The following is a 288,358-nucleotide window of genomic DNA, read 5'->3' on the forward strand; positions in this document are numbered from 1 at the left end:
CCTTTGAGTTCAATGGGTGTTGCGCGCCTGGCGTGGTGAGCCTTGTAGAGAAAGGGAAATCCTTTAAAGAGAGTCTTTTTCTCTATGGATTTCCCTTCTGTTTTTGAAACGCAGGAGCAGCAACATTGTCGTGGTGTCACTTTTTCAATATTATATACAAGCCATAGTTGCTGCTTATTTATCTTATGCAACTAACAACCACTGATAAAGCCAATAGTCCTGACACGTAGGTATGATGTGACTTGTATCATATATCTGGACGCAATGACAGAAACAACAAAATACAAGTCGGGCAGCACACTATGCTAAACACAGATTTTTAGTTTACGTGTTTTTAAGCCACGCCCTTAATTACATTGACCACGCCCCTTTGGGAGACCCCTTAGTTTTTTCCTCCCACTTAAAGCCCTGCTCGTGACAATATGCGCCGATGGAAGGCGGTGTGTTATATGAACGTCATTTGTATGTATTAGAGGAAGGACAAGCGGGACGAGTCCCTTTACCAGGGTGTCTAGATTCTGTCCGCTATTTTGATACAGTTCCTTATTATGCTACGATATGTGTCAGAGTTATGTTTATACGCTCCTCAGTCAATTTAAACAACCTGTGTGCGGATAACAGTCAAATATGTGTGGTGAGAGAGTGTTTGCGTGTGTGTGTAAGAGAGAAAGAGTGTATGTGCATGTGAGAGAGCGAGAGAGAGTGTGTGTGCGCGTGTGAGAGAGCCAGACAGTGTGTGATGATGGAGGAAGTTGAACGCGTCCACTAAACAGCAGGTGCAGTACCATCAGCTGTTACTAGAGAGCAGACTGCCTAACAACAACCAGCCGCTTCGGGCATATTTGCATACCCAGAAGCCATTGCAAAGTCACAAACACTTATTATTTATTGTTATCAGTAAAAGAGTGTTTTTTTTAACATTGGGAATTTATATATGCATATATTAGCTTTTCATTTTTCGCTTCTCTGTCTTGTTTGTAAAGTTACCGTAATTTTCCTAAATATTTTTTGTAATACGATGCGGGGGAAACGTTCCTGTTACAATTACAAATTTGTCTTTCTTGTTGATGTTCATGCGCACTTCGAGGGGCGATGATAATCGACACCACAAAGGTAATTTTTGAAGGATCTTGAAGATTTAAGATCCATATATCTGTCAAGAGAAGAACAATCGTACGTTTGATATAATGGTAGCAAATTATCTGCGTCTTTTTTTAAGGGATCGCGTTGATGCTAGCAGGGGTGAACTCGAGCTATGTGGGTGGATATCCGATACAGGGTACTTTATTAGATTTTCGTTTGCTTCAGTTACCTTGTAAATATAAGCTTTCCCATTTATTTAATTTTGACTGATTGTTAGTGCGGTCTGAAGTAAACAGCAGCCCAGTGCTGCTGTTAACACCGGGGCCACATGTGAAGGTCAGGAGGGCCGTACTTTGAGTGTCACTGTCGTAGAGGAAGCTAATCCTGGAAGGCGCTCTCATAGGGTTGGAAGTCTCACGCCTACTTAGCACACAAGCAGCTTCGCTGGGTCGTAGTGACCAAAGCAATCTGTACATGCCTCCACTGGTTCCTACAGTCAAATCAAATTAATCTTCATTCGATATTTTTCAATCATAAAAGACACAAATACAATACATGCAATGTCATAAATTAGCATTAAAAATTAGGATTCCTATTAGAAAAATATCATTAAAAAGGGAATTTTCCGTTAAAAACGTACTATTCTATATAAATGTTAATATCATTAAGTGATGGTGCATATTTATATTAATAAGAATAATTAACTAATCATAATTATATTAATTTGATTGCTGTGAAATTAATCAACCTTACTAACAAGAATATACGTGGGAATTGCTTTTGCATGGCCTAATTAATGCGTAAACTAAATTACGTTTTTGTGTTTCTTTGCTTAAATTGACCATTTGGAGTGGCCACAAAATGGCTGACATCCCTATTTAACGAATTGACGCCATGGTGAAGGTCTCTGGGTGAAGTGCTCATGCGTCAGCAGCAGTGGCCTTACTTTGACCTGACCCGACTGTGCCTATCAAGGACATACCAGGCGACAAGCCAGCTACCCTGACAGAACAATAAAAAGATATAGAGTTTGTCCATCTGTGGTGCTACGTCAAGAGTTAAACTCGTGACAATATGCGCCGATGGAAGGCGGTGTGTTATATGAACGTCATTTGTATGTATTAGAGGAAGGACAAGCGGGACGAGTCCCTTTACCAGGGTGTCTAGATTCTGTCCGCTATTTTGATACAGTTCCTTATTATGCTACGATATGTGTCAGAGTTATGTTTATACGCTCCTCAGTCAATTTAAACAACCTGTGTGCGGATAACAGTCAAATATGTGTGGTGAGAGAGTGTTTGCGTGTGTGTGTAAGAGAGAAAGAGTGTATGTGCATGTGAGAGAGCGAGAGAGAGTGTGTGTGCGCGTGTGAGAGAGCGAGACAGTGTGTGATGATGGAGGAAGTTGAACGCGTCCACTAAACAGCAGGTGCAGTACCATCAGCTGTTACTAGAGAGCAGACTGCCTAACAACAACCAGCCGCTTCGGGTATATTTGCATACCCAGAAGCCATTGCAAAGTCACAAACACTTATTATTTATTGTTATCGGTAAAAGAGTGTTTTTTTTTAACATTGGGAATCTATATATGCATATATTAGCTTTACATTTTTCGCTTCTCTGTCTTGTTTGTAAAGTTACCGTAATTTTCCTAAATATTTTTTGTAATACGATGCGGGGGAAACGTTCCTGTTACATTCACACTAATCACCTTTCTTGTTGATGTTCATGCGCACTTTGAGGGGTGATGATAATCGACACCAAAAGGTAATTTTTGAAGGATCTTGAAGATTTAAGATCCATATATCTGTCAAGAGAAGAACAATCGTATGTTTGATATAATGGTAGCAAATTATCTGCGTCTATTTTTAAGGAAGATGCTAAAATGGTAGCAAATTATCTGCGTCTTTTTTTAAGGGATCGCGTTGATGCTAGCAGGGGTGAACTCGAGCTATGTGGGTGGATATCCGATACAGGGTACTTTATTAGATTATTTTCGTTTGCTTCAGTTACCTTGTAAATATAAGCTTTCCCATTTATTTAATTTTGACTGATTGTTAGTGCGGTCTGAAGTAAACAGCAGCCCAGTGCTGCTGTTAACACCGGGGCCACATGTGAAGGTCAGGAGGGCCGTACTTTGAGTGTCACTGTCGTAGAGGAAGCTAATCCTGGAAGGCGCTCTCATAGGGTTGAAAGTCTCACGCCTACTTAGCACACAAGCAGCTTCGCTGGGTCGTAGTGACAAAAGCAATCTGTACATGCCTCCACTGGTTCCTACAGTCAAATCAAATTAATCTTCATTCGATATTTTTCAATCATAAAAGACACAAATACAATACATGCAATGTCATAAATTAGCATTAAAAATTAGGATTCTTATTAGAAAAATATCATTAAAAAGGGAATTTTCCGCTAAAAACGTACTGTTCTATATAAATGTTAATATCATTAAGTGATGGTGCATATTTATATTAATAAGAATAATTAACTAATCATAATTATATTAATTTGATTGCTGTGAAATTAATCAACCTTACTAACAAGAATATACGTGGGAATTGCTTTTGCATGGCCTAATTAATGCGTAAACTAAATTACGTTTTTGTGTTTCTTTGCTTAAGTTGACCATTTGGAGTGGCCACAAAATGGCTGACATCCCTATTTTACGAATTGATGCCATGGTGAAGGTCTCTGGGTGAAGTGCTCATGCGTCAGCAGCAGTGGCCTTACTTTGACCTGACCCGACTGTGCCTATCAAGGACATACCAGGCGACAAGCCAGCTACCCTGACAGAACAATAAAAAGATATAGAGTTTGTCCATCTGTGGTGCTACGTCAAGAGTTAAACTCGTGACAATATGCGCCGATGGAAGGCGGTGTGTTATATGAACGTCATTTGTATGTATTAGAGGAAGGACAAGCGGGACGAGTCCCTTTACCAGGGTGTCTAGATTCTGTCCGCTATTTTGATACAGTTCCTTATTATGCTACGATATGTGTCAGAGTTATGTTTATACGCTCCTCAGTCAATTTAAACAACCTGTGTGCGGATAACAGTCAAATATGTGTGGTGAGAGAGTGTTTGCGTGTGTGTGTAAGAGAGAAAGAGTGTATGTGCATGTGAGAGAGCGAGAGAGAGTGTGTGTGCGCGTGTGAGAGAGCGAGACAGTGTGTGATGATGGAGGAAGTTGAACGCGTCCACTAAACAGCAGGTGCAGTACCATCAGCTGTTACTAGAGAGCAGACTGCCTAACAACAACCAGCCGCTTCGGGTATATTTGCATACCCAGAAGCCATTGCAAAGTCACAAACACTTATTATTTATTGTTATCGGTAAAAGAGTGTTTTTTTTAACATTGGGAATCTATATATGCATATATTAGCTTTACATTTTTCGCTTCTCTGTCTTGTTTGTAAAGTTACCGTAATTTTCCTAAATATTTTTTGTAATACGATGCGGGGGAAACGTTCCTGTTACATTCTTTCTTGTTGATGTTCATGCGCACTTCGAGGGGTGATGATAATCGACACCAAATGGTAATTTTTGAAGGATCTTGAAGATTTAAGATCCATATATCTGTCAAGAGAAGAACAATCGTATGTTTGATATAATGGTAGCAAATTATCTGCGTCTATTTTTAAGGAAGATGCTAAAATGGTAGCAAATTATCTGTGTCTTTTTTTAAGGGATCGCGTTGATGCTAGCAGGGGTGAACTCGAGCTATGTGGGTGGATATCCGATACAGGGTACTTTATTAGATTATTTTCGTTTGCTTCAGTTACCTTGTAAATATAAGCTTTCCCATTTATTTAATTTTGACTGATTGTTAGTGCGGTCTGAAGTAAACAGCAGCCCAGTGCTGCTGTTAACACCGGGGCCACATGTGAAGGTCAGGAGGGCCGTACTTTGAGTGTCACTGTCGTAGAGGAAGCTAATCCTGGAAGGCGCTGAAAGAGATCTGGGTATCTAAAATATTCCCACTACCACGGATAGAGTAATCTCACAGTTACACGCACATACATTCATCATACGCTAGGGCCCATTTCACTAACATACGTTCAAATACTCTACCAGCAATAAACCTGTGGGAAGGAAACCTCCTAATCACCCAGCATCTATATCGAGGTCGATAAGACCTGGTTTTGTGACTGTCCTAACACAATCTATACAACATATACAATAATGATCAAAAATATAAACCCAATAATTGACAAGAAAGAATATCCAACACCATGTTTAAAATTATATTGCTTTATCTAAAATTAGTCAAAGTAAATCAATCAGAGTAAATCATTTTCTCATAGTTACCTATTCTAACTAAGTGTCAGAACGGGTCAGGACAAGTCTCTCGGTAAAGTCTCTCAAGACGAAGTCCCTTCAGCATCGACCCTCAGCAACGAAGATTCACGCGGCAAAGGCAAATGGCAAGTGGCAAAAAAACCCTCCCTAGGCTAACATTTTTATAATAAAACACACAAAGGAAAGACACATAAAAGTTTGCAATATCCGCTGAATCACTGAGCAGAGCGAGAAGGAAGGGATGTAACATTGCTACATCTGAAAATCTCCGCTCAGGAAAAGTTCACAAAATAAAGACTACGGAACAGGAACCAAGAAACCAATAAAGTATCTAAATAGTTCCATCTCTCCTCGGCAATCGAGCCACAGTTCATGAGTTTTCTCCAAGGCTCCTTTGTTTCCCAAGGCTGCCAAGGACGTTCCATTTCTTTTGGAGATCCTCCAAAATTGCTGCTGTCCTCATGGAAAGTTTCTCAGACGAGGACTATGGTCAGTTGACTTCAGGACCATTTCCAGCAGGGGTCTCCCTCGTCTCAATTTTCACAGAATAAATCACAGGCAGGCTCACAATCTAGCCAACTCAGCTTAGGCCACCATAGGCCATAATTGACCATCTTAATTAAAGAAACAAAAACAATCGTTACCACAGCATAGTGATTAAACAGTGTTAACCCCACTAATACCCTTATGTGTATGTATTTATCTAGCTCTTGCGACATAGAAAAGCATTAATTCGAAAAGCGTTTTGTGCTAAAAAATAAACAGCACACAGCAACGTTTAAACATGAAAACACGCACATTATTATTAAAACAGAAACAGCACATTTATGCACACACATGTGTAACTCTCTCTTTTGTTAAGACAAACGGATTGATTAATATAAACACACTCGCACAAGACAAATAATTAATTATTAATTATTAATAGGTTAATACTACGAATAGACATGCTAGAGCTTCAAAAGCCCCTGAATTTTCAAACTGAAAACTCCGCTCCAGCAATCCCCCCTTTGGTGATTTTATCACCAAATAAACCCAAAAAAAAAATTTGTGAAAATTTAGTCCCATTTTTAGGAGAAATCGGAAATGTCTTTTCCCCTTACACAACATTACACACCAGTCACTCTTTCATCATCCCTCTTTGTCTCCAAATAAACACTCTCCCTCAATTCCTCCAATTCAATTTCTTGTGGTTCTCTTTTCAACCTTTTGTTTTTCTTTTCCTTATTCACTTTCTTTTTCCCTCCCCTGTTTTTACAACACACACACACTAATCTCAGTATTAATAAAGCAACAATTATACAAGACAAAGGAAACAATATTCTACCTATAATAGTACTACCTATTTTTGCAATAAAATCTTTAACAGCTATCATCTTATTAGCTATTTTAGTCCACAAACTCTCAGCTTCAAGTGGTACTAATTCTTCATGCAAATCAGTAATATTTTTGATATAGACCTTCAGGTCTTTACTTTCGTCAGGAATGTAAGTGCAACAATGTTGAACTTTCAGCATTCCACAGACTCCACCCTCCTTGGCCAATAGAATATCAAGGGCAAGTCGATTTTGCATAGACATGGCACGTACGGCACTTAATTCCGTATTCACCAAAAGAAACCCTCCTGCGGTATTTGTCGATAAGCGATCAACCACTGTGGACAGTTTCCGAATTCCATAAGCATTTAAAGAAATTCCCACTGCTGGAATCAAAACCCCAAAAATGTCACCCACAATTTCAGACCAAGTTTCTCTCTTAAAACGCATTAGTAAGTTAATATGTTCTACATCTCTTATCTTATCTATATGAAAAATCTTCGGAAAAACTAGGCCCACATAACACGTGCCATACCAATGGTCAGGCAACTTGTAATAAGCCTTGTTCCCACAAACATAGTACACTCCCGGAAAAATTGTATCTTCTCCACCTCTGAAACCCCAACCTGTTGCAATGAAGTATGTATCATGGCACTCACTAGTTCCAACAAAATATGTATCATATTGGGATTTCCTTCTTGTAATGCAAATTTTACCCTTCTGCGGTACATCTAGAGCTAAAGTTGGACTAACCCCATTTCTCAACTCTTTTCCCATCTCAATGTCCCAAATTGTCTCACTCACTTTATATTTCCCTGCTTTCTCATGCATGTTCAATCTCCTTTCTTCTACCATATCCAGGAAAGCTCTCTCCTCTTCTTTCAGACTGCAAGTTAAATTATTCTTAAAAATATAATCTAATGTTAATCCTTTTTCTTCAATAAAAATCTCACCAAAAGTGTTAGCTTCTTTAGCTGGATTCAGCTCTTTGTTCATCGGCAAATGCCCAAAAATACTATCTCTGTTAGACATCTTATAATCTACTTTCCCTAACAAATAGAAAACACTACTTAAAATACTACAAGAAATACCATATGTAGCTGGCAAATGGTGATAAGTAACACCCTCTGAAACGGATGCAGGTAATTGCATACAAACGTAGCAATCCCTCACTTCCATTGTTTTCACATATTCATATAACAACTTTGAAAAAACATTACTAGAAAAATTATTAATTGACCTATCTTTGTGTATGTAAGTATTACTCATTCTAATTGGAACTACTTTTTGTGAATTCTTCTCTATATTTGTCATATTTTCTGTGTTCATCTCAAATTCAACTTTAAAAGTAACTAATAAAATTAAAACACCCCATAGAAGCATTAATAATCCAGTACAGCAGCAGCACATCCTACACCACCTTTTAAAGAAGGCACATCTATTTTGATTATTCTCTATGTTAGCCATTTTACTATTTTGCTTTAACCTCTACTACTCCACTACTGAAAATTGGAACTTTCAAATTCTTCAACGTTTGCCTCAAACTCTTCAGTTTCTCCAAAAGATCTTTTCGTTCACTCAGTCCAAGTGAATCCTTCTTTTATTCAGTTTGGATACTTGTCGTTTTTCACTCCAATTTCTTCAACATCAAATTGTATTAGATCTCCAATATCACAATCCCCAGTATCTGACTCTCCTCCAATGTCAGTCAAGAGTACTTTCAGGATTTCACCAGTATTTCCCTCAACCACTTTTCTCAAGATCACTTCCGGATTATCTCGAGTCACTGTTTCTTCTTCTCCTTTTTCAGACAGTGTCACATAAGACCATTCCGGTGATCTGTACTTTTGGTTGGGTCTTCTTACTCTTTTTATTTCTACTGGTTCTTTTGATTTCTTTGATTCTTCTCCTTCAGCTTTTGAAGTTTGACTTGATACTTCATTCACTTGTTCAGCTTTCGATGTATTTGCTCTTATTATCCTGTATCTCAGTCTCTTAACCCTGTTGTTAGGCCATCGATCTCCTTTCACAACCTTTCTTGGTTTCACTTCTTTTTCACTCTTTTCTTCAATCCAAGTTCTCTTTCTCAGAACTCGACCTTCTGTTTGTTCATTCTCATCATCCAATTCTGTCTCAAGTGCCTTCTGTTTTCGTTTTACAGCAGTTTTCTTTTTCTCCACAGATTTTTTCACCACTATTTGAGACTTCCCTACTTCTGTCCCTCCTCGGGTCTCCGACACGCAATCTTCTTGCTGTCTACTTGTCCCTTCACCTAGCTCCTCATGAATATTCCCTACACCTCCTCGGGGGTCTTCCGCAATCTGTCCCTCTCTATCTTCTTCTGACCCTGTTTCTTCAAGTATAATCTCAAGTGGTTCTTCAATCTCTTCCTCTTCTGATTCAGGAGTAGTCTCTGTGTGATTTCTCTTTTCTTTTCTTTTTCCTCCACTGCTACTTGAAACTTCAGGCTCTCTTACAGAATCCGATCTTCTCTCTGATACTCGCAGTGATTCTCTTGAAGCTCTCTCTGCTTCTTTTGTCACTGATTCTGTATCTTCAGTATCTTCATCATCGCTGGAATCTGACTCTTCAAAATACTCTTCACCAGTCCCTTCTTTTGGGTTTGGAACTCTCAGAGTATGACTTGCATGTACCCAGTGCTTCACTCCAGCACACTTTACTGCAGTCGTCGTAGTCAGAATAACTTGTCTCGGCCTTCCCCACCTTGGAATCAAGCAATTTCTTCTTCTGTGAACTTTAATCCTCACCCAGTCTCCTGGACTCAGATCATGGGCTTGCTTCTTCTCAAGTGTGGTAGCTTCTTCTCCAACCTGGTGAAACACAGAATGAACTGCGTCAGCCAGGCCTTTACAGTAATCCAAAATCATGTCATCAGTTATTGTCACCAATTTATTGACAGGCACGAATGCATGGCGCATTGCACGTCCCATGATTATCTCATGCGGGCTCAAACCTGTAGTTCTATCTGGAGTAGATCTCATAGTCATCAGAACTAGAGGCAAAACGTCTGGCCATTTCATACCAGTGGCTAAGCACATTTTTCCATTTCTATTCTTGATTGTGCCATTAATCTGCTCAACCACACCAGAAGCCTCTGGTCGGTATGCACAATGTAGCTTCTGCTGTATTTTCAATGCTCCACAAATCAAACCCATAAGCTCATTTTGAAAGTGTCTACCTCTATCAGACTCAACTGTAACTGGAAACCCGTACCTAGGAATCAATTCCCTCAACAGTAACTTTGCCACTGTTAATCCATCATTTCTTCTAGTCGGGTAAGCTTCCACCCACCTTGAAAACAAACAGACTACCACTAAAACATATCTTAGTCTGTTTACTTGGGGCATTTCAATGAAATCAATCTGCATTCTTGTAAAAGGACCTCCTTCTCTGCCTATTGTCCCTAGACTCACCACTGTCTTTTTCCCAGTGTTAAATTGCTGACAAATTAAACACCTTTGACAGATGCTCTCTGCAATTGTCCTGAACTTTGCATTGTACCAGGTCTGCTTGAACGACCTAACCATCGCGTCCCTCCCCAAATGTCCCTGGCCATGATACATCCTTGCCATTGACGACAAGATGGAGTTCGGCATTACTGGTCTGCCATCTCTGTAGACCCAAACATGGTCTGTTTCTCTCGGTGCACATCCTGCCTTAATCCAATCTTTTTTCTCTTCCTCTCCTGCCTCATCCTGCAACTGTTTCACTTCATCCCATGTTTCTAAGACATTAGTAAACATCACAGAGAGAAAAGACATTTCCCCCTCTCGGTCCCGATTAATGGACTGATTTGTTTTTGCACAATATTGTGCAACATCATTTGCATATCTGTTTCCGACCGTTATGAAATCCTCCCCCTGACCATGGGCAGCACATTTTACAACTGCCAATTCCTTAGGCAGCTGTATCGCCTCAAGCAATTTACCAATCATTTCAGCATTCTTTATTGGAGTTCCACCCGATGTCAAGAAACCTCTTTGTAGCCAAAGCTGGCCAAAGTCATGCACAACTCCAAATCCGTACTGACTATCAGTCATCACAGTTGTCCTCAAATCTTTTCCAATTTCACAAGCTTTTGTCAATGCCACCAATTCAGCAACTTGCGCAGATTTCACTCCTTTCAACGGTGATGCTTCCATGACCTCTGAAACTTTGCACACTGCATATGCTGCACATAACACACCATTATCATTTCTCAGGCATGATCCATCCACAAACAACACATGGTCATTTTCAGGTTGTGGTAAATAATTTAATTACCGGGACTTAATTTGATACAGAAACATAATAAAAATAGCTCAGTAAATAAGAGGCAAAATCCGTGGTATTAGAGGTTCGGAATGGGCTTTATTCCAATGGACGATTCGAATCGGTGACTCCAAGTTCCATCACCACGGAGGTTCAGGAAGTGAAGTACATACTTTATTGATAAGTAATCACTTTTATACAATAGGCATTACAGTGAAGCAAATGCAGGAGGCGTAACAATTCATAATGTAGATAAAACATACATGCGTGGCAAAAGTAGGCGTAACTGGGTGTAACTAAAGAACGTCATCAGGTGTGATGTCATAATAGGGTGGTTCCATGAAAGAATTTCGCAATGTCAGCAGAAATACTTGGCAGAAATGCGCGCGCAGCAGCATGACGTGTGATTGACGTGTAACTAGGGGGTGAAGGGGACTTGACATTTAGCTCTACATGTGGCGACAGAAGTCTGGAGGGTCAAGTCAACCTAATCCCAAATCATATCTAACATCCTATGTTTAAAGAACTATGTTATCCAAAAGAGAGGTCTCTTAGAGTAGAATCTTATTCTATATTGACTATCCTGACTGTTAGTGCGTGTACAAGCGTCTAAGTGTCTACACTAGATGCGAGGGCAGAAGTCTTCCATAATAATAGGGCTATGAATTACTTGCATAAAGACAGAGAAGCCGGGCCTTTGCTCGGTAGCTGGAAGAATGTTTACTTAAACTACTAGACAGGAATGCATTGGGCAGGGAGCGGAGCAGATAATTTCGAAGGTGAAATACAGTTTTTGGCAGGCAACAGGCTGATGTCAGGCATCGTGAGCCGCGCAGGGAATGAGACAAAGTTCATGGTCACAGATGCAGGCTCAGACTGGAGCTTTCAGAGGCAGAGGGCAAGAAAAGCTTGATGACAGAATCAGGGCCTACTTGCCTGGACTGTAAAATGGCATAAGAGAACCATATAAAGCCGGTGGCCTTTCATATTTAGGAATGGAATATCCGGCCTATTCATGGCGGATCTGAAAGAGGACATGTTGACGGTGGACGCACATGTGTTTGCGTCTTCATAACTGGAACTGGAGGGAACATACATGTACTTGTGATTCATACATGAAACCGTTGGGGTCCAAGATAGGGGACATAATTGATCGGAAAAATCCATATTTCCACATTCCCTCCTTGTCCCCTACTTGCCCGTTAAGAGATATCAATCTTCATTAATCCGTTGATCTGTTCATATAGCATCATTTGTTCTTCTTTTTTCTTCTGGGATGAATGAAATCTTGGTGGTGGAATACACGATGTGGCACACAGACCACAGATCGCTGGTCCACATTGTAGACATAGACAGCAACTGAATAGTATGAGAAGGCCAATACCTAGGAAGGATAGGACCTTCCATCCAAAGGTAGATAATACACTCCAAAACCAACCGGACCAAGTCCAGGTGCCTGGATTCTGGTGTATCTGGCTTACAATCTTATGAAGGCGAGTTATGGCTTTATATACAGATGGCGAATTTTCTGGTATGAAAATGCAACAACTTGATCCGATGACCCTACAAGCTCCGCCCCTATCGGCCAGGATGACGTCAAGGACAAGACGATTTTGAAGCACAACAATCCGCATAGCAGACTGCTCTTCTGTTAAATTGCCTAAGGCGGAAATAGTTTCGTTCACTACTGCTTCAAGGGTTCTAGTTAACCTACGTATCAGCTTACTATTAGTAACGGTACCTATATAGGGAAAGAGACCTTTATTGAAATCTGTGTATTTTTCCCATGCTGTTTCAGTGTAATCGACAATTGGGAGATCTCTCCTTTCTCTATTGTGTACTAAATGAGTATTTCTGTGATAATCAGGAGGAGCTAGGAAAACAGGTGGCAAAAGGAATCCAATGTAGCAGGTACCATCCCAATCTAGAGGCAAACGTACATATGCCGTCTGACCACATACGAAATAGGAATGGCGGGAAGCTCTAAATGTAGACTTGCCTTGATCACTAAATTCTATTACAGTGGTGCATCTACTATGGCCCATATGTATGGAACCATTCTTTCTTACACATAATTCACCTTTTACTGGAAATATTGACATAGCGGGCAAAATTGGAGTAGCTTCGGATTCGACATTTAGGATCATAAGATTAAGCGTAAAATTACCTAATCCATACACTTCATTTTCTAGATCAGTTCCTGTTCTCTTGGGAAGTCCCTCCTTGTTAGGGTAGCAGACTTTAAGTAAAACTAAGTTCAAATTTCCCCATACCCAGTTGTCTTGATAAACTGCAGAATTCGAATCTAGGGAATTAATTAAACTAAACCATGCTCCACAGGAGCCGTTGTGTGTGAACGGGTATGGAAAGAGAGGTAGAATTCCTTTATAATTCTGATAGGGAGGGAGTCGGCCACATATCCAGCAATTTGTAGCATTGCTAACCTGATGGGAATGATGTAACATACTAATAAACGTGTTATTGCGCAGCGCAAATCTATAAGACAACTCATGCGGAGGTAATTCACTAAAAGAATGTTCAGCAGTAACATTATAAACATGTCTAGAAATAGGATAATATATGTGCAACAATATACTTGCAGTAATTATTAAAAGACTTAAGAAAAACAAAATTAATAACGTCACTATACAATGACTACGCAGTGATTTACAGTACGCATGTCGTTTCAACATTTTTCGGGTTTTTTCTCTGTTCAGGTCTAAGGGATACATGTCAGAGACAAATTCAACCGCTTCACCTTGGAGAGGACTTAAACAATCAAATTGCCTGACTGGTTAGACCTGAGTTTTAGTTTATATTGTTCGTGATTACTCATTTCAACCAAAGGAAGCTTTGAGTCAATGGGTGAAGACACACGAGGTGTGGTATTTACATCCGATGGTAGTCCATGAAATTTCTTGATATGACTTGAATGTATCCAGCCTTTTCTGCCTTCGATCTTCACGGCTGTCCTTGTGGTAAGCAAGACCAGTTGCGGCGACTTCCACCTAGGATCCAGCTGAGTCTTCCGATCAAAGTTCCTCACTAAGACCAGGTCCCCCGGAACTACGTCATGGGGTTTCACCTCAGTGTTGTCAGGAAAGGCTGCAGCTACCTGTGAACGACAAGATTGTAGTGCAGACATCAAGGAAGCCAAGTAATCTGTCAGCATATTACAGTCAATATCAGTTATTTTGCGTGGCATAGGCGTCCCCCACATATTTGGTGGTCTGCCAAAGATCACCTCATACGGGGATAGCCCTGTTCGAGAGTGTGCTACCATTCTCATGTAAAAGAGTGCAACTGGTAATGCTACTACCCAGTCGACACCTTTCTCTCTGCATATTTTGGACAATCTAATTTTCAGGGTCTGATTATGTCTTTCCACGAGACCTGCTGCCTCGGGGTGTCGGACACAGTGGAATTTCCACTGATAACCTAACAAAAGTGAAACGTGTTTCATTAGTTCGGATGAAAACGGCTGGCCGTTATCTGAGTAGACAACACGTGGTAAACCGTATCGTGGGAAGAATTCTCGAACCAACTGTTTGGCAGTAGTCGGGGCAGTGTAATCTGAAACCGGGTATGCCTCTGTCCAACGGGAAAGAGCACAGACAACTACGAGAACATATTTGAATCCTCGACATCGTTCCATCTGGATATAATCCATCTGGAGGACTTCAAGAGGGTGATCAGGAGGCTGAAATCCACCCTGTTCTACGGGAATGCTTTTTCCTGGGTTGAACTGACAACAGATCATACAGGTACGAACTTTTTGTTTGGCTGCTGCTCGTAAATGTTTGTTGAACCAAAGGTGTTGAATGCTGTCTAGCATAGCTTTTTCTCCTAGATGCGCTGGACTATGTATAGTGTTAACAATGACTTGGACCATTGAATCAGGAAGGAACCACACAGATTTTTCCTTCGTCATCCATCCTTGATCCGTTTGAATCCCTCCTAATTCAGTCCATTTCTTTATTTCGTCTGGTGTAGCATGTGTCTGTATGTCAATTACGTCAAGAGTGGGATCTTTAACCGTCATACAATGTGTTGGCGTCGGGACTATTGTCTTTGTCATGTCGGATGTTTGAGTTTGAGCCGTCTGTTTAGCTGTTCTGTCAGCTAGATCATTGCCTTGAGAAATGATATCAGTAACTTTCGTATGAGCTTTACATTTCATAATTGATATTGCAGTGGGTAGATGTATTGCATCTAATAAGGCATGAATGAGGGGTCCGTGCTGAATGTGGGCACCGTGAGAAGTTAAATAACCTCTCTCTCGCCACAGCACGCCGAAGTCATGTACAACTCCGAATGCATAACGTGAATCAGTGTATATGTTGACTTTTTTATTTGTGGCTTGAATACAGGCTTGTGTCAGAGCGATGAGCTCTGCGGCTTGAGCTGACACGGTATTTATGCAATTTGTTTCAATGATTTCAGTGTCTGTTGTGACTGCGTAAGCGGCCACTAACTCTCCTGTACTTGTTCTCATACATGAACCATCTACATACAACGTCAGGTCTGGGTCTGACAATGGGACATCTGTCAAGTCTTGTCTGGGTTTCGTCGTGATTGTAATAACTTCAATACAATCATGAGCTAGTGGGTCTGTTCCGATTACAGGTAAAAGTGTGGCAGGATTCAATGTGTTACAACGTCTAATTTCTATATGTGGCTGAAACAATGTTAATTCATACCCTGTAAGTCGCGCTATGGTCAAATGTTGTGTTTGCGTTCGATTCACAAGAACCTCTACTGCATGTGGTACTTGAACTGTCAATGGATGTCCTAACACTATGGCATCGCTTTGTCTGATTGCTAAAGCTGTTGCTGCCACTGATTTTAGGCATGCAGGCAAAGCCTGAGCTACGGGATCTAATGTACTAGAAAAATAAGCACATGGTTTGTGTGATCCTGCTTGTTCCTGTGTGAGTACTGACAAGGCAGTACCTTCGCGTTCTGTAACAAAGAGTGTAAACTGTTTATTGTAACATGGTGTTGCTAAAACAGGTGCTTGGCATAAGGCTTTCTTTAGGCTTTCAAAAGCTTGTGCATGTTCCTGAGTCCAAGGGAGAACAGTCGATGTGGCTGCCTCCTGTGTTGTCAATTGAATGAGTGGTTTTGCTAGAAATGCATACTGAGGGATCCACTGCCTACAATATGAAGTGAGGCCTATAAAAGCCCGCACCTCCTTTTGTGTCTTGGGTATTGGCATGTTAGCTATTAACTGAATGCGGTCGGGTGTAAGCTGCCTTCCCTCCTTGGACAGCGAGTGTCCAAGATAAACAACTCGCTGGACACAGAATTGCAGCTTAGAAGGGGACACCTTGTGCCCCTTTTCGGCTAGAAATTGTAAAACTGTCAGTGATGCTTTCTCACATTCAGGTTCGCTTCTAGCGGTGATCAGCAGATCATCGACATATTGAAGCAAGGCAGTGTTAACTGGCATGTGGATACTGTCGAGTTCTCTTTTCAGTGCTTGACTATAGATGCTGGGGCTTTCTGTAAATCCTTGAGGTGCGCGTGTGAATTTAAAGCTACGTCCATTTAAACTAAATCCGAACAAGTATTGGCTTTCCGGATCTATTGGGACGCTGAAAAAGGCATTCTTGAGATCAATTACAGTAAAGAATGTTGCTTCGGAATCAATGGCTGTCAGTAATGACGAGATATCTGGGACCACAGGGAATTGTGGCACAATGCATTTGTTCAATTCGCGCAGATCAATAACCAATCGATATACTGGCGGGGCCTTTGGATCTGTTCGTTTTAAGAATCGGAATTATCGGGGAATTACATACATTGGAGTCTGTTTCCACAACCACTCCTTGGGCAATGAGCTCGTCAATGATTTGCAGTAAAGCCACTACAGCATCTGGTGGTAACTTGTATTGTCGCATTCGTGGTAGTACCACTCCTGCCTTTAGTGTAACTCGATATGGTGTAATATTCATGCAACCAACATCAGTAGGGCCTTGTGCCCATAAATGTGTAGGTAAAGTCTGCAATCGGGGATCCATGTCTCGAGACACATAGTGACCTTTAAAATCACGTAAAAACAATCTTACTCCTTCCGGAGAACAACATATTATAGCTCCTAGAGCTTTCAGTGTTTTTATACCTAACAAGTTTTCTGGACATGATTTAGTAAGCAATAAATCTGTAGTTCGGGTCAAAGGTCCTATCGTAAGTGGAAGAGGCTGTGATACTTCATTAACAATAGGTTTTCCCGAAAAACCAAGGGAAATATTCTGTGAGCCTGAGAGGGGTGCCCCTGGAACTTCACTACGTTTTATGGTTGTTCGACTTGCCCCTGTATCAAGTAGAAATTTTCTATCTTGGCCTAATAATTCACTATGTACATAAGGTCCTTCTTGGTCTACTGGGACCTCGATAAGGGGTAAGTCAACTTCCCTCTCTAGGCTGGTTCATGCGTATTGTTGATAATCAGGATAGTCGTACTGTGCGGTCTGGTACAGCTGTCGTGTCATGGTTTGTGTGGCAGCAACAGGCAGCGCTGGTGCAGCTGGCACAAACTGTATAGACTGTTGTGGAGCTGGCATGGACTGTGCATGCTGCGGGGCTCCTTGTTCATTCTGATCCTGTCTAGGTGGCCGTGTTCTTTCCTGTGTTTTACCTGTGGCAATATTACGCTTCAGGACTGGGCAATCGTGTATGTAATGTCCTGGCTGTTTACAATAGTTGCATGTCCCTTTTACAGGTCCTGCTGAATCACCGGAATGTGTCATACCCTTTTTATGTCCTTCAGCTGGAACTGTCTGGGAGACTAGCATTTTCATTTTTGTGTCTTTCATGCGTCTTTGTTCGTGTTCTTGTTCCTCTCTAATTCTATTGTGATGATACTGTAACATTTGTAACATTTGTGATGGGGTGTTACCTTGCCAGGTACTCTCGAATTTTAATACTCTATTCTTCACTTGGGGTAAGGAATTTTCAACTAATTTTGTCACAAACAGATGTGGGTATGATTCGCTACTTGCTTTTATGCCACTATTTATACCAAAACATTTTTCAAATCGGGCATAGAAATCACTAGTGTCTTCATCTTGCTTTTGTTTACAGGCTGAGATTGTACCCCAGTCTTCCTTTTTCGTAGTTAATAAACGTGGCAGTACCTGTACTAGTAAACCTGGTAGTGCTTTAGTTTTATCCCCAAGCCCTGCTCCTGCAGTTCGGGCCTTTTCTTCTGCTTCTAATGCTGTCCAGTCTATCTTTTGGTCTCCCACCTCCCACTCTTTTTCCTTGAGTTTTTCAAAAATGCCAGCAGGCATTAATACCTTTAATATAGTCATAATGTCGGGATAGGTATACTCTCCCATGAGTAACATGTCTTTAATTTCTCGGTGGAAACCCGCTGGGTCTTTGTCATGACTGGGTACCACTTTCTTCATTTGTAACAGTTCTATTTTAGATATGGGTGTGTATACAAACACACGTTTAAACTGATTGTCCTCGCCTTTTATTGGGTGTACTTCTCGTAAGGGATTCTGTCTGTCCATGTAATACGTCGTTCTTTCCTTGATGGGCAGTGAGACATGTTCTGGGCATACAAAAAGAATGTACTGCTTTCTTGATTCTAGTATTTCTCCAATTAACTTAGTACCTGAACCTCTCCATCTATTCGTGAGTAATTCAGTCAATATATCAGGTAAGGGACCAGGATCTGAATGTTGACTTTTATATAGTATAAGGAGTTGTTGAATCATATAAATCCCAGCTAAACGCTGTTCATCTGGGGTGAGGTTCAAAAATGTGTGTGCTACTGTATCATCACCATATTTTCCGGGACTGTCAACCCAATGAACGGCTGACCTGGCTAATTCTTGTTCATCCATAGAATCGAGTAAATGATAACCCCTTCGTTCTCGGAGTAATTTGTCAGCGGCTTGGAACGAATGCTCGGGGGACCTTATATTTATTATAGGTGTTTGGAAATTCCTGTTATTATCTGGACATATCGGACGTATCGGGTCAGAAAAACATCTAGTACTATTACAAGATCTTCCTCTACCTACATAGGCTATGGTTTCTGACTGTCCTGTGGGCAGTCCTGATCCTTCCTCCTCGCTTTGTTCGAACTGGTCTACCGCTAATCTCTCTTCGTGTAGGCGTTCTATTTCTCTACGGATCTTTCGGCACATGGCTATTATACAATTTTGCTTATCATGTCTCCCTTCTGATATATTCTGGCTCCATCTGGTAAGAGTTTGCATTGCTTCCGGATCTACCCCCGGTCGGTCTTGATTTCTGATCACACAATTTATGAGGAAACGTAACAGTTCCCCCTGTATCTCCACTTTCTGGTATTCCATAGCTCTGTTAATACATTCAGAATCTCGCCCTGTTTGGACAAAATGGTATATATTATCTAGATGCATAGTCATTCCTGGTAACTTCCCTAAATACACCGCGGCTCGTCTGATACGTAATGATGCCATGATCATTTCGTCCTCCTTGCCGGGCACAGGGTCATATCTACAATCTACAAGAAGTTCCTTAAGCGTGCGGGAATTTATGAGTTTGGGGGTACGTGGATGTGCTGATTCTTGAAAGGTAAGTTTATTTATTCTGGGCGGCGTAGAAAAAATGTTGGTAGCACCTCCGGTAGCCCCATCTGGGGTATCGGGCGTGAAAGGATTCGTTGAACGCGATACAGCAACTATAGGTGTGGACACAGCTATAGAAGTAGCTGTAGGAACAGATGTGGAAACAGATGTGCTTGCCGGAACTTGTGTCAGGATTTGTTGCTGTAGAGATACAGGATCTTGGCGTTGAACCTCCCCGGCAGGCGGTCTATGTGGGGCGGGGTTAGCATACTCGGGAGCTGCGTCATCTAAATATGAGGAAAGAAAAACATCTTCTGCTGTTCTAGGATGTCCCTTAGGATGCATTTTTATTGGGAACAATGGGGGTGGCAAGTCTTTTGGTATCTCCGGAGTAGCCTTAGGTAATCCCTCGGCCAGGAGGGGATACATACCATTCATAAGGGCATTTCTTTGTCTGTCTACTTGTTCTGATTTCACTCGTGTACCTTCTTCAATTAATAGATTTTCTCGGATTTTATTTGAATTCTCTTTATTTTTCTCTTCCTGTCGGAGTGCTTTTTCTGTACGTCTATGAGATTCTTTACGCCATAACTCAACGGCGTCTTTCTGTGACTGTCTGGCTTTCCTTTTCCATAACTCTTCCTCTACTTTCATGATGCACTCTGCATCCCAGGTCCCAGCTGCGGGCCACCTCTGACTTTCTGGTAATTCCTTGGTGTAGTCTACCCATAAATCAAGAAATAATATAGCGTCTAAGCCGTGTTTATGATACATGAAGTACCCTGGAGTGTCCCTAGGAGGAATAGGAACAGCTTCTTCGAGTACCCCTTTTCTAGTTGTGATCTGTCTTAATTTCGAAAAGAGCGGCATATTGAGAACTGATCTGATACTTGATCTTGAACAAACTTAATACAATAAACACAATAATGAACAGTCATTCATACCACAATATGCAGGACGTATTTAAAACATTTAACATTTAACATTTAACTGAGCAACGATGATGATGACGATCTAAGGAAAACTTAATCACTAAACATAATACTCGGCATTAACTGAATTATTCTGAATTTATATACTTGATATACTAGATATACTGCTAAACAGTACAGATACACTGCTAAAACAGTGCAGACCGGATTTGTGTACCCAAACCCGTCTTGACCGGCACAACCTATGTGCACGTCAGAACGCCTCCCCAGTAATGGTACTCACCGGGTAGCTCGGAACGGAAGGCCTCGGAACGGAACTGAACTGGACCGGACTGGACTCGACTCGAAAACTTCGGACACTTCGGAACATCGGAAACCTCGGAACTTCGGAACTTCGGAACTTGGTGGGCCTCTGTATACCTCGGATCTTGCTCTCTCAGCTAGGCTCTGGTCGGGATACTTCGCACTTCTCACCGCCTCGTCTGGGTGTTGATCGCAGCCTCAGTCGCCCCCGCTTGACCGGAGGGAGATACAGGAAATCCTGCTGGTACGCGTTGTTGTCCGTCCAGCTGTGGCAGGAGACCGGGCCTGCAACGCACCGCCGGCGCGTGAGATGAGAAAGTGTCCCTGTTCGGGCGCCATTCATGTGGTAAATAATTTAATTACCGGGACTTAATTTGATACAGAAACATAATAAAAATAGCTCAGTAAATAAGAGGCAAAATCCGTGGTATTAGAGGTTCGGAATGGGCTTTATTCCAATGGACGATTCGAATCGGTGACTCCAAGTTCCATCACCACGGAGGTTCAGGAAGTGAAGTACATACTTTATTGATAAGTAATCACTTTTATACAATAGGCATTACAGTGAAGCAAATGCAGGAGGCGTAACAATTCATAATGTAGATAAAACATACATGCGTGGCAAAAGTAGGCGTAACTGGGTGTAACTAAAGAACGTCATCAGGTGTGATGTCATAATAGGGTGGTTCCATGAAAGAATTTCGCAATGTCAGCAGAAATACTTGGCAGAAATGCGCGCGCAGCAGCATAACGTGTGATTGACGTGTAACTAGGGGGTGAAGGGGACTTGACATTTAGCTCTACATGTGGCGACAGAAGTCTGGAGGGTCAAGTCAACCTAATCCCAAATCATATCTAACATCCTATGTTTAAAGAACTATGTTATCCAAAAGAGAGGTCTCTTAGAGTAGAATCTTATTCTATACTGACTATACTGACTGTTAGTGCGTGTACAAGCATCTAAGTGTCTACACTAGATGCGAGGGCAGAAGTCTTCCATAATAATAGGGCTATGAATTACTTGCATAAAGACAGAGAAGCCGGGCCTTTGCTCGGTAGCTGGAAGAATGTTTACTTAAACTACTAGACAGGAATGCATTGGGCAGGGAGCGGAGCAGATAATTTCGAAGGTGAAATACAGTTTTTGGCAGGTAACAGGCTGATGTCAGGCATCGTGAGCCACGCAGGGAATGAGACAAAGTTCATGGTCACAGATGCAGGCTCAGACTGGAGCTTTCAGAGGCAGAGGGCAAGAAAAGCTTGATGACAGAATCAGGGCCTACTTGCCTGGACTGTAAAATGGCATAAGTGAACCATATAAAGCCGGTGGCCTTTCATATTTAGGAATGGAATATCCGGCCTATTCATGGCGGATCTGAAAGAGGACATGTTGACGGTGGACGCACATGTGTTTGCGTCTTCATAACTGGAACTGGAGGGAACATACATGTACTTGTGATTCATACATGAAACCGTTGGGGTCCAAGATAGGGGACATAACTGATCGGAAAAATCCATATTTCCACAAGGTAAAGGAAGATCCCTTATGTCTGGTCTTGGGTTTGTACAGTACTCAAGCACATCCAAACAATCATGATCATCTTCCATCTTCACACCTACGTTTTCAATATCCGGCAAGAGTGTTGCTGGATTCACATTCACACATCTCTCAAGAGTCACATTTGATGCTCCCAGAATCACCTTTTCATATTTAGTCAAACGACTATGTGACATGTACTGAGTTCTGCTTCTTGTCAAAAGAATTGCTACATTGTGAGGTACGAATACCCTTACAGGATATCCCATTATGATTCCCTCACTTTGTGCCAGGCTCCTGCATGTTGCAGCCACAGATTTTAGACAACCTGGTAAACCCACAGCTACAGGGTCAAGTGTCGATGAGAAGTACGCAATAGGCCTTCTCAGTAATCCATGCTTCTGAATTAACACTGAAAGTGCACATCCATTCCTCTCACTGCAGTACAATTCAAACTCTTTTTCGTAGTCAGGCATACCCAAAGCTGGAGCCTCACACATTCTATTTTTGAGCTCTTCAAATGCTGCCATTTGTTCTGCATCCAGATTCAATGGATCTGTCATCTCACTTTTTGTCAATTTAATCAGTGGCTTTGCTATCAGCGAAAAATTAATTATCCACTGACGACAATATCCCACCATACCCAGGAACATTCTCACTTCCCTCTGGGTTTTTGGAGCTTTCATTTCTCTGATTATTCTGATCCTGTCATTGGTCACTTTTCTCAGACCTTTTTCAATATTGTGTCCAAGATAATGCACTTCTTTCTTGCAAAATTGTAATTTGGCTGGAGATACCTTTAACCCTCCATCTGCCAGATGATTCAGTAAAGCTATGGTATCTACTTCACAAGCTTCACGTGTCTTTGATGCCACCAAGAGGTCATCAATATATTGTACTAGCACTGAACTCTCGGGCATGATCAAACTTTCCAACGATTTTTTCAATAATTGATTGAATATCGAAGGACTCTCCGTATACCCCTGTGGGATACGACACCATGCTAAAATACGCTGGCCAAACCTAAATGCAAAAATCGGCTGGCTATCATGATGCAATGGAATTGAAAAGAACGCATGACACAAATCAATCACTGTATACCACTCAGCATCATGTGGAATTTGATACAGAATCACTGATGGATTTGGCACAATAGGACAACATGCCACCACAATTTGATTAACTTTTCTCAAATCCTGTACGATCCTAAATTTCCCATTAGGCTTTTTTAGTCCCATTATCGGTGAATTACACGGACTACTCAGTAGTTCTCTCAGGACTCCTTGCTGAATCATTTTCTCAATTATAGGAGTTATCCCTTCAATTATTTCTGGTGTCATTTTGTACTGAGGAATGTTAGGATATGTGATTCCCTCTTTCACTGCAATTTTCACTGGATCTACATTATTCATCAATCCCACATCCTCTCCTGTAAAATCCCACACTGCCCTTTTCACTGTGTCTCTTAGTTCTCGAGGCAAATCCTCCGGATCAAACACAGCAAATGCACCAATTAACTCACTTTCTCTATTTTCTAGAGTCATTCGGTACAAAACATCCTCATCTGGTGTCTCAAAAGCTATTCCATCCGGTGTACAAAAAATTGTACAGTTCATTTTACACAACAAGTCCCTACCTAACAGGTTCACTGGACTCGTGTCACAGACAATAAATCTGTGCATGTCTGAAAATTTCCCTATCTGTACTCTTACTGGTTCAGTAAGACGTGTTCTGATTTGGGTATTGGCTACACCAACTACTTGGATTGCTTCATCCGAGAGAGGAAGATTTCTAACATCTGTTGACCTGACAGTTGATCTTGTCGCACCTGTGTCTACCAAAAAAGTAACACTCTCCTCATTTATTTTCCCATCCACAAATGGTCCTGCCTGGTCTATTTCTAGAGTTGCACCAAGTATGCACTCTTCCTCCTCTCTTCGGCACCGTCAATAATCACCCTCAGACTCACTCCCTTCACTCTTTAACAAGTACTGTTGTACTTTGTTAGAACGTTTTGGTTTGTTTACCTGCTCATCATTGTAGAATCCTGAATCCTGATTATACTTTTGTAACCCTCTATTCTGCGGCAAGGGCGGTTTTGGCTCTTGACTCTGCTGTCTCACAACTTTCTGTTGTTGCTGTTGATTATTCCCTTCATTCTGCACCTGTTGATTTATGGATTTATTATCATTATTCACTAATGGTGGATTAGGACATTCCGACCTCCAATGCCCCAATTGGCCACAGTTGTGACAAGGGAACTTTTTCTTCGCTTCTTCCAGACTTCCTTTCCCTTTCCCTGCAAATCTAGGTCTATTCCCTGCATTATTTCCTGGATTATTCGCTTGTTCCACTAACTGTGCTTCCTGTCTCTCCGCAACCTTCACTTGTGCCCACATCGCTTTCTCTTTCAGCTTTCTTTGTTTTGCTTCGATTTCATCACTGAAGTATTTTGCATGCCTCAAAATCTCATCTACTTTCTTACTCTGCCAATCCACTGTGTGTTCACGAATTCTCTCACCAATTTCAGGTCTTAAGCCATATACAAATCTGTATACAAAATGACTCAAATCTTTGTCACCCAGGTGTTCATCTCCACTGAATTGTTTAAATGCCAGTATCAGCCTTTCGTAAAAAGCATGAACTGATTCTTTTGCTTCCTGTTGTGTTCGATCTATTTTAACCCAGTCTGTCTCTTTTGCAGGAACTTTACTTTTCAGGTATACCATCACCTGATCATATTTTCTCATTACCTCTGGATCTGGTGCCCCTGTTCTTGGATCTCTTGGATATTCCTCAGTAGGCCAACTCACAACTATTTTACACTCAGTCCACAAGTCTGCTGGAACAATTATATCAAACAGACTATTCAGGTCAACCCTCAGCACTTTTGACAATTTCACAAACCTATCTACCTGCCTATACCACTCGACGGGCTTTTCTCTCAATCGAGGGAAATCATTCGTAAATGATAAAATATCCTGTCTAGTCCATGGAACATGTACATATCCTCCTCCAGGTATTTCTCTCATGGGATAATTATTCACTGGTTTCTCCTTTTCTCTCACTGGAAATGCTGAATAAGTTGTTCTATCCTCAGATTCCTCTCTTTTCTTATACCACCTATCCTTCCACTTTTCTACATCACCCCATCTTCGCAATAATGCCACCATTTCCTTGATCTGTCCTGTTCTACCAGTAGCATTTAAATTCTCTATATCCTTCTCTGTAAAATCCATCCTGTAGGTTTTTTGTAAAGCTTTCACTTTATCAATGTCAACTCCCTGTTCATTTGCTATTGCTCTTAGCCTGTCATGTGTATTCCTTGCTCTCCAGGTGATACTCTTGCACATGAACATTAGTTCACCATCATGATGACTTTTCAGAATTTCTGTTGGAACTGTTCCTGTAACAAGCTCTTCTAATTCTACACGCAATTTAACCACATCAATTGCTTGTGAGTCTTTATCCTTTTTCTGAAGAACTTTCATCCAATCATTCAAATCATCAACTGTTATTTCAGCAGTTTTTCTTACTGGAACCACTCTCTTCTGCGGTTCTAAAATTGGCATCCCTGAACAACTAGGTTCACTAGCATCCAGTATTTCACTACATATATCATGTCTGGATCGTCTCAGGTCACTTCTCTCTGTTCTTTTACCCGAGTCTCCTGAAGGACCAACTGAATTTGTCAAATTATTCCCAACATATGGAACCACCAGTCCATTTTCAACTGTCCTTTGTTTATCAAACACAGGAATAACCGGACCTATAGTTACAGGCACCGTAACAGCTTCCAAATTGTTCGTTAACTCCTTAATTTTCTCAGTCAGCTCTGTTGTAGTTCTGGCTAATTGTCTGGCATTTTCATCACTACCTCGATTCTCTCTCTCTCTGAAAGAATTACTACCTCTAGATTCAGGTGTCACCTTTTCTGTCTCTATAGTACAAACTGTATCTCTTATCGGAGAAACAACTGGTGTACTCTCATCTGGTTCTGGTCTATATGGAGGTGGTCTCTTGTAAATCATGTCATTCAAGACCTCATCCTCATACTCTCCATATCTTCTCATATCTGACTCAGGAACCCTTTCTGCTCCTCCTTCAACTGTTCTCATCGGATTTAATCCTTCTGACATACTAGCATCTCGCCACCTTTTCATTCGATCATGATGAGTTTCACGATCATGTCTTCTCCCAAACATGTATCTGTACTGACTTCCAGATCTTTGTCTTTCTCGGTTATGTACTTCTTCTTCCCATTCCACTAAAGCCTCAAACTGTGTAGGTCTTGGTTTCGGGTCTAAGCATAACATCTTTTCCCGTAGATTTCTCAACACGGCCAGATTAAATGAACCATGTTCTGGAAATGCTAAAACACCATCTTCCTTAGTATACTTAACCCAATTCTCCAACCATATACAGGTATGAAACCCATATCTTGCAGCCATGAAGGATGCAGGTGTTTTCGTTGGAGGTAGCAACTCACCCTCTCTTGTTTTAACATCTTTATCCTTGCTAAACCACTTTTTAATCTTTCCAAAGAACGTTTTCTTCTTTTTCTCCTCTTGGTAATACATTTTAGCGCTTACCAAAACTCTCTACTCTTTCTCCGTCTTATAAATATACAATACGAATTTTCAACCAATAGCAGCGCGACTCACACTAACGCACCAATCCTGGAACGTCTACGTCATTAATTAGCTCTTCCAATCCCTGCGCGACTCACAGTAACGCACCAATCCTAGCGCGAACCCTTTTATGATCCACTATCCAATCAGAGCGCGGACTTTCTGACGTCAACAGTCGCTGCAGTCGCTTGTCTCCTGTTTTCTGTCACTCGTCTACCCCTCCTTTACAAAATCTCCTCAGTAGACTTCGTATCACAAATTCTACAAATATATTAGTTACAACATAAAAACATCTCCATTGTCTGCTTCGCTAACCACAGAATAGTAAAAAAAAGAGTCTATTTCTCAAGAATCAACAAACTTTCATACATCTCCTAACTGTTTCCTCTAGGACTTATCCAAAGAGTCTTACAGTCAATAAATGTATATGCATCCACGCACATTCATACAAGAAAAATATAGTACATACACAAAGAATCCTGCTTCCCGAGAACAGGGTACAATCTGTCCTGCTACAGAATTATAACATACATCAACTAAGCAACTTCTCCTTGCCCAGTTCTTCAAACAAGCTCAGGAAATACCTATTACTCCTCCCGCGATAAGCTTTAACGGAAATCCCTACGGATCCCTGGGCCTTAAGACCAGAGTTTCACAGATAACCTTCACTATCATACACACTCCTTATATACCAGAAATATATTCTAATAGTAACATACAATAATGTCACTGATTCCGAACCCAGACAATGTGACGCGCAACTTCAATTGTCACACGTTATTCCTTACAATTCCGTCTTTCCCGAGAGCAGCATATACTTCCCTCTGCTCTACTACGAAACTGCTACCAGCTTCCAAGTTCCAGAAGCACTACATATAACTTAACATTACGAATCCAACATACAGTATTAGTACATATACCAATATCAATCAATAATCAATAATCAATAAGCTAATGTACAAGCAATCTTATCAGATCAAGACAATCATCAAAACCATCCTACTCTGCTACCAGGAAATTGAAAGAGATCTGGGTATCTAAAATACTCCCACTACCACGGATAGAGTAATCTCACAGTTACACGCACATACATTCATCATACGCTAGGGCCCATTTCACTAACATACGTTCAAATACTCTACCAGCAATAAACCTGTGGGAAGGAAACCTCCTAATCACCCAGCATCTATATCGAGGTCGATAAGACCTGGTTTTGTGACTGTCCTAACACAATCTATATAACATATACAATAATGATCAAAAATATAAACCCAATAATTGACAAGAAAGAATATCCAACACCATGTTTAAAATTATATTGCTTTATCTAAAATTAGTCAAAGTAAATCAATCAGAGTAAATCATTTTCTCATAGTTACCTATTCTAACTAAGTGTCAGAACGGGTCAGGACAAGTCTCTCGGTAAAGTCTCTCAAGACGAAGTCCCTTCAGCATCGACCCTCAGCAACGCAGATTCACGCGGCAAAGGCAAATGGCAAGTGGCAAAAAACCCTCCCTAGGCTAACATTTTTATAATAAAACACACAAAGGAAAGACACATAAAAGTTTGCAATATCCGCTGAATCACTGAGCAGAGCGAGAAGGAAGGGATGTAACATTGCTACATCTGAAAATCTCCGCTCAGGAAAAGTTCACAAAATAAAGACTACGGAACAGGAACCAAGAAACCAATAAAGTATCTAAATAGTTCCATCTCTCCTCGGCAATCGAGCCACAGTTCATGAGTTTTCTCCAAGGCTCCTTTGTTTCCCAAGGCTGCCAAGGACGTTCCATTTCTTTTGGAGAGCCTCCAAAATTGCTGCTGTCCTCATGGAAAGTTTCTCAGACGAGGACTATGGTCAGTTGACTTCAGGACCATTTCCAGCAGGGGTCTCCCTCGTCTCAATTTTCACAGAATAAATCACAGGAAGGCTCACAATCTAGCCAACTCAGCTTAGGCCACCATAGGCCATAATTGACCATCTTAATTAAAGAAACAAAAACAATCGTTACCACAGCATAGTGATTAAACAGTGTTAACCCCACTAATACCCTTATGTGTATGTATTTATCTAGCTCTTGCGACATAGAAAAGCATTGATTCGAAAAGCGTTTTGTGCTCAAAAATAAACAGCACACAGCAACGTTTAAACATGAAAACACGCACATTATTATTAAAACAGAAACAGCACATTTATGCACACACATGTGTAACTCTCTCTTTTGTTAAGACAAACGGATTGATTAATATAAACACACTCGCACAAGACAAATAATTAATTATTAATTATTAATAGGTTAATACGACGAATAGACATGCTAGAGCTTCAAAAGCCCCTGAATTTTCAAACTGAAAACTCCGCTCCAGCAGCGCTCTCATAGGGTTGGAAGTCTCACGCCTACTTAGCACACAAGCAGCTTCGCTGGGTCGTAGTGACCAAAGCAATCTGTACATGCCTCCACTGGTTCCTACAGTCAAATCAAATTAATCTTCATTCGATATTTTTCAATCATAAAAGACACAAATACAATACATGCAATGTCATAAATTAGCATTAAAAATTAGGATTCTTATTAGAAAAATATCATTAAAAAGGGAATTTTCCGTTAAAAACGTACTATTCTATATAAATGTTAATATCATTAAGTGATGGTGCATATTTATATTAATAAGAATAATTAACTAATCATAATTATATTAATTTGATTGCTGTGGAATTAATCAACCTTACTAACAAGAATATACGTGGGAATTGCTTTTGCATGGCCTAATTAATACGTAAACTAAATTACGTTTTTGTGTTTCTTTGCTTAAGTTGACCATTTGGAGTGGCCACAAAATGGCTGACATCCCTATTTTACGAATTGACGCCATGGTGAAGGTCTCTGGGTGAAGTGTGCATGCGTCAGCAGCAGTGGCCTTACTTTGACCTGACCCGACTGTGCCTACCAAGGACATACCAGGCGAGAAGCCAGCTACCCTGACAGAACAATAAAAAGATACATGAAACCGGGGAAATTATGAACTACATCTAAAGAAACATTTAATATGTGAGAACTGTGGGGAACGGATTTCATCAACCAATCAGATGCATTCAAAAATATTACTCCTTACTTTTGGAATGTATTTTTACTATAAAAGATGACAGAATAGAGAGGTTGGGACAGCATCTTTGAATTTCCTGACGTTATGCTGACGGAGAGGACGGTGACACTGCAGGACAGCTGTTTCCAAAGACTCTGACAGATTGAACTGATGACTGAGATTTTGACTTAGAAGATGACTTTTAGCCAGAATAGGTAAATATGATGGTCAGCTGCTTGATTAAATAATGATTCAATTTGCAACTATTTAGATAAAGATTTAAGATTTATTACAAGAACTGTGTCGGGTTGTTATTATTGAGATAGTGTATTAATGTGAATAAATTATAGATTTAGCTATCACTTCAACCAGCGGCTAAGCTGATCCATGGCCTAACCATGGGAGGAGTACTAAAAAGTGAAGCTTAGGCCTTAATGAATATAGAAGGGTAGGAGAATCTATTGCTCATTAGGGTTAAGTGGGTACTTCCTTTCATTACAGCGAATGGAACAATCACCTCCTTAGAAGACAGATTAATAGAGGATGAATGTTGGTGTTATGGGCCCCACCAGCGAATGTAGTGATTGAGTGTGTCTGTGCAATCTATGATCTGTGACGAAGGGAGGGATTTTGCATTCCGCGCTGCATCAATTCGATATTTTTCAATCATAAAAGACACAAATACAATACATGCAATGTCATAAATTAGCTTTAAAAATTAGGATTCTTATTAGAAAAATATCATTAAAAAGGGAATTATCCGTTAAAAACGTACAATTCTATATAAATGTTAATATCATTAAGTGATGGTAAACAAGTAATCACTAGGATTATTATATCGTTAGAATTTAAAATAAAAAAAAACACCAGTATAGAGAACAAATTGTTCATGGAGATACAATACACACAAGAGACACCACACTATATAAGTATAACAGCTAATTATTGCGGAGTGGTAACTGCTGTAACCTCCAGGCTAATTCTTCTAAGTGCCCAAGTCCAACTCAGAAACTCAGCCATTGCTATAGATACGTCTTCGCGTGTGTCTGTTTTTAGGATGCGCAGCGCTGTTTGGCATGATCTTGTGCCAAGGTTTAAAGAGATCGTTTTGAGCAATTTGTGTTGAGGGCCCTTGTATGCTGGGCACACAAACAGTATGTGGGCTATGGACTCTTCCATCGTTAAACACGTAAGACATTGAGGGGCAGATTTACAACAAAGTAACGCAGCACAGTGCAGCAAGTCATTTTGCTGCGTTAGTTTGGGAAGCACAGAGATGCGACATATTTACAAGAATATGTCGCATCTCTGTGCTTCCCCTGCGCTGGCGCACAGACTGCAGCCCTGCGCCGGCGCAGGCACCGTTGCACCATTGTGCAAGGGTGCCTGCTTCGTGGGGAGATTGATTTTGTGCAGGAAGGGACACCTTCCTGCACAAAAACAATCACAAGAGGCTTTTTCCTCTTTCAATGCATGCTGTAGAAGACAGCACGCCTTGAAAGAGGAAAAAACTAGGAGACATCGTGGCGCCTCGCTACGCCACCTCTAGGGTGGCGTAGCATTCACACGCATCTCCAGATTTACGATTTCTCGTAAATCTGGAGATGTGTCTTGTTCCATGGGTTTTGCGTGGGAACAGCCACAGCAACACCCATGGAACACCCCTTCAAGGCAAAGTGCTGCACGAGAAGGGGTCGTATTTACAAGGAGAGGAAAAATCACGCAGGGTGGCTCTTCCTCTCCTTGTAAATATGGAGGAGCCCCCTGCGCCACCAGTACCTCATGAAAAATGACGTAGTGGTGGCGCAGGGGGCTTGTAAATCTGCCCCTTGGTGTCTAAGGCATTATGCCAGTTTGAGGTAAAAGATTTTATAGAGAGGGTACTAACTCTAAATTGATGATATAGTTTTCTGTCGCAAGGTCTTCCAATAAAATCCCAATATGCTTCAGGCATGAATTCATACTTATGTTCTAGAAAAATGCCTGTCAGGGAAGTACTGCTCACCAGTGACATGGACTTAAGTTTGACCATGCCCCTATATAATGCTTTATAATCGTTTTTAGATGGGAACAAGTTACCTACTGGGTCCTCCCACAAATGGCTGAGCCCCATATCAAATATTGTGCCCTTGATCTTTTGCAGCCACTTAATTTTTGATGACATGTCTGCTTCTCTAATATGCCTCACTGTATTTGCATCTGGTAATAACGCCGGAGTTGTGCATAATCGTCTCCAATAGGCCAGGGGTCTAAAACCCGCAGCCTCCTCAAGGGGCATATTATCAAGCACGGCGTTAAAATTATCGCCGCTTTAGCGGCAGAAAATTGCCGCTAAAGCAACGATAATGGGCTTGATAATATGCACTTGAGAATTCCAATACAAGCCCATATTGACACCAGAACATGGGCTTCTATGGGAATTCTCAAGGGCATATTATCAAGCCCATTATCGCCGCTTTAGTCGCAGTTTTCTGCCGCTAAAGTAGCGATAATTTTAACGCCGTTTCTTGATAATATGCCCCATAATGAGGTACAACCCAAGTCTAATAGTAATGGTCTAAGGGGAGGTGATTGAGGAAGACCGGTTAAGGATCTCAGGAACTTATTTTGAGCAAGGACTAGGGAAGCTAGGAGCATATCAACAATGAGGCGATCATTTTATCGCCTAATTAGCAAGGTCACGCTAACACGTGAAACCTTGCATTAGCGCAGGAATTCTTAACGCCCAGCTTTGCATCTCTAATGAGATGCAAAGTGGGCATTCCTGACCTGACATGATAGGAGAAATGTCGCTAAGCGACATTTCTCCTATCATCAAGCCCCACGCTATGAAGCATAGCGGCAAGAAAAGTAGCGATAACCCCTGTTATCGCTACTTTTCTTACGCCTGCTTCAGGACTGACTTAGCCATGATATCCTATGGAAGGTGGATATCATGGCTAAGTTTGTGAGGCCCTATCAACAAGCTAACGCCAAACTTAGTGAGATTATCGCTACTCTCATGTTAGGCAGTTAGCGCTAGAATACTTATCGCTTTTGAGATAAGCGTTGCTAATAGAACGCTATCTCAGCGATAAAAATTCACGTTAGCCGGCGATAATTATCCTAGCGCTAAGTGCGCTTAGCGATAATTATCGTCGGTTGTTGCTGATATGCCCCTTAGATTTTCAAAAACCCAAAGCTCAGCACCTTAAATTTTCGATGTTCTGATTTTCCTTTTGTAAATCGTTAGAGCAGGCCCTACCCGTTTAGTGTGGGAAAGTCGATGCTCTTTCAGTAGGGCACCTGCTAATTGGTTATGCCTGAGGACTAGTAGATCTATCTGGGGCTTCCAGTTTATCCTCTTACCCATTGTTACACCCAGATATGTGAAGGTGTCAGTTTGCTCCAAAGAAACCTTGTTCATAACTACTCTGCCTTTCACTATTTTGTTTATGCAACAGCATGAACTTTGTTTTATCGACATTTACTACTAGCTCATGGTCGCTGCAAAAATCGGTAAATCTGTTGAGTGCACACTGCAGACCTGATTGAGTTTTAGACAGAATTAAGGTATCGTCTGCAAACATTAATAGTGGTACCTTCGAACCGGCAAGAGTAGGAGCATCGGTTGGTTAGGCAGTATAGTATGTGATAACCTTGTTTATGAACAAGGAAAAGAGGGTAGGGGCCAAAATGCACCCTTGTCGTACCCCCTTATTTGCTGGAAAGCGATCCGTTAATTTGCCCTGTTGTCCCCACCGTACCTGGGCATAGTTGGACTCGTGCAGTTTAATAATAATGAGTAGGAGCTCAAGGGGCATCCCTGCTTCCTTTAATGTGTCCCATAGCTTGTGCTGGGGGACCAGATCAAACTCTGATTTTAGGTCCATAAATGCCACGTAAAGAGTCCCCCCAGCTAAAATCACAGTGCTCCAGTAGATCATCATAAACCTAAAAGACTTGGGGGCATATCAGCAACAACCGGCGATAATTATCGCTCAGCGCACTTAGCGCTAGGATAATTATCGCCGGCTAACGTGGATTTTTATCGCTGAGATAGCGTGCTATTAGCAACGCTTATCTCAAAAACGATAAAAATCCTAGCGATAACTGCCCAACGTGAGATTATCGGTGGAAACCCAGCGATAATCTCACGAAGTTTGGCGTTAGCTTGTTGATAGAGACTCACAAACTTAGCCATGATATCCACCCTCCATAAGATATCATGGCTAAGTCAGTCCTGAAGCAGGCGTAAGGAAAGTAGCGATAACAGGGGTTCTCGCTACTTTTCTTGCCACTATGCTTCATAGCGTGGGGCTTGATGATAGGAGAAATGTCGCTAAGCGACATTTCTCCAGTCATGTCAGGTAAGGAATGCCCACTTTGCATCTCATTAGAGATGCAAAGCTGGGCGTTAAGAATATGGGCGCTAATGCAAGGTTTCACGCGATAGCGTGACCTTGCTAATTAGGCGATTAAATTATCGCCGCTTTTCGCCCGAAAACGGACGCAAAAGCGGCGATAATTTTATATCGCCTCGTTGCTGAGATGCTCCTTGGTCGATAGTGCTAACGTGGGGGGCGAAAACCCACTTGAAAAGTGGATAGAATTTCATGATCATCTATCCATGTGTTAACACTACTCAACACGAGCCTAGCCACAATTTTTTGTATTGTGTCAATTAGGCTTATTGGCCTGTAATTACTTGGGCTGGCGCGGTCCCCTTTTTTATATATTGGTATTATTTCTGAGCTACGCCAGGATTTGGGTATGGGGGCACCTCTGGACAGGGCATTGGATAGGGTATAGATATATTTAAGCCAATTCTTTCTGTCATGTTTAAATATATCGGCCGGGATACAATCCGGGCCAGGGGCCCTGCGTGTAGGAATGGCGTCCAAAACTCTTTCAATCTCCTCTATACCAAAGATTAAAACATTGTCAGAGACTATTTCAGGATATTGTATGGGGGTGCCTGCTGTGGCAGCAAATTGTGCCTGGTAGTGCGAGACCCATTGTTCTGGTGCCACATTATTGACTGGTACAGGCCCTATATCTCCACTACCCCATTTAACTGTTTGCCAAAATTTCCGCCAGTTTTTCCCATTACTTGCAAGCAACAAATCGTTCCATATATTTTCATCGAATCTCTTCTTTGCCGTGCGTTGTGCTTTATTGTATACTGACCGTGCATTTTTGACCTCCTGTGGTACTCACGACCTGATTGCTTGGGAGAGGTGCCTAAATGCTGTCCTACATGCCCCATGTTTTCCCACATGTGGTCCGCTGTGGCAGACGGGAGGGCGCCGATCGATTCGCTGATGTCCTTTGCTCGTATCTGGAGTTAGACAAGCTTCGGGGTCCATGTGGCGGGGGCGGCAGCCTCCAGCCCAAACTCCTTCACAAACTACTCCACTTCCTTTTACAACCATGGGGTTTCCCAGTTGTACAGGACGGCGCTCACCCACTATGCCCATCCGAGGCGCCTCCACGTTGGCAACAAGAAGAATCGTGACATCAGAAAGCCAAGGTGGCTCTCGTCTTCAGTCCTCAGGGTGCTCCTCATGCATTGGCACACGAAGATTTCCCGCAGGATGGTGGCGATGTCTGGCACTCCCTTGCCTCAGTTGTCGTGGGTCTTGAACATCACAGCCCTCTTCAGCCTGTCCATATTTTGAGCTCCAGATGAAGTAGAAGATCATTCTCGTGATGGCCTTGGCCATGCGGGACTGCAAAGGCCACACTTGGATGACGTTCTGGAGCACTGGCAGGGTCTCATTCCGCAGGACCAAAGACTTCCCTTCTATCGTCAGCTTCCAGAGGCTTCAGAGTCTCAGCTTCTGCCTTGTCATCCCCTAGTCTCATTTCCAATGTCTTCTCCGCTGCACCTTCTCTGCCGAACCAGACTCCAAGGATCTTCAGGAAGTCCTGCTTGATGAGGAATGGCAGTGGGTCTCCACAGGTGGGGGCCCAGTGTCCCAAGAGTAGAGATTCTGACTTGGTGCCGATCTTCGCTCCGGTTGCCTTTCCAAACTTGATACAAGTCCTCTCCAGTTCTCACACAGATGGTCCGTCCACACATAAGAATGAGACGTCGTTCATGTAGAGGGACACTTCACTTCACCCTTTCCGTTGCTTCCTGGGCTGTCACTCCTCTGACGTTCCTGTTCTGTCTGATGCGTTCAGCGAGGGGTTCAATCATGCAGATGAACAGAAGAAGGGAGAGCGGACAGCGTTGCCTGATGCCTGACCGGATCGGGAAGGGGTCGGTTTCCAGCCGTTAACCAATGCCAAGCTTGAGATATCTCTATACATTGTGGTCACCACGTCACAGAAGAAGTCTCCCAGCCCCAGTGCTCTGAGTGTCCGGTCCATGAACTCAAGGGAAACGCGGTCAAATGCCTTTTCCTGATCTAGGCTGACCAAGTTCGTCCTAACCTTGCAGCTCTTGACGTACTTGATCGTGTCTCGGACCAGGTACAGGTTGTCCACGATTGTCCAACCCGGTATCCCACAAGTCTGGTCTGGATGGACAATCTTCGCTTTTACCTTCCTTAGGCGGTTGACCATCACCTTTGCGAAAATGTTGTAGTCCGCCTTGAGGAGAGAGATGGGCCTGCAGTTCTTGAGGTCTTCTCTCTCTCCCTTCTTCTTTTACAAAAGTGTTATCATACCCTCTCGCAAAGATTGCGGCATACTGCCCTTGCCCTCCATTTCCTCCTGTAGGTCCAGCAAGTCCGGCCCGATCAGGTCCCACAGTTCGACATAAAGTTCCACTGGGAGACCGTAATTTCCTGGTATTTTGCCTCTCTTGGAGGTCATGGCAACCAAGTGCAGCTCTTCGAGGGTGAAGGGCGCGTTCAGGCCCTCTCTCTCTTCTGGACCCAGTGTCTTTGAGATGCCCTCCAGGAAACTATCTGCCGGGGCTCTCTCTGATGACTTTGGTGAGTATAGCTCACCATAAACGTCGGTTACGACTCTCATGACATAATCTTTCTCATCGTGGATGTTGCCCTCCGAGTCCCGCAGCTCTACCAGTGGTGTGCGGGCTGAGTGAAGTTTCTTGAAGAAGAATGAGTTGCATTTCACGTCCTTCTCCAGGTTCTCGGTTTTGGTCCAGAAGATGATTTTCCTGGATTCCTCCCTGAAGTGCTCAGTAAGCCCTTTTTGAGTTTCTTCCAGTTCGTCATCCACGTCCCATTCCCGAGTTCGTAAAGTTGCTGCAGTTTGCTCTGCAGCTTCCTGAACGACCTCTTCTTTTCCCGCGCACCAGCTCAGCTTGCACCCTGGAAAAAGCTCCGGAACCTGTCCTTTCCCCCATCCCACCACTCACGGACGGAGTGAAAGAGGTCCTTCATGTCCCTCCACTCTACATACGTGACTCTGAGGTTCACCACTAACTCCTCTTTTTAAAGCAGAGAGCAGTTCAGCTTCCATGATCCTGGGCCAGCGGGGGACTTACCTGAAAGTTACCCCTCAAAACTGACTGCTCTGTGGTCTGAGAAGTGGACGGCGACCATGGAGCTTCGCCCAGGCTTTACCGTTGGGGAGGTGAATAGGAAGTTGATCCGTGAACCCACGTATCCGGCGGCCTACTCCAGGAAAAATTCCTGGCATTCGCCCCCCTGCTCCCGATGACATCCCAGAGGAACGTCTCACCTATCAGCTCCACCAACAGCCTGGACGTCATGTCCATCCCATCAGAGTGTGACTGTGACCCAGTGCGTCCATCTAACTCTACTATGCAGTTGAAATCAACACCCATAAGGATGGTTCTGGAGGTCACGAGTTGCATCTTGAGCACCCTGAACATCTCGAGTAGCTGATTCCTCCCTGGGGGGCATAGACATTGATGAGCCTAACGGGCTTACTGACCCACGAGCCGTCTATGGCCAGCACTCTGCTGCTGACTTATTCGGTGACCTTGTCCACGGTGAAATTGCTCCCCTTGATCAGACTGGCCACTCCAGACGATTTGCAGTCATTATCTCCAGACCAAAATGATTGCCCGTGCTTCCTCTGCCGTTCGAGCTGGCTGTACGACTGGGCGCACGGAATCCCGCATTCCTGCAGACAGCATATATCTTGGTTCTGAGCGGCCAGGAAGCGAAACGTGCAGACCCGCCTGACCTGATCCTTCATACTGCCGACGTTTAGGGTGAACAATGATACAGCCATTGTCTTTGTGCTAGCAGTCAGTGTCCAGTTCGAAACCTTCTGGGGTTGAGGGCCATGAGTAGCTCTCTTTGGGGTGCTGAGCTTCGTGCTGGTCCTGCTCTCCTTCTCCTGTGCTTTCCTCAGCATTTCTGATCAATACCTCTATTCCCACGTCCGGTATCCACTGTTCTGCCGCTCCTGTGGTCTCGATGGGTCCCATCAATGTTCAACTGTTGGTGGAGCTCCTGGAGTGATCCGTGTAAGGAAGCAATTCTTCTTCCTCCTCTTCGCTCTCCATTTCCTCCTCCTCTACATTGCTCTCGTCGTGGATGATGATGATGTTGTCATTAAGGGTGGGCGTAGTTCGCGAAGTAGCACTTCGCGAAGCTACGCAAAGTGAAGTTCGCACTACGCGAGCTACGCGTAGCACTTCGCGAACTGCGTAGTAACATGTTCGCACTGTGCAAGATGTTGTTTTCAATGATTGCACAGTGCGGACAAGCAACCGGCACTGTGCAATCATTGAAAATGGCATCTTGCACAGTGCGAGCTGTAGTTTTCTGCTGCTCGAGTAGATTTTTACTCGAGCGGCAGCTTTCTCAACGCGAACTGGTAGTTTCTCATCGCGAGCGGTCGCGAGCATACGCGACCCCTCGCAATGAGAAACCTGACCTCCTCGCGTTGGGAATCTCGCCGGGAGGTTTATTTTCCATGCTCGCGATCGCGAACAAGGAAAAAGTCTCGCAGGGGTGTCATTTTGCTTGCTCGCTGTCGCCAACTTGACGTTGAGGACCGCGAGCAAGCAAAAAATGACCGCAGCACTACGCAACACTACGCTACGCGTGTTCGCACTGTGCTACGTGCAGTTCGCGTAGTGCGAAGTAGCGCGAACTTCGCAAACTACGCGAGCGTAGCGTAGTGCTTCGCCCAGGCCTAGTTGTCATCCTCTTCTCTCCTGGCTTTGTTGATCTTGCTTGCCAGGGTGTCTTCTTTAGTTGTTGTCATCGTCCGTTTTTTACCACTTCTTCATAGGTGGGAGACGGCATTTGCCATGTTCCCCTCCTCTGTTTTCCACTTGGGATGGGAGGGTGGTGCTTTCGGTGGGGGCGCCTGTTGGTCCTTGGCGTTGGTCCCCTTCCATTCCTCCGCCTCCTCCTTCATCGTTGCACACTTCTGGCGCAGCATTTGGGACCGGACTTAACTTCATGTCTCTTGGATAAAGTTGTCTTCCTCGCCGCTGCTCTCTGTTTTCACTTCGGATTGTTTACCCTTCTTCTTCTTCTTCTTCTTCTTCTTCTTATCCCCTTTTGCCATAGCAGAGTCTTCTGTCACTGTCTTCTCCTCCTTGTCTTCTGATTGCGGCATCAGGTCTTTGTCACTTGGGGCTTCCTTTGGCATGGCTGCTTGTGGTGCTCCTTCCTCGGGCCTCCCTTGGGTTGGTGGACTTCCATGGCCTGTGCCGTCCCAGTCGGATGTGTTGACTCCTCTGCTGTGACTAGTCCTGCCTTGGGGTCCTCTGTTTTCTTTGGCCTGGTCTTGGGGGTGTTGGGCCCTTTGGGGCCTGGCCCTTCTGTTCCGACTTCCTGGGTGCTTCCGGTGTTTTGGCTGCTTGTAGCTTGGCATCCTGCAGGAGGGCGGTCAGTATGGCATTGGCTGTTGGGGATGCCATTGGTCTGGTGTGTCTCCAGGCTGGGGTTCCTGTTGCTGCGCTGCATAGGTATTTGGCAGGTCAGGCTTGGGGCATCGGTAGTAGGTGATACCCTCTCCTCCTCAGAAGTTGCACTTCTTTATCCCGCTGCATGTGCCTGCTTCATGTCCGTTCTGTTTTCAGATCGTGCAGAAGTTCTCTGGGCATTCCTTTCCTCTGTGTCCCACGGCCTGTCATTTCCGGCAATTGAAAGGTTGACCTTGGCATTTGATCCTTTCCTCGTTTGCTCCTATGTAGAAGCTCCCTGGTGGGTGTCTCAGGCCATCCCTAGATGCAGGGTCCTTTTGGAGGCTGACAATCGGTTGCCAGGTCGTGTTCCAGATTCCTTTGCTATGTCTGACCTTGGTGAGTTCTGTCTTGATGGTCCTGTACCGTTGGAGGAGTGACGCGATGTCCTTGTTTGGAATGTGGGGGTTGGCCATCTCTACTGATCCTCTTCTCCGTCGATGCCGGTTCCCATCCTGCTGAGATGGCGAATTCAGCGTAGGGCTTCTCCTCATTCTTCCCCTGAAAGAACTCCCAGTACTTCCTGTAGAGGACCTGGGTGACGAAACTGAGGAGGAAAATCCACCCTAATGTTGAGGTCTGGCAGCTCAATTCATCTTGCCCTGGGATCCCAGCTGTCTTTACGACCTTGCTCAAGAACAGGTCTCGGTCTAGCTTGAGGCCCTTTTTGTTCTTTAATTCCCACCGCATAACCTGGGCATGTCTATGAGTGAGATTTTACCCATTAAAGGGTTCAGGGAAGGTCTCTTGCCTGGTCCCCTCCTCACACATCCCCTTGCTCTCTGATTTGGTAGCAGTGGGGGTTTCAGGTGTACCTGCCTTAGGCCCTGAGTCCTTCTGGGCACCAGCCTTACCAGCGCTGGTGCCTGGTTTTGGAGGTACAGACGTACTTGCCTCTCCGCTGGCCTCCCCAGGGGACCCAGGGTTGGGCTTCAGGGGTCTGGTGTGGGGGTTCCTATTTGGATGGTCACTGGGGCTCCAGTGCCCATTTTGTCTGCCATTTGGTGGATTTGGGGCTTAGCGGTAATTTCTGGCTTACCGCTGAGTTTACCGCCTGGGTACCTGGGATGTCTCCCAACAGACCACAATAGTCTGCAGTGCAAGAAACACTGTCTAATCATGCCCTAGAGCTAAGGCAAGGATTATAGGTGTTACCACCTAAGCATGAATCCCCTCATCAGAAGTCTGGGTGCTGTACAGGCCTGTGAAGGGTGTTAGGAGGTGTTTTAAGCCTCCAGCATTAGCCCACCCAAACGCCAGGAAAATTTAGAAAGCGTAACGTGTCCGGTGCTCTAACTCTGACCACAGGTTCTTGGGGGTTCTATATTGTGTTCCTAATGAACAAACAGACACCAGAACACTGGTGCCCCTCCTCCTGCTTAATTAACAGTGCGGTGAGCCGAGAGCAAAATGTGCATACATTTGCATAAAGCAAATGTTTTCGCTTCAAAGTCAAAGTCGTAATTACTGTAAAGATCAAATGTTACTGGCGCAAAAATTGCTCTTTCAAACTGATAAGAACAGATTTTTTTTTTGTTGTCAGTGCGCCGTTTCTGGTTCAGATACATCAATCGTCCCATGCCATAATACCCTATTTATTCTTCAGTCGTTAGTAACAAACTTTGCAACAAGTGCGCAAGCTATCCCATTGACCTTTTCCCTGTGAAGGGAAAAGATCACGTTAGTCGAATACATACAGTAAATAATTACATTTACTCCACCTGTCTTCATCCGCCTTCTCCTCTCCCCTGTCACCAACCGGTTCCTGGGTTCAAGAAAAAAAGGACAAAAGAGGTTAGTGGCCCATCCAGGATCCCTCCCATGCGAGGGTGCGAGGAGACCCCTTTGGGTCCTCGGTCATGACCGACATCTTCATCTGATCTGTCCAGTGCAGGCTGCGGATCAACTTACCGCACACAGGGGGTCGATGTCTCCTTCTTCCCCAATACCAGGCGGTTTCTGGAAAACAAAAGAACATCTTTAAAACAGCACAGGATCCTCCAGCAGCCATAGATGTCACCTAATGCATGTGTCCCTGGAATAAACCATATATCACAGAGTCTGCGGTGATGCGTGAAGTAGGTATCTAGGCCCTAAGCTCCATGCCTAGGGCCTTCAGCAGGTCCTGTGCGTAAGTGCACTCCTAGAAGAGATGGTATGTTGTCCACGGTCCATCCTCTTGGGTAGGACTTGTATCGGTTGAGTCCTCTTGCGTGCATAAAGGCTCTCACGGGAAGTCCTCCTTGTGTGGTAAATATTTAAATTACCTGTACTATTTTTATGCGGTAAAGTCTAGTAAGAATAACTCAGTAAAAATAAGAGGCAGAATCCGTGTTATTAGAGGTTCTAAAAGGCTTTATTCCTTACAAGGAATTATGGTTCGAACCATAGGTATCTTATTCCATCACCACGAAGGTTCAGGAAGGGATAGACGATACATTATTGACAAGTAACGACATATATAAGAAAAGCATTACATTGAGACAGATGCAGGAGGCGTAACAGCTGATAATACAGATAAGCATACACATACGTAATGAAGAAAGGCGTGACAATAGGCGTATATCAGAAACGTCATTAAAAGTGATGTCACAAGTGGGCGGATCCATAGGAGAATCCTGCAATGTCAGCAGAAATACTTGGCAGAGATGCGCGCGCAGCCGCATGACGTGTGATTGACGTGTGATTGACGTGCAACTAGAGGGTGCAGGGGAATTGACATTTAGCTCTACATGTGGAGACAGAAGTCTGGGGGGTTAGGTCAACCTAATCCCAAATCATATCTAATATCTTATGTTTAAGGAACTGTATTATCCAGAAGGGAAGGTCTCTCGGACGGAATCTATTCTATACTGACTGTTAGTGCGTGTACAAGCGTCTAAGTGTCTACATGAGATGTGAGGGGGCATGGTAGCAGGGCTATGAATTACTTGTATGAAGACAGTGAAGCCGGGCCCTTTGCTCGGTAGCTGGAAGGATGTTTACCTAAACTGCTAGACAGGAATGCATTGGACGAGGAGCGGAGCAGATAACTTGAAGGCTGAATACAGTTTTTGGCAGGCAACAGGCCGTGTCAGGCACCGTTAGCCGCGCAAGGAGTAGGACAAAGTTCATGGATACAGATGTAAGCTCAGGCTGGAGCTTTCAGAAGCAGGAGGCAGGAAAAGGCTTGATGGCAAAATTCAGGGCCTACTTGCCTGAACTGTAAAAACGTGGAAAGTGAACCACATAAAGTCGGTGGCCTTTCATACTTAGGAATGGAATATCCGACCCATTTATGGCGGATCTGAAAGAGAGCATGTTGACGTTGGACGCACATGTATTTGCGTCTTCATAGCTGGAACTGGAGGGAACATACATGTACTTGTAGCATGTACATGGAGCCGTTGGGGTCTAAGATAGGGGACATAACTGATCATAAAATTCATATTTCCTCATTCCCTCCTTGTCCCCTACGGACCCTTCATGAGATATCGATCTTCAGTAATCCATCAATCTGTTCATATAGCATCATTTGTTCTTCTTTCTTCTTCCGGGATCTTGAATAAAAACTTGAAGGTGGGATACACGATGTGGCACACAGACCACAAATCGCTGGCCCACATTGTAAACATAAGCAACAACTGAATAGTATGAGAAAGCCAATACCTAGGAAGGACAGGATCCTCCATCCCCAGGCTGACAACACGCTCCAAAACCAACCGGACCAAGTCCAGGTGCCTGGATTCTGGTGTATCTGGCTTACAATCTTATGAAGGCGAGTTATGGCTTTATATACTGAAGGCGAGTTTTCTGGTATGAAAACGCAGCAACTTGATCCGATGACCCTACAAGCTCCGCCCCTATCGGCCAGGATGACGTCAAGGACAAGACGATTTTGAAGAACAACAATCCGCATCGCAGACTGCTCCTCTGTTAAGTTGCCTAAGGCGGAAGTAGTTTCATTCACTACTGCTTCAAGGGTTCTAGTTAATCTACGTATCAGCTTACTATTAGTAACTGTACCTATATAGGGAAAGAAACCTTTATTGAAATCTGTGTATTGTTCCCATGCCGTTTCAGTGTAGTCGACAATGGGGAGATCTCTCTGCTGTCTATTGTGTACTAAATGAGTATTTCTGTGATAATCAGGAGGTGCTAGAAAAACAGGTGGCAAAAGGAATGCAATGTAACAGGTACCATCCCAATCTAGAGGTAAACGTATATATGCGGTCTGGCCACATATGAAATAGGAATGACGAGAAGCTCTGAATGTAGACTTGCCTTGATCACTGAATTCTATTACAGTGGTACATTTACTATGGCCCATATGTATTGAACCATTCTTTCTTACACATAATTCACCTTTAACTGGAAATACTGACATGGCGGGCAAGACTGGTACGGTTTCGGATTCAACATTCAGAATCATGAGGTTAAGTGTAAAGTTACCTAATCCATATACTTCATTTTCTAGATCAGTTCCTGTTCTATTGGGAAGTCCCTCCTTGTTAGGGTAGCAGACTTTAAGTAAAACTAGGTTCAGGTTTCCCCATACCCAGTTGTCTTGATAAACTACTGAATTTGAATCTAGGGAATTAATCAAACTAAACCATGCTCCACAGGAGCCATTGTGTGTGAATGGATACGGAAAGAGAGGCAGAACTCCCTTGTAGTTCTGATAGGGAGGGAGTCGGCCACATATCCAACAGTTTGTAGCATTGCTGGTCTGATGGGAATGATGTAACATACTAATGAATGTGTTGTTGCGCAGCGCAAATCTATAGGACAACTCATGTGGGGGTAATTCGCTAAAAGAATGTTCGGCAGTAGCATTGAAAACACGTTTAGAAATAGGATAATACATGTGTAACAGTATGCTCGCAGCAATGATTAGAAGACTTAGGAAAAACATAATTAATAATGTCACTATGCAATGACTACGAAGTGATTTACAATACGCATGCTTTTTGAGCTGCTTCTGTCTAATTCTTTCTCTATTTCGGTCTAGAGGATACATGTCAGAGACAAATTCAACCGATTCACCTTGGAGAGGACTTAAACAATCAAATTGTCTGACTTGCTAGACCTTAGTTTCAATTTATAGAGTTCACTTTCTGTTTTCTCAGCAAAAGGGAGCTTTGAGTCAGTCTGTGAGGGAATGCAGGGCTGAGTGTTCACATCGGACGGTAGTCCATAAAATTTTTTGATATGGCTCGAGTGCAACCACCCTTTACGTCCCTCGATCTTCACGGCTGTCCTCGTGGTCAGTAAGACGAGTTTGGGCGACTGCCACCTAGGCTCCAGCTGGGTCTTCCGGTCAAAATTCCTCACAAGAACCAGGTCACCTGGAACCACGTCATGGGGCTTCACCTCAGTGTTATCGGGAAAAGCTGCAGCTACCTGTGAACGACAAGATTGTAGTGCAGACATCAAGGAAGCCAGGTAATCTGTCAGCATATTACTATCAACATCAGTGATTTTACGAGGTATAGGCGTCCCCCACATATTTGGTGGTCTACCGAAGACCACCTCATACGGGGATAGCCCTGTTCGAGAGTGTGCTACCATTCTCATGTAAAAGAGTGCAACTGGTAAAGCTACTATCCAATCAACACCTTTTTCTCTACATACTTTGGACAGTCTAATTTTCAGAGTTTGATTATGGCGCTCCACGAGACCTGCTGCCTCGGGATGTCGGACACAGTGGAATTTCCATTCGTAGCCTAACAGAAGTGAAACGTGTTTCATTAGTTCGGATGAGAATGGCTGGCCGTTATCTGAGTACACGACACGGGGCAAACCGTACCGTGGGAAGAATTCTCGAACTAACTGTTTGGCAGTAGTCGGGGCAGTGTAATCTGAAACCGGGTAGGCTTCTGTCCAACGGGAAAGAGCACAGACAACTACGAGAACATATTTGAATCCTCGACATCGTTCCATCTGGATATAATCCATCTGGAGGACTTCAAAAGGGTAATCGGGAGGTTGAAATCCACCTTGCTCTACGGGAATGCTTTTACCTGGATTAAACTGACAACATATCATACAGGTACGTACTTTTTGTTTAGCTGCTGCTCGCAAGTGTTTGTTGAACCAAATGTGTTGAATACTATCTAGCATAGCTTTCTCTCCTAGATGCGCTGGACTATGTATTGTGTTAATGATGACTTGAACCATGGAGTCGGGGAGAAACCATGTAGATTTTCCCTTCGTCATCCATCCTTGATCCGTTTGGATCCCTCCTAATTCAGTCCATTTCTTTATTTCTTCTGGTGTAGCATGTGTCTGTATGTCAATTACATCAAGAGCGGGATCCTTAACTGTCATGCAATGTGTTGGTGTCGGAACTATTGTCTTTGTCGTGTCAGTTGTAGGAGTCTGATTCTGAGCAGTTTGTTTAGCTGTTCGGTCAGCTAGGTCGTTACCCTGAGAAATGATATCGGTAACTTTTGTATGGGCTTTACATTTCATAATAGATATTGCAGTGGGCAAATGAATTGCATCTAGTAGAGCTTGAATGAGGGGTCCGTGTTGGATGTGAGCACCGTGAGAAGTCAAATAACCTCTCTCTCGCCATAGAACGCCGAAGTCATGGACGACTCCGAATGCATAACGTGAATCTGTGTATATGTTAACTTTCTTATTTGTGGCTTGAATACAGGCTTGTGTCAGAGCGATGAGCTCTGCTGCTTGAGCTGACAAAGTGTTAATACAATTTGTTTCAATGATTTCAGTGTCTGTTGTGACTGCATAAGCGGCCACTAACTCTCCTGTACCTGTTCTCATGCATGAACCATCTACATACAATGTCAGGTCCGGATCTGATAATCTAATATCAGTCAAGTCTTGTCTGGGTTTCGTCGTAATAGTAATGACTTCAATACAATCATGTGCCAATGGGTCTGTTCCCTGTACTGGCAAAAGTGTGGCAGGATTTAATGTACTACAACGTCTGATTTCTATGTGTGGCTGAAACAATGTTAATTCATAACCGGTAAGTCTCGCTATAGTCAAGTGTTGTGTTTGTGTGCGGTTCAAGAGAACCTCTACTGCGTGTGGTACTTGTACTGTCAATTGATGTCCTAACACTATGGCATCGCTTTGTCTGATCGCTAAAGCTGTTGCTGCCACGGATTTCAGGCACGCAGGAAGAGCCTGAGCTACGGGATCTAGTGTACTGGAAAAATAAGCACATGGTTTGTGTGATCCTGCTTGTTCCTGAGTGAGTACTGACAGGGCAGTACCTTCACGTTCTGTAACAAAAAGTGTAAAACGTTTGCTGTAACATGGTGTTGCTAAAACGGGTGCTTGACATAAAGCTTTCTTCAAGCTTTCAAAGGCTTGTGTATGTTCTTGAGTCCAAAGGAGGACAGTCGATGTCGCTGCCTCCTGTGTTGTCAACTGAATGAGTGGTTTTGCTAGAAATGCATATTGAGCGATCCACTGCCTACAGTACGAAGTGAGGCCTATGAAAGCCCGCACCTCCTTTTGTGTCTTAGGTGGCGGCATGTTAACAATTAACTGGATGCGGTCAGGTGTAAGCTGTCTTCCCTCCTTGGACAGTAAGTGCCCAAGGTACACAACTTGCTGGACACAGAATTGCAGCTTAGAAGGGGACACCTTGTGCCCCTTGTCGGCTAGGAACTGTAAAACCGTTAGTGATGCTTTTTCACATTCAGGTTCGCTTCGGGCGGTGATCAGCAGATCATCGACATATTGAAGTAGGGCAGTGTTAACTGGCATGTGGATACTGTCAAGTTCTCTTTTCAGTGCTTGGCTATAGATGCTGAGGCTTTCTGTGAATCCTTGAGGTGCGCGTGCGAATTTAAAGCTTCGTCCATTTAAACTGAATCCGAACAAATATTGACTTTCCGGATCGATTGGGACGCTAAAGAAGGCGTTCTTGAGATCAATTACAGTAAAGAACGTTGCTTTGGAATCAATGGCTGTCAGTAATGAAGAGATGTCTGGGACCACGGGGTATTGTGGTACAATGCATTTATTTAATTCGCGCAGATCAATAACTAATCGATATACTGACGGTGCTTTTGGATCAGTTCGTTTAAGAATCGGAATTATCGGGGAATTACATACATTGGAGTCGGTTTCCACAACCACTCCTTGTGCAATGAGCTCGTCAATGATTTGCAGCAAAGCCACAACAGCATCTGGGGGTAGCTTGTATTGTCGCATTCGTGGTAGTACCACTCCTGTTTTGAGTGTGACTCGATATGGTGTAATGTTCATGCAACCAACATCAGTGGGGCCTTGTGCCCATAAATGTGTAGGTAAAGTCTGTAACTGGTGGTCCATGTCTCTGGACACGTAGTGGCCTTTAAAGTCACGCAAAAATAATCGTACTCCTTCCGGAGAACAACATATTATAGCTCCTAGAGCTTTCAATGTTTTTATACCTAACAAGTTTTCTGGACATGATTTGGTAAGCAATAAATCTGTAGTTCGTGTCAATGGACCAACCGTAAGTGGAAGGGGTTGCGATACTTCATTAATGATAGGCTTTCCTGAAAATCCAAGGGAAATATTCTGTGAGCCTGAGAGGGGTGCCCCTGGAACTTCGCTACGACTTATAGTTGTTCTGCTTGCCCCTGTATCGAGTAAAAACTTTCTGTCTTTCCCTAATACTTCACTCTGTACATAAGGTCCCTCTTGATCTACAGGAACCTCAATAAGGGGTAAGCCAAATTCCTTCTCTAGGCTATTTCATGTGTATCGTTGATAATCGGGATAGTCAGTTTGTGCATACTGGTACATCTATTGTGTCGTTGTTTGGGTTGCAGCAATAGGCTGCGCCTGTGATGTTGCTACGGTTTGTGGTGGAGCTGCCTGTTGCGGAGCTGGCCTAGATTGTGCATGCTGAGGGGCTTGTTGTTGGATCTGATCCTGTCTAGGTGGACGTGGTCTCTCCTGGGTTTTACCCGTGGAGATATTATGTTTCAGAACTGCACAATCGTGTATATAATGACCTGGCTGTTTACAATAGTTGCATGTCCCTTTTACAGGACCCACTGAATCATTGGACTGTCTATGACTGTCAGCTGGAACTGACTGGGCAACAAGCATTTTCATTTTCGTGTCTTTCATACGTTTTTGTTCATGTTCTTGTTCTTCTCTAATTCTATTGTGGTGGTATTGTAACATTTGTAACATCTGTGACGGTGTGTTACCTTGCCAGGTACTCTCGAATTTCAATACTCTATTCTTAACTTGGGGCAGGGAATTTTCAACTAATTTGGTCACAAACAGATGTGGATATGACTCGCTACTTGCTTTTATGCCACTATTAATACCAAAACATTTTTCAAATCGGGAATAGAAATCACTAGTGTCTTCATCTTGTTTTTGTTTACAGGCTGAGATTGCACCCCAGTCTTCCTTTTTCGTAGTTAATAATCGTGGCAATACTTGCACTAGTAATCCTGGTAATGCTGTAGTCTTTTCCCCAAGCCCTGAACCTGGAGCTCGGGCCTTTTCTTCGGTTTCTAAGGCTGTCCAATCTATCTTTTGGTCTCCCACCTCCCAGTCCTTTTCCTTGAGTTTTTCGTAAATGCCGGCAGGCATTAATACTTTTAATATTTTCATAATGTCAGGATAAGTATACTCTCCCATGAGTAACATGTCTTTTATCTCACGGTGGAAACCTGCTGGGTCCTTGTCATGGCTAGGTACTACTTTCTTCATTTCTAATAATTCAATTTTAGTTATGGGTGTGTACACAAACACGCGTTTAAAATTTTCGTCGTCAATTTTGATGGGGTGAACTTCGCGTAAGGGATTCTGTCTGTCCATGTAATACGTTATTCTTTCCTTGATGAGAACTGAAACATGTTCTGGGCATACGAAAACAATATACTGGTTTCGAAATTCTAGAATTTCTTTAATTAAATCAGTACCTGAACCTCTCCATCTATTCGTGAGTAATTCTGTCAATATGTCAGGTAGGGGACCAGGATCGGAGTGTTGGCTTTTATATAATATAAGGAGGTGTTGAATCATGTATATACCAGCTAAACGCTGTTCATCTGGGGTAAGGTTCAAAAACGTGTGTGCTAGCGCATCATCACTATATTTTCCGGGACTGTCAGCCCATTGTACTGCTGACCTGGCTAATTCTTGTTCATCCATGGAATCGAGCATATGATACCCCCTTCGGTCTCGGAGTAATTTATCAGCAGCCTGGAATAAGTGTTCAGGAGACCTTATATTTATCATAGGGGTTTGAAAATTTCTGTTACATTCTGGACGTATCGGACGTATTGGATCATTAAAGCATCTAGTATTATTATAAGGTCTTCCTCTACCTACATAAGCCATCGTTTCTAACTGTCCTGTGGGCATTTCTAATTCTTCCTCCTCCTCTCCTTCTGATTCGGGTTTGTCTGTCTCTAATCTTTCTTTATGTATTCGTTCTACTTCTTTGCGGATCTTTCGGTTCATGGCTACTATACATGTTTGTTTATCATGTTTCCCGTTTGATATATTCTGACCCCATTTGGCAAGTTTTTGCATTTCCTCCGGATCTACCCCAGGCCTGTCTTGATTTCTGATCACGCAGTTTATGAAGAAGCGTAACAATTGCCTCTGTTCCTCCGCTTTCTGGTATTCCATGGCTTCGTTAATACTTTCAGGGCCTCGCCCTGATTGGACAAAGTGATATATATTTTCTAAATGTGCCGTCATTCCTGGTAGCATCGTTAAATACATTGTAGCTCGTCGTATACGTAATGATGACAGCAGCATTTCGTCCCGTCTACCGGGCACAGGATCATATCTACAATCCACTAGAAGTTCTTTAAACATGTCGGGAGTTCCTAGTTGGGGTGTACGTTGGTGTGCTAAATCTCTAAGGGATAATTTATTTCCTCGGGGTGGCGTGGCGAAAATGTCTGTCGTACCTCCTGTAGCACCGTCTGAGGTGCTGGGCACGAAAGGATTTGTTGGATGTAAGATAGAAACTGTAGATGCGGGAAAAGCGGTAGAAACAGATGGGCCTGTTAGAATGTGTGTAGGAGTTTGTTGTTGCGGAGGTACAGACGGATGATCTTGGCGTTGAGCACCACCGACAGGCGGTGTGTGTGGCGGAACATTAACATATTCGGGAGCTGTATCGTCTAAATAGGAAGAAAGGAAAATATCTTTTGCGGTCTTGGGATGTGCTTTTAACGGGAGTAATGGCGGTGTCAAGTCTTTCGGTATTTCTGGGGTGGCCTTAGGTAACCCTTCGGCCAGAAGAGGATACATACCATTCATAAGAGTGTTTCGTTGTCTGTCTACTTGTTCTGATTTTACTCGGGTACCCTCCTCAATTAATAGATTTTCTCGGGCTTTATTTGAATTCTCCCTATTTTTCTCTTCTAATCTGAGCGTTTTCTCTATGCGTCTATGCGATTCTTTACGCCATAATTCAATGGCATCTTTCTGTGACTGTCTGGCTTTCTTTTTCCATAATTCTTCTTCGACTCTCATGATGCAATCTGCATCCCATGTCCCAGCTGCGGGCCACCTCTGACTTTCGGTTAGGTCCTTGGTGTAATCCACCCATAAATCAAGAAATAATACGGCATCTAGGCCATGCTTATGGTACATAAAGTACCCTGGGGTGTCCCTAGGTGGAATGGGAACAGCTTCTTCGAGTACCCCTTTTCTAGTTTTGATCTGTCTTAGTTTTGAAAAGAACGGCATCTTTAAACTTTGCTACTTGATTTTGAACACACTATATTACAATAAACACAATAATGACCACTCATTCATACCACGATTTTTAAAACATATTAAAACATTTAACATTTAACATTTAGAACGAACAATGATAATTAGAAGAAAACTAGTTACTGACATAACACTAATACTAGACAATACTGGATTATGTATAAGACATACTAGATATACTGCTAAACAGTACAGATACACTGCTGAAACAGTGCAGACCGGATCTGTGTACCCAAACCCGTCTTGACCGGCACAAACTAATGTGCACGTTTAAATGCCTCCCCGGCAATGGTACTCACCGGGTAGCACGGAACGGAAGGCCTCGGAACTGAACTGAACTGGATCGGACTGGACTCGACTCGGAACTTCGGAACCTGGCGGGCCTCTGTATACCTCGGATCTTGCTCTCTCAGCTAGGCTCTGGTCGGGATACTTCGCACTTCTCACCGCCTCGTCTGGGTGTTGATCGCAGCCTCAGTCACCCCCGCTCGGCCGGAGGGAGATACAGGAAATCCTGCGGGTACGTGTAGTTGTCCGTTCAGCTGTGGCAGGAGACCGGGCCTGCAACGCACCGCCGGCGCGTGAGATGAGAAAGTGTCCCTATTCGGGCGCCAATTATGTGGTAAATATTTAAATTACCTGTACTATTTTTATGCGGTAAAGTCTAGTAAGAATAACTCAGTAAAAATAAGAGGCAGAATCCGTGGTATTAGAGGTTCTAAAAGGCTTTATTCCTTACAAGGAATTATGGTTCGAACTATAGGTATCTTATTCCATCACCACGAAGGTTCAGGAAGGGATAGACGATACATTATTGTCAAGTAACGACATATATAAGAAAAGCATTACATTGAGACAGATGCAGGAGGCGTAACAGCTGATAATACAGATAAGCATACACATACGTAATGAAGAAAGGCGTGACAATAGGCGTATATCAGAAACGTCATTAAAAGTGATGTCACAAGTGGGCGGATCCATAGGAGAATCCTGCAATGTCAGCAGAAATACTTGGCAGAGATGCGCGCGCAGCCGCATGACGTGTGATTGACGTGTGATTGACGTGCAACTAGAGGGTGCAGGGGAATTGACATTTAGCTCTACATGTGGAGACAGAAGTCTGGGGGGTTAGGTCAACCTAATCCCAAATCATATCTAATATCTTATGTTTAAGGAACTGTATTATCCAGAAGGGAAGGTCTCTCGGACGGAATCTATTCTATACTGACTGTTAGTGCGTGTACAAGCGTCTAAGTGTCTACATGAGATGTGAGGGGGCATGGTAGCAGGGCTATGAATTACTTGTATGAAGACAGTGAAGCCGGGCCCTTTGCTCGGTAGCTGGAAGGATGTTTACCTAAACTGCTAGACAGGAATGCATTGGACGAGGAGCGGAGCAGATAACTTGAAGGCTGAATACAGTTTTTGGCAGGCAACAGGTCGTGTCAGGCACCGTTAGCCGCGCAAGGAGTAGGACAAAGTTCATGGATACAGATGTAAGCTCAGGCTGGAGCTTTCAGAAGCAGGAGGCAGGAAAAGGCTTGATGGCAAAATTCAGGGCCTACTTGCCTGAACTGTAAAAACGTGGAAAGTGAACCACATAAAGTCGGTGGCCTTTCATACTTAGGAATGGAATATCCGACCCATTTATGGCGGATCTGAAAGAGGGCATGTTGACGTTGGACGCACATGTATTTGCGTCTTCATAGCTGGAACTGGAGGGAACATACATGTACTTGTAGCATGTACATGGAGCCGTTGGGGTCTAAGATAGGGGACATAACTGATCATAAAATTCATATTTCCTCACTTGGATGACCATCCAGGCGATGTCTTTGTGCTTGTTCGTCAGGCGCTTAAATGTGATATTTGCCCACATGTGGTCCGCTGTGGCTGAGGGGAGGGCGCCGATCGGTTTGCTGATATCCTTTGCTCGTATCCAGCATTGGGCAAGCTTCGGGGTCCTAGGCGGCAGCCTCCAGCCCGAACTCCTTCACAAACTTCTCCACTTCCTTGTAGAACCACGGGGTCTCCCAGTTGTATGGGACGGTGCTCTCCCACTCTGCCCATCCAAGGCGCCTCCACGTTGGCAACAGGAAGAAACGTGTCATCAGAAAGCCGACATAGCTCTCATCTTGGGTCCTCAAGGTGCTCCTCATGCAGTGGCACACGTAGATTCCCCTCAGGATGGTGGCGATGTCTGGCACTCCCTTGCCTCCCTTGTCGCAGGTCATGAATATCACTGCCCTCTTCACTCTGTCCATCTTCGAGCTCCAGAAGTAGAAGATCATTCTTGTGATGGCCTTGGCCGTTCGGGTTTGCACAGGCTACACTTTAGCAACGTATTGGAGTACTGGCAGGGTAACGTCCTGCAGGACCAAAGACTTCCCTTCGATCGTCAGCTTTGGGAGGCTCCAAAGTCTTAGCAACTGCCTCGTCTTCACCAGTCTCTCTTCCCATGTTTTCACCGCTGCACCTTCTCTGTCGAACGAGAGTCCAAGGATCTTCAGGAAGTCCTGCTTGATGGGGAATGGCAGTGGGTTTCGAGTGGGGGTCCAGTGTACAAAGAGTAGGGTTTCCGACTTGGTGCTGTTGATCTTTGCTCGTGATGCTTTTTTTAACTCGATACAAGACCTCTCCAGCTCTTTCCCAGATTGTCCGTCCGCACTGAAGACTGAGATGTTGTCCATGTAGAGGGAGCACTTCACTTTGCCTTGTCTCCTGTTTCCTGGAGCCTTCACGCCTCTGATGTTCTTGTTCTGCCAGATGAGTTCGGCGAGGAGCTCAATCATGCATACGAACAGGAGGGGGGAAAAGCAGGCAGCCCTGCCTCACCCCAGACAGGCAAGGGAAGGGGTCTGTTCTCCAGCCATTTACCAACTCTGTACATTGTGGTCACCACGTAACAGAAAAAGTCCCCCAATCCCAGTGCCCTGAGTATATGGTCCATGAACTCATGAGAAATAACCCTGGGCATAGTATTACACATCACTCACTGGAGCATGTGTTGTTTGCACTACTACACACAGTGCAAACACTGCACCTAGCATAGCAGAAATACCCACAAATGCTTTGATAAAGCAATTTTACATGCTAAAAAGCATATAACCAATTCACAAAAGTGAACAGTAAATGATAATATTAGGCAATGAGAGAAGTGATAATTTTGGGGTCCCCCCTAACCTAGGGGGAGGACCAAGCAGATGCCTTAACACAGAGAGCATATCATGCTGGTGAACGATTCAGTGGTGGTCCCTTCCTCCTAGGACCACCTCAAGCACAGTTATGGGCAAAAATACAATCCCAACCAAAGGCCCTACAAAGCATTATGGGACGAGATTAGCAGTGGGCAGTGAATATTATAGTGTCCAATATCAAAATAATTCTACTAAGAGCTGCAGTTCAACTAGTCCTTAGGAGTCAAATACAAAAGCATTGAAATTATTATTACATCAAGCTGCAGTTCCACTAGTCGTTACTAGATGTCCCTCACGAGTCAAATGCAAAAACATTGAAACCCTTTCATGAAGCTTTTGCATTTGACTCGTGAGGGACATCTAGTAACGACGAGTGGAACTGCAGCTTGATGTAACAATAATTTCAATGCTTTTGCATTTGACTCGTGAGGGACATCTAGTAAAGACTAGTTGAACTGCAGCTCTTTGTAGAATTATTTTGATATTGGATACTATGATATTCAATGCCCACTGCTAATCTTGTCCCATTGCGTCCATCCAACTCTACTAGCAGTTCAAATCACCACCCATCAGGATGGTTCTGGAGGTCACGAATTGCATCCTGAGCATCCTGAACATCTCGGGTCGCTCATTCTTCCCTGGGGGGCATAGACATTGATGAGCCAAATGGACTCACCGGCCCACGAGCCGTGCACGACCAGCACTCTGCCGTTGACCTGCTCGGTGACCTTGTCCATGGTGAAATACCTCCCCTTGACTAGAATAGCCACTCCAGACGATTTGCAATCATTACCTCCAGAACAAAAAGATGGCCCGTACGTCCACTGCCATTCGAGCTGGCTGTACGACTGGGTGTACGGAATCCTGCATTCCTGCAGAAAGCAGATATCTCGGTTCTGAGCGGGTAGGAAGCACAACGTGCCGACCCACCTAACCTTATCCTTCACACTTCTAAAGTTTAGGGTGAACAATGATACAGACATTGTCTCCTCGCTAGCAATCAGTGTCCTGTTCGAAACCTACTGGGGTTGAAGGCCCTGGGTAGCTCTACTTTGTGGTGCTGAGCTTCCTGCTGGTCCTGCTCTCCTGTGCTGTCCTGGCGTTACGATCAACACCTCTGTTCCCACGTCTGGGTTCCACTGTTCTGCCCACGTCCGGGATCCACTGTTCTGTCACTCCTATGGCCTCGATGTGTCCCATCATTTTCAACTGTTGGTGGAGCTCCTGGAGGACGCTGGGTTCTTCTTCCTCCTCCTCTTAGCTCTCCATTTCCTCCTCCTCGTTGCTCTTGTCGTGGATGATGATGATGGTGCCGTCATCCTCTTCTCTCCTGGCTTTGTTGATCACTTGATCTTAGTCAAAAGGCTGAGGGTACAGTACTGCATGTTCTCAACTCTGCCCACTACTCCCCATTTATATATATGTTTCTAATGATGTAAAATGTCAGATGTAACCAAAAGGGAGGGTTGAATGGGGCAATCCGGCGCACTGTCAGTGATTGTCCCCTGTGTTTAAATCTAATGTAAGTAGTGCTCCAAGGGAAAGGGTGTCAACCCAACACCCTAAGTATTCATAACCATAAATCCAAGCCCCGAGCGCATACAAAAAGTGTCCAAGAAAATAATCTCCACGTCTTGTTCCAGTATTCAGCCAGAATCCACTTTATTCTGAACGTCACAACAGCCTTGCACTGTGAGATGGACTAAGCCACGCCCTATTTACAACACTAAGTTAGCACAACCGAGATCATAGTTAACAAGCAAGCTTGTCGCTTCTGCTGCGCTGCACACGACACTGTTGTTATGTGTTATTCATTTTGTAAAATGCTGACTCGACTTTGCCTTACAGAATAACAAACGGTTGTTATACATTCTTAACCGTGAAATGTGCCCTTGGTCTGTACATCATGCAAAGAACGCGTCTGGGTCACTAGAAGGTACAGAGTGTTGTGTTTAGATTGATCGTAGACACTTGTTAGACATATCATGCATACAGTTGCCAATGTTTGAAGGACAAGCGTCTTTAATATTGCAGAACAGTTTGGTTTTACATTCATTCGAACAAGAAGAGCTGATGCATGCTGTGAGAGCTGATCCTTTGATGTGATTCTACTAAGCTGATCTATACGGTATGGGGTCCCCCCTGTTAGCCTAAGAGACCTTCTAATAGTCTAATAATAATAATGTATTAGATTATAGTGAAAGGAGTGTGGTCATATACCACTGTCATTAATAGTATGATTGCTCCTTTCATTCTATATGGTATTGTAACAATGTTCATGATTCTGATCTTTACTGTTAGTCTGCTAATGTTAGCCAAAGTACTGCATCTTAGGACGCGAGGTTTATAAAATAAACTCTTTAAACTTTACCGTGTCTGTATTATTATGTTGTGGACTAACAAATAAGTACGAACAGGTATTTCGGATTCCCACCACTCCTGAGAAATATCTAAGTCGCTTGTTCTGGTTTGTCTATACATTGGGACCACCTAGCTAGATCTAGGTTAACGAATGAGATACTAAGCTAGTCGGATAAGAGGTTCTGGGTTCTGAGGGGAGTTTTCTGGTACACCACAATTCTCTGAGGTCCTGGTCTCCTGCGCATAGTTCTGTGCAAAAGCAGAATCCCTGCAACATGGCGCACCGAACGTTTGGTCTTAACGTCTGAGACGCTTTAGTAGTGCTAGTTTTAGTCCACAACAACCCTCGCTCTCGTTTCCGGAAAACTTGAGTGACGGTTTAACCTACCTAGGTTTAGACTAAAGGTTCTATCAAGCTTGAGAATTAAAAAGGTTATAATTTTTGAGCGCAAGTGCTACTGTGTAAATCGTTGTTCTTTTTTAAGGAGTCCTTATGGCGGTTAATATTCCCGCTCATAGTAGGGTTCCTCTGCGCGCTCATCTGAGGGCGTATGGGGTACCTGATGACGGGATGTCCATAGTCTTTGTGGTCAGTGCTGATACCACCTACCCGTATGAGTTGTTTACCTCATGGGTGACCTTTGCGGAGGTCGATACAGACGATAATTTGTTCCACGAATATACAGCCTCGGCTGTACCTGCGGCTTATGCCCCATATCGGACTCTGGAAATTCCTATTACTGCCTGGCAGCATACAATTTGGTTTAATGGCGCCCTCCCCCATGAGGTCGTATCGGCGAGAATGGGCCCGTTGTCAAATGCAGGGGCTACATGGCCGGTACTGGCCGGATATACTCCACACCCACGCTACCTGACGGTGGGAGTGGGTGATTTAAGAACACTACACACTGCCCTGATTACGGTCCATAGGGCTTTAGTGCAGTATGTGTCACGCACAGTTCAGGTGGGTACACCTGCGGCTGCTGGACACGGGGCGGATCACCATCACGCGGTGGTGATTAGCCCTGTTATGGTTAACGCGGTAGTCGGCAAGCGCCCCCTCAGTAAGGATGAATTTCCTTACTGGCTTGCGGAAAAATTTGATCAATTAGAAGCCGTGTTTCCAAACACTACACCTGTGGATAAACACAGGATACTCACCATTACTTTGCCGAAAGACCTGGTCCCTGAGCTTGTTGATTGTGACAATTGGGGCAAGATCTTTGCTGCGACATATTCGAAGTGCTACGGCACTCCGTCTATGGCTGTTCTACCCTCCGTCATCAAGAAAGTTCAAGAAAGTCATGGTGCGGAGGCAGCTATTGAGTTGGGAATGAGGCTTGTCGACAGTTTCGATGTGGTTTGTTCCATGATAATGGGCAACCTCAAAGGAGATGCCATGCAGTTCCAAGTTGGCAATATGCTGGAGCTTCTGGCTGATGAAGACAAGCCTCGGCAGTTCGCAAAAATTATTGCGAAAGCCTACAGGATGGTTGGACGTAGTGCCTTAGGTGTAAAACCCACCATCAAAATTCCTGATGTAGTGCAACAAACTAAGGTGAGTTCGTCTACAAAAGACGAAAAGCCCAACTTTCCTAAACAAAGTTGGCGAGCCAAAAAACAAGAGAAGCAGCAAAAGAAACAGGTTTCTCGTCCTGCCTCACCAGTTCAGTCGTATAGTGAACGCACTTATGATTTGCGCGTTCGTACTCGTATTAAGTCACCTGATAGGTTTCAGGTTTCTGAACAACGCTCTCCTCGTTCTTCACAGGAAACATCGACTTCGCACTCTGGTGGTGGAGAGCGTGGAAGAGGAAGGGGCACTCAAGGTCGAGACCAGCCCCGCCAGACTGACGGTAAAGGCAAGCAGGAAGACGCAGCTAGACCACGTCCACCGTTTCAGAAAAAGAAAGTTGCTGCTATCTCAGCGAGATATGCCTCAGATGGTCAGGACACAGCTTCGGAACCTGACATGGGCACTAACGCTGCTAGACAGCGCGGCGGAAGTTACAGTAGTGCGGGAAGCATTGCGTCCATTTCTGGAGGCGACAGCAACTGACATATATGTGACAGTTGAAACTGCTGATACTCGCGTGGCCCCCCCAGAAAGATTATTTGAAATAGTCCTTAATATTGAGGGTGACATACAACGCAAAATTAAAGTGGTTTTTTGGGATAATCTTACCACCACATATGATATTCTTTTGGCGGAGAAAGATTGGCCTCCGGCTTTCATTTTGGACGCCCCTAGGGGAGAGGAAGTTATTCTTCCTTCCTTTGGGCACGCAGTGCCCACGGAGGAGTCTACTAGGTTAGCCGGGGAGTGGGCACAGGACTTGCGCCTGCGTTATATCGTAATCAGGTTGGTTGGGATAAATGTTCTCCCAATCACGAGATTCCATTGCAATCCGATCCCCAGCCTCAACCCCAATATCCCATGCGTCGCGAGGCAAGACCTCACGTCGCGTCCTTCCTTGAACAATTGGAATATCAAGGAGTGATTGAGACATGTGTGTCACCCATGAATAATCCTTTATTCACTGTAACGAAGCCTGACGGGTCGTACCGCCTAGTTTTGGATTACCGGCATTTAAACTCGCATTGCCGGACGTGTGCGGTACAAAATACTCATAGTTCGGCTCTCGTAGATAGTCTTGTGAGACAACGTTTCAAAACTACGCTTGACTTATCCAATGGTTTTTATTGCCATAATCTGGCCCCTCTTAGTTATAAGTGGACAGCATTTACCTCGGGTGGCAAAAAAAAATTGTTCAAGAGGCTCCCGATGGGCTATAAGAACAGCCCTGGAGTTTTTGCCGCTCGCGTGGTCTCTCTCTTAGAGATGGTAGACCCGGAAGCGTACTCGTATATCGACGACATCTATCTGACAGACGACGAGTTGCTTCCACACCTTGCTCGTGTGGATAACATAGTGACTATGTTTGCAGACTTCGGTTACAAGTTTAACTTTAAGAAGTCACACATTGCTGAATTTACAGTGTTGTTTTTGGGGTACGAACTCAATAATGAAGGTCGAGGCTTGGCACCGCAGTTCCTTGAGAAATGCGCAAACCTTCGTATCCCTACGACACTGAAAAAACTGCAATCCTTGCTGGGTTTTCTGAATTTCGGTCGATCCTACATTCCTGATTATGCCCGGCGTATCAATACACTTTATGCCTTGATACAACCAACTTATACCAGATCTTGCTGGCTGCCAGAGCACACGTTGGCATTATATACTTTGCAAACTGATCTTCTTACAGCTAAATATCTAAAAACTCGTGACAACCACACCGACCTGGTCATTAGAATTGTTCCAGGCGCGGAAGGTTTCACGTACTTAACGTTCAATGAGGGTGACACAGTCCCCATTGCTTACAAATCTCATCTGTACACTTCGGCTGAGCTGCGATTTTCCACTGTTGAAAAAGTCTTGACAGCAGTTCAGATGGCGATCCTGAAAGAACGAGCGCTATCACAAGGAAAGCGCATGCTGGTGGTAACACCGTTTCCTGCTCTAGAAGCAGTCACTAAGGCTAGTGTACCAAATTCTAAGGCTTTGCATCCAAGGTGGATACAATGGGCAACCTCCTTGGCTTCGCCAGACGTCGAATACATCTTTGACGCGGCGTTGCAGACTCAGGAGAGTTTGGAGTATGAATTCGTTCATCCTGCTCCGCAGTCATTGCGCCCCATCGAGGAATACCATTGTGTCATATACACTGACGGGTCGGCGCAACCGGCAACTGGATCAAGGCACGCTTATTCAGCGGCTTGCGCAATTGTAGTCGGTACTTTCGTGAATGGAGAGTTCAAATCTGATGCAGTGCATACGCAGTCATTGGGTGATTGTACCGCGCAACTGGCGGAGCTTCGTGCTCTAGTGCTTGCACTTGAGTTTGCTGATCACAGAGTCACTACTCTTATAGTGAGTGACTCTTACTATTGTGTTCAATCTTACAATGACAATATACTTTTTTGGATTATAAATGGTTTTCGTGATTCCAAAGGTTGCTCAGTAAAGCATAAAACAATTTGGGCTCGAGTGTCAGAACTCAAAGGGAGTCTGCCATTTGTGGATGTAATTCACACTCTTGGTCACCAACGAGTTGGTATCCATGCTATCGGTAACAGTTTGGCTGACGAGGCAGCTAAAACGGCAGTGGCGACATATTTAGTAGCAGCAGTTACAAGATCAAAATCTAAGATTGATGCAGATATCTTAGCAGCTGTAGCTGCTTCTGAGACAGGGACGAACTTCCCTAGAGGTTTCCCTTCTCGATATCATTATCACTTAAGTCCTGATAACGTCCCATTAGTGAGGATTAACGACGTTGGTGATAGATTAATCCCCAACGCGGACTGCAGACCAAATCTGATAACAGCTGCCCACGAAGGTGTTGCGTCTGCGCATGCTGGAGTGTCAGCAACTGTCTCTCTTTTGCAGCAACGTTACTGGTGGTACGGTTTGTATAAACAAGCGCGGGCTTATGTTCTTAATTGTGACATTTGCCAGCAGATCAAACCTTCTTCTGTTGCGCGTCCACCTCCAACGCAGCTGCATATATCTAATCAACCACTAGCGTGTGTTTATTTAGATCACTGCGGTCCTTTTACCTCTGATACTGTGTACAAGTACATCTTGGTTGCAGTGGATTCGTGCACACGTTTTCTGTGGGTGTGGCCACAAAGGAGTGCTGATGCCAGGACTGTCATCAAAGCATTGCGTGTCTTTATAGGGAGTTTTGCGTGTGGTACCCTTCACTCTGATCAGGGCCCGGCGTTCGCCTCTAAGGCTTACAAAGAGGCTATGAGAAGTTTGGGGGTCCAAGTCAAATTTTCGTCTCCATACCGGCCTGAGGGCAATAGTGTTGTGGAACGGATGAACCGTGACCTAAAGCAATCGTTGACAGCCAAGGTGTTAGGTACAGGCCGGAACTGGCTGGCCCACTTGTATGACGTCCAACGTGCACTTAATAATCTCCCTAGAAGGTCTCTGGGTGGGAGGACCCCTTACATGATGCTCTTTGGAGTGAGAATGTTTGTTCCGGACCTTGACGGTCTAGACATGGCGGCGGCTGCCACCCCTTTTGACCTGTATGACCACTGTGCTGTATTGCAGAATCTACAAGAAGCAAGAGACACTCTGGCAAAAGAACACGTGCCCTCTGCATCAGAAGAAGTGCTCCTGATTCCTGTGGTCGGCTGGCTACCTCGAGTTGGTGATCTGGTCCGTGAGAAGGTGGAGAACAAGAAGGAGTTTGGCCCCTCTTATCGTGCACCAGTCCCGGTGCTTCGAGTAGTGGGTACGCGTACAGTTGTTTTACCACCACTTCCTGGTCGCAAGGAAAAAAGGTACATTTCAATTGAAAATGTCAAGCTACACAGGGTGGCCGATTCTCCATAGTATGACACCTTCGGTTTCCTGCCCTTCAATGCTGAGAAACTCTGTTGTGTTGCCACCCTCTATCATCGTGCCTGAAGTTTCCATTGAGATGACTACAGTTAATAATCCGCCAACTCATGCTGGTGGTGTGCCCGCTGATCCTGAGTATGCTTATCCTACAAAAGTCGCTTTGCCCCTTTTAAATACAACAACACTTGCCCAGTCCCAGTCTTCCTTTGAAACTGAATCATTGACTTCCACTGTCCCTTCCAAAATCTCTATATTTTTTGCCTGGTTCAAGAGACATTTTTTGGTTGCACCTTGGACTTACATCTGGTTGGTGCTGATTTGTATTTTTTTATTCATGACAATGGGCTTTGTGGTAGTGTTTTTTAGACTTATCAATGGACACTACCTGAATGAACGTTCTACAATTCAATAAACTGATGGAACTTTGGCCCCACATTCCTCATCACACATCATGAAAAGAGACCAGATGTTTGTGAACATCACCGCCTGGCCTGTACGTGATGGGATTGCTTGGGATGCGGTGAACTTTCAAATTCATGGTCCCACCGAAGTTATTAATGTGCCAACTGTTTTTCGTGTTTCTATGGGTGATGTAGTTAAACAGACCATCCGCTCAGATGATTGGGATGTACAAGCAATAGAAGCACTGTTTTAAAATATTATGCTGCATTTGATGCTGAGGATCTGTATTTAAATACTGCGAACTATGATGAGCAGTTTTGTTTTCAACATTATGGCACACATTTCCTACACAGAGCAAATACTTTTAGAAATTTTGTTAATTTCACACAATGGGAACATTGTCCTGTACCTATGCCCGGCAGCTCTGCCACTTTATTGAAAAAATTCACATACTTTTCGGACTTTAGTGTGTCAAACCCCGAGTCTTTTTATTTTAAGGTAGCGGTAGAACCCACTTCTAAGGTCAGACTGACACACACAAAATTATTATATTCCAAATCCTTTATGGATGAATTGGCTATTGGAGGTTATGACGTATGGAAAGCTACTGTCGATCTTAAATCGGTTTGGGGAACTAAACCGTGGCAAGTACAAGGAACAGAAGCTTTGCATCGTGCCTGTCTTATCCCTAACCATATTTTATTTTTAAATTTATCTATTTTTCAGACCACCTGTTTTGGATTGGCTATATCTAAAAAATTAATTACCCCCTCGATCCCTGATCTGGGTGCTTATCCTGGTTGGGAAAATAACTCAGATCTGTCCCTTACTATGTTGCAGTCGCTTGTGTCCAATGGCACCTTCAATATTTCAACATTGAATCCTGAGGGTTGGTTGGTATGGCAAACAAGCTCAGATTCCTGTCAACGTCGATTTCTGGATTTGGCTCCGGGGTATACACAACTTAGGGTTGACCCTCGTTTCACATCTTCACACAAGGTGACTACCTACTCTGTAGGTAAGTTATGTCAGTCATGGCTGCAACATTCCACGTTAACTTCAGTTAAGCTTCATTTGTCACGTTTAAATGAAAAAATAGATTTGAATGATTTCATTAAGGGTCCTGTAAATGGTAGATCTAAACGATGGGCTTATGCTATTTACAATGAAATCTGGAAATTGTCGCAAATTGAAGCTGCTTCTAGATTACGTGCTATTGACCAGGCCAATATGGAAAAAGTGTTGGCTGTGATAGATAATAGTATTAATACGTTGTCTTCTAGAATTTATACATTAGATAATATTGTTTCTTCTGTCGTAGACATTGTGCAAGATGATGTATCTGTGTTGTATCGTGGCCAAAATCAGTTGCGTTCAATTATGCAGTTTGCATGGACATTGCAAACGTTAAAGGCAGGGAAAGTCCCTTGGGATTACATGAATATTTCATCATTGTTCCTGCCGTTTAATTTGACTGAAAAACAGCAGTTCATGTCCATGAAAGATGCAACTTATGCATTACTGCACATTGAAAAATTAGAACCTTTACCTTTTTCTGTAACTGAGTTAAATTCAGCCGTGTGGTTAGTTCACGGATTAGTAACTTTACCGTTCAGTTTGTTCAAGTTTAGTTCGTGCATGAAACACTATGCTATCGGCAGATATGAACAACTTGGTGATGCGTTTCTGCATGAAGTTTGGCCACTTCCGTTCACTTACAGATGCGTAAGGGATGGCAAGGAGGTTTACTTAAAAGGTGAAGAATGCAATTCCGCTCCTGATCACTCTGTTGTTTGCAGACATATACAATTACATGGCGCTTGCAATATACACGCTCCTAATTTAGCTTGTGTCCTAAAGGGGATTCCAATGCCAGTTATAACGTCTTCTTTTAAGCTGCTTGCCAACGGTAGTTATTTACTTTTAAATAGTGAAGCTTGCTGTGGGATGCTAGTGGGTATTCCTTACATAGTGACTGTTTCACAAAAAGTAGTTTGCTGTAATAACGTCCTTTTCCCGCCCCCGCAAGGCCGACTCGACATATCCATCTGGCCAGCGATTCCAACCTTGAACGCAGAGTTCAATAGGATGAGCAGAATAAGGGCTCTTTTGTCTAAAAAAGAGGTTGCGTTGACTTCATCCCGTGAAACATTTCTACTTAATGTTGCGAATACACGCACTGAGGTACAGGCTCTTTTAAATACCGACCTCCCCCTCCATTTTGGAACCTTGATTCAAACTATCTTTAATGCTTAGTCTACGACTGGCCTTGTTCATTTTTTTAAAATTGTGGGCACCGGCCTCGTGACATGTTTCCAGACTATTTTTGGTGTGATCCCCGCGTTTTTACATTCTAGTTTTTTGAGTGTCTTCGGAGGGTTCCCCTTGCTCCTCGCTTTGGTGGCTGGGATCCTCGTGTTGATTTGCGCACTTCGATATGGCTGCACACCGGGAGTTGCAAGACATAATGCTGCGCTTGCTCCATCTTCGTAGCCGGATGCTTAATTTCTACGGCACCTTACCACTGGCAGTATTAAGCGTCAAGTATGGATTGTCTTTCCGGTTTCCCTTTTTTACGTGTGTGCAACCTGTCTTTCATTGCCTAGATTGTCCGTTCCAATGGGCTCTGGACTTGTGCCTGTCAAACTTGGCGTCACCTGACCCGGATTTTGATGAACTAATGTGTCCCTTAGTGGCTCATGAATTCGACTGTTCTGGTGTCGAGTTTATGGCTTTGGGTGCTGCACACGGAGTCCTTGGGAACTGGGATATCGGAGAGGCAGCTATTGATTTCCTTGAAAGGAGTTATATTGAGGAGACTGACAGTTGTCCTATCATGGTGCTGGATGCTCCGATAATTAATGAACATGTGTGTTCCTTTCCCTTACTCAACTGGATGGCAGGTACTTTTGCGGAACGCTCCAATGATTTCCTCTTGGAAGCAGTCGCAACTTACGGTGCATATACCTTCATGGATTGACTTAATTGACATTGTCATTGCAGCTTGCATCCAGATTTATTAATTTTGTACGCAAGTTTTGCTTATTTTTTACCACATAATATTTCATTTTCTAAACGAAAATTTTTTAGTTTTTTCTCGGACTTTACACTTACCTTATATGACCTTGGTCTCGTTCTAAATCACTTGAACTCTGCGTTCTTAATAAAGGTATCCCTATTGGTTAGTGCTCCGATCATGAGGGGGTGTGAGATGGACTAAGCCACGCCCTATTTACAACACTAAGTTAGCACAACCGAGATCATAGTTAACAAGCAAGCTTGTCGCTTCTGCTGCGCTGCACAGGACATTGTTGTTATGTGTTATTCATTTTGTAAAATGCTGACTCGACTTTGCCTTACAGAATAACAAACGGTTGTTATACATTCTTAACCGTGAAATGTGCCCTTAGTCTGTACATCATGCAAAGAACGTGTCTGGGTCACTAGAAGGTGCAGAGTGTTGTGTTTAGATTGATCGTAGACACTTGTTAGACATATCATGCATACAGCTGCCAATGTTTGAAGGACAAGCGTCTTTAATATTGCAGAACAGTTTGGTTTTACATTCATTTGAACAAGAAGAGCTGATGCATGCTGTGAGAGCTGATCCATTGATGTGATTCTACTAAGCTGATCTATACGGTATGGGGTCCCCCCTGTTACCCTAAGAGACCTTCTAATAGTCTAATAATAATAATGTATTAGATTATAGTGAAAGGAGTGTGGTCATATACCACTGTCATTAATAGTATGATTGCTCCTTTCATTCTATATGGTATGGTAACAATGTTCATGATTCTGATCTGTACTGTTAGTCTGCTAGTGTTAGCCAAAGTACTGCATCTTAGGACGCGAGGTTTATAAAATAAACTCTTTAAACTTTACCGTGTCTGTATTATTATGTTGTGGACTAACAAATAAGTACGAACAGGTATTTCGGATTCCCACCACTCCTGAGAAATATCTAAGTCGCTTGTTCTGGTTTGTCTATACATTGGGACCACCTAGCTAGATCTAGGTTAATGAATGACATACTAAGCTAGTCGGATAAGGGGTTCTGGGTTCTGAGGGGAGTTTTCTGGTACACCACAATTCTCTGAGGTCCTGGTCTCCTGCGCATAGTTCTGTGCAAAAGCAGAATCCCCGCAACAGCACCAGCCAACATGTGTTTCGTATTGGATGGGGTTGTAACTGATTATCCATCGGTGAGCTATCGGAGAGGACGTACATTGAGAACTCTTCTTTGTCCTAGCTACCCATCACTTCATCCACAGGAGAATTGGTTGACACCACATACCTTTGGTTTTAACAAGTGCGGTCACTGCACGATATGCAGATGGACACGCGATAAGACTAGCAGTTTAATTGACAGAACGGGGAGAGTACAAAATTCGGCATAACATATTTTCCATGTTACACGAAATTTGTAGTCAATGGTAAAGTCTATAAGTGTGGACTTATGTATATTAGAAGTACTATCAGGGCACTCAAGGATAGGATTTATGTGCACATGAGGGCATTAAAGATGCAGGATCCAAGATATCCGGTAGCAGAACACATAAGTGAGAGCGATAAGCAAGGTGTACACAAAAGCTTTGAATTTTTTGTAGATTGATTATATTCCACGGGATCCGAGGGGAGGAAATAGGGAATTATCCCTCAGGAGATGTGAGGCTAAATGGATATTACGTTTGTATACGGTGGAGTCAGGATTAAATACAGACCAAGAGCTGCACTATTTTTTGTGTGATAGGTGAAGCAATTTGGTTCCCTTAGCCTCTGTATGGTGGCCTTTGACAATTCTCCCTTTTATACTTAGGGGTCTGTATTTTAAGTTGTTATACTACCATGTGCTGTTATATGTTTAAGATTTACAGGTCTGTATGGTGCACTGTATATAGATTCTAGATAATATGTTTTGTAAAGTGTCCATAAAGGTTACTGCCCCTGGGAATATGTTATAGACGTATTGAGTATTGATTCAAGACTCTCAAGGGTTTCCCTAGGTGACCTTAGCTGTGGTGATAACCTCGCTATTTCTGGAATTTATCGCCCTTGAGTAACGTGTTGTTAATAACACGCACCCAGGGCGATAATACCAGAGATAGCCTGCGATAATATAATTATCGCTAAGCACGGCCAGCGATAATTATTGCTGGCCATTGTTAATATGTCCCCCAATCAGGTATCTTTGGAGCAGAGGTGCATGGCAACATCCTACTACGAGTCGGGTCTGGTTCTATGTCACTTAGGGGCATATCAACAACAACCAGCGATAATTATCGCAAAGCGCACTTAGCGCTAGGATAATTATCGCCGGCTAGCGTTGATTTTTATCGCTGAGGTAGCGTGCTATTAGCAACGCTTATCTCAATAGCGATAAAAATCCTCACGCTAAGTGGCTAACGTGAGATTATCGCTAGAAACCCAGCGATAATCTCACGTTAGCTTGTTGATAGGGACAGACAAACTTAGCCATGATATCCTCCTTCCATAGGATATCATGGCTAAGTCAGAAAAATACCAGACGTAAAAAAGCAGCGTTAACCGCGGGTAGCGCTGCTTTTTTGTCTCTAACAGGGTTAGCGACATTCTTGATAATAGGAGAAATGTCTCTTAGCGACTTTTCTCCTATTATTTTACTCTGGAACACCCCCTTTGCATCTCATTAGAGATGCAAGGGGAAGCGTAGAGTAAAAGGGTGCTAACATGCGAATTTGCATGTTAGCACTCTGTTGTTGATAGGGCGCTAGTTTTATCTCTGCTTTTTTGGCTTTTAAAGCCAAAAAAGCAGATATAAAGCCCTTGTTGATATGCCCCTATGTGGTTTTAGGGTTAATTTTGCTTCACGTTCATTACGGGACCAATTATGGTGTGTGTGGTGTACTTGTCAGTGTGCTGCGGTGAGTCGGGTCTTATTGTTGTCAGTTACGTGGGCACAGTGTTATCTCTACTTGCACTCACCACGGCTCCGTATTGGTTATATCTGGGCATTATTCAAAATTACTTGACAGGCTGGGCTTGCTTATGCTTGTTTCCCATATATATTATGTGGGGTCAGGGCTAATATTATATCTACTTGGGACCCTTTCAATGTATGAATCCTCGCCTCTATTACACGCTACTATTGTGTGTTTTCTCTTGGTTAAGATGATGCAGTGACGGTTCTTATGAAAAGAGATATTAATACAGCTCAGATATATGTACGCTTTGCTTAGATTTTAGGAAGTGTCATCAAAAGACACACAATTTTGCTTTACTTTACTGAGATTTGAGTAGTATTTAGCAGTTTGAATCGTCGAATACACAAGGTAGGTACAGGATATGTCTTACGTGGTACCATGGTTTACGATATGTACTTCACGTACATAGATACAAATTGCTATTATATGGTGTCCCTCATTTAGGTTTACACGTACTTTTGGCAGGTATCATATATATATATATTTATATTTTTTTGTCTTCTTTTGTATCAGCACACGGGCTTGGAGAGTTTTTTTTCTCCATGCATGTGGAGATTCACCTGTTTTTCTGGTGGTAGTGGCCTTTATGAACACTATATTTCACTTCTAAACTTAGTCAACAACAAGGGTATGTATTGACCTTTACTTTACACACGAGATTAGTCGCGCCTCTGGGTATTCATCTATGTGACATTCATGGTTTTCAATTCACACTATGGTGGTTTGGTGCATTTCTTACATTGCTTACTTTTTTTTGGGGGGGGAGGCAAAAACTTTTATTAAGTGCTCAAAAGTTGCGATACATAGTTCTAAGGAAGTGGTACCTCTCCACTTAGGGAGGGCAGTCCACTTTAACTTTTCAATCAATGTATTTTAACATTTACATTCCATCAGTTTTGGATTCAGAATATTTGCGAATAGCGTTTACGGTTTTAATGGGGCCGCCACTTTAAAGAGTACAGTGGGGAAGGAGGGTTTTGTTACAGTTCTTCCTCTTCCTCACTTTTCTTCTTGTCCTTTCTTCTTGTCCATGGCTGCATAGTCTCTTAGCAGGCTGAGCACCATCCTGCGGCACCCTTCTCTGTTTACCACCTTTCCATTGGTCACCAGGCAGGTCCTGGCGTACAGGAGAATGTCCTTCATACAACAGAGGGGCCTCCAGCACCCCTGGATAGCTTCCTCTGTGTGCGTCCCTGGAAACAGCCCATAGAGCATGGACTGGTCCGTTATGTTCTTGTAGGGGATGAGGGCTACCAGCTCTTGTTGTACAGCAGCCTGTAGTCTCTGGGCAAAGGGGCAGTTCCATAAAAGATGGTGTGCAGACTCCTCTGCGGGGCATCCCCTTGGGCAGTTCCTGTGCAGGCACAGGTCTCTGCTGTGCATTAATGACCTCACTGGCAGGCCCCCCTTCATGGTCATCCATGCAATGTCCTTGTGTCTGTTGGTCAGAATTGGGGAGGATACATTTCCCCACACGTGACTTGCCATTACTGGTGGCAGGTCGCTCACTGGTTCAGTGGTGTCCCTGGACCTGATCAGTTTGTGGATTGTCTTGGGCTTCCAAAGGCTAGGAGTAACAAAGTTCTGCCCAAATTCCTCCACAAATTTTTCCACCTCTCTGTAGTACTTTGGGAGGTCCCAGTTGAATGTCACTGCAATCTCTCAGTTATCCCATCCCAGCCGACTCCACACGGGGAGGAGAAAAAAGAGGGACACCTTGTAGGAGGAGTGGTCCTTGTCCACATTTGACAGGGTTATTCGGACACAGCCACACACAAAGCAGGCCCTGTGGATCGTTGAGTTGTCAGGGACTGCCTTCCCCCCTTTGCGGTGCTCCTTGTGCAGGACTGACCTTTTCACCCTGTCCATCTTTGAGTGCCAGACAAAATGGAACACCATGCTGTTGATGGCCTGTGCTACATTGGCTAGGCCCGTGTTACATACTGAAGCACAGGCAGTGCGTCGTTCCTGAGCACCAGAGCCTTCCTTTCAATGCTCAGGTTTCTCAGACTCCAGAGGCCCAGTTTTTGCCGCACCTTGGACAGGCGTTCGTTCCAGCTCTTCGCAGCCGCCCCTGGTCCTCCAAACCAGACGACAAAGATCTTCATCAGTCCTGCCTCGATGGGGAAGGGGAGAGGCTTGTTGCAGAGAGCCCATCGCCCGAAGAGTTTCGCCTGTGACTTGTCCACATTGATTTTCACCTCATATGCCTTGCCAAAGACCGTGCACGCCTCCAGCAGGGATTAGACCGATTTCCCATCCGCACAGAAGAGGGTGACGTCGTCCATGTACAGTGAACACTTGACCTCCTTCTTCGTGTCGTCAGGTGTTGGGATCCCTCTGATGTTTGGGATCTTCCTGATGTACTCAGCGAGTAGCCCTATAACCAAAACAAACAGAGGTGGTGAGAGCGGGCAGCCTTGTCTTACCCCAGACCTGATAGGAAAGGGGTCTGTTTTACAACCATTTACAATGACTGATTTGAAGATGTCTCTATACATTACTTTAACGTAACTGCAGAAGCGCTCCCCAATACCCAAAACCGTGCAGTACCCTCTCCATGAACTCATGGGAGACGCGGTCGAGTGCCTTCTCCTGATCTAGACAGACCAGGGCAGCCCGGATCTTGCGGTGCGTGATGTGTCCCTGATCAGTGCGAGGCTATCTGCGCCCCTGTGCCCCGGGACCCCGCAGGCTTGGTCTGGGTGAACTAACTCGCCAATGGTGCCCTTCAGTCTATTTACTAGTTTCTTTGCCAGGATCTTGTAGTCTGCATTCAGGAGAGAGATGGGGCGCCAGTTCTTGAGGTCACATCTCTCCCCCTTATGGGGCAGATTTACAAGCCCCTTGCGTCACTTTTGCACCGTCGTTGCGTCACTTTTGTGACACAGCGGCAGCGTAAAAGTTGCGGCCCATTTACAACGTGACGCATCTAGGGAGATGCGTCACGTTGTGAAGCCCTGCACCACATTAAACCTGTGTCAGGTTTAATGTATACAGGGTGGGCGTTCCGTCGTAGGAAGCCCCGTAAAAGTGACGCAGTGAAATCTACAAGATTTCACTGAGTCACTTTTACGTCCATGCTGCGTCAAATCCCTGCGCCTGCTTGTAGCAGGCATGAGGAGTGACACAGCATGTTAGGCATAGGGCGCCCCTGAGCATAGCTGGAGTTGCGTCGTGCTTGCGACACGACCAGCAATGCGTGACTTTTCCGTCAACAGATGCGTCAGAATTTCTGACGCATCTGTCAATCCTTGCGCCATGGTGCGCCGAATTGTAAATATGGCGCATCCATGGTGACGCAAGGATTTGGAATGTTGGCGCAGGGAAAGTGATGCTTCTCTACAGTTGCGTCACTTTCTTGTAAATCTGCTCCCATGTTTATACAAGAGCGCAATCTTACCTTCCCTTAGAGTGTGGGGTATGATTCTCTCCGTCTCCATCTCCTCATACAGCTGCAGGAGATTTGGTCCCATTAAGTCTCACATTGAGGCATAGAATTCGACTGGGAGACCGTCACTACCTGGCGTCTTTCCCGACTTGAAGGATTTAACTGCAAGGTGCAGCTCCTCCAAAGTGAGGGGGGCATTAAGGGCTTCTCTCACTGTTGGGGAAAGTTCTTGGGATACCAGACAGATACTTTTCTGCTTGATCTCCCTCTGACCTCTTCTCTGAGTAGACGTCCCCATAGAAGTCTGTCAAAACCTTCCTAATGTACTCCCTTGTGTCACAGAGGGTTCCCTCCTTATTGTGCAGTTGAACCAGAGGGGTGTGCGCAGAGTGGATTTTCCTAAAGAAGGAGTTGCATTTCTCCCCCTTCTCCAGGTTCTCCACCTTGGAATGGAAAATGATCCTCCTGGATTTGTCATGAAAGTGCTCGCTCAGCTCTTTCTTGACTTCCTCCAGTGGGCTCATGACGTCCCATCCCCGGAGTTGGAGGTCGTGCAGTTCTTGCAGCTCTTGCTGTAGTCTACTGAACTCCCTCTTTCTCCCCCTTGCAACCTGCCTGCCCACATTCTTGAATAAATCCTGGATCCTGCCTTTGACCCATTCCCACTGTTCCCCTGTGGACTGGAAGGTGTCTTTCATGGCTTACCACTGGGTGTATGTCTCCCTAAGCTCCTCCTTCACCCCCTCTTGCTCCAGCAGAGAGCTATTCAGGGGCATATTATCAGGTTAGATGTCCTTCACATCTAACATGGGCTTCAATTGGAATTCCATTGAGCATATTATCAAGCCCATTATCGCCGTTTTAGCGGCAGTTTTCTGCCGCTAAAGTGGCGATAATTTTATCGCATGTCTTGATAATATGCCCCTCAGTTTCCAAGGGGCATATTAATAAGGACTTTATCTCCGCTTTTTTGGCTTTAAAAGCCAAAGAAGCGGAGATAAAAATATCGACCTATCAACAACAGGGTGCTAACATGCAAAATCGCATGTTAGCACCCTTTTTCACTATGCTTCCGTTTGCATCTCACAAAAAGCAGCGCTAACCACAGTTAATGCTGCTTTATTACGTCAGCTAATTTTCAGACTTAGCCATGTAATCCAATGGGAGGTGGATTACATAGCTAAATCCACCATGGGCTATCAACAAGGATATCCCTATTCTTGTAGTTTTATCGCTGCATTACCAGTGATAACCTCCCAAAATGCCGCTATCGCTGGATTTGTTATCGCCTAGGCGGTTAGCGTTGTTAATAACGTGATAACCAGGCGATATTATCCAGCGATAGTGGGCGTTAAAAAAATTAACGCTAAGCGCCCTTAGCGTTAATTTTCCCTGTTCCTTGTTAATATGCCCCCAAGTACCTGGACCTGTCAGGAACTTGCCTGTCAGTTCCCCTTGGAAGTGGATAGCTCTGTGGTTAGAGAAATGCACTGTCGCCATTGGATGTTGCTTGATCTTCACTGATCGAGAGGTAAAGATTAAGTCTATCCTGGAGCGCAAGGAGCCATCAGGGCGACTCCAGGTGAAGTTCCTGGCGTTTGCCCCCATGGACCCAATGACATCTGTCAGGGAGGCCTCACCCACCATCTCCACCAGTAGTTCCGCAGCATCATCCATCTATCCTTCCCCAGCCCTGGCTACGCATCTTCCACCTGCTTCTAGAATACAGTTGAAATTTCCACCCATTAAAATTGTTCTTGAGGTGACAAGCTGTGGCCTGAGGCGCTGAAACAGCTCCCGTTGCTCGCCTACGTCAGAGGGAGCGTACACATTGATAAGTCTAACTGGCTCTCCTGCCCACGAACCATCAACGACAAGAGCCCTGCCGCCCTCCAGTTCGGTGACTGAGTCCATTGTGAAACGCCTTCCTCTGGTTAAGGTATTCACTCCTACGGACTGCTGTTTCCCCCGAGACCAAAAGGAAGGCCCTAGGGTCCACTGCTGTTCTAGGTGCTTGTATGATGTTGTGAAGGGGGTGGAGCATTCCTATATTATGTACACATCACACCCCTGGCTGACAAGAAAACTCAAATTACTAGCACATCTGCGCCTGTCTCTAATACTTCTGACATTTACGGAAAATAATGAAATAGCCATCATTAATTAGTTTTTAAAAGTTTAACTTAATACTTAAAGACTAATTATCAAGTCAAAGCAATTGGTTACAAATACAAGTGACAAGGCTACTTACAAGGCTTGTTCAGCCTCCTGTTGGGTCTCTTGTGCTGGGCCTTCCTGCTCTGCAGCTGTTGCTTGCTGTTGCATGATGGCTGCTCCACACTCTTGGCTGGGCTTGGGGTCTACCTCCTCCAGGGTGACGGGCAGGTCTTGCTCTCGGTCCTCGATGGAGGTCTCCACCTCTTCTACTGGTGATGGGGGTGGGGATGCTTCCATGGAGGTTGCCAGCGCCCTGCTGTGTGTCCTTCTTGTTTGCAGTTCCTGCAAACTTTTGCCGTGCAGTCCATGCCGGTGTAGCCTGGTTTGCTGCACCTGTTGCATAGCTTGGGCTGCCCAGGGTAGTACAGGTATCCTGAGTCGCGCCCTAGGGAGAAGCTGGAAGAAGGGTGGTGGATTCCATTTGGGGCTGACGGGTCCTCCTTCAGCTTTACCATCACTGTCCATTTACCATACCAGATGCTGTCCAGGTTGCGGGAGGGTTCTTTCGTCACTGTGCAGCGGTGGCATAGGAAGGTTGTCAGGTCTTGGATATTGACGTGTGGGTTGTAGATGTGCACGGTCATTCTCTTGACTTCCAGCACGAGCTGGCATTCCAGGTGGAAGTCAGATAAAAGTTTCTCCTCCCATTGTGACCAGCACATTTGCCAATACCTCCAGCAGATTTGTTCAGACATGAACATAAGCAGGTAGGTGCCTTTGGGTGCATCCGACATGATGCAACGGATTTCTGCTGCTGTGAAACCCATCTTGGTTACCAGCAGCTCAGTGAAGATCTTCCTGCTCAGGTGCGGTGTGGAGCCATCTGGTTCCAGCTTCCTCTGCAGCTTTACGGTGTTGTGGAAACATGGATTCAGTGGTCTGCTCATCTTGCTGCTCTGCTGTGCTGTTCCCAGAAGAAGAGGAGTTTCTCAGGGAGCTGGCAGCAGGTAGGTAATCCTCAAGGCCAGTAAACAGGGTCCCTCTTTATGTTGGTGGAGGACACAGGCAGACCCTCAGTGGTAGAGGTCTCCTTCAGGCTGGCAAGGGATCCTCAGCTGGCAGGCAGCTCCTGCAGGTAGTCCACAGCAAGCAGGCAGTCCACAGCAGGTAGGAAGGCAGTCCAAAGCAGGCAGGCAGCTCCAGCTGTCAAGGCAGCCCCAGTGAGTCAGGCAGCTCCAGCAGATCAGGTAGCCCCAGGAGGCAGGCAGCTCCAGGCGGCGGGAGGCTTCAGCAGGCAGGAGTCCTCAGCAGGCAGGAAGGAAGGTCCAGAAAGCAGGTATACTCAGCAGAAAAAGCTTCAGCAGTACCACTTAAAATTGCATATCTGTGGGTAAAAGCACCAAGTAGCTCTTTTGCAGAACAGTGACCTCGTGGTGTCTCCCCTCCCAGGTAAGTATTTGTTTTTTTTATCTATCTATCCGTCAAGCCCTTTTCTCAGCCAGTCAGTCAAGCCATCCAGCCACGCTAGCCAGCCTTGCCTTACAGCCTGGCCAACGAACCCATCAACTCGGCTCGTGGTACTTAGCAGAGGGTACTCAGCACCGCCTTCCAGCCTGTCCAGCCCGGCCCCCCACCGGCAGCCAACCAGCCCAGCCGAACTGTGTGAACAACTTCACAGTCAGCCATTAGCCTGTCAGCCTTCAGCCGGTCGGACCCAGGAGAGCGCCACCAGACAAGGGGTCAGCTTAGCCTTTCGGCTCCGCCTTTCAGCTGAGGACGTCAGCTTGACCTCATCAGCAATAGCCGGCCTGCACAGCAGTCCAACTCAGCCGACCGGCTTGCGTAAAAAAATCAACGGTCGGCCAGTCTGCCAGTCAACTCCCCTCACAGCAAGCTGCCCAGCAGTGCAGCCGTTCAGTTACTAAAACGTCACTGAAAACGTCATCTTACACGTGACCGTCTTAGCCTAAAGGCGATAAGCGGTAACTATTTGATTACATTGAGGTGTTATTTTGAGTGACTTTTGTACAGGTTTGCACAGGCTACACTTGAGCAACGTATTGGAGTACTGGCAGGGTCTCGCTCCGCAGGACCAAAGACTTCCCTTCGATCGTCAGCTTTGGGAGGTTCCAGAGTCTTAGCAACTGCCTCGTCTTCACCAGTCTCTCTTCCCATGTTTTAACCGCTGCACCTTCTCTGCCGAGCCAGAGTTCAAGGATCTTCAGGAAGTCCTGCTTGATGGGGAATGGCAGTGGGTCTCAGGTGGGGGTCCAGTGTACAAAGAATAGGGTTTCCGACTTGGTGCTGTTGATCTTTGCTCCTGATGTTTTCTCAAACTCGATACAAGACCTCTCCAGCTCCTTCACAGATTGTCTGTCCGCACATAAGACTGAGATGTTGTCCATGTAGAGGGAGCACTTCACTTCGCCTTGTCCCCTGTTTCCTGGTACCTTCACTCCTCTGATGTTCTTGTTCTGTCAGATGCGTTCGGCGAGGAGCTCAATCATGCATATGAATAGAGGGGGAAAGCAGGAAGCCCTGCCTCACCCCAGACAGGCCGGGGAAGATGTCTGTTCTCCAGCCATTTATGAACTCCATGCTGGAGATGTGTCCATACCACGTCACAGAAGTCCCCCAGTTCCAGTGCTCTGAGTATCTGGTCCATGAACTCATGGGAAACGCGGTTCAATGCCTTTTCCTGATCCAGGCTGACCAAGGCCATCGGGACCTTGCGGCTCTTGACATACTCGATCGTGTCCCAGACCTGGGCCAGACTGTCTGTGATTTGCCGACCCGGTATCCCACAGGACTGGTCATGGTGGACTATCTTCGCTATCACTTTCTTTAGGTGATTGCCCATCACCTTTGCAAGAATCTTGTAGTCCACATTGAGGAGAGAGATGGGCCTCCAGTTCTTGAGGTCTACTCTCTCTCCCTTCTGTTTGTACAAGAGTGTTATCATACCCTCTCGCAGGGATTGCGGCATACTGCCCTTGCCCACCATCTCCTCGTAGAGGTCCAGCAAGTCTAGCCCGATCAGGTCCCACAGTTTGACATAAAGTTCCACTCGGAGACCGTCATTTCAAGGTGTCTTGCCTCTCTTGGAGGTCGTGGCAGCCAAGTGCAGCTCTTCTATGGTGAAGGGCGCATTCAGGCCTTCTCTCTATTCCCGACCCAGGGGCAGATTTACATGCCCCCTGCGCCACCATTATGTCACTTTTTATGACGTACTGGTGGTGCAGGGGGCTCCTCCATATTTACAAGGACAGGGAAAGCCACCCTGCGTGACTTTTCCTCTCCTTGTAAATACGCCCCCTTCACACGTAGGACTTTGCGTTGAAGGGGCATTCCATGGGTGTTGCTGTGAGTGTTCCCACACAGCACCCATGGAACAAGATACATATCCAGATTTACGACAAATTGTAAATCTGGAGATGCGTCTGAATGCTACGCCACCCTAGGGGTGGCGTAGCGAGGCGCAGCGAGGAGAAATGTTTTCATTTCTCCTCGTTTTTTCCTCTTTCAAAGCGTGCTGCATTCTACAGCACGCATTGAAAGAGGTGCCCCTTCCTGCACAAAAATCTCCCCATGTCGCAGGCATCCTTGCACCAAGATGCAAGGGTGCCTGCGCCAGCGCATGGCTGCAGTTTGCGCGCCAGCGCAGGGGGAAGCACAGAGATGCGACATATTCTTGTAAATATGTCGCATCCCTGTGCTTTGGAAGTGCCGCAGCGTGGCGCAGCCAAAGGGCCTGCGGTACCGCGCTGCGGCACTTTCTTGTAGATCTGCCACCCAGTCTCTTTGAGATGCACTCCAGAAAAATATACGCCTGGGCTCTCTTCGACAACTTCGATGAGTAGAGTTCGCCATAAAAGTCGGTTACTCACTTTGGAGGTTGGCCTCCGAGTCTTAAAACTCTACCAGCGGTGTGTGGGCAGAGTGAGGTTTCTTAAAGAAGAACAAGTTGCATTTCTCGAGGTTCTCGGTTCTGGTCCAGAAGATTTTCTTGGATTCTTCCGTAAAGAGCTCCGTGACTCATTTTATGGTTTCATCCAGGTCGTCGTCCACGTCCCATCCCCTAATCTCGAGTTCGTACAGGTGCTGCAGTTGCCTCTGCAGCTTCTTGAATGACCTCTTCTTATCCCATGCAGCAGCTCTGCTTGCATCCTGTAAGAACCTCCGGAACCTGTCCTTCACCCATTCCCACTACTCGCTGGTGGAGTGAAAGAAGTCCTTCATGTCCCTCCACTCTACATACACGGTTCTGAGGTTCGCCACTAACTCCTCATTTTCCAGCAAAGAGCAGTACAGCTTCCAAGATGCCTGGGCCAGGGGGGAACTTCCCTGTAAGTTCCCCCTCGAAACGTACTGCTCTGTGATAAGAGAAGTGCAGAGCGACCATGGAGCTTCGCCCAGTCTTTACTGTTAGGGAGGTGAATAGGAAGTCGATCCGTGAACGCACCGATCCGTCCAGCCTACTCCAGGAATAATTCCTGGCATTCGACCCCATGCTCTCAATGACATCCCGGAGGGACGCCTCACCAATTATCTCCACCAATAGCCTGGACGTCACATCCATTCCTGCAGAGCCAGACCCACTGCGTCCATCCAACTCTACTAGCAGTTGAAATCACCACCCATCAGGATGGTTCTGGAGGTCACAAATTGGTTTTTCTGGTGGCAGTGGCCTTTATGAACACTATATTTCACTTGTAAACTTAGTCAACAACAAGGGTATGTATTGGCCTTTACTTTACATGCGAGATTAGTTTTGCCTCTGGGTATTCATCTATGTGACATTCATGGTTTTCAATTCACACTATGGTGGTTTGGTGCATTGTACATTCGTATTTGCTTACATTGCCTACTTTTTTTGGGGGGGAGGCAAAAACTTTTATTGCATATCAGCAGGGATGAGCCACTTATTGTGCGTCCCGACTCCGCTACCATGGATGCGCCGCATTTACAATGCGGCACACCATGGGGCAAAAATGGACAGATGCGTGACGCATCTACTGCCGTAAAGGCGACGCATTGCTGGAGTTGCGTCGTAAGCGCGACGCAGCTCCAGCAAGGCTCGGGGGTGCCCTATCTTTAAAATGCTGCGTCAATCCTTACGCCTGCTTCAAGCATGGCCTTAAAAGTGGCTGAGTGAAATCTTGTAGATTTCACTCAGGCCCTTTTAGGAGGCGTTCCTGCGCTGGAGCGCCCCCCCCCCTCCGCCGGAACGCCTACATGTGGCGCAGGGCTTTACAACGTGATGCATCTCCCAGATGCGTCACGTTGTAAGTACCCCGCACCATGGCGCTGGCTTTGCGCCGCTGCTGCATCACAAAAGTGACGCAACGGCAGCGTAAAAGAGGCGTAAGGGGCTTGTAAATCTGCCCCATAGTTTTTAAGGAAGTGGTACCTCTTCCCTTAGGGAGGGCAGTCCACTTTAACTTTTCAATCAATGTATTTTCACATTTACATTCCATCAGTTTGGGATTCAGATATATTTGCAATGAGTGTGCTTATTACGGTTGTAATGGGGCCGCCACTTTAAAGAGTACAGTGGGGAAGGAGGGTTTTGTTACAGTTCTTCCTCTTCCTCACTTTCCTTCTTGTCCATGGCTGCATAGTCTCTTAGCAGGCTGAGCACCATCCGGCGGCACCCTTCTCTGTTTACCACCTCTCCATTGGTCACCAGCTGGGTCCTGGCGTGGAGGCGAATGTCCTTCATACAACAGAGGAGTCTCCAGCACCCCTGGATAGCTTCCTCTGTGTGCGTCCCTGGAAACAGCCCATGCAGCATGGACTGGTCCGTTATGTTCTTGTAGCGGATGAGGGCTACCAGTTCGTGTCATACGGCAGCCCGTAGTCTCTGGGCAAAGGGACATGTCCAGGAAAGATGGTGTGCATATTCCTCTGCAGGGCATCCCCTTAGGTAGTTCCTCTGCAGGCACAGGCCTGTGCTGTGCATGAATTACCTCACTGGCAGGCACCCCTTGATGGTCATCCATGCAATGTCCTTGTGTCTATTGGTCAGAATTGGGGAGGATGGGGAGGATGCATTTCCCCACACGTGACTTGCCATTGCTGATAGCAGGCCGCTCAGTGGTGTCCCTGGACCTGATTAGTTTGTGGATTCTCTTGGGCTTCCAAAGGCTAGGAGTAACACAGTTTAGCCCAAATTCCTCCACAAATTTTTCTACCTCCCTGTAGTACTTTGGGAGTCCCAGGTGAATGTCACTGCGTTCTCTCATTTATCCCATCCCAGCCGACTCCACATGGGGAGGAGGAAAAAGTGGGACACCTTGTAGGCGGAGTGGTCCTTGTCCACATTTGACAGGGTTATTCGGACATAGCCACACACAAAGTTTTCCCTGTGGATCGTTGAGATGTCAGGGACTGCCTTCCCCCCTTTGCGGTGCTGCTTGTGCAGACTGACCTTTTCACCCTGTCCATCTTTGAGTGCCAGACAAAATGGAACACCATGCTTTTGATGGCCCGTGCTACATTGGCTAGGCCTGTGTCACATACTGCAGCACAGGCAGTGCGTCGTTCCTGAGCACCAGAGCCTTCCTTTCAATGCTCAGGTTTCTCAGACTCCAGAGGCCCAGTTTTTGCCGCACCTTGGCTCTTCGCAGCCGCCCCTGGTTCTCCGAACCAGACGACTAGGATCTTCATCAGTCCTGCCTCGACGGGGAAGGGGAGAGGCTCGTTGCAGAGGTCCCATCGCCCGACGAGTTTCGCCTGTGACTTGTCCACATTGATTTTCACCTCATATGCCTTGCCAAAGTCCGTGCACGCCTCCAGCAGAGATTGGACTGATTCCGCATCCGCACAGAAGAGGGTGACGTCGTCCACGTACAGTGAACACTTGACCTTCTTCTTCGCGTCGTCAGGTGTCGGGATCCCTCTGATGTTTGGGATCTTCCTGATGTACTCAGCGAGTAGCTCTATAACCAAAACAAACAGAGGTGGGGAGAGCGAGCAGCCTTGTCTTACCCCAGACCTGATAGGAAAGAGGTCTGTTTTACAGCCATTTACAATGACTGATCTGAAGGTGTCTCTATACATTACTTTAACGTAACTGCAGACGCGCTCCCCAATACCCAAAACCATGCATTACCCTCTCCATGAACTCATGGGAGACATGGTCGAATGCCTTCTCCTGATCTAGACAGACCAGGGCAGCCCGGATCTTGCGGTCCGTGATGTGTCCCTGATCAGTGCCAGGCTATCTGCGCCCCTGCGCCCCGGGACCCCGCAGGCTTGGTCTGGGTGAACTAACTCTCCAAGGGTGCCCTTCAGTCTATTTACTAGTCTCTTTGCCAGCATCTTGTAGTCTACATTCAGGAGAGAGATGGGGCGCCAGTTCTTGAGGTCACATCTCTCCCCCTTATGTTTATACAAGAGCGCAATCATTTCTTCCCTTAGAGTGTGGGGCATGATTCTCTCCCTCTCCATCTCCTCATACAGCTGCAGGAGATCTGGTCCCACTAAGTCTCACAATGAGGCATAGAATTCAACTGGGAGACCGTCACTACCTGGCGTCTTTCCCGACTTGAAGGATATAACTGCAAGGTGCAGCTCCAAAGTGAGGGGGGCATTAAGGGCTTCTCTCACTGTTGGGGAAAGTTCTTGGGATACCAGACAGATACTTTTCTGCTTGATCTCCCTCTGACCTCTTCTCTGAGTAGAGGTCCCCATAGAAGTCTGTCAAAACCTTCCTAATGTACTCCCTTGTGTCACAGAGGGTTCCCTCCTTATTGTGCAGTTGAACCAGAGGGGTGTGCGCAGAGTGGATTTTCCTAAAGAAGGAGTTGCATTTCTCCCCCTTCTCCAGGTTCTCCACCTTAGAACGGAAAATGATCCTCCTGGATTTGTCATGAAAGTGCTCGCTCAGCTCTTTCTTGACTTCCTCCAGAGGGCTCATGACGTCCCATCCCCGGAGTTGGGGGTCGTGCAGTTCTTGCAGCTCTTGCTGTAGTCTACTGAACTCCCTCTTTCTCCCCCTTGAAACCTGCCTGCCCACATTCTTGAATAAATCCTGGATCCTGCCTTTGACCCATTCCCACCGTTCCCCAGTGGACTGGAAGGTGTCTTTCATGGCTTACCACTGGGTGTATGTCTCCCTAAGCTCCTCCTTCACCCCCTCTTTCTCCAGCAGAGAGCTATTCAGTTTCCAAGTACCTGGACCTGTCAGGAACTTGCCTGTCAGTTCCCCTTAGAAGTGGATAGCTCTGTGGTTAGAGAAATGCACTGTCGCCATTGGATGTTGCTTGAGCTTCACTGATTGAGAGGTAGAGATTAAGGGCCTCATTTATGAGAAGTGACTTATCGCTGCGTGAAAGCAGCGATGCGTCACTTCTCAGTGCGCCCTCCTTGCGACACCAATGATGCGTCATCTTTATAATATGACTCATCATGTCGCAAAGAAGGACAGATACGTCAGTATAACTGACGTATCTGTCGGCACAAGAAGTGGCGCATTGCTGGAATTGTGTCGGAAGCCTGACGCAACTCCAGCAATGTAAAGGGCCTGCGTCACCCTAACGCAGGCGTAAGGTTTTGACGCATTGGTGTCCTAGTAGTGGCGCAGTGAAATCTCATAGATTTTGCTGCGCCACTCCTACGACCCTTTCTTGCGGGGTACGGCCACCCTGCATACATTATACCTGGCGCAGGTATAATGTAGTGCAGGGGTTTACGAAGTGACGCATTTACCTAGATGCGTCACTTTGTAGATATGGTGCAACATGGCGCATGTTTTACGCCACTGGAGCATCACAAAAAGTGACGCACCTGTGGCGCAAAAGTGACGCAGGGGCAGTCTATACTGGAGCGCAAGGAGCCATCAGGGCGACTCCAGGTGAAGTTCCTGGCGTTTGCCTCCATGGACCCAATGACATCTGTCAGGGAGGTCTCACCCACCATCTCCACCAGTAGTTTCGCAGCATGTATGTATGTATGTATTACATTTCTAAAGCGCAGGAATGACCCCCATAGAGGTATCTCCGCGCTAGCATAGAAAACAACGCAGGCTGACATGGCTTTACAAAACACAGATCTTAAATAATTCCGTCTTGAGGAGTTTTCTGAAACGCATCAAGTTAGAGCATTTCCGTAGAACCTCTCGTAGGGAGTTCCAGTGTTTAGAGGCTAGGAAGGCAACTGTTTTGCCTCCAGTTCGACTTTTCTTAAAACGAGGAACCACCAAATAACCTCTATTTTCTGACCTCAGATTCCGGTTCGGGCGATACAACTTAAACTTATCCGCCATATAGCTAGGACATTTGCCAAAGACTGCATTGTGTGCAAAGCAACAGAGCTTAAACTTAATTCGCTGACGAATAGGAAGCTAATGAAGTGACTTCAGAAGCAGGCCGGGCGGTGGTGCATGGAGAATTACTAAGAACTAAGCGTGCGGCCACGTTTTGGACAACCTGTAGTCTACTTAAAAGAGCCTCATTTGCAGATGCCAACAAAGCATTACAGTAGTGAAGGCGACCGATTATCAGAGCCTGAACTAAAGTTTTGCGTACTGTCAGAGGCAGCCAAATGAACACTCTACGCAGCATACTCAGAATGCGATAGCAGGTCCCAGCAGTGGTCATAACTTGATCTTTCATTGACAACCGTATGTCCAACTGAGCTCCTAAATTTTTTGCCACCAGAGTAGGAGAAGGAGAAAGGCCCAACACCGTCGGCCACCATCCAGGTGCCCATGAGGTGAGTGCAGGACCAAACAACAAAACTTCAGTTTTAGCCGCATTTAGCTGCAAAAAGTGGTCCGTCATCCATTCTGCTATGGCAGTCATGCCTTCCGCAAAACGTTGATCCACTAACTCCCTATCTTTATCAAAAGATAGGAGTAGTTGGGTGTCGTCTGCATAAGAAAATGGCTCAAAGCCAAACTTTCTAATAGTTTTGGCAAGGGGGGCCACGTAAATATTAAACAAGGTTGGGCTCAGACATGAGACCTGGGGCACCCCCTTACTGAGGTTCATAGTACGTGAGCGAAATGGGCCTAGATTAATAGTTTGTGTACGTTGGTCCAAAAAACTCATAAGCTATTTAAGCGCCACCTCCTGCAGTCCGATTTCTTTTAGCCGAGATATCAATTTCTGATGACAAACCGTGTCAAAAGCTGGGGGTAAATCCAATAGGACCAACATTACTCCTTTATTCTCATCTAAGGCCATTTTAATATAATCCGTAACTCCAGTAAGGGTTGTCTCTGTAGAATGATTGGACCGAAATCCAGACTGTGACGGATCAAGAGCACCATTACTTTCCAGATATTTCGTTAGTTGCGTATTAACATGGCTCTCTACCATTTTGCCCATTAAAGGAAGAAGTGAAATGGGACGGTAGTTGGAGAGCACATCATTCGCCACCTGATCTTTCTTCTTGATGGGAATTATTTGGGCTGCCTTCCAATCTAAAGGCACACTACCTTCATGTAGTGAGGAATTCAAAATCTCAGCAATAGGAGCGGCAAAAGATGAGGCCAGAAGAGCGAATTTATGAGCGGGCATAATATCCAAAGGTGAACCAGATTTCGCCTTTTTTAGCATAGCTTCTACATGTGCAATGTCCAAAGATCCAAATTGTTTCAACCCCTCTCCTGGGTCCGATCGCAGAACAGAGTACGAGTTAACCAAAGACCCTTGATCCCTCCCTAGAGGGAATTGTTTGTATATCAAGGTTATTTTATCATCAAAATATAACGCAAGGTTGTCACACAGCCCCTGCGAGTGATCAATCACCTGCATACCTGCCTTCGGATGAGTAAGAGTTTTTAGAATTTTGTAGAGATCTTTTGAGGTATTGCCTGCCTGATCCAATTTGGATATAAAATAAACCTTACGTGCCTTTTTAATATTTTTATGATAACTGGCAAGGGCTAATTTAAAATTTAATTTGTCAGCCTCCAACTGGGATTTGCGCCAAGACTTTTCCATATGTTTGCATCTGGACTTCTCACAGCGCAATACTTCCGTGTACCATTCTTCATTTTTCTTCTTTTTCCTCCTGGTAATACCAAGATGGTTTGTCCTAGGTGCCAAAGTATTAATCACCTCGCTTAAGGAAGAATTAAAAGTCTTAAGTTTAGTAGAGCTGTCCATATACTCCCTAAACATAGGCCATGCTGCGTGAAATCCCTGCGCCTGCTTGAAGCAGGCATAGGGATTGACGCAGCATTTTAGGGATGGGGCACCCCCGAGCCTTGCTGGAGCTGCGTCGCGCTTGCGACGCATCTCCAGCAATGCGCCGCATTTCCGACTGGAGATGCGTCACGCATCTGCCCATCCGAGTGCCACGGAGCGCCGCATTGTAAATGCGGCGCATCAGTGGTGGCGCACGGGTCGGCAGATACGTCGCAACTCATCTGGCGCATCTCTGCTGATTAGCAGAGATGCGCCAGAAGTCAAGAATCTGCCCCTCTTTGTTTATGCCTAGAATGGCAAATGTCAGAAGCAAAACAGGCATGAAGGCGACGGGCAAGGGGACACTCGATGGTTATTTCAAACAAGTGGAAACGGCTGTTGCCAGCGAGATTGATCTGGTTGAGCGCAGATTGTCCCTGGACCCTATTAGCCATTTGGTTCCCCTGTCCTCAATTGTTTCTATCGATGCCCCATCGGTTTGCTCATATCCCCATTTGATTCCCAATGGGTCAATAGCAGCTGACAATTCTATGATTTCTCCTGTCCCTCTACCTGAATTTAGTATAGTCCCTTCTCCTGCGGCCACAGGCACTAGACCAGTGAGAGCTGGATCTCACACAGTAATCACTCGCAGTAAGACTGCTCCTACGAAAAGGAAGGCTAAAAATATCCTTCATGGCAGCCGCCAACAGGCAAAACAGCCAAGAAACAGCAAGTCAGTATCTGGACTGGCTCAAAATGATGTTATAGTCCCATCCTCAGCTTTTGAGAGCCGGGGGGAGGGTAACAATGACTGTCTGAATTTAGATATTGAACATGGTAGTGAGGAAAGTATGTCGGATTTTGTCAAAATCCTGGATGCACATTTTAGGTCATTTGTTTCACCCTTAATGGTTAAGCTGGAATCAATAAAAGATCGCCTTAAGTCTATTGAAGCACATCTTAATACGAAGGGTTTAGTGTCGGGCCGTGTACCTCCGCAGTTTATTCACTAAATGTAGCCACAGCCTCTGTTAATAATTTGCTGGACTCTATAATTACCCCACTTCAACAACCGGTACCCTCACCTACTCCTCAGAGGCAGGTCCTAGTAATCCATCCTTAGTGCCAAGAGTTATTGGAGCCACTTACGGAGAGAAACAGGGTCACCAGAGCCCAGTGGAGAGATCAAGTTCTCTAGCACAGTCCCATGAGAGAGAACTGCCGTTACACTTACCTGCTGAGGCATCTCCTTACACTATAACACTTGCCAATGTCCCTAAAATTGAGGGTGGACAGAATGAACATTGGACCTCACTAAAATATAAGGCCCTCCACTTTTTATCTACTAAAACAGTTTTGGGACAGCATTTGTATGACAATTGTTTGATGATAAGAAGGGTGCAGTGGGTGGGTATGACTAAGAAAAGCTTAAATGGTGATTGTGTCGTCATAAGCTTCAGATCCCCCAGGTTGGTGGATAACATCTTGAGGCAGGCTGGGTCTGCCAGAATTCTAAGTGAATATGTAAATGTACTCCCTTTGGGATTTTTTTACCCCTCACACGACACCAGGCCAGTGAGCAGCAATCCCTCTAAAGGGAGAGGTCCCTATGACTTCACAGTCCCGGTCTTTAACAGATTCGATATTTTTTCAAATCTGGGCGATGGGAAAGTGACTCAGTCAAATCTTATAGATTTGACTGAGTCACTTTTCAGGGGCGTTCCTGCGACGGAACGCCCCCCCCTATGTCGACACGCCCACGTGAAACCTGACGCAGGTTTTACGTGGCGCAGGGCTTTACATCGTGACGCATCTCCATTGATGCGTCACGATGTAAATATGGCGCAACGTGGCGCAGGGTTTACACCGCCGCTGCGTCACAAAAGTGACGCAACGGCGGCGTAAAAGTGGCGCATCTCTGATATAGATCTGCCCCATAGTGTTTTGGATCTGTTTACCAAGCCTGAGGTAGTTAACAATAGGAAGGACAAACTCGACATCCGTCCTACGGATCAGGCTCGTAGGATCAGATGGAATAGAGTCATACCGGGTGACTTTCATACTAACTTAAAAAGTAAGGTAGGTCCTGAGCTGGACATATGTTTGAATCTGGAAGCAGACGATGCTGGTGTTTTAGAGGCATATTCAAAAATTTGTACACAGATATCAGTAGACCTCAGTCGTACAGGGATAGCCAAAGATCCTGTTGAAAAGGGATGGTTCGATCGTAACTGTTCGTCAGCTAACAAAAAGCTGAAGGCCGCCCTGAACTGCAAGCCAGCGGAACGGGCCACAGTGGCCCTATTAAGGAAAAACTATAAGAAAGTTTTGGAATCCAGAAAAAGGCAGATAGGCGAGCATGCCTGGGAAGAATTAACCTCTGTGGACGTGCTCAAGAATAGTGCCAAATTTTGGGCCGTTGTAAATAAACCCTTTTTCCACAATCAATGTAATAACCAATTAGACTGTGGTATTCAGGAACAGTTGTGGCACTCTTATTTTAAGTCAGTCTATGAAGGGGATAATCTTGTGGAGGAGGTTATATCCACCCCCATTTTTTACCCTTATACTTTAACGGTTACTGAGAATGAGGTGGTGGACGCTATCGGCAAGTTGACATGCAATAAGGCTCCGGGCCCCGACGGCGTCCCAGCCGATCTCTTTACATCAGACATCAAGACTTGGTCTAGGGATTTAACTAATGTTTTTAATAGGGTATGTATCGTAGGGATACCTGACACTTGGTCTGAATCGGTCATTATTCCCATTTTAAAGAAAGGTAATAGAGGTGACCCTAGTTGCTATCGCCCCATTTCTCTTATTGATTCTGCGGTCAAGGTGCTGGGGCGAGGGGTTTTACGCAAAATAAATGATTGGCTGGAAGATACAGATACCCTTTCCTGTTTGCAATACGGGTTTAGGAAGGGGCGAGGGACCATAGATCAAAGCCTTAACCTCCATTTAATAATAGGTAAATACACTATTGCTAAAAGGGGCACCCTATATTTAGCTTTTATGGACCTTTCCTCGGCCTTTGACCGTGTGAATAGGTCCAAACTTTGGGGATTGCTCCTCAAATTGGGCATAGACAAAAATATTGTGTATTTCCTGGCCGATTTACATAGAGACCTAACAGCCACATTCAGATACGACATGTTAGGTAATTGCACGGGAAAAATTGGGATTATTAATGGGGTTAGGCAGGGGTGTATTTTAGCTCCTTTGCTCTTTTCACTCTATATCAATGATTTGGGTACGAGCCTCATGGGGGCGTCCCAAGATATTCCAAGGGCTGGCAAGTTCCTTTTTCCGGCATTATTATATGCGGATGATGCTGCCCTAATAGCACGTACCGCGGTGGGGCTGCAATGTCTTTTAAATGTATTTGCTAATTTTATGAAATCGTTAGACCTTAGCGTGAAATCACATGTAATGATTGTGGGTAGTAAGCCCAAAAGGCTGAAGATTTTGCACTGTGAAGGGAACATTTTATCCAGGGTCTCGAGATTCCCATATCTGGGGGTGATCTTTGACGATAAGTCTACTTGGTTGCCCCAATTAGTAGCCAAACGCAACGCCTTCTCTAGGTCCATTCTGGCCGTCTTGGACTTTGCCCGTAACTTAGGGGCAAAACCCTTAGAGGCCATATTGAAAACATATGAGGCAAAATGTATTTCCTTAGCTATGTATGGAGCGGACCTCTGGGGGTGGAAAAAATGTAAAGGCGCTGCAAGTAGCTGCGGATTAATTCTTGAAATCTATCTTATCCCTTCCCCAGTCGACACCTGGATATATTGCTCATCAGGAATGCGGGGTAGATTAGTTTACAGATCGTATAGCCTTAGCCCCGCTACTTAAATGGATCTCATTATGGTTAAACCCTGAATTAGAGTTGAACCATGAGGTTCTCAGGGACTGTTTAGCCCTTGAGTATGGTAACATTATTCCATGGTTGAACTATATCAAAAAACTAACTATAGAACTGGGTCGCCCAGAATTGTTTGACCACCCAAAAAAGTTATTAACGGGGGACGTGAAGTGGGTGAAAGATACATATAAACAGCTCGCATACTTAGTAAGGGAAGAAATGGAATTATGCAAATCAACAGTAAGGGCTCACCAGCTGTTAATCACCACCAGTGGTTTAGAACCCTATCTGAGAATTGTTAACAATATGAATCATAGATATCGGTTAAATGAGTTCTTCTGCTCACTGATCGCCCGGGGTGGACGAAGGAAATAGATTTGGAGATTTGTTCCTGTGATGGTTTTTCCATTAAAAACACTGTGCACTTTATTTTCTTTTGTAAACATTTTTGCCCCCTCCGTAAAACGTTCATTATTTCTCTTATCAAAGATAGAGGTTATAAACAAGTTAGACCTGCCCTACTGTATTTACAGTTGTTGCAAAACTCTTGGGTGATTTTTAATTTAGCAAATTTTTTATCAATAGCACTAAGATTGAGGAAAAACATTAACTGGTCATAGCCTTTATAGTGGGTTATTATGAAATCTGACCGTGTACCCTGTTTTAATTTAAAATAAAAAAAAAATGTTGTTTGTATATAAGTGATTTTATGTGTTTGGGTATAACAATTTGTATCATTGTTTTGTTAGATTTTAAGTATGCTGTCCTGATATCGATGCATTATGTATCATACTTTTATGGTTTTTGTTATGAACCGAATAAAGTATTCTTGACTGACTGACTGCGCACAGGATTGTGGGTATGCAGATTGCCGGTGATCCTACTGGGTTGCATAACCATTGGAAGAGCCTGACCTCTAGCGGCAAGAAGGAGCATTGCATCTCTCGCTCCTTCTACGAGGCGCTCGTCAGTCCTTACCAATAGCGCCTCGAGCTCCGCTTCCTCGACTTCAGACCTTCACTCTCCGGTTCAATCTTATCTGGTGTTGCCCAAAACTGGTAAACTGGTGCTGGCAGCTTCCTGAGCAAAGCTGATTTAACCCCACAGCATCAAGGCTCCCCAACACTTCTGCTCCCCCAGAAATCACAGGTGGGATCAAACGGTGCAGAGCGCCAAGACTCGGCCCGTATTTATATAATGTTCACGCAACGCAGGGTCACCTCACTGCGCTGCGTGAAAGAGCAGCAATGCACCATGGGTTTATTTACTATAATTTATGGCGCCTTCCGGCCCTTTCCTAGCGCCAACACAGAACCTGCGTGCCTGCTGCTGCATGCGGGATGGGAGGGGGCGCCCTCCTGCACAACAATTCAAGGCTCTGCCTCTGTCACTCTGCAGCAGAATGCCACTCCTTGAGATTTAACACAGAGAAAGAAAATGTAAAGATAATTTCCCTCTTACATCATAGCATTTGTTATGTAAAGATCTCCACCTCGTTTCATTCAGTTTTCTTATTTACTTCATTTTATGGTGGATCTCGCCTTTGCGCGCAATCTTCTATAATCAAACTACTGTCGTTAATCATCGCCACTTATCAAAATGACAGCCACTTTCAAAATCTTATTCAAGGTTTCTACTGTAACGCTATTTTAGCAGAACATATGCACACGTAAACGTATTTCTCACTCTCAGCGTGAAAAAACTACTCATTTACACGTGACAATGAAACGGAAGCGAGTGTGGCGTTCAAGTGGTGTCTGGGTAAACAATTCCACAACTTTACTCGAATCCATAACGAACTGTTACAGAATTTATTTGGTACATCATCACTTGCAGTACAAGTGTAATAGTCCTTCTGTAAATCCAACCCCTGCATCTTAATCAACTGTAAATACAATGGGGCAGATTTACAAGCCTCTTGCGCCACTTCTCCCATGTTAAAAGTGACGCAAAAGTAGCGCAAGGAGCTTATAAATCTGCCCCAATATTTTTTACTTCAAAGTAGATCTCGCACTCTGACGAGATCCTACAAAAATTACCAAATCACCGATTATCACCGTCACACAAAGTACGATGAACATCGACAAGATAATTAAGTTATTTTGTTGTAGTATGCCACTATGAGTGCTGCCTCTTGTATCATAGATATCACTTATAAAAATTACAGTCACTTCGCAAATGTTATTCAAAATTTCAACTGTAATGCTACCCTAGCAGAACATATACTCACGTAAACGTATTTCTCATTCTCAGTGCTGAAAAATACTATTTTACCCGTGACAATGAAACGAAAGTGAGGGTCGCTATGTAGTGGCTTCTGGGTATGCAAATTACACCCCCCCCTAAAAAAAAAGAGCTTGTTGCTTTCAGTCAGACTTCCCTCTAGTGACAGAGGATGGTACTGCACCTGAAGCTTCCTGGACACGTTCAATCCCCCCTCCCTCGCGCTCTCTCTCATTCTTTTTAGCAGACATCCACGCAAACAAAAACAACATTTGCAATACAATCGGTCTCGCAATTGTGAGATTTTGAGCTACTGGCTTTGTAAATGGTAATGCCTTTTATAGTATTAAAAGTCATTGTCATTTACAATAACAATAGGTCAAAGTTTGGCAAAAGCGAGATCTATTGTATAGCAGAGCGTGGTGTCCCTGAAGAGCGCGCTGCGCACAGTTATTAAAGTTTTTTTAAAAAAAGGAATGAAGACACAACGAAGGTGGACACACTGAGAGAGTGTAGAGTAGCACACACAGAGATGGTCCCACAGACAAACACAATAAAAAAAGGACACACTGAATTAGACACACACATATTGAAAGATGGGGAAACAGACATGTACACACACGGCCACAGAGAGATACAATGAGAGGCACACACACATGGGGAACCAGACATGTACACACACGGCCACAGAGAGATACAATGAGAGGCACACACACACACACACACACACACACACACACACACACACACACACACACACACACACACACACACACACACACACACACACACACACACACACACACACACACACACACACACACACACACACACACACACACACACACACACACACACACACACACACACACACACACACACACACACACACACACACACACACACACACACACACACACACACACACACACACACACACACTCTCTCTCTCTCTCTCTCTCTCTCTCTCTCTCTCTCTCTCTCTCTCTCTCTCTCTCTCTCTCTCTCTCTCTCTCTCTCTCTCTCTCTAGAAGGATATTCAGACATGCACACTGTAGGAAGATGGATTGCCCAGTGAGGCAAATCCTTCCACCGCCTTGTACAACTGGCTCCTAGAAAGCAAACACTGGGGCATATGTTCATCTCTAGTTAAGCATTTTATGAGCTGTTAGAAATGGGTTTTTTGTTAGGCTGGGGTGTGGGCCAAAGCCAGGCAAAAATCACCACTCTAGTCAGGATAAGGGAGTTACACTTTTAAAATAACTCCTGCTCACCACCTTGGTAGCTTGGCATGAGCAGCCAGGCTTATCTTAGAGGCAGTGTGTAAAGCATTTGCACATAACCAACAGTAATACAGTGTACGCACTGAAAGAGGACACCACACTAGTTTAGAAAAATATCCAATATTTTTATATAATTAAGACAAGACCAAAAGCGATAACAATCCACAATCCTATACTTAAAAGTTCACAGTTCCAAATAAATACGCTGGTTAAAAAGAGTTCCTTATGTAGATAGCTCCGTCCGGGCTACCACGGCGTCATGAACAAAAAATCCAACAGTTCTGGCTGGTCGCGGGATCGCGGGCCAGCTACGGTGTTGGGAAGAACTGTAAAACAGTGCCTATGAGAAATGCAGGGCGTTGAGGCCCTTGAAGTCACTCGCGTTGCAGATCGAGCTCCTCTCTGGTGGAATCAGGAGCACTGGTGCCGGCAGGGGAGGTGCAGGATGGGGTAGTGGAGTTGGAGATGGACATGCTGGAGTTAGGTAAGTAAATAAATAAAATTCAACCAATTACCTTGCGCTTACTGCATAGCTAATTTGACTTTGCAGCAAGTGCAAGTTAGATAGTAGAATTCATTAATTACTTACCTAACTCAAGCACGTCGTGTCACCAACTCCACTACCCCATCCTGCCCTCACCTGCCCTACACCAACCCCCCACACCACTGCCCTGCAGAACTCCCACTGTGAGCCATCACTTTGTGTACACCAAGTGAGAAACCATCTAATGAGTCAGCATATCAGAAACACATACAGGGTGAAATTCACAAGGAAATGGCGGAGAGAGGCGTTAGCCTTCTTGGCTTAACGCCGCTCTCCGCCACCTTGGAAAAGCAAGGCTGCACCATATCCAGAAGGACATAGTGCAGGCTTGCTTTCCCCCCTGCGATGACACTAAGTCTCACAACTTAGTGTCAACGCAGGCACCCTTGCACCAGAGTGCATGGGTGTCTGCAAGCAGGGAGGTTTCCTTTATGTACAGGAAGGTGTCCCTTCCTGCATATAAACAAACCTAAAATGCCATTTACTAACTTACATGTGTGCTGCTTCATGCAGCACACATGTAAGTTACAAAGTGGCATTTAAATAAAAAGGCATGTTTATGTAAAAAACATGGACTTTTGCTTTTCCCATATGTGCTGCACAAGGCAGCACACATGGACAAATCAAAAATGAGGAGAAATAAAGCAGTACTCCTCGATCACCAACTTGAGACGAGGGCTTTCCTGGTCTTAAGTTTTGCGTTGGCTCCTATTTAGGCTGCCCTTGTGAATAGGGGGCAGCGTAAATATCAATGTGTGCCGCGGGGGAACGCCCACCACAACACCCACTGCACGCCCCTTTCACGCTAAACACATGAAGCTGCAGTTCAGCTCTTTGTAGAATTTATAGTATTAGCTCTCAGCTCAGAGTTTCAATGCTTTTGCATTTGACTCGTGAGGGACACCTAGTAACGACTAGTGGAAGTGCAGCTTCATGAAAGGGTTTCAATGCTTTTGCATTTGACTTGTGAGGGACACCTAGTAACGACTAGTGGAAGTGCAGCTTCATGAAAGGGATTCAATGCTTTTGCATTTGACTCGTGAGGGACACCTAGTAACGACGAGTGAAACTGCAGCTCTTTGTAGAATTATTTTGAATTGATACTATAATATTCACTGCCCACTGCTAATCTCATCCCATAAAGCTTTGAAGGGCCTTTGGTTGCGATTGTATTTTTGCCCATAACTGTGCTTGGGGTGGTCCTAACAGGATGCGACCCCCACTGAATCGTTCACCATGATGTGCTCTTTGTGTTCAAGGCATCTGCTTGGTCCTCCCCTTGGTTAGGGGTATCCCAAAATCATCACTTTAATTCCACAGTTTTGTGATGCTTTTTAGCATGTAAAGTTGTTTTGTCAAAGCATTTGTGGGTAGTTGATTGCTTCTCGGCCTGTTGGCTAAGGTCAGGTGTAGTTCACTTGATCTGCCACTGGGTGGAGAATGTCGGTCAATGAAAAAACATAAAGACTGGTGATTTTTTATGAAGGTTGGCTGGCTTGGCTGGACTGTTATGCAGGTCAGCCAGGCTGACGATCTCAGCTGGAAGGCGGGCCCGAATGGAAGGCGGAGTTGACCCCCCATCTGGCAAAACCCTCCTAGGTCCGAAAGGCCGTCTAATGGCTGACTGCGGATTGGTTCTCCGCAGTTCGGCTGGGCTGGTTGGCTGCTGGAGGGTGGGTGGAGCTGGACAGACCGAGGAGGCTTAAAGGTTAAGCCTGCTTAGTACCCCCTGGGCTAGTAGGCTGAGTGAGTTGGCCAGGACGGAAGGCTTGGCTGGCTTGTGTGGCAGGCTGGCTTGACCGGCTGACTGAGGGCTGGATGGGTATATCCCAAAAACAAAAAAACAAAAATTTGTGGGTAGCTTATCCCACTACGTGAAGGGATGGATTTTGCTTGAAAGCCGTGCCGCTCTGCTAGTTCAGTGCCCACTCCTACTTATAAGTCCCTAGTATGTGATATACTATGTACCTAGGGCATGGGTACCCCAGAGGCTTACTAGGGGCTGAAGCATGTATTATGCCACCCCTGGAAAGCCCTCCAAAATAACACCCCAGGACTGCTACAGCAGCCTGGGTAAGGTGATACATGCACCCATTACAGAGATATAGGTTCACTATATCTCATCTATCACTGCACATATAAACCTATTAGTCACCCCTATGGCAGGCCTTACCACTCCTGAAGGTAGAGTGCTTGGTTTTATGTAAGAGGGTGTCCCTGCAGCCTTCGGAATCTATTCCCCGGGGTTGTCTGTGAATGCAGCCTGACCACATACACTTAAGTGCATTATAACTAAACGGTAAATGCTAACTTTGGACAGGCTGCATGGAAACATGTCGTGTTTGGTGTCAAACACCTTGGAATCATACCTCCATACCAGTAACTGGTGTGGGAGTATGATCCCACCCATCTAGAGGGAGAGACATGACAGTACTGGTATACCCGGTAGAAACTTAAAAGAACCTTAGCATCACAAGATGGATGCTGCAGCCACAGACACGAGTCTGGCCTCCTGCTGCTGACCGAAACTCTGGCAGGGGAGGCCTGGACAATAGGAATCCTGTCACAGGGAGATGTAACCACCTCCCTGACAGGCTGATGTGTATTGGGGCTGGGTGGGAGCACTCCAAGAGTGCTTTAAAGTCTGCACTGGGGATACATTTGGTGTCCCTGTGCATAGTCCAGCTCAAACCGGCCCCTGCTCTGGCACGAATCTGGACAAAGGAAATGGGTGTAGCCACCTCTCTTTCCAAACCCTCCCATAGGTGGGTCCCCAGAGTATGTCCAACCCCTTCCTTGGGTATGAAGAAGGAACCCCTGTAACCAGAGATTTAGATATTCCTGGATGACACTCTGACACTGAATCCTGGACCTTCGACGATCTGTTCAACGCCAGATGACTGAAGAATCTCCCTTGGAATAAAGGAGTTACTCGCTGCTTGGCAGGCACCAAACAAGCATCTGTCTGGTCTGCATCTCTGAAGATCCCGCCAAACGCCGAAGACTTTGCAACACCAGAGGTGGATTTCCAGACCTCCCAGAGGCTGAACCAAGTCCCCAGTAAAGCTGAGACCCATAGCCCTCGTGGGTACCGTGGACCCGGAACCCCTGGACACCGTGCACATTTGCAAGTGCATATGCTTCCTGTTAATCCTCAAGACTGTACTTAGGGTTACTTGTAGCCCAGACCATGAACAGTGACTTCACTGAAGATTGCTGGCCTACCCACTCCATGTGAGCCGTGGGCTGCCATTTTGTGATTCCTCTTGAGGCGCCATTGTGATCCCTTGTCCATCGACTTATGGGTCCCTGAGAAGGTAACTCTAACTTTCTTTGGGCTTCCCTAGCTGCTCCAGACATGCCCTCACTCCTCCTTGCTGGGGGAGTCCCTCGGACCTTGCTGGTCCGCACCGAAGAATTGCTTCTCTTTCTGCATGGGTTGCTGTTGCCAAGGCTTGTTGGGTCCAATCCGGATACCTACATCGCAGCACTCGACATCCTTTGTGGGACAGCTCGAATCCAGCTCCTGGTTGTCATCGATGCCTCCTGGTCCTCGTGGCTGAAGAGTCAAGCTTCACCTTCTTCACCTGAAACGCCCGACATCGGTGGGCATTCGTCTATCGTGCCCCTGCTCACAGGCAAGTGACCCAGACTCTGTCCCCTCTGCTTTCAGGTCTTCTACATCTTTGATCCAGGCTTGGATCTCTTCGGACACTTCTCCTCGTCCCGGCAGCAACACTTTGCAGCAGTTTGCCATTTAAAACGACGACGCGACCCGACACAATTTGACACCTATGCACCCGGCTTCCCTGGGTGAGGTAACTCGAGTACTCCAGTGATCACGTGAGTGTGGGCCCTAGAAACCCTTAAGTCTAAAAGGGTTAGCTGCAGGTCCTCTCCTAAGTGTCCTTAAACTTTAAAATTCCAACCACGACTTTCCCCCATAGAAGCTAACGGGAGCTCGCGGCTGTGTTCCCACGCTGCACACGGCCCTGTGGTTCCCCTGTGTTACTACCTTGGGTGGTTGCCTGGGTCCCAGCGATTCTACAGGCTCTAGGCCTTGAGTCTAGTCAAGTCGTGGTTCTTATACCACTATTTTAGTATATGGTTTGGTACGCCCCTAGGGCTAACTGTATATTGTGCTATTTACTGTGAATATTTGACTTGTAACTTGTGTACTTCGACTCCTAGCCTCATAAAGAGACTAGGGGGGTGTGTTTTAGAATAAATACATATATTTTATATATATACCTTGTGTGGATCTCTTTTCATTTGGTCATTCGAGAGATTATAGACTGGTAAAACAAGCTGCTTTACATTCCTTCAAGACTTAGCCTGAAGGCTGCTCTCCATAGGTACCACTAGGATAGCTTTCAATAAAAGTTGTCTTTAACCTATCATCAATAAGGGTTGTTTGGACTGGTACAAGGTGCCCACTATAACTAGTGGGCAGCATATACCAGGCCAACTTCTCACATTGGTGTGCAGCGTGTGGCATTCCAGCTTGCTATTGTTTTACCAGATAATCTCAATTGAATTGACTAACTGAAAACCACTAAAGGTACTTGAGGTACATATAATATCAAGCTTAGAATAACAGTAAGTTCTACTGAACTTAGAGTTGTGTGTTAAGGGCTTAGCACACCCTTGCTACAACTCAAGAGAGAGTTTAGTAGGCCACACTAGAGTAGGTAGTGCATACACCACACCACACTAGTGATGTCTTCAAGGCCAGACACCAGTGGGTCCCTGCCAGAAGCCACTGTGCTTCTTCCAACCAGGTATGATAATCTCCCATTCTTGGAATTGAGAACACTATGCAGTACTAGGAGACTGAAGATAGTCAAAAGTGCATCCACCCAACGCCTCATAGAGGTACTTCTGTTGGATGATCTCAGAAGACCCTTAGGGTCTGAAGGGGTAGGCAGAGTGGGTGGGGCAGCAGATGAGGAAGGGCCCAGGGGTAAACGTCCCCAGGACCTGACCCCTGATGCTGACCAGGAGGATGACAATGATCTGAATCTGGTAGGTGCAACTCCTCCTGAGGATGAGGAAGAATACCAGAATGGTCCTCTCTTTGTTCCTCCTGGAAGGGTTGCCAGTGGGACTAGAAGGTCAAGATCTCCTTCTCTGGAGTCTTACCATTCTGATACACCCATAGGGACCTCTATTTCCTCTCATAGGAGGGAATCCTCTCATGAGAGGAAGGAGAGATTGCTTAAGTATGAGGACGCTCAGCTTAAAATCAAATGAGAGCATTTAGCCATAGAGAGGGAAGCCCTGGAGCTTCAGAAAGCTAGGAAAATATTGGGGCTAGTGCCCCATGGTGGCAGCAACATCCCTAGTGTTAGGGAAAGGTCTTATGACCATAGAAACCTGAGCAAGATTGTCCCTCCCTACCAGAGTGGGGATGACATCCACAAATGGATTACTGCACTGGAAAAGGCCTGTAAAGTTCAGAGGGTCCCCCAGGAGCAGTGGGCAGCAATCTTGTGGCTATCCTTTGCAGACAAAGGTAGAGACAAGCTCCTCACTGTTAAAGAAGAGGATGCTGACAATTACAAAGTCTTGAAGAGTGCTCTGATTGATGGGTTTGGCCTAACCACTGAACAGTATAGGTTGAAGTTCAGAGATACCCCAAATACTCAGACTCAAGACTGGGTTGACTTTGTAGATTGTGCTACTAAGGCTCTGGATGGTTGGATACATGGCAGCAAAGTGCATGCCTTTATAGGATTGTACAATTTGATTATGAGGGAGCAGATCCTTAATAATTATCAAAACTAGCTTTTACACCAGTATCTGGTGGACTCTGATCTGACCTCTCCCCAAGAATTGGGAAAAAAGGCAGACAAATGGTTCAGAACCAGGGTAAGGCCTAAGAAACAGGGTGGTGACCAGAAGAAAGATTCTACCAAGTCCAAAGAGAAAGGTGGGGATAAATCTAAAGACAAGTCCCCTACAGGGCCCCAAAAGTCCTCTTCTGGGGGTGGGTCCCAAACTCCTTCCTCTCTTGAAAATAAACCATATTGCCATGTTTATAAAAAGCCTTGCCACTGGAAAACTGATCCCAGTTGCCCCAGGATTGGCAATAAAGAAAATGTTCCTCCAACTAATATTACCACTCCTCCTGGTGCTACTAGTAGTAATACCCCAGGTGGTAGTATTGCACCCAAAAAGTTAGGTGCATTCTCATGGGGAACAGAGGTGTGCCCAAATTTAGAAATTCTCCCCTCTCAGGCCTCCTCAGTCTGTGATGGTGGCATGGGATTTGCTACTTTTACAATGGGTCCCAATGCCTTCGGCAGGTACAGACTGGAGCCACTGATTAATGGTCAGAAAGCTGTGGCATTCAGGGACACAGGGGCTAGTGTCACCATGGTGGCAGGGAAACTAGTCCCCCTTCACCAGCTTTTACCTGAGTTTAAATACCAGGTGACCAACATTGATGGTGTCAGAACAGATCACCCGATGGCCATAGTCAATCTCAGCTGGGAAGGGGTCACAGGCCCAAAAAGAGTGGCAGTGCTCCCCCAACCTTGCCTGTAAATTGCCTGATGGGCAATGATCTGGAAATTTCAGCCCAGGCTGAAGTTAAACACCAAGCCCATCTGAGAATGCTAGGCTTCTCTGAGAAAGTTAGTGGGGCTGTGATGGCCACAGCCCAACCCAGACATTTTTTGGAGTGATGGAGCCTGAAAGAAAGGCCCACTCTCCTCCACAAGAAAGCACATGGGTTGAAGAAAAGTCTTCTTCCCCCAGAATATAGGTAAGGGTCAGCCTCCTCAGGGAACTGATCCTACCCCTAATGAAGGAACTGCCCAAGACGTAGTAAGGCCTGTCCTGGCAACCCCTCTGATGGCAGGGGACCCTTCCAAGGTGGTACCCAGTCTGGAGCAGATAACCTGCCCCTCTCTATCCTGCCTCAGTCAGCCCAGGGCTGCAGAGGTCAGGGAGGTCAGTGGACCCCACAGGGCCCCCTGTCCAGAGAATCCCCCTCATCAGCAGATTAGGGGCACCCAGCCAGTAGCCCTAGCCAGGTGAATAGTTCCTCAACCCACTGAGGGATCCCCCATACCTCTGTATAAGGACCTCCCCCAGAAGGACTCTGTTGGGCAAGGGCAAACCTGGGTCCAAAAGGTTCCAAACCTGCCATGTCCTTCCAGTGTTGCACCCAAAGGGACCCAACCCCCAGCTGTAGGCAGCCAAAAGTTGACCCTTAGAGCAAAGTGCAACTCAGTCATGAAAAGAGAGGCATACATGGTGACCAGTGATCTGAGGAAGCTGAGACCAACTTTATTATGGCCTCACTTCCCTACTCAGACACCTCACCAGCCTTTTACTTTACCAAAACACACAACAGATAGTAATTCCCCATGGTGGAGCCCCTCTCATACCCTTAGGGTGAGGGATAGCTTAGTGGACCTTCCTGATATGGCCACTTAGTCAATAAAGGTTCAACTGGGCAAGGTTAGCTTTATCTCCTTTCGTTGGGGGGGGGGGGGGTTATGTAGGAAGGTGGGATCTGACTACATGGTTGCCCCCACTTTTTTCTGGTGTTTTGATGGTTTTTGACTTAGTTTGGATGGGAACCTGCTATTCAGGTCCCCAGCCTATCCGCTTTCTCTTATAAATTGATTCCATGTACTTTAGGTACACCCCAGATTGGATTCTGGGGTACCCTTGTGAGTCCCTACTATATGGTATACTATGTACATAGGGCATAGGTACCCCATAGGCCTACCAGGGGCTGAAGCATGTATTATGCCACCCCTGGAAAGTCTTCCAAAATGACACCACAGGTCTGCTACAGCAGCCTGAGTGAGGTGGTGCATGCACCCCTTACTGAGATATAGGTTCAATATATCTCACCCTATCACTGCACATATAAACCTATCAGTCACCCCTATGGCAGGCCTTATCAATCCTGAAGGCAGGGTGCTTGGTTTTATGTGAGAGGGCCCCTCTGCAGCCTTCAGAATCTATTCCCCGGGGTTGTCTGTGAATGCAGCCTGACCATATACTCTTAAGTGCATTATAACTAAACGGTAAATGCTAACTTTGGACTGGCTGCATGGAAACATGTCATGTTTGGTGTCAAACACCTTGGAATCATACCTCCATACCAGTAACTGGTGTGGGAGTATGATCCCACCCTTCTAGAGGGAGAGACATGACAGTACTGGTATACCCGGTAGAAACTTAAAAGAGCCTTAGCATCACAAGATGGATGCTGCAGCCACAGACACAAGTCTGGCCTCCTGCTGCTGACCAAAACTCCGACAGGGGAGGCCTGGACAATAGGTTTCCTGTCACAGGGAGGTGTAAACACCTCCCAGACAGGCTGATGTGTATTGTGGCTGGGTGGGAGCACTCCATGAGTGCTTTGAAGTCTGCACTGGGGATACATTTGGTGTCCCTGTGCATAGTCCAGCTCAAACCGGCCCCTGCTCTGGCACGAACCTGGACAAAGGAAATGGGTGTAGCCACCTCTCTTTCCAAACCCTCCCATAGGTGGGTCCCCAGAGTATGTCCAACCCCTTCCTTGGGTATGAAGAAGGAACCCCTGTAACCAGAAATTTAGATATTCCTGGATGACACTCTGACACTGAATCCTGGACCTTCGACGATCTGTTCAATGCCAGATGACTGAAGAATCTCCCTTGGAATAAAGGAGTTACTCGCTGCTTGGCAGGCACCAAACAAGCATCTGTCTGGTCTGCATCTCTGAAGATCCCGCCAAACGCCGAAGACTTTGCAACACCAGAGGTGGATTTCCAGACTTCCCAGAGGCTGAATCAAGTCCCCAGTAAAGCTGAGACCCATAGCCCTCGTGGGTACTGTGGACCCGAAACCCCTGGACACCGTGCACATTTGCAAGTGCATACGCTTCCTGTTAATCCTCGAGGCTGTACTTAGGGTTACTTGTAGCCCAGACCATGAGCAGTGACTTCACTGAAGATTGCTGGCCTACCCACTCCATGTGAGCCGTGGGCTGCCATTTTGTGATTCCTCTTGAGGCGCCATTGTGATCCCTTGTCCATCGACTTATGGGTCCCTGAGAAGGTAACTCTGACTTTCCTTGGGCTTCCCTGGTTGCTCCAGACGTGCCCTCACTCTTCCTTGCTGGGGGAGTCAATCAGACCTTGCTGGTCCGCACCGAAGCATTTCTCCTCTTTCTGCGTGGGTTGCTGTTGCCAAGGCTTGTTGTGTCCAATCTGGATACCGACATTGCAGCACTTGACATCCTTTGTGGGACAGCTCGAATCCAGCTCCTGGTCATCGTCAACATCTCCTGGTCCTCGTGGTTGAAGAGTCAAGCTTCACCTTCTTCACCTGAAACACCCGACATCAGTGGGAATTCGTCTATCATGCCCCTGGCCACTGGCAAGTGACCCAGACTCTGTCCCCTCTGCTTTCATTTCTTCTACATCTTTGATCCAGGCTTGGATTTCTTCAGATACTTCTCGTCCCGGCAGCAGCACTTTGCAGCAGTTCGCTATTTAAATCGACGACGCGACCCAACACCATTTGACACCTTTGCACCTGGCTTCCCTGGATGAGGTAACTTGAATACTCTGGTGCTCCCTTTGGTGTGGGCCCTAGAAACCCTTAAGTCTAAAAGGGTTAGCTGCAATTCCTCTCCTAAGTGTCCTTAAACTTTAAAATTCCAACCGCGACTTTCCCTATAGAAGCTAACGGGAGCTCGCGGCTGTGTTCTCACACTGCACACGACCCCCGTGGGTCCCTTGTGTCACTACCTTGGGTGGTTCCTTGGGGTCCCAGCGAATCTACAGGCTCTAGGCCTTGAGTCTAGTCAAGTCTTGGTTCTTATATAAGCCTGGGCGTTGAACTACGCTCCGTTCGCGGAGCTTGCGAAGTTAAGGCAACTTCGCGCTTCGCACAGAGCGCGAAGTTGCAGATTGCTACGCAATCTAGTGCGTAGCGTAGTACTTTTGCTTCCTCGCGCGCGCAATATTAATTCTCGTGCGCGCGGTAACGTCTTACCTTGATTCTGCGATCGGCAACTTGATTTTCTGTCTGTTCGCGAGCGCCACGAGATTTGTAAAATGGCTGCCCAAGCCCGCGAGAGTGTGCAAACGCGAACACGTCATTCGGTAACGCAAGCTTACTTCCGGCGGCTGTCTTGGTAAGATCGCGATCCCGAACATGCAAAAACTACAATCTGGCGAAGAATATCTCGCAATCTTCATAAAACCTTCTCTAAAATGATCATTTTGCTCAGAAAAACTCCTCAGATTGTGATTTTGCTGGATTCTTTTGTGTAAGGAGGAGGCATTTAATTTTTTTAACTCTTTTTTGCAAGAGGAAGGAAGTGCCCCTGAGTCTACAACTTCCTGTTCCTGTCCAGCAGGCTCCTCCCAGTGCTTTGTGCATGTGCTGTTCACTTTCATTTGGATTTGGAGCTGGAAGGATCACTTTTTGTGTCTGTCTGCTGCATCATACCATTGGATTGGATTTAATTGAGGACTTTTGATTTGAGATTTAATTTACTAATTACTACAAGTAAGTTGGAGAATTGGTGTGTTTGTTTCATTGGGGCTTGTATTACCTACATTTTTCTGGGTTTTTCATTGTTTTTTAAAATTATTTTTGTGGCGGGTGGCCTGTGCTTTCAATGGGGGCCTAGTTGTTTTTCTCTGCAATTTCAGCCAGTAGGGTACCCATGGGTCCATGTTTCGTGGTGTCTGTAGAATTGTCAACATCATGTAGGGCATGGATGGCATAGGATTATTTGAAATGCTAAATGTGGTTGTGGTGTATTTCACTGTTGGTGTGTGTGTGTGTGTGAAATACCTTTGTTGGATGTGTGTGCTTGATGTGTAACTTCTTTCCAATCCTTTCGTAGCCCTGTTGATTTTCATTTTTGTATTAAAGCTGTGTTGTTTAGCAGGCCTCCTTTGTCCGGTCATATATTATCGGCCTGCTTCAGTTCATTGTTTTCCATGGCCTGTTGTGACTGTGAGTGCCCATGTGGCTTGTGGCAATTTTGTGGTGGTAGTTTAGTTAGTAGTATGTGCTTCTTTTTCCATAAAGGCCTGCATTTCTTTTCTTTGTTCCCCTTGGCTTATGCTTGTTGTTGTTGTGTCCTCCTGGCCATGTGTGTGGCGGCCTTTTTGTGAAGGCAGGCATTGTGCTTTTGCCATAGTCTTACATTGACTGTTCCAAGCTTGTGGCCTAGTCTGCCAGTAGGCCCAGAGGTAGTCAGCCTCAAATCTTTGGTGCGTTATTAAATTTCCAGTTTGTGTTGTCTGTCTTGTTTTTTTTTACACCGTGGATGGTTTTGGATTGTATTGCAAAAGGTGTTTTTTTAGGGTGGGATAGCATTTTTTGGGTGTGTGTTAAATAAATAGGTCTTTTTAGCCAGTAGGTACCCCTAGGGATTCAGCTCGCGTACTTTTGGTAACTCTGCACTGCGCGACAACGCAGACTTACAGTTTTCGTCATTTTCGCGATCTCAATATGCGTGTTCACGCACGCGATAAAGCCTTTTTGTATAGTTCGCGATCCCGAACACGCAGCATTTGCAATCTGGCAAACAATATCTCGCGAGCAACATAAATCCTTCTCGAAAACGCTTTTTTGTTGCATTTTGCTAAAAAAACTCCTCAGGTTGTCATTCAGCCAGGGGTGGCTGGTGACATTTGAAATTGGTGGGCGTAAAAGTTGAGGATAAGTGTTATGTCGATAGCGAGCGAGCCGACTATCATAGGAGGGACTCGAGGGGAGAGGGACTTGAGAAGTGTGTGCAAATGGAGCATTTTACAGCAAATTTGAGAGGGCAAGAATATTTATAAAGCAATTCTGAAGGTGTAGACTTGAAATATGCAAATACATTACAAAATACCCCATATCTTACAGCACTAAACGAGCCTCCTCTGCTCTACGTGCCTCTTCTACCCTCTGTGCCTCCTCTGCCTTACGTGTCTCCCCTGCGCTTTCTGTGCCCTCCGCGCCTCCTCTGCCTTACGTGCCTCTTCTACCCTCTGTGCCTCCTCTGCCTTATGTGTCTCCTCTGCCCTCCGCTCCTCCTCTGCTTTCTGTGCCTCTTCTACCCTCCATGCCTCCTCTGCCTTACGTACCTCCTCAGCTTTATGTACCTCCTCAGCCCTCTGATCCTCCGCGCCTTATGCTCCTCTTCTACACTCTGATGCCCCCATCTATGCTCTGCCCCCCTTCTGCCCTGTGATCTTCTTCTGCCCTCTTCACCTCTTCTACCCCTTTCCCATCCTCCTCTCCCTGCACCTCTCCCTCTGTCTTCTTCTCCTCTTAAATCCCTCACACGTGAGGCCCTGCCGGACGGTGCAGGGAGATGGCTATCAGTCAGTGCGCAACTGCGGGCCTGGAGCTTGCTGAGATAACCACCGGCACCTGGAAACGATTAACATTCAGCAAGTTGTGGATCTTGCTGCTGGTGGAAAGTTTTTCAGCATTCACCTGTCAATCATCATTTGTTTAGCAATTAATTCAGAGTCCCTAAGCTGAGCAATTAATATGTGAATGAGAGGCCCGGGTGCAGCCGCATAGCGAGTGAACACATTCATTGAGAATTTTACACCTGGGATTGGGAAGAAAGAAGCAGAATTAAACACTCCAGATTATCTGACCCGGAAGCGCAGTAAACTCTGCTGTTTTCTTTTACAACATAAATTTAGTTCCTGGCGAGAGAAGTCATGTTACCATCCGGAATTGCACACGGCGCCAAATAGAAAGCACAAAATGCCTACGTCTACTATCTGTTGGTTTCATAAAATGGCATAACATCGGGCATCACAGGGTGGACACTGACTGCAGCCGAGCCTCGCCGCCTCCACTTTTATTACTTGGGCCCTGGCTGGTGTCCAAGAACGCCAGCCGCCCCCAGGGGGCACAGCCGCACTCAGGCACACAGTCACCCCGCCTGTGGACGACGCCCAGGGCTCGAGTGGGGATCAGCGCCCGGTCTCGGGGTGTCGGACCCCACTCCAAAAATACAAGCGTGCGTGAACTCGGTTCACCAATGGGTTGTTATACCACTGCATTCCGTGCAATAAAACGACACTAGCCTGTAATATGCACATCCTCGCCTTATTACGAAAGAATACCGTCACATCACACTCTGCAGCAGTATCGGTTTATTATATTATTTTTATTATTACCACCAAGGAAATTAGTGAAAATGAAAAGGCACCGCTTCATTCGATAGAGCGGCTCCGGGGGCCCCCGGGCCCTCGCTCGCAGCCTTGATTTTCCTAAACGCCTATTATTATTTTAAGTATTCTGCCAGGCTCCTGTTAATTGAATGATTTCCCCACTGTGAGAAGTTGGCCTGGTATATGATGCTCACTAGTTAAAGTGATCACCTTGTACCATGCCAAGCAACCCTTATGGTGTGGTTGTAAGTCAACCTTTCCGGACTAGCTGCCCTAGTGGTAGCGTAGGCTAAGCAGTCTTTGAGGCTAAACTCGTGAAGCGTGTTAAGCCAGCTGTTTTACCAAATGCAACCCCCTTTTATACCAATGAAAGGACACCACACAGATATATATTCAAAATATATATGTATTTATTTCTCAAAGTAACCCCTAGTCTCTTTATGAGCACAGGAGCACAAATCGTCAAACAAGATTACAGTAGAATACACAGAAGTTGCACTTTATATGGATAGGCCCTGGTGGCCGCTCAAACCATATACTAAAATAGTGGTATAAGTACCACGAACAGAAAAGGGAAAAGGCCTAGGGCCTCTAGAATCGCTGGGCCTACAAGGAGCTAACTTCAGTTAGTGACCAGGAGGTCCACGGGTGGCGTGTGCAGAGCAAATAGTCACACGCGTGCTCCCATAGGTTTCAATGGGTGCGTAAAAAGTACAAAGTTACTGCAAAGAGGATCTTCCGGATGGACTAGGAACTCAAGATTTGGAACACAGGCACTAGAGATGTAATACTACACTTGGGCACAGGTGTGCCAGCTTTACCTCACCCACAGGAAGCGGGTGCATAGGCCTCGAAGTGCGTCGGGTTTCTTCTATCTGTTCCGTGGAGCTTGAAGACAAAGATGCTGCAGGCGGTCGGTCCGGGAGAGATGCAGTGGATCCAAGAGTGGATCGGAGATGTTGAAGACCTGTAAGCAGAGGGGACAGTGTTCACAGTCACTAGCCAGTGACCAGCGTGGCACCAGGTGGGTACCAGGCAATGTCGGGTGCAAACAGGAAGAAAGGTGTAGCTTGTCTCTGCAGCCACGTGGTCCCAGGAGGTCGACGACGTCCAGGAGTCAGTTCACGAGCTGTCCCACGCAGGCTCTCGCTGTCGGCGGTGTCGGCGACTTGATCGAAGCAAACAAGCCTTGGCAAAAGCAATTGTTGTAGGGGATGAAATAAGCTGATGGTTCTGACCAGCAAGGTCAGAAGGACTGCTCCTTTGGAGGGGAGCAAGGGCCAGTCTGGAGCAACCAGACCAGCGGTGTATTTTGTAAAGTTCGTCGCCAAGATGGCTACTAGCCAGCGGGCCAGCAACAGGTTAGGCGCGTCGAGTGGCAAAATGCATAAGGGCCCCACGCAGATCGTGGAGATGCTGGAGGGCTCACCTTTGGTGCAGATGCTGCTCGAGGGTTGGGCTTCTCAGATCCCAAAGCACAACTTGGAGGGAGCCTCGGTTGTTGCACTTGTCAGCTTGTCGTGGTCGTTTCAAGATGGCTGGCTCCACGTGTCTCGGTGCCTCCACGGGTCTCCTCTTTTCAGGGACTGTGGATCGGGCGGTGAGAGGTCTGGAGGTCCAGGTCTTGTCAGTCTCTGGGCTCGGGCTCCGGCGGGAGGCGGTGGCAAAGCAGACGTTGATTCGCTGGATGGTGCTTGCGTTAGCAAGGTAGTCACTCCCTGACCACAGGGGAGATTTCCTTCAGTCTTCTGTGCAGCAGAATGTTGAAGTTCCCGTCTTCTTCTTAGTTTCAAGTTGATTCCAGGATGTCTGAAGTCTTAGGACACAGCTCCTACCTTTAAGCGGATTCTAGGGGCCGGACTACCTGCCAGGTCCCTCCCTATGGGTGGGACCAGGAAGGGGGGTGGCTACACCCCCAATCCTTTGTCCAGCTCGCCCCAGGCCCGGGACTGGTGTGCCCCAGGACCGGTTTGAACTGGCATATGCACCGAGGCTCCTTGTGAGCCACAGGCATGTCTGGTTTCTATTCAAGCCCTACCTGACCAATACACAAAATCCTGTCTGGGGTGGTGCATGCACCTCCCCTGGCAGGAAACCCTTTGTCCACACCTCCCAAGCTGGAAGGACTCCCAGCAGCAGGAGGGCAGACTTGTGTCTGTGGTGGCAGCATCCATTTTGTGGAGCTGAGGCTATGTCTGATTTTACCCGGGTTTCAGGTACTGTACATGTCGCGTCCCTCTAGAAGGGTGGAATGCTAACCCCGTCGCCAGAATTGGCGGGGGGTTAGTATTCCAATTCGTATGACACCTTACTCGACATGTTTTGATAAAGCCAAACCAAAGATAGCATTTAACCGCGAGGTTCATAATGCACTTAAGAGTATATGGTATGACGATATCTGGAAACAGTAGAAGGAAGTTGTTCCGACCACTGCAGACAGGCTCAGCTCATGCCAGAGCACCATCTCACATGGAACCAAGCACTCTGCCTTCAGGATTGTTAAGGCCTGCCATAGGAGTGACTTATAGGTTACCAGGTGTCCCATTTAAGGTTAGGTATAGGTATACTACACCTAAGTAAGAGGTGATTACACCAACTTACCCCAGCTGAGTGATCAGCCAGTTGTGTCAAATTGTTAGGCCAAGCCTGGGGTGGCATAATACATGCTTCAGCCCCTGGCAGGCCTTGGGTACACCAATGCCCTGGGTACCTAGTGTACACTGGTACAGGGGCTGACAGGGTGATCCACTTCCAATTGGTTATGCACCTAGGGTGCATAGTTTTAATTTAGTAGAGAGAACAGCAGGCTGGGGGTCTGATTGGCAGGCCCACAGCCTCAATATGTCAAAAACCAGTGAAGCAAAAAGCAAAAATTTGGGGTGACCATAGGATAGCAGACCCTACTCTCCTACACAACCCCCCCCAAACGCTGGGACATTAAACTAGCCTTGACCAGTCTCGTCTTCATGTCCTAAATGGAAGTACCTGGAGAGACCATCTGCATTCCCATGGTCAGTACCTGGCCGGTGCTCCACTGTAAAGTCCATCCCCTGTAGGGAAATGGACCACCTAAGCAGTTTGGGGTTTTCACCCTTCATCTGATTTAGCCACAAGAGGGGCTTATGGTCGGTCTGAATCTTGAAGTGAGTGCCAAACAAGTATGGCCTCAGCTTCTTCAGGGCCCACACCACAGCAAAGGCCTCCCTCTCAATAGCTGACCAATTCTTCTCTCTGGGGGTCAACCTTCTGCTAATAAAAGCAATGGGTTGGTCTTGACCATCTACATTAAGTTGTGACAGCACAGCTCCCACACCCAACTCAGAAGCATCTGTTTGGACAATAAACTCTTTGGAGTAGTCAGGACTTTTCAGGATAGGTGCAGAGCACATGGCCTCCTTCAGGTCATCAAATGCCTTTTGACAGCTTACTGTCCACTGAACCTTTTTGGGCATCTTCTTGGATGTCAGATCATTAAGAGGAGTCACAATGGACCCATAGTTCTTAACAAACTTCCTGTAGTACCCAGTCAAGCCCAAGAAAGCTCGAACTTGAGTCTGGGTGGTTAGAGGAGACCAGTCCTTGATGGATTGTATCTTACTCTCCAGTGGTTGAACTTGGCCTCCACCTACAAGGTGGCCCAAATATACAACCTTACTCTGCCCTATCTGGCACTTAGTAGCCTTGATAGTGAGGCCTGCCCTTTGCAGAGCCTCAAGAGCCTTCTTCAGGTGGATCAGGTGATCCTCCCAGGTGGAGCTGAAGACAGCAATGTCATCAAGATATGCTGCGCAAAAGTCATCCAACCCAGTAAGGACTTGGTTCACCAGCCTTTGGAAGGTGGCAGGTGCATTCTTCAGACCAAAGGGCATCACCACAAACTGGTAGTGCCCACCTGGGGTTGAGAATGTTGTTTTGGCCTTAGACTCCTCAGCTAATCTGATTTGCCAATAGCCAGCTGTTAAGTCAAATGTGCTCAAAAACTTTGCAGAAGCTAGTTTGTCTATGAGCTCATCTGCCCTTGGAATAGGGTGTGCATCTGTCCTGGTGACAGCATTGAGACCCCTGTAGTCCACACAGAACCTCATTTCTCTCTTGCCATCTTTGGTGTGAGGTTTGGGGACCAGAACGACTGGGCTAGCCCAGGGGCTCTCTGAGGGTTCAATGACACCTAATTCCAGCATTTTATGTACCTCAGCCTTTATACAGTCCCTGACGTGGTCAGGTTGTCTGTAAAGCTTGTTCTTTACAGGCAGACTGTCACCAGTGTCCACCACATGGGTACACCAGTCAGTTTGACTAGGTATCAAGGAAAACATATGTGAAAATGATTGTAGAACCTGTCTACATTCAGTCTGCTGATGGGCAGTGAGGTTGCCTCCAAGGGTCACTCCTTCAACTGAGCCATCTTCAGGGTTCTGAGACAACAGGTCTGGGAGAGGGTCACTCTCTTCCTCCTGTCCCTCATCTGTAGCCATGAGCAAGCCCATGTCTGCCCTGTCAACATATGCTTTAAGCCTGTTAACATGGAGTACCCTGTGGGGACTCCTGGGAGTTCCTAGGTCTACCAAGTAGGTGACCTCTCCCTTCTTTTCCAGGATTGTATGGGGTCCAGACCATTTGTCTTGGAGTGCTGCTGGGGCCACTGGCTCCAACACCCATACCTTCTGTCCTGGCTGAAACTCAACCAAGACAGCCTTTTGGTCATGCCAAGCTTTCTGTAAGGCCTGGCTTGCCTCAAGGTGTTTGGATGCCTTCGCCATATACTCAGCCATCCTGGAGCGGAGACCAAGTACATAGTCCACTATGTCTTGTTTAGGCTTTTTGAGAGGTAACTCCCATCCTTCCTTCACTAAACACAGTGGGCCTCTTACAGGGTGCCCAAACAACAATTCAAAGGGGCTGTAGCCAACTCCTTTTTGTGGGACCTCTCTGTAAGCAAACAGAAGGCAGGGTAGAAGGATGTCCCATCTTCGCCTGAGCTTTTCAGGTAATCCTTTGATCATACCCTTTAGGGTCTTGTTGAATCTCTCAACAAGCCCATTGCATTGTGGGTGATAAGGGGTGGTGAACTTGTAGTTGACACCACATTCCTTCCACATAGCTGTCAAGTATCCTGACATAAAGTTGGTACCTCTGTCAGATACTACCTCCTTAGGAAACCCCACTCTGGAGAATACTCCCAGCAGGGCCCTGGCCACAACAGGTGCTGTAGTGGTCCTAAGGGGAATTGCCTCTGGATACCTGGTGGCATGATCCACTACCACCAGTATAAATCTGTGCCCAGATGCAGTGGGAGGATCCATGGGACCCACTATGTCTATTCCCACTCTTTCAAAGGGGACCCCCACCACAGGTAGTGGTATTAGGGGGGCCTTTGTTGTGCCACCTGATTTGCCACTGGCTTGGCAGGAGACACAGGAGCGACAAAACTCCTTTGTATCTTCATTCATATGAGGCCAGTGAAAGTGAGGGACAAGCCTGTCCCAAGTCTTATTCTGGCCTAAGTGTCCTGCTAAAGGAATATCATGGGCCAAGGTAAGAAGGAAGCCCCTAAATTGCAGAGGTATAACCAACCTCCTGGTAGCACCAGGCTTGGGGTCTCTAGCCTCTGAATAAAGGAGCCCTTCATCCCAATACACTTTATGGGTACCTTGAGCATTCCCAGCAGCCTCAGCAGCAGCCAGCTGTCTGAGGGGTTCAAGAGAGGGACAGGATAACTGAGCCTGCCTCAAGTCAGCCCTTGAAGGTCCCCCTGTCCCCAGAAACTCAACCTGATCAGGTTCAAGCTCTTCAGGGACAGTTCCTTCAGGGTCCTCTAGATCAGCTTCCTGGGAAGGCTGATCATCACTCTGAGGCAGGGGGGAAGGCACAGCCTTGACCCTCCTGTTCTTCTTCTTGGTAGGTGCTTGGTCCATTGTTCCAGGATCCAAGACCTGAGGTTCAGTGAGGCACTTTTTGGCCTGTGACCTGGTCACAGCAAGGACATGTGATGATATACCTAACATCTCTGCATGAGTCCTGTACTCCACTTCTGACCATAGAGAACTCTCTAGGTCATTGCCCAACAAACATTCTACTGGGAGGTCTGCACTAACCACAACCCTTTTGAGGCCAGTTACCCCTCCCCATGAGAAGTTAACAACTGCCACACTATGTGAAGTAGTGGCATTGCTGGCATTGGTCACCAGGTAGTTCTCACCTGGTATGTACTGTCTAGGGTCCACAAAGCCTGGTGTCACCATAGTGACACTGGCACATGTGTCCCTGTCGGCTTGAGCCACTTTTTCATTAATTAAAGGAGTCTGTCTGTACTTGCCCAGGTTACTGGGGCTCACAGTCAGGGACAAATCAATGTCCCCATCACAGATCAAGACTGCCTGTGTCAGGGTTCTGTCTAAGTCAGAATCTCCTTCAGTTCCCATAGTGATTCCCACTACACCCTTTGTCTGGGGACCAACACTGCTAACAGTAGTACTGGGAGCAGGTGCCTTAGGGGCAACAGTGTTGGGGGCTCCACCCTTTTTGCAATCACTAGTCCAGTGAGTTGTATTTTTGCAATGATTGCACCAGGGTTTCTTTTGACCTTCTTTCTTCTTTTTGGACTGTTGGGACCCACCCTCCTTAGCAGTAGTTTGGGGCCCTGTTGAAGACTTCTGGTCTTTAGGTTTCTGATCTCCACCCTTTTGGTCTGTTTTCTTCTGATCACCCCCTTGGCCCTGGTTCTGGTTCTTTTGCTTAACCCTGGTTCTGACCCATTTGTCTGCCTTCTTTCCCAATTCTTGGGGAGAGGTCAGATCAGAGTCAACCAAGTGTTGATGCAGTTGCTGGTTTTGACAGTTATTTAAAATCTGTTCTCTCATCATCAAATTATACAATCCTGTAAAATCAGATACCTTACTTCCCAGCAACCAACCCTCCAAAGCCTTAGTGGCACATTCAACATATTCAGACCAGTCCTGAGTCTGTGTCTTTTGGGTGTCTCTGAACATTAACCTGTACTGTTCAGTGGTTAAGCCTAACCCATCTACCAGAACACTCTTCAGGACTCTTTAGTTTCTGACATCCTCTTCTCTAACAGTGAGGAGTCTGTCTCTGCCTCTTCCTTCAAAGGAGAGCCAGAGGATTGCTGCCCACTGGTCTTCAGGAACCTGCTGTACTTTGCAGGCTCTCTCAAGAGCAGTTATCCATTTGTGGATGTCATCCCCACTTTTGTAGGGGGGCACAACCTTAGACAGGTTCCTATTATCAAAGACCCTATCTTTGTCCTTAGGGACAATGCTGCCACCAGTGGGTATAGACCCACTCTCTCTAGGTTGCCTAGCCTTGTTCAGTTTTTCTTCCATCAGGGCTACTTCTAGCTCCTGCTTCCTGATCCTCAGCTGGGCTTCCTGCATTCTGGCCTCATGTTCCCTCCTCTGAGGGGTGGTCATCCTTTTCCTGGAGTGACCTTGAGAGCCTCTAGAGCCATGAGAAGCATTGGAGTCACCTGAGCGATTCCTTTGCCTCCCAAGCCCTGTGTTAAGTCCACTGGGGAGATCCAATGGGGTAAACCCACTGTCAGTCCCCAATAGCCTTAGTTTAGCTGGGCCAAGTATAACACTTGGCACTGGGCTAGTTCTCCCTTCATCATCACTACTTTCTGTATCAGCACCTTTATCGCTCTCATCCTCTGTGGTATTATTGCCATCTAAGGGGTGACTATTGGAACTGGGTACCTCTGTAGCATCTTCAGAAGGGGGGCCTCCTGTTCCTGACCCTAAGGGGGCTAACTGGGAAGCTTTCTTGAGCTCTCTCTGATTCTTATCATTTTGCAAGAGTTCTCTGAGCTCAGCAGAGGTAGGGTTCTTGGGCTGCTTAAGGCCTCTAAGAGTTGCCAAATGCCTGAGCTCATTCTGATTAAGGGTAGCAAAGATGGATGGTGCCCTCTGGGGGTCACTCTCAACAGAGATGGGTACAGTGGACCCCTCTGCCCCAGCCATTGCTCTTAAGTGTGGGTGGATGTGTTGCAATCTACCTACACTTGGGTTTACCTACTAAACCTATCTAGTAGTTGTAGTCAGGGTGTGCTACTCCCTTTGCTCTACAACAACTAAGTTCAGTAGAATTTATGTATATCTAATCTTGTTTTATATGTACCTACAGGTACCTATGTGATCTTTCAATTGGTAACCAAGAGATTACAATGGTAAAACACAGCAAGCTCAAATCCAACCGCTGCTCACCAATGTGAGAAGTTGGCCTGGTATATGATGCTCACTAGTTAAAGTGATCACCTTGTACCATGCCAAGCAACCCTTATGGTGTGGTTGTAAGTCAACCTTTCCGGACTAGCTGCCCTAGTGGTAGCGTAGGCTAAGCAGTCTTTGAGGCTAAACTCGTGAAGCGTGTTAAGCCAGCTGTTTTACCAAATGCAACCCCCTTTTATACCAATGAAAGGACACCACACAGATATATATTCAAAATATATATGTATTTATTTCTCAAAGTAACCCCTAGTCTCTTTATGAGCACAGGAGCACAAATCGTCAAACAAGATTACAGTAGAATACACAGAAGTTGCACTTTATATGGATAGGCCCTGGTGGCCGCTCAAACCATATACTAAAATAGTGGTATAAGTACCACAAACAGAAAAGGGAAAAGGCCTAGGGCCTCTAGAATCGCTGGGCCTACAAGGAGCTAACTTCAGTTAGTGACCAGGAGGTCCACGGGTGGCGTGTGCAGAGCAAATAGTCACACGCATGCTCCCATAGGTTTCAATGGGTGCGTAAAAAGTACAAAGTTACTGCAAAGAGGATCTTCCGGATGGACTAGGAACTCAAGATTTGGAACACAGGCACTAGAGATGTAATACTACACTTGGGCACAGGTGTGCCAGCTTTACCTCACCCACAGGAAGCGGGTGCATAGGCCTCGAAGTGCGTCGGGTTTCTTCTATCTGTTCCGTGGAGCTTGAAGACAAAGATGCTGCAGGCGGTCGGTCCGGGAGAGATGCAGTGGATCCAAGAGTGGATCGGAGATGTTGAAGACCTGTAAGCAGAGGGGACAGTGTTCACAGTCACTAGCCAGTGACCAGCGTGGCACCAGGTGGGTACCAGGCAATGTCGGGTGCAAACAGGAAGAAAGGTGTAGCTTGTCTCTGCAGCCACGTGGTCCCAGGAGGTCGACGACGTCCAGGAGTCGGTTCACGAGCTGTCCCACGCAGGCTCTCGCTGTCGGCGGTGTCGGCGACTTGATCGAAGCAAACAAGCCTTGGCAAAAGCAATTGTTGTAGGGGATGAAATAAGCTGATGGTTCTGACCAGCAAGGTCAGAAGGACTGCTCCTTTGGAGGGGAGCAAGGGCCAGTCTGGAGCAACCAGACTAGCGGTGTATTTTGTAAAGTTCGTCGCCAAGATGGCTACTAGCCAGCGGGCCAGCAACCGGTTAGGCGCGTCGAGTGGCAAAATGCAGAAGGGCCCCACGCAGATCGTGGAGATGCTGGAGGGCTCACCTTTGGTGCAGATGCTGCTCGAGGGTTGGGCTTCTCAGATCCCAAAGCACAACTTGGAGGGAGCCTCGGTTGTTGCACTTGTCAGCTTGTTGTGGTCGTTTCAAGATGGCTGGCTCCATGTGTCTCGGTGCCTCCACGGGTCTCCTCTTTTCAGGGACTGTGGATCGGGCGGTGAGAGGTCTGGAGGTCCAGGTCTTGTCAGTCTCTGGGCTCGGGCTCCGGCGGGAGGCGGCGGCAAAGCAGACATTGATTCGCTGGATGGTGCTTGCGTTAGCAAGGTGGTCACTCCCTGACCACAGGGGAGATTTCCTTCAGTCTTCTGTGCAGCAGAATGTTGAAGTTCCCGTCTTCTTCTTAGTTTCAAGTTGATTCCAGGATGTCTGAAGTCTTAGGACACAGCTCCTACCTTTAAGCGGATTCTAGGGGCCGGACTACCTGCTAGGTCCCTCCCTATGGGTGGGACCAGGAAGGGGGGTGGTTATACCCCCAATCCTTTGTCCAGCTCGCCCCAGGCCCGGGACTGGTGTGCCCCAGGACCGGTTTGAACTGGCATATGCACCGAGGCTCCTTGTGAGCCACAGGCATGTCTGGTTTCTATTCAAGCCCTACCTGACCAATACACAAAATCCTGTCTGGGGTGGTGCATGCACCTCCCCTGGCAGGAAACCCTTTGTCCACACCTCCCAAGCTGGAAGGACTCCCAGCAGCCGGAGGGCAGACTTGTGTCTGTGGTGGCAGCATCCATTTTGTGGAGCTGAGGCTATGTCTGATTTTACCCGGGTTTCAGGTACTGTACATGTCGTGTCCCTCTAGAAGGGTGGAATGCTAACCCCGTCGCCAGAATTGGCGAGGGGTTAGTATTCCAATTCGTATGACACCTTACTCGACATGTTTTGATAAAGCCAAACCAAAGATAGCATTTAACCGCGAGGTTCATAATGCACTTAAGAGTATATGGTATGACGATATCTGGAAACAGTAGAAGGAAGTTGTTCCGACCACTGCAGACAGGCTCAGCTCATGCCAGAGCACCATCTCACATGGAACCAAGCACTCTGCCTTCAGGATTGTTAAGGCCTGCCATAGGAGTGACTTATAGGTTACCAGGTGTCCCATTTAAGGTTAGGTATAGGTATACTACACCTAAGTAAGAGGTGATTACACCAACTTACCCCAGCTGAGTGATCAGCCAGTTGTGTCAAATTGTTAGGCCAAGCCTGGGGTGGCATAATACATGCTTCAGCCCCTGGCAGGCCTTGGGTACACCAATGCCCTGGGTACCTAGTGTACACTGGTACAGGGGCTGACAGGGTGATCCACTTCCAATTGGTTATGCACCTAGGGTGCATAGTTTTAATTTAGTAGAGAGAACAGCAGGCTGGGGGTCTGATTGGCAGGCCCACAGCCTCAATATGTCAAAATCCAGTGAAGCAAAAAGCAAAAATTTGGGGTGACCATAGGATAGCAGACCCTACTCTCCTACACCCACGTTAGCCTCCATGACAAATGAAGGACAAAAGGCAGCATTTTCGTTCCAATACTCCTAACCCCACTGGAAGCGTGACGAAAACACCCCCAGTACTCACTGTTTTCAGCTTGATCAAGGGGTTTCTCTCGGACCGGGTTGAAGCTGGTTCAAGAAAGGAGGGAAATGCGAAGTTCGAACTCAGCGCAGGAAGCAGTACTTGAAATCCCGCCTCTGAGTCTTGTCATAGGGTGACTGTATCAATGTCATCCAGTCAGAGGAGGAGGCGGGATCCAGGCTAGAAGAATGTTCTGAGCTACGTCAGAGATCCGGGCGAGCCGAAAATTCGACCGAAGTCCTGGAAAACCAGCTGCTTCAGGTAGCGCCTGCTTGCCCTCACCACTGCCTCACAGACACACTCTGCACATGCGTGACTTGGGCGTTATTGAAGTCGAACGTCCACCACACATCATGCGCAGGGTGTGTGCACTGCTACCAGAGTGACGCAGCCTCAGACCACCAGTCTCCTTTCAAGGTGTCTCTCTTGTCTTCCTCCGACCCGATCCCTGGAGGCTGGTGGGGCAACGCCCCATTCGCCCCTATGCACCAGCCACCCCTGCATTCAGCTGTAGGTTTCCAGCACGGAGAAGCTTTTATTTTTTTGAAAATATTTTTATGAGAGGAAGTAAGTTCCACAGACACTACAACTTCCTGTTCCTGTCCTTTGTAATCACTTTTTGGTTATTTGTGGTGGGTGGCCTGAGCATGTGTGTGGCGGCCATTTTAGGAAGGCAGGCATTGTGCTTTTGCCATAGGCGTACATTGATGTCTTCCATTTCTTGTTGCTGTGGATGTGTGGCGGCCATTTTGTGGAGCCATCCAAGCAGTGTGCTTGCTTTTGCCATTCTGTTCCAAGCTTGTGGCTTAGTCTGCCAGTAGGCCCAGAGGTAGTCAGCCTCTAATCTTTGGTGCGTTATTTAAATTTCCAGTTTGTGTTGTCTGTTGTTGTTTTGTTTTTTTTTCACCGTGGATGGCTTTGGATTTTATTGCAAAAGGTGTTTTTTTGGGGTGGCATAGCATTTTTTGGGTGTGTGTTAAATAAATAGGGCTTTTTAGCCGGTAGGTACCCCTAGGGATTCAGCTCGCGTACTTTTGGTAACTCTGCATAGCGCGACAACACAGACTTACAGTTTTCGTCATTTTCGCGCTCTCAATATGCGTGTTCGCGCACGCGATAAAGCCTTTTTGTATAGTTCGCGATCCCGAACACGCAGCATTTGCAATCTGGCAAACAATATCTCGCGAGCAACATAACTCCTTCTCGAAAACGCTTTTTTGGTGCATTTTGTTAAAAAAACTCCTCAGGTTGTCATTCAGCTGTAGGTTTGGAGCACGGAGAAGCTTTTATTTTTTTGAAAATATTTTTATGAGAGGAAGTAAGTTCCACAGACACTACAACTTCCTGTTCCTGTCCTTTGTAATCACTTTTTGGTTATTTGTGGTGGGTGGCCTGAGCATGTGTGGCGGCCATTTTGTGGAGGCAGGCATTGTGCTTTTTGCATAGGCCTCCAAGCTTGTGGCCTAGTCGTACAGTAGGCCCAGGGGTACTACTCATCAATCATCACGGGTGCATGGAATTTAAACAACTGTTTTTGTGTTGTGCTTAATCTTCAACATCATGTATGGCTTTGGATTCAATTGTAAAATGTGGCTTTTACTTTTTTACGGGGGTAGATTTCACTTTTTGGGTGTTGTAAATAAATGCTTTTAGTTTTTGTGTATATGTTCGTTTTGTTGCTCCCTGATGCTGCATCCATCCCATAAGATGCACACATTTTTATTTAGGGCAAACAGGCTAGACTACATTTATGTTTTTGTTCTTTGCTATTCTTCTTCCTGAGTGTACACAGTACAAATACAACAGGATCCCTGGCCTTGTCAGTCTCTTAATGGCTGGCTATACTGTTGTTGTTCACTGACTTCATAAAATTTAATAATTGTGACCACCCACCAGACACTAATAAGTTATATATTATTATATTATGGATCTTTTGACTGATGTTCTTCTGGCTTTTTTGCTTTTAGGTGCACAAAAGACAGAGGAGGTGTCATCATCATCCACCGTTGTGGTGCTAGACCGACGTCCTGCTGCTGTACACAACGCGACGTGTGTGACCTGACCAGGCATCTCTGCAACTTGTGCAACTGAGTTCTGTTTTGACATCTGAAGAAGATGCCCCCAAAGAAAGCAGGTAGCAGGTCCTCCGGTACCAAGAAAGTTGCCATGGAGAAGAAGGAACAGAAGAAGAAGGAAGTGTTATTTAAGTCTGGTGTGCCTCCCAAAACATTTTTTGGAACACCAAAAATGACGCCTGTAGCAGCGGTGTCGGGGGGCCAAGCTGGGGGCAGCACCTCCACATCAGTGGGCCCAACCCACCAACCCAGGCTCAAGCAGATGAGTGTAGAAGAGGTAGCCAGCCTTATGGTGGAAAGCAGTGATGTTGTGCCTGAACTAAACTTATCGCTATCTCAAAGTAGTACACAATCAACGCAGAAGGGAACACAGCAGATAAGTGGTCAACAGCCGCAACCACCGCCTGCAATAGTACACGTAGTTCCTCCAGAAGTAGGGGCAGTTCAGGAAATTGAACCTCATGCAGAGGAAGAATAGGAAGCCACTCCTTTAGAAGTTCCATTGCCTTCCAAATCCCCAGCAAGGAAAAGGAGGGTTAGTACATCAAGTTCTTCACCAAGCCCCCCTTCTGATGATCTAGATGCCACTTGGAAGCCACAAACTGAGTCTGAGAGGGAAAAACATCCCAAGAGCAGGCATGGGAAAAGGAAGGTTCCAGAAAGCCTTACACTTATGGAGGTTGATGTAGAAGAGCAGGATAATGATGATGATGATGATGATGATGATGATGATGAGCCAGTCATCACAAACATCACTCCCGGGCCTGAGGAGATGGAGACCAACATTTTTACACTATCCAAAATGGCTGCGAGGGATGTAGCACGCATACCTCCAACAGAAGTAACACCAACACGACCTCCAGCTTCCATATTTACATTAGCAAAGGGCCGACTGCGTCCTACATCTAGCACAAGCACCACCTCAGCAGAAGTAGGTAGTGGTACTGCACAGAGTCAAATCCAACACACACCCTCCAGTTCAGCCGGCATTGGAAGTGGGAGTGGCACCTCCAGCAGGAGACAAAAGTTAAGCTCCCCAGTGTCGGACTTCTTTACGGTTAGCAGAAAGGAGGAGAATATTGCTATATGCTCCGTTTGTCATACCTCTGTTAGTCGTGGTAAGCTTGGTACAAACTATGGTACCGGAGGCCAAATGACCCATCTGAAAAAACACCACGCAATCCAGTGGGAGGAGCACCTTAGTCTCATCAAAACCGGAACCATTGCTGTTGGGCATAAACAAGTAGAAAGTCCGCTCACGGTGGCACAGGAAGACGAGGGAGACATTCTCTGTGGTAGTGGTACACAAAGTAGCCCTGTCCCCAGCACTGCAGTGGTAACGCCCACATCCTCAGCCACATCTCATTGGCACAAGAGTAAGAGTCAGCCTGAGACACCAAGGAGTACTGCTGGCCCAAAAAGTGCAACGTTGACCACAGGAAGGAATACCATGCAGCCTACCATTCTTAGCATGTTTCGTGGGCCGGAGGGGCAGTACGAATGCAACCACCCAATAGCACGTTTGTACAATGCAAAGCTGGCTAAAATGTTAGCACTGGACCTTCTCCCTTTTTCTTTTGCTGAAGGGGTGGGTTTTCTTGAATTAGTGACCACCATCTGCCCAAAATGGAAAGTTCCCAGCCGCTACTATTTCGCAAGAGTTGCTGTTCCAGCACTACATCACGACGTGCTGGAATTGCTTGGAAAAGCCTTAAAACAGAGTGCTGTTCAGAGTATACACCTGACAACAGACATGTTGACCAGTTGCCAAGCCACTGATTACATGTGCATCACTGCACACTGGGTCTCTTTTTCGGGTGTTAAAGATAAGATATCTGACGGTGTTGTAGACACCGCTGAGATTTTTAAAGACACTCGCAAACATGCAACTGTAGCCATGTTTGCTATGGAGAAATCTCATACTGCTGCAAACATTTTGGATGAGTTTAACAGCAAGGTGTTTGAGTGGCTGCGACCAAGAGGGCTTACCATTGGTTTGGTTGCCACGGACAATGGCAGTAATGTAGTTAGGGCCATGAAAGATGGTGGCTATTTCAGGGTGCCATGTTTGGCACACTGCACTAACATTGTTGTTCAGGACTTTCTGAAAAATGAAAGCAAAGTCAGCAGCTTACTGACCACCTGCAGAAGAATATGCACACATTTCAACCATTCTTTTAAAGCCCGGAAGCAGCTGAGGGTCATTCAACGTGCGCATAAAACGCCAGTCAAAGCACTCATCCAGGAGGTGCCAACACGTTGGTATTACATGCTTGGGCGTCTGTTTGAGCAGTACATACCACTTAATGCTTATGTCATGAAAAGGTCAGGGGATCCTACTGTAAAAGGCATGACAGTTGAGATTGCCCAATGGGACCTCGTCAAATGCCTGACAGAGATGCTACTTCCTTTTGAGGTCTTCACACGTGAAGTGAGCAGGGAGGACTGTACTATGGGCCAAGCTATCCCATTGTTGTACATGCTAGAGCAAGAGCTGAAGGAGGTGTTAGAAATGTACGCAGGTGTGGATGACAAAGTAGACGCATATTATTTGGCAGACATCTTAGTCACTCGCTTATCTGACAATACAAGGATTCAAAATAACATTGTGTCACATCCACATTACATTACTGCCTCAATTTTGGACCCATGTTACAAATTATTGCTGCGCAGTAATGAAGTAATTCCTTTTTCAGAAGTGGATGTTGCCCAGTACAAAACTTTGATAGCTGAGGAAGCCACTGACTTTGAAAACGAAAGGATCTTAATTAGAGGCCCGCCCCCCCAGGGCAGAAAAAGCACTGCAGGGCACCCAGAGTTAAGTTCTACTTCCGAGTCCAAGAGCAGTGCGTTTGCCTCACAGCAGTCAACAACACTGCCAGCAATAACATCAACAGCACCAACAGGATCATCAGGCACATTTCAAAAAACGGCAGGTGATAGGTTTCTACGGAAAGGGTATTGTACGTCCAGGACTGATGCAAAGGCAAAAGAGGACCAGGAAATTGGAGCACCCCTGAACATTGAGCGGATGGTTCAGGCCTATCTAGATGACACAACAGAGGTCTTCATGGAGCAAAGCCCATTGGTGTATTGGTATGGGAAAAGAAGCCAATGGCCAGTGCTCAGCAGGCTGGGGATAAAGGATGTGGCTTGCCCTGTTGCAAGTGTCTCTTCAGAGCGTATTTTCAGTGCTGCTGGTGCCATTATAACTGTCAAAAGGACCAGTCTCTCGCCCAAAAGCGTTGAGAGGTTAACCATGATCAAAATGAACCAACACTTTATACCACCGGAGTACAAAATACGTGAATCACTGCAGGAATAGCAGAGCGACATCGATGACATAAGTAGTGGGTTGTTAGACGTACTTCTGTCCGAACCATCAGAGTTTGAAGACGAGCTCCTCTTCCCTGATAACTAGGCTTTCAAATTGTTCTCCCTTTCTTTATTTGTGTGTGACTGTGTATCTGTTTTTCAGGTTCAAAATCTAATCACAACAAATCCATCAATAGTCTCCTCTTTTTATTTCCCTATTGGAGTTGCACGTCTGTGCATAACTGTCCACTCCACTCCTCAAGGTCCTGCTCCATCTTCCTTACTCTCCCTTAGTACATTTCAAGCAAGCCAGACATTGGATGGAGATGGAGAATAGTACAATACATGTTGCCTCTAACAGTCCCTCCATAAGAAGTGAAACGTGACTCCAGCTATATTCCATTTTGTTTCCAAGCCGAAAGAAACTCATCACTGACTGCCAGAAGGCTAGGCAGGCATCAGATCAGACAGCCAAAGAGAACACCAAGACAGGTAATGAGTGATTATTGTGAATGATGGTGGCATGCATTGCATTGGATGCTGGCTGACTACGAATAATTGTGCATGAAGTAGAACTATACTAGTTTATCGACAAAGTAAAAGTGACTCAGGTGTGGTGACAGTTAATAATGTTTCCTTGTTTAATAATAACCACATTGTACTCCTACAGCTGCAGGTGCCGGCCAATATCCGTTGCAATTTTGTAATATGGAATATATTATAAACGTAATCAGTCACTACACACTGAGAAGTTGGTGTTGGAGAATACGTACCACACGGTCATCATCATGATGCTGCTGAGCATACTATCTTTGCACACAGTCAGTTGGATCGGAGAAAATTGATGGAATAACTGCGTTTCATGCCCTGCCTTAAAAGGTAAACAGTTTGAACAAGAACCACAGCAGACCTAGGCTAGATGTCCGTGTAGTGGTGTGGACTGGAGTAGAGTGTAGTGGGGACAGTGGCGCATTGATTTAGTTACTTCATTTGGAAAATGCTAGGTTGCTGCAGTGCATATGACATTTCTCTGGCTCGGTCAAAATGTAAGTAAGGGGAGGTAGGATGCCTGCCCTGTGCCGCGGTTCTCCTGTTCTGTGGCTGTGCTGGCTCCTGAGTCCTGTCCCGTTGTTGTTGTACCTTAATGCTGTAGAGTAGACACTATGTATCCTATCCAAGCTGCCTCAGTCTGAAAGTGTTCTCTCCAGAGTGTTGTCTTCTCGTCTTGCACTCCACTGTAATTGAGTTTATTGTTTTAAATGCAGTAATTTTTCAATACCCCGTTTGTTTTTCCATCTACACTTACAGGCCGGCCTTTAACCTTTGCTATAGTGGGAGAAACGACTCACACTTACCTTAACAATCCGCATCAGGCAGGCAGTGGTACCCAAGATTGATGTGGGGAGTGTCCATGGAAGGGAGGACCAAGAGGAATGACGAGAATGCTGCAACTCCACATTTGGACCAGGATAATACAGTAACTTTAGTATCATTCATCATTCATCTTTAAAAATTTGATTGCTTTTTTCTCTTCAATCATTACGACTGTGTGTTGTGGTTTGTTTGGTAATTGATCACTACAACTATTTTTTAATTTGCTTTGCTAGCTTGAAAAATAAAAGTAAGCCCGGGACAGCATGTAATTGCTTTCGGTCTGAGCTCTGAGGGCGGCAGACAGGCAAGGCAAATTTCAATTTCTTTCCTGACTGTACTGTCTCATTGGGTAATAGTAGTTATAGTAAGTACAACTCATTATCATTAACCATCAAGTTCTCTTCCTCAGCATGCATGCATTTGCTTTTTCTCACTTTATACTTTGATTTCTTCCATAATGGATCATGGTCGTCTTACAAGATTGTGTTTTACTTTTGTTGTGTCCATGCATACTGTCTGTTTTTCTTTCTCAAACCGTTCCCAAAACCCCACTTCCCATCCATTCATCAATCTCTAACCCTCTTCCCCCGGGCTGTGTGATTTATATTGAGGTGTGATGTAATGACTACATTAACTGTACACCAATTGATCACACGCTTGCTGGGGCAGATGTGGTGAAAGCAACACTAATTGAATTTCAACTAAGGCAGGGCAAGGATCTTCTTCTGCTTGCCCACCCATGCTGTAGTTTACTTTGTGTTCTGTTCTACTACTCCTACCACAGTCTCTCAGTCAAGTGACTTTCTATTTCTTTTTTCAAATGCTATTGCCAGTGTCTACTACTACTACCACAATAATGGCATCTTGTCCGTTAATTTGGGAAACCAACCATGCAGCCATCAGTGTGCCGAACTTCATCATCAATCACAGGTAAGATAAGTTTGGTGGGAGGTATGGACTAGGAGGAGAGACTGACAGTACTATTATGACAATTAAAAATAACTCAGTGAGGGGTACTGCATCTATCGGTTTGTGTGTTACAAAATTGGCAGATCTTTTAAATCAAACACTGGCTGTGGGCATGCAGCAGCAAGGAAATAAAGTAACAAACCATGTAACTTAGATTGAATTCGGAAAACTGTAACCCACCACAAAACATTAACTTCGTATAAGTAAATAGTAAATATAATTTAATATCCCCTAACAAAAATAAACTATCCCACTCTGACCTAACCCACCCCCCTCCCTAATCCCAACCAATGTCCGAAACGAAAGTTGAAGAGTCCCAAATGTCCGAAAGAATCCCCAACGCCCAAAAACCCACCCACCAACAAACAGAATTAAAAAAGGGGCAAATGACGAGGTTGGTGAGTAACTTATTGTGTATATTAAATTTTCTGAACAACAAGATTAGATTACTGCTGCGTGCCAAGAGTTGCTGGTAAATTACGTTCCAAAAAGCAAAATGTTCTTTGATTTAAGGACCCAGGTGCTCGGTGGTACTTGTTTGCAACCTAATCCCAACCAATGTCCGAAACGAAAGTTGAAGAGTCCCAAATGTCCGAAAGAATCCCCAACGCCCAAAAACCCACCCACCAACAAACAGAATTAAAAAAGGGGCAAATGACGAGGCCCTCTATTGTCGGCGGGCCTTAAGGTGCTTGTCTACCAGGATCTTTACCCGCTCCTCCAGGTTCTCCTCCAAGCGTGCCATCCGGCGGAGCAGCTGGCGGCGAAATGCCCTGCAGTGACATGCAGGGTGGGGGGCAGCAGTGCTTGAAATGGATGCGTGGCGGCGGGCCAATGGCAGACCACGGTGCCGTGAAAGTGGAGGCAGGGCCTGACTGGGGCCCGGGGCATTGGAGGCTGCAGCTGCCGCCGCCTCCTCCTCCTCCTCCTCCGCCTGAGCCACCAGCCGGCGATAATGTTCGCAGATGGCCTCCAGTTTCCGGCGCCGGGCCCTAGCGGCCAACTCCTTCCTTGATGGTTTAGTGGATGTGGAAGGAGTATCTATATCAAGAAAGAAAAAGAACATGTTGTAGCCAATACTCTAAGCAAAACAGAAAAACTAAAATCATTCAACACATAGTGTCACAGTATCACTAGCAAGCACAGTTCATAACATTTGTGATTTGGTGGTAAGTATCTCTACTCCTACTTCCTTGGACTCTAACATTTGTGGGAGTTTCCGACATTATCAATATAATCATACTATGTACTCCGGTACACCAGTCGTGTTGTTCTTATCTGTAGTTTAGCCCAATTACATAACCTTGTTGTAGCCGGCATGCCAGCTCAGTCAGCTAAGCTTGCACCCAAGAGAAACAGATATGAGGCACATGATGCACACTCACGTTAGTTTTATTTACTACTACTGTCTGCAGGTGGGGAAGCTCATATTTTTGTATGACGCCTTACGGCCGTTGGCACTGGCCATACCCTGTTACATGAGGGCAGATGGCATGCACAATTTCACTTACACCCTGCCATGGGTACTACAAAAAGGCTGATTATTTATCTGATCCAATGATCATTGCTTATATTCATATTATCGATGCTAATACGATACGACATCAGGTCAGTAGCAGTGGACTGGTGGGAGTGCTGCCGGGCGGTGAGTAGGTGACGTGGGAAGGTGCAGGGTGGGGATAGATAGTAAACTATGGATTAAGGACAATCACAGGTAATTAAACAATACATTAAAAAAAAATTGTTGCACGCACTGCATCACATTTGGCGGTGCAGTGCGCACATTGAAAATAATTTTATTTATTTTTATGTTGATTACCTGTATTTGGCCGTAATACACAGTTTACTCGCCAGTGCCACCCACCCGTCCCCTTCCCATGTCACCGGCTCACCGCCCGCCAACACTCCCACCACCAACCGCTACTGCAGAGGGTACTTTGCTTTCATTGATTGTGTAACCAATAACCATAAACAACAGATAGGCCACCCTTTGCAGGCTGGCTGCCCCAATCGAAAATACATTAATAATAATAGGTAGGGAGTGGTCCCCAGAGTGGGAGGAAGGGCCTTCCGCTTGATAATATATATATATATATATATATATATATATATATATATATATATATATATATAAATATATATAAATATATATGACGTGCTTGCTAACTACTGCAAGTGTACTGTATTCTGATAATACTACCTATATTCCCCTAGGCTTTGCTACTGTCGCGCAGTTTCTTTTACATTTTCTTCAAAGTAAGAATCTCCAGTGACACTTTCCACCTATACTGTCTATTGATGATAGTACATCCAGGCATACATCCATTAAAGTAAACGTTTATCCTTCTTTTTTATATCTCTCATACTTAGTTGGTTTCACCAGCAACAACCACCCATGTTTCCGCTCCTTCCTTGCTTGCCTTGGCTTTGAATTTGAACCAAACAACGCAGATTTTTGCTATCTAGCACTATCCACCCATACTGTGTCGCCCACCCAGGCAGGCATTCTTTCACCTTCCACCCATCCTTCAACAACCCATGCATCTGATCTGATTACTATCAGCCACCTATGCATGCTTCCAACAACATATCCTTCTCTGCCAGTCAGTCATATTATTTATCTCGCCCGTCCTTCCACCCTTAGTTCTTTCCCTCTTTGTTCAACACATCCATCAAGGTCATCTGATCTGAGTTTGTCTTCTCCATAAATCCTTGACAGCTGATTTTGGAGTCAAATAGAAGAGGCCATTGGTTACTCTACTCACGCTGCTAATGCTAAGTAAAGGGTATCTTCTTCAACCGTTGTATAAGAATAAGTCGCACAGTACAGTGAAATAGTGAAGACACTTCCATCTAGTAGTAATGTCAAGAAGTAATGAATATAACTTACCGCCGCCGGCCACTGCTGCTGGATCACCCCCTGTCTCTCCTGCAGGTGCCGCCAGTTCGCCTGCCCCCTCCGGAATGGCCGCATCGCTGGCCCCGAAGGCACTGGTGGATGGTAATGTGCCTAGAAAAAAACATCACACATTTTTAGATGCCTGGAAACCTCCCCCTATTTTAAGTGTTCGCTTGGAACATTGAAAAAAAAAGTTAATAAAACATACATCAGCACTAGACAGTAAGTACAGTCAGTAGACAGACACTAGTAGTGATATGGATGGTTCCACTTCCTAGGGTCATCTAGTCCTACTCTCCTCTTTTGAAAGTTAGCCTGAGCCATGTGTAACCCTTTTAGATTCATCATGTCGACTACTACTCTTTTGGCACATATTTAATTATACCTACCAGCTTATTGACATGTGCAGTAGATGCCTTTGAGGCCACTTGACTGTTGCGTACAAGTGAAGAGATCGAAAATAAAACCACTTATTGAGTTTGTTTAGTTCATATTGCTTAGCCATCACATACAAGTTACACTTTTTGCCATGACTGCAAAATGCTTGCATTCACCTGTATACTATCTAACGGCTAACTCGCAGCATTTTTCTCATATAATAGGCGGAAGATTCGCTTCTACAAACCAGAGATTTACAGAACATATTAGGATGATCATGTAACCAGTATTTCTACGTTCTACGGTGAGGGCTCTTCCACAATTCTAAAGATCTTGGGTCTTGTTCTTGTTGTCATGCACTTGTAAATGTTTACTGTTTTAATCTTAGGCTTTTTGCTGGCTTATTGACTATGGCTGTAGTAAATTAAATTTCATATTAACGATTTACAGAGTTTGCTACTTGTTTCAAATAAACCTTTTGAACTTTCACATAGACTCTGTGGTATTTGGTGTGGTGGGGTGGACTTGCACAACTGAGTGAGCAAAATGGTGTTATTAAGTTCTGGGTTGTCTGTCTGTCATCATCAACATTGTGTATCTTCTTCGTGGGGGGGGTCGGGAGTGGGACCCTAATGTGAGACACTATAGCTAGTCGGTCAGGGGATCCTGGGTTCTTCGGACTGAGGTGTGATCAGTAAGGTCCAACCTCCCATCAGCAACATCCTATTTTGTTGTGCATAGTTCTGTATGTGGCTCTGCAGAATAACTAGACAAGAGTAGTATCATGTACTATCCGATCAAAAATACTAGTCAAATATCTGGTTGGCATTTTGTTTGTGGTAATTGGCAAAGCCTCAACATTGAGAAGACTTGACAACCCAAAGGACAGGACACAGTGGCTAGAGCTATTGGTCAATCAGAGTTTTATTATTCCAAAGAAAACCTTCTATAAAGATTGGGCAACTGTGCAAGCTTCGCTACAGACAGAGTAATATAATAGTAGTAGTAGTAGTACAGAGAGTCATAGCAGTGGCAGTTAGAAGCAACTTAGTTAGAGGCAGGAGTAAACAGAATTTGGAAACAGATAGTCAAGGTCAAAGATGTAAGCTTTTGTAAAAAATAGAATTAGAAAGTGGAACCATAATTTATAGTTCGGAAAAAAAAGATGCAGTAAAAGTTAGGGAAATATAAATGTCAATATAACCACTGGAGGACTTACTGGGGCCAGCAGCAGGAGCCTCAGTAGAGGAGCGGTCCTCTGGTTCCCCCGCCGACTCTGACCCCGTCTTCTTGCCCCTGGGTGGTGCTGATGATCATGTAAAATATAATAAAGAAAGAGACAAACATTAAGGAGTGCTGTGCAACAAATAATAATAAATCATTTTGAAAAATAAGTAAAACAACATCTTAGGAAACAACAATTGCAATAAAATTGACCTATCTAATCAGATCATGGATCGACTACTGGCTTCTTCCTGCATTCACGGATTGTCTAATTATTTATGAACACTACAGTGTTCCTAAACATTCGGATTACAATACGAAGCCTAGTAAGTACCACCTGACCTACACCACCTATTCCAGACGGGCCAATTGTTCACTAAGTCTGCATTCACATTTTTTTCAGCCATCAAATCCATAGATGAGATTGAGGACAAATGCATACATTAGTACATACATACATGCGACAAATTGAGGGTTGGTTGCATGATTCTGATCTAGTTCTGCTACTGACTGACCATGCTAAGCCTACCACTCACTAAACAAAGTGCAAAAGGTTCGACGCAGGTAAGCACTGAAGCAGCACTCGGTGACAGAGGAGGCATCACGCAGACCGCACAAAACAATTAACTAATACTAACAAACTAAACCTATTATCCAATATCCATCCACCACTATTTCACAGTAGGACAATGGAAGGACTAGAGTCTCTCTAGCAAATCGCATTACCTAACTTCAGTTCTGTAAAATAAACTCTTACATAATCAGCAGCATCAGCAGCACAAGCTAGCGCAAACTAAGTTGCAAACAAGTAAGAGTACCACCGAGCACCTGGGTCCTTAAATCAAAGAACATTTTGCTTTTTGGAACGTAATTTACCAGCAACTCTTGGCACGCAGCAGTAATCTAATCTTGTTGTTCAGAAAATTTAATATACACAATAAGTTACTCACCAAGCCCGACGACCTCGACACCTAGCAGGTCCAACAGGTCCTGCTCCCGGTCCAGGATGTCGGACCATCGGTCGGCTAGCTGGTTGTGGGTGCGCCGGACCCCAGAGCACCGGAACACGGCCCGGCGCACCTTCGCCCACGCAAGGCAGGCGGCCCTTCTCTGCTCCTGCAGGTCCCTTGCCCTTGGCACTTTGAGTCGGTGTGCCCTTGGCCATGGTTCTGGGGTGGGTGGGAGGCGGAAAAGAAAAGTTAGAAGGGGAAAAAAAAGTTAGGGGGAAGAAGATAGAGCGAACTTTATAAAAGTAAGACAGTAAAAGTAGAAATAAAATGCAAAATCTAAACTTAGGCAAAGAGAGAGATAGATAATAACTAAAAAAAAGTCAGAAAAAATACTTTAAAGACAAAGGATTGCGAAGATAAAGGGAGGATACAAAAGTAGGCCCAGAACCATAGCATAGAGTGAAAAACAAGATGTCCGCTCCCATTCGCGACCGCGTGGGTAAGTTCGCGTGATATTTCTCGCGAACATGTACTATTCATCACGAACAAGTAAAATGCGCTCCTGAACACGTCAATGCACATCGCGAACACGCTATCCGCGACCCGGAACAGGAAATAAGGCATCCCGAGTGGGCGGGACGATAGAAAAACAAGATGGCCGCGCCCATTGGCGACGGCATGGGTAAGATCGCGAGATATATCCCCCGAGCATGCAAACAGCTCCCCGAACATGCTCACCGCGCTCACGAACAAGAAAAAGCCATCGCGAACGGGCACCACAAGCAACTACGTAAGCTCGCGAAGCTACACGAAGGTCCCGTAGTGCAAGAACATCTTCGCGTAGCTTCGCGTAGCGCGGCTACGCGAACTACGCCCAGGGTTATTCTTATACCACTATTTTAGTATATGGTTTGGTACACCCCTAGGGCTAACTGAATATTGTGCTATATACTGTGAATATTTGACTTGTAACTTGTGTACTTCGACTTCTAGCATCATAAAGAGACTAGGGGGGTGTGTTTTAGAATAAATACGTATATTTTATATATATACCTTGTGTGGACCTCTTTTCATTTGATCATTCAGGAGATTATAGACTGGTAAAACAAGCTGCTTTACATTCCTTCAAGACTTAGCCTGAAGGCTGCTCTCCATAGCTACCACTAGGATAGCTTTCAACAAAGGTTGTCTTTAACCTATCATCAATAAGGGTTGTTTGGACTGGTACAAGGTGCCCACTATAATTAGTGGACAGCATATACCAGGCCAACGTCTCACACCTGGGTAATTGGAAGAGTGAATCAGTAGTGTGTAGATGGTTAGAGGTCTGCATGGGACGTGCTCAGGGGATTGTAGCAGTGCATATGTTAGTGTCTGGGCCATTGCATAAGTACATGGTGCTGGCTGGATGAGTGGCGGAGTGCATGGGTAGTGACAAGATGATCGCTGGCCTGGATGAGTAGTGCTCAGGTAATGTAGCAGTGCATGTGATAGTGTCTGGGTCATTGCATGAGTACATGGGTAGTGACTGGATGATTAGAGTGCTGCAAGGACAGAGCATGGTGATTTTATAACTGCTTGGGTTTTGGCAGAGTGATTGGATAAGTTCATGATGCTGGATGGGTGATTGGACGAGTACATGGGTAGTGACAGAAGTAGTGCTGAAGTGCATGGGTACTACCTGGGAAAGTGGAAGAGTGAATCAGTAGTGCATAGGTGGTTAGACGTCTGCATGGGTGGTGCTCAGGAGATTCTATCAGTGCATGTGTTAGTGCCTGGGACATTGCATAAGTTGATGGGTAATGACTTGATGATTAGAGTGCTGCAAGGAGAGTGCATGGTGAATTTATAAGTGCATGGGTTTTTACGGAGTGATTGGATAAGTACATTGAACTGGCTAGGTGTTTGAAGGAGTGCATGGGTAGTGACAAGGAGATGGCAGGACTGCCTCAGTAGTGCTCAGAGAATTTGTAGCAGTGCATGTGTTAGTGCCTGGGACATTGCATAAGTACATGAGTACTGACTGGATGATTAGACTACTGCAAGGAGAGTGCATGGTGTATTTATAAGTGCTTGGGTTTTGGTGGAGTGATTGGATAAGTACATGGTGCTGGCTGGGTGATTGGAGCAGTGCATGGGTAGTGACAAGGAGATGGCTGGACTGCATCAGTAGTGCTCAGGGGATTGTAGCAGAACATGTGTTAGTGCCTGGGTCACTGTATGAGTACATGGGTACTGACTGGATGATTAGAGTACTGCAAGGAGAGTGCATGGTCAATTTATAAGTGCTTGGCTTTTTTCGGAGTGACTGGATAAGGACATTGAACTGGCTGGGTGATTGGAAGAGTGGATGGGTAGTGACAAGGAGATGGCTGGACGGCATCAGTAGTGCTCAGGGGATTGTAGCAGTGCATGTGTTAGTGCCTGGGTCATTGCATGAGTACATGGGTACTGACTGGATGATTAGAGTACTGCAAAAAGTCCAACTATACTGGCCACTATTAACATATGTCCTCAGAGATGACGTTGAACCTGTTCACCACAACACACATGAAACCTTGGATTGCACTCCTAAACCTACTTCAGCAATCATGTAAACATTGCTCTTTTTTAATACTTACTTTCTTCTATAATGTATAATGATGCACCAATTGTAAATAGAGGTTTTAAGATACCTTGCCTCTGCTGTACATCAAATTGTTGTATTTCTGTTGTGCATATCATAGATTCTGTAAGCATGCAAGTGAGGCAAGAATCACATCTTGTGGTACTTTGAAATTTGGGACCGCGTAGGAGGAAGGGCCCTACCCCTGTCTATCCCGGTATTAGCGAACCGCGAATGGTCAATGCGGTATGCACAAGTGCTTTGTGTAACGTTTCATTGATAAATGCACTATGTATACGTTATTATACATTGACTTCGTGGGTTCCATCTTAGAGCGGTGGCCATCTTATGGTTGCCCTCACATAGGCTACCTATTACGAGCAAATACGGGCCTTTAGAGCACATGTGCCTTCCTTTGACTTCTCTGTGACCTGGGCAGCTTGGCTCCGCTGCCCCAGGTCAGTCCGGTGCCACGAGCTCCCCGTCCTACGGCCACCTGTGATTAGCATCAGGGCTTGACACACCATAAAGCCTTTTCATCCCACACGAGCCTCCAGCTAATCTCTTTCACACCTGACTGTTCCTGCTTTATGGCTTGTTTTCCAAACAGGAGATGCTCGTGTTTATTGGGGCCTGTTGATATCTGATGTGGGATCTGAGCCTTGCTGGGTAAATAATTGTGGGCTGGCTTAACTGGAATGTGGGATGGTCATCATGACTCTGCCTTTTCGTTTGTAATGTATACATTTATATGGCCATATCATAAAACAAGGAATGTATGCCTGAAGCAGGATATTTTGTAGAAGCCCGTTTCTGTAATTTTAAGCAGTCTCCTGAGAACATACACGCTGTTGTACTTCTAGGATGCCTGTAATTGATCTGCAGCCAATAAACTGATCTTTGACTTCACCCAGAAGACTCTGTGTTTCTGTAGGTCTGAAACAGGAAGAACCCGAAGTCATAGGGTGTGTTCCCCTGCACCGCTGGGCTTAAAATTCCCAGTACTTCAATCTACTAGGGCTTCTTAGAGACCTCATAGACATGCATTCATGTGGCCCAGCTACTTACCAGACCACAAAAGACACCCATCCATGACACTAAAAATGGCCAAGAAGAAGGAGATAGATAGGGAAAGATGGAAGAGATAAAGAAGAAGCAAAATATAGGAGAGGCTGAGGGCAGGGATAAACACAAGAGAAAGAGAGAACAATAGAGAGGCAAAGTCAAAAAACAAGAGGGAGAGATGAGAAAATAGAGAGACTAGGAGAGTGAGAGAAAAAGATATAAAGACAGAGAAAGACAGAAAGATGAAGAGGTATGGAAACAGGGGAGAGAGAAGAAGCATGGAAGGCAGAAAGAAGATGAGGTGGAGAGAAACATCAGAAGAGACATGGAACAGCAGAGCCAGAAAAAACAGGAAGACGAAGTGAGATAGAGAAAGTGAGAGAGTGAAAGGAAGAGGCAAAGAAAGGTGGACAGAGATGAAGATCACGAGAGACAGACAAAGGTAGTGTAAGATACGGGGGGAAGGAGAAATATGGGAGACCTAATGGTCAGACAGAGATGACAAGAAAAAGAAAGAAGGCTGATAAAGACGGGCCGAAGACATAAGTGAGAGGCAAAGAGAGAAAGAATGTGAGACCTGCAGAGATAGAAAGTGAGAGAGGGAGAGTCAAAGGCATAGACAAAGGAGGGTAGAGAGAGATAACAATGGAGAGATTGAGGAAGAAACAAGAAGAGACATCTGTTTCTATTTTATCGCGTTATTCTACTATCTATAATCCATCTATCTATATTTATTTGTTAATATATGACCAGCGGTGGCTCCACCGCTATGGCGGAGGAGCATCGCCCAACTGCCTGGCTCAGAGACAGCAGAGGAAAAATAAAACTAAGTTTTATCATCGTTTTATTTTCCATTTACCGGCTCTAAGCCAGCGCGTGCTGGGAAGGGTGGGACCGAGGCATGGGAGGGGACGGAGGAGTGCTATGTGCACTTCTAAGTTCTCATGTGTGTTTGGCTGGCCGTTTCTGGTCAGCCAAACACACATGCATTTTGGTTTCTCCAACCTGGCTGCATTGAACAGCCGAGCTGGAGAAACCCAAGAGACTCTCTGTCCTGGGCGAAGCGTCTTTTCAGCCCCCTCCGACCCATCCCTGCGCTGCTCTCATAGCATAAGAGCAGCCGGGGATTACACATGGAGTCTGTCCCAGGGGCTGCTGGGATCAGGAAGTAAGAAAAGAAGGGGATCCTGATATGCGAACCTGGGGTGGATGAATATTTTAGAAAACAACGGTTCGGAATTGGCCAACACAGTCCATGGTAGGTAGTCTCTGTTAAGGTGACAAAATACCACAGTTGTTGTACTTGGAGAGATAAGTAATATGCACATGGACACGAAGATCAGATTAATGTGAGTTATTTTTTAATGTGAGTTATTTATTTTTAGACAGATTTGTCAGAAAATCAGGTGCTCACTAACCCTGGTAACTGATAGCACTGAGTGCTTGTCTGATCTGAGCAATAATTGCAAACAGTGTCTTACACAGTGCAAGTTTTGATATACTAATTATTTCTGTCTTTATATGCTAAAATGCATATAGACATTTCTCAAAAGTGAAAATGATATATTAGCAAGCAGTGAGAGAGGTGATGATTTTGGGATCCTCCCTAAGCTAGGGGGAGAACCATGCAGATGCCTTGAAAACAAAAAGCACATCTTCATGAACGATTCGGTGGTGGTCCCATCCTCTTAGGACCATCCCAAGCACAGTTATTGGCTAAAATACAATCCCAACCAAAGGCCCTGCAAAGCATTATGGGATGAGATTAGCAGTGGGCAGTGAATATTATAGTATCCAATATCAAAATAATTCTACAAAGAGCTGCAGTTCAACTAGTCCTTACTAGATGTCCCTCACCAGTCAAATGCAAAAGCATTGAAATTATTATTACATCAAGCTGCAGTTCCACTCGTCATTACTTGATGTCCCTCACGAGCCAAGTGACAAAAAGAGTGACGTGAAAAAGTGACAGATGACTTTAAAACATGATAACATATAGGGGAACTCCTCAAAAATTGTATACAGAGTGTAAGGAGTTCTTGTTGTAGGGAGTCAACGGCGAAAATCATTTTCAGGACATATAAGTAGTGAGCAAGCTGAATCTAAAAAGATATACATATGTTATAGTAGGGTCCCTGGTTATTCAATTATATATACTAATTGCATTAAAATGAGTGAATAATGGCGCTCCCAGTGAAGAGTAAAAGGCGGTGGAGCCTCTTAAGGTATGTGTTCCATCAATTAATCCGGTCTAAAACAGGAGGGAAACATATTTCAACTATACCGGAATCGAGCGTAAACAATTAATCAATGAACACAACATAGCAGCTGATGTATCATGAGTAGGACGTGAGGAGGCATCCAAGTGAAAAACAGTTGTGCGCGCAAGTAACCAATAACAAAAACAGTTGAACATTTGCCTCTTGTATGTTTTTTCACTTAATCTTCTGGTACATTCTTTTCTGCAACTTTTTAGCGCGCATAATTGACTCACTTTATTCACTCATTTGCATTGGCAATATCTTTGGTGGCGCATGTTTTTGTTATTGGTTACTTGCGCGTACAACTGTTTTTCACCTAGAGGCCTCCTCACACCCAACTCATGATACATCAGCTGCTATGTTGTTTTAATTAGTTAATTGTTTACACTCGATTCCGGTGCAGTTGAAATAATGTTTTCCTCCTGTTTTAGACGGGATTAATTGATTACATAGATAGCACACATAGAAGTTACAAAACAGCATTTTTATTTTAACAAATGATTGTTTATGTGCAGGAAGGGGGCCCTTCCTGTACATACACAATCATTAGCCTTTTGCTGTTTTCATGTGTGCTGCACAACGCAAAAATGAAACATTTCTCCTTGTTGCGCCAGTATAAGACCAGGTGTTCCCTGGTCTTAATTCTGGCGCTGCCACCTATTTAAGCCTCCCTTGTAAATAGGGAGCAGCATCAGAATCAACGGGTGTTGCAGTGGAACGCCCACAGCAACACCCATTGCCCTCCCCTTTCACACTAGGTATAGCATGAAAGGGGGGCGTATTGACAAGGCAGCGTTGAGCCACATTAAGTGGCTTAAAGCTACCTTGTAAATAAGGCAAAGCCCCTATCGCCACAGAAACGTCATAAAAAGTGACGTTCCCGTGGCGATAGGGGCTTGTAAATATGCCCCTCAATGTCTAATAATGGAGATGGTGGTACGGGTGCAGGGGAAGATGAGCTGGATAATGCTCTTAACATCACAGAAAATTGCAGACATGCAGCTACCTTGAAATTGTTACAACATGGCCTCTCAGCAAGGGGTGGCGGTGTTAACTTTGTGATTGAGGCGCACGAGGCATTCAGAACAGAGGTATTCTATTCTTGGGACCTGCATACCCACACACAAATCTGTTTCATGAATACATTGAAGATGAAGTACCAGAAGAATACTTCCCATACGAGGACATCGAGGTCCCGTTTACGTACCAGGAACATAAACACTGATTTAAAGGTGCCCCCCCACACACAACAGCAGATGTGAGACTCGATCGGCTCAGCATAGTATAAGTGACCAGGCCGGTCCTAGCTACATACACACCACATCCTGACAGTGATACATTGCAGGTACCAGAACTACGTACACTATACAGAGGCATAGTCAAACTATACAGAAACCTCACTCAGTTTGAAATGCGAACACTTACACTGCAACCTGCGTGGGCTGCTCCACCTCAAACAACTACACCTACAATCAGCCCACACACGCTGAATGTAATTATGTGGAAAATTCCCACTAAGCGCGAGCAAATCCCGTTCTGGATTGCATAGAAAATAGCACAGCTGGAGGCAGTGTTCCCCCATTGGGCCCACAGGAAAAACCCAATGTTAACTATTTTCTTGCTGATAGGGATAGCTCCCCTAATAGAGGACTGTACCAATTGGGATGCAATCTTCGCTGCCGTGTATATCAGAATCCATGGCACCCCTTCAATAACAGTTATTCCTGATGTACTGAAACAAATATAGAATGAGTACGGGGCAGAACCTGCCCAGACTTGGGGGTGGAACTGATGGGCAACTTTGCCCAGGTATCAGCAAATATGCTGAGTAATATAAAGGGGGAGGCTGCAGCGGTGGGTATACGCCAACACCTGAGTGAGATTTCTTCTGTTAACCAGGAGCCAGACCAGGGAAACAACAAATGGCGGGTAGTTCTGAAAAGGATTACTCAAAGCAAGTACTCGATTCTTCTAAAAAAAAGTTGGATAATAAAAATAATAGAACGAATAATTCATGAGCAAGGGGTGGGTCTTCTCAACAGGAGCCCTCTGAAAAGAGGTACAACCTTAGAAATTGTGATAACATTAGGAAACCTGACAGGTTTCAGGATACTGATACACGTTCCTTTCATTCCTTTCATAGTTCATCAAAGCACTTGGAGAGGGAAGGATGGTCAGAACACAAATCAGAAGAGCGAGCCAAGCCAAAAAGAGAGACACATCGCAATTACGATTACATATTCAAGCAAGAAGAAAAACCCAAAGCTAAACTGCAATTTAAAAAGAAGAAAGCAGCTGGCTTAAAAATTCAAATTGCCCAGGTTACTGAGGACTCTGCTTCTGAACGGGGAGTGGACTCTGATGATGCTAGATAGCACAGCAGAAGTAACAATAGCTCACTGGATCCTTATGGATTTTCTGGTGACAGCAGCATTGTACACCCACCCTTAATGAACACATCACGGTGGAGACACCGGATACAAGTGTTAGCGTCCCACCTTGTTTGCACAAAATTACACTCCAAATGGAGGAGGACATTCTAAGGAAAGTAAAAGGTCTCTTTTAGGAGAACCTGACATAACGATATGATATCCTTTTGGCTGAAAGAGATTGGCCACCTGACTTTGTCATGGATTGCCCAAAGGGAGAAGATGTAATTTTACCTGCTTTCTCCGACCTCGTTTCAGAGTCATTAAAACATTCTTATGCGCAGGAGTGGGCGCTAGAGCTAGCTCCCGCACTTTACTGCAATCATGTAGGGTGGGATGCTGAGTCACCTCACCATTGAATCCCGTTAAAATCTACTCCGACTCCACAGAGGCAGTACCCAATAAAACATGATGCTAAGAAACAGGTCAGGGAGATCTTAATTCAACTTGAATACCAGGGTGTGATTGAAACTTGCACATCTTCCATGAACAATTCTTGGTTTCCTGTAATGAAACATGACAAATCATACCATTTAGTTTTGGACAATAGGCATTTAAACACATGCACACAAATATTTGCAGTACAAAATGCACACAGAACAACCTTGTGCAGAAGAAATACAAAACAACACTAGATATCTCAAATGGATTCTTCTGCCAAAAATAGCCCCAGAAAACAGATATTTGACAGCATTCTCGGCACTGGGTACTCACTCCAATTTTTCAGACTGCCCCAAGGGTATAAGAACAGCCCTAGGTTGTTCTCGGCAAGAGTATCAGAGTTACTTCAAACCTGTGACGAGGAGGCATAGTCTTATTTAGATGATATTTAGCTGACGGATGATGAATTACTGGAACACTTGAGCAGAGTGAACAACATAATTATGGGGTTCGCCATTTTGGGCCACAATTTAATTTCAAGAAATCAAAGGTTGCCCACCTCAATGTCCTATTTCTGGGTTATGAGCTATCAATTGAAAGAAAAAGCCTGCCAGCTATTTTTTTCAGAAAAATGTGCGCTACTCCAGTCTCCGAAAACTAATAAGGGGTTACAATCCATTTTACGATTCCTAAAATTTGACAAAACATACATTTTGGATTACGCAGAAAGGGTTAAACCTTTCTATGACTTAACCAGACCTGATTTTTCAGTTCACCATTGGACTAACTGTGGCCATGAAGCAATTAGCAGAGATTGCAGAATTTTGCTAACTACACATTCCATTTAAAACACGAAGTTAGCTACTGCACCCACAACCCTTTGATAAAACAACTTTTTCTTTACATGCTAAAAAGCTTATAACCAATTCACAAAAGTGAGCTTTGTAAAATATCAGGCAATGAGAGAGGTGATGATTTTGGGGTCCCCCTAACCTGGGGGGAGGAACAAGTAGATGCCTTAAACACAAATGGCATATCTTGCTGAACGATTCAGTGGTGGTCCCATCCTCCTAAGACCACCCCAAGCCAATTTATGAGCATAAATACAATGCCAACCAAAGGCCTGGCAAAGCATTATGGGGTGAGATTCTAGAGAGCAGCGAATATTATAGTATTAGCTCTCAGCTGAGCAGGAGAGCCCCTGCTGCTTGAGGAATGTTTTGATATTGAATACTATAATATTCAGTGCACTCTAGAATGTCATCCCATAATGCTTTGCAGGGCATTTGGTTGGGATTGTATTTTTGCCCATAACTGTGCTTGGGGTGGTCCTAGGAGGATGGGACCACCACTGAATCGTTCAGCATGATGTGCTCTTTGTGTTCAAGGCGTCTTCTTGGTTCTCTCCCTAGGTTAGGGAGGACCCCAAAATCATCACCTCTCTCCCTGCGTGCTGTATTTTCATTTTTGAGAGATTACTATATACATTTTAACATGTAAAAATAGAGCTACATGTTGTTGGGATGAGACAGACTGGAGTTGCGGAGCGGAGTTTTTGTTCAGTTCCATGAAGTGGTACTCCGCCAACTACACTCACTCTTACAATGGACACAGGAACTCACAGAATTTCTCCATTCTGTACAAGCTGATATAATAGCTTCCAAACATTTACACACACACGTGTGAACACTACCAATTTGGTGATCTGTTTAGTTACGGGTTAATTCGATACACCAACATCTCTTTCAACGAAGGTGAAACAGTACCAGTTGAAGACAAATCTCACTTGTACACAAACGCTGAAATGCGTTTTACAGCCACAGAAAAATACTGGCATCAGTACAGACTTCTGTAGTGAGAGAAAGAGCACTAGCACAGAGGAAACACATCATTGTCGTGACTCCGGTACCAACCTTAGAGGTCGTTACAAAAGCCAGCGTTCAAAACGCAAAAGTACTGCATCCACGATGGATACAATGGGCTAATTCTCTCACTGCAACAAATGTATATTACAGATATGATCCTACACTGAAAACACAAGCATTTCTGCAGTTCGAACAAGAATACCCTCCTCCGAATTAAATCTTTCCTGTCGACTAGTATGAATACATCATTTACACTGCTGGTTCTGCCCAGTCTCCCTTAGTAAGTAAACAGCAATACAGCGTAGTACGGGACGTCTGCAGGACGGCAAGTTCTGTCCTAGCAATACACAGACGCAGTCTCTAAGAGATTGCAGGGCACAGCTGGAAGAACTGAAAGCCCTAATATTGGCACTACAAAATACGGATTGAGAATTGTGTGCAATTTGTTTTATTGTGTCCAGTCTTACAATGAATATCTACATTATTGGGGCCAGAATGGGTTTAGAGATTCCAACGGTTGCACAATCAAGCACAAGCTGCAAGGGGAACAGGTGACAAAGCTGAAAGAACGCTTGCCACGGACTCTTGTAATGCACACATTGAATCATCAGCGTGTTGGCGTGCACATTGAAGGGAATTCACTAGCTGATGAAGCCGCCAAGACGACAGTGCGAACTGCTACCATTGCTGCAATCACTCATTCTAGCATGAGGATAGACCCTTCCGTATGCTCAAATTTAAGGAGTGGGGGATAGAGTAATATCGAACATGGATAGCAGATTAGGATTAATTCGAGCTGCACACAAGGGTCTGGATTCAGCACACACAGGGTTCGCTGCAATGATTTCACTATTGAAGGAGTGTTATTGTTGCCCAGGTCTTTCAAAACAGACCAAGGGTTATGTCCCAAAGTGTGACATCTGTCAGCAGATGAAAGGTTACACGTAGCACACCCACCACAAACACGTTTACTGATTTCAGATAGACCCCTTGCATGTGTCTATTTGGACCACTGCAGCCCCTTACAATCTGACGGGGCTTGCAAGTATATCTTGGTGGTAGTGGATTCCTGCTCTAGATTTCTGTGGGTTTGGTCTCAGCGCTCGGCTGATGCCCGAACTGTTATAAAGGACTTGCGAGTCTTCATCGGGACATATGCAATTGGCACATTGCCTTCTGACCGTGGCCCTGCGTTTAGTTCAAGGGCTTACAAAGAAGCCATGGGAAGTTTGCATGTGGCCTTGCAGTACTCCTCCCCATATCATCCCAAGGGAAATTTGATTGTGGAGAGGAAGAACCGGGATTTAAAGCAATCCTTGACAGCAAGAGTATTAGGCGCAGGTGGCAGGTGGGTCAATCACCCATATGGGGTCCAGAGGGCACTAAACAACATGCCAAGAAAATCCCTGGGGGGGCCGTACTCCATATGAAGTCTTGTTTGGGAAAAGAATGTGGGTACCTGACCTCGATTGTGGCAGCACAGTGACCGATGAAAAACCATTTGACATCAATGATCGTTTGGCTGTTTTACAGGAACTCAATGAATTCCAGGAATTACAAAGCAACGTCTAAGTAAAACGCACCTTCACTGGGGAAGTGAAAGCTGTTCCAGCAAGACCTGCCAGGGTCCCAGAAGTCAGGGACCTAGTCAGAGAAAATATTGTGAACAAAAAAGAATTTGGGCTATCTTACTGGCTGTCAAAGGCACAAGAACAGTACTTCTTCCAACTCTTGCCGGCAAAACAAAAAAGAGATTTGTCTTAATTGTTCTGATCAAACCACACTTTGTGGCAGATTCTCAATGGTAGGCTGTGTAAGCTCTTGGGTAGCTGCTGATCTCCTCTTGCTACTGTACAGGAAGTACAGATGGAAAGATTAATAACCTTTGAAAACTCCACTCCATGAAGTGAAGGAATTACCAACAGCAAAATGCAGATAATACCAGTTGAAATTGAACAACACCAAAGTTCAAATGAAAGACAGATCTCAATTCGGTCTAACACCGACATCTATGTGAATATTCCACAAAAACCTGCTGAGCTACCAAAGATAGATCGGACTGCATCTGGCTACTTCATCGACTCTGATGACTTTTCATCGGAACCAAGTGAACCCAAGTTACCGCCCCCTGTTCCACAGAAATCATTTTTTCGAGATTTCTACCTTTGGCTTAAAAAGACTTACCTTGTTTCCCCCTAGCTACAGGATTGGATTGCACTAGGTCGACTGTTCCTGATCCTTTGGATTGGTGTAATGACATACTTTAGATCTCCCCTGGACCGAGGAATGTACCGTCACTTTCCCAGGGCAAGAATATCAGTTCCAAACTTATGGAATAAAACATATACACAGCACTTCCTAAGGTGGGCAAACTTTCATCACTCCCCCAAAGGCAAGGCAAGAAAACAATATATACACAGACTTTGCACATCACTTGCTCAGGAGTAGCACCAGCTTCCTATAACACAATAACCTGCTAGAAGGGAATTCACCCATCCTTCTACAACAGAATACTTGGCCAAGAAGAGTCCACACCTCCTGCTACAAGGAAAAGACGAATTGGTATATCTGGGATGTATTTATTTGTAAATAGCACCACACAGTAACTCAATCAAGACAAATATATATATGTAGAAATATATATGTATGGATATAAGAATCAGAAAATAAGAAGGAAAGGAAAGAATTCAGAAAAGAATCAAGAGACAGTTAGTAGCAGAGACACCTCACCTAATGCTACATCATTTCACCCCGCTTTGCTCAAGGGGAGTCCATTGCTTGAACCGGGTGAAAGCTCAGAGGTGACTCCACTTTTTCCATGACAGCACGTCTGCTTCAAGGATGAACTTCCACCAGGCCTGTGTAGACTCCCCTTTTTAATACACATTCAAAACACAGCGAAGCTTCTAGCAAACTCCGCCCCCTAGTTCTCATGAGAGCCCGTACCAGCTTGCTTCAAGGTCACAGCAAAGGGTTGATCAGGCCCTCGCTATGGCTACGAGTCAAACCATGTACATTCCTCTGATAAGAACCAGTTCTCTCTAGTCAGTAAAAACAGGAGGAAAGCAAAACATGCCCTCTTCTTCGTGAAGGCACAGAAAGTTAGTTAAGCCATGCACACGAAGGCCCAAAGCGGGATGGAATCAGAAAAGCAAGGCACCTATAATTCTCATCCACACAACTTACAAGCACCACTGTGCACACAGAAAAGTTTGAAGCAAGGTAAAGTCAGAAGGCAGAATGACATTAGACCACGTCAAAGCCAATAGGTCAAAGTCATAATTCACCTAACCCAAATAACATTATACACTTAATCCCTCAGTATACAACATTGAGCACATGTGTGCACCACCACCCACAAGACTGCACCTCAACATCCCACACCTTCTATTCTTGGAAAGACTATTCCACTAAAAGACAGAAGAAAAGCAGGCATATGCAAACCCATCCTACATTAAGGCTAAGGTAACATAACACACTTAAGTCAGTACAGAATGGTGGTGGTTGAGGGTCATCATAGGGTGTCAGACCACAAAAGTGGCTGATCCACCACAATTGGTATAGTGACTGTCTTTTTCTTGCTCCTCCTTTGACACTACCTTCCTGAACACTCTGCAGTACAGCCTGTGAACTTGGTCTACAGATTTGGAGGTCTGCCCTCACTCATGCATAATCTGCCATGCCTTCAGAACACAGAATTAGTCCACTGAAGTTTATGTCGGTCAGCCAAACACGACGTTGTTCTCCTAGTTTGTATTTGCCCCGAACTTTTAAAGGACAGGAGACAGCTTCTGAGAGTGTCTTTTAATCAACATGGCATGTATTCCTGTGGAAAAGCAATCCTTTATTGTTTTAACCCTACGGACACGATTCGCAAAATACAATTTTATAGAAGTATTTAAGGGTTGATCCAAAACTAAAGAGGCTGTGATGATCCAGCGTTTAAGGTTGGGTAGAGGAGTTGGCCTAACGGCTAGGATGCTCAACCTCGGACCTGGGGAACTGGGTTCGAGTTTCGGTAGTGACCCTGAACTTCCTGTGATTCTGGCCAAATCACTTAGGGGCATATTATCAAGGACGGCGTTAAAAATTATCGCCGGTTTAGCGGCAGAAAACTGCCACTGAAGCGGCGATAATGGGCTTGATAATATGCCCTTGAGAATTCCAATTGAAGCTCATGTTGACACCAGAACATGGACTTCTATGGGAATTCTCAAGGGCATATTATCAAGCCCATTATCGCTGCTTTAGCTGCAGTTTTCTGCCGCTAAACCGGTGATAATGTTAACGCCGTGCTTGATAATATGCCCCTAAATCTCCCGTGCCTAACAAAACAAGCATTGGCATAGCTAATAGGTCTCGCCTTTGGGACCTTATAAGTGTTTAGCCATGCAACGGTTGATGTTGTTGCACCAAGGATATTGTGCTGCATAACTAAATACTTATAAGGTCCTAAAAGCGAGACCTATTGGCTATGTCAATGCTTGTTATTTTTATATTCCTGCCCAGGCTGCAGTGTTTTAGCAACACTGACCAGGGCTCGCATATAGGCAGAGAACATCTCAACCCTGCCCTTCAGTTTGATATGAAAAGAAACCCGTTGTTTGGGTGCAGTGAGCGCCTCCCACCTCTGAGCCCTTATCACTGCCCCTTTGAGGCACCCCTGGTCAGTCCCGGCTGCCCCCTCACTTGTGCCAGACCTCCCTCGTCATTAGATGGAGGGGCTTGAGAGCGCGCCCCCTGAGACACACGGCCAGTTGCCGGTCATTAACACAGCCCTGTTCGTGAACGCCCTTCTGCTAGCATGTATGTGTGAGCTGCAGGACACTTGTGGGAATAGCGCGTCCGCTCATCCTTTTATCCTTCCACTCTGGGGTGGATAAAAGGAGTGTGCAGAATTTTCAGAGGAAGTGATATAGTTGATTGGATCAGATGGAATAAACGTTACAATCCTACAGCCTCCTCTTGTACGCGCCGTGTGATATTGGGCTAGTTGCATTACTTTGTAGCGTTTGTTTGGTCTCTCCAAAAATACTTGTGTGCAGGCCGACATCCGCAGACATCAGACCGGTTCTCAGCACCGCTCCCTCAGATGCATCCTTTCTGTTCTTTTCCTTCCCCGTTTTAATCTGCCCATGTGATGAGCCCCAGCTGGCACTCTGTGTGATCTTTGGAACGCTAAGGGGCAGATTTATGTTCCCTGGCGCATCCCTGCAAATCAGCATGGATGCGCCAGGGAAGATGCGTCATGAAAGTTTGCCCTTGTGCCACTGCAGATGCGCCGCATTTACAATGCGGTACATCATGGCGCAAGGACAAGCAGATACGTGACGCATCTGCCGGCGTAAGGTTGGCGCAGTGCTGAAGTTGCGTTGCAAGCGCGATGCAACTCCAGCACTGTTCCAACCTACCCTATCCCTAACATGGTGCGTCAAGCCTTACGCCTGCTTCAAGCAGGCGCAGGGTTTTGACGCATCAGCGTTGGGAAAGTGACTCAGTGAAATCGTCACTTTTCAGGGGCGTTCCTGCGACGGAACGCCCCCCCCTGTGTCGGAACGCCCACGTGAAACCTGACGCAGGTTTCACGTGGCGCAGGGCTTTACACCGTGACGCATCTCCATAGATGCGTCACGATGTAAATGGGGCGCAACATGGCGCAGGGTTTACGCCGCCGCTGCGTCACAAAAGTGACGCAACGGCGGCGTAAAAGGGGCGCAAGTCCCTCATAGATCTGCCCCATAGTGCTTAGAAGAGAATACCTTAGTTAATGAGCATATGCTCATTCTCTACGTCATCAGGCAAATGCACTTTTCCGTTCTCCCGCTTGCGAGGTCACCATTATTAGGAATCAACCCTGCCCTTGTTTTCTATTTGTTCCCTCAACAGAGACATGCTCTTGACACAGTGCTGCGCTAGCGAATATTCATTCCGTCTCACCTACGAGACAATGCCCGCCCGAGCTGTCTCTTGGGAGACCTACAGTGGTCTCTCCGAGACCGTACAGGCACTTAGAGCCTGCCAAGTGCTCACCATTGGGTGACTGTCTTGTCAATGATACATTCTAATGCAAATTATATACCCCACACGGTGGTATTGTTGTGTAGCCATGACTACATTTTACCACAGGTAAGCATCGATGCAAGATATATCCCAATTCTTTAGAAAATGCATGATTCTTATTAAAGAAATGAATAATCGTATAACCAACTGTATTCGAATGCTATTGGCTAATAAAAATAACAAGCATTGGCATAGCCAATAGGTTTCGCCTTTGGGACCTTATACGTGTTTTGCCAGAGCTATTGGTTTTGTCAATGTGTTTAAGCTATGTTGTAGAGCAGTGTGGCTGCTCTGCAGCATGTTGAAAAGTTATAATAAAGTGTTGTAACCATTTTTGTTACCTTATATATAACCAAGTAAACATTATGTACACACGAACGATCCTATTAAAAACAAAAAGGAACATATACAATGTCTTCCAGTTTGTCTATCCTGGTGCTGAGGTATTGCTGTGTTGATGCTGAATTATACTGACATGGTGCTGAGGTGGTGGTGTGCTTGTGCAGAGGTGGTGCTGAGTGATGCTGAGTTGGTGTTGCGCTAATGCTGAAGTGATGCTGCATTAGGGCTGAGGTGGTTCTGTACTGATGCCGTGATGGGGCTGCGCTGGTTCTGAGTTAGTGCTTTGCTGGTGGTGGTGCACTGATGCAAATGTGATGCTGTGCTGATACGGAGGTGGGGCTGTGGTGTTGTTGAGTAATTCTGAGGAGATTCTGCGCTGGTGCTGATGTGGTGCTGAGTGATGCTGTGGCGGCAGTGAGTGATGCTGTGCTGGTGATACTCTGATGCCGAGGTAGTGCTGCACTGGTAGTGAGGTGGTGCTGCATTGGTGCTGTGCTGGTGCTGTGCTGGTGCTCAGATCATGCTGAGTTAAACTGAAGTAGTGCTAAGGTGGTGGTGTGCTTGTGCGGAGGTGGTGCTCAGGTAGTGCTGTGTGATACTGAGGTATTGTTCAATGATGCTGAGGTGGTGCTGAGTGATGCTTTGGTGGTGCTTTGGTAATGCTGTGATGGTACTGAGGTGGTGCCGAGTCATGCTGAGGTGGTACTGTGGTGGTGTTGAGTGATGTTGAGGAGACGGTGGAGCTGAGTGATGCTGTGCTGAGGTGGTGATGCTGCACTAATGTTGAGGTTGTGCTGTGTTAGTATTCAGGTGGTGCTGCAATAGTGTTGCGCTGAGGTAGTGCTGCACTGGTGCTGAGGTGGTGCTGCGCTGGGGCTGAATAATGTTGAGGCGGTGTGCTGATGATTGTGGTAGTGCTCAAGTGCTGCTGAGTGATGCACTTGGCGCTGCGCTGGTGCTGAAGTGGTGCTGCGCTGATGCTGACATGGTTCTAAGGTAGTGCTGCACTGACGCATTGGTGTTGCGGTCGTGCTCAGGTGGTGCTAAAGTAGTGCTGTCCTGGTGCCGAGTGTTACTGAGGTGGTACTGTGCTGGGGTTGTGATGCGCTGGGGCTGAATGATGCTGAGGTGGTGCTGTGGTTGTGATGGTGCTCAGGTGCTGCTGAGTGAAGCTCAGGTGGTGCTGCGGTGGTGCTGCTGTAGTGGTGATGATTGACGCTGACCCGTGCTGAAGTGGTGCTGTGCAGATGCTGGGGAGGTGCTGCAATAGTGTTGCACTGATGCTGAGGTGATGCTGTGATGCTAAAATGGTGCTGTGCTGATGCTGTGGTGCTGTGCTAGTGCTAAGTGATGCTGAGTCATGCTGAGGTGGTAGTGCTGTGCTGGTCTGTTACATTTATTTTCTGAAATTCCGCCTGCTTACAGTGCTTAAACCCTCTGAAGAGGATAAAGTGCAACACGTTGGCAGTCAAAACAATGAAATAAACATACGTATTAATCAACTTAACCCCTTAAGTGCCCATGACGAGATAGTCTCGTCATGGAGCGCGGTTGCGCTGTGCCCATGACGAGACTATCTCGTCATGAACCCCGCCCGCTAATGAAACGCCCTGCACAGGGCGTGGAAAGGGCGGGGCACTGAAGAGGTTAAACACAACACCATCATTAATTTATAGTAAATACAATTTAAGGGGCATATCAACAAGGGCTTTATCTCTGCTTTTTTGGCTTTAAAAGCCATAAAAGCAGAGATAAAACTAGCACCCTATCAACAACAGGGTGCTAACATGCAAATTTACATGTTAGCACCCTTTTACTCTACGCTTCCCCTTGCATCTCTAATGAGATGCAAAGGGGGCGTTCCAGAGTAAAATAATAGGAGAAATGTCGCTAAGCGACATTTCTCCTATTATCAAGAATATCGCTAACCCTGTTAGAGACAAACAAAGCAGCGCTAATCGCAGTTAACGCTGCTTTTTTACGTCTGGTATTTTTCTGACTTAGCCATGATATCCTATGGAAGGAGGATATCATGGCTAAGTTTGTCTGTCCCTATCAACAAGCTAAGGTGAGATTATCGCTGGGTTTCCAGCGATAATCTCACGTTAGCCACTTAGCGTTAGGATTTTTATCGCTATTGAGATAAGCGTTGCTAATAGTACGCTATCTCAGCGCTAAAGGGTGGGCGTAGTTCGCGAAGTAGCACTTCGCGAAGCTACGCAAAGTGAAGTTCGCACTACGCGAGCTACGCGTAGCACTTCGCGAACTGCGAAGTAACATGTTCGCACTGTGCAAGATGTTGTTTTCAATGATTGCACAGTGCGGACAAGCAACCGGCACTGTGCAATCATTGAAAATGGCATCTTGCACAGTGCGAGCTGTAGTTTTCTGCTGCTCGAGTAGATTTTTACTCGAGCTGCAGCTTTCTCAACGCGAACTGGTAGTTTCTCATCGCGAGCGGTCGCGAGCATACGCGACCCCTCGCAATGAGAAACCTTACCTTCTCGCGTTGGGAATCTCGCCGGGAGGTTTATTTTCCATGCTCGCGATCGCGAACAAGGAAAAAGTCTCGCCAGGATGTCATTTTGCTTGCTCGCGGTCGCGAGCAAGCAAAAAATGACCGCAGCACTACGCAACACTACGCTACGCGTGTTCGCACTGTGCTACGTGCAGTTCGCGTAGTGCGAAGTAGCGCGAACTTCGCAAACTACGCGAGCGTAGCGTAGTGCTTCGCCCAGGCCTACTGCTAGCCGTCGATAATTATCCTAGCGCTAAGAGCGCTTAGCGATAATTATCGCCGGTTGTTCTTGATATGCCCCTTAGAGCTTAAAATAACTACGGGGGAGCGTAGCGAAGAGAAAGAGCTGCAACAAAGAAGGCTTTTAAACACTGAGGGGCATATTAACAAGGAACATGGAAAATTAACGCTAAGGGCGCTTAGCGTTAATTTTTTTAACGCCCGCTATCGCTGGATAATATCGCCTGGTTATCGCGTTATTAACAACGCTAACCGCCTAGGCGATAAAAAATCCAGCGATAGCAGTATTATGGGAGGTTATCGCTGGTAATGCAGCGATAAAACTACAAGGATGGGGATATCCTTGTTGATAACCCATGGTGGATTTAGCCATGTAATCCACCTCCCATTGGATTACATGACTAAATCTGAAAACTAGCAGACGTAAAAAAACAGCGTTAACCGTGGTTAGCGCTGCTTTTTTTGTCTCTAACAGGGTTAGTGTGAAGCTTGATAATAGGAGAAATGCCGCTTAGCGACATTTCTCCTATTATTTTGCTCTGGAACGCCCACTTTGCATCTCATTAGAGATGCAAAGGGAAGCGTAGTGAATAAAGGTGCTAACATGCGATTTTGCATGTTAGCACCCTGTTGTTGATAGGGCGATATTTTTATCTCCGCTTCTTTGGCTTTTAAAGTAAAAAAAGCGGAGATAAAGCCCTTGTTAATATGCCCCAATCACATAAAGAGAAGTTTCCCATTCAAAGTCAACAGCACTATAACATTCTGTGCGGTTCAACAGTAATAGTATTGAATAACAGCCTAGGAAAACAAATACAAATGTGTACTTTTGAGTTCTGGTTACATTGGGGCATATTAACAAGCCAGGCGATAAAATTATCGCCGCTTTAGCGGCAGAAAACTGCTGCTAAAACGGCGATAATGGGCTTGATAATATGTTCTATGGAATTCCAATTGAAGCCCATGTTAGATGTGAAGGACGTCTAACATGGGCTTCAATTGGAATTCCAATTCCTTGTTAATATGCCCCCAAGATACCAACATGGAGTGTATGCAGAACACAGAGCTGGCTGGAGGGGTTAGTCTGCCTCAGCTCTCACGCTCTGTTTATCTCCCACAAAGCAGATTTATGAGGGAGGTAATAAACAGCAAGGGGCAGATTTATGTTCCCTGGCGCATCCCTGCAAATCAGCATGGATGCGCCAGGGAAGATGCGTCACGCAAGTTTGCCCTTGCGCCACCGCGGATGCACCGCATTTACAATGCGGTGCATCGTGGCGCAAGGACAAGCATATACGTGACGCATCTGCCGGCGTAAGGTTGGCGCAGTGCTGAAGTAGCGTCGCAAGCGCGACGCAACTCCAGCACTGTTCCAACCTACCCTATCCCTAACATGGTGCGTCAAGCCTTACGCCTGCTTCAAGCAGGCGCAGGGTTTTGACGCATCAGCGTTGGGAAAGTGACTCAGTGAAATCTCATAGATTTCACTGAGTCACTTTTCAGGGGCGCTCCTGCAACGGAACGCCCCCCCTGAGTAGAAACGCCCACGTGAAACCTGACGCAGGTTTCATGTGGCGCAGGGCTTTACACCATGACGCATCTCCATAGATGCGTCACGATGTAAATGGGGCGCAACATGGCGCAGGGTTTACGCCGCCGCTGAGTCACAAAAGTGACGCAACGGCAATGCCGGAACTACTTACATTGTGAACAAATGACGTCCGTGGAAAGATTAAACAACGGGAGACAGGCATTAGACTGAAATCACGGATGGTCCTTGTAAGTAGCTGACAGGTGTTTCATTTTAAATTAACTTATTTTAAGCAAAATAATTTGAAAACAGTGCAGATGTCTACCCCATTGACAGTATTATTCAGCACTTCACATTCGATTAATCATTCGACATGGACAAGCGGGAGCGGCAGGGAGTGCGTGCTGCAAAGTCACCTCTGTTGTTTTGCTTGCCTGATGCATGAGAGAAATCGGGGAATTTACAATTTGGACTGTTGGACTGCATGAGGAGGGGGAGGGGCTAAAGTCACCATAGACAACGGGGGACTCCAACATAAATGGGAATGCAGCGATCAGGGAGAGGATGTCTAACAAAACACAAACACAACTCTGTGCGGTGGCAGTCATGCTGATTATAATATGAATATCCTCCTTGGAAAATGCAAGGGCAGCATCTGTGAAGCGAGCGCCGTGATGAATTGGAGTTGTGTGCGCGTGCGCGCGCGAAAGTGAAAGAGATCAGCAACAGCGCGCGTTGCAGCACTTGAAAAACCCGCTTACTAAACGTCTCGCTAAACCAGCGCATGCGCTGGCTCTATCGAGACCTAAAAACTAGTGTTTCTTCCTTGCCCGGAAGCACGTGACCGCCGCTGTATTAACTTGGCCCTTCTCGCCCAGCATAAAGTCGCATCTAAAAAACAATCACACTCTCAGCGGAACATACGTGTAGAGACTGCTTGTAAAAATAATTGGTGCGTCTTTTTATTGTGCACACCCCGGCTATATTTTAAAACTGGTCACCTGGAGAGCATTATCCGGCTTAATCTGCGTTTAAACCGTGGGGGTCTGTAATCAACTCTCGAAAACAAGAGACAGCACTGCGCAACTTTACGGTATATCACGTATTCATTATCAGAGTCTCACTAGGAGGCACTTGAAACTCCGAGACATCTGAGGGTGACATAACATCACAAAGACACTCGGGAATTGTGAGGGCCGTCCTGACAGAACTGCTTCTTTGAGAGCATCAAGATATGAGGATCTTATCATTAAAGATCTCCGGCATTTTCAAGACAAAGAACGATTTGGATGTATTTTTTCGTTTTATGCTGAAAACAGAATGAACTTAAAACCATCCATCGATCAGGAATGCTACCACATCCGCTCCAATCTGATTGATAGCTCTGTTGGGCAATCCACATGTGAAATGTGACCCGTTTATTTTTTTACTTTTGGTATCATTTATTGATTACCAACACAGAGATGTGGACATTTAAAGTTTCATTTTAATTTGCTTTTCTTCTGCATCATTCTTCGTCCCGTTTGAGCTAGAAATCTAGGGGCATATTTACAAGGAGGCGATATTAAATTATCGCCGCTTTAGCAGCTGTTTTCGGCCGAAAAGCGGCGATAATTTTATCGCCTAATTAGCAAGGTCACGCTAACGCGTGAAACCTTGCTTTAGCGTGGGGATTCCTAACGCCCAGCTTTGCATTTCTAATGAGATGCAAAGTGGGCGTTCCTGACCTGACATGACAGGAGAAATGTCGCTAAGCGACATTTCTCCTATCATCAAGCCCCACGCTATGAAGCATAGCGGCAGGAAAAGTAGCTATAACCCCTGTTATCGCTACTTTCCTTACGCCTGCTTCAGGACTGACTTAGCCATGATATCCTATGGAAGGTGGATATCATGGCTAAGTTTGTGAGTCCCTATCAACAAGGTAACGTGAGATTATCGCTGGGTTGCCATCGATAATCTCACGTTGGGCAGTTAGCGTGAGGATTTTTATCGCTGAGGAGATTAGCGTTGCTAATAGCACACTATCTCAGCGATTAAAATCCACGTTACCCGGCGATAATTAACCTCACGCTAGGAGCGCTGAGCTATAATTATCGCCGGTTGTTGCTGATATGCCCCCTAGTTTGTGTAGAAATATGTGGATTGTGAACATAATGGTGATTTGTGTGGTAAATGTGGCAAATCAATAATCATGCAAACTACACTGCAGTACTGTACTGGTGCAGTGTTCCTCCCAGGCGCGAAAAATACAGGTGCATGTTAATGTATTAATTTGCATGCCTTTTTGCAATGCAATAGATCTCGCATTATAGAAAATTTGACCTATTGGTATTGTAAATGACAATCCCTTTTATTAATGCAGGGTTTTCAAACATAATTAAAAGGCATTGTCATTTACAATAACTATAAATCGCGCAAATGCGAGATCAATAGCATTGTAAACATTTGTTTGTTTAAATCCAATGACAACTATGATCATGCCAGAGCTCTCAGGATAACTTTGACACATTACTTCAGACCTCATGTTTAATTGAGACCTATCAACAACTAGATTATTTGCAGTATATTGTTGACATACGCACTACAAGGTTATAATGATGCAATGTTAAGCCCCTTCCTAGTGGGGCGATGAATATCATATGAAAATTACAGTCACTTTCCAAATTTTATTCAGGATTTGCTTTCTTAGCAAAACAGAAACACATTGGAACGTGTTTCTCATTTTTAGTACTAAAAAATACTATTTTACACGAGACAATGAAACGGAAGTGATTGTGACGTTGTAGTGGCATCTGGGTATGCAAATTATCCCCCAAAAAACATCAACAACAAAAAACCAGCTTGTATCATTCAGGCAGAATTCCCTCTAGTGACAGAGGATGGTACTGCACCTGAAGCTTCCTGGACAGTTCAATCCCCCCTCCCTCGCGCGCTCTCATTCTTTTTAGCAGACATCCACGCAAACAAAAAACAAGCATTTGCAATGCAATCGGTTTCGCAATTGCGATATTTTGAGCTATTGGCTTAATGAATGAATGAATGAATGAATGAATGAATGAATGAATGAATGAATGAATGAATGAAATTATATTTATATAGCGCGTAGCTACCCGGAGGCCTCCTAGCGCTTGCGGACATGGAGAGCACAGAAGGAAGGATTATCACTGAAAAGCTGAGAGGAACAGGTGGGTCTTGAGGTGTTTACGAAAGACCGATATGTTAGGTTCACTACGGAGCGCGTGTGGGAGGGTATTCCAGAGGTTGGCGGCGTTCAGGGTGAAGGAGCGGCCGCCCCATCTAGATCTACGGACTTTCAAAGGCATGGCAAGGAAGGCGGCACTAGAACGGAGAGTTCTGGAAGGTTGATAGGGAACAACAAGGGATTGAATAATGTCGGCCCCGTATTTCCAGAAAGCTTTATGAGTCAGACACATAGCTTTAAACTGGATCCTGGCTCGAATGGGCAGCCAGTGTAGATTTTTTAAAGCAGGCTTGGCTGACTGTCTGCGGGGAATCTGTAATAGGTGACGTGCTGCACAGTTTTGGATAACCTGGAGCCTATTTAAGGTGGACTGAGGGGCGCCCAGGTAAAGTGCATTCCCGTAGTCCAGGCGGGATAGAATCAGGGCTTGAACTATGATTCTCCTAGCTTGAAAAGGGAGCAAGGGGAGGATTTTCCTGAGCATATGTAGTAGACCAAAACATGTAGCCGAGAGCTTAGTAGTATGATGATTAAAACTGAGGGAGCTGTCAAGCCATATGCCGAGACTTTTGATCTGTTGTTTTGGCGTGGGCATAGGTCCAAGACAGGATGGCCAGACAAAAGAGGAGGAGGGCGTGGGGGATTTCCCTAGGAACATAAGTTCGGTCTTCTCCCCATTTAGTTTGAGGTGGGAGCTGCTCATCCAATGGGCGACTGCCTCAAGGCAGAGTCCTAGAGCGCCAGACGAGCCCTCAGGGTGGTTCAATGACACCACCAGTTGGGTATCGTCTGCGTAGGTGATTATTTTGATGCCGAAGGGATGCACTATCTCGGCTAGTGGGGCCATGTAGGAATTAAAGAGGGTGGGACTCAAAGAGGATCCCTGCGGGACCCCGCAGTTAAGAGGCCACTGATTGAACATGGATGTCCCCTTAAAAACTTGGTAGAAACGATCCTTAAGGAAGGATTGAATCCAGGTGAGCGCCATCTTTCCTATCCCCATATTAATCAACCGTTCAAGTAAGATGTTGTGGTTGACAGTGTCGAAGGCGGCACTGAGGTCAAGTAAAATGACAGCTGCAGCACCGCCCTGGTCTAGCAGTCTTCTGGCTTCTTCCGTAACAGCAAGCAGTGCCGTCTCGGTACCTAACTGGGGACGGAAACCTGTTTGGGAGGAATGAAGTAAATTGTTGGATTCAAAGTAATTGACCAAAATGGCATTAATGTGACGTTCAACCAGTTTACTCAGCCATGGGAGGAGGGAGATGGGGCGGTAGTTTGCCAAATTTGAGCGGTCCAGATTCGTTTTTTTTAACTTAGCTCTAACCTGGGCACATTTCCAGGCCTGGGGAACTATGCCGGAGGTAATGGAGGAGTTGAGTATATCAATGATGACTGGGCCTATAGTTTGAAAGACCAGTGAAAGGTGTTGGGGGGAGCAGGATCAGTAGGGGAGCCAGACGTTACCTTAGAGAGAAGGTAGTCCAGAACTTTCTCCTCTAGCAAGGGGAAATCTTCTAGAGAGTGCGTCGTATTTGATCTGGGACTGGAGTAGGAGGGGTTAGGCGCATAAGGGGAAAAAGACTGACATATTAGCTGAATTTTCTGGTGGAAGTATTCAGCCAATTCGTTGCAGTGTTGAGAGGCATCCTCCGACTTGGGAGGCTCCTGGGGAGGGGAGGACAGGGATTTGGCTATTCGGAATATTTCTTCCGGGGAAGAAGCGGCGGCCGTGATCTTGTCCTCATAAAAATGAATTTTGGCTGATTTAATTTCAGCTTTGTAGGATCTTAAAGCTTCTTTGTACTCAGATTTCCTACATTCCTCGTAATTCAGTCTCCATTTTCTTTCTAGTTGTCTGCAGGTTTGTTTAATTTTCCTTAAATAGGGGGTGTACCAAGGGGCCGATTTCTCCCTACATTTCTTATGGGCCGGAAGTTTAGGCAGGAGTGTATCCAACGAGTTACGGATCCAGGCGTTGAAATTGTTATTGGCCAGATCTGGGTTAGGGTTATAGGGAGGTCTGAGGGAGGCGAGAGTATCCGACCAAATACTGGCGGAGATGTTCGACCATTTTCTGTCCAGGGTGACTGTAGACAGCAAAACGGGATTAGGGGAACTAGTCTCCCAGGTCATGGGAACTAATAGATGATCAGTCCAAGGGAGAGGGATAGGCGCGGCCACTGATAGTTCTTGCGCATTACTAAAGACAGGATCAAGTAGGTGGCCTTTGTCGTGGGTGGGAGAGAAGCCCATTTGCATGATTTGAAGGGCAGAGAGGCATGTGGACAGCTCCTTGGCGGAAGCATTAGCGGGGTCATCCAAATGGATGTTAAGGTCATCGAGCATCGTGAAATTAGCAAGGGTTACAGCACGCTCGGCCACGAATGAAGGAAGGGAGTTAAGAAATTGGCCTATGGGTCCGGGAGGACGATAAATTAAAAGACCAGAGAGGGTACAGGTGGGTGAGAGTTCCAGGGCGAACTGCATACCTTCGCAGTCGGGGGGGCTCTCTGAGGATGAGCCGCAGCTAATAGATGTTTTGTATATTATTGCTAGACCTCCGCCTCTAGAGTTCTTACGGTCAGCTCTATGTATGAGATAACCGGGGGGTAGAGTCTGGACAATATCTGGGTCGGAGTTGTTATGTAGCCAGGTTTCGGTTAAAAATAGGACGTCAGGCTGACGATCTTCTAGTAGAAGGCGGAGTTCTGTGGAGTGTCTGGGGAGGGAGCGGCAGTTTAGTAAGAGCAGCTTCAGGGGTAGGGCGGGTGTGTAGGACTCCTTGACACTTGGTAGTAGTTTAAAGCAACAGGAAGGGCCGTCAGCGAGCTCTCTCATGGGATTTATGGAGTGAGCGCACTGTGTGGCAGTAGTACCCTGTAGGGCTTTAAGAGATTGGGCGCTGTAGCGAATAGCGGTGTGGGAACTGCCAGGGGTTGTGGCCCTAGGTCCCGGCCCGTCGCGGACGGAAGCAGACGGGCTCGCCTTTGGCGCGCCTTTGGCGCACCCGCTGCGCGATCGAAAGTGCATCTGAATATATACAGCGTCAGCGAGGAAGAACTAGAGCACTGAACAACCCGGAAATGCAGTGCCCAGGAAGTGACTCCAGCCAGCCCTCCGCTCAACGGCACTTGCCGAGTCGGACCGGGGCTTAAGGAGTACTCCAGCGGGAATAGCAGGTAAATGTGCAAATAGCAAGTGATTTTTAAAGTGGCAGCGTAATGGGGCAGCATTAAAATCAGTAGCAACACAAGTGAAAATAGATTTTTTTTTTAAAGATAAAAGGTGAGCACTCTGACACTCAGCTAGAGGCAGTACCTCGTGAATCAGACTCTGCGCGCGTGCCTTTTATGATATTAAAAGTCATTGTCATTTACAATACAATAGGTCAAAGTTTGGCAAAAGCGAGATCTATTGTTAGCAGAGCGCGGTGTCCCTGATGCGCGCGCTGCGCTCAGATATCTCACCATTTACAATGCTAATAGCTCAAACCCTTGTAATTGCAAAACCTTTTGTATTGCAAATGCTTGTTTGTATAAGTCAAGCGAAAGCTGAGGACAGACACAGGCCTCATTTTGCTTTCAGAAAATTATCTTCTTTTACATCAGTTCAGATCTCGAAAGAGATCTTCCAAAAATTTCGTTAAATGCCGTTTATCGTTGACAATGTAAGTACAACGATGCAGGGCAGGTGAACGCAGTGTTATAAATATGAGTTGAAAGCCACTGCCTACTGGTACGATGAATATCATATGAAAGTTACAGTCACTTTACAAATCTTATTCAGGATTTGCTAGTTTAGCAAAACAGAAACACATTTGAACATATTTCTCATTTGTAGTACTAAAAAATTACCCGTGACAATAAAACGGAAGTGAGTGTGGGGTTGTAGTGGCTTCTGGGTATGTAAATAATCCCCCCCTTCATTACAAAACAACCAGCTTGTCTCTTTCAGGCAGACTTCCCTCTAGTGACAGAGGATGGTACTGCACCTGAAGCTTCATGGACAGGTCAATCCCCCTCCCTCGCGCGCTTTCTCATTCTCTTTCACACACGCATGCACACAAAAAACAAGCATCGGACTCACAATTGCGAGATTTTGAGCTATTGGCTTCGTAAATGACAATGCCTTTTATAATATTAAAAGTCATTGTCATTTACAATACAATAGGTCAAAGTTTGGCAAAAGCGAGGCCTATTGTATTGCAGAGCGCGGTGTCCCTGAGGCGCGCGCTGCGCTCGGATATTAAAGTTTTATTTAAAAGGGAACGAAGATGTAATGTTGCTCAATAATCACAGGAGGCACGTTGTTGGGTTACCGCTATATTTATTTAGCATTCTAATGAGCATGTACCGAGGAGCGTCGGCCGGCACTCTCTCACTCTGGCTGCCCGGCGCGCTAATGCTGCGCGCGCACCCCGGCGCCAACATGGCCGCCTGCGTCACGTCAACGTGACGTGATAACAACTAGACCGCTACATATCTCCCCCTTTTACCAAACCAAAAATCAGTCACTTACAGTTCGCAGGTTAGTTCAAAGTCTTGGAACCTGGAAGGCCTTACAACTTGTCTTCCACTCCTGGTCACCTTACCAATGTTCCCTCGAGCCCCTTGGCTCTGCGTTTCCTCGATTTCTGTTCCTCCACTCATCGCTCCTTCGCTGTTCATATTGCCTCTCGGCCTGTCCATCTCTACCACTGGGGCCTCACCCCTTAACACACCTTCTTGCTCCTCTCCTGCACCTGCTTCTTCCATTTGTTCACTTCCACCTTTCTTGTTCTCTTCATCCCCGTCTTCCGTGTCTTCACCTTCCGGATCCCACTGTTCCCATCTCAATATCTTGTTGCACCGGGCCATGCGGTCCTGCGACCACACGTTCCCATCACTGAGCAGGGCCGCTCGATCATAAACTTCCTTAACCTGCATCGGCTTGCTGTACTTGCTGTCTCCCTTTCTTTGTAGGGTCGCCAGCTTTACTCTCACCCATTCTCCTCTCTCTAAATGAGTGTCCTTCACATTCCTCCTCTTGTTGTAGTTGTTGGTGTAGGTGGCTTGTGCTCTCTCCAGATTTGCTCTTACTACCGCCGGAGACCATTCGCTGGTCACCACCTTCTCCTTCCAGATTCTGTTGTCGTGCGTGAAGGGTTCACGTCCTCTCAATATTTGAAACGGGCTATACCCCGTGCTTGTGGGCGTTATTCTGTAGGCCCATACCATGTTCTCCAACGCTTTCTTCCAGTCTTTATTACAGGTGATGGCCGCTTGTATGGCCCCCATCACCACTCTGTTAAATCGTTCCACCAGACCGTTGCCTGCCGGATGGTATATGGCCGTGTGCTTTACAGAGATGCCATTTCTTCCCATGAATTGTTTCCATCTTTCCGACGTGAACTGTGGTCCATTGTCACTTAAGATGGACTTGGGAATTCCTTCTCGGGTGAATGTTTCCGATAGAAACTCCAGGATGTTCTCCGTGTCCATGGATTCGCTCACCTTTATTTCTGGCCATTTGGAATAACGGTCGATGAGGACACACACGTATTTCTGTATGCTCTGGTCATCCAGCACCGGTCCTAGAATGTCTATTGACAACTCTTCCCACGGGTTTGAGGGAGTGTCGAATTTTCCAAGAGCTGGACGTAGTGGTCTCAATGTTTTGTCGGCCCCTTGACATTGGGGACACTCTCTGACATGCCTCTCTGCTCTTACGTCCATACCTGGCCACCAGTAGTTCTGTTTCGATCTGGCCTTGAGTTTCCCTATGCCAAGGTGGCCTTCGTGTAATAAGTCCAGCAGCTTGTTGATGAGATTCGTGGGGGGAATTACTCTGTCTCCCCGGTAGATGAATATGCCCTTGTCTCCTACTGTCAGTTCTTCTTTCACTTCATAAAATGGTTTGAGGTTGGTTTTCACCTTTTTCTTATCAGGCCACCCTTGTGTGATGTGCGCTTTTACTTCCATAAGGTCAGAGTCTTCTTCATAGGCTTCCGTCCACTCTTGTATGCTGATTATCTTCTCTTGGTCCTCTATGAGAGCTACCATCTCTCCTTTGTCCTCTGGGTCTTCTTCTCCCGGCTCCATGGCCGCCGCTCGACTCAAGTAGTCCGCCACTCGGTTCTTGTTTCCAGGGATGTACTCCACATCATATCTGAATTCCAACAGTTTTAAGGACATCTTCGATATCCGGGGTGTGGCGCTGGCGTGCCCGCTCGATGTTAATACCTTCACTAACGGCTTGTGGTCCGTCTTGAGCAGAAATCGGGTACCCCATAGGAACTGCCGGAACCTCGTCATGGCCCACACTACCGCTAACATCTCCTTCTCGATGACGCTGTACTTGCCTTCTGTCTCCGTCAGTGCTCTGGAGGCGAAGCTGATTGTCTCCGTGTCCCCTCTTCCTCGGTCTTGCATGAGTACAGCGCCTAACCCCTTGTCGCTGGCGTCGGTGATGAGTATGGTGGCGCCTTGTGGGTCGTACCCCTTGAGTGGTATGGCTTCTAGGATTCCCTTTTTGATGACTTCAAATTCTGCTTGGGCTTCCGGTGTCCACTGGAACACCGTGCTCTCTCTTGTCAGCCTCCTCATGTTGTAGGTCTTGGATGCGAAATGTACCACGAATTTGCTATAGTACTCCGCCATCCCCAGGAACGATCTGACTTCCTCCTTGTTCTTGGGGGGCGGTGCTTCCGCGATGGCTTTCACGTTCCCCGTCTTGGGTGTGATCCCCTGTCGCCCAATTTCATGGCCTAAATAGGTTACCGATTGCAGTCCCAACCGACATTTCGACCATTCTGCCGTGAGACCTTTGGCTTCTAGTGTTTGTAGTACTTTTTCTAGTTTCCGGTCATGATCTCTCCTATCTCTCCCCATCACTAGGATATCGTCCTGGAAGTACTGTACATCTTTGCAGTCTCTGAACAATTGGTGCATCATCTTCTGAAAGACGGCTGCCGCCGAGGCTAGCCCGAACGGCATGCGACAAAATCTGTAGCACCCAAACGGGGTGATGAACGATGTCAGGCTTTTGCTGTCCGGGTGTAGAGCTACCTGGTGGTAAGCTGATGTAAGGTCAATGGTGGAGTACCACTGAACTCCTCTGGTTTTTGCCAACATCTCCTCTATCTTGGGAAGGGGAAATTTCTCCACCACTATGTTTTTATTGAGTTCTCTCAGGTCCACACAGAGCCTGACCTTCCCGTTGGGTTTCATCACGACCACCAAGGGCGCCAGCCATTCGGCGCAGGTAATGGGTTCTATGATGCCCTTCTTCTCCAGATCTTGGAGTTCTGTCTGGACGGCTTCCCTTATTGCAATGGGCACATTCCTCACTTTATGTGCCACTGGCGTGGCTCCGTCCTTGAGCACTATTTTATGTTGAAATTTCTCCATTTTCCCTACCGTGCCCCCAAACACTTTTGGGTAGTTCTTCTTCCATCTGTTCATGTCCGGCCATTCCTCCTGTTCTGTGAGCAGAATTTGTTCCTTCCCTCCTGGGTCGAGTTTTATGCCTAGGTCGCCCTGGTCTAACCATCCTAGGACGGAGGGTCCTTTCTCGGCCACATACAGTTTGCACCACGCTGATCGGCCTCTGAACTCGAACAGTAGACGTCGGAAGCCCAGCATGGGAATGCGATCCCCATTATAGGTAACCGGTCGTATGCCTAGTTTCTCCAGTTCAGGGCCCAACTTGGATTGGAACTGTTCTTCCCACACTGCTCTCTGTATAATGGTAAATGGGGATCCGGTGTCTGCCACTACTGAAATGGTGATGCCGCCCATGGACATCTCTAGGACTGGTTTGGTTGATCTCTTGGCGTCTACGCTCAATACCTGATCGTATATACATAAGACGGTGACCACTTCTTCCTCTGTGGCTTCCTCCAGGTCTTCTGCGCTTTGGTCAACATATTTCACCACTCCTTTCTGTGGTTTCTTCCGACACACCTTCTCGTAGTGACCCATGATACCGCAGTGCAGGCATTTGGCTCGGAATGCCGGGCAACGTCTGTCGTGGGCTTCGTGGGACCAACTTCCACACCTGTAGCACGTTTTCTTGTTCTCACTGTCCGCTTGTTTCCCTTGCCATCTGCTAGTCCCTTTGGCCATGGGTTGTTTGTTTTTCTGGTCCTTGCGGTGATCTCCCTCCTGTATCCTGTTCACCATGGTTGGGGTGACCGCCTCTTTTTTTGTAGCATCGGCGCACCTCTTCGAGAGTTCTGCCCTCTTCACTATGACCATTACTTCCTTGAGTGTGGTGTCCCCACTCGCCCACAGCTTGTCTTGCACGTTTGCACTGGTGGTGTGCATGATCACCTGGTCTTTTATGAATTCATCTTCCCACAGTGCGTACTTACACGGGGCTGCTAGCTTTCTCAACGCTGCTACATACTCTTCGATGGATTCCCCCACCTTTTGTTTCCTTTGCTGGAAGTTATATCTATCCACTGAAACACAGATGGTGGGGCGGTATCGCTCATCTAGGGCCTCCACTGCATGCGCATACACATCGTCGTCTGTGTCTTCTCTCTTCGTTGGTACTAGACTCTTGTATATTCTCAGTCCTTCTGGGCCCAGATTTAGTAGCAGGATGCGTTTTTTTCTCTGAGGAGTGAACTGCTCTTCATTTTCGTCCTCCAGGACCCCTATGAAATTGTCTATATATTCCTTCCAGTCCTCCCATTTCATCAGTGGGTCTCCGGGTTTCGTTAGGAATTGCACGGGTGCAATCGCATACCCTGCCGGGGTACTCATCTTCACTTCCTTGGCGCTCGTTCCGTCGGTGGCTTTGCTCGGGGGGCTGCCTGGGGTGTTGTTGTTGTTCCCTGTGTGCTTGATTCTCTGGGGGCTCTTGTTACTAGACCCCACTTCCTCCTCTTTGGTAGCCAGCGCAGCGCTCCCTGTACGTGGATATGTGTGAAGGTGGCGCGTGTGCTCTTGGCCGTTTGTGGATAGCGTCGTCCCTGTGGCCTATATGCAGCTCGTGTGCTGTACTGTGGCACTGCCACGCTCCTCGGTTGCTCCGTACCTCGGATCGTCCGACGTGGTTGACTAGGACGTTTTCCGTGACTCCACCGCTCCAGGCAGGCCTGTCTGGTGTTCCGTTTTGGGCCTGGTGACCTGCTTGCGTGTCTTCCTTCGCCTCGTGGGGGCCACGTGGAGTGTTGCCCTCTCCTGTGCTCCCGCGTCGGTCAGGTCTCTGTCCCGACCTCGTCGCCACTGTAATGTTGCTCAATAATCACAGGAGGCACGTTGTTGGGTTACCGCTATATTTATTTAGCATTCTAATGAGCATGTACCGAGGAGCGTCGGCCGGCACTCTCTCACTCTGGCTGCCCGGCGCGCTAATGCTGCGCGCGCACCCCGGCGCCAACATGGCCGCCTGCGTCACGTCAACGTGACGTGATAACAACTAGACCGCTACAGAAGACACAAGGAAGGTGGACACACTGATAGAGGCACACAGAGATGGGCACTCAGGCAGACACAACGAAGGCAGACACACAGGTAGTAGAGACACTCACGGATGGGCACACACAGGCATGCAATGACAGATAGACGCAGGGATACAGACACACCCACTGACTAATGGGCAAACAGGCATGCACACACAGAGACAAACACACCGAGTCTGATACATGGATGGAAACAGGCATAACATGACAGAGAGAGACACAAATATAGACACAAATACACCCGCAATTGGGAACACCGATATACAATGCTTGACGGACACACACTGACAGATGGCATACAGTCAGACACCCACTTACAGCCGGGCACAGAGGCATTCAATGAGAGGCAGATACATGGATAGAAACACACGCACCCACACCTCCGAGGATGAGCACCCAGACAAACACATTAAACAAGCATTTACAATGCAATAGGTCTCGCATTTACACAAGTTTAAGAGATTGGCATTGTAATACTTTTTCGCAATTGCGAAACCTAATGCATTGCAAATGCTTGCTTGTTCAAGTCCAGCGAAAACCGTAGACAGACCTGAATCCTCCATCAATTGCTTTCATAAGAGAAACTTCCTTTACTTCTGATTTCGAAATTGAGATCGTTTTTAAATTACGTTAACTGCCGTTTATCATTGACACATGAAGTACAACGATACAAAGCAGGTAAACGCAGTATTGTACGAATATAAGGAATGAACCCCCTGCTTACTGATACGATGACTATCATATGAAAATTAGAGTCACTTTCCAAATCTTATTGAGGATTTGCTTTCTTAGCAAAACAGAAACGACATCACCCCATCGCAAGACCTCTGCAACTCCCTCGCTTCATACTTCCACAACAAGATCACGGACATACACAACAGCTTCAACAACCAACCAACGCACACCATGACCGAACAACCACCCCCCACCACCACCCTCCACGCCTGGACCCCGATCAGCACCGAAGACACCATCCGCACGATGAACTCCATCCACTCCGGATCACTGACCGACCCCTGCCCTCACCACGTCTTCAACAAGGCCGACGCTGTCATCGCACCCCACCTGCGAGACATCATCAACACATCCTTCAACACCACCATCTTCCCTGAGAGCTGGAAACACGCCGAACTCAGCGCTCTACTCAAGAAACCAACAGCGGACCCCACCGACCTCAAGAATTACCGCCCCATCTCGCTCCTCCCGTTTCCAGCCAAAGTCATCGAGAAGACCGTCAACAAGCAGATGGCCGCCTTCCTCGAGACGAACGGATCCCTCGACCCCTCACAGTCCGGCTTCCGAGCCAATCACAGCACCGAGACCGCCCTCATCGCCGCCAACGATGACATCCGAGCCCTGATGGACAATGGAGAAACAGCGGCCCTCATCCTCCTAGACCTCTCCGCGGCATTCGACACGGTCTGCCACCGCACCCTAGTACGGCGCCTCAGCAACATCGGAATCCAGGACAAGGCGCTGGAATGGATCATCTCCTTCCTCGACGGAAGAACACAGAGATTCCGCCTACCACCGTACAAGTCAGAGGCCTCCGAAGTCATCTGCGGCGTCCCCCAAGGATCATCTCTGAGCCCCACCCTCTTCAACGTCAACATGAGCCCCCTCGCGGCCATCGTACGCAAACACAACCTCAGCATAATCTCCTACGCCGACGACACCCAACTGATCCTCTCCCTGACCAACGACCCCGCCGCCGCCAGAGCCAACCTGCACGAAGGGATGAAAGAGGTAGCCGAGTGGATGACGACCAGCCGCCTGAAACTGAACTCGGACAAGACGGAGGTCCTCATCCTGGGCTCCTCACCCTCCGCCTGGGACGACTCCTGGTGGCCTCCCGCCCTGGGCACCGCACCCAAACCGACAGACCATGCACGCAACCTGGGCTTCATCCTGGACTCCTCCCTCTCCATGACCAGGCAAGTCAACAACGTCTCCTCGGCGTGCTTCAACATCCTACGCATGCTACGGAAGATCTTCTGGTGGATCCCCACCGAGACCAGGAAGACCGTCACCCAGGCCCTCGTCACCAGCCGACTGGACTACGGCAACGCCCTCTACGCCGGTACCACCGCAAAGCTCCAGAAGAGACTCCAGCGGATCCAGAACGCCTCAGCCAGACTCATCCTCGACATCCCACGAACCAGCCACATCTCCGGACATCTGAGAGACCTTCACTGGCTCCCCGTCAACAAAAGAATCACCTTCCGCCTCCTCACCCACGCACACAAAGCCCTACACGACCAAGGCCCGAGCTACCTCAACAGCCGAGTCAACTTCTACGCTCCCAAACGCCACCTCCGTTCAGCCAACCACGCCCTCGCCGCCGTCCCCCGCATCCGAAGAGCGACTACAGGAGGAAGGTCCTTCTCCTACCTGGCCGCCAAGACCTGGAACTCCCTCCCGACCGACCTGCGCCTGACCCAAGACCACCTCTCCTTCAGGAAGAAGCTGAAGACCTGGCTGTTCGAGCAGTAGCGGCACCCCTCCCCCCCCCCCCCCCCCCCCAGCGCCTTGAGACCCTACGGGTATGTAGCGCGCTTTATAAGTGTCACTGATTGATTGATTGATTTGAACATATTTCTCATTCTTAGTACTAAAAAATACTATTTTACCCGTGACAATAAAACGGAAGTGAGTATGGAGTTGTAGTGGCTTCTGGGTATGTAAATAACCCCCCCCCTTCATTAAAAAAAACAACCATTTTGTCTCATTCAGGCAGACTTCCCTCTAGTGACAGAGGATGAAGTTTGAACCTGGAGTCCTGATATCGCCGAGAGCCTGGTCCGCGACGGGGAAACTGCTGGTGTCCTGCCCTTCCTCGCTCACCTAGGAGTTCCGCTGGTGTTCCGCTGTGTCTAACCCTGCCGTTGCTGCTGCCGCTGCGCCATCTTGCGGCCCCGGTGAGAGGAGACTACAGCTCCCAGGTGCCCTAGCGCCCCATCGACGTCACCCAAGCGCCCGGAGGCACTCAAAAGAACGCCGCTCCCTCGGTGGAGCGGGAAGTTTGAACCTGGAGTCCTGATATCGCCGAGAGCCTGGTCCGCGACGGGGAAACTGCTGGTGTCCTGCCCTCCCTCGCTCACCTAGGAGTTCCGCTGGTGTTCCGCTGTGTCTAACCCTGCCGTTGCTGCTGCCGCTGTGCCATCTTGCGGCCCGGTGAGAGGAGACTACAGCTCCCAGGCGCCCTAGCGCCCCATCGACGTCACCCAAGCGCCCGGAGGCGCTCAAAAGAACGCCGCTCCCTCGGTGGAGCGGGAAGTTTGAACCTGGAGTCCTGATATCGCCGAGAGCCTGGTCCGCGACGGGGAAACTGCTGGTGTCCTGCCCTCCCTCGCTCACCTAGGAGTTCCGCTGGTGTTCCGCTGTGTCTAACCCTGCCGTTGCTGCTGCCGCTGTGCCATCTTGCGGCCCCGGTGAGAGGAGACTACAGCTCCCAGGCGCCCTAGCGCCCCATCGACGTCACCCAAGCGCCCGGAGGCGCTCAAAAGAACGCCGCTCTCTCTGCGTCGCGGGACGCGCGCGGGCGGGCGCCGGACGAAGCCCGGACAAAGGGCGGGCCGTCTGAGGCCGTCAGGGGCCAAAGGAGGCCGGGCTGGGCCACCCCTCTTGCTCCCACAGCATACCCCTGACTGGTACATTAATATTGCTGCTGGGCAGACTCGGTGTAGTGCTTTGCAACAGACTGTTTGTTTACATCTCTCGCTGTGACTATCCCATTTACCTAGTAGCTATGGCAATGTCCACACGCTCGGGCAGGGGAAGCACATTGGGTGGGGCTTCTGTAAGTGGCACTCTTGACCACTTTATAATTCGTGCCTGCTCTGTATTAGAGAAAGAAATTGCAATCACAGAGCGGCGCCTTTCCCTGGACGCTATAAAAGATAAGCGTTCCTCAATGGGCGCATTTGCGCTAGCCGCTTCACCCGCCCAAGCCAACACCCAAGCGGTTGACACTCCAACAGGGAACTTACCACGCCTATTGATGAGTGTGGATACAAATTCTCCTGGTCCTAGTGATCCTGCCCCCGTGACATTGCTGGACCTTTCATACTCTCCCCTGTTAGTTGCTTCTCAAGTTACACCTAATACTGCTAATACTGCCACTTCATCTCTTGTAACCCTTGTGACTACTGAGCCATCCACTGCAGTGGACCCAAAAATCGTTCCAAACAAAAGGAAAAGAGCGGGTAGTGGTAACAGGGAGGATCAGACAAAAGCTCATAAGAAAAGTAAAAGTAAATCACGTATTGGCATGGGTAAGAAAGTGGGTCAAACAGCTTCACCTACACACCATCAGCTCAGGATAAGACCATCCCCTGTTCACCCGATCAACTCAGCCACTGATACTTTTGCAGAGCAATTTTTCCAACAACCTGTATCCCAAAATGACCTCGACCCTCAGCTTGTACTGATTGGTCAACTTGAAAAAACTATTAAATCTTTGCTACTTCCTATGATGGAAAGAGTAAAATTATTGTCTGAGAGGCTCGAGAGATTTGAGCAGGCCTCTCTTGACAATTTCTTTTCTCTTAAGTCCCTAATCAAGTTGCATTCAAAGTTAGGTAAGGACCATGATACCATTGCTGACCCATCTTTAATTACCCCTAACGAATCTATACCTCAAGCTGCCCTGTTGAAACCAAATGTTGCCTCAAATCTAGGCCCAAAGAATGGAGCTATTCCACCCGACTTAAGGCCTTCATTACCCACGTCATCCTCGGGTAGCTTTCCTCAAAATAAAAAAACAGCCTCTGGCTCGACTAGTAGCCGTCCAATTTCCGGGGAATTGGGAGACATTGCTGAATCTGCTCAGAATCCTCCAAAACCATCCATCAATGAATCCATACAAATCCAATCTAAAGTCCCCCCTACTGGCTCTGAACAGTCCTTACCTTGTGTTAATCTTCCACCGGAGTGCCTACCATTTGTCGCCATTTTGACTGGAGTCCCGCACCCTAAAGCTGCCAAGCCAGAATCTTACATCGAACTACAGAACAAAACAATACACTGGCTGAATATTAATAGGCCACTCCCAAAACACTTGGATGGGCAGGTTCTTCATGTCAGAAGGGTAACCTGGGTGGGCAATAAACCGAAAAATACGCCTGGTGATTGTGTCATCATAAATTTCAGGGACCCCCGGGTCACAAGATTAATTTGTAACTACCAACAACCCACTATGAGTGGCATAAGATGTCTAGATTTAAACCACTTTTACTCTGATACTGTTTACCCTCACTATTTGCACTCTTCTTTTCTCCAATCATCCTATGATGGTTATTTCAAGGGAGTTGGAAACACCAATGAAAAGGCTTTTCCTACTTTTGCACCCAGCAGATATTATGATACGTATAGCTGCTACGAGCACTATTGACATGGAACCCCAGCAGTGGTAGACATTCCTCCTGCTGTTGGAATTAATGCCATCTCAAAAGACCTTGAAGTAGTTATTGACCCTGATAGGGATCCCTTCCAAACCGATTCAAGTCCTCATACTCAACAGCACTGTTCCCATCATACTTTAATCTTTCAGGATACTAACCACCTTCTATTGCCTTCTTCTCGTACCCCGACCCTGGTTACTCCTAATTATTCCACCTCACCTGCATTGCAAGACACAACTACTATCTTTCCTTCTCTCAGGATCATAAATTGGAATGTAGCTGGCCTTGCCAACAAGTTAGACCTCCCATATTGGAACTCCTTCATAACGACTTATAGTATCTGTATTTTCCAGGAGACTTGGGCAATAGAGCCGCACCATATGATTGGCTACACCACCTTTTGCATACCAGCTACTCCATCCTTGACAGGAAGAGGACGCCCCTCGGGCGGCCTGTTGATTTGGGTTAGTACTTCACTTGGGTGCACCATTAGGCAGGCCCATATTGCCTCCCCAGATTTATTAAGACTTACCCTCAAGGGAGCCCAGGGAAACAAGTCTCTTGATATATTTAATATTTACGCAAGGGGCCTCAGTGGAGGAGCCTTGTCACCTACACTTGTACTCCTAGAGGACGAACTACGAAAGTGCCATTATGCATCTTACGTCCTGGTAGCAGGAGACTTTAATTGCTCCTTCGAGCCCCTAGCCTCAGTAGATCTTCCTGATCTACTTGAGGATGACGCTAAACGTGGCATTCCGTCACTAACGTTGCCTCCTATCAAGAGATGGACTAAGTCTGTTGTATTCTTGAACACCATGACCTTGGAATTTGGCTTAAGGGCGGCCAATGGTAGAACACCCTCTGACCCCCAGGGTGCGCACACCTACAACAGGCCTAATCATACCTCAAGGATCGATTATATATTTCTCGACCTTAAACTTTGGGTATTCATGGTGGACATGGAAATAATTCCCTCTCACGATAGCGACCATAACCAGCTATCTCTTTGTATTAAATCACTATGGGTAGATCCACAAGGGTCCTTGTTTCTTCCAGCAGTTAGTTCTCTACAAACCTCTGAGGTCTATCCTGCCAACTGTGAGAGGCGCCTTAAATGGCGCAAAGTCATGCTGGATGATGGTAAGGTTGAACTAATAAGGTCAATCTTATATGCTTCACAAGTCGAGTTGGCTCAACCAAATATCCATCAGGTTGCCCTCGACAGGGCTCCCTCTGTCTTTCAAGACACCATTCTCAAACTGGGAAACATATTCCGAATACACAACAAGGGTGGCCCATCGAAGGGAGGGCTTAAACCTATCCCCAAGAATGGCTGGTACACGCAAAGTTGCAGAATCAAGAAATCTGCTTTAATAGTGGCCCTAAAAAGTGGGATTGCATCTGCGATTCAGAAAGCTAGGAAAGATTATAAGACTTCTGTCTCTAATGCCAAAAAGTCCTGGGAGGAGCAGTACTGGCAGACCCTAAGAGAGGCTTCCCTCAAGCGCAACCCCGGTGTCTTTTGGGACACAATTAGATTAAAGAATAGACCAGTCCATGAACTTTTGACATATAATATCACTGGTATAGCATGGTACGAGCATTTTTATAAATTATATTCCACCGGTTCTGAGAATGTGGAGAAGTTTCCGCCCGAGGGGGTATTCCCCCTCGTGGACGCCCTGAATATTGACCCCTTCTCGGAAAGAGAGGTTCATAGTGCTATCCAGTCCATTATCCCGCAGAAAGCAGCTGGCCCGGATGGCATTCCTGGTGATGTTCTTAAGCTTGATCCATCTAACTGGGGGAAGCTACTTTCTACCCTTATTAATGCCATCTTAAATGGCGCCCCGGTCCCCGAATCTTGGAAGGGGGCCGAGGTCGTTCCCATTTTCAAAAAGGGTGCCCGAGACGATCCAGCTAATTACCGGCCAATTAGCCTGATAGACTCCTCCCAGAAGGTCATCGGGAAAGTGATATTGGAGAGGATACTAACTTGGGTGGATGATAATGGCATCCTCTCTGATTATCAAGCAGGCTTTAGGGCCGGAACAGGCACTATAGAACAGGTCTTTAGATTGTTTCTTATCTATTGGAAGGTCGTCCTCCTCGGAAAGGCCAGTCTCTATCTAGCCTTCATAGATTTAAAAACAGCATTTGACCTTGTTCCCCGAGATAATCTTTGGCGTGTCCTGACCAATATGAACATACCTTCTTATCTGTTGGCCCTGTTAGTAAAACTTCATGATGGTAATTATGCCCAAGTACGTTGGGGTCCCCAGGGTCAGAAAACTGAGAGAATCCCAGTAAACAGGGGCGTCCGCCAGGGATGTGTTCTTGCTCCCACCCTTTTCTCACTTTATGTGAATTGGGTGGTGGATCACCTGCGGGAAGTTCCGGCTGATGCACCTTCCCTGGCGGGCGAACGTGTTCCAACTGTCCTGTTTGCTGACGATACTCTCCTTTTGTCTAAGACACCTATGGGCTTGCAAACTCTTCTTGACAGTTTTCAATCTTTCTGCAACGACAGAGGCCTTATTATTAATACCACCAAAACAAAATACCTAATTTTGAATCCTCCGAAGAAATTAGGTCGGCCTCCAGTCTTAAATGCAGTTCCTCTCGAAAGGGTCAAAGAGTTTGATTATTTGGGCATCCGCATCACAGATACCATGCGCTGGACATCTCATGTACAAAGGATGCTCTTAACCCATAAGAGGGTCACTGGTGCCCTTCTCAGAGAGCATCGTTCCTCCTCAACTAGGCCAATAGCTCCAGCACTGGATATATACAAGGCAAAGGGCGTGAGCTCGGCACTTTACGGTGCTGAACTATGGGGCTCAAATAATATTGAGGAACTTGCTAAATCCGATTCCAGCTTCTATAAGGAACTGATGGCACTTCCACAGAGTACACCTATAGTGCCTTTATTGTCGGACTTAGGGTGCCATGCGCTGATAGACCTGGCAAAAGTACGCCCTTTACTTCTCTGGGCACGGCTCTGGCGGACCCCGGAGCTAACTAAGTATGCGGAGGGCCTGTCCGAAATACTTTCTATGCCTTCTTGGAATAAAATTAAATGGCTGAAAGATGTTAAGACCCTTCTCTACGATCTTGGTCTTAAAGATGCTTGGACAAACAGAACTTCGCCCCCGAAAGCTGAGTTGAAGAAAATCTACTGGAGTTGGGTTATAGGTAAAAGGAATTCTAGTTCCCAATTAGGTAGATGCACCACTGAGTTCCTTCTTCTCAAAGATGTAGTGTGCTTTGAGCCTTACCTCGATATTATTCAGAAGCCATATGACCGTGCCCTTTATTTTAAATTTAGGGTTGGTACCCTCCCGGTGCGCGAGCTGACTGCTCGCTGGAAATTTCCCTCTCAAACTTCACCTTTTTGTCCTTTCTGTGAAACCAAAATTGAATCTATTGCACATGTGCTTTTCGCATGCCCAGAATATAAATTCCCAAGATCATATTGGCTCAAACCTCTATGCAGAACCTTGGGCACACGTGACCACCTTATAGCGCTGCGTATTCTTAAATCATACACGCGATCTATGTACGCTTGCGCTCTATCAAAATTTCTAAGGTGGGCCTGGCTCTTAAGAACTAAGGGGCATATCAACAAGGGCTTTACCTCTGCTTTTTTGGCTTTAAAAGCCAAAAAAGCAGAGATAAAACTAGCGCCCTATCAACAACAGGGTGCTAACACGCAAATTTGCATGTTAGCACCCTTTTACTCTACGCTTCCCCTTGCATCTCTAATGAGATGCAAAGGGGGCGTTCCAGAGTAAAATAATAGGAGAAATGTCGCTAAGCGACATTTCTCCTATTATCAAGAATGTCGCTAACCCTGTTAGAGACAAAAAAAGCAGCGCTAACCGCGGTTAACGCTGCTTTTTTACGTCTGCTAATTTTCAGACTTAGCCATGATATCCTATGGAAGGAGGATATCATGGCTAAGTTTGCCTGTCCCTATCAACAAGGTAACATGAGATTATCGCTGGGTTTCCAGCGATAATCTCACGTTAGCCTGTTAGCATGTAGATTTTTATCGCTATTGAGATAAGCGTTGCTAATAGCACGCTATCTCAGCGATAAAAATTCACGCTAGCCGGCGATAATTATCCTCACGCTAATAGCGCTGAGCGATAATTATCGCCGGTTGTTGTTGATATGCCCCTTAAGCTCTTGCAGTTCTTGGCTAAGTAGCCTGGCTGTTTCTTTTACTTGCCTGCGTACGTTTTTTATATTGTCCTATTTATAATGTTTACATGTTTTTTATAGAAAACCTTGTAGATCTTGGGAATATGATGAGTTTATATTTATATGATTCTTATATTGGTGCCACATGTTTGTACATTTTATATTTGTATGTGCTTTTTAAGATATTTTTTATCGAAATAAAGCTTATTTCAATCAATCAGTCATACTCCAGCGGGAATAGCAGGTAAATGTGCAAATAGCAAGTGATTTTTAAATTCATTGCTTTCATAAGAGAAACTTCCTTTACTTCTGATCTCGAAATTGAGATCGTTTTTAAATTACGTTAACTGCCGTTTATCATTGACACATGAAGTACAACGATACAAAGCAGGTGAACGCAGTATTGTACGAATATAAGGAATGAACCCCCTGCTTACTGATACGATGACTATCATATGAAAATTAGAGTCACTTTCCAAATCTTATTGAGGATTTGCTTTCTTAGCAAAACAGAAACTCATTTGAACATATTTCTCATTCTTAGTACTAAAAAATACTATTGTACCCTCATTCAGGCAGACTTCCCTCTAGTGACAGAGGATGGTACTGCACCTGAAGCTTCATGGCCAGTTCAATCCCCCTCGCTCGCCGCTCTCTCATTCTCTTTCGCACACGCATGCACACAAAAAACAAGCATCGGACTCACAATTGCGAGATTTTGAGCTATTGGCTTTGTAAATGACAATGCCTTTTATAATATTAAAAGGCATTTTATGTCAAGACCGGAGGCTCCTATTATGCTTTCTAATCTTGCATTTATTAGACAGCAGCCAAGATAAGTGAGAAAAAACTACAGTTCCCAGGGGCCCAGGTAAACAAACTGGCCAATAGGGACGTAGAAAAAACGAGACCTAAGGACCAATCACAAGATGACTGCCAATAAAACGTCACATCTAACTGCATATATTCCTCTTTTCTTGCTGCTCGCAGTCAGATAAGTGACTTATCTTTGCTCCCATTTCGCTTGTTGTTATAATTTGTGCTGGAGCAGAGTTTTCTGTTGAAAATTTATCGAGTTTTAAGCTCCAGTTTTGTCTATATGTTATGTTTAAAATTACTAATTTATAATCACTAATTATTTGTTTTGTTAAAAGTCTAAATTAATAAACATTACTAATGTGAGAAACTACACGTGGGAATGCATATATGTTGCTTAATAATAATGTGCAATTTAGTTAAATGTGTATCGCAAAGTGCTATTTCTTTCATGTTTGTGCTTTTAAAATAACGCGTGCTAATGCTTCTTTGTGTTGCAGACGGCTAGGTAATTACATACACATAAGGGTATTAGTGGGGATTAACACTGTATAATCATTATGATGTGGTAACGTTGTTTTGTGTTTCTTTTAATTAAGATGGTCCGTTTTGGCCTAAACAAAGATGGCGCTATTTACAGCCTGCGCTCGAGTGATTGAGATGTGACGAGAGGCCTTGCTGAACATGGTTGAAAGTCACCTGACCACAGCCTCTGTCTGAATTAAAAGTTTCCGTGAGGACAGCAGCTCTGGGCAGGCCTCCAATTGTCTTTGGAGAAGAATGAAGCCACAATGGACAAAGATAAACCTGCGGTGGCTCTGCTATGATACCAAGGAAGAGCATTCATGAATGTATCGCTTGCAAACTCGAGTTTCCTTCTTCCGTGTTTTTATTTTTGTGATTTTTCCTGAGCGGAGGTTTTCTAAATGTTACCAAGTGACATCCTTTCCTGCTCGCTCTGCACAGCGGCTAAACGGACATTCAGAATTTGTTTGTAACTTTATTTCGCTAGTTTTGTTATAAATATACTAGACTAGAGAGGGTCTGTGTCATTGCGTTTTGGATTTTTGAGGCCACTTCTTCCTGAACCTATGCTGAGGACGGCAGCTCGAGAGACTTTACCGAGAGACCTGTCCTGACACATTTAGCTAGAATAGGTAACTATGAGAATAATGATTTTGCTATTGATTGACTTTCATTTGAACTAATTTAGATAAACAAGCATTTGTTTGAATTCCAGTGTCGGGTGGTTATTTCTTTGTCATTTATTAAGTTTCAAATGTTTTTCCTATGTTTAAAATCACGACTCAGGACAATGTCTTTATGGTCGCATTGACCTCGTTTAGATGCAGATTGGTTTAGGTTTCTCTCTCATATTCAGTGTGGATAGAGTAATAGTGTGAATTTCAGTGTGATGGGCCCTAGCGTATGATGAGTGTATGTGCGTGCGACTGTAGGTTTACTCTGTCCGTGGAAGTAGGGAGAATTTATATGCGCCGATCTGCAGCAGTTTCCTGGTAGCAGTATGATGGTTTTAGAATATTGTCTTGATCTGATAGATTGCTTGTACATAGGCTTTTGGATTTATTGATTTATTGATTGATTTTGATATATGTACTAATACTATATGTTGAGGTTGTCGTATTGAGTTCTATGTAGTGTGTACGGCTTCTGGAACGTGGGGAGCTGGTGACGGTTCCGTAGTAGGGCAGAGGGAAGTGAGTGCTGCTCTCGGGAAAAACGGGATTGTTGGCCCTGTACGTATGCGGGGAAAAACGTGTAACAATTGAAGTTGCGCGTCACATTGTCTGGGTTCGGAATCAGTGACATCGTCGTGTGTTACTATTAGGGACATATTTTCGGTGTAAAAGGAGTGTGTATGGTAGCGAAGGTTATCTGTGAAACTCTGGTTTTAAGTCCCAGGGATCCATAAGGTTCGCCGTTAAAGCTTATCGCGGGAGAAGTAATAGGTATTCTCTGAGCTTGTCTGAAGGACTGAGCAGAGGTAAGCGCTGCTTGGTTAACGCGTGTTATAATTCTGTAGTGGGACAGACTGTTCTCTGTTCTCGGGAAGGCAGGATTCTGTGTGCATGTGCTACATTTTCTGGTGTGAAAGTGCGTGAATGTATGAGCATTTAGTTGATTGTAAGACTCTTTGGAGCAGTCCTAGAGGAAACAGTTAATGGATGCATGTTAGAAGGGCAGAGTAGAGGGATGTGCTACTGTGTCAACGAAAGTAATTATTCCGTAGTGGAGCAGAGGTAAGCGCTGTTTTAGAGAGAAGCGGGATTCTTGTGAGAAAGAATTTTCTTTACTATTCTGTGGTTAGCGAAGCAGACAATGGAGATGTTTATATGTTGTAACTAATAGATTTTGTAGAATCTGAAACGAAGTCTACTGAGAAGGCTTTGTAAAGGAGGGGTAGATGAGTGACAGGAGACAGGAGCAGAAGCGACTGCAGCGACTGCTGACGTCATACAGACCGCGCTGTGATTGGGCAGTGGATCAGAACAGTGCTCGCGCTGGGATTGGTGCGTTAGTGTGAGCCGTGCAGGGATTGGAAGGAGTACAGGGTGACGTAGACGCTTCAGGATTGGTGCATTGGTGTGAGTCGCGCTGTTATTGGACAAAAAAGATCGTACAGTTGCGGAAGGGACTAGAGAATATTGGTAAACGTTAAAATGTATTACCAACCTGAGGAAAAGAAGAAAAAATCCTTGTTTGGTAAAATTAAAAGGTGGTTCGACAAGGATAAGAACATAATAACTAGAGAGGGTGAATTGCTACCTCCGACGAGAACTCCTGCATCCTTCATGGTTGCGAAATATGGGTATCATACCTGTATATGGTTAGATAACTGGGCTAAGTATACTAAAGAGGATGGTGTCTTAGCGTTCCCGGAACATGGTTCATTTAATCCGGCTGTGTTGAGAAATTTACGGGAAAAGATGATGTGTCTAGAGCCTAGACCAAGGCCGACACAGTTCGAGGCGTTGGTGGAATGGGAAGATGAGGTGCATGAGCGAGAAAAGCAGAGGAGTGGAGGCAACTATAGGTATATGTTCGGGAGGAAATATGATCGTGAGACTCATCATGATCGAATGAGGAGATGGCGAGATGCTAGTATGTCAGAGGGATTATATCCTATGAGAACTGTTGAAGAAGCGGAAGGGAGGAAAGGTGCAGGAAAGGTGCCTGATACAGAAGTGAGAAGGTATGGGCCTAATGATTACGAGGATGAGGTCTTGGATGACATGATTTACAAGAGACCACCTCCGTATAGACCAGAACCAGAAGAGAGCACGCCAGTTGCTACTCCTGTAAGAGATACTTTGCGAATTATTAAAACTGAGGTTGTGACACCTGATCTGAAAACTGGTAGCTCTTTCACGGAAAGGGAAAGAGAGAGAGAGCGGGAGAGAGAGGATCGAGTCAGTGACAAGAAAACAAAAGAATTAGCCAGAACCACATCTGAGCTGACTGAGAGAATTAGAGAGCTGACGAAAAATCTTGAAGCAGTTACAGTGCCTGTAACAATTGGTCCGGATGTGCCTATTTTTGATAAACAAAGAATGGGTGAAAATGGTTTGACAGTTCCCTATGTTGGTAATGGCTTGGTTGGTACTTGCACTTTGGAGGAATCAAGAATGAGAACAGGTGAAAATAATTTGAGGCAGTCGAGACATGACACATGTAGTGGAGGATCAGATGTGCAGCCTAATTCAGGATTGAATACTGGTTGTTTGGGAGGAACGATTTAGGAACCACAGAGGATGACAGAACAAGTGGGTGCAGTGAAAAAGTCTACTGAAATAACAGCTGAGGATTTGAATGATTGGTTGAAAGTTCTTCAAAAGAAGGATAAAGATTCACAGGCAATTGATGTAGCTAGGTTGTGCATGGAATTGGAGGAGCTTATTGCAGGAACAATTCCTACAGATATATTGAAAAACCATCATGATGGAGAGTTGTTATTTATGTGCAAGAGTATCACCTGGAGGGCTAAAAGTACACATGACAGGTTAAAAGCAATAGCGAGTGAACAAGGAGTTGACATGGATAAGGTGAAAGCTTTGCAGAAGCCTTACAGGGTGGATTTCTCTGACAAAGATATTGAGAATCAAAATGGTGCTGGCAGAACAGGACAGATTAAGGAAATGATTGCCTTATTGCGAAAATGGGGTGATGTGGAAAAGTGGAAGGATAGATGGTACAAGAAAAGGGAAGATTCAGTGGACAGGACTTACTCAGCTTTTCCCATGAGAGAAAAAGAGAAAACAGTGGATGCTTATCCTATGAGAGAGATTCCTGGAGGAGGATATGTACATGTCCCATGGACTAGACAGGATATTTTGTCATTTACAAATGATTTCCCTCGACTGAGAGAAAAGCCTGTCGAGTGGTATAGGCAGGTAGATAGGTTTGTGAAATTGTCAAAAGTGCTGTGGATTGACCTGAATAGTCTGTTTGATATAATTGTTCCAGCAGACTTGTGGGCAGAGTGTAAAATAGTTGTAGATTGGCCTGCAAAGGAGTACCCAAGAGATCCGAAAACGGGAGCACCAGACCCAGAGGTTATGAAGAAGTACGAGCAGGTTATTGTGTTCCTGAAAAATAAGGTACCCCCAAAAGAGACAGACTGGGTTAAGATAGATCGAACACATCAGGAAGCAAAATAATCAGTTCATGCTTTTTACGAAAGACTGATACTGGCTTTTAAACAGTTTAGTGGAGATGAACACCTGGGTGACAAGGATTTGAGTCATTTTGTATACAGATTTGTATATGGCTTGAGACCTGAAATCAGTGAAAGGATACGTGAGCATACAGTTGATTGGCAGAGTAAAAAGATTGATGAAATCTTGAGACATGCAAAGTACTTCAGTGATGAGATTGAGGCAAAACAGAGAAAGCTGAAAGAGAAAGCAATGTGGGCACAAGTGAAAGTTGCTGAGAGACAAGAAGCACAGTTGGTGGAACAGGCAAATAATCCAGGAAATAGGCCCAGATATGCGGGAAAAGGAAAAGGGAATTTAGAGGAGGCCAAGAAAAAGTTCCCTTGTCACAACTGTGGACAATTGGGGCATTGGAGATCCGAGTGTACCAATCCACCATTAGTGAGTAATGAGAATAAACCCTTAAATCAACAGGTGCAGAACGAGGGGTGTAATCAACAGCAGCAACAGCAGAAGGTTGTCAGACAGCAGAGCCAAGAGCCAAAACCGCCCTTACCGCAGAATAGAGGGTCCCAAAAGTACAATCAGGACTCAGGATTCTACAATGATGAGCAGGTAAACAAACCGAGACGAACTAACCTGGTACAGCAGTACTGGTTAAAGAATGAGGGGAGTGAGTCTGAAGGGGACTATTGATGGTGCCGAAGAGAGGAGGAAGAGTGCATACTTGGTGCAACTCTAGAAATAGACCAGGCAGGACCATTTGTAGATGGGAAAATAAATGGGGAGAGTGTTACTTTTTTGGTAGACACAGGTGCGACGAGATCAACTGTCAGGTCATCAGATATTAGAAATCTTCCTCTCTCGGACGAGGCAATCCAAGTGGTTGGTGTAGCCAATACACAGATTAAGACTCGTCTTACCGAACCAGTAAGGGTAAGAATAGGGAAATTCTCAGACATGCACAGGTTTGTAGTCTGTGACACTAGTCCAGTGAACTTGTTAGGTAGGGACCTATTGTGTAAGATGAACTGTACAATTTTCTGTACTCTGGATGGAATAGCTTTTGAGACACCAGATGAGGATGTTTTGTACCGGATGACTCTGGATAATAGAGAGAGTGAGATTGTTGGTACATATGCTGTGTTTAATCCAGATGATTTGCCTCAGGAGTTGAGACACACAGTGAAAACAGCAGTTTGGGATTTTACTGGAGAAGATGTGGGATTGATGAATAATGTAGATCCAGTGAAGATTTCAGTGAAAGAGGGAATTGTTTATCCTAATATCCCACAATACAGATTGTCACTAGAGATAATTGAGGGAATAACTCCTATAATTGACAAGATGATTCAACAGGGTGTTTTGAGAGAGTTACTGAGTAGCCCGTGTAATTCACCGATAATGGGGCTGAAGAAACCTAATGGAAAGTTCAGGATTGTACAAGATTTGAGAAAAGTTAACAAAATTGTGGTGGCATGTTGTCCCATTGTGCCAAATCCTTCAGTGATTTTGTATCAGATTCCTCATGATGCTGAGTGGTATACAGTGATTGATTTGTGTCATGCTTTCTTTTCAATTCCATTGCATCATGACAGCCAGCCGATTTTTGCATTTCGGTTTGGCCAGCGTATTTTAGCATGGTGTCGTATCCCACAGGGGTATACAGAGAGTCCTTCGATATTCAATCAGTTGTTGAAAAAATCATTGGAGAGTTTGATCATGCCTGAAAGCTCAGTACTAGTGCAGTATATCGATGACTTACTTGTGGCATCGAAGACACGTGAAGCTTGTGAAGTAGATACCATAGCTTTACTGAATCATCTGGCTGATGGAGGGTTAAAGGTATCTTCAGCCAAATTGCAGTTTTGCAAGAAAGAGGTGCATTATCTTGGACACAAAATTGAAAAGGGTCTGAGAAAGGTGACTGATGACAGGATTAAAATTATCAGAGGAATGAGAGCCCCGATGATCCAGAGAGAGATGAGGATGTTTCTGGGGATGGTGGGTTATTGTCGTCAGTGGATAAGTAATTTCTCCCTGATAGCAAAGCCACTGATTAAGCTGACTAAAAGTGAGGTGAGAGACCCATTGGAACTGGATGGAGAACAAATGGCAGCATTTGAAGAGTTAAATAGCAGAATGTGTGAAGCCCCTGCTTTGGGAATGCCAGACTATGAGAAAGAGTTTGAGTTGTACTGCAGTGAAAGGAATGGATGTGCACTTTCAGTGTTAATTCAGAAGCATGGACAACTGAGAAGGCCGATTGCGTACTTCTCATCGACACTTGATCCCGTAGCTGTGGGTTTGCCAGGTTGCCTGAAAGCAGTAGCTGCTACATGCAGAAGCTTGGAACAGAGTGAGGGTATAATAATGGGATATCCTGTAAGGGTATTCGTACCTCATGATGTGGCTATTCTTTTGACAAGAAGCAGGACTCAGTACATGTCACATAGTCGACTGACTAAATATGAGAAAATAATTCTGGGAGCATCAAACATGACTCTTGAGAGATGTGTGAATGTGAATCCAGCGACTCTGTTGCCAGATGCTGACAATGTGAATGTTGGAGATGATGTTGATCATGATTGTTTGGATGTGCTTGATTACTGCACAAAACCAAGACCAGACATAAGAGATTTGCCATTGCCAGAGAGTGATCATGTGCTGTTTGTGGATGGATCATGTCTAAGAACTGATGATGGTGTGCTGAGTGCAGCATATGCAGTGTGCAAGGTTTCAGAAGTTATGGAAGCTTCGCTTTTGAAAGGAGTAAGATCTGCTCAAGTGGCTGAATTGGTGGCATTGACAAAAGCTTGCAAGATTGGGAAGAATCTGAGAGTGACTGTGATGACTGATAGTCAGTACGGATTTGGAGTCGTTCATGATTTTGGCCAGCTTTGGCTACAGAGAGGTTTCTTGACGTCGAGTGGGACTCCAATAAAGAATACTGAAGTGATTGGAAAGTTGCTTGAGGCGATACAGCTTCCTAAAGAGTTAGCAGTTGTGAAGTGTGCTGCTCATGGACAAGGAGATGATTTTGTTACTCTTGGTAATCGTTTTGCCAATGACATAGCACAGTATTGTGCAAAGAACAATCATTCAATTAATAGGGCACGAGAAAGGGAGATGTCTTTTTGTTCTGTGATGTTTACTAATGTCCTAGAAACGTGGGATGAAGTGAAACAGTTGCAGGATGAGGCAGGAGATGAGGAAATGAGAGATTGGATTAAGGCAGGTTGTGCCCCAAGAGAGACAGATCATGTTTGGATCTATAGAGATGGTAGACCAGTCATGCCCAATTCCATGTTGTCGACAATGGCAAGAATGTATCATGGCCAGGGACATCTGGGAAGGGATGCAATGATTAGGTAATTCAAGCAAACCTGGTACAATGCAAAGTTCAGGTTGATTGCAGAGAGCATCTGTCAAAGATGTTTGATTTGTCAGCAGTTCAATACAGGGAAAAAGACAGTGGTGAGTCTAGGAACAATAGGCAGAGAAGGAGGTCCTTTTACCAGAATGCAAATAGATTTCATTGAGATGCCCCAAGTGAACAGATTGAGGTATGTTCTAGTGGTAGTCTGTGTAGGAGAGTAGGGTCTGCAATCCTATGATCACCCAGATTTTTTGCTTTTGCTTCATTGGTTTACGACTTTCCCCGGCTGTGGGCCTGCCAATCAGACCCACAGCCTAGCTGTTCTCTCTCGAAATTAACACACATGCACATTAGGTGCATCCACTAATTGGAACTGGGCCGCCTTGTCAGTCCCTGTCTCAGCATACCACAGGTATCCAGGGCATCGGTGTACCCAGGGCCTACCAGGGGCTGCAGCATGTATTATGCCACCCCTGGAATGGCCGTCCAAATCTGACACAACTGGCTGCACGACAGCTGGGGCCACGTGGTGTAATCACCCGTTGCTGTAGGTGTAGTATTCCTACACCTAACCCTAAAATGGACACATGGATTCCTATCAGTCACTCCTATAGCAGGCCTTATCAATCCCGAAGGCAGAGTGCAGGGAATCATGTGGGACGGTGCTCTGGCGTGAGCTGAGCCCGTCGACGGCTTGCGGAACCAAGTCCTAATAGCCTTTCCATGGTGACGCGGGCCAACTACTTTTAATGCATTATAATCCTTGCGGTTATTTGCTAACTTTGGCATCGCATCACCTACACATGTCGAGTAAGGTGTCATACGAATGGGAATACGAACCCCTCGCCAGTCCTGGCGACGGGGTTAGCATTCCCCCCTTTTAGAGGGACACGACATGGAAGTAACCTTGAACCCCGGTTAAAGTTGACTCAAGCCTCAGCATCACAAAATGGATGCTGCCACCAGACACAAGTCTGACCTCCTGCTGCTGGGGGACCTTCCAGCGAGGGGAGCTTGGACAAAGGGTTTCCTGTCGAGGGCGGTGTTAGCACCATCCCAGACAGGGTTTGTGTATCCCAGGTAGGCAGGGCTGAAAGGAAGGTGATTGCAAGTGGCACCCCGGTGCTCACTGTGCATAGCCCGGCTCAAACCAGTTTCGGGGGCACACCAGCCCCTGAGCTGGCGCGAAGCCGGACAAAGGATAGGGGTGTAACCACCCCCCTCCTGGCTCCACCCATAGGTAGAACCTAGTCACGGGCCAGCCCCTTTTCTTAGAATAAAGGTAGGAGCGAGTCCCCTTCCCAAATTGGATAATCAGATAATCGGATAACTCCGAATCACGAACCACTTTCCACGAAAGGAACTCTTGACTATTTCTGAAGACTCTCCCTTGTGGCTAAGGAGTAGCCACCCTGCACCAGCAGGCACCACCTAAGCGCTTGCGGTTTGCTGTACGTCTCTCCTACGGATCAAGACTGCCCAGCTCGACGAGACCCGAGTTCCCTGCCATCTCTGACCTTTTACCTACCTCATCAGCCCAGCTGAGAGTCGTAGGTGTGACGAGACCTGCGGGACCGGCTATCTTCAGAACCTGCACGACGCTTATCTAGCACGCCCACCGAGGGACCCTCGAGTGAGTGCACCTAGGGTTTGAGAAGCCCTAACCCTGAGCAGCTCCAGCATCGAAGTCTGTCTCCCCAGCATCCACGAGATCTGCGTGGGGGCCCTTCCGCTCCTTGCTGTTCCCAGCGTTGTCCGACCACTTGCCGACCGGCTTGTGGCCCTCTTCACGACGCTCCAAGATTATTTGCAACACCGGTCTGGTTGCTCCAGACTGACTCTTGCTCCCCTTCAACAGAGGAGTACCACGGACCCTCCTGGTTCACTCCCGACGCCATCTTGACTCCCCCGCTTGGGTTGCCACTGCCAAGATCCGCTGCCCCTTCCTGGGCCCAGCATCATCGACAGCAGACACCTTCGTGGGACAGCTCGCCCTCCATCCTGGTCGCCGCCGCGCCTCCTGGGCCGAGGAACAGCCGAGTCCGACGTCACCCACTCACCTGGTCGAGGTGACTTCAGCCGGTACCCTCCTGGTACCCACACGATCGCTGACTAGCGGTTGAGAACTGAGTCCCCTCTGCTTTCAGGTTTTCTTCATCACCGATCCAGGCTTGGATCGCTCTGAACATCGTCACTGGTCGCCTGCCAGCAACTTCTTCTTTCAGGCTCCTGAGACCACACGAGGACTCCCGACATCTTGCCGAACTTCACGCAGCCGCAGCCTCCGGGCTAGGTAACTCGAGCATTTCGGTGCTCCATCGCAGGTTCGCTCTACAAGTGTCCAGTTCCTTTTTCGTGTAGTCCCACTGATCGGACCACTCCGGAATCAGTACCTCCAGACTCTAACCATTCGCATTTCACTGTTAGTGTAGATGGTTTCTCGTGCCCCTCGGGCATTTGTGTAAATTGTGCAACTGAAGTATTTTCCTAAGAGTTTTGTAGTGTGCTTAGCTCCCTGACTCATAAAGAGCCAGGGTAGTCTTGTTATAAATAAATATCCTTTTATTTTCATAACAACTTGTGTGGTGTCCTTTCACTTGGTGTTCAAGAGGTATATGTGATGGTAAACAGCTGGCTTAACACGCCCTCTAGAGTTTAGCCTAAGACTGCTCGTATCCACGCTACTAGGATAGCTGGTCTATAAGGTTGACTTACAACCAATCATCAATAAGGGTCGTTTGGAATGATACACAGTGATCACTAGAATAGTGAGCACTACATATCAGGCCAACTTCTCACATTGGTGAGCAGCGGTTGGGATTTGAGCTTGCTGTTGTTTTACCACACACGTATCCTAAGAATATCGCAGTGAAAGATCACATAAGTACCCAGGTACATATAACTTAACTTAGAATACTCCGAGTTCTACTGAACCGGCTGTTGTAGTGTAACAGGGCTTAGCACACCCTGACTACAACTCTTAGCAAGGGATCAGTAGGTAAACCCATAGTGTAGGTAGGTGCAACACTTACACCTCACTAGAAAAGCATGTCGGTCCACGGAGAGTCTGCAGGGACTCCCTTAGTGGTCAGTGACCCTCCACAGGTCGTGTCACGATATGCAACTCTTAGCTTCAAGGAGATGAGACAACTGTGTGCCTCCAGGAAGCTAAACCAGGGTTCTAACCCTACCATCGCAATACTGATAGGTCTCTTAGAGGCGTACGATGCTAGGAGGTCCTCTAACCCAGGTCCCCCCAGTGCAGATGGGAACATGCCTCCCCTAGAGGGAACCCTCGGTGACCCAGACCTCGACCTCCACACAGAGGAGGAGGACGAGGACGAGTTATCGGGAGACGAGGCAGACAAAGGTCCAGTGGTAGTCGGCAGGCTTACGAGGACCAACTTAAGCAGGCATGAGAATGGAACTGGGGGAGCCCCGGGCCCACGCTCAAGCAGGCCTAACCTTGGGAACGGACGAGCTAGGTCTCTCTCCAGAGGCTCTGGCAGATCGGTTCATACACATGTCTCTCAGGCATCTTCTCAGAGAGGAATGACTTCCCCTCAGAGAAGGGAGCATGAAGCGAAGATGCGGGAGGTCAATCTGAGGATCGAGCGGGAAGAACTTGCCCTCGCCAAAGAAAGACTTGCCTTGGCCCGAGAGCAGAAATTAAGTGGGTTAGATCCCACTGGTGGCAGCATTCTCAATAGAGAGAAAGACAGGGGTATAGACACTAGACACCTGAGTAAAATAGTGCCCCCCTTTAAACAAGGGGACGACATCCACAAGTGGATAACTGCCTTGGAGAGGGCCTGCACTGTCCAGTGCGTCCCCCCAAGTCAGTGGGCAGCTATACTGTGGCTTTCCTTTGAAGGTAAAGGAAGGGACAAGCTCCTCACTACAAGAGCTGAGGATGCTAACAACTACCAAGTCCTGAAGAACACACTGATTGATGGGTTCGGCTTAACCACGGAACAGTACCGGGTGCTGTTCCGGGACACCCAGAAAATTCAGTCTCAGGATTGGGCTGACTTTGTCGATTGTGCCACTAAGGCTTTGGAAGGCTGGTTGCTGGGTAGCAAGGTTACTGATTACACAGGATTGTACAATCTTATCATGCGAGAACAGATTTTAAACAACTGTCAGAACCAATTGTTGCATCAGCACCTTGTCGACTCCGATCTGACCTCTCCCCAAGAATTGGGAAAGAAGGCAGACAGATGGGTCAGAACAAGGGTCAAGCAGAACCAGAATCAGAACCAGGGTGGTCAGAAGAAAGCAGACCAAAAGGGTAACAAGAACGAACAAAATGACCAGAAGTCTTCGACAGGTCCCCAACAAACCAAAGAGGGTGGGGGTCAGGCTTCACAGAAGAAGAAGACTCAAGAAGGCCAGTCAAAAAGGTGGTGCCAATACTGTAAAAGTAAGACTCACTGGTTTAGTGAGTGCACCAAGAAAGGAGGGCAAACTCCTGCCACTGCAGCCCCTAAGGCACCTGCGCCCCCTAGTACAGTCAGCAGTGGTAGTGCACCTCCCAAGGCATTAGTTGGGTTAACCTTGGGAACCGAGGGGAGTGACGACTTAGTCGGCACGCTCACTCAGGCCGTCCTTGTCTGTACAGGGGATATGGATATGTCCCCTGATGCCAGTCCCAATACTTTGGGCAAATACAGACAGACACCTTTGATAAATGGAAAAGTGGCTCAGGCCTACAGGGACACGTGTGCCAGTGTCACCATGGTGATGCCTAACTTCGTGGACCCTGGACAGATCATGCTAGGTACCAGTTACCTAGTGACCAATGCCAGCAACGTCACTACCAATCACAGTATGGCAGTTGTTGATTTCTCCTGGGGAGGGGTAAGTGGCCCGAAAAAGGTTGTGGTTAGTTCAGACCTCCCCGTAGAATGTCTGTTGGGCAATGATTTGGAAACGTCACAATGGTCAGAAGTGGAGCAGAGGACTCACATGGAGATGTTAGGCTTGCCAGCACATGTCCTTGCTGTGACCAGGTCACAGGCCAAAAGATGCCCCACTCAACAGGTGCTGGATCCTGGAAGAACGGACCAGACACCTTCCAAGAAAAGGAGCAGTAAGGGTAAGGCTTCGCCTTCCCCCTTGCCCCAGGTCGTGGATCAAGTCTCCGAGGAGGCTGACCTTAAAGAACTGAGGGAAACTGAGACGCAAGAGCTTGAACCTGTTCAGGTTGAGTTTCTGGGCTCAGGGGGACCCTCCAGGGAAGACCTGGGGAAGGCACAGTTAGACTGCCCCTCACTTGAACCCCTCAGACAGCAGGCTGCTGCTGAGGCTGCAGGGAACGCCACAGGTACCCACAAAGTGTACTGGGACGATGGACTCCTGTACTCCGAGGCAAGAGACCCCAAACCTGGTGCGACCAGGAGGCTGGTCATCCCCTTGTCTCTGAGAGGTTTCCTTCTCACCTTGGCCCACGAGATTCCCCTTGCAGGTCACGTAGGCCAGAATAAGACTTGGGACAGAATTGTTCCACACTTTCACTGGCCCCACATGTCCGAAGATACGAAGGAGTTTTGCCGCTCCTGTGTCACTTGCCAAGCCAGTGGTAAGTCAGGTGGCACGACAAAGGCCCCCCTCATACCACTACCAGTGGTGGGGGTACCCTTTGAACGAGTGGGGATCGACATTGTCGGACCAATGGAACCCCAGACAGCATCAGGGCACAAGTTTATACTGGTGGTGGTGGACCACGCCACCAGGTATCCTGAAGCTATTCACCTTAGGACCACTACAGCACCTGTGGTGGCACGGGCCCTACTGGGAGTGTTCTCCAGAGTGGGCTTCCCTAAGGAGGTCGTCTCGGACAGAGGTGCAAACTTCATGTCGGGATATCTCACTGCTATGTGGAAGGAATGTGGTGTCAACTACAACTTCACCACACCCTATCACCCACAATGCAATGGGCTTGTTGAGAGATTCAACAGGACCCTAAAAGGGATGATTCACGGACTACCTGAAAAGCTTCGGCGGAGATGGGATGTCCTGATACCCTGCCTCTTGTTCGCCTACAGAGAGGTCCCGCAGAAGGGGGTTGGCTACAGCCCTTTTGAGCTTCTGTTCGGACATCCTGTAAGGGGACCCCTTTGTTTGGTAAAGGAAGGATGGGAGAGACCTCTCAGAAAGCCGGCGTCAAACATTGTGGACTATGTGCTCGGTCTCCGCTCGCGGATGGCGGAGTACATGGAAAAGGCGTCTAAAAACCTGGAGGCGAGCCAAGAATTACAGAAAGCTTGGCACGACCAAAAGGCTGTCCTGACTGTGTACCAGCCTGGACAGAAGGTGTGGGTGCTGGAGCAAGTGGCCCCAGCAGCACTCAAAGACAAATGGTCTGGGCCCCACACGATCATTGAGCAAAAGGGAGAGGTCACCTACCTGGTAGACCTGGGAACTCCCCGGAGCCCCCACAGGGTGCTCCATGTAAACAGGCTCAAGGCATATGTCGACAGGGAGGGCATGGGCTTGCTCATGGCCACAGATGAGGGACAGGAGGAGGAGAGTGACCCTCTCCCAGACCTGCTCTCTCAGAACCCTGATGATGGATCAGTAGATGGTGTTGTCTTTTGTGGCAGCCTCTCTGGACATCAACAAAAGGATTGTAAACAGGTTCTTCAATCCTTTCGACATATGTTCTCTCTGACGCCCAGTCAGACCAAGTGGTGTACCCATGAGGTCGACACTGGAGACAGTCTACCCGTAAAGAGTAAAATCTATCGGCAACCTGATCACGTCAGAGACTGCATCAAGATGGAGGTGCAGAAAATGTTGGAGCTGGGAGTCATTGAACCCTCGGACAGCCCCTGGGCTAGTCCCGTAGTTCTCGTGCCGAAACCTCACACCCAGGGCGGTAAGAAAGAGATGAGGTTTTGCGTGGACTACAGAGGTCTCAATGCAGTCACTAAGACTGACGCCCACCCGATACCAAGAGCAGACGAACTTATCGACCGGTTGGCTTCGGCCAACTACTTAAGTACGTTTGACCTGACAGCTGGGTATTGGCAAATCAGGTTAGCTGAGGAGGCCAAGCCCAAAACAGCATTTTCTACCCCGGGTGGGCATTATCAGTTCGTGGTAATGCCCTTTGGTTTGAAAAATGCACCTGCCACCTTCCAAAGGCTGGTGAATCGAGTTCTCACTGGGTTGGACGACTTCTGTGCGGCGTATCTTGACGATATCGCTGTCTTTAGCTCCACCTGGGAGGATCACCTGGTCCACCTGAGGAAAGTGTTAGAGGCCCGGCAGAAGGCAGGCCTCACTATCAAGGCCACCAAGTGCCAGATAGGGCAGACACAGGTTGTATACCTGGGCCACCTTGTAGGAGGAGGCCAGGTTCAACCATTGGAGAGCAAAATACAGGCCATCCAGGACTGGGCTCCTCCAACCACCCAGACTCAGGTTCGAGCTTTCTTGGGCCTGACTGGTTATTACCGGAAATTTGTCAGAAATTATGGATCCATTGTGACCCCGCTAAACGACCTGACAAGTAAAAAGATGCCAAAAAAAATTCAGTGGACAGCAAGCTGTCAGAATGCATTCGATGACCTAAAGCAGGCCATGTGCACAGCACCTATCCTAAAGAGTCCAGACTACTCCAAACCATTCATTGTCCAAACAGACGCTTCGGAGCTGGGTGTGGGAGCTGTTCTATCGCAACTGAATTTTGATGGTCATGACCAGCCCATAGCTTTTATTAGCAGGAGGCTGACCCCCAGAGAGAAGAATTGGTCAGCTATTGAGAGGGAGGCCTTTGCTGTGGTTTGGGCCCTGAAGAAGTTGAGGCCATACTTGTTTGGCACTCACTTCAAGATTCAGACCGACCATAAGCCCCTCTTGTGGCTAAATCAAATGAAGGGTGAAAACCCCAAACTACTTAGGTGGTCCATTTCCCTACAGGGGATGGACTTCACAGTGGAGCATAGACCTGGCACTGATCATGGCAATGCAGATGGGCTCTCCAGGTATTTCCACTTAGAGCAAGAAGACTCACCTGGTCAAGGTTAGCTTATTGTCCCAAAGTTTGGGGGGGGGTCATGTAGGAGAGTAGGGTCTGCAATCCTATGATCACCCAGATTTTTTGCTTTTGCTTCATTGGTTTACGACTTTCTCCGGCTGTGGGGTACAAAAGGGGGTGGTGATGGACGGAGCATCAGAACCAATCAAACACTCACACCCAGTCAACAGATCTGGGTTTGATCCATCACCGTTCTTTAGCCCACTCTGCCACCCCAGTTCAGACATGGCCATATGCAAATCAGTCTGACCCTGTGCCTCATGGGAACAGTCCAGCCCGAACTGCCAAGCCATGCCTTCCCTGGACCGGAAACAAGCTTCCTAGGACCGGTTTCTGGCATTTCAGCCGTCTTCAGCCAGGCTTGCTTGAATCCAGTGGCAAAGTGAGCAAGGGACTCACGTCTGAGCATACCCTGCCAACTTATGGCAAACAAAGCGGTACAAAAGGGGGTGGTGATGGACGGAGCATCAGAACCAATCAAACACTCACACCCAGTCAACAGATCTGTGTTTGATCCATCACCGTTCTTTAGCCCACTCTGCCACCCCAGTTCAGACATGGCCATATGCAAATCAGTCTGACCCTGTGCCTCATGGGAACAGTCCAGCCCGAACTGCCAAGCCATGCCTTCCCTGGACCGGAAACAAGCTTCCTAGGACCGGTTTCTGGCATTTCAGCCGTCTTCAGCCAGGCTTGCTTGAATCCAGTGGCAAAGTGAGCAAGGGACTCACGTCTGAGCATACCCTGCCAACTTATGGCAAACAAAGCGGTACAAAAGGGGGTGGTGATGGACGGAGCATCAGAACCAATCAAACACTCACACCCAGTCAACAGATCTGGGTTTGATCCATCACCGTTCTTTAGCCCACTCTGCCACCCCAGTTCAGACATGGCCATATGCAAATCAGTCTGACCCTGTGCCTCATGGGAACAGTCCAGCCCGAACTGCCAAGCCATGCCTTCCCTGGACCGGAAACAAGCTTCCTAGGACCGGTTTCTGGCATTTCAGCCGTCTTCAGCCAGGCTTGCTTGAATCCAGTGGCAAAGTGAGCAAGGGACTCACGTCTGAGCATACCCTGCCAACTTATGGCAAACAAAGCGGTACAAAAGGGGGTGGTGATGGACGGAGCATCAGAACCAATCAAACACTCACACCCAGTCAACAGATCTGGGTTTGATCCATCACCGTTCTTTAGCCCACTCTGCCACCCCAGTTCAGACATGGCCATATGCAAATCAGTCTGACCCTGTGCCTCATGGGAACAGTCCAGCCCGAACTGCCAAGCCATGCCTTCCCTGGACCGGAAACAAGCTTCCTAGGACCGGTTTCTGGCATTTCAGCCGTCTTCAGCCAGGCTTGCTTGAATCCAGTGGCAAAGTGAGCAAGGGACTCACGTCTGAGCATACCCTGCCAACTTATGGCAAACAAAGCGGTACAAAAGGGGGTGGTGATGGACGGAGCATCAGAACCAATCAAACACTCACACCCAGTCAACAGATCTGGGTTTGATCCATCACCGTTCTTTAGCCCACTCTGCCACCCCAGTTCAGACATGGCCATATGCAAATCAGTCTGACCCTGTGCCTCATGGGAACAGTCCAGCCCGAACTGCCAAGCCATGCCTTCCCTGGACCGGAAACAAGCTTCCTAGGACCGGTTTCTGGCATTTCAGCCGTCTTCAGCCAGGCTTGCTTGAATCCAGTGGCAAAGTGAGCAAGGGACTCACGTCTGAGCATACCCTGCCAACTTATGGCAAACAAAGCGGTACAAAAGGGGGTGGTGATGGCCAGAAACCGGTCCTAGGATGCTTGATTCCGGTCCAGGGAAGACATGGCTTGGCAGTTCGGGCTGGACTGTTCCCATGAGGCACAGGGTCAAGACTGATTTGCATATGGCCATGTCTAAACTGGGGTGGTGTAGTGGGCAAAAGAACGATGGATTTAACCCAGATCTCTTGACTGGGGGAGAATGTCTGCATTGTCAGCATTCCGTCCATCATTTGTTTGTTGTAATGCTTTTCGCCCTAAGTGGGATGGGTATTCCCAGACGTGGGACCCGTGCTCACTACGCCACTGGAGTCAAGCTATCCTGGCTGATGACGGCTGATAGCCAGAAACCGGTCCTAGGATGCTTGATTCCGGTCCAGGGAAGACATGGCTTGGCAGTTCGGGCTGGACTGTTCCCATGAGGCACAGGGTCAAGACTGATTTGCATATGGCCATGTCTAAACTGGGGTGGTGTAGTGGGCAAAAGAACGATGGATTTAACCCAGATCTCTTGACTGGGGGAGAATGTCTGCATTGTCAGCATTCCGTCCATCATTTGTTTGTTGTAATGCTTTTCGCCCTAAGTGGGATGGGTATTCCCAGACGTGGGACCCGTGCTCACTACGCCACTGGAGTCAAGCTATCCTGGCTGATGACGGCTGATAGCCAGAAACCGGTCCTAGGATGCTTGATTCCGGTCCAGGGAAGACATGGCTTGGCAGTTCGGGCTGGACTGTTCCCATGAGGCACAGGGTCAAGACTGATTTGCATATGGCCATGTCTAAACTGGGGTGGTGTAGTGGGCAAAAGAACGATGGATTTAACCCAGATCTCTTGACTGGGGGAGAATGTCTGCATTGTCAGCATTCCGTCCATCATTTGTTTGTTGTAATGCTTTTCGCCCTAAGTGGGATGGGTATTCCCAGACGTGGGACCCGTGCTCACTACGCCACTGGAGTCAAGCTATCCTGGCTGATGACGGCTGATAGCCAGAAACCGGTCCTAGGATGCTTGATTCCGGTCCAGGGAAGACATGGCTTGGCAGTTCGGGCTGGACTGTTCCCATGAGGCACAGGGTCAAGACTGATTTGCATATGGCCATGTCTAAACTGGGGTGGTGTAGTGGGCAAAAGAACGATGGATTTAACCCAGATCTCTTGACTGGGGGAGAATGTCTGCATTGTCAGCATTCCGTCCATCATTTGTTTGTTGTAATGCTTTTCGCCCTAAGTGGGATGGGTATTCCCAGACGTGGGACCCGTGCTCACTACGCCACTGGAGTCAAGCTATCCTGGCTGATGACGGCTGATAGCCAGAAACCGGTCCTAGGATGCTTGATTCCGGTCCAGGGAAGACATGGCTTGGCAGTTCGGGCTGGACTGTTCCCATGAGGCACAGGGTCAAGACTGATTTGCATATGGCCATGTCTAAACTGGGGTGGTGTAGTGGGCAAAAGAACGATGGATTTAACCCAGATCTCTTGACTGGGGGAGAATGTCTGCATTGTCAGCATTCCGTCCATCATTTGTTTGTTGTAATGCTTTTCGCCCTAAGTGGGATGGGTATTCCCAGACGTGGGACCCGTGCTCACTACGCCACTGGAGTCAAGCTATCCTGGCTGATGACGGCTGATAGCCAGAAACCGGTCCTAGGATGCTTGATTCCGGTCCAGGGAAGACATGGCTTGGCAGTTCGGGCTGGACTGTTCCCATGAGGCACAGGGTCAAGACTGATTTGCATATGGCCATGTCTAAACTGGGGTGGTGTAGTGGGCAAAAGAACGATGGATTTAACCCAGATCTCTTGACTGGGGGAGAATGTCTGCATTGTCAGCATTCCGTCCATCATTTGTTTGTTGTAATGCTTTTCGCCCTAAGTGGGATGGGTATTCCCAGACGTGGGACCCGTGCTCACTACGCCACTGGAGTCAAGCTATCCTGGCTGATGACGGCTGATAGCCAGAAACCGGTCCTAGGATGCTTGATTCCGGTCCAGGGAAGACATGGCTTGGCAGTTCGGGCTGGACTGTTCCCATGAGGCACAGGGTCAAGACTGATTTGCATATGGCCATGTCTAAACTGGGGTGGTGTAGTGGGCAAAAGAACGTTGGATTTAACCCAGATCTCTTGACTGGGGGAGAATGTCTGCATTGTCAGCATTCCGTCCATCATTTGTTTGTTGTAATGCTTTTCTCCGGCTGTGGGCCTGCCAATCAGACCCACAGCCTAGCTGTTCTCTCTCGAAATTAACACACATGTACATTAGGTGCATCCACTAATTGGAACTGGGCCGCCTTGTCAGTCCCTGTCTCAGCATACCACAGGTATCCAGGGCATCGGTGTACCCAGGGCCTACCAGGGGCTGCAGCATGTATTATGCCACCCCTGGAATGGCCGTCCAAATCTGACACAACTGGCTGCACGACAGCTGGGGCCACGTGGTGTAATCACCCGTTGCTGTAGGTGTAGTATTCCTACACCTAACCCTAAAATGGACACATGGATTCCTATCAGTCACTCCTATAGCAGGCCTTATCAATCCCGAAGGCAGAGTGCAGGGAATCATGTGGGACGGTGCTCTGGCGTGAGCTGAGCCCGTCGACGGCTTGCGGAACCAAGTCCTAATAGCCGTTCCATGGTGACGCGGGCCAACTACTTTTAATGCATTCTAATCCTTGCGGTTATTTGCTAACTTTGGCATCGCATCACCTACACATGTCGAGTAAGGTGTCATACGAATGGGAATACGAACCCCTCGCCAGTCCTGGCGACGGGGTTAGCATTCCCCCCTTTTAGAGGGACACGACATGGAAGTAACCTTGAACCCCGGTTAAAGTTGACTCAAGCCTCAGCATCACAAAATGGATGCTGCCACCAGACACAAGTCTGACCTCCTGCTGCTGGGGGACCTTCCAGCGAGGGGAGCTTGGACAAAGGGTTTCCTGTCGAGGGCGGTGTTAGCACCATCCCAGACAGGGTTTGTGTATCCCAGGTAGGCAGGGCTGAAAGGAAGGTGATTGCAAGTGGCACCCCGGTGCTCACTGTGCATAGCCCGGCTCAAACCAGTTTCGGGGGCACACCAGCCCCTGAGCTGGCGCGAAGCCGGACAAAGGATAGGGGTGTAACCACCCCCCTCCTGGCTCCACCCATAGGTAGAACCTAGTCACGGGCCAGCCCCTTTTCTTAGAATAAAGGTAGGAGCGAGTCCCCTTCCCAAATTGGATAATCAGATAATCGGATAACTCCGAATCACGAACCACTTTCCACGAAAGGAACTCTTGACTATTTCTGAAGACTCTCCCTTGTGGCTAAGGAGTAGCCACCCTGCACCAGCAGGCACCACCTAAGCGCTTGCGGTTTGCTGTACGTCTCTCCTACGGATCAAGACTGCCCAGCTCGACGAGACCCGAGTTCCCTGCCATCTCTGACCTTTTACCTACCTCATCAGCCCAGCTGAGAGTCGTAGGTGTGACGAGACCTGCGGGACCGGCTATCTTCAGAACCTGCACGACGCTTATCTAGCACGCCCACCGAGGGACCCTCGAGTGAGTGCACCTAGGGTTTGAGAAGCCCTAACCCTGAGCAGCTCCAGCATCGAAGTCTGTCTCCCCAGCATCCACGAGATCTGCGTGGGGGCCCTTCCGCTCCTTGCTGTTCCCAGCGTTGTCCGACCACTTGCCGACCGGCTTGTGGCCCTCTTCACGACGCTCCAAGATTATTTGCAACACCGGTCTGGTTGCTCCAGACTGACTCTTGCTCCCCTTCAACAGAGGAGTACCACGGACCCTCCTGGTCCACTCCCGACGCCATCTTGACTCCCCCGCTTGGGTTGCCACTGCCAAGATCCGCTGCCCCTTCCTGGGCCCAGCATCATCGACAGCAGTCACCTTCGTGGGACAGCTCGCCCTCCATCCTGGTCGCCGCCGCGCCTCCTGGGCCGAGGAACAGCCGAGTCCGACGTCACCCACTCACCTGGTCGAGGTGACTTCAGCCGGTACCCTCCTGGTACCCACACGATCGCTGACTAGCGGTTGAGAACTGAGTCCCCTCTGCTTTCAGGTTTTCTTCATCACCGATCCAGGCTTGGATCGCTCTGAACATCGTCACTGGTCGCCTGCCAGCAACTTCTTCTTTCAGGCTCCTGAGACCACACGAGGACTCCCGACATCTTGCCGAACTTCACGCAGCCGCAGCCTCCGGGCTAGGTAACTCGAGCATTTCGGTGCTCCATCGCAGGTTCGCTCTACAAGTGTCCAGTTCCTTTTTCGTGTAGTCCCACTGATCGGACCACTCCGGAATCAGTACCTCCAGACTCTAACCATTCGCATTTCACTGTTAGTGTAGATGGTTTCTCGTGCCCCTCGAGCATTTGTGTAAATTGTGCAACTGAAGTATTTTCCTAAGAGTTTTGTAGTGTGCTTAGCTCCCTGACTCATAAAGAGCCAGGGTAGTCTTGTTATAAATAAATATCCTTTTATTTTCATAACAACTTGTGTGGTGTCCTTTCACTTGGTGTTCAAGGGGTATATGTGATGGTAAACAGCTGGCTTAACACGCCCTCTAGAGTTTAGCCTAAGACTGCTCGTATCCACGCTACTAGGATAGCTGGTCTATAAGGTTGACTTACAACCAATCATCAATAAGGGTCGTTTGGAATGATACACAGTGATCACTAGAATAGTGAGCACTACATATCAGGCCAACTTCTCACAGTCTGTTTGTTCTCAAGATGGGTGGAGGCCTATCCGACTAGGAGAAATGATGGAATAACAGTTGCAAAGTTACTGTTAAGAGAGTTGATTCCTAGGTACGGGTTCCCAGTGACAATTGAGTCTGACAGAGGTGGACACTTCTACAATGTGCTTATGGGTTTGATTTGTGAAGCATTGAGCATACAGCAGAAGCTACATTGTGCATACAGACCAGAGGCTTCTGGCGTCGTTGAACAGATGAATGGCACAATAAAAAACCGAATTGGTAAGATGTGTTTAGCCACTGGAATGAAATGGCCTGATGTCTTGCCTCTAGTGCTTATGACTAGGTCTACTCCAGATAGAACCACAGGTTTGAGTCCGCACGAGATATTAATGGGACGTGCGATGAGACATGCATTTGTGCCTGTCAACAAGTTGATGACAATAACTGATGACATGATTTTGGATTACTGTAAAGGCCTGGCTGACGCAGTTCATTCTGTGTTTCACCAGGTTGGAGAAGACGCTACCACACTTGAGAAGAAGCAAGCCCATGATCTGAGTCCAGGGGACTGGGTGAGGATTAAGGTGCACAGAAGAAGAAATTGCTTGGTTCCAAGGTGGGGAAGGCCAAGACAAGTTATTCTGACTACAACGACTGCAGTAAAGTGTGCTGGTGTGAAAAACTGGGTACATGCAAGTCATACTCTAAGAGTTCCAAATCCAAAGGATGGGACTGGTAAGGAGTATTTTGAAGAGTCAGATTCCAGTGACGATGCAGAAACTGAACCAGTGAGAAGAAAAAAGAATCCTGAAAGGGGTGAAGGAGAAAGAGAGTCAGGTGATTCTTTTTTCTTTCCAAGAGAGGCTTCAAGAGAAACATTGAGAGTCTCAGAGGGGAGATCAGATTCTGTAAGAGTGCCTGAAGTTCCAACAAGCAGTGGAGAAGAAAGAGGTGAAAGGAGCAATTCCACAGAGACTACACCTGAATCAGATGAGGAGGTTGAAAATCCACTTGAGATTACACTTGAAGAAGCAGGGTCAGAAGAAGATAGAGAGGGACAGATTGCGGAAGACCCCCGAGGAGGTGTAGGGAACACTTCTGATAAGCTAGGTGAAGGGACAAGTAGACAGCAAGAAAATTGCGTGTCGGAGACCCGAGGAGGGACAGAATTAGGGAAATCTCAATCGGTGGTGGAAAAGACTGTGGAGCGAAAGAAAACTGTTGAAGAACAAGAGGCGAATGAGACAGAATCGGATGAGAGTGAAAATGAGAAATCAGAGGGTCGAGTTCTGAGAAAGAGAACTTGGATTGGAGAAAGAAATAATAAAGAAGTGAGACCAAAAAGGGTTGTAAGAGGAGATCTTTGGCCTAACAGAATAAAGAGACTGAGGTACAGACTGACACGAGCAAATTCATCGAAAGCTGAACAGGTGAACGAGGTGTCTAGTCAGAATCAAGCAAAAGGTGAAAAACAAAAGGTCTCAAAAGAACCAGAGGAGATCAAGAGAATCAGAAAACCTAACCAGAAGTATAGGTCACCGGAATGGACGTACGTGGCACTGTCTGAAGGTGAAGAGGCAGAAAGTCAAGGAAATCCAGAGGGGACCATACGTGAAGTGGTTGAAGAGACAACTGTTGGAATCCTGAAAGTTATCCTGACTGACATTGGAGAAGAGTCGGATGCACAGGATGTTGTTGAAGATCTGATACAATTTGATGTTGCTGAAGAAGAAGTGAAAAGTGATGAAAATCCAAACTGAGTGAACTGAAGGAGTCACTTGGAGAAGAGTGAAAAGAAAAAGTCTGAAATTAGCTGTTTGAAATACTCTAGTGCTCTAGTGTTTCAGTAGTGGAGTAGAAGAGGCTAAGTCAAAAGACACTGCCAAAGTAGTAAAATGGCTAACACAGAGAATAATCAAAGTAGATGTGCCTTCTTGAAAAGATGGTGTAGAATGTGCTGCTGCTGTACTGGATTATTAATGCTATTATGGGGTGTACTAGCTTTATTAGTTACTTTTAGAGTTACAATAGACATTTTTGGAATACATACTGAGAATGTGACCAATGTAGAGAAGAGTTCGCAGAAAGTAGTTCCAACTAGAATTACTAACATTTACATACATAAAGATAGGTCAATTAATGATTTTTCTAGCAATGTTTTTTCAAAGTTGTTGTACGAATACGTAAAGACAATGGAAGTTAGGGATTGCTACGTCTGTATGCAATTACCTGCATCCGTTTCAGAGGGTGTTACTTATCACCATTTACCAGCTACGTGTGGAATTTCATGTAGTGTGCTAAGTAGTGTTTTTTATTTGTTAGGGAAAATAGATTATGAGATGTCTAACAAAGATAACATTTTTGGGCAATTACCTATGAACAAAAAGCTGAATCCAGCTAAAGAAGCTAACATTTTTGGTGAGATTTTTATTGAGAAAGAGGAATTAACATTAGATTACATTTTTAGAAACAATTTAACTTGCAGTCTGAAAGAAGAAGAGAAGGCTTTCCTAGACATGGTAGAGGAAAGGAGAATGAGCATGCATGAGAAGGCAGGTAAATATAAAGTGAGTGAGACAATATGGGATATTGAGATGGGAAAGGAATTGAAGAATGGGGCTAGTCCAACTTTGGCTTTAGATGCACCACAGAAGGGTAAACTATGCATTACCAGAAGGAGATCCCAATATGATACTTATTTTGTTGGGACTAGTGAGTGTCATGATACATACTTCATTGCGACAGGATGGGGTTTTAAAGGTGGAGAAGATCCAGTTTTCCCAGGAGTGTATTATGTTTGTGGAAACAAGGCTTATTACAAGTTGCCTGACCATTGGTATGGCACGTGTTATGTTGGCCTGGTCTTTCCAAAGATTTTTCATATTGATAGAATAGAGGATGTAGAACACATTAATTTACTAACACGTTTTAAGAGAGAAACCTGGTCAGAAATCGTAGGTGATATTTTTGGTGCTTTAATTCCAGCAGTGGGAATTTCTTTAAATGCATATGGGATTCGGAAACTGTCAACAGTGGTGGATCGCTTATCGACAAATACCGCTGGGGGTTTCTTTTGGTAAATACGGAGATGATTGCCGTACGTGCCATGTCTATGCAAAATCGACTTGCCCTTGATATTCTATTGGCCTATTAGGGTAGAGTTTGTGGAATGCTGAAAGTTCAACATTGTTGCACTTACATTCCTGACGAAAGCAGAGATCTAAAGGTCTATATCAAAAATATTACTGATTTGCATGAAGAATTAGTACCACTGGAAGCTGAAAGTATCTGGACAAAATTAGCTAATATGATAGTTGCTGTTAAGAGTTTTATTGCTAAGATAGGTAGTACCATTATTGGTAAAATATTATTTCCATTGACATGTGTAATTGTTGCTTTATTGATACTAAGATTGGGGTGTTTTTGTTGTAAAAACAGGGGAGGGAAAAGGAGAATAATTAGAGAAAATGCTGAAAAGAAACAAAGGAGGTCAAGGAGAGACCCACAAGAAATAGAATTAGAAGAATTGAGGGAGAGTGTGTACCTGGAGTCGAAGAGGGATGATGTGAGAGAGTCTGGTGTTTAATGTTGTGTCATAAAAGACATTTTCAATTTCTCCTAAAAATTGGGACTAGAATTTTTTTTTGGGTTGGTTTTTTGTGGTGATAATATATCACCAAAGGGGGGATTGCTGGAGCAGAGTTTTCTGTTGAAAATTTATCGAGTTTTAAGCTCCAGTTTTGTCTATATGTTATGTTTAAAATTACTAATTTATAATCACTAATTATTTGTTTTGTTAAAAGTCTAAATTAATCAACATCACTAATGTGAAAAACAACACGTGGGAATGCATATATGTTGCTTAATAATAATGTGCAATTTAGTTAAATGTGTATCGCAAAGTGCTATTTCTTTCGCCACTACATTTACCACAGTCCTTTGGGGCAACTTGCTGGTGTGACGAGCAGTGTGCGACCAACTTTTGCATATGCTATTTCTTTCATGTTTGTGCTTTTAAAATAACGCGTGCTAATGCTTCTTTGTGTTGCAGACGGCTAGGTAATTACATACACATAAGGGTATTAGTGGGGATTAACACTGTATAATCATTATGATGTGGTAACGTTGTTTTGTGTTTCTTTTAATTAAGATGGTCCGTTTTGGCCTAAACAAAGATGGCTGCTATTTACAGCCTGCACTCGAGTGATTGAGATGTGACGAGAGGCCTTGCTGAACATGGTTGAAAGTCACCTGACCACAGCCTCTGTCTGATTTAAAAGTTTCCGTGAGGACAGCAGCTCCGGGCATGCTTCCAATTGCCCTTGGAAAAGAATGAAGCCACAATGAACAATGATAAATCTGCGGTGGCTCTGCTATGGTACCAAGGAAGAGCATTCATAAATGTATCGCTTGCAAACTCGAGTTTCCTTCTTCCGTGTTATTTTTGTGATTTTTTCTGAGCGGAGGTTTTCTAAATGTTACCAAGTGACATCCTTTCCTGCTCGCTCTGCTCAGCGGCTCAACGGATATTCAGAATTTGTTTGTAACTTTTATTCCGTTAGTTTTGTTATAAATATACTAGACTAGAGAGGGTCTGTGTCATTGCGTTTTGGATTTTTGAGGCCACTTCTTCCTGAACCTATGCTGAGGACGGCAGCTCGAGAGACTTTACCGAGAGACCTGTCCTGACCCATTTAGCTAGAATAGGTAACTATGAGAATAATGATTTTGCTATTGATTGACTTTCATTTGAACTAATTTAGATAAACAAGCATTTGTTTGAATTCCAGTGTCGGGTGGTTATTTCTTTGTCATTTATTAAGTTTCAAATGTATTTCCTATGTTTAAAATCACGACTCAGGACAATGTCTTTATGGTCGCATTGACCTTGTTTAGATGCAGATTGGTTTAGGTTTCTCTCTCATATTCAGTGTGGATAGAGTAATAGTGTGAATTTCAGTGTGATGGGCCCTAGCGTATGATGAGTGTATGTGCATGCGACTGTAGGTTTACTCTGTCCGTGGAAGTAGGGAGAATTTATATGCGCCGATCTGCAGCATTTGCATTATTGCTTATGTATCGAGGGTATACTGCATTCTGTGTGGTGTTCAGTGCTCTCGCGCTCGTGAGCGGCGCTATTTCCTTAACGACGCGGACTCGCTTCGTTGCCCCCCCTGCGGGTTTCCGCTTCTGTGGTTTCGACCGTTGTGCGCTCCAAGGTCAGAGCGCTCGCGCTTACCTGCAACGGTGTTTCCTCACTCGTGTAGGCGGTTAGCCTTCTTTCCCTGTCAGCGTTTCTCTGCCCAGCGCTTCCGCTCCTTCCCTCGCGTCTGCCAAGTGAATATTCATAATTAACGTGTCAGCGCTTCTCTTCCCAGCGCTTCCGCTCCTTCCCTCGTGTCTGCCTTCTCTGCCGGTAACGCTCGAAGCCTTAGTCATGCCCCTGGGAGATTTTTTCCCTCTAGTCCCTCCCTCCTGTCTGCCAGTTAACCCCTTGTTGCCTCTAATTTTCCAAACTCCTTAAAATGAATTCAGACAGCTCTCCTGAGCGCGCTCAACGCACTGAGGAAGACGAAGCCTTCAAACACGATTTGAATACATTTATTAATGCTTCTGTGGAGAATGCTGTGGAGGCTTCCATGAGACGCATGTCTAAGGGCATGGAGAATTCCGTGCTAAGTCTTTTGTCCAAAGCACTGGCCCAGTCAGCGGGGGATAGCAGATCAAAAAAGGTGGTTTTCTCTGCTACTTTACTTACTTCAAAATCTGCGTCAACTTTGACCGGCGAGGTTTCCTCGCGTTTGATTGAGGACAAAGTGCCTCCCAGGCCTCCTTCTATGGAGGGGACTTTAGGTACAGAGGGCAAACGTAAACACAAGTCTAAACATGCAGAGGTTCCCAAGAAATTGGTTGTTTCCACCATTTTGGACACTGACGAGGATGATCTTTTTGATATTTTCGATGTTTCTGACCCTCCCTCCCCTCCCTTCAAAAAATCTAAGTCAGATTCCTTTGCCTTTGAGCCAGTTGTCGACTCTGAGGGGTCCCGATGTTTGACCCGTCATCTATACGTCATCCCAACTCAACAGAATGGTCACCTGCCTTTCATGTAGGGGAATACATTTCGGCCAGACTGCGCCTCGCTCTGGATACCTCGGTCAGGTCGAGGTTGAAATCAGAATGTCCCAAGCCTTCCTTGCCTGAAAAGGTTACCATGGTCCCTTCTATCGACCAACCCTTACTTACTTTTTTCTCCAAGTTTGGTAAGGATCCTCGTAAAGGGGTGGACAAAGCCTGGGCCACGTGCCAGGATAAACTCCTTGATGTTGTGGGTCCTTTGGCGCGCATCTTCGATATGGCCGAGGCCGCTCGCTTAGATGGATCCGACTTGTCCGCCGAGGATGTTTCCTTGTGGGTCCAGCGCGTCTTTTGCCTACTGGGAAATGCCAATGCCGCCATCACACATGAACGCCGTAAAGGCCTCCCTATCAAGTTAGATCCCAAATTGGCCAACTTAGCTCCCCAGGATCCGGCCAGTAAAGCTAATGGTCTTCTCTTCGGAAAATCTCTGGTTAAAGACCTTAGCAGGTTTGTGTCCACATTCGCGTCTCTTGACAAGGCGCAGCAATCCATTAAGAAGGTGTTTTTGCCCCGGGTTTTTGGACGGGCCGGCAGAGGCAGTGGTCGCTCTTCCGGCCGTTCCTTTCACAACCAAGGCTCCAGGGGCTCCTCCTCCTCTTCCGCCCAAGAATATAAGCCTCATTTCTACCCTCAACGGGGCAGGGGATTCCATGGTCGAGGCCAGAAGAACTATCGCAACAACATCTTCAATCAACAAGGTAGGTCTTTTGCCCCCTCCCCCTGTGGAAGGTCGTTTAAAACAGTTTCTTTCAAAATGGCAAACGATCAGCGCAGATCCTTGGGTACTAAATACTGTTCAAGGCTATGTTATAGAGCTTTATTTGCCGCCTTTCCAAACTACGTTCCCTCCTCCCATGGTTTTTTCACAAGACACATGTTCTCTGATCGCGTCGGAGATCCGCATCCTTCTCCAAAAACAAGCCATCCAAATCGCTCCTTTCGATCCTTCAGGTTTCCTAAGCTCCATCTTTCTCATTCAGAAAAAGAACAAAAAACTGCGTCCAGTGATCAACCTCAAATGGTTCAACCAGTTTGTGGTGTACCGCCACTTCAAAATGGAGACTATCCTACATTTACGGGATACCCTTCATCCAAATGATTGGATGGTTTGATTGGACTTACAAGACGCTTATCTCACGGTTCCCATTCACCATTCTCATACCAAATTTCTCCAGTTCCAGTGGTCAGACGTGACCTACCGCTTCACATCTCTACCATTCGGCCTCTCCTCAGCACCCTGGTGCTTTACAAAACTTTTAAAACCCTGTGGTGGCTTTTCTGCGATCCCTCGGGATCAGACTGATCATTTATTTGGACGACATCTTAATCATGAACTCAGACAAGCAACTTCTTCTCTCCCAACTTCGCACCACCCAATCCCTTCTTTTGGATCCGGGTTTTCTCCTCAATCTCGAAAAACGATGCTTATTCCGTCACAGAACATCGAGTTCTTGGGTTTTCTAGTAGGTTCAGCCGCTGCCACTCTTCTTCTTCCGCAGTCAAAAGTTTCAACGATCAAGGCGGAGATTTCTTCCATCCTTCGGTCCTCCCTCATCTCTCTGAGATCGCTTGCGAGAATAGTCGGTCTACTTTCTGCATCCATTCAAGCCATCTTTCCGGACCCCTACACTATCGGGCTCTTCAACGACTAAAAATCAGACATCTACGTCAGGGCTTGGCTTAGGCCGACCTTATCGTCTTGGATCAAGAATCACGCGAAGAACTTCAATGGTGGATCGACCATTTAGATGCGTGGAACGGGCACACTATCTTCGCTTCGGCCAAAGATCTTGTATTAGAATCAGATGCAAGCCTGTCGGGTTGGGGCGCCCGCTGTGGTCAAATATCGACTGGCGGTACATGGTCTCGCGAGGAGTCAAAATTGCACATCAATTGTTTAGAGATGCTTACAGGTTCCTTTGCGATCCAAAGCCTTTCAAAGAACAGAGTTCGGTGTTCCATCCTCCTTCGCATGGGCAATGTTTCTGCGGTCCGCTACATCAACCATCTCGGCGGTACCAAATCCAAACCCCTGGCAGAATTGGCAAAGAGCCTATGGGAGTATTGCCTGTCAAACCAGCTTTCTTTGACGGCGGAGTATCTCCCGGGAGTTCTCAATTTGGTGGCAGATTGGCACTCTCGATATCTTTGAGATTCCAGCGATTGGAAGCTTTTGCCATCCGTCTTCCTATCCCTCTCTCACAAATGGGGTCCTTTCTATATAGACCTCTTCGCTTCCCGTCTCAACTCTCAGATACCCCGCTTCTCCTTCCGCCTTAGCGACGGATGCTTTTCTTCAAGACTGGTCTCTTCACCTCAATTACGCTTTTCCTCCTTTCCTCATGATCAACAGGGTTCTTTCTCAGGTGCGGCGCCAATCGACTTCCCTAGTCTTGGTGGTCCCGTTTTGGCAATCTCAGATTTGGTTCCCGTCTCTGTTAGGAATGGCGGAAGACTTTCCAGTTCTTCTCCTGGCGCGCGAGGACTTGCTCCTGAATCCCCTGGGCCTTCCACACAGTCTCATCCTGAACAATTCCCTGGTTTTGTCTGCCTGGAAGGTGTCCGGTCTGCTCCTTCTGACATCCTCATTTCGCAAGAAGCTTCTCTCTTCATCAGCAAAGCCTGGGCCCCTGGAACCTCTAAAGCGTACAAATCCGCTTGGTCTCTTTGGGCAAGCTGGTGCCTGGAAAGGCATATCGATCCCCTTTCAGCCCCTTTGAATTTTGTGGTCAATTTTCTGGCCTCCGAAGCCAGTGCGGGCAAGTCCTACAGAACAGTTCACTTGTACAGGTTGGCCATTTCCCTCAACCATTCTCCTATCGAAGGAAAGCCAGTAGGCACTCACCCTTTAATCTGCCGTCTGCTGAAAGGAGTTTGTTGTTCCAAAGCTCCGTTGGCTAAGTATTCCAGTTTATGGGATATTTCTGTAGTTCTCAAGCTGTTCTCTGACTGGCCAGATAATGCTTCCCTTTCTCTAAAAATGTTGTCTGCTAAACTTACCATGCTGTTGTGCCTTGTTTCCATTAAACGTGTTTCTGATGTCAGAGCTTTGGATATTTCAGGTCGTCAATTTTCTCCTACAGGTGTTGTGTTTCAGATTCATAGACGAACCAAAACAAACTTGAATTCTGTGTTTTACCCTTATTTTCCCTCGCATCCCAAACTATGTATAGGTCAATGTTTAAAAATATATGAACACAGGACTGCTGATCTCAGAACGCCCTCCCATTCCCAGCTCCTCATATCTTTCCGTAAACCACATCTTCCTGTCTCCTCTGCAACTCTTGCCCGTTGGGTTTGTTGGGTTATGTCCCTTGCAGGCATTGATGTCTCCGTTTTCGGAGCTTAATCCACCAGGGAAACCATGGCCTCTAAGGCCTTCTGGGCAGGCTCCCGTCTAGAGAACATTCTGAGATCAGCTGACTAGACTAATGACAGTGTTTTTCGGATGTTTTATTGCAAACCTATTGATACTGTGGCTTCTTTGGTGGTTAATGTGCTTTGAACAAGCATAAAAAGAGCCTTCAGTCTTGACATAAAATGTAGATTTTCCTAGTTGCTATGACGGCGTATATTGTTGACACACGCACTACAAGGTTATAATGATGCAATATTAAGCCCCTACCTAGTGGGGCGATGAATATCATATGAAAATTACAGTCACTTTCCAAATTTCATTCAGGATTTGCTTTCTTAGCAAAACAGAAAGACATTTGAACGTGTTTCTCATTTTTAGTAATAAAAAATACTATTTTACACGTGACAATGAAACGGAAGTGATTGTGACGTTGTAGTGGCATCTGGGTATGCAAATTATCCCCCAAAAAACATCAACAACAAAAAACCAGCTTGTATCATTCAGGCAGACTTCCCTCTAGTGACAGAGGATGGTACTGCACCTGAAGCTTCCTGGACAGTTCAATCCCCCCTCCCTCGCGCGCTCTCATTCTTTTTAGCAGACATCTATGCAAACAAAAAACAAGCATTTGCAATGCAATCGGTTTCGCAATTGCGAGATTTTGAGCTATTGGCTTTGTAAATGAATGAATGAATGAATGAATGAATGAATGAATGAAATTATATTTATATAGCGGGTAGCTACCCGGAGGCCTCCTAGCGCTTGCGGACACGGAGAGCACAGAAGGAAGGATTATCACTGAAAAGCTGAGAGGAACAGGTGGGTCTTGAGGTGTTTACGAAAGACCGATATGTTAGGTTCACTACGGAGCGTGTGTGGGAGGGTATTCCAGAGGTTGGCGGCGTTCAGGGTGAAGGAGCGGCCGCCCCATCTAGATCTACGGACTTTCAGAGGCATGGCAAGGAAGGCGGCACTAGAACGGAGAGTTCTGGAAGGTTGATAGGGAACAACTAGGGATTGAATAATGTCGGCCCCGTATTTCCAGAAAGCTTTATGAGTCAGACACATAGCTTTAAACTGGATCCTGGCTCGAATGGGCAGCCAGTGTAGATTTTTTAAAGCAGGCTTGGCTGACTGTCTGCGGGGAATCTGTAATAGGTGACGTGCTGCACAGTTTTGGATAACCTGGAGCCTATTTAAGGTGGACTGAGGGGCGCCCAGGTAAAGTGCATTCCCGTAGTCCAGGCGGGATAGAATCAGGGCTTGAACTATGATTCTCCTAGCTTGAAAAGGGAGCAAGGGGAGGATTTTCCTGAGCATACGTAGTAGACCAAAACATGTGGCCGAGAGCTTAGTAGTATGATGATTAAAACTGAGGGAGCTGGCAAGCCATATGCCGACACTTTTGATCTGTTGTTTTGGCGTGGGCATAGGCCCAAGACAGGATGGCCAGACAAAAGAGGAGGAGGGCGAGGGGGATTTCCCTAGGAACATAAGTTCGGTCTTCTCCCCATTTAGTTTGAGGTGGGAGCTGCTCATCCAATGGACGACTGCCTCAAGGCAGAGTCCTGGAGCGCCAGATGAGCCCTCAGGGTGGTTCAATGACACCACGAGTTGGGTATCGTCTGCGTAGGTGATTATTTTGATGCCGAAGGGATGCACTATCTCGTCTAGTGGGGCCATGTAGGAATTAAAGAGGGTGGGACTCAAAGAGGATCCCTGCGGGACCCCACAGTTAAGAGGCCACTGATTGGACATGGATGTCCCCTCAAAAACTTGGTAGAAACGATCCTTAAGGAAGGATTGAATCCAGGTGAGCGCCATCTTTCCTATCCCCATATTAATCAACCGTTCAAGTAAGATGTTGTGGTTGACAGTGTCGAAGGCGGCACTGAGGTCAAGTAAAATGATAGCTGCAGCACCGCCCTGGTCTAGCAGTCTTCTGGCTTCTTCCGTAACAGCAAGCAGTGCCGTCTCGGTACCTAACTGGGGACGGAAACCTGTTTGGGAGGAATGAAGTAAATTGTTGGATTCAAAGTAATTGACCAAAATGGCATTAATGTGACGTTCAACCAGTTTACTCAGCCATGGGAGGAGGGAGATGGGGCGGTAGTTTGCCAAATTTGACCGGTCCAGATTCGGTTTTTTTAACAGAGCTCTAACCTGGGCACATTTCCAGGCCTGGGGAACTATGCTGGAGGTAATGGAGGAGTTGAGTATATCAATGATGACTGGGCCTATAGTTTGAAAGACCAGGGAAAGGTGTTGGGGGGGAGCAGGATCAGTAGGGGAGCCAGACGTTACCTTAGAGAGAAGGTAGTCCAGACCTTTCTCCTCTAGCAATGGGAAATCTTCTAGAGAGTGCGTCGTATTTGATCTGGGACTGGAGTAGGAGGGGTTAGGCGCATAAGGGGAAAAAGACTGACATATTAGCTGAATTTTCTGGTGGAAGTATTCAGCCAATTCGTTGCAGTGTTGAGAGGCATCCTCCGACTTGGGAGGCTCCTGGGGAGGGGAGGACAGGGATTTGGCTATTCGGAATATTTCTTTCGGGGAAGAAGCGGCGGCCGTGATCTTGTCCTCATAAAAATGAATTTGCGCTGATTTAATTTCAGCTTTGTAGGATCTTAAAGCTTCTTTGTACTCAGATTTCCTACATTCCTCGTAATTCAGTCTCCATTTTCTGTCTAGTTGTCTGCAGGTTTGTTTAATTTTCCTTAAATTGGGGGTGTACCAAGGGGCCGATTTCTCCCTACATTTCTTATGGGCCGGAAGTTTAGGCAGGAGTGTATCCAACGAGTTACGGATCCAGGCGTTGAAATTGTTATTGGCCAGATCTGGGTTAGGGTTATAGGGAGGTCTGAGGGAGGCGAGAGTATCCGATCAAATACTGGCGGAGAGGTTCGACCATTTTCTGTCCAGGGTGACTGTAGACAGCAAAACTGGATTAGGGGAACTAGTCTCCCAGGTCATGGGAACTAATAGGTGATCAGTCCAAGGGAGAGGGATAGGCGCGGCCACTGATAGTTCTTGTGCATTACTAAAGACAGGATCAAGTAGGTGGCCTTTGTCGTGGGTGGGAGAGAAGCCCATTTGCATGATTTGAAGGGCAGAGAGGCATGTGGACAGCTCCTTGGCGGAAGCATTAGCGGGGTCATCCAAATGGATGTTAAGGTCACCGAGCATCGTGAAATTAGCAAGGGTTACAGCACGCTCGGCCACGAATGAAGGAAGGGAGTTAAGAAATTGGCCAATGGGTCCGGGAGGACGATAAATTAAAAGACCAGAGAGGGTACAGGTGGGTGAGAGTTCCAGGGCGAACTGTATACCTTCGCAGTCGGGGGGGCTCTCTGAGGATGAGCGGCAGCTAATAGCTGTTTTGTATATTATTGCTAGACCTCCGCCTCTAGAGTTCTTACGGTCAGCTCTATGTATGAGATAACCGGGGTGTAGAGTCTGGACAATATCTGGGTCGGAGTTGTTATGTAGCCAGGTTTCGGTTAAAAATAGGACGTCAGGCTGACGATCTTCTAGTAGAAGGCGGAGTTCTGTGGAGTGTCTGGGGAGGGAGCGGCAGTTTCGTAGGAGCAGCTTCAGGGGTAGGGCGGGTGTGTAGGACTCCTTGACACTTGGTAGTAGTTTAAAGCAACAGGAAGGGCAGTCAGCGAGCTCTCTCATGGGATTTATGGAGTGAGCGCACTATGTGGCAGTAGTAACCTGTAGGGCTTTAAGAGATTGGGCGCTGTAGCGAATAGCGGTGTGGGAACTGCCAGGGGTTGTGGCCCTAGGTCCCGGCCCGTCGCGGACGGAAGCAGACGGGCTCGCCTTTGGCGCGCCTTTGGCGCGCCCGCTGCGCGATCGAAAGTGTATCTGAATATATACAGCGTCAGCGAGGAAGAACTAGAGCGCTGAACGACCCGGAAATGCAGTGCCCAGGAAGTGACTCCAGCCAGCCCTCCGCTCAACGGCACTTGCCGAGTCGGACCGGGGCTTAAGGAGTACTCCAGCGGGGATAGCAGGTAAATGTGCAAATAGCAAGGGATTTTTAAAGTGGCAGCGTAATGGGGCCGCATTAAAATCAGTAGCAACACAAGTGAAAATAGATTTTTTTTAAAGATAAAAGGTGAGCACTCTGACACTCAGCTAGCGGCAGTACCTCGTGAATCAGGCTCTGCGGCGTGCCTTTTATGATATTAAAAGTCATTGTCATTTACAATACAAAGGTCAAAGTTTGGCAACAGCGAGATCTATTGTTAGCAGAGCGCCGTGTCCCTGATGCGCGCGCTGCGCTCAGATATTTCATCATTTACAATGTTAATAGCTCCAACCCTTGCAATTGCAAAACCCTTTGTATTGCAAACGCTTGTTTGTATAGGTTGAGCGAAAGCTGCGGACAGACACGGCCGGACTCTACGTTATTTGCTTTCAGAAGATGATCTTCTTTTACATCAGGTCAGATCTCGAGAGAGATCTTTCAAAAATTTCGTTAAATGCCGTTTATCGTTGACAATGTAAGTACAACGAAGCAGGGCAGGTGAACGCAGTGTTATAAACATTGGATTTAAGCCACTGCCTACTGGTACGATGAACATCATATGAAAGTTACAGTCACTTTACAAATCTTATTCAGGATTTGCTAGTTTAGCAAAACAGAAACACATTTGAACATACTTCTCATTTTTAGTGCTAAAAAATTACCCGTGACAATAAAAACGGAAGTGAGTGTGGCGTTGTAGGGGCTTCTGGGTATGTAAATAATCCCCCCCTTCATTAAAAAACAACCAGCTTGTCTCTTTCAGGCAGACTTCCCTCTAGTGACAGAGGATGGTACTGCACCTGAAGCTTCATGGACAGGTCAATCCCCCTCCCTCGCGCGCTCTCTCATTCTCTTTCACACACGCACGCACACAAAAAACAAGCATCGGACTCACAATTGCGAGATTCTGAACTATTGGCTTTGTAAATGACAATGCCTTTTATAATATTAAAAGTCATTGTCATTTACAATACAATAGGTCAAAGTTTGGCAAAAGCGAGGCCTATTGTATTGCAGAGCGCGGTGTCCCTGAAGCGCGCGCTGCGCTCAGATATTAAAGTTTTATTTAAAAAAGGAACGAAGACACAACGAAGGTGGACACACTGATAGAGACACACAGAGATGGGTACTCAGGCAGACACAACGAAGGCAGTCACACAGGTAGTAGAGACACTCACGGATGGGCACACACAGGCATGCAATGACAGATAGACGCAGGGATACAGACACACCCACTGGCTAATGGGCAAACAGGCATGCACACACAGAGACAAACACACCGAGTCTGATACATGGATGGAAACAGGCATAAAATGACAGAGAGACACAAATATAGACACACATACACCCACAATTGGGAACACAGATATACAATGCTTGACAGACACACACTGACAGATGGCATACAGCCAGACACCCACTTACAGCCGGGCACAGAGGCATTCAATGAGAGGCAGATACATGGATAGAAACACACCCACCCACAGCTCCGAGGATGGGCACACAGACAAACACAATAAACAAGCATTTACAATGCAATAGGTCTCGCGTTTACACAAGTTTAAGAGATTGGCATTGTAATACTTTTTTGCAATTGCGAAACCTATTGCATTGCAAATGCTTGTTTGTTTAAGTCGAGCCGTGGACAGACCTGAGCCCTCCATCAATTGCTTTCATAAGAGAAACTTCCTTTACTTCTGATCTCGAAATTGAAATCGTTCAAAGAAAATTACGTTAACAGCCGTTTATCGTTGACACACAAAGTACAAAGATACAAGGCAGGTGAACGCAGTATCGTAAAAGTACAAGGATTGAACCCCCTGCTTACTGATACAATGACTATCATATGAAAATTAGAGTCACTTTCCAAATATTATTCAGGATTTGCTATCTTATCAAAACAGAAACACATTTGAACATATTTCTCATTCTTAGTACTAAAAAATACTATTTTACACGTGACAATAAAACGGAAGTAAGTGTGGCGTTGTAGTGGCTTCTGGGTATGCAAATTCAAAAAAAACTTTAAAAAAAAAAAACAACAACCAGCTTGTCTCATTCAGGCAGACTTCCCTCTAGTGCTTTTTTTTTTTTTTTTAAATCTGTTTATTATTTTAAAGCATGGTACATCTCGCCGTCGTCTGTGAGCGGCGTACAGACAAACAAAAAAACATTGTAACAACATTACAGTTCCGGGCAAATCACAGAACACAAAGTGCACTTCTGAAATACAGCAAACGTCCTGCGGCAGGCACGCAGTATCGACAAACTGGTAGCCACCACCTTGTTAATTTACCTGGGCACAGAAGGAGAACAAACAATATTCAATCAGCCTCATTCAGCGCCGCCTCAGCAAGAAAGCGTCTGAGCGGCTCCCAGATATCCTTGGGCTTGGAGGAGGCGGGCAGCTCCTCTGCATACAGTTCTAAGTTTTCCCGACAGTATACCATGTCCGACAACCATCCACATACCTTTGGTTTAGCTGCACTGTCCCATGTAAACAGAGTGCGCCGCTTGGCCAGCAGAAGGGCAACCCTCACAAACCTGCCCACCAAACCCTTTAACTGAGGCACGGAGGTCAGCAGACACACCGCGGGTTCGCACGGAAGCTCAGCACCAGTCATTTTGTGAATGTGATGTAGCACCTCTCTCCAGTACTCAGACACTGGCCCACAGCCCCACGCAAGATGCAGAAAGTCCGCAGCCCCCTGCCCGCACCGTCTGCAACGATCCGACTCCCTCAACCCTATTTTGTGCAGCCTGGACGGGGTATGGTATATTTGATGTAAGTACTTGAAGTGGATTATACGCAAGTTACCATTAGGGGTGAGGCGGCCCGTTAGCTGACAAATCCGCTCCCAGTCCTCAGTCGATATCTGGGGGACCAGCACAGCATTCCATTTTGCTAAACTACCATCGGGGCCACGAACCGTCTCCTCCTGTACTGCCCTGTATAATTTTGTGATTAGTTTCTTCCTAGACGGGGTCACCAGCATCAGTTGCAGGGCCTTAAGTGTGGGGGGTTCAGCGGGGAAACAGGGGTAATGATCCCTCATGGCCCGCCTGAGACGGTGGCAAGTGTACACAAACAGGGGTGTGGGGTTCTGTATGTATGCCAAATCCCTCTGCTCTAGATAGCGGCCCTGTGTGTATAGGTCCTGCATATGTGTTATACCAGCTTCTCTAAGTGATGTGAGAGGGCCAGCTTCCTGCACAACCGATAAGGCCGCGTGATGCACCAGTGGCAACGCCGGCGCATATAATGGTAGTCTCTGCGTTCTACGCCCAATCGCCTGCCAGGCCCCAATAGTCATGTCCAGTGTGTTAATCTCAGTGCGCGGCGTGTGTCGGACAGTATGTGTTAGTATACCTCTAAGTGGGGTGGGATGGGCGTCCCCGTCTTCCACCGCCACATGTGGGACAAAGCTATGCGGTCTATACCAAAAATACGCATATTGCGCCTGTGCACACAGGTAGTACACATAGAAGTCCGGCGCCGCAAAGCCTCCCCTGTCATACGATAAAGTCAACGTTTTCCAGCTAATCCTAGGGTGTCTTCCACCCCAAATTAACCGCAGTAGTTGGGCATGCAGCGTTTAAAAAAATTGTTGGGTCAGCCTAATCGGAATATTGCAATATAAATAAAGAAAGCGCGGGAGAACAACCATTTTTATCACAGCGATACGATCCGCCAGAGACAAGGGAAGGCGCAACCATCCGTCCACCTGTTGCACTAGTGCGTCATATGCCCTACCATAATTTTCCCGGATCACCACCGCAGGATCACGGTGGACCCACACCCCAAGATATTTCACTGGTTCCGTCGTCCAAATCAAAGGGTACTCCATGTGGGACTGCGACGTGATCATCGTAAGCGGTATGACCACCGATTTGTCCCAATTGATCGCAAGTCCGGAGTACAAACCGAATTTAATGTATTCCCGGAGTACCGGAGATAGGTGTGTCTGGGGATCTCTAATGAACAACACCATATCGTCGGCATACATCGATATGCCCACCGGCCGGAGATTGAAATTTAGGGCGGCCGCCCTGTGACATTGCCGAATCTTGCAAGCCAGCGGCTCAAGGGCCAAGGCGAACAGGAGAGGGGACAGAGGGCACCCTTGTCTAGTACCCCGACCAATCCTAAATGGCCCTGATGTGTGGTTACCCACTCGCACCACCGCCGATATATCAGTGTATAAGAGCTGAATCCACCGTAACGTGACCTCCGGGAAACCAATCCTACGTAATACGCAAAACATATACTGCCATTCCACGGAATCGAAGGCTTTGGCCATGTCCAGCATAACAGCGGCTGCCGGCAATTCAGGATTGAGGATATGAAACATGGAGAAAATAGTCCGCAAGTTATGGGAGGTGGACCTTTCCGGTATAAACCCGGACTGATCTGGGAGCACCAGACAGTTCATCAGGGGTTGCATCTTTGTGGCTAGGATCTTAGCTAGTATTTTTGCATCCAGATTGATCAGCAACAGAGGACGATAGGAGTCGCAACTGGATGATGGTTTATCCTTTTTGAGGAGAGTGATAATCATGGCTTGTCGCAAAGACGGGGGCAGGATGCCAGCCTCATGCGCCTCAGCATACATTTCCAAAATGTGCGGGGCAAGCAGATCAATGTACGCCTTGTAGAATTCGGCCGATAGGCCATCAGGCCCTGGGGCCTTATTGTTGGGAAGAGACATGATGGCGTCGCGGACATCGTTCACGTCTATAGGCAGGGATAAATATTCCCTATGGGAGTTGGAGAGCCACGCACATGCTATGTCCGATAAGTAGTCTGTCAAGTCCGCCCCGTCCACCTCACCCTGTGTGGTATAGAGTGTCTTGTAACAGTCCTTAAATTGATCCACTATAGCCTGTGGCCTGAAGTGCTCAGTACCGGCGGCATCCACTATTTTGTCAATCTGCTGATGATTTGCCCGAAAGTGCAGCTTAGCGGCCAAGTTTCTGCCGGGTCGCCCTCCCTCCCCATACGCCCTAGCCACGTGCCGCTTCCCCCTGTATTTTATTTCTGTGTCGGCCAGCTTTTCATATTCCGTAAGCAGTGTTTGAATGCGTGCAAGCACCGCCGTGGACGGAGCTGCGTAGTAGTCCCGCTCCAACCCTACAAGAGCATTCTCAGTTTTAGCGAGCTGCCCCCTAAGATCTTTCAGAATACCGGCGGTGGTGCTGATGCAGACCCCCCGAATCGTTACCTTGAACGCCTCCCATAGTGACGCCTGACTAGACACCGAGCCTGTGTTTTCAGTGAAGTAGTTCACGATGGCCTCCCTAATGGTGTCTGTGTATATAGGATCCCACAGTGCTTCCGCTCGAAAGCGCCAAGTGAAGGGGCGGTGTGGGTTAGTAGGGATTCGCAAATGTAAGTATACCGGGCTGTGATCCGATAGTGTGCGCGGCAGATTGTTGACGCCGATCACCCATCTATTTGTCTCCTCACTCAGTAGCCAGTAGTCCAGCCGGGACCAGCTGTTATGGGCCGGTGTGATGTGCGTACCCATGCAAGCCTGCTCATTCCTCAACCTCCAGACATCCACCAGCCCCATCTCCGCCATCGCTTCACGGACACACTGAGCCACTTTAAGCGTGCGAGCTCCCGCCGGGTTAGACTTGTCAACTTGTGGATTGAGATGTGTGTTGAGGTCACCTCCCCAGAGCACCGCAGCCTCCGGCCAGGAGCGCACCCTAGCAAGCATCTGCGTAAAGGGGAGTGGGTCATCCACTACTGGACCGTATATATTCAGGATCGTAACATAAGTCATGCCCAGCTTGCCCTGCACTGCCGCCCAGCGTCCCTCTGAATCAGTAGCGGTGTGTGTTGGTAGGAATGGGATACCCTTTTTGACCAGTATAACCACTCCCCGCGCATAAGCTGAGTATGAGGAAGCGAGCCGAAACCCCGCCCATCTGTGAGCCACCGCAGCCTCTGTATGTTTAGTGAGATGCGTCTCCTGCAGTAGTGCAATCTGAATGTTATGCCTGTCTAAGTAGTGTAACACTTGACGTATTTTTTTGGGGGTATTAAGCCCACGGACATTCCAAGTCAGGCATCGGCAGTCGTCACCCATTTTCTGTATGCACCAGCTCAGCTCCAGAGCCTACCGCCACCCTACGCTCCACATCACAACACGCATCTCGCTTCATCTTCTCAGCAGGCACATCAATTAACGTCGTATACAACAAAGACCTGTTCACACTGTGAACCAATGTTTCATACAACCGGATTATTGGCCATAAACATTAGACCCTCATTTGTAGCTTGCGATTCTGTCGTCTAAGCTATTCTACGGTGTGGTTCATTAAAAAGAAGAAAGAGACAAATTGCCTACGAGGAATGTCAAATTGACTATTTATGTATAATAACCTTATGTCTCCCACACCCAAATGTGGTGAAAAAAGAGTGAGCAGGAGTGTTGGTGCCTCACGGTAGCGCCACCAAAGAGGGTTAAGCAGGATGGTACTCGCCTGCTACCTCAATTTCTCATCATCAGCTACCAACACTCCAACAGCAAGAAATTGTGCATGATGCTAGTACGATCATACGAGCTATCACACAGCTGAGAATAAAGTATGCAAGCCAGTGTGATTTAGCTCTTTCTCTGATATTAATATATATCACTTAGGGGTTTTTTTGAGACGGTGCACACATTCTAGCACAGCTTCTCTTCCTTTAACTTTTTTCAATACACACCCTAGCACCTATTTAGTTCATCACTAGCATCATGCACAATTTCTTGCTGTTGGAGTGTTGGTAGCTGATGATGAGAAATTGAGGTAGCAGGCGAGTACCATCCTGCTTAACCCTCTTTGGTGGCGCTACCGTGAGGCACCAACACTCCTGCTCACTCTTTTTTCACCACATTTGGGTGTGGGAGACATAAGGTTATTATACATAAATAGTCAATTTGACATTCCTCGTAGGCAATTTGTCTCTTTCTTCTTTTTAATGAACCACACCGTAGAATAGCTTAGACGACAGAATCGCAAGCTACAAATGAGGGTCTAATGTTTATGGCCAATAATCCGGATGTATGAAACATTGGTTCACAGTGTGAACAGGTCTTTGTTGTATACAATGCATTGAGTGGGGGATGACCTGTTCTCTGCCCCTTTAGCTCCTTTTTGTAGACACATCAATTAACGTCCCCAATCGCATCCGGAACTGCATTGAACACCCACCCCCCACCCACTTCAGCAACCCAACCTTGCCAAAGACAGACCCCAATATCGTACACAACAAAACAGAAACAAAACCAAAAACAAACCCCTGAGGTAGCAATACCAAAGAAAGGTGGGGAGCACCCATCGGGGGAACGTGTTGGCTGCGAATACCTCCCAGTCTATTGGGGAGGGGCCGCCATACTGTGGCTAATGCTCTCCGTGGGTATCCCACCATCCGAAACGCCTCGCAGTCACCCATTTTGCAACTCGAGCTCCCCAAGTACAGCGGTGAAACGTCACCATGAGGGGAACAGTCAGGGAGACCCAGCCGCCCCCCCGCATCACAGCAGTCAACTGGCGGAGACAGCGTGCACACGGCATCGAGACATGCCCGCTACTAGATGTGAACACTTGCACCAGCTGTAACACCCCAAAGTAAGCACCAAAAATGTGCACATGAGACAGAACAAGTGCAATACGATTACACCGCAAGTATCAACATGTGTAAACCAGTAAGCATCCCACGCAAGTCAACCACCCAGCAATCTGGCAGATCAGGCCCAGGGCGGATTCAGCAACGGTCCATCAACGTGAAAGAGCCACAGTCAGTCATCAATCTCGGAGGTGGGAGCGGAGGGCTGCCGCCCCCTTCTCAGCGACTTGGCGTGGTCCATGGCTGCTTTCGGGTTAGTGAATATCTTAGCGGCGTCGTCCTTGCCAATCCGAAGACGCGCTGGATATAACATTGCGTAGGGGACCTGTTCCTTCATGAGCAGTTTCTTAACGCCGAGAAATTCTTTGCGGGCAGCTTGAACCGTGGCAGTAAAGTCTGGGAAAAAGGAGAGGACATTCCCTTGATAGGTGATCGTGCTTTTCTAACGAGAGATACGGAGCAGTGCATCCCGATCTCTGAAGTTCAGCAGTCTAGCTATAATGGGGCGCGGTGGAGCCCCCGGAGGCGGACGCGCATTTAAAGACCTGTGGGCGCGTTCAACAGCAAACATGGCGGAGAGATTCGCAGGCTCGCAGATATCTCGTATCATTGTTTCGATGTAGTCCTCCAGACGGCCCACATTGGTGGATTCCGGCAGGCCTAAGATCCGTACGTTATTGCGCCGAGAGCGCGCCTCAATATCCTCGTTCTTGGCCTGTATCACCGCCAGCAGCCGTGCCATGTCCGCAGTCTTATCGGAAACGTACTTGAGACCATCTTCGTTGTCCGATATACGTTGTTCCGCCTCGCCCAGGCGCACCCCCTGCTTGTCCAGCCTGGCGGATATGGAGTCCATGCGTCCACTAAGAGCCTCTATCTTGCCATCGATGGACTGCAGGCTGGCCTGAATCGCCGCCAGTGTCGTTTCCAGTGACGTGGGGTCCAGTGCGGCAGACTCCAGCTCCGTGTCCGGCGTCACGGGCCGCGAGGGTTTCCCCCCTTTGCGTGGCTCAAACGTGAGCCGCGGTTGTGTTTTGTCCGATTTGCCCATGGTCAAGACTAGCCCGGACCGAGTGCAGCAGCGGGGCCCCGCACTCCCAGAGCAGCGGGGAGCAGAACACAGGTCAGCAGCAGGATTCAACCAGGGCCGGGGGGGGGGGGGGACGGCTCGAGGGCAGCTCCTCTCCGTGCACACCAGTCAGTGCCAGTCGGCCTGTGCGCCTCCAACACCCCCAGGTGATACCACAGGCCCCACTCGGGAATTTAGCTTCATGCACTCCACAAACGTCCGGATCTGTCCCACAGGTCGCAGTACGCCAATCCCTCCAGCGGCGTATATGGCCAGGAACCCTGCAGGGCGCCAGGTCCCACGAAGGACGTAGTGGGGTATCTCGCTGAGCGGCCGGCAGCTCGTGTGCGCCTCGCCCCTCCACTCGCAGCCCCCACGGCCACCTTTCTTCTCCTTGGACTCCACGCGCGTAGTCGCTCCAGCAGGTGTGCCCGCACAGCAGCGCAAGCAGGGCATGGAGGGGGGAGCCCGCCGCCAGCCACAGGGCCTACTCACCCGTCCGAAGCCGGCAGCTCGCGTGCAGCCCGCACCGCCCACCTCACCTCCGCACCCGCCAGGCCACCACTCGTCTCTGCCGCTGCGGCGGTAGGGGAGTCCCAGGTCAAACGCCGTCGCTGCCACTCTCCGTCGTCTCCGCACACAGCACCAGCTTCAGGTATGGAGCGCAGGGGCCCCCAACTCGCCGCTGATCGACGCCGCCTCGTCCTCTCCGCACACCGCAGCCGGCTACCAAGATGGCCGCCGCGACCGGCGCGACTCTCCGATCGCAGCCCCAGACCACGAATCTGCCTCCCGACAGAGGTCTCCGCCAGCACAGTGTCCGGAGCGTCAGTCCTCCAGTCGGGCGTTAGGCGATGGGCGCCCAGAGAGCAGGATAGTGTAGGATAGTTACGGCGGCCGGCGGAGCAGCACTACAGTGCGGCCATCTTGCCGCGCGCCAAGCCACGCCCCCAGACTTCCCTCTAGTGACAGAGGATGCTACTGCACCTGAAGCTTCCGGGACAGTTCAAGCCCCCCTCCCTCGCGCTCTCTCTCATTCTCTTTAGCACACAACCAGGCACACAAAAAACAAGCATTTGCAATGCAATCGGTCTCGCAATTGCGAGATTTTGAGCTATTGGCTTTGTAAATGACAATGCCTTTTATAATATTAAAAGGCATTTTATGTCAAGACCGGAGGCTCCTATTATGCTTTCTTATCTTGCATTTATTAGACAGCAGCCAAGATAAGTGAGAAAAAACTACAGTTCCCAGGGGCCCAGGTAAACAAACTGGCCAATAGGGACGTAGAAAAAACGAGACCTAAGGACCAATCACAAGATGACTGCCAATAAAACGTCACATCTAACTGCATAGCTTCCTCTTTTCTTGCTGCTCGCAGTCAGATAAGTGACTTATTTTTGCTCCCATTTCGCTTGTTGTTATAATTTGTGCTGGAGCAGAGTTTTCTGTTGAAAATTTATCGAGTTTTAAGCTCCAGTTTTGTCTATATGTTATGTTTAAAATTACTAATTTATAATCACTAATTATTTGTTTTGTTAAAAGTCTAAATTAATCAACATTACTAATGTGAGAAACTACACGTGGGAATGCATATATGTTGCTTAATAATAATGTGCAATTTAGTTAAATGTGTATCGCAAAGTGCTATTTCTTTCATGTTTGTGCTTTTAAAATAACGCGTGCTAATGCTTCTCTGTGTTGCAGACAGCTAGGTAATTACATACACATAAGGGTATTAGTGGGGATTAACACTGTATAATCATTATGATGTGGTAACGTTGTTTTCTGTTTCTTTTAATTAAGATGGTCCGTTTTGGCCTAAACAAAGATGGCTGCTATTTACAGCCTGCACTCGAGTGATTGAGATGTGACGAGAGGCCTTGCTGAACATGGTTGAACGTCACCTGACCACAGCCTCTGTCTGATTTAAAAGTTTCCGTGAGGACAGCAGCTCCGGGCATGCTTCCAATTGCCCTTGGAAAAGAATGAAGCCACAATGAACAATGATAAATCTGCGGTGCTCTGCTATGGTACCAAGGAAGAACATTCATAAATGTATCGCTTGCAAACTCGAGTTTCCTTCTTCCGTGTTTTTATTTTTGTGATTTTTTCTGAGCGGAGGTTTTCTAAATGTTACCAAGTGACATCCTTTCCTGCTCGCTCTGCTCAGCGGCTCAACGGATATTCAGAATTTGTTTGTAACTTTTATTCCGTTAGTTTTGTTATAAATATACTAGACTAGAGAGGGTCTGTGTCATTGCATCGGGATTTTTGAGGCCACTTCTTCCTGAACCTATGCTGAGGACGGCAGCTCGAGAGACTTTACCGAGAGACCTGTCCTGACCCATTTAGCTAGAATAGGTAACTATGAGAATAATGATTTTGCTATTGATTGACTTTCATTTGAACTAATTTAGATAAACAAGCATTTGTTTGAATTCCAGTGTCGGGTGGTTATTTCTTTGTCATTTATTAAGTTTCAAATGTATTTCCTATGTTTAAAATCACGACTCAGGACAATGTCTTTATGGTCGCATTGACCTCGTTTAGATGCAGATTGGTTTAGGTTTCTCTCTCATATTCAGTGTGGATAGAGTAATAGTGTGAATTTCAGTGTGATGGGCCCTAGCGTATGATGAGTGTATGTGCGTGCGACTGTAGGTTTACTCTGTCCGTGGAAGTAGGGAGAATTTATATGTGCCGATCTGCAGCAGTTTCCTGGTAGCAGTATGATGGTTTTAGATTATTGTCTTGATCTGATAGATTGCTTGTACATAGGCTTTTGGATTTATTGATTTATTGATTGATGTTGATATATGTACTAATACTATATGTTGAGGTCGTCGTACTGAGTTCTATGTAGTGTGTACGGCTTCTGGAACGTGGGGAGCTGGTGACGGTTCCGTAGTAGGGCAGAGGGAAGTGAGTGCTGCTCTCGGGAAAAACGGGATTGTTGGCCCTGTACGTATGCGGGGAAAAACGTGTAACAATTGAAGTTGCGCGTCACATTGTCTGGGTTCGGAATCAGTGACATCGTCGTGTGTTACTATTAGGGACATATTTTCGGTGTAAAAGGAGTGTGTATGGTAGCGAAGGTTATCTGTGAAACTCTGGTTTTAAGTCCCAGGGTTCCGTAAGGTTCGCCGTTAAAGCTTATCGCTGGAGAAGTAATAGGTATTCTCTGAGCTTGTCTGAAGGACTGAGCAGAGGTAAGCGCTGCTTGGTTAACGCGTGTTATAATTCTGTAGTGGGACAGACTGTTCGCTGTTCTCGGGAAGGCAGGATTCTGTGTGCATGTGCTACATTTTCTGGTATGAAAGTGCGTGAATGTATGAGCATTTAGTTGATTGTAAGACTCTTTGGAGCAGTCCTAGAGGAAACAGTTAATGGATGCATGTTAGAAGGGCAGAGTAGAGGGATGTGCTACTGTGTCAACGAAAGTAATTATTCCGTAGTGGAGCAGAGGTAAGCGCTGTTTTAGAGAGAAACGGGATTCTTGTGAGAAAGAATTTTCTTTGCTATTCTGTGGTTAGCGAAGCAGACAATGGAGATGTTTATATGTTGTAACTAATAGATTTTGTAGAATCTGAAACGAAGTCTACTGAGAAGGCTTTGTAAAGGAGGGGTAGACGAGTGACAGGAGACAGGAGCAGAAGCGACTGCAGCGACTGCTGACGTCATACGGACCGCGCTGTGATTAGGCAGTGGATCAGAACAGTGCTCTCGCTGGGATTGGTGCGTTAGTGTGAGCCGCGCAGGGATTGGAAGGAGTACAGGGTGACGTAGACGCTTCAGGATTGGTGCGTTGGTGTGAGTCGCGCTGTTATTGGACAAAAAAGATCGTACAGTTGCGGAAGGGACTAGAGAATATTGGTAAACGTTAAAATGTATTACCAACCTGAGGAAAAGAAGAAAAAATCCTTGTTCGGTAAAATTAAAAGGTGGTTCAACAAGGATAAGAACATAATAACTAGAGAGGGTGAATTGCTACCTCCGACGAGAACTCCTGCATCCTTCATGGTTGCGAAATATGGGTATCATACCTGTATATGGTTAGATAACTGGGCTAAGTATACTAAAGAGGATGGTGTCTTAGCGTTCCCGGAACATGGTTCATTTAATCTGGCTGTGTTGAGAAATTTACGGGAAAAGATGATGTGTCTAGAGCCTAGACCAAGGCCGACTTAGTTCGAGGCGTTGGTGGAATGGGAAGATGAGGTGCATGAGCGAGAAAAGCAGAGGAGTGGAGGCAACTATAGGTATATGTTCGGGAGGAAATATGATCATGATCGAATGAGGAGATGGCGAGATGCTAGTATGTCAGAGGGATTATATCCTATGAGAACTGTTGAAGAAGCGGAAGGGAGGAAAGGTGCAGGAAAGGTGCCTGATACAGAAGTGAGAAGGTATAGGCCTAATGATTATGAGGATGAGGTCTTGGATGACATGATTTACAAGAGACCACCTCCGTATAGACCAGAACCAGAAGAGAGCACGCCAGTTGCTACTCCTGTAAGAGATACTTTGCGAATTATTAAAACTGAGGTTGTGACACCTGATCTGAAAAGTGGTAGCTCTTTCACAGAAAGGGAAAGAGAGAGAGAGCGGGAGAGAGAGGATCGAGTCAGTGACAAGAAAACAAAAGAATTAGCCAGAACCGCATCTGAGCTGACTGAGAGAATTAGAGAGCTGACGAAAAATCTTGAAGCAGTAACAGTGCATGTAACAATTGGTCCGGTTGTGCCTATTTTTGATAAGCAAAGAATGGGTGAAAATGGTTTGACAGTTCCCTATGTTGGTAATGGCTTGGTTGGTACTTGCACTTTGGAGGAATCAAGAATGAGAACAGGTGAAAATAATTTGAGGCAGTCGAGACATGACACATGTAGTGGAGGATCAGATGTGCAGCCTAATTCAGGATTGAATACTGGTTGTTTGGTAGGAACGATTTTGGAACCACAGAGGATGACAGAACAAGTGGGTGCAGTGAAAAAGTCTACTGAAATAACAGCTGAGGATTTGAATGATTGTTTGAAAGTTCTTCAAAAGAAGGATAAAGATTCACAGGCAATTGATGTAGCCAGGTTGCGCATAGAATTGGAGGAGCTTATTGCAGGAACAATTCCTACAGATATATTGAAAAACCATCATGATGGAGAGTTGTTATTTATGTGCAAGAGTATCACCTGGAGGGCTAAAAGTACACATGACAGGTTAAAAGCAATAGCGAGTGAACAAGGAGTTGACATGGATAAGGTGAAAGCTTTGCAGAAGCCTTACAGGGTGGATTTCTCTGACAAAGATATTGAGAATCTAAATGGTGCTGGCAGAACAGGGCAGATTAAGGAAATGATTGCCTTATTGCGAAAATGGGGTGATGTGGAAAAGTGGAAGGATAGATGGTACAAGAAAAGGGAAGATTCAGTGGACAGGACTTACTCAGCTTTTCCCATGAGAGAAAAAGAGAAAACAGTGGATGCTTATCCTATGAGAGAGATTCCTGGAGGAGGATATGTACATGTCCCATGGACTAGACAGGATATTTTGTCATTTACGAATGATTTCCCTCGACTGAGAGAAAAGCCCGTCGAGTGGTATAGGCAGGTAGACAGGTTTGTGAAATTGTCAAAAGTGCTGTGGATTGACCTGAATAGTCTGTTTGATATAATTGTTCCAGCAAACTTGTGGGCAGAGTGTAAAATAGTTGTAGATTGGCCTGCTAAGGAGTACCCAAGAGATCCGAAAACGGGAGCACCAGACCCAGAGGTTATGAAGAAGTACGAGTAGGTTATTGTGTTCCTGAAAAATAAGGTACCCCCAAAAGAGACAGACTGGGTTAAGATAGATCAAACACATCAGGAAGCAAAAGAATCAGTTCATGCTTTTTACGAAAGACTGATACTGGCTTTTAAACAGTTTAGTGGAGATGAACATCTGGGTGACAAGGATTTGAGTCATTTTGTATACATATTTGTATATGGCTTGAGACCTGAAATCAGTGAAAGGATACGTGAGCATACAGTTGATTGGCAGAGTAAAAAGATTGATGAAATCTTGAGACATGCAAAGTACTTCAGTGATGAGATTGAGGCAAAACAGAGAAAGCTGAAAGAGAAAGCAATGTGGGCACAAGTGAAAGTTGCTGAGAGACAAGAAGCACAGTTGGTGGAACAGGCAAATAATCCAGGAAATAGGCCCAGATATGCGGGAAAAGGAAAAGGGAATTTAGAGGAGGCCAAGAAAAAGTTCCCTTGTCACAACTGTGGACAATTGGGGCATTGGAGATCCGAGTGTACCAATCCACCATTAGTGAGTAATGAGAATAAACCCTTAAATCAACAGGTGCAGAACGAGGGGTGTAATCAACAGCAGCAACAGCAGAAGGTTGTCAGACAGCAGAGCCAAGAGCCAAAACCGCCCTTGCCGCAGAATAGAGGGTCCCAAAAGTACAATCAGGACTCAGGATTCTACAATGATGAGCAGGTAAACAAACCGAGACGAACTAACCTGGTACAGCAGTACTGGTTAAAGAATGAGGGGAGTGAGTCTGAAGGGGACTATTGACGGTGCCGAAGAGAGGAGGAAGAGTGCATACTTGGTGCAACTCTAGAAATAGACCAGGCAGGACCATTTGTAGATGGGAAAATAAATGGGGAGAGTGTTACTTTTTTGGTAGACACAGGTGCGACGAGATCAACTGTCAGGTCAGCAGATATTAGAAATCTTCCTCTCTCGGACGAGGCAATCCAAGTGGTTGGTGTAGCCAATACACAGATTAAGACTCGTCTTACCGAACCAGTAAGGGTAAGAATAGGGAAATTCTCAGACATGCACAGGTTTGTAGTCTGTGACACTAGTCCAGTGAACTTGTTAGGTAGGGACCTATTGTGTAAGATGAACTGTACAATTTTCTGTACTCCGGATGAAATAGCTTTTGAGACACCAGATGAGGATGTTTTGTACCGGATGACTCTGGATAATAGAGAGAGTGAGATTGTTGGTACATATGCTGTGTTTAATCCAGATGATTTGCCTCAGGAGTTGAGACACACAGTGAAAACAGCGGTTTGGGATTTTACTGGAGAAGATGTGGGATTGATGAATAATGTAGATCCAGTGAAGATTTCAGTGAAAGAGGGAATTGTTTATCCTAATATCCCACAATACAGATTGACACCAGAGATAATTGAGGGAATAACTCCTATAATTGACAAGATGATTCAACAGGGTGTTTTGAGAGAGTTACTGAGTAGCCCGTGTAATTCACCGATAATGGGGCTGAAGAAACCTAATGGAAAGTTCAGGATTGTACAAGATTTGAGAAAAGTTAACAAAATTGTGGTGGCATGTTGTCCCATTGTGCCAAATCCTTCAGTGATTTTGTATCAGATTCCTCATGATGCTGAGTGGTATACAGTGATTGATTTGTGTCATGCTTTCTTTTCAATTCCATTGCATCATGACAGCCAGCCGATTTTTGCATTTCGGTTTGGCCAGCGTATTTTAGCATGGTGTCGTATCCCACAGGGGTATACAGAGAGTCCTTCGATATTCAATCAGTTGTTGAAAAAATCATTGGAGAGTTTGATCATGCCTGAAAGCTCAGTACTAGTGCAGTATATCGATGACTTACTTGTGGCATCGAAGACACGTGAAGCTTGTGAAGTAGATACCATAGCTTTACTGAATCATCTGGCAGATGGAGGGTTAAAGGTATCTCCAGCCAAATTGCAGTTTTGCAAGAAAGAGGTGCATTATCTTGGACACAATATTGAAAAGGGTCTGAGAAAGGTGACTGATGACACGATTAAAATTATCAGAGGAATGAGAGCCCCGATGACCCAGAGAGAGGTGAGGATGTTTCTGGGGATGGTGGGTTATTGTCGTCAGTGGATAAGTAGTTTCTCCCTGATAGCAAAGCCACTGATTAAGCTGACTAAAAGTGAGGTGAGAGACCCATTGGAACTGGATGGAGAACAAATGGCAGCATTTGAAGAGTTAAATAGCAGAATGTGTGAAGCCCCTGCTTTGGGAATGCCAGACTATGAGAAAGAGTTTGAGTTGTACTGCAGTGAGAGGAATGGATGTGCACTTTCAGTGTTAATTCAGAAGCATGGACAACTGAGAAGGCCGATTGCGTACTTCTCATCGACACTTGATCCCGTAGCTGTGGGTTTGCCAGGTTGCCTGAAAGCAGTAGCTGCTACATGCAGAAGCTTGGAACAGAGTGAGGGCATAATAATGGGATATCCTGTAAGGGTATTCGTACCTCATGATGTGGCTATTCTTTTGACAAGAAGCAGGACTCAGTACATGTCACATAGTCGACTGACTAAATATGAGAAAATAATTCTGGGAGCATCAAACGTGACTCTTGAGAGATGTGTGAATGTGAATCCAGCGACTCTGTTGCCAGATGCTGACAATGTGAATGTGAGAGATGATGTTGATCATGATTGTTTGGATGTGCTTGATTACTGCACAAAACCAAGACCAGACATAAGAGATTTGCCATTGCCAGAGAGTGATCATGTGCTGTTTGTGGATGGATCATGTCTAAGAACTGATGATGGTGTGCTGAGTGCAGCATATGCAGTGTGCAAGGTTTCAGAAGTTATGGAAGCTTCGCCTTTGAAAGGAGTAAGATCTGCTCAAGTGGCTGAATTGGTGGCATTGACAAAAGCTTGCAAGATTGGGAAGAATCTGAGAGTGACTGTGATGACTGATAGTCAGTATGGATTTGGAGTGGTTCATGATTTTGGCCAACTTTGGCTACAGAGAGGTTTCTTGACGTCGAGTGGGACTCCAATAAAGAATGCTGAAGTGATTGGAAAGTTGCTTGAGGCGATACAGCTGCCTAAAGAGTTAGCAGTTGTGAAGTGTGCTGCTCATGGACAAGGAGATTATTTTGTTACTCTTGGTAATCGTTTTGCCAATGACATAGCACAGTATTGTGCAAAGAACAATCATTCGATTAATAGGGCACGAGAAAGGGAGATGTCTTTTTGTTCTGTGATGTTTACTGATGTCCTAGAAACGTGGGATGAAGTGAAACAGTTGCAGGATGAGGCAGGAGATGAGGAAATGAGAGATTGGATTAAGGCAGGTTGTGCCCCAAGAGAGACAGATCATGTTTGGATCTATAGAGATGGTAGACCAGTCATGCCCAATTCCATGTTGTCGACAATGGCAAGAATGTATCATGGCCAGGGACATCTGGGAAGGGATGCAATGATTAGGTCATTCAAGCAAACCTGGTACAATGCAAAGTTCAGGTTGATTGCAGAGAGCATCTGTCAGAGATGTTTGATTTGTCAGCAGTTCAATACAGGCAAAAAGACAGTGGTGAGTCTAGGAACAATAGGCAGAGAAGGAGGTCCTTTTACCAGAATGCAAATAGATTTCATTGAGATGCCCCAAGTGAACAGATTGAGGTATGTTCTAGTGGTAGTCTGTTCTCAAGATGGGTGGAGGCCTATCCGACAAGGAGAAATGATGGAATAACAGTTGCAAAGTTACTGTTAAGAGAGTTGATTCCTAGGTACGGGTTCCCAGTGGCAATTGAGTCTGACAGAGGTGGACACTTCTACAATGTGCTTATGGGTTTGATTTGTGAAGCATTGAGCATACAGCAGAAGCTACATTGTGCATACAGACCAGAGGCTTCTGGCGTCGTTGAACAGATGAATGGCACAATAAAAAACCGAATTGGTAAGATGTGTTTAGCCACTGGAATGAAATGGCCTGATGTCTTGCCTCTAGTGCTTATGACTATTAGGTCTACTCCAGATAGAACCACAGGTTTGAGTCCGCACGAGATATTAATGGGACGTGCGATGAGACATGCATTTGTGCCTGTCAACAAGTTGATGACAATAACTGATGACATGATTTTGGATTACTGTAAAGGCCTGGCTGACGCAGTTCATTCTGTGTTTCACCAGGTTGGAGAAGACGCTACCACACTTGAGAAGAAGCAAGCCCATGATCTGAGTCCAGGGGACTGGGTGAGGATTAAGGTGCACAGAAGAAGAAATTGCTTGGTTCCAAGGTGGGGAAGGCCAAGACAAGTTATTCTGACTACAACGACTGCAGTAAAGTGTGCTGGTGTGAAAAACTGGGTACATGCAAGTCATACTCTAAGAGTTCCAAATCCAAAGGATGGGACTGGTAAGGAGTATTTTGAAGAGTCAGATTCCAGTGACGATGCAGAAACTGAACCAATGAGAAGAAAAAAGAATCCTGAAAGGGGTGAAGGAGAAAGAGAGTCAGGTGATTCTTTTTTCTTTCCAAGAGAGGCTTCAAGAGAAACATTGAGAGTCTCAGAGGGGAGATCAGATTCTGTAAGAGTGCCTGAAGTTCCAACAAGCAGTAGAGAAGAAAGAAGAGAAAAAATCAATTCCACAGAGACTACACCTGAAGCAGATGAAGAGATTGAAAATCCACTTGAGATTACACCTGAAGAAGCAGGGTCAGAAGAAGATAGAGAGGGACAGATTGCGGAAGACCCCCGAGGAGGTGTAGGGAACACTTCTGATAAGCTAGGTGAAGGGACAAGTAGACAGCAAGAAAATTGCGTGTCGGAGACCCGAGGAGGGACAGAATTAGGGAAATCTCAATCGGTGGTGAAAAAGACTGTGGAGCGAAAGAAAACTGTTGAAGAACAAGAGGCGAATGAGACAGAATCGGAAGAGAGTGAAAATGAGAAATCAGAGGGTCGAGTTCTGAGAAAGAGAACTTGGATTGGAGAAAGAAATAATAAAGAAGTGAGACCAAAAAGGGTTGTAAGAGGAGATCTTTGGCCTAACAGAATAAAGAGACTGAGGTACAGACTGACACGAGCAAATTCATCGAAAGCTGAACAGGTGAACGAGGTGTCTAGTCAGAATCAAGCAAAAGGTGAAAAACAAAAGGTCTCAAAAGAACCAGAGGAGATCAAGAGAATCAGAAAACCTAACCAGAAGTATAGGTCACCGGAATGGACGTACGTGGCACTGTCTGAAGGTGAAGAGGCAGAAAGTCAAGGAAATCCAGAGGGGACCATACGTGAAGTGGTTGAAGAGACAACTGTTGGAATCCTGAAAGTTATCCTGGCTGACATTGGAGAAGAGTCGGATGCACAGGATGTTGTTGAAGATCTGATACAATTTGATGTTGCTGAAGAAGAAGTGAAAAGTGATGAAAATCCAAACTGAGTGAACTGAAGGAGTCACTTGGAGAAGAGTGAAAAGAAAAAGTCTGAAATTAGCTGTTTGAAATACTCTAGTGTTCTAGTGTTTCAGTAGTGGAGTAGAAGAGGCTAAGTCAAAAGACACTGCCAAAGTAGTAAAATGGCTAACACAGAGAATAATCAAAGTAGATGTGCCTTCTTGAAAAGATGGTGTAGAATGGGCTGCTGCTGTACTGGATTATTAATGCTATTATGGGGTGTACTAGCTTTACTAGTTACTTTTAGAGTTACAATAGATACTTTTGGAATACATACTGAGAATGTGACCAATGTAGAGAAGAGTTCGCAGAAAGTAGTTCCAACTAGAATTAGTAACATTTACATACATAAAGATAGGTCAATTAATGATTTTTCTAGCAATGTTTTTTCAAAGTTGTTGTACGAATACGTAAAGACAATGGAAGTTAGGGATTGCTACGTCTGTATGCAATTACCTGCATCCGTTTCAGAGGGTGTTACTTATCACCATTTAATACTGATATTTGTAAAGCGCGAACAGCTACCTCACGAGGAGGTGTCCCAGCGCTATAGAACGCTGGGGAACCCGTCCTGGCTATCCCTGTGAGATGGTCCCTTTCTGGGTATCTCCAAGGTGAAACCAGGCATCCCCAGCGTCTGTGGGGGGCCGTTGTAGAGATGAGGCAAGCTTAATGCCCAGAGTTGCCGAGTGTGTTCCTGGTTAGAGTAGGTACCGAGGCGAGAATTATCAAGTCCGTTTTTGACCCTGGTCCACGACCCTGCCGCGTCGGGAATTGAACCCTGGTCCCTGGCCAATTCTCTGCTTACGGGTCTGCCGCCTCTAACCAGTGAGCCACACCTCTCTACAATTTACCAGCTACGTATGGAATTTCATGTAGTGTGCTAAGTAGTGTTTTTTATTTGTTAGGGAAAATAGATTATGAGATGTCTAACAAAGATAACATTTTTGGGCAATTACCTATGAACAAAAAGCTGAATCCAGCTAAAGAAGCTAACATTTTTGGTGAGATTTTTATTGAGAAAGAGGATTTAACATTAGATTACATTTTTAGAAACAATTTAACTTGCAGTTTAAAAGAGGAGGAGAAGGCTTTCCTAGACATGGTAGAGGAAAGGAGAATGAGCATGCATGAGAAGGCAGGGAAATATAAAGTAAGTGAGACAATATGGGATATTGAGATGGGAAAGGAATTGAAGAATGGGGCTAGTACAACTTTGGCTTTAGATGCACCACAGAAGGGTAAACTATGCATTACCAGAAGGAGATCCCAATATGATACTTATTTTGTTGGGACTAGTGAGTGTCATGATACATACTTCATTGCGACAGGATGGGGTTTTAAAGGTGGAAAAGATCCAGTTTTCCCAGGAGTGTATTATGTTTGTGGGAACAAGGCTTATTACAAGTTGCCTGACCATTGGTATGGCACGTGTTATGTTGGCCTGGTCTTTCCAAAGATTTTTCATATCGATAGAATAGAGGATGTAGAACACATTAATTTACGAACACGTTTTAAGAGAGAAACCTGGTCAGAAATCGTAGGTGATATTTTTGGTGCTTTAATTCCAGCAGTGGGAATTTCTTTAAATGCATATGGGATTCGGAAACTGTCAACAGTGGTGGATCGCTTATCGACAAATACCGCTGGGGGGTTTCTTTTGGTAAATACGGAGATGATTGCCGTACGTGCCATGTCTATGCAAAATCGACTTGCCCTTGATATTCTATTGGCCAAGGAGGGTGGAGTTTGTGGAATGCTGAAAGTTCAACATTGTTGCACTTACATTCCTGACGAAAGCAGAGATCTAAATGTCTATATCAAAAATATTACTGATTTGCATGAAGAATTAGTACCACTGGAAGCTGAAAGTATCTGGACTAAATTAGCTAATAAGATAGTTGCTGTTAAGAGTTTTATTGCTAAGATAGGTAGTACCATTATTGGTAAAATATATTTTCCATTGACATGTGTAATTGTTGCTTTATTGATACTAAGATTGGGGTGTTTGTGTTGTAAAAACAGGGGAGGGAAAAGGAGAATAATTAGAGAAAATGCTGAAAAGAAACAAAGGAGGTCAAGGAGAGACCCACAAGAAATAGAATTAGAAGAATTGAGGGAGAGTGTGTACCTGGAGTCGAAGAGGGATGATGTGAGAGAGTCTGGTGTTTAATGTTGTGTCATAAAAGACATTTTAAATTTCTCCTAAAAATTGGGACTAAATTTTTTTTGGGTTGGTTTTTTGTGGTGATAATATATCACCAAAGGGGGGATTGCTGGAGCAGAGTTTTCTGTTGAAAATTTATCGAGTTTTAAGCTCCAGTTTTGTCTATATGTTATGTTTAAAATTACTAATTTATAATCACTAATTATTTGTTTTGTTAAAAGTCTAAATTAATCAACATTACTAATGTGAGAAACTACACGTGGGAATGCATATATGTTGCTTAATAATAATGTGCAATTTAGTTAAATGTGTATCGCAAAGTGCTATTTCTGTCATGTTTGTGCTTTTAAAATAACGCGTGCTAATGCTTCTTTGTGTTGCAGATGGCTAGGTAATTACATACACATAAGGGTATTAGTGGGGATTAACACTGTATAATCATTATGATGTGGTAACGTTGTTTTGTGTTTCTTTTAATTAAGATGGTCCATTTTGGCCTAAACAAAGATGGCTGCTATTTACAGCCTGCACTCGAGTGATTGAGATGTGACGAGAGGCCTTGCTGAACATGGTTGAAAGTCACCTGACCACAGCCTCTGTCTGATTTAAAAGTTTCCGTGAGGACAGCAGCTCCGGGCATGCTTCCAATTGCCCTTGGAAAAGAATGAAGCCACAATGAACAATGATAAATCTGCGGTGGCTCTGCTATGGTACCAAGGAAGAACATTCATAAATGTATCGCTTGCAAACTCGAGTTTCCTTCTTCCGTGTTTTTATTTTTGTGATTTTTTCTGAGCGGAGGTTTTCTAAATGTTACCAAGTGACATCCTTTCCTGCTCGCTCTGCTCAGCGGCTCAACGGATATTCAGAATTTGTTTGTAACTTTTATTCCGTTAGTTTTGTTATAAATATACTAGACTAGAGAGGGTCTGTGTCATTGCGTTTTGGATTTTTGAGGCCACTTCTTCCTGAACCTATGCTGAGGACGGCAGCTCGAGAGACTTTACCGAGAGACCTGTCCTGACCCATTTAGCTAGAATAGGTAACTATGAGAATAATGATTTTGCTATTGATTGACTTTCATTTGAACTAATTTAGATAAACAAGCATTTGTTTGAATTCCAGTGTCGGGTGGTTATTTCTTTGTCATTTATTAAGTTTCAAATGTATTTCCTATGTTTAAAATCACGACTCAGGACAATGTCTTTATGGTCGCATTGACCTCGTTTAGATGCAGATTGGTTTAGATTTCTCTCTCATATTCAGTGTGGATAGAGTAATAGTGTGAATTTCAGTGTGATGGGCCCTAGCGTATGATGAGTGTATGTGCGTGCGACTGTAGGTTTACTCTGTCCGTGGAAGTAGGGAGAATTTATATGCGCTGATCTGCAGCATTTGCATTATTGCTTATGTATCGAGGGTATACTGCATTCTGTGTGGTGTTCAGTGCTCTCGCGCTCCTGAGCGGCGCTATTTCCTTAACGACGCGGACTCGCTTCGTTGCGCCCCCTGCGGGTTTCCGCTTCTGTGGTTTCGACCGTTGCGCGCTCCAAGGTCAGAGCGCTCGCGCTTACCTGCAACGGTGTTTCCTCACTCGTGTAGGCGGTTAGCCTTCTTGGCCTGTCAGCGTTTCTCTGCCCAGCGCTTCCGCTCCTTCCCTTGCGTCTGCCAAGTGAATATTCATAATTAACGTGTCAGCGCTTCTCTTCCCAGCGCTTCCGCTCCTTCCCTCATGTCTGCCTTCTCTGCCGGTAACGCTCGAAGACTTAGTCATGCCCCTGGGAGGTTTTTTCCCTCTAGTCCCTCCCTCCTGTCTGCCAGTTAACCCCTTGTTGCCTCTAATTTTCCAAACTCCTTAAAATGAATTCAGACAGCTCTCCTGAGCGCGCTCAACGCACTGAGGAAGGCGAAGCCTTCAAACACGATTTGAATACATTTATTAATGCTTCTGTGGAGAATGCTGTGGAGGCTTCCATGAGGCGCATGTCTAAGGGCATGGAGAATTCCGTGCTAAGTCTTTTGTCCAAAGCACTGGCCCAGTCAGCGGGGGATAGCAGATCAAAAAAGGTGGTTTTCTCTGCTACTTTACTTACTTCAAAATCTGCGTCAACTTTGACCGGCGAGGTTTCCTCGCGTTTGATTGAGGACAAAGTGCCTCCCAGGCGTCCTTCTATGGAGGGGACTTTAGGTACAGAGGGCAAACGTAAACACAAGTCTAAACATGCAGAGGTTCCCAAGAAATTGGTTGTTTCCACCATTTTGGACACTGACGATGATGATCTTTTTGATATTTTCGATGTTTCTGACCCTCCCTCCCCTCCCTTCAAAAAATCTAAGTCAGATTCCTTTGCCTGTGAGCCAGTTGTCGACTCTGAGGGGGTCCCGATGTTTGACCCGTCATCTATACGTCATCCCAACTCAACAGAATGGTCACCTGCCTTTCATGTAGGGGAATACATTTCGGCCAGACTGCGCCTCGCTCTGGATACCTCGGTCAGGTCGAGGTTGAAATCAGAATGTCCCAAGCCTTCCTTGCCTGAAAAGGTTACCATGGTCCCTTCTATCGACCAACCCTTACTTACTTTTTTCTCCAAGTTTGGTAAGGATCCTCGTAAAGGGGTGGACAAAGCCTGGGCCACGTGCCAGGATAAACTCCTTGATGTTGTGGGTCCTTTGGCGCGCATCTTCGATATGGCCGAGGCCGCTCGCTTAGATGGATCCGACTTGTCCGCCGAGGATGTTTCCTTGTGGGTCCAGCGCGTCTTTTGCCTACTGGGAAATGCCAATGCCGCCATCACACATGAACGCCGTAAAGGCCTCCCTATCAAGTTAGATCCCAAATTGGCCAACTTAGCTACCCAGGATCCGGCCAGTAAAGCTAATGGTCTTCTCTTCGGAAAATCTCTGGTTAAAGACCTTAGCAGGTTTGTGTCCACATTCGCGTCTCTTGACAAGGCGCAGCAATCCATTAAGAAGGTGTTTTTGCCCCGGGTTTTTGGACGGGCCGGCAGAGGCAGTGGTCGCTCTTCCGGCCGTTCCTTTCACAACCAAGGCTCCAGGGGCTCCTCCTCCTCTTCCGCCCAAGAATATAAGCCTCATTTCTACCCTCAACGGGGCAGGGGATTCCATGGTCGAGGCCAGAAGAACTATCGCAACAACATCTTCAATCAACAAGGTAGGTCTTTTGCCCCCTCCCCCTGTGGAAGGTCGTTTAAAACAGTTTCTTTCAAAATGGCAAACGATCAGCGCAGATCCTTGGGTACTAAATACTGTTCAAGGCTATGTTATAGAGCTTTATTTGCCGCCTTTCCAAACTACGTTCCCTCCTCCCATGGTTTTTTCACAAGACACATGTTCTCTGATCGCGTCGGAGATCCGCATCCTTCTCCAAAAACAAGCCATCCAAATCGCTCCTTTCGATCCTTCAGGTTTCCTAAGCTCCATCTTTCTCATTCAGAAAAAGAACAAAAAACTGCGTCCAGTGATCAACCTCAAATGGTTCAACCAGTTTGTGGTGTACCGCCACTTCAAAATGGAGACTATCCTACATTTAAGGGATACCCTTCATCCAAATGATTGGATGGTTTGATTGGACTTACAAGACGCTTATCTCACGGTTCCCATTCACCATTCTCATACCAAATTTCTCCAGTTCCAGTGGTCAGACGTGACCTACCGCTTCACATCTCTACCATTCGGCCTCTCCTCAGCACCCTGGTGCTTTACAAAACTTTTAAAACCCTGTGGTGGCTTTTCTGCGATCCCTCGGGATCAGACTGATCATTTATTTGGACGACATCTTAATCATGAACTCAGACAAGCAACTTCTTCTCTCCCAACTTCGCACCACCCAATCCCTTCTTTTGGATCCGGGTTTTCTCCTCAATCTCGAAAAACCATGCTTATTCCGTCACAGAACATCGAGTTCTTGGGTTTTCTAGTAGGTTCAGCCGCTGCCACTCTACTTCTTCCGCAGTCAAAAGTTTCAACGATCAAGGCGGAGATTTCTTCCGTCCTTCGGTCCTCCCTCATCTCTCTGAGATCGCTTGCGAGAATAGTCGGTCTACTTTCTGCATCCATTCAAGCCATCTTTCCGGACCCCTACACTATCGGGCTCTTCAACGACTAAAAATCAGACATCTACGTCAGGGCTTGGCTTAGGCCGACCTTATCGTCTTGGATCAAGAATCACGCGAAGAACTTCAATGGTGGATCGACCATTTAGATGCGTGGAACGGGCACACTATCTTCGCTTCGGCCAAAGATCTTGTATTAGAATCAGATGCAAGCCTGTCGGGTTGGGGCGCCCGCTGTGGTCAAATATCGACTGGCGGTACATGGTCTCGCGAGGAGTCAAAATTGCACATCAATTGTTTAGAGATGCTTACAGGTTCCTTTGCGATCCAAAGCCTTTCAAAGAACAGAGTTCGGTGTTCCATCCTCCTTCGCATGGGCAATGTTTCTGCGGTCCGCTACATCAACCATCTCGGCGGTACCAAATCCAAACCCCTGGCAGAATTGGCAAAGAGCCTATGGGAGTATTGCCTGTCAAACCAGCTTTCTTTGACGGAGGAGTATCTCCCGGGAGATCTCAATTTGGTGGCAGATTGGCACTCTCGATATCTTCGAGATTCCAGCGATTGGAAGCTTTTGCCATCCGTCTTCCTATCCCTCTCTCACAAATGGGGTCCTTTCTATATAGACCTCTTCGCTTCCCGTCTCAACTCTCAGATACCCCGCTTCTTCAGTTGGCGCCCAGATCCTTCCGCCTTAGCGACGGATGCTTTTCTTCAAGACTGGTCTCTTCACCTCAATTACGCTTTTCCTCCTTTCCTCATGATCAACAGGGTTCTTTCTCAGGTGCGGCGCCAATCGACTTCCCTAGTCTTGGTGGTCCCGTTTTGGCAATCTCAGATTTGGTTCCCGTCACTGTTAGGAATGGCGGAAGACTTTCCAGTTCTTCTCCTGGCGCGCGAGGACTTGCTCCTGAATCCCCTGGGCCTTCCACACAGTCTCATCGTGAACAATTCCCTGGTTTTGTCTGCCTGGAAGGTGTCCGGTCTGCTCCTTCTGACATCCTCATTTCGCAAGAAGCTTCTCTCTTCATCAGCAAAGCCTGGGCCCCTGGAACCTCTAAAGCGTACAAATCCGCTTGGTCTCTTTGGGCAAGCTGGTGCCTGGAAAGGCATATCGATCCCCTTTCAGCCCCTTTGAATTTTGTGGTCAATTTTCTGGCCTCCGAAGCCAGTGCGGGCAAGTCCTACAGAACAGTTCACTTGTACAGGTCGGCCATTTCCCTCAACCATTCTCCTATTGAAGGAAAGCCAGTAGGCACTCACCCTTTAATCTGCCGTCTGCTGAAAGGAGTTTGTTGTTCAAAAACCTCCGTTGGCTAAGTATTCCAGTTTATGGGATGTTTCTGTAGTTCTCAAGCTGTTCTCTGACTGGCCAGATAATGCTTCCCTTTCTCTAAAAATGTTGTCTGCTAAACTTACCATGCTGTTGTGCCTTGTTTCCATTAAACGTGTTTCTGATGTCAGAGCTTTGGATATTTCAGGTCGTCAATTTTCTCCTACAGGTGTTGTGTTTCAGATTCATAGACGAACCAAAACAAACTTGAATTCTGTGTTTTACCCTTATTTTCCCTCGCATCCCAAACTATGTATAGGTCAATGTTTAAAGATATATGAACAAAGGACTGCTGATCTCAGAACGCCCTCCCATTCCCAGCTCCTCATATCTTTCCGTAAACCACATCTTCCTGTCTCCTCTGCAACTCTTGCCCGTTGGGTTTGTTGGGTTATGTCCCTTGCAAGCATTGATGTCTCCGTTTTCGGAGCTCATTCCACCAGGGAAACCATGGCCTCTAAGGCCTTCTGGGCAGGCTCCCGTCTAGAGGACATTCTGAGATCAGCTGACTAGACTAATGACAGTGTTTTTCAGATGTTTTATTGCAAACCTATTGATACTGTGGTTTCTTTGGTGGTTAATGTGCTTTGAACAAGCATAAAAAGAGACTGCAGTCTTGACATAAAATGTAGATTTTCCTAGTTGCTATGACGACACACGCTCTACAAGGTTATAATGATGCAATATTAAGCCCCTGCCTAGTGGGGCGATGAATATCATATGAAAATTACAGTCACTTTCCAAATTTTATTCAGGATTTGCTTTCTTAGCAAAACAGAAAGACATTTGAACGTGTTTCTCATTTTTAGTACTAAAAAATACTATTTTACACGTGACAATGAAACGGAAGTGATTGTGACGTTGTAGTGGCATCTGGGTATGCAAATTTTCCCCCAAAAAACATCAACAACAAAAAAACAGCTTGTATCATTCAGACAGACTTCCCTCTAGTGACAGAGGATGGTACTGCACCTGAAGCTTCCTGGACAGTTCAATCCCCCCTCCCTCGCGCGCTCTCATTCTTTTTAGCAGACATCCACGCAAACAAAAAACAAGCATTTGCAATGCAATCGGTTTCGCAATTGCGAGATTTTGAGCTATTGGCTTTGTAAATGAATGAATGAATGAATGAATGAATGAATGAAATTATATTTATATAGCGCGTAGCTACCCGGAGGCCTCCTAGCGCTTGCGGACACGGAGAGCACAGAAGGAAGGATTATCACTGAAAAGCTGAGAGGAACAGGTGGGTCTTGAGGTGTTTACGAAAGACCGATATGTTAGGTTCACTACGGAGCGTGTGTGGGAGGGTATTCCAGAGGTTGGCGGCGTTCAGGGTGAAGGAGCGGCCTCCCCATCTAGATCTACGGACTTTCAGAGGCATGGCAAGGAAGGCGGCACTAGAACGGAGAGTTCTGGAAGGTTGATAGGGAACAACTAGGGATTGAATAATGTCGGCCCCGTATTTCCAGAAAGCTTTATGAGTCAGACACATAGCTTTAAACTGGATCCTGGCTCGAATGGGCAGCCAGTGTAGATTTTTTAAAGCAGGCTTGGCTGACTGTCTGCGGGGAATCTGTAATAGGTGACGTGCTGCACAGTTTTGGATAACCTGGAGCCTATTTAAGGTGGACTGAGGGGCGCCCAGGTAAAGTGCATTCCCGTAGTCCAGGCGGGATAGAATCAGGGCTTGAACTATGATTCTCTTAGCTTGAAAAGGGAGCAAGGGGAGGATTTTCCTGAGCATACGTAGTAGACCAAAACATGTGGCCGAGAGCTTAGTAGTATGATGATTAAAACTGAGGGAGCTGTCAAGCCATATGCCGAGACTTTTGATCTGTTGTTTTGGCGTGGGCATAGGTCCAAGACAGGATGGCCAGACAAAAGAGGAGGAGGGCGAGGGGGATTTCCCTAGGAACATAAGTTCGGCCTTCTCCCCATTTAGTTTGAGGTGGGAGCTGCTCATCCAATGGGTGACTGCCTCAAGGCAGAGTCCTAGAGCGCCAGACGAGCCCTCAGGGTGGTTCAATGACACCACCAGTTGGGTATCGTCTGCGTAGGTGATTATTTTGATGCCGAAGGGATGCACTATCTCGGCTAGTGGGGCCATGTAGGAATTAAAGGGGGTGGGACTCAAAGAGGATCCCTGCGGGACCCCGCAGTTAAGAGGCCACTGATTGAACATGGATGTCCCCTCAAAAACTTGGTAGAAACGATCCTTAAGGAAGGATTGAATCCAGGTGAGCGCCATCTTTCCTATCCCCATATTAATCAACCGTTCAAGTAAGATGTTGTGGTTGACAGTGTCGAAGGCGGCACTGAGGTCAAGTAAAATGATAGCTGCAGCACCAACCTGGTCTAGCAGTCTTCTGGCTTCTTCCGTAACAGCAAGCAGTGCCGTCTCGGTACCTAACTGGGGACGGAAACCTGTTTGGGAGGAATGAAGTAAATTGTTGGATTCAAAGTAATTGACCAAAATGGCATTAATGTGACGTTCAACCAGTTTACTCAGCCATGGGAGGAGGGAGATGGGGCGGTAGTTTGCCAAATTTGAGCGGTCCAGATTCGGTTTTTTTAACAGAGCTCTAACCTGGGCACATTTCCAGGCCTGGGGAACTATGCCGGAGGTAATGGAGGAGTTGAGTATATCAATGATGACTGGGCCTATAGTTTGAAAGACCAGGGAAAGGTGTTGGGGGGGGAGCAGGATCAGAAGGGGAGCCAGACGTTACCTTAGAGAGAAGGTAGTCCAGACCTTTCTCCTCTAGCAAGGGGAAATCTTCTAGAGAGTGCGTCGTATTTGATCTGGGACTGGAGTAGGAGGGGTTAGGCGCATAAGGGGAAAAAGACTGACATATTAGCTGAATTTTCTGGTGGAAGTATTCAGCCAATTCGTTGTAGTGTTGAGAGGCATCCTCCGACTTGGGAGGCTCCTGGGGAGGGGAGGACAGGGATTTGGCTATTCGGAATATTTCTTTCGGGGAAGAAGCGGCGGCCGTGATCTTGTCCTCATAAAAATGAATTTGCGCTGATTTAATTTCAGCTTTGTAGGATCTTAAAGCTTCTTTGTACTCAGATTTCCTACATTCCTCAAATTCAGTCTCCATTTTCTTTCTAGTTGTCTGCAGGTTTGCTTAATTTTCCTTAAATTGGGGGTGTACCAAGGGGCCGATTTCTCCCTACATTTCTTGTGGGCCGGAAGTTTAGGCAGGAGTGTATCCAACGAGTTACGGATCCAGGCGTTGAAATTGTTATTGGCCAGATCTGGGTTAGGGTTATAGGGAGGTCTGAGGGAGGCGAGAGTATCCGACCAAATACTGGCGGAGAGGTTCGACCATTTTCTGTCCAGGGTGACTGTAGACACAGCAAAACGGGATTAGGGGAACTAGTCTCCCAGGTCATGGGAACTAATAGGTGATCAGTCCAAGGGAGAGGGATAGGCGCGGCCACTGATAGTTCTTGTGCATTACTAAAGACAGGATCAAGTAGGTGGCCTTTGTCGTGGGTGGGAGAGAAGCCCATTTGCATGATTTGAAGGGCAGAGAGGCATGTGGACAGCTCCTTGGCGGAAGCATTAGCGGGGTCATCCAAATGGATGTTAAGGTCACCGAGCATCGTGAAATTAGCAAGGGTTACAGCACGCTCGGCCATGAATGAAGGAAGGGAGTTAAGAAATTGGCCTATGGGTCCGGGAGGACGATAAATTAAAAGACCAGAGAGGGTACAGGTGGGTGAGAGTTCCAGGGCGAACTGCATACCTTCGCAGTCGGGGGGGCTCTCTGAGGATGAGCGGCAGCTAATAGCTGTTTTGTATATTATTGCTAGACCTCCGCCTCTAGAGTTCTTACGGTCAGCTCTATGTATGAGATAACCGGGGTGTAGAGTCTGGACAATATCTGGGTCGGAGTTGTTATGTAGCCAGGTTTCGGTTAAAAATAGGACGTCAGGCTGACGATCTTCTAGTAGAAGGCGGAGTTCTGTGGAGTGTCTGGGGAGGGAGCGGCAGTTTCGTAGGAGCAGCTTCAGGGGTAGGGCGGGTGTGTAGGACTCCTTGACACTTGGTAGTAGTTTAAAGCAACAGGAAGGGCAGTCAGCGAGCTCTCTCATGGGATTTATGGAGTGAGCGCACTGTGTGGCAGTAGTACCCTGTAGGGCTTTAAGAGATTGGGCGCTGTAGCGAATAGCGGTGTGGGAACTGCCAGGGGTTGTGGCCCTAGGTCCCGGCCCGTCGCGGACGGGCGCAGACGGGCTTGCCTTTGGCGCGCCTGTGGCGCGCCCGCTGCGCTATCGAAAGTGCATCTGAATATATACAGCGTCAGCGAGGAAGAACTAGAGCGCTGAACGACCCGGAAATGCAGTGCCCAGGAAGTGACTCCAGCCAGCCCTCCGCTCAACGGCACTTGCCGAGTCGGACCGGGGCTTAAGGAGTACTCCAGCGGGGATAGCAGGTAAATGTGCAAATAGCAAGGGATTTTTAAAGTGGCAGCGTAATGGGGCAGCATTAAAATCAGTAGCAACACAAGTGAAAATAGATTTTTTTTAAAGATAAAAGGTGAGCACTCTGACACTCAGCTAGCGGCAGTACCTCGTGAATCAGGCTCTGCGGCGTGCCTTTTATGATATTAAGTCATTGTCATTTACAATACAATAGGTCAAAGTTTGGCAAAAGCGAGATCTATTGTTAGCAGAGCGCCGTGTCCCTGATGCGCGCGCTGCGCTCAGATATTTCATCATTCACAATGCTAATAGCTCAAACCCTTGCAATTGCAAACCCTTTTGTATTGCAAACGCTTGTTTGTATAAGTTGAGCGAAAGCTGCGGACAGACACGGCCGGACTCTACGTTATTTGCTTTCCGAAGATGATCTTCTTTTACATCAGGTCAGATCTCGAGAGAGATCTTTCAAAAATTTCGTTAAATGCCGTTTATCGTTGACAATGTAAGTACAACGAAGCAGGGCAGGTGAACGCAGTGTTATAAATCCCAGTTGTAAGCCACTGCTTACGGGTACGATGAATATCATATGAAAGTTACAGTCACTTTACAAATCTTATTCAGGATTTGCTAGTTTAGCAAAACAGAAACACATTTGAATATACTTCTCATTTTTAGTACTAAAAAATTACCCGTGACAATAAAAACGGAAGTGAGTGTGGCGTTGTAGGGGCTTCTGGGTATGTAAATAACCCCCCCCTTCATTAACAAACAACCAGTTTGTCTCTTTCAGGCAGACTTTCTCTAGTGACAGAGGGTGGTACTGCACCTGAAGCTTCCTGGACAGTTCAATCCTCCCTCCCTCGCGCGCTCTCTCATTCTCTTTCACACACGCATGCACACAAAAAACAAGCATTTGCAATGCAATCGGTCTCACAATTGCGAGACTTTGAGCTATTGGCTTTGTAAATGACAATGCCTTTTATAATATTAAAAGTCATTGTCATTTACAATACAATAGGTCAAAGTTTGGCAAAAGCGAGGCCTATTGTATTGCAGAGCGCGTTGTCCCTGAAGCGCGCGCTGCGCTCAGATATTAAAGTTTTATTTAAAAGGGAACGAAGACACAAGGAAGGTGGACACACTGATAGAGACACACAGAGATGGGCACTCAGGCAGACACAACGAAGGCAGACACACAGGCTGTAGAGACACTCACGGATGGGCACACACAGGCATGCAATGACAGATAGACGCAGGGATACAGACACACCCACTGACTAATGGGCAAACAGGCATGCACACACAGAGACAAACACACCGAGTCTGATACATGGATGGAAACAGGCATAAAATGATAGAGAGACACAAATATAGACACACATACACCCACAATTGGGAACACAGATATACAATGCTTGACAGACACACACTGACAGATGGCATACAGCCAGACACCCACTTACAGCCGGGCACAGAGGCATTCAATGAGAGGCAGATACATGGATAGAAACACACGCACACCACCAAGGATGGGCACACAGACAAACACAATAAACAAGCATTTACAATGCAATAGATCTCGCGTTTTCACAAGTTTAAGAGATTGGCATTGTAATACTTTTTCGCAATTGCGAAACCTATTGCATTGCAACAGCTTGTTTGTTTAAGTCGAGCGAAAACCGTGAACAGATCTGGGTCCTCCGTCAAGTGCTTTCATAAGAGAAACTTCCTTTACGTCATTTCAGATCTCGAAATTGAGATGTTCAACAATTACGTTAACTGCCGTTTATCGTTGACACCCAAAGTACAACAAAGCAGGACAGATGAACACATGGTTATAAAGCTGTAAGGATAGAACCCCTGATAACTGATACGATGACTATCATATGAAAATTAGAGTCACTTTCCAAATCTACCTCAGGATTTGCTAGCTTAGCAAAACAGAAACACATTTCAATATATTTCTCATTCTTAGTACTAAAAAATACTATTTTACACGTGACAATAAAACCGAAGTAAGTGTGGCGTTGTAGTGGCTTCGGGGTATGCAAATTGTAAAAAAACTTTTTTAAAAAAACAACCAGCTTGTCTCATTCAGGCAGACTTCCCTCTAGTGACAGAGGATGGTACTGCACCTGAAGCTTCCGGGACAGTTCAAGCCCCCCTCCCTCACGCTCTCTCTCATTCTCTTTAGCACACAACCAGGCACACAAAAAACAAGCATTTGCAATGCAATCGGTCTCGCAATTGCGAGATTTTGAGCTATTGGCTTTATAAATGACAATGCCTTTTATAATATTAAAAGGCATTTTATGTCAAGACCGGAGGCTCCTATTATGCTTTCTTATCTTGCATTTATTAGACAGCAGCCAAGATAAGTGAGAAAAAACTACATTCCCAGGGGCCCAGGTAAACAAACTGGCCAATAGGGACGTAGAAAAAATGAGACCTAAGGACCAATCACAAGATGACTGCCAATAAAACGTCACATCTGACTGCATAGCTTCCTCTTTTCTTGCTGCTCGCAGTCAGATAAGTGACTTATCTTTGCTCCCATTTCGCTTGTTGTTATAATTTGCATTATTGCTTATGTATCAAGGGTATACTGCATTCTGTGTGGTGTTCAGTGCTCTCGCGCTCCTGAGCGGCGCTATTACCTTAACGACGCAGACTCGCTTCGTCCCCCCCCTGCGGGTTTCCGCTTCTGTGGTTTCGACCGTTGCACGCTCCAAGGTCAGAGCGCTCGCGCTTACCTGCAACGGTGTTTCCTCACTCGTGTAGGCGGTTAGCCTTCTTGGCCTGTCAGCGTTTCTCTGCCCAGCGCTTCCGCTCCTTCCCTCGCGTCTGCCAAGTGAATATTCATAATTAACGTGTCAGCGCTTCTCTTCCCAGCGCTTCCGCTCCTTCCCTCATGTCTGCCTTCTCTGCCGGTAACGCTCGAAGACTTAGTCATGCCCCTGGGAGGTTTTTTCCCTCTAGTCCCTCCCTCCTGTCTGCCAGTTAACCCCTTGTTGCCTCTAATTTTCCAAACTCCTTAAAATGAATTCAGACAGCTCTCCTGAGCGCGCTCAACGCACTGAGGAAGGCGAAGCCTTCAAACACGATTTGAATAAATTTATTAATGCTTCGGTGGAGAATGCTGTGGAGGCTTCCATGAGGCGCATGTCTAAGGGCATGGAGAATTCCATGCTAAGTCTTTTGTCCAAAGCACTGGCCCGGTCAGCGGGGGATAGCAGATCAAAAAAGGTGGTTTCCTCTGCTACTTTACCTACTTCAAAATCTGCGTCAACTTTGACCGGCGAGGTTTCCTCGCGTTTGATTGAGGACAAAGTGCCTCCCAGGCCTCCTTCTATGGAGGGGACTTTAGGTACAGAGGGCAAACGTAAACACAAGTCTAAACATGCAGAGGTTCCCAAGAAATTGGATGTTTCCACTATTTTGGACACTGACGATGATGATCTTTTTGATATTTTCGATGTTTCTGACTCTCTCTCCTCTCCCTTCAAAAAATCTAAATCAGATTCCTTTGCCTTTGAGCCAGTTGTCGACTCTGAGGGGGTCCCGATGTTTGACCCGTCATCTATACGTCATCCCAACTCAACAGAATGGTCACCTGCCTTTCATGTAGGGGAATACATTTCAGCCAGACTGCGCCTCGCTCTGGATACCTCGGTCAGGTTGAGGTTGAAATCAAAATGTCCCAAGCCTTCCTTGCCTGAAAACGTTACCATGGTCCCTTCTATCGACCAACCCTTACTTACTTTTTTCTCCAAGTTTGGTAAGGATCCTCGTAAAGGGGTGGACAAAGCCTGGGCCATGTGCCAGGATAAACCCCTTGATGTTGTGGGTCCTTTGGCGCGCATCTTCGATATGGCCGAGGCCGCTCGCTTAGAAGGATCCGACTTGTCCGCCGAGGCTGTTTCCTTGTGGGTCCAGCGCGTCTTTTGCCTACTGGGAAATGCCAATGCCGCCATCACACATGAACGCCGTAAAGGCCTCCTTATCAAGTTAGATCCCAAATTGGCCAACTTAGCTCCCCAGGATCCGGCCAGTAAAGCTAATGGTCTTCTCTTCGGAGAATCTCTGGTTAAAGACCTTAGCAGGTTTGTGTCCACATTCGCGTCTCTTGACAAGGCGCAGCAATCCATTAAGAAGGTGTTTTTGCCCTGGGTTTTTGGACGGGCCGGCAGAGGCAGTGGTCGCTCTTCCGGCCGTTCCTTTCACAACCAAGGCTCCAGGGGCTCCTCCTCCTCTTCCGTCCAAGAATATAAGCCTCATTTCTACCCTCAACGGGGCAGGGAATTCTGTGGTCGAGGCCAGAGGAACTATCGCAACAACATCTTCAATCAACAAGGTAGGTATTTTGCCCCCTCCCCTGTGGGAGGCCGTTTAAAACAGTTTCTTTCAAAATGGCAAACGATCAGCGCAGATCATTGGGTACTAAATACTGTTCAAGGCTATGTTATAGAGCTTTATTTGCAGCCTTTCCAAACTACGTTCCCTCCTCCCATGGTTTTTTCACAAGACACATGTTCTCTGATCGCGTCGGAGATCCGCATCCTTCTCCAAAAACAAGCCATCCAAATTGCTCCTTTCGATCCTTCAGGTTTCCTAAGCTCCATCTTTCTCGTTCAGAAAAAGAACAAAAAACTGCGTCCAGTGATCAACCTCAAATGGTTCAACCAGTTTGTGGTGTACCGCCACTTCAAAATGGAGACTATCCTACATTTAAGGGATACCCTTCGTCCAAACGATTGGATGGTTTGATTGGACTTACAAGACGCTTATCTCACGGTTCCCATTCACCCTTCTCATACCAAATTTCTCCAGTTCCAGTGGTCAGACGTGACCTACCGCTTCACCTCTCTACCATTCGGCCTCTCCTCAGCACCCTGGTGCTCTACAAAACTTTTAAAACCTGTGGTGGCTTTTCTGCGATCCCTCGGGATCAGACTGATAATTTATTTGGACGACATCTTAATCATGAACTCAGACAAGCAACTTCTTCTCTCCCAACTTCGCACCACCCAATCCCTTCTTTTGGATCTGGGTTTTCTCCTCAATCTCGAAAAATCGATGCTTATTCAGTCACAGAACATCGAGTTCTTGGGTTTTCTAGTAGACTCAGCCGCTGCCTCTCTTCTTCTTCCGCAGTCAAAAGTTTCAACGATCAAGGCGGAGATTTCTTCCGTCCTTCGGTCCTCCCTCATCTCTCTGAGATCGCTTGCGAGAATAGTCGGTCTACTTTCTGCGTCCATTCAAGCCATCTTTCCGAGCCCCCTACACTATTCAGCTCTTCAACGACTAAAAATCAGACATCTACGTCAGGGCTTGGCTTACGCCGACCTTATCGTCTTGGATCAAGAATCACGCAAAGAACTTCAATGGTGGATCGACCATTTAGATGCGTGGAACGGGCACACTATCTTCGCTTCGGCCCCAGATCTTGTATTAGAATCAGATGCAAGCCTGTCGGGTTGGGGCACCCGCTGTGGTCAAATATCGACTGGCGGTACATGGTCTCGCGAGGAGTCAAAATTGCACATCAATTGTTTAGAGATGCTTGCATGTTCCTTTGCGATCCAAAGCCTTTCAAAGAACAGAGTTCGCTGATCCATCCTCCTTCGCATGGACAATGTTTCTGCGGTCCGCTACATCAACCATCTCGGCGGTTCCAAATCCAAACCCCTGGCAGAATTGGCCAAGAGCCTATGGGAGTATTGCCTGTCAAACCAGCTTTCTTTGACGGCGGAGTATCTCCCGGGAGATCTCAATTTGGTGGCAGATTGGCACTCTCGATATCTTCGAGATTCCAGCGATTGGAAGCTTTTGCCATCCGTCTTCCTATCCCTCTCTCACAAATGGGGTCCTTTCTATATAGACCTCTTCGCTTCCCGTCTCAACTCTCAGTTACCCTGCTTCTTCAGTTGGCGCCCAGATCCTTCCGCCTTAGCGACGGATGCTTTTCTTCAAGACTGGTCTCTTCACCTCAATTACGCGTTTCCTCCTTTCCTCATGATCAACAGGGTTCTTTCTCAGGTGCGGCGCCAATCGACTTCCCTAGTCTTGGTGGTCCCGTTTTGGCAATCTCAGATTTGGTTCCCGTCCCTGTTAGAAATGGCGGAAGACTTTCCAGTTCTTCTCCTGGCGCGCGAGGACTTGCTCCTGAATTCCCTGGGCCTTCCACACAGTCTCATCCTGAACAATTCCCTGGTTTTGTCTGCCTGGAAGGTGTCCGGTCTGCTCCTTCTGACATCCTCATTTCGCAAGAAGCTTCTCTCTTCATCAGCAAAGCCTGGGCCCCTGGAACCTCTAAAGCGTACAAATCCGCTTGGTCTCTTTGGGCAAGCTGGTACCTGGAAAGGCATATCGATCCCCTTTCAGCCCCTTTGAATTTTGTGGTCAATTTTCTGGCCTCCGAAGCCAGTGCGGACAAGTCCTACAGAACAGTTAACTTGTACAGGTCGGCCATTTCCCTCAACCATTCTCCTATCGAAGGAAAGCCAGTAGGCACTCACCCTTTATTCTGCCGTCTGCTGAAAGGAGTTTGTTGTTCCAAACCTCCGTTGGCTAAGTATTCCAGTTTATGGGATGTTTCTGTAGTTCTCAAGTTGTTCTCTGACTGGCCAGATAATGCTTCCCTTTCTCTAAAAATGTTGCCTGCTAAACTTACCATGCTGTTGTGCCTTGTTTCCATTAAACGTGTTTCTGATGTCAGAGCTTTGGATATTTCAGGTCGTCAATTTTCTCCTACAGGTGTTGTGTTTCAGATTCATAGACGAACCAAAACAAACTTGAATTCTGTCTTTTACCCTCGCATCCCAAACTATGTATAGGTCAATGTTTAAAGATATATGAACAAAGGACTGCTGATCTCAGAACGCCCTCCCATTCCCAGCTCCTCATATCTTTCCGTAAACCACATCTTGCTGTCTCCTCTGCTACTCTTGTCCGTTGGGTTTGTTGAGTTATGTCCCTTGCAGGCATTGATGTCTCCGTTTTCGGAGCTCAATCCATCAGGGAAACCATGCCCTCTAAGGCCTTGTGGGCAGGCTCCCGTCTAGAGGACATTCTGAGATCAGCTGACTAGACTAATGACAGTGTTTTTCGGATGTTTTATTGCAAACCTATTGATACTGTGGCTTCTTTGGTGGTTAATGTGCTTTGAACAAGCATAATAGGAGCCTTCGTTCTTGACATAAAATGTAGATTTTCCTAGTTGCTATGACGGAAAGTCTTAATTTTATTAAAGACAAGGAGGCGAGTATTATCCCGCCTCTACACCACTAACATGTGTTCTCCCTCCCTTCAGCGAATCTGGCCTTGCCTCCTGCATCGACGTGATGGTCCAGTTGAACAACGGATGTGGTTTTCCCCTTGTCGGAGCATCTCTCCTTCCTGTTCGGAGTCAACGTCGACGAAGCCTGCTGTTGGTCTCACCTGGACGAATTTGATTCAAGAAGCTTGTTCATGGACTTTGGCGTTCTCCATAGTTTTGGCGATTGTTCCACTGTTTTCTGACTTTATCTGATCTGCTCGTCAGCGAAAAAAGGAAGCTACGCAGTCAGATGTGACGTTTTATTGGCAGTCATCTTGTGATTGGTCCTAAGGTCTCGTTTTTTCTACGTCCCCATTGGCCAGTTTGTTTACCTGGGTCCCTGGGAACTGTAGATTTTTTCGCACTTATCTTGGCTGCTGTCTAATAAATGATTTCAGGAAATGAGGGGAAAAAGGTCCCAATCCCTTACTAACCGTAAAATAAGCATAAATCCTTCTTGTGCTGGTTCTTGCCCGTAACAGGGGGAAGGCCCCTATCCCCCTAATTTAAGGTAAAGTTCTGAAGGTGTGTCTGGGCAAGAGTTTTGGTCTTATATTTCAGGGGAAAAGATTTCCAAATCAGTACAATTTGATCCGATGGAGTAAGTCATTTATTTGTACTTTATTCATAAGAATGAACGTAGAGAAAGAGATGGCACAGCTGTGAAATCTTTTCCCCTGAAATATAAGACCAAAACTCTTGCCCAGACACACCTTCAATGCTGTCTAATAAATGCAAGATAAGAAAGCTTAATAGGAGCCTCCGTGTCTTGAATAAAATTAAGACTTTCCGTCATAGCAACTAGGAAAATCTACATTGTCATTTACAATACAATAGGTCAAAGTTTGGCAAAAGCGAGATCTATTGTATTGCAGATCGCGGTGTCCCTGAAGCGCGCGCTCAGTATTAAAGTTTTATTTGAAAAAGGAACGAAGATACAAGGAAGGTGGACACACTGATAGAGGCACACAGAGATGGGCACACAGGCAGACACAACGAAGGCAGTCACACATGTAGTAGAGACTCACGGATGGGCACACACAGGCATGCAATGACAGATAGACGCAGGGATACAGACACACCCACTGACTAATGGCAAACACGCATGCACACACACCAAGTCTGATACATGGATGGAAACAGGCATAAAATGACAGAGAGACACAAGTATAGACACACATACACCAACAATTGGGAACACCGATATACAATGCTTGACAGACACACACTGACAGATGGCATACAGTCAGACACCCACTTACAGGCGGGCACAGAGGCATTCAATGAGAGGCAGATACATAGATAGAAACACATGCACCCACACCTCCAAGGATGGGCACACAGACAAACACAATAAACAAGCATTACAATGCAATAGATCTCGCGTTTTCACAAGTTTAAGTGATTGGCATTGTAAAGCCACTTTATTTATCAATTTAGAAAAACAACACTTAAATACAAAGCATTGTCATTTACAACGCTAGTAGCTCAAAAACTTGCAATTGCGAGACCTATTATTGTATAGCAAATGCTTGTTTGTTTAAGTCGAGCAAAAATTGTGGCCAGACCCGGCCCTCTCTCATTTGCTTTCAGAATAGGAACTTCTTTCACATCAGTGCAGATCCCGAAAATGAGATCTTTCAATAATTACGTTAAATGCCGTTTATCGTTGACCCATGAAGTACAACGAAGCAGGGCAGGTGAACGCAGTGTTATAGCGCACAGTTTTAAGCCACTGCCTACTGGTACGATGAATATCAGATGAAAGTTAAACTCACTTTCCAAATCTCATTCAGGATTTGCTAGCCTAGCAAAACAGAAACACATTTGAACATATTTCTCATTCTTAGTACTAAAAAATACTATTTCACCCGTGACAATAAAACGAAAGTGAGTATGGAGTTGTAGTGGCTTCTGGGTATGCAAATATCCCCCCCTTCATTAAAAATAAACAACCATCGTGTCTCATTCAGGCAGACTTCCCTCTAGTGACAGAGGATGGTACTGCACCTGAAGCTTCCGGGACAGTTCAAACCCCCCCTCCCTCGCGCGCTCTCTCACTCTCACACAAAAAACAAGCATCGGTCTCACGATTGCGAGACTTTGAGCTATTGGCTTTGTAAATGACAATGCCTTTTATAATGTTAAAAGTCATTGTCATTTACAATACAATAGGTCAAAGTTTGGCAAAAGCGAGGCCTATTGTTAGCAGAGCGCCGTGTCCCTGATGCGCGCGCTATTTCATCATTTACAATGTTAATAGCTCAAACCCTTGCAATTGCAAAACCCTTTGTATTGCAAACGCTTGTTTGTATACTGGGGACAGACACGGCCGGACTTTACGTTAATTGCTTTCAGAAGATGATCTTCTTTTACATCAGGTCAGATCTCGAGAGAGATCTTTCAAAAATTTCGTTAAATGCCGTTTATCGTTGACAATGTAAGTACAACGAAGCAGGGCAGGTGAACGCAGTGTTATAAACATTAGATTTAAGCCACTGCCTACTGGTACGATGAACATCATATGAAAGTTACAGTCACTTTACAAATCTTATTCAGGATTTGCTAGTTTAGCAAAACAGAAACACATTTGAACATACTTCTCATTTTTAGTGCTAAAAAATTACCCGTGACAATAAAACGGAAGTGAGTGTGGCGTTGTAGTGGCTTCTGGGTATGTAAATAATCCCCCCCTTCATTAAAAAACAACCAGCTTGTCTCTTTCAGGCAGACTTCCCTCTAGTGACAGAAGATGGTACTGCACCTGAAGCCTCCTGGACACGTTCAATCCCCCTCCCTCGCGCGCGCTCTCATTCTCTTTCACACACGCATGCACACAAAAAACAAGCATCGGACTCACAATTGCGAGATTTTGAGCTATTGGCTTTGTAAATGACAATGCCTTTTATAATATTAAAAGTCATTGTCATTTACAATACAATAGGTCAAAGTTTGGCAAAAGCGAGGCCTATTGTCCCTGAAGCGCGCGCTGCGCTCAGTATTAAAGTTTTATTTAAAAAAGGAACGAAGACACACGGAAGGTAGACACACTGATAGAGGCACACAGAGATGGGTACTCAGGCAGACACAACGAAGGCAGACACACAGGCTGTAGAGACACTCACGGATGGGCACACAGGCATGCAATGACAGACGCAGGGATACAGACACACCCACTGACTAATGGGCAAACAGGCATGCACACACAGAGACAAACACACCGAGTCTGATACATGGATGGAAACAGGCATAACATGACAGAGAGACACAAATATAGACACACATACACCCACAATTGGGATCACAGATATACAATGCTTGACGGACACACACTGACAGATGGCATACAGTCAGACACCCACTTACAGGCGGGCATACAGGCATTCAATGAGAAGCAGATACATGGATAGAAACACACCCACATCTCCAAGGATGGGCACACAGACAAACACAATAAACAAGCATTTACAATTCAATCCTTTTCACAAGTTTAAGTAATTTTATGGCAAGACCGGAGGCTCCTATTATGCTTTCTTTTCTTGCATTTATTCCAATAGCAGCAAGATAAGTAAAAAACTACACTCCCCAGAAGGCTGTAGGAGAAAACTACTGGCCAATGGGGAGAACAATAACGTAAAGAAAACCAATCAGGTCAGGCCAACCATATAAGGACCTATCTGACCGCAAGCAGTCCTCTTTTCTTGCTGCTCGCAGTCAAATAAGTCGAATTCTCTAATTCTCCTATTCAAACTTTTTGTTTATAGTGTATTTAAGCATATTTATGGTGTATTTATTGCTTCCATGAGCATTGTTTTATGCGCTAAGTTTCTATGGTTACGACTTCGTTGTCGTTTGAGCGCTTTTGAAGTTTCTCCTCGGCTTTGAATTAGCGCGTTTGCTCGCGCGCGCGTGTGCTTTGTTTACTTTTACTGGCTTTCGTTGTTCGCTCGCTGCCTCAGAACGACTCGCTTCTGTGACGCCTGTCAGCGCTACCTTTCCCTGCATTGTAGCTTCGTGTTCTCAGTCTCCTCAGCGCTCGTCTGTATATTTCTTGGCCACACCTCCTTTTGAAGCTCATTTTTCACCGGCAAGCTCATTTCTACATGCTCCCTTTTTTCTTCTGCTCAGGTTAACCCTTTTTTTTCCAGTTTAATAGAAATAGATGTTACCAGCTCTCCTGAGCTTGATAATGAGGCAAATATTAATTTCAAATCAGATTTGAGCCACTTTATTAATTCTTCTATGGAGACTGCAGTTGAACATTCCATGCAGAGAGTGTCTAGGACCATGGAAAATTCTTTACTTCGTATAATGACCAAAGCTTTGGCCCAGTCTGCGGGGGAAAGCAGAAAACGTAAACTGGTTCCTTCCACTATTTTACCTCAAAAAGTGTCACATGTGGTCAGCGAGGTTTCCTCGCGCAAGATTGAGGATGTTATTCCTCCCAGGCCTCAGTCAAAGGAGGGGTTTACTTTGACATTTGGCAAAAGTAAAGCCAAGCTTAAAAATGTGGAGGTTCCTAAGAAGCTGGTCATTAATACCATCCAGGATACGGATGAGGATGATTTATGTGACACAGATGAAGACACCCTTTTTGATCTTTTTGGTGTTGGCGATTCTTCTCCCATGAAGCAAAAGTTATCACCCTTTGAGTCCGAACCTATCCTAGACTCAGAGGGAATGCCCATGTTTGATCCTGCTTTGATTAGACATCCAAATTCTACGGAATGGTTTCCCATTCCCCATGTGGGAGAGTATATATCCTCCAAACTACGTCAACCTCTGGATAAATCTGTCAGAGCAAAATTAAAATCCGAATGCCCTAAACCTTCTTTGGCCTCCAACATTACGGTCACTCCCACTATTGACCAACCGCTCCTCACCTTCTTCTCAAAGTTCGGTCAGGACCCTCGTAAGGGGGTGGATAGAGCATGGTCCTCTTGTCAGGACAAACTCTTGGATATGGTGGGCCCCCTTGCCCGCATTTTAGATCTGGCAGAGGCGGCGCGCTCTGAGGAGTTGGTGCTAAATCCTGAAGAGGTTTCACTTTGGGCCCAACGTACTTTTTGTTTATTGGGCAATGCCAATGCCGCCATTACGCATGAAAGGCGCAAAGGTCTCCTAATTAAGTTAGACCCTAAGTTAGCCAATCTGGCTTCTCAGGACCCTGGACTCAAAGCGGACGGTTTACTCTTTGGTGATTCTTTGGTCAAGGACCTGTCTAAATTTGTTTCCACTTTTGCCTCTCTTGACAAGGCCCAACTTTCCATTAAAAAGGTTTTTGCTCCTCGGGTTTTTGGCAGGGCCGGCAGAGGCAGGAGCCGCTCTTCCGTCCGTTTTTCCAACTTCCAAGGTTCCAGAGGCGCCTCCAACGCCGGATTTCAAGAGTACAAACCTCAGTTCTACCCCCAGCGTGGCCGTGGCTTCCGGGGTCGTGGACAGAGGGGCCACAGAGGCAACAACAACAACTCCAACTTCTCCCAACAAGGTAAGCCTGTCTTCTGGCCCTCCCGTGGGAGGGCGTTTAGCTCTTTTTCTAAGCAAATGGCAAACCTTGACCTCGGACCCTTGGGTTCTCAGTTCCGTCCAAGGCTATCTCATAGAGTTTTACGCTCCTCCTTTTCAGGTTACTTTGCCTCCTCCTCTGGTTTTTACCGACGACGTGTCGCGCTTGATCTCTCAAGAGATTCTTTCCCTGTTGGCAAAGAAAGCTATCCAAAGACTCCCATTCGATCCCTCGGGTTTTCTCAGCACCTTGTTTCTGGTTCGCAAAAAGAACAAGAAGATGCGTCCTGTTATCAATCTCAAAGTCTTCAATCAGTTTGCTGTTTACAGACATTTCAAAATGGAAACCATTATTCACTTGCGCGACACTCTACGAACCAGCGACTGGTTGGTCCGGCTAGATCTTCAGGATGCATATCTGACAGTCCCTATCCATCCCTCGCATTCCAAGTTCCTCCAGTTTCAATGGCTGGGCTTCACTTATCGGTTTTGTTCGCTCCCCTTCGGGCTTTCTTCGGCCCCTTGGTGTTTCACCAAACTCATGAAACCTGTGGTGGCTTATCTTCGAGCTTTGGGAATTCGCCTGATCATCTATCTGGACGATATTCTTCTGATGAATGCGATCAAACCAGGTCTCTTGCGGGACCTTCAGGTGACCCAATCTCTTTTGCTCGATCTCGGTTTTCTGATCAATCCAGAGAAATCCATGTTGGTTCCCTCTCAAAGTGTAGAGTTCCTGGGGTTCCGCGTGGAGTCTCCCTCGGCGTCTCTCTTTCTCCCTACCGAAAAGATCGCAGCTATCCGTTCAGAAATTTCTCAAGTTCTTTCTCTCTCTCAAATATCCCTTCGCTCCCTCGCAAGGATCGTGGGGCTTCTCTCTGCCTCCATTCAAGCCATCTTCCCAGGTCCTCTTCATTATCGGGCCCTTCAGCGCCTAAAAATTCGACATCTACGTCAGGGGCTGGCTTACTCAGATCTTATCCTCCTAGATCGAGATTCGCGTTCCGAACTGCAATGGTGGATAGACCATTTAGATGCGTGGAACGGAAGGACTATCTTCGCCACGGCCCCAGATCTTGTGTTAGAATCAGATGCCAGCCTGGCGGGTTGGGGCGCCCGTTGTGGACCAATCTCGACTGAAGGTACATGGTCTCTAGAGGAGTCGTCATTGCACATCAACTGTTTAGAGATGCTTGCCGGCTCCTTTGCAATCCGCAGCCTCGCAAAGAACAAGGTAAGTTGTTCCATTCTTCTCAGGATGGACAATGTTTCTGCGGTCCGTTACATCAACCATCTCGGTGGCACAAGATCCAAACCCCTCGCAGAACTCGCCAAGAGTCTATGGCATTACTGCCTCTCCCACAATCTCTCCCTCCAAGCCGAGTATCTCCCCGGCGATCTCAATTCTGTCGCGGATTGGCACTCTCGGTATCTCCGGGATTCCAGCGACTGGAGATTACTTCCCTCCGTGTTTCATTCTCTCTCTCTCAAGTGGGGTCCTTTCTTCATCGACCTGTTTGCATCCCGCCTCAATTCCCAGTTACCTCGTTTTTACAGCTGGCACCCGGATCCGCTAGCTTTAGCGACCGATGCGTTCCTTAAGGATTGGTCACTTCATCTCAATTACGCTTTTCCTCCCTTTCTCATGATCTGCAGAGTTCTTTCCCAGATTCGACGCCAGAAAACGTCTCTGGTCATGATAGTGCCCTTTTGGCAATCCCAGATTTGGTTTCCTTCTCTCTTGGAACTAGCGGTGGACTTTCCGGTCCTTCTCCCTCATTCCACGGACCTTCTTCTGGACCCTCGAGGTTCCCCTCACTCCCTCATTCTGGATCGGTCTCTGACTCTTTCGGCCTGGAAGCTCTCCGGCTTCTCTCTACTGAACAACTCCTTTCTCAGAAGCTTCAATCTTTATCAGCCGGGCCTGGGCTCCCGGTACTTCCAGAGCATACAAATCCGCTTGGTCTCTTTGGTCAAGCTGGTGTCGGGAACGGTCTATCGATCCCTTTTCAGCCTCTGTGACTTTTGTGGTTAATTTTCTGGCCTCGGAGGCCAGCGCTGGCAAGTCTTATCGCACAGTGAACCTGTACAGATCAGCTATTTCACTTAATCATCGTCCCACTGACAATAAGCCGGTCGGCTCTCACCCGCTGGTTTGCCGTTTGTTAAGAGGAATCCGTTTCTCCAAACCTCCGTTGGCTAAGTATTCTTCTTTATGGGATGTTAATTTGGTTCTTAAATTGTTTATGGATTGGCCTGATAATGCTGCCCTATCCTTGAAAATGTTGTCTGCAAAACTTACTATGTTGTTGTGTTTAGTCTCCATTAAACGTGTTTCTGATGTTAGGGCTTTAGACCTTTCTTCAAGACAGTTTTCTCCTACTGGAGTATTGTTTCAGGTGCAGAGACGCACAAAAACAAATTTACAGACAGTGTTTTATCCTTACCTTCCAGCTCAACCGAAATTATGTGTGGGTCGCTGTTTAAAAGCCTATGAACAAAAATCTGCTGACTTTAGGACTTCTTCACATACCCAACTGCTCATTTCTTTCCGCAAACCTCACCTTCCTGTTTCTGCTGCTACTCTGGCACGTTGGGTCCGTTGGATCATGTCTCTTGCGGGCATTGATGCTTCGGTGTTTGGTGCTCATTCTACCAGGGGTGGTCGGGCTCCCGTCTAGAGGATATCCTTAAGTCAGCAGATTGGTCTAATGATAGTGTTTTCAAGACCTTCTATTGTAAACCTGTGATTACTGCTTCTTCTCTGGTTGTTGATATGCTTTGAACTAGCATAATAGGAGCCTCCGGTCTTGCCATAAAATGTAGATTTTCCTAATAAGTTATGACGGAAAGTCTTAATTTTATTAAAGACACGGAGGCGAGTATTATCCCTCCACAACAGCTCTAATTTGTTCTGTTTCTCCCCCCCTAGCTACTCCAGCATTACCACCGCCTTCCTCGTGAGTCTGGTCCTGCCTCACCGGAGTCATTGTCGTCGACTTCCATCTGGCTACCATCTTGGTTTCCTCAGGATCTTTCGTCCATGGTGTTCCTCACTCAAGAACTGTTTACCTGGATATTGACTGTTTACCTATTGTTATTTTTAATTCCTCTGTTTTCATCTTCTTCCTAATTCGCACAAGAAAAGAGGACTGCTTGCGGTCAGATAGGTCCTTATATGGTTGGCCTGACCTGATTGGTTTTCTTTACGTTATTGTTCTCCCCATTGGCCAGTAGTTTTCTCCTACAGCCTTCTGGGGAGTGTAGTTTTTTACTTATCTTGCTGCTATTGGCATAAATGCAAGAAAAGAAAGCATAATACTCGCCTCCGTGTCTTTAATAAAATTAAGACTTTCCGTCATAACTTATTAGGAAAATCTACACTGGCATTATAATGCTTTTTCGCAATTGCGAAACCTATTACATTGCAAATACTTGTTGGTTTAAGTCGCGCAAAAGCTGTGGACAAACCTAGACCCTCCTTCACTTCGTTTCAGAAGAGAATCTTTCTTTATATCAGTTCAGATCTTGAGATCTTTCAAAAATTACGTTAACTGCTGTTTATCGTTTTTTTCGCGGATCTACCCGTCTAGCCCTCAGTCGGCCGGTCGAGCCAGTCTGCCACACCGGCCAGCCTAGCCTCCCGTCCCGGCCAACTCGCTCGGCGTACTAGCCCAGGGGGTACTAGGCATGGCTTATCTTTTCAGCCTCCCCGCTCTGTCCAGCTCTGCCCTCCCTCCAGCAGCCAACCAGCCCAGCCGAACTGCGGGGAACCAATCCGCAGTCAGCCATTAGCCGGTCAGCCTTGCGCTGGTCGGACCTAGGAGAGGTTTGCCAGACAGGGGGTCGACTTAGCCTTCCAGCCATGCCATTCGGGCCCGCCGTTCCACCGAGGTCGTCAGCCTGGCCGTGAGTCCTGGCTGACCTGCACAGCAGTCCAGCCAAACCCACCGACCTACGTAAAAAATCACCATCCAGCCAGTCTGCCCACTTCACAGTGAGCCGCCCAGCAGTCCAGCAGTCCAGCTACTAAAAAACGTTGACGTCATCTTTCCTTTACGCTCAGGAGTTTCATTGCCACACAAAGTGCCATGATTACATCCCGGCTGACCGATCTCCCCCTAGTGACCAGAAACACATTTAAACATATTTCTCATTCTTAGTACTAGAAAATACTATTTTACACGTGACAATAAAACGGAAGTCAGTGTGGCGTTGTAGTGGCTTCTGGGTATGCAAATAATCCCCCTTCAAAAAAATAAAAAAAACAACCAGCTTGTCTCATTCAGACAGACTTCCCTCTAGTGACAGAGGATGGTACTGCACCTGAAGCCTCCTGGAGAGTTCAAACCCCCCCTCCCTCGCGCTCTCTCTCACTCTCTTTAGCACACAACCAGACACACAAAAAACAAGCATTTGCAATGCAATCGGTATCGCAATTGCGAGATTTTGAGCCATTGGTATTGTACATGGCAATGCCTTTTATAATATTAAAAGTGCTTGGGCATATCAGCAACAACCGGCGATAATTATCGCTCAGCGCTCTTAGCGTGAGGATAATTATCGCCGGGTAACGTGGATTTTTATCGCTGAGATAGCGTGCTATTAGCAACGCTTATCTCCTCAGCGATAAAAATCCTCACGCTAACTGCCTAACGTGAGATTATCGCTGGAAACCCAGCGGTAATCTCACGTTAGCTTGTTGATAGGGACTCACAAACTTAGCCATGATATCCCCACCTTCCATAGGATATCATGGCTAAGTCAGTCCTGAAGCAGGCATAAGGAAAGTAGCGATAACAGGGCTATGCTTCATAGCGTGCGGTTTGATGATAGGAGAAATGTCGCTTAGCGACATTTCTCCTGTCATGTCAGGTCAGGAACGCCCACTTTGCATCTCACTTTGCAAAGCTGGGCGTCAGGAATCCCCACGCTAAAACAAGGTTTCACGCGTTAGCGTGACCTTGCTAATTAGGCGATAAAATTATTGCCGCTTTTCGGCCGAAAACGTCCGCTAAAGCGGCTATAATTTATTATCGCCTCTTTGTAAATATGCCCCATAGTCATTTACAATATCAATAGGTCAAAGTTTGGCAAAAGCGAGATCTATTGTATTGCAGAGCGCGGTGTCCCTGAAGCACGCGCTGCGCTCAGTTATTAAAGTTTTATTTAAAAAAGGAACGAAGACACAAGGAAGGTGGACACACTGATAGAGTTACACAGAGATGGGTTCTCAGGCAGACACAACGAAGGCAGACACACAGTGTAGGAGAGTAGGGTCTGCTATCCTATGGTCACCCCAAATGTTTGCTTTTTGCTTCACTGGTTTTTGACATATTGAGGCTGTGGGCCTGCTAATCAGACCCCCAGCCTGCTGTTCTCTCTACTAAATTTACACTATGCACCCTAGGTGCATAACCAATTGGAAGTGGATCACCCTGTGAGCCCCTGTACCAGTGTACACTAGGTACCCAGGGCATTGGTGTATCTAAGGCCTGCCAGGGGCTGAAGCATGTATTATGCCACCCCAGGCTTGGCCTAACAAATTTGACACAACTGGCTGATCACTCAGCTGGGGTAAGTTGGTGTAACCACCTCTTACTTAGGTGTAGTATACCTATACCTAACCTTAAATGGTACACATGTTAACCTATAAGTCACTCCTATGGCAGGCCTTAACAATCCTGAAGGCAGAGTGCTTGGTTCCATGTGAGATGGTGCTCTGGCATGAGCTGAGCCTGTCTGCAGTGGTCGGAACCACTTCCTTCTACTGTTTCCAGATATCGTCATACCATATACTCTTAAGTGCATTATGAACCTCGCGGTTAAATGCTATCTTTGGTTTGGCTTTATCAAAACATGTCGAGTAAGGTGTCATACGAATTGGAATACTAACCCCTCGCCAATTCTGGCGACGGGGTTAGCATTCCACCCTTCTAGAGGGACACGACATGTACAGTACCTGAAACCCGGGTAAAATCAGACATAGCCTCAGCTCCACAAAATGGATGCTGCCACCACAGACACAAGTCTGCCCTCCTGCTGCTGGGAGTCCTTCCAGCTTGGGAGGTGTGGACAAAGGGTTTCCTGCCAGGGGAGGTGCGTGCACCACCCCAGACAGGATTTTGTGTATTGGTCAGGTAGGGCTTGAAAGAAACCAGACATGCCTGAGGCTCACAAGGAGCCTCGGTGCATATGCCAGTTCAATCCGGTCCTGGGGCACACCAGTCCCGGGCCTGGGGCGAGCTGGACAAAGGATTGGGGGTGTAACCACCCCCCTTCCTGGTCCCACCCTTAGGGAGGGACCTAGCAGGTAGTCCGGCCCCTAGAATCCGCTTAAAGGTAGGAGCTGTGTCCTAAGACTTCAGACATCCTGGAATCAACTTATCTACAAGAAGAAGACGGGAACTTCGACGCTCTGCTGCACAGAGGACTGAAGGAAATCTCCCCTGTGGTCAGGGAGTGACCACCTTGCTAACGCAAGCACCATCCAGCGAATCAACATCTGCTTTGCCGCCGCCTCCCGCCGGAGCCCGAGCCCAGAGACTGACAAGACCTGGACCTCCAGACCTCTCACTGCCCGATCCACAGTCCCTGAAAAGAAGGAACCCGTGGAGGCACCGAGACACGTGGAGCCAGCCATCTTGAAAAGACCACGACAAGCTGCAAGCGCAACAACCGAGGCTCCCTCCAAGTTGTGCTTTGGGTCCTGAGAAGCCCAACACCCGAGCAGCATCTGCACCAAAGGCGAGCCCTCCAGCATCTCCACGATCTGCGTGGGGCCCCTCTGCATTTTGCCACTCGACGCGCCTAACCGGTTGCTGGCCCGCTGGCTAGTGGCCATCTTGGCGACGAACTTCAAGAACTACACCACTGGTCTGGTTGCTCCAGACTGGCCCTTGCTCCCCTCCAAAGGAGCAATCCCTCTGATCTTGCTGGTCAGAACCAGCAGCTTATTTCGTTTTCCACAACAATTGCTTTTGCCAAGGCTTGTTTGCTTTGATCAAGTTGCCGACACCGCCGACAGCGAGAACCTGCGTGGGACAGCTCGTGAACCGACTCCTGGACGTCGTCAACCTTCAGGGACCACGTGGCTGCAGAGACAAGCTGCACCTTTCCTCCTGTTTGCACCCGACATCGCCTGGTACCCACCTGGTGCCACGCTGGTCACTGGCTAGTGACTGTGAACACTGTCCCCTCTGCTTACAGGTCTTCTACAACTCCGATCCACCCTTGGATCCACCGCATCTCTTCCGGACCGATCGCCTGCAGCATCTTTGTCTACAGGCTCCGTTGAACAGATAGAAGAAAGAAACCCATTGAAAACCTATGGGAGCCCGCGTGTGTCTATTTGGTCTGCACACGCAACCCGTGGACCTCCTGGTCACTAACTAAAGTTAGCTCCTTGTAGGCCCAGCGATTCTAGAGGCCCTAGGCCTTTTCCCTTTCCTGTTCGTGGTACTTATACCACTATTTTAGTATATGGTTCGAGTGGCCACCAGGGCCTATCCATATAAAGTGCAACTTCTGTGTATTCTAACGTATTCTTGTTTAACGATTTGTGCTCCTGTGCTCATAAAGAGTCTAGGGGATACTTTGAGAAATAAATACATATATATTTTCAATATATATCTGTGTGGTGTCCTTTCATTGGTATAAAAGGGGGTTACATTTGGTAAAACAGCTTGCTTAACACGTTTCACGACTTTAGCCTCAAAGACTGCTTAGCCTACGCTACCACTAGGGCAGCTAGTCCGAAAAGGTTGACTTACAACCACACCATAAGGGTTGCTTGGCATGGTACAAGGTGGTCACTTTAACTAGTGAACATCATATACCAGGCCAACTTCTCACATTGGTGAGCAGCGGTTGGATTTGAGCTTGCTGTGTTTTACCATTGTAATCTCTTGGTTACCAACTGAAAGATCACATTGGCACCTGTAGGTACATATAAAACAAGATTAGATATACTTAAGTTCTACTGAACTTAGTTGTTGTAGAGCAAAGGGAGTAGCACACCCTGACTACAACTACTAGATAGGTTTAGTAGGAAAACCCAAGTGTAGGTAGATTGCAACACATCCACCCACACTTAAGAGCAATGGCTGTGGCAGAGGGGTCCAATGTACCCATCTCTGTTGAGAGTGACCCGCAGGGGCACCATCCATCTTTGCTACCCTAAACCAAAATGAGCTCAGGCAGTTGGCAAATATCAGGGGCCTTAAACAGCCCAAGAATCCTACTTCTGCTGAACTCAGAGAGCTTTTACAGGCTGATGAAGATCAGAAAGCTCTCAGGAAAGCCTCCCAGTTAGGCCCCTTAGGGACAGGAACAGGAGGCCCCCCTTCTGAAGATGCTACTGAAGTACCCCTTTCCAATAGTCATCCCTTAGATGAGAATCATACAACAGAGGAGGAAAGTGATGGGGATACAGATGCTAGTGGGGATGAAGGGAGAACTAGCCCAGTGCCAAGTGTTATTCGTGGCCCAGCTAACCTAAGGCTATTGGGGACTGACAATGGGATCATCCCATTGGATCTCCCCAGTGGACTTAACCAGGGGTCTGGGAGGCAAAGGAATCACTCAGGTGAATCTAATGCTTCTCATGCCTCTAGAGGCTCTCAAGGTCACTCCAGGAGAAGGATGACCACCCCTCAGAGGAGGGAGCATGAGGCCAGAATGCAGGAAGCCCAGCTGAGGATCAGGAAGCAGGAGCTAGAGGTAGCCCTGATGGAAGAGAAACTGAACAAGGCTAGGCAACCTAGAGAGAGTGGGTCTATACCCACTGGTGGCAGCATTGTCCCTAAGGACAAAGATAGGGTCTTTGATAATAGGAACCTGTCCAAGGTTGTGCCCCCCTACAAAAGTGGGGATGACATCCATAAATGGATGACTGCTCTTGAGAGAGCCTGCAAAGTGCAGCAGGTTCCTGAAGACCAGTGGGCAGCAATCTTATGGCTCTCCTTTGAAGGAAGAGGCAGAGATAGACTCCTCACTGTTAGGGAGGAGGATGTCAGAAATTACAGAGTCCTGAAGAGTGTCCTAGTTGATGGGTTAGGCTTAACCACTGAACAGTACAGGTTAATGTTCAGAGACACCCAGAAGACACAGACTCAGGACTGGTCTGAATACATTGAATGTGCCACTAAGGCTTTGGAGGGTTGGTTGCTGGGAAGTAAGGTATCTGATTATACAGGATTGTACAATTTGATGATGAGAGAACAGATTTTAAATAACTGTCAGAACCAGCAACTGCATCAACACTTGGTTGACTCAGATCTGACCTCTCCCCAAGAATTGGGAAAGAAGGCAGACAAATGGGTCAGAACCAGGGTTAAGCAAAAGAACCAGAACCAGGGCCAAGGGGGTGATCAGAAGAAAACAGATCAAAAGGGTGGAGATCAGAAACCTAAAGACCAGAAGTCTTCAACAGGGCCCCAAACTAGTACTAATGGGGGTGGGTCCCAGCCTAAAGGGAAGAAGAAAGAAGGTCAAAAGAAACCCTGGTGCAACTCTTGCAAGACTACAACTCACTGGACTAGTGATTGTAAAAAGGGTGGAGCCCCCAGCACTGTTGCCCCTAAGGCACCTGCTCCCAGTACTACTGTTAGCAGTGTTGGTCCCCAGACAAAGGGTGTGGTGGGAATCACTATGGGAACTGAAGGAGATTCTGACTTAGACAGAACCCTGACACAGGCAGTCCTGATCTGTGATGGGGACATAGATTTGTCCCTGACTGTGAGCCCCAGTAACCTGGGCAAGTACAGACAGACTCCTTTAATTAATGAAAAAGTGGCTCAAGCCTACAGGGACACATGTGCCAGTGTCACTATGGTGACACCAGGCTTTGTGAATCCTGGACAGTACATACCAGGTGAGAATTACCTGGTGACCAATGCCAGCAATGCCACTACTTCACATAGTGTGGCAGTTGTTAACTGCTCATGGGGAGGGGTAACTGGCCTCAAAAGGGTTGTGGTTAGTGCAGACCTCCCAGTAGAATGTTTGTTGGGCAATGACCTAGAGAGTTCTCTATGGTCAGAAGTGGAGTACAGGACACATGCAGAGATGTTAGGTATATCACCACATGTCCTTGCTGTGACCAGGTCACAGGCCAAAAAGTGCCTTACTGAACCACAGGTCTTGGATCCTGGAACAATGGACCAAGCACCTACCAAGAAGAAGAACAGGAGGGTCAAGGCTGTGCCTTCCCCCCCTGCCTCAGAGTGATGATCAACCTTCCCAGGAAGCTGATCTAGAGAACCCTGAAGGAACTGTCCCTGAAGAGCTTGAACCTGATCAGGTTGAGTTTCTGGGGACAGGGGGACCTTCAAGGGCTGACTTGAGGCAGGCTCAGTTTTCCTGTCCCTCTCTTGAACCCCTCAGACAGCTGGCTGCTGCTGAGGCTGCTGGGAATGCTCAAGGTACCCATAAAGTGTATTGGGATGAAGGGCTCCTTTATTCAGAGTCTAGAGACCCCAAGCCTCGTGCAACCAGGAGGTTGGTTATACCTCTGCAATTTAGGGGCTTCCTTCTTACCTTGGCCCATGATATTCCTCTAGCAGGACACTTAGGCCAGAACAAGACTTGGGACAGGCTTGACCCTCACTTTCACTGGCCTCACATGAATGAAGATACAAAGGAGTTTTGTCGCTCCTGTGTGACCTGCCAAGCCAGTGGCAAATCAGGTGGCACAACAAAGGCCCCCCTAATACCACTACCTGTGGTGGGGGTCCCCTTTGAAAGAGTGGGAATAGATATAGTGGGTCCCATGGATCCTCCCACTGCATCTGGGCACAGATTTATACTGGTGGTAGTGGATCATGCCACCAGGTATCCAGAGGCAATTCCCCTTAGGACCACTACAGCACCTGCTGGGAGTATTCTCCAGAGTGGGGTTTCCTAAGGAGGTGGTTTCTGACAGAGGTACCAACTTCATGTCAGGATACTTGACAGCTATGTGGAAGGAATGTGGTGTCAACTACAAGTTCACCACCCCTTATCACCCACAATGCAATGGGCTTGTTGAGAGATTCAACAAGACCCTAAAGGGTATGATCAAAGGATTACCTGAAAAACTCAGGCGAAGATGGGACATCCTTCTACCCTGCCTTCTGTTTGCTTACAGAGAGGTCCCACAAAATGGAGTTGGTTACAGCCCCTTTGAATTGTTGTTTGGGCACCCTGTAAGAGGCCCACTGTGTTTAGTGAAGGAAGGATGGGAGTTACCTCTCAAAAAGCCTAAACAAGACATAGTGGACTATGTACTTGGTCTCCGCTCCAGGATGGCTGAGTATATGGAGAAGGCATCCAAAAACCTTGAGGCAAGCCAGGCCTTACAGAAAGCTTGGCATGACCAAAAGGCTGTCTTGGTTGAGTTTCAGCCAGGACAGAAGGTATGGGTGTTGGAGCCAGTGGCCCCAGCAGCACTCCAAGACAAATGGCCTGGACCCCATACAATCCTGGAAAAGAAGGGAGAGGTCACCTACTTGGTGGACCTAGGAACTCCCAGGAGTCCCCACAGGGTACTCCATGTTAACAGGTTAAAAGCATATGTTGACAGGGCAGACATGGGCTTGCTCATGGCTACAGATGAGGGACAGGAGGAAGAGAGTGACCCTCTCCCAGACCTGTTGTCTCAGAACCCTGAGGATGGTTCAGTTGAAGGAGTGACCCTTGGAGGCAACCTCACTGATCATCAGCAGACTGAATGTAGACAAGTTCTACAATCATTTCAACACATGTTTTCCTTGATACCTAGCCAAACTGACTGGTGTACCCATGTGGTGGACACTGGTGACAGTCTGCCTGTAAAGAACAAGCTTTACAGACAACCTGACCACTTCAGGGACTGTATAAAGGCTGAGGTACACAAAATGCTGGAATTAGGTGTCATTGAACCCTCAGAGAGCCCCTGGGCTAGCCCAGTGGTTCTGGTCCCCAAACCTCACACCAAAGATGGCAAGAGAGAGATGAGGTTCCGTGTGGATTACAGAGGACTCAATGCTGTCACCAGGACAGATGCACATCCTATTCCAAGGGCAGATGAGCTCATAGACAAACTAGCTTCTGCTAAGTTTTTGAGCACATTTGACTTGACAGCTGGCTATTGGCAAATAAGATTAGCTGAGGAGTCTAAGGCCAAAACAGCATTCTCAACCCCAGGTGGGCATTATCAATTTGTGGTGATGCCCTTTGGTCTGAAGAATGCACCTGCCACCTTCCAAAGGTTGGTGAATCAAGTCCTTACATGGGTTGGATGACTTTTGTGCAGCATATCTTGATGACATTGCTGTCTTTAGCTCCACCTGGGAGGATCACCTGATCCACCCGAAGAAGGCTCTTGAGGCTCTGCAAAGGGCAGGCCTCACTATCAAGGCCACTAAGTGCCAGATAGGGCAGAGTAAGGTTGTGTATTTGGGCCACCTTGTAGGTGGAGGCCAAGTTCAACCACTGGAGAGTAAGATACAATCCATCAAGGACTGGTCCCCTCCAACCACCCAGACTCAAGTTCGAGCTTTCTTGGGCTTGACTGGGTACTACAGGAAGTTTGTTAAGAACTATGGGTCCATTGTGACTCCTCTTAATGATCTGACATCCAAGAAGATGCCCAAAAAGGTTCAGTGGACAGTAAGCTGTCAAAAGGCATTTGATGACCTGAAGGAGGCCATGTGCTCTGCACCTATCCTGAAAAGTCCTGACTACTCCAAAGAGTTTATTGTCCAAACAGATGCTTCTGAGTTGGGTGTGGGAGCTGTGCTGTCACAACTTAATGTAGATGGTCAAGACCAACCCATTGCTTTTATTAGCAGAAGGTTGACCCCCAGAGAGAAGAATTGGTCAGCTATTGAGAGGGAGGCCTTTGCTGTGGTGTGGGCCCTGAAGAAGCTGAGGCCATACTTGTTTGGCACTCACTTCAAGATTCAGACCGACCATAAGCCCCTTTTGTGGCTAAATCAGATGAAGGGTGAAAACCCCAAACTGCTTAGGTGGTCCATTTCCCTACAGGGTATGGACTTTACAGTGGAGCACCGGCCAGGTACTGACCATGGGAATGCAGATGGTCTCTCCAGGTACTTCCACTTAGGACATGAAGACGAGACTGGTCAAGGCTAGTTTAATGTCCCTGCGTTTGGGGGGGGGGGTTGTGTAGGATAGTAGGGTCTGCTATCCTATGGTCACCCCAAATTTTTGCTTTTTGCTTCACTGGTTTTTGACATATTGAGGCTGTGGGCCTGCTAATCAGACCCCCATCCTGCTGTTCTCTCTACTAAATTTACACTATGCACCCTAGGTGCATAACCAATTGGAAGTGGATCACCCTGTGAGCCCCTGTACCAGTGTACTCTAGGTACCCAGGGCATTGGTGTATCTAAGGCCTGCCAGGGGCTGAAGCATGTATTATGCCACCCCAGGCTTGGCCTAACAAATTTGACACAACTGGCTGATCACTCAGCTGGGGTAAGTTGGTGTAACCACCTCTTACTTAGGTGTAGTATACCTATACCTAACCTTAAATGGGACACATGTTAACCTATAAGTCACTCCTATGGCAGGCCTTAACAATCCTGAAGGCAGAGTGCTTGGTTCCATGTGAGATGGTGCTCTGGCATGAGCTGAGCCTGTCTGCAGTGGTCGGAACCACTTCCTTCTACTGTTTCCAGATATCGTCATACCATATACTCTTAAGTGCATTATGAACCTCGCGGTTAAATGCTATCTTTGGTTTGGCTTTATCAAAACATGTCGAGTAAGGTGTCATACGAATTGGAATACTAACCCCTCGCCAATTCTGGCGACGGGGTTAGCATTCCACCCTTCTAGAGGGACACGACATGTACAGTACCTGAAACCCGGGTAAAATCAGACATAGCCTCAGCTCCACAAAATGGATGCTGCCACCACAGACACAAGTCTGCCCTCCTGCTGCTGGGAGTCCTTCCAGCTTGGGAGGTGTGGACAAAGGGTTTCCTGCCAGGGAAGATGCGTGCACCACCCCAGACAGGATTTTGTGTATTGGTCAGGTAGGGCTTGAAAGAAACCAGACATGCCTGAGGCTCACAAGGAGCCTCGGTGCATATGCCAGTTCAATCCGGTCCTGGGGCACACCAGTCCCGGGCCTGGGGCGAGCTGGACAAAGGATTGGGGGTGTAACCAACCCCCTTCCTGGTCCCACCCTTAGGGAGGGACCTAGCAGGTAGTCCGGCCCCTAGAATCCGCTTAAAGGTAGGAGCTGTGTCCTAAGACTTCAGACATCCTGAAATCAACTTACAACTAAGAAGAAGACGGGAACTTCGACGTTCTGCTGCACAGAGGACTGAAGGAAATCTCCCCTGTGGTCAGGGAGTGACCACCTTGCTAACGCAAGCACCATCCAGCGAATCAATGTCTGCTTTGCCGCCACCTCCCGCCGGAGCCCGAGCCCAGAGACTGACAAGACCTGGACCTCCAGACCTCTCACCGCCCGATCCACAGTCCCTGAAAAGAAGGAACCCGTGGAGGCACCGAGACACGTGGAGCCAGCCATCTTGAAAAGACCACGACAAGCTGCAAGCACGACAACCGAGGCTCCCTCCAAGTTGTGCTTTGGGTCCTGAGAAGCCCAACACCCGAGCAGCATCTGCACCAAAGGTGAGCCCTCCAGCATCTCCACGATCTGCGTGGGGCCCCTCTGCATTTTGCCACTCGACGCGCCTAACCGGTTGCTGGCCCGCAGGCTAGTGGCCATCTTGGCGAAGAACTACACCACTGGTCTGGTTGCTCCAGACTGGCCCTTGCTCCCCTCCAAAGGAGCAGTCCCTCTGACCTGGCTGGTCAGAACCATCAGCTTATTTTGTTTTCCACAACAATTGCTTTTGCCAAGGCTTGTTTGCTTCAATCAAGTCGCCGACACAGCCGACAGCGAGAGCCTGCGTGGGACAGCTCGTGAACCGACTCCTGGATGTCGTTGACCTTCAGGGACCACGTGGCTGCAGAGACAAGCTGCACCTTTCCTCCTGTTTGCACCCGACATCGCCTGGTACCCACCTGGTGCCACGCTGGTCACTGGCTAGTGACTGTGAACACTGTCCCCTCTGCTTACAGGTCTTCTACAACTCTGATCCACCCTTGGATCCACCGCATCTCTTCCGGACCGATCGCCTGCAGCATCTTTGTCTACAGGCTCCATTGAACAGATAGAAGAAACCCGACGCACTTCGAGACCTATGCACCCGCTTCCTGTGGGTGAGGTAAAGCTGGCACTCCGGTGCCCAAGTGTAGAGTATCATCTCTATTGTCTGTGTTTCCAATCTTGAGCTCATAGTCCATCCGGAAGATCCTTTTTGCAGTAACTTTGTAACTTTTACGCACCCATTGAAAACCTATGGGAGCCCGCGTGTGACTATTTGCTCTGCACACGCAACCCGTGGACCTCCTGGTCACTAACTAAAGTTAGCTCCTTGTAGGCCCAGCGATTCTAGAGGCCCTAGGCCTTTTCCCTTTCCTGTTCGTGGTACTTATACCACTATTTTAGTATATGGTTCGAGTGGCCACCAGGGCCTATCCATATAAAGTGCAACTTCTGTGTATTCTAACGTATTCTTGTTTAACGATTTGTGCTCCTGTGCTCATAAAGAGTCTAGGGGATACTTTGAGAAATAAATACATATATATTTTCAATATATATCTGTGTGGTGTCCTTTCATTGGTATAAAAGGGGGTTACATTTGGTAAAACAGCTTGCTTAACACGTTTCACGAGTTTAGCCTCAAAGACTGCTTAGCCTACGCTACCACTAGGGCAGCTAGTCCGAAAAGGTTGACTTACAACCACACCATAAGGGTTGCTTGGCATGGTACAAGGTGGTCACTTTAACTAGTGAACATCATATACCAGGCCAACTTCTCACACCCAGGTAGTAGAGACACTCATGGATGGGCACACACAGGCATGCAATGACAGATAGACGCAGGGATACAGACACACCCACTGACTAATGGGCAAACAGGCATGCACACACAGAGACATACACACCGAGTCTGATACATGGATGGAAACAGGCATACAATGACAGAGAGACACAAATATAGACACACATGCACCCACAATCGGGCACACAGATATACAATGTTAGACAGACACACACTGACAGATGGCATACAGCCGGGCACAGAGGCATTCAATGAGAGGCAGATACATGGATAGAAACACATGCACCCACACCTCCAAGGATGGGCACACAGACAAACACAATAAACAAGCATTTACAACGCAATAGGTCTCGCATTTTCACAAGTTTAAGTGATTGGCATTGTAAATAACTATGCCATTTTATTTATCGGTTTTGAAAAACAACACATAAATAAAAATCATTGTCATTTACAATGCCAATAGCTCAAACTCTGGCAAATGCGAGACCTATTGCATTGCAAATGCTTGTTTTTTGTTGTTGTTGTTGCCCACAATAATAATACATATACATTATTTAATTAGAGCACAATTTACGTCTACTGATTTAATTGCCAAAATTTCATTTAGGCGCAAATGGTACATCCACCATCTTTGGATGGCAAATATGAACAGATTGTTTTATATCCTCTTGTATAGCGCTTGATACCATTTATATGGGCCGGTAGCGCTTTCCTACTCACTAAACGTTGATGGGAGTGACATTCATAGACATTGCTTCCCTGCAGTACCTCGGTGAAGTATCCAAAAGGCGAAAGAAAGCGCTTTATAACATATGAAAAAAATATGTACTTGAAGCTCCTCGGGTCTACTTGGAATCGCTTTTTGTCCACCATGACAACATTACTGCCTTCTGCGCAGGTGGCGCGGATCCACCACAACAGAGGGCCGATGTCTGTGCGAGAGGGATTGTGGAGAGCGGGGGAGGGGGTCCCAGAGCACGTGTCCAGTGTTATGCTTACACGAATCTGACAACATTTACAAGGCAGGACAAATGCCTGGATAATCCAGTCCGGTCCCCGGTTTATGTAAGTCATTAGTGAAAGTAGCAGGCTTCTGGGATGATAGAGGACACCTTTTTTGCTTATTCCAGTGCTGGGAGGGGCAGACGAGGCCCCACCCCTGGACACAGAATGACACCTCTCTGGGGCTACAATATTACACACGAAGCTCGACCTACGGGGGGGTGGCTAGGCATGTAACCCACCTCCGCTACCCCCACGCTCCTAAGCTTCATTCAGGGCACAATACAACCTCCAAACTCAGAAGGGACAACATAACACACTCCAAGCCAAAGGGGCGCAATGCAACACCCCCACCCCCGGGGGCACAAGATAACCCACTCCCGACATCTGAAGTGGGGCGGGGGGAGGGGTAAAATGTGACACATTTCCCACATCCGGGAGGGGGCACTACTACCGGGCTCATGGGGCACAACAGAGCACACTCAGCAACTCAGAAAGCAGATTGTAACACAAGTCCGCCCTCAGAGGCACTATATAATGTTATTACACACACATACCTCTCTCAGGGCGATGTTGTGCACTGCCCCGAGGAAAGTACAACTTACCTGCGGGAGATATGATGCGATATCACCGAGGCCTCTGAGGGGTACAACACTCACAACTACTCAGAGCTGTGTGGTATGCGTCACCCGAGGGTAACACATTACACACACACTCAGCTTTAAGGAGTCCCAATGTGTACCTCTCTTTCTATACCCTGCCCCCAAACACACACACACACACACCTCAGAGAGGCACCGTGTACACTGCACTGATGGAAGCGATGACAGAACTCACCCAGCATCGAAGGATCACACTGCACACAATACCGCGGCCTTCCACGCCCACACACAGCCCTCAGGACGATATAATGTCGAATGGCTTAGGGGGGGCGGATCATAACTCTCCTCACACACAAAGACGCAGGTGAACATCATATAATAACCCCCTCCCCCCCACATACACACAAACTCATGTGGGCTCCGTTTAACATATTCAGGGCAGAGTATATCCGCCTATCCCAGAGAGGGTCGACATACACCCACTGAAAGTTTGTCACTAGAACAACAGCGCACACCTCACAGGGACATAACGACACACTCTCCACAGAGGAGCACAACATACGCGCACACAAAACTCTACTGTATGGGGCTCTTCAAACTGAGCACACACCCATCAGAGTGGCAGAAGGCGCACCCAGTGGGACACAGTGTAACACACACTGACACACACATATGCAAACACACAGGGACACACACACATACAAATGCACACGCATAGACACACACAAACACACTATACACCCTCACACGCTTCTGAGTGGCACAGAACAGCATCCACGCAAGTGCACGAAGTACAACAGACACGCATCTCATAGGGGTGTGGAACTCTGTCTCAACGGGGCACAGGGCGCCCCCTCAGAAGATCGAACGTAAAACTCCCATTCGGACGGGCACTGTTCAAGGCCCCTGAGTTTGGGCACATATAAGACCCTCAATTTGGCATGCCATGAAAACCCTCTCAGATGACCCAACATACTCCTGTGCACACACACACACATATAAGATTGGACATGGTATAAAAACCCCACAGAGGGGCATGGTATACTCCCGTCCCTATAGCAAGAACTCCACACTCGCACACACACAAATCAAGACGGTACAAGAGCCCAACCCTACAAAGGGGAAAAGTGTAGAGGGCCCCATTGGAACACCCTCGATGAGAGGTAGCATGGACCCTCCCCCTCGCGTGCACACAACGCAAGCCCGGAGTGGTGTTTGACGACACAGTGAAACAGGCTCCAGCTGCAGGTACGGGTGTCCGTCAGCTGTGTACATGCATGTTACGTGATAACTGGGTGGCTGTCACCGTCATCAGGAGTGTGCCGGCGTGATGCTCAGGTGGCAGCTACCTGCTTTAAGCACCTCGATAAGTGTGTTTTTTAACCCCTGCATTGTGTAGCACTTCAATGTCCCTAATTATTCGTTATTGCGCCCCATTATTTCCCGCGACCCGCTCTTTGACGTGTGAGTATATTTGGGGGTGAGGGGTCCCGTCTCATCCCGGCCGCTGCTTATTATTGAGAAAGGGTTTTCCAGGGTAAGCCGGGAATAGTGATTGAAGCCTTGACGGTTTAACAACGAGTTGCAATTAGGATTAACTCCGGATTTAATTGATCACAGCCAACGAGAATGCTATCCGCCCCCAGCCCCCGTTCTGTCCCTACACAACACGCTAGCATCTCACACGCTGCCCCCTGAACCCCAATAGATCGGGGAAGTTAACGGCGGACAAACTTCCCCGCCCTGTTCTCACAAACTGAAATTAAAATACAATATCTGAGTATTACGGAAGGACAGCAGTATAGAAGTACAAGAGCAGAGCGTTTCCGAGTAGCGCCTAGGTGCCCTGTGATGGACACTGGGTGTTAGAATAAATGTACAATACAAAGCACTCACTAATCGAATACTGAAATAAAAAAAGTCAACACTAGGAGGTGGCTCAAGGTATAACGCTGCCGATTTTGGAGCTGAGGAACAGGGTTCGAGCCTGGGTGGGCTGTATCACGTAATCACATACAAACAAGTAGTCTCTAAATGAGTACATAACAGCCAGCAGCGGAACTAAACTGTAGTTGGTCGGTGCTGCTTCCTGCAAAACGGAGGCAAAACGGAAGTGAAGTACTGGACCACCAGCCAATAAATCAGTGAGATAAGAAGAGCAATGCCAGATGTAACCAATGCCAAGCAACAAGACAAATAGAGTCGAAATGGGTGGAGTTTCACCACTAATACTGATTACTTGATGCCTCATAGAGGCAGCACATGTGCTGCCCTACGCAAAACCTAAAAAAGGGCACACTGCTATAGATGCACACATATTGAAAGATGGGCAAACAGACATTGATGCAGCGAGGAATCCAAAATCCTCCCTTCGTCACAGACCAAATATCTCACTAACACATTCATTCAAAACTTTCACTGGTGGGGCCCAAAACACCAACATTCACACTTCATTGGTCTGTCTTTCTGAGAGATGATTGTTCCAAACGCTGACATGAAAGGAATACTTTATAACCTAAAGAAACAATACATTTACATAATTATGCTCCGACATATCCTATGCCTAATTTTCTAGATATTCCTTCCATGCGACTCGATAGATCTAAGTTAGTTGCGGGTTTAGATGATCTTCTAATTCCCTAATTTATCTTTGAATTTTAAACATTCCTTATATATAATAAACAACACAACTCATTTGAAAATAGTTAATACCAAGCTTTATCTCAATTAATGCAAATTAAAATGAAATGTTATTCAAACCGCAAATTACCATATTTACCTAATCTGGCTAATTGTCGTCCTCTAAGTCAATCAGGTTGTCCTGCAGCACGCTACAGTCCCATAGATTGGGTTGAGACCATTAGCGCGTACCAGTCAATCTATGCCCATTTAATTGTAGAGTTCAGTTCATCCGAAATTGGGCGGCAATTCAGCCCGTCAAAGATTCAGGGAAACAGCTGTCCTGCAGTGTCACCGTCCCTCCGTCAGCATAACGTCAGGAATCAGAAAGAGCGCGAAAATGAAGAAGCAGATACCACTCACTATTCTATGGTATTTTTATAGGAAAATCAACATATAATTTGTAACAAATATCACTTTTGGACGATCCTCATTGGTGGATTTGGGGTCAGTAGGTAAAGTTCTCACATATTTTAGCATATTAAGTCATCACACTTGCTGGTTCCGGTTTTTAAAGAAAGTCTATTGTCTGCCGATTTGGCATTTTTCCCAGGATGACCTTGGTGGGTACAGCTTGCCTGGGGTCAGGACGAGGCCATTGTTGCTCATCTTAGCGCAGGCGCACTTCACCCAGAACCTCGTGGAGTATCGTCTAATGCGTCGTGTCGAATGGGCAGCCATCTTTGTGGAAGCCCGAATGGTCAACTTAAGTAAAACAAACACAAAACGTAATTAAAACATGGAAATGGCTATTAAAATGTTAAACCCTCACTAATTCCCCTATGTGTATGTAATTATCTAGCATGATAGCAACATTCAAAGCGTTTATACTCACTATTTAATGCAACTTACAATTACGTCACAAAAGCAACATATAACATGCAATATTCTAATTTTCTAATGTTAGTATGCGTACATAATTTAGTTTACAAAAGTTCGATTGGCCTCACCCTGCTCGTCCTACCAGCGTGTTACCCCAAGGCATTGTGGTCCATGAAGTAGCGTCGGCGAATACGCCTGTGCCAAAGTTTTAGGTGAAAGTAAGTGTCGCGTTAGCCATCCCTGGACATGTGTTTCGAGGTAGTTGCCTCTCGTCAGCAGGGAGTAGGTATATGTGTGGGGTTGCCGCGTAGGCTGCCGAAAAAGTATTCTCAGGTAAAGTACCACTCATGGCGCGCAGGTGCTGATCCATGGGCTCGTCAGCCCCACCGGCTCAAGGGAGCCTAAATACAAAAAAAAGTCCGATTGGCCGCACCCTGCTCGTCCTACCAGCGTGTTACCCCAAGGCATTGTGGTCCATGAAGTAGCGTCGGCGAATACGCCTGTGCCAAAGTTTTAGGTGAAAGTAAGTGTCGCGTTAGCCATCCCTGGACACGTGTTTCGAAGTAGTTGCCTCTCGTAAGCAGGGAGCAGGTATATGTGTGGGGTTGCCGCGTAGGCTGCCGAAAAAGTATCCTCAGGTAAAGTACCACTCATGGCGCGCAGGTGCTGAGCCATGGGCTCGTCAACCCCACCGGCTCAAGGGAGCCTGAATACAAACAAAAGTCTGATTGGCCGCACCCCGCTCGTCCTACCAGCGTGTTACCCCAAGGCATTGTGGTCCATGAAGTAGCGTCGGCGAATACGCCTGTGCCAAAGTTTTAGGTGAAAGTAAGTGTCGCGTTAGCCATCCTTGGACACTTGTTTCGAGGTAGTTGCCTCTCGTCAGCAGGGAGTAGGTATATGTGTGGGGTTGCCGCGTAGGCTGCCGAAAAAGTATTCTCAGGTAAAGTACCACTCATGGCGCGCTGGTGCTGATCCATGGGCTCGTCAGCCCCACCGGCTCAAGGGAGCCTGAATACAAACAAAAGTCCGATTGGCCGCACCCTGCTCGTCCTACCAGCGTGTTACCCCAAGGCATTGTGGTCCATGAAGTAGCGTCGGCGAATACGCCTGTGCCAAAGTTTTAGGTGAAAGTAAGTGTCGCGTTAGCCATCCCTGGACACGTGTTTCGAGGTAGTTGCCTCTCGTCAGCAGGGAGTAGGTATATGTGTGGGGTTGCCGCGTAGGCTGCCGAAAAGGTATTCTCAGGTAAAGTACCACTCATGGCGCGCAGGTGCTGATCCATGGGCTCGTCAGCCCCACCGGCTCAAGGGAGCCTGAATACAAACAAAAGTCCGATTGGCCGCACCCTGCTCGTCCTACCAGCGTGTTACCCCAAGGCATTGTGGTCCATGAAGTAGCGTCGGCGAATACGCCTGTGCCAAAGTTTTAGGTGAAAGTAAGTGTTGCGTTAGCCATCCCTGGACACGTGTTTCGAGGTAGTTGCCTCTCGTCAGCAGGGAATAGGTATATGTGTGGGGTTGCCGCGTAGGCTGCCGAAAAAGTATTCTCAGGTAAAGTACCACTCATGGCGCGCAGGTGCTGATCCATGGGCTCGTCAGCCCCACCGGCTCAAGGGAGCCTGAATACAAACAAAAGTCCGATTGGCCGCACCCTGCTCGTCCTACCAGCGTGTTACCCCAAGGCATTGTGGTCCATGATGTAGCGTCGGCGAATACGCCTGTGCCAAAGTTTTAGGTGAAAGTAAGTGTTGCGTTAGCCATCCCTGGACACGTGTTTCGAGGTAGTTGCCTCTCGTCAGCAGGGAGTAGGTATATGTGTGGGGTTGCCGCGTAGGCTGCCGAAAAAGTATTCTCAGGTAAAGTACCACTCATGGCGCGCAGGTGCTGATCCATAGGCTCGTCAGCCCCACCGGCTCAAGGGAGCCTGAATACAAACAAAAGTCCGATTGGCGGCACCCTACTCATCCTACCAGCGTGTTACCCCAAGGCATTGTGGTCCATGAAGTAGCGTCGGCGAATACGCCTGCGCCAAAGTTTTAGGTGAAAGTAAGTGTCGCGTTAGCCATCCCTGGACAAGTGTTTCGAGGTAGTTGCCTCTCGTCAGAAGGGAGTAGGTATATGTGTGGGGTTGCCGCGTAGGCTGCCGAAAAAGTATTCTCAGGTAAAGTACCACTCATGGCGCGCAGGTGCTGATCCATGGGCTCGTCAGCCCCACCGGCTCAAGGGAGCCTGAATACAAACAAAAGTCCGATTGGCCGCACCCTGCTCGTCCTACCAGCGTGTTACCCCAAGACATTGTGGTCCATGAAGTAGCGTCGGCGAATACGCCTGTGCCAAAGTTTAGGTGAAAGTAAGTGTTGCGTTAGCCATCCCTGGACACGTGTTTCGAGGTAGTTGCCTCTCGTCAGCAGGGAGTAGGTATATGTGTGGGGTTGCCGCGTAGGCTGCCGAAAAAGTATTCTCAGGTAAAGTACCACTCATGGCGCACAGGTGCTGATCCATGGGCTCGTCAGCCCCACCGGTTCAAGGGAGCCTGAATACAAACAAAAGTTTGATTGGCCGCACCCTGCTCGTCCTACCAGCGTGTTACCCCAAGGCATTGTGGTCCATGAAATAGCGTCGGCGAATACGCCTGTGCCAAAGTTTAAGGTGAAAGTAAGTGTTGCGTTAGCCATCCCTGGACACGTGTTTCGAGGTAGTTGCCTCTCGTCAGCAGGGAGTAGGTATATGTGTGGGGTTGCCGCGTAGGCTGCCGAAAAAGTATTCTCAGGTAAAGTACCATTCATGGCGCGCAGGTGCTGATCCATAGGCTCGTCAGCCCCACCGGCTCAAGGGAGCCTGAATACAAACAAAAGTCCGATTGGCGGCACCCTGCTCATCCTACCAGCGTGTTACCCCAAGGCATTGTGGTCCATGAAGTAGCGTCGGCGAATACGCCTGTGCCAAAGTTTTAGGTGAAAGTAAGTGTCTCGTTAGCCATCCCTGGACACGTGTTTCGAGGTAGTTGCCTCTCGTCAGCAGGGAATAGGTATATGTGTGGGGTTGCCGCGTAGGCTGCCGAAAAAGTATTCTCAGGTAAAGTACCACTCATGGCACGCAGGTGCTGATCCATGGGCTCGTCAGCCCCACCGGCTCAAGGGAGCCTGAATACAAACAAAAGTCCGATTGGCGGCACCCTGCTCATCCTACCAGCGTGTTACCCCAAGGCATTGTGGTCCATGAAGTAGCGTCGGCGAATACGCCTGTGCCAAAGTTTTAGGTGAAAGTAAGTGTCGCGTTAGCCATCCCTGGACACGTGTTTCGAGGTAGTTGCCTCTCGTCAGCAGGGAGTAGGTATATGTGTGGGGTTGCCGCATAGGCTGCCGAAAAACTATTCTCAGGTAAAGTACCACTCATGGCGCACAGGTGCTGATCCAAGGGCTCGTCAGCCCCACCGGCTCAAGGGAGCCTGAATACAAACAAAAGTCCGATTGGCCGCACCCTGCTCGTCCTACCAGCGTGTTACCCCAAGGCATTGTGGTCCATGATGTAGCGTCGGCAAATACGACTGTGCCAAAGTTTTAGGTGAAAGTAAATGTCGCGTTAGCCATCCCTGGACATGTGTTTCAAGGTAGTTGCCTCTAGCCAGCAGGGTGTAGGTATATGTGTTTACTGCCGTTTACCTTTGACACATTTTTTTTTTTTCTTTGTCAGGGTGTCATTTCTGGTTCAGATACATCAATCGTCACCTTCCACAACACCCTTTTTGCTCGTCAGTCCTTGGTAACAAACTTGGCAACAAGTGCGCAAGCTATCCCGTTGACCTTTAACCTGTGAAGGGAAAAGGTCTCGTTAGTCAAATACATACAGTAAATTTTTACATTTACTTTACCTGTCTTCATCTTCCCTCTCCTCTCTCCCGTTGCCAGACTGGTTCCTGGATTGAAGGGAAGAAAAGAAGAAAAACAGTTTAGTGGCCCCTCTAGGGCCCCCCCCCATTTAAGGGTTTGGGGACCCCTTTGGGTCCGCTGTCATCGCCGTCGTTGCCTGAGCCTTCCAGGGCCCCCCCCGTGTAAGGGTACAAGGGGACCCCTTTGGGTCCTCAGGTTTCGTCGTCACTGTCTCCATCTGATCTGTCCAGTGCTGCGTAGTCTCGCAGGAGGCTGTGGATCATTTTACGGCATGCCAGGGTCGATTTCTCCTTTTTCCCTACTACCAGGCGGTTTCTGGAAAACAAGAGAACATCTTTAAAACAACACAGGAGCCTCCAGCAACCCTGGAGGTTTTCTAGTGCATGTGTCCCTGGGAACAGTCCATACATCACAGAGTCAGCAGTGATGCAGGTCGTAGGTATCCAGGCCCTAAGCTCCGTGCCTAGGGCCTTCAGCAGGTCCAGCGCGTACGTGCACTCCCAGAAGAGATGGTACGTTGTTTTGTCCACGGTGCACCCTCTCGGGCAGGACTTGTATCTGTTGAGCCCCCTTGCGTGCATGAAGGCTCTCACGGGGAGTCCCCCTTGTATGGCCATCCAGGCGATGTCCTTGTGTTGGTTTGTCAGCCGCTTGGATGCAACGTTTTCCCACTCATGGTCTGCTGTGGCTGAGGGGAGGGCGCCGATCGGCTCACTGATCTCTCTTGCACGTATCAGGCATTGGAGGAGTTTTGGAGTCCACATGACGGGGCGAACTGCCACACAGTCATACTCTCGCACAAACTTTTCCGCTTCCTTAACACATGAAGTACAACAAAGCATGCAGGTGAACACAGTATTTTGGAATTGTAAAGATTGAACCCCTGCTTACTGATACGATGAATATCATATGAAAATTAGAGTCACTTTCCAAATCTTATTAAGGATTTGCTAGCTTAGCAAAACAGAAACACATTTGAATATATTTCTCATTCTTAGTACTAAAAAATACTATTTTACACGTGACAATAAAACGGAAGTAAGTGTGGCGTTGTAGTGGCTTCTGGGTATGCAAATTCAGAAAAAACTTTTAGAAAAACAAAAAAAAACAACCAGCTTGTCTCATTCAGGCAGACTTCCCTCTAGTAACAGAGGATGGTACTGCACCTGAAGCATCCGGGACAGTTCAAGCCCTCCTCCCTCGCGCTCTCTCTCATTCACTTTAGCACAGAACCAGGCACACAAAAAACAAGCAAGCAAGGAGCAGAAGCGCTGGGAAGAGAAGCGCTGACACGTTAATTATGAATATTCACTTGGCAGACGCGAGGGAAGGAGCGCAAGCGCTGGGCAGAGAAACGCTGACAGGGAAAGAAGGCTAACCGCCTACACGAGTGAGGAAACACCGTTGCAGGTAAGCGCGAGCGCTCTGACCTTGGAGCGCGCAACGGTCAAAACCACAGAAGTGGAAATCCGCAGGTGGGGGGAACGAAGCGAGTCCGCGTCGTTAAGGAAATAGCGCCGCTCAGGAGCGCGAGAGCACTGAACACCACACAGAATGCAGTATACCCTGGATACATAAGCAATAATGCAAATTATAACAACAAGCGAAATGGGAGCAAAGATAAGTCACTTATCTGATCTGCTCGTCAGCGAAAAAAGGAAGCTACGCAGTCAGATGTGACGTTTTATTGGCAGTCATCTTGTGATTGGTCCTTAGGTCTCGTTTTTTCTACGTCCCCATTGGCCAGTTTGTTTACCTGGGCCCCTGGGAACTGTAGTTTTTTCGCACTTATCTTGGCTGCTGTCTAATAAATGATTTCAGGAAATGAGGGGAAAAAGGTCCCAATCCCTTACTAACCGTAAAATAAGCATAAATCCTTCTTGTGCTGGTTCTTGCCCGTAACAGGGGGAAGGCCCCTATCCCCCTAATTTAAGGTAAAGTTCTGAAGGTGTGTCTGGGCAAGAGTTTTGGTCTTATATTTCAGTGGAAAAGATTTCCAAATCAGTACAATTTGATCCGATGGAGTGAGTCATTTATTTGTACTTTATTCATAAGAATGAACGTAGAGAAAGAGATGGCACAGCTGTGAAATCTTTTCCCCTGAAATATAAGACCAAAACTCTTGCCCAGACACACCTTCAATGCTGTCTAATAAATGCAAGATAAGAAAGCTTAATAGGAGCCTCCGTGTCTTGAATAAAATTAAGACTTTCCGTCATAGCAACTAGGAAAATCTACATTGTCATTTACAATACAATAGGTCAAAGTTTGGCAAAAGCGAGATCTATTGTATTGCAGATCGCGGTGTCCCTGAAGCGCGCGCTCCAACGAAGGTGGACACACTGATAGAGACACACAGAGATGGGCACACAGGCAGACACAACGAAGGCAGTCACACATGTAGTAGAGACACTCACGGATGGGCACACACAGGCATGCAATGACAGATAGACGCAGGGATACAGACACACCCACTGACTAATGGCAAACACGCATGCACACACACCGAGTCTGATACATGGATGGAAACAGGCATAAAATGGCAGAGAGACACAAATATAGACACACATACACCCACAATTGGGAACACAGATATACAATGCTTGACGGACACACACTGACAGATGGCATACAGTCAGACACCCACTTACAGGCAGGCACAGAGGCATTCAATGAGAGGCAGATACATAGATAGAAACACACGCACCCACACCTCCAAGGATGGGCGCACAGACAAACACAATAAACAAGCATTACAATGCAATAGATCTCGCGTTTTCACAAGTTTAAGTGATAGGCGTTGTAATGCCATTTTATTTATCAATTTAGAAACCAACACTTAAATACAAAGCGTTGTCATTTACAACGCTAGTAGCTCAAAAACTTGCAATTGCGCAACCCATTATTGTATAGCAAATGCTTGTTTGTTAAACCCTTCAGTGCGGTTAAATCGAGCTAAAGCTGTGGACAGACCCGGGCCCTCCCTAAATTGCTTGCAGAATAGGAAGATTTTTTACATCAGTGCATATCCCGAAAGTGAGATCTCTCATAAATTACGTTAAATGCCGTTTATCGTTGACCAATGAAGTACAACGAAGCAGGGCAGGTGAACGCAGTGTTATAACTGTCTGATTTAAGGCACTGCCTACTGGTACGATGACTATCATATGAAAATTACAGTCACTTTCCAAATCTCATTCAGGATTTGCTAGCTTAGCAAAACAGAAACACATTGGAACATATTTCTCATTCTTAGTACTAAAAAATACTATTTTACCCGTGACAATAAAACGGAAGTGAGTATGGAGTTGTAGTGGCTTCTGGTATGCAAATAATCCCCCTTCAAAAAAATGAAAAAAAACAACCAGCTTTTCTCATTCAGACAGACTTCCCTCTAGTGACAGAGGATGGTACTGCACCTGAAGCTTCCTGGACAGTTCAAACCCCCTCTCCCTCGCGCGCTCTCTCACTCTCTTTAGCACCCAACCAGGCACACAAAAAACAAGCATTTGCAATGCAATCGGTATCGCAATTGCGAGATTTTGAGCCATTGGTATTGTACATGGCAATGCCTTTTATAATATTAAAAGTCCTTGGGGCATATCAGCAACAACCGGCGATAATTATCGCTCAGCGCTCTTAGCGTGAGGATAATTATCGCCGGGTAACATGGATTTTTATCGCTGAGATAGCGTGCCATTAGCAACGCTTATCTCCTCAGCGATAAAAATCCTCACGCTAACTGCCTAACGTGAGATTATCGCTGGAAACCCAGCGGTAATCTCACGTTAGATTGTTGATAGGGACTCACAAACTTAGCCATGATATCCACCTTCCATAGGATATCATGGCTAAGTCAGTCCTGAAGCAGGCATAAGGAAAGTAGCGATAACAGGGGTTATCGCTGCTTTTCCTGACGCTATGCTTCATAGCGTGCGGTTTGATGATAGGAGAAATGTCGCTTAGCAACATTTCTCCTGTCATGTCAGGTCAGGAACGCCCACTTTGCATCTCACTTTGCAAAGCTGGGCGTTAGGAATCCCCACGCTAAAACAAGGTTTCACGCGTTAGCGTGACCTTGCTAATTAGGCGATAAAATTATTGCCGCTTTTCGGCCGAAAACGTCCGCTAAAGCGGCGATAATTTATTATCCCCTCTTTGTAAATATGCCCCATAGTCATTTACAATACCAATAGGTCAAAGTTTGGCAAAAGCGAGATCTATTGTATTGCAGAGCGCGGTGTCCCTGAAGCACGCGCTGCGCTCAGTTATTAAAGTTTTATTTAAAAAAAGGAACAAAGATACAAGGAAGGTGGACACACTGATAGAGGCACACAGAGATGGGTACTCAGGCAGACACAACGAAGGCAGACACACAGGTAGTAGAGACACTCACGGATGGGCACACAGGCATGCAATGACAGATAGACGCAGGGATACAGACACACCCACTGACTAATGGGAAAACAGGCAGGCACACACAGAGACAAACACACCGAGTCTGATACATGGATGGAAACAGGCATAAAATGACAGAGAGAGACACAAATATAGACACACATACACCCACAATTGGGAACACAGATATACAATGTTAGACAGACACACACTGACAGATGGCATACAGTCAAACACCCACTTACAGCCGGGCACATAGGCATTCAATGAGAGGCAGATACATGGATAGAAACACACGCACCCACACCTCCAAGGATGGGCACACAGACAAACAGAATAAACAAGCATTTACAACGCAATAGGTCTCGCATTTTCACAAGTTTAAGTGATTGGCATTGTAAATAACAATGCCATTTTATTTATCGGTTTTGAAAAACAACACATAAATAAAAAGCATTGCCATTTACAATGCCAATAGCTCAAACTCTGGCAAATGCGAGACCTATTGCATTGCAAATGCTTGTTTTTTGTTGTTGTTGTTGCCCACAATAATAATACATATACATTATTTAATTAGAGCACAATATACGTCTACTGATTTAATTGCCGAAATATCATTTAGGCGCAAATGGTACACCCACCATCTTTGGATGGCAAATATGAACAGATTGTTTTATATCCTCTTGTATAGCGCTTGATACCATTTATATGGGCCGGTAGCGCTTTCCTACTCACTAAACGTTGATGGGAGTGACATTCATAGACATTGCTTCCCTGCAGTACCTCGGTGAAGTATCCAATGTACTTAAAGCTCCTCGGGTCTACTTGGAATCGCTTTTTGTCCACCATGACAACATTACTGCCTTCTGCGCAGGTGGCGCGGATCCACCACAACAGAGGGCCGATGTCTGTGCGAGAGGGATTGTGGAGAGTGGGGGAGGGGGTCCCAGAGCACGTGTCCGGTGTTATGCTTACACGAATCTGACAACATTTACAAGGCCGGACAAATGCCTGGATAATCCAGTCCGGTCCCCGGTTTATGTAAGTCATTATTGAAAGTAGCAGGTTTAGGGGACGATAGAGGACACCTTTTTTGCTTATTCCAGTGCTGGGAGGGGCAGACGAGGCCCCACCCCTGGACACAGAATGACACCTCTCTGGGGCCACAATATTACACACGAAGCTCGACCTACGGGGGGGTGGCTAGGCATGTAACCCACCTCCGCTACCCCCACGCTCCTAAGCTTCATTCAGGGCACAATACAACCTCCAAACTCAGAAGGGACAACATAACACACTCCAAGCCAAAGGGGCGCAATGCAACACCCCCACCCCCGGGGGCACAAGATAACCCACTCCCGACATCTGAAGTGGGGCGGGGGGAGGGGTAAAATGTGACACATTTCCCACATCCGGGAGGGGGCACTACTACCGGGCTCATGGGGCACAACAGAGCACACTCAGCAACTCAGAAAGCAGATTGTAACACAAGTCCGCCCTCAGAGGCACTATATAATGTTATTACACACACCTCTCTCAGGGCGATGTTGTGCACTGCCCAGATGAAACTACAACTTACCCTCGGGAGATATGAAGCGATATCACTTAGGCCTCTGAGGGGTACAACACTCACAACTACTCAGAGCCGTGTGGTATGCGTCACCCGAGGGTAACACATTACACACACACACACTCAGCTTTAAGGAGTCCCAATGTGTACCTCTCTCTCTATACCCCGCCCCCAAACACACACACACACACCTCAGAGAGGCACCGTGTACACTACACTGATGGAAGCGATGACAAAACTCACCCAGCATCGAAGGATCACACTGCACACAATACCGCGGCCTTCCACGCCCACACACACCACTCAGGACGATATAATGTCGAATGGCTTAGGGGGGGCTGATCATAACTCTCCTAACACACAAAGACGCAGGTGAACATCATATAATAACCCCCTCCCCCCACATACACACAAACTCATGTGGGCTCCGTTTAACATATTCAGGTCAGAGTATATCCGCCTATCCCAGAGAGGGTCGACATACACCCACTGAAAGTTTGTCACTAGAACAACAGCGCACACCTCACAGGGACATAACCAGTGCTTTAAGTGGGAAAAAAACCGGGGGGTGCTCTAAAAGGGGCGTGGTTAATGTCTTGAAGGGGCGTGGCCTATCCGAGTAGGGGCGTGGTCTAAATCAAAATAACTAGCACTGTGTGCTTAAGAAAATCATGAAGTCGCATCCAGCAAAGGATAATAAAATAGGCAAAAAGGTATATTTATTAAGTATAAACCATAAAAATACCAAACACTTTAAAAAACATGTAAAGAATATTTATATTACTTAGAAATCTATTGCAGGATTCCCCAAAACCCTCGAAGATATTCAGTGTGTTTGTTTTGCTGGGGTTTCTCACAACAATTTTCTTCAGCAGACCTTCTACCTTTTGCAAGCCAACTCTTTACATACAGCTTTGGGTCAAATGTTTCAAATGGAGGACCATTGAGTTTTATCCATAGGCATGAAGAAAGGGTCTCTACAAGAAGAGAGGCCCTTGTTGGACAAGCAATTAAGTTCATTGCGCTGAAACCTCTCTCGCAATCCGCAGTACTTGCTGGCAGGGTTTCCATGCAAACTACTAACTTTTTTAATGCTTCAGGGGTTTTCTTTCCACCAAAATCTTTGAAAAGTCTAAAAGCTTGTATAGTATCTCTTGCTGGCAGCTGAAATTCTGAACACAGTTTCTGGATATCTGTTTCCCCATAAACAATGCATTCATCACCAGAAGGCAAGTTGCCTGCATCTAGCACACTGAAGCTGGCTATAAGTTCTTTCTCAGAATCCGGGGCACATCGTTTATTGATATTTACT

General features: G+C 46.4%; 2 protein-coding genes across 3 annotated transcripts in view; both read right to left on the bottom strand.

Moving 5' to 3' along the window:
- Positions 1–69,639: 69,639 nt before the first annotated feature.
- LOC146835316 (uncharacterized) lies at positions 69,640–203,303 on the bottom strand. Of its 2 annotated transcripts, none has more exons than XR_014960419.1 (2): positions 203,138–203,303; positions 69,640–71,312 (listed from the first exon to the last, which is right to left on the bottom strand). XR_014960419.1 is itself a non-coding variant. In XM_085600180.1 (2 exons), exons 1-2 carry the CDS (start codon positions 75,003–75,005, stop codon positions 71,300–71,302), a joined length of 444 nt encoding a protein of 147 aa, XP_085456306.1. In that variant the 5' UTR covers positions 75,006–75,255; the 3' UTR covers positions 69,640–71,299. The 2 variants fall into 2 exon arrangements, 1 of the variants encoding a protein (XP_085456306.1); XM_085600180.1 differs by lacking the exon at positions 203,138–203,303 and adding an exon at positions 74,575–75,255.
- Positions 203,304–287,838: 84,535 nt separating this feature from the next.
- LOC146835317 (E3 SUMO-protein ligase KIAA1586-like) overlaps positions 287,839–288,358 on the bottom strand; it is a 2,232-nt gene continuing 1,712 nt past the window's right edge. Inside the window, exon 1 of the mRNA XM_085599976.1 lies at positions 287,839–288,358. This exon is cut by the window's right edge and continues 1,712 nt beyond it. Within this exon, the coding sequence (XP_085456102.1) occupies positions 287,839–288,358 (520 nt within the window).

Source organism: Triturus cristatus, chromosome 4_2 (genome assembly GCF_964204655.1).
Source record: "Triturus cristatus chromosome 4_2, aTriCri1.1, whole genome shotgun sequence".
NCBI classification, from domain to species: Eukaryota; Metazoa; Chordata; class Amphibia; order Caudata; family Salamandridae; genus Triturus; species Triturus cristatus.

Bases quoted from the DNA above. Each gene is read 5' to 3' on its own strand.
- LOC146835316 (XM_085600180.1), bottom strand. From the start codon at position 75,005: ATGGACAGTGATGGTAAAGCTGAAGGAGGACCCGTCAGCCCCAAATGG.